This window comes from Leptopilina boulardi, unplaced genomic scaffold (genome assembly GCF_019393585.1).
Source record: "Leptopilina boulardi isolate dan_hultmark-lab unplaced genomic scaffold, ZJU_Lbou_2.1 LbouV2_31, whole genome shotgun sequence".
Classification (NCBI taxonomy): Eukaryota; Metazoa; Arthropoda; class Insecta; order Hymenoptera; family Figitidae; genus Leptopilina; species Leptopilina boulardi.
The window spans coordinates 3857554-4067630 of NW_026137874.1; the positions used below are offsets into that span (position 1 = coordinate 3857554).

The window sequence follows — 210077 nt, forward strand, 5'->3', positions numbered from 1 at the left end:
TTTATTACATTAACAAATTGCAAAAAAAAGATGTATTCAGACAAAGATAAATTATTATCAAGTTTTTTATCTTCTTTATCCGCGAGGGTCATGACCTCTTTAATGTAAATGATTAAATATTTTATAAACTTAATACTTCCGCTATGAGAAAGCAATAAATTAATTCATTTTTGTCAATTAGATACTTCTTTATTAATTCATTATTTATTTTAATTTTTTTCTTTTTTGTTCCAATTAACAACTGACAATTCTAAATTTTAATTTTATATTTATTTAAAAAAATAACAATACAGTATATAGAAATGCGTGACTAACAATAAGAAGAATCACCCGGAATCACCTTTTATTATTATTGTAGCTTACAATAGTGTTCTCATTATCAAGCCATGAGGATTTCACGTGCATGAAAATGTAATAATGTTGCCACGATTTTATTAATTGTGTGTGTGTCTCTCTCTTTCATTATTTCCCTATTATTTTATGGAAAACTTTGAACTAAAATAATAGCCTTATTTCCTCCCCCAAGCTATTATCATATAAATAAATTTACCTAGTAAAATCAATTATTTGAATCAAGCAAACATATTTTTGATAAAACGATTGAAAATTCTGAAAATATATATCTATATAAATATTTGTTGGTTTATGCAAACAAATGCTTAACTGAATACAAAAAAATAACATCAAATATAAAAAAATGTAATGAGTGACGTAATGAAACAAATTTTGTATTGTTGTATTGAAATATATAAATTATATATTATAGGTATAAAGTAAGAAATTATTTATTTAAAAAAGGTTCATACTACTTCTTGATATATATCTCGCGCATGTAAATCTGCTGATTCATTAAATTTTTATTATTTTTCAAAAAGGAACTCGTTAAGATTTAAAAAAAAATAAAAACATTGCAATGTAGATAGTTAAACACGATATTAAAAAAAAAATCGACATCTACTGCTACCGTATAGATTAAATCTCAAGAAAAACCTCTTCATTGATAACAGAAATGTCAACTATATTATATGAAAGGAAAATAATTTTTGAGGAATTTTCTGTTCAACTTTGCCCGCTAAATATATTATGAAATACCCAATTTTAAGGCACTTAGAAAGAATAAAATTAAAGAATCACCATTCTAAACAAATTTTGTAAATACAAAATCAAAATAAAAATTAGGAATTAAAATTTTAAGAAATAAAATTAAAAAAACAAAAATGAGAAAAATTAAAAATTGTTTTTAATGAAGAAACAAAAATTAGTAATAAAAAAAACAGAAAACACTCGGAAATAATCAAAACTATCTACATTAAATTGAAAAGAATTTTCCCAATTAAGAATACGATAATAAACAAAAAAGTTTCAAACAAATTTTTCAGGAAGATTCCAGAACTTTTAATTGAAAATACTGTAATTTTCCCTATTGTCATTTAACGTGGAAAAGTTTTGTTACGCAAACGGAAGAATTTTCTGACGTATGATGAAAATCAAGAAGTGAGAAAATTGTCACACACTTAAATATATATTGTTGGAATAAAAAAGAATATGTAAATAAAACGATTACAAGAAGTCATTGCGCTTTCGGTACAAAACAACAATAATAATAATTAAACACAAAACAAATTTCATCATTATTTGCGTCATTTGAAATAACGGTAAAATGACAAATTTGCGTTGTATATGGAAAATATTCGCTGATATATTTGTTAATAATTAGATTTTATGTAAGACGTAATATTTAATCAACAATATTATTATTATTTCTGGTAACAAATCTTATTGGAGACTTCTATCTTTTTTTTAAAATAAGCCAACAGGAAGAGATATGTACAAAGAATCCCATTTGCAATGCTTATCAATATTATACTCCTTATAGGTGTGTTCCAAAGATCTTTGCACTCACCCATCTCTTCTTCCTTTTACTTAGTCTCTTTTGTATATACTTTTTTCACTCTTGCGAGCGATCACACGTTGTTTGAATGACAATAATATTTCTTATCTAAAAGTTATGACGTAAATTTTGTATCGGGTATAAATTATCGACATCGAACGCTCGAGATCAGTGTTAATGCTCTCGTCGACAATAACGAGTGCGAATGAAGAAAGCAGAAAAGATTTCTTGACCAGAAGCTTGCACACTCTGAATATAACTTTTTGCAAGTTATATTTTCGAACAAGTCTAGTCATTTCGTGCAGTATCAATTAATTTACAAATTAACAAAGGTAAATTTTCTTTATATTCTCTTTGCCATTTTTCTCATTCCTATTGCATTTTATTTTTTCTTAATTTTAAAAGTAAAGTATATAGTAATTTTATTTTCGAATTTTTTTCTTTTGATGTGCAATTTGAATTTGAATTGTTTGAATTTGAATTGTTTAATTTTAATTATTCTTTAAATTTAATAAATAACACATTTTTCGAGAATACCCAAAATTTACTTATTATTTCTAAAGCTTTTTTTTTTAATTATTGTTAAAATTTTCAATTTACTCACCATTAACGACGAAGTTGAGGGAAATTATTTTTCACTTCGCAATTTGATGTTCCATTTTTTTCGTGTAATTTTTCAGATGTTGATTGGTGGATCTGTAAGTTTTGTAGCTGGTAAGCAAGCGATTCGCACCGTTTATTGGAGAACGGGAAATAATGGACGTCTTTTGAAAACAGCTAAAACATGTTTATTTGAAGGGCCACCGAAACCAGCACCGTCTTCAACGTCCGCTTCATCCTTTCCACTCACTTCAAGAATGGACCAAATTCCTGAAACCATTCGAAAATTGTAAATAATCGTTGTTTAGATTTAAAAAAAGGAACACTGTAAATAACATCATAATTATTTATTCAAAGTGAACACATTTATATTTAAAAAAGAAAAACCATTTCAAATTTAATGGCATGACACTGAAATAAAAAAGTATTTATTTTCAAATCATACGGATTTCATTATTTTAACAATCCTTCCTTTCGAAATTATTCTATAATAAAATTAAAATAAAAAAGTAAATAAGAAAAATTTTTTCCACTTAAATTGCACAACAAATTTATTTCTAATCGAATGAGATTTCCATTTTGAATAATTTATTGTTAAGAATTGATAAATTCAAAATTAATGTTTAAAAATTTTTTAATTGTTTACAAGTGTGAATATAAAAGGACAATTTCTAATCGGTCATTGAACTTTTGTCATTCACTAGTATAGTGATAGTGTGAAAGCAAATACGTATTAGATTATAGAGAGTACTTGACGAAATGGAGAAGGAAGAAAATGAAGATTAAATAACTATGTCAAGGTCATTCGCGTAGCACTATAATGGTTTCGTCACGTTTTTATGTTCAGGTGAATTGATATTCATCTTTTGCAAGCCACTCTGAATCTCTATCATTCTCTTCTTGAAAGCTTTATACATATATGCAAATATTGACAAAGAATAAAATAAATTATATGTATATCTACTGAGATATTGCAAATAGAATAAAACTCTATACATAGAAATTACATTACTCTGATACTTAATGTATAAATTAAATCCAAAAAATAAATTTTATAAAAATTAAATCATTGACATAATATATTTGTAAAGATTAAAAATTATGTAAGTTAATTACAAACAAAATATTGCCTTTAAAACTTTTATTGAATTATATATTTTTTTAAATTGAGAAGCTCTAGTTAAGAAAATAAAAATTTTTAAATTTGCTTCTTTATATTGCATCAAACTGATGGATTTCATTGGTTAAAAAAAAGTTTTTTTTTAAACGAACTTTAATATCGTTTTTGCATCAGAGAGGCAATTTATTCATAAGCTCATTATCACAAGGACGTTTTGCACAATAATTATTTTTCTTATATGATTTTTTATCAGCAAAGCGCGATAGATGAAAAAAAATAACACGGAGGTTATTGAGCCCTTTATAGCTTTTTATTACAAGTCGAGAACAATAAAGATTTAATTATATGTATATTCCAATATTGAATTAGTTACATTATTGTATGATTTGATCTTTTGAACTTTAATTATATGAGACTTGGTCTATCAGTATAGTTGCTGATAACTATTTAAGCTTTCGAAGGCTATATTTACTAAATAGAAAAAAAAACGATTATATTTATAGAAAATCAAACTAATGAAAGTTTAAATCGAAAATAAAAAAAAAAAAATTTCTCTATGAATAAATTTTTTTTTAAGGTCAAAAATATATTAATACTCAATAAAATTAAATTTGTATATAAATCAACAATTTAATTGAAAATGTATCGAAGAAAAATCAAATGTTTTTTGCTGATCCTATCGAAAAAAACCATATATAAATCAAACTTCCGTATATAAGTAGAAAATCATGACTGATATAAAAATATAAAAATCAGTTATTGAATTTTATTAACTTTAATTAACTGTTTTATAATTAAGGCCGGCCCCGATTAATGCCAAAATTTGAAAAGAGGGGTGTTAGAAATACGGGGGTGCATATAATACATATATAAGTGTTGCGCGAGCGCAGAATGTTGTTTATCGATTAACAGTGAGGGTGAAATGGTATCACCACTGTATGTTGGACATCGATTCGGCGCATGATTTAGAGAAATTTTCACACAAAAGTGATCCGAGTAGTGTTCTATTACGTGTTTCGTTAATTTTGTGAGATTAGTTTTTCGGTAATAAAGGAAAAAAAAGAAGAAAAAGATATAAAGAAAGAAAAAAATCAAAGGACTAACCTGTCCTTTCTTCGAAAAAAAAACAAAAAAAAGACATCACAATGCAAAACTACGGCCACGAGGATTATAATTATGGGGCAGAAGGTGAACCAAACACGGGAGTTGGTCGAAATCTTCCAATGGCACCAGGAGCAAGACCAATGGTTGATCCACAGGCCCAAGGTGAAGTCGATCCAAATCTCTATCCCGAGCCAAAGGAGGCGACACATAAAATTCGTGGCAAAACCGATGTTCTCGAATATCTTTTTGGCTCAGTAGATCAAGAAATGCTTATCGTCAAGACATTTTATTTCTTTTTCTATTCGGCCTTTGGATCATTATTTCCACTTATGGGGGTCTACTTCAAGCAAATGGGAATGAACGCAGGTCAATGTGGATTACTCGTTGGTCTTAGGCCATTCATCGAATTTTTCAGCGCACCCTTTTGGGGATCTCTCGCTGACAGGTGAATGTACAAAAATATATTACCTGATATTTAATTTTTGTGTCTTTTCCCAGAATTTTTCTCTCCAGTCCATATTTTTCTATTTGTTCCTCTTTTTTCCCATATTGAAAGAAATTAGGTCACTGACACTTATACTGTCTCAAAGGAAAACTGCGTTGTATTCTCTCAATTGTTCTGATATATATTTGGAACATGAAACATTTTGTTAGCATAAAGGCTGAAAAATGTCAATGAACTGAAAATTATTCTAAGGGTTTTTTTATTATTAAAACTGTTTTTAGTTTACTTTAGCAAAGTTGTAATTTCTTTTTAAAAAAAAGTTTTCAATACTAAAAAAGGTCTCTAGTTTCTTCAATAGTGTCGTTCAGAGACAATTGACACACATTACACTTGCAATTATTAAATTTTTTATAACTCAAGTTAAATAAAAGTTTTAAAAAATACTTGACGGGACAATTATATTAAATATTATATTTATATCTTTATGATCTATATAAAGTGTATTTTATATTTTTATATACAAGTTCTAGCATAGTTGGAACAAATATCGATTTTTTCCTCAAAAAGGCTGTCAAAAACATTAAAATGCCTCTGGCTACTTTACCCTGACGTCACATCTTTTAAGTAGTTTCACTTAAAAAAAAAATCTAAATTTTTATAAATATAAATTGTTAAACAATTTAATTTTTAAAATAATAAGAAATATAAAATAAAAATTTACCTTTTGTAATAAAACAGGTATCAAAAGGGCAAATTGATGCTGCTAGCTTCTCTGTCCTGTTGGATCATCTTCACATTGCCTTTGGGATTCATTCAACCACCTGTAACAACTTGTATGCTTGAAAAAAATTTTACATTTGTATTAGCAGCACCCACAAATTTGAAGGGACCAAGAATCGTTAAAAGATCTATTGATAATAAATATTCAACAGCCACTGATTCGGATTACTTGGAAATTGCAGCAAACGTGGTCTTTGAGAGGTTACGACGCAATGTGGACGATTTCTTCGTTGTTAATCACTCATTACCTATTGCGGCTATTACAGGTATTTAATGAAAATTTCACAAAATAGAACACAAGGACATTAAAAAAAAGAAAGTCCTTTATAAAATTTTAATATTTTCTCATATATATACCTTTCTCTTCAGATGCAATGAAACAAAATGATACTTCGCACAGGATTGATATCGATGCGATTGTTCGAAAGAATAGACCTGCAGATGTTTTAGAGTATAAACGCTTCTTGAAAGTGAGTATAAATTAAATTATTTCATTAAATAACTCTCTAATAATTATTAATTACTTCTATGAGAATACGAATAAATCACGAGAGTAAAATTCTTGTCGATATGTTAACGGTTTTTCAAAACGGAAATAAAGGCTGGTTCACAAAACACTATACATCACGTGACTGAGGAAAAAAATTTCCGTTGCGAGAAATTCCAAATACTAATTATTCGACCAATAGGAAGCCTCCTATAGTTTTTAAATTTTAGTCCAGAAATATTAATTAGTAAACATAACCTAAAATTTAACAAAACAAAAGAAATAATAAAAATAATCATAGCAAAAGATCTAAAATATATATATGTAATTAACAATAAGTAATTATTTTATTGTTATTTGTTTCAATAGAACGAACCTCTAAATGATGGAAGACCACCGAAAAAGGCTTATAGTCGACCATTAAAAACACGAGTGAAACCTCCACCACAAAAAATAATGGTAAAACGTAATATTGATAATTTACACTTTGCAAAAGATTTCGAATCCAGTATTCAAGATTCAGAATCAAAGGAAATTTATCCACGAAAATTGAAGTATTTAAGAGCTGAACAAATTGATGATGATGACGATGATGAAGAGGCGGAGGAAGAAGAAGATGAAGAAGAGGAGGAGGAGGAAGAGGAAATAGAAAAACTTGAGGACGAGGAAGATAATGATGTCGATACTGATGAAATTGAAGCATTTGAAGACGAGTCTGAAGCAGAAGATGATATGGAGGATAAGGATAAACATGAAAATAGACGTTATGTAAGAAAACGTCGTGGTGTTAATATTTATCCTCGAGCTTCCGCGGGTCAAAGTCCTATATCTGTCAACTATGCCAGTAACTATGATTATGAGAAGCATAAAAATTTAGTTAAACCTTATTTCAGTTTCATCGTCTACAATTTGTCTGTAAGTATTATATATTAATTTTTCATTATAATTTTTAATATTTTAGATTTGTTTATATATATACTTAATTGACATACGTCTTTCAGGATATTCAAAAAACCTTTTTTCTTCTCTTACTATTGGTGATTGTTGGTGAATTTTTTGCTGCTCCTGCAATTACTTTGGCTGATTCTGCTGTAATTACTCTTCTTGGTGAAGATGCTGACAGGTTTGAATAATGAAATAAAAGAAAAAAAAATGTTGATGGTTTAAGTGAAAGAAAAAAAAACAAATAATTATTGTTTAATTACAGATATGGACATCAACGTATGTTTGGAAGTTTAGGTTGGGGTTTGGCTATGTTTTTCGTTGGAATTGCCCTCGATCATAGTACAGCATTTCCAGATCATCCCTGTGGTCCAGATGCAAGAGAGAAAAATTACACAATTTGTTTTGCTATTTTCAGTGTACTAATGGGTGGTGCTTTAATTACTGCCACGCAAATTAATTTCAAATATGACTTCATCGCCTCTGAGCCGGTAATATATAAAATAAAGAACTTTTTTTATTCTTAAATTTTTGATTATTATATAATATCGAAATCTTTGTGCATTGTTTTTAAAAGGAAGTCTCCAAGCCACCTGCTGAATTAACTAGAGAGGAAGAACTTCAAAATCAATTGTCACAGCAATTGAATTTACCTGGCTTGCAGGATTCATCGTCAAGTGCATTACCACCTCAACCACCACCGGCAGAAAAGACCGTAAATACTTATTTTATTAATTTATAATAAATTCTCAACTAAAGTATAAAAAGTTACAAAATCTGCTATAATTTAAAAACTGGATTTTTTAATTCAAATTTTAAAATCAATTTTTTGTTTATTATTCCTTTGTTTTAGAGTAAAATATTCGCTCAAACAACGAGGGAAATACCTGAATGGGTGACTGTGATAAAACAGTTCAAGGACATTAAATGTGCATCATTTCTTTTTGTTGCTTGGTTTATGGGCTTTGGCATTGGACTTATTTTCACTTTTCTTTTTTGGCATCTTCAAGATTATGGAGGTTCACCAACACTTTTTGGTGTTGCTTCCGTTATTAATCATATTTCCGAAATTTTCGCTTATTTCTTCAGCTTTCGACTCATTCGTCAAATGGGTCATGTCAAGGTATCTTGAGGATTTTATTATATTAATAAAATTATAATTATTTATTTTATTGTTTTTTTTATTGTTTACAGGTATTGTGCCTTGGTCTCGGAGGAAATGTACTGCGTTTCCTTTATATTTCCGCTTTAAGAAATCCATGGTGGGTGTTGCCTTTTGAATTCATTCAAGGAATAACTCACGCTGCCGTTTGGGCTGCTTGCTGCAGTTACATAGCTCACAATACACCACCACAATTACGTTCTAGCGCACAAGGTGTCTTGCAGGGTCTTCACCATGGTCTTGGACGTGGTTGCGGAGCTATTATCGGTGGAATGCTAGTCGCTAGTTATGGCAAGTTATTTAATTATTTTATAATAAATATTATAAAATAATATTTCATGTAAATTAAAATTATTAATTAATAATTTAATTTTCAGGTACAACAACGGTGTTTCGAGCTTATGGTTTTGTTTGTCTATTGGTGTTGGGTGGATTTATTTTCATTAATTTCTATCGTGTCGACACTGGATTTGTTTCCGATTTGCCACCAACAGAAGATCCCCATCAAGTTGCCGAAGCAACTCATTTGGCTCCACATGGCGTGCCAAGTAATGCAATTCCACGTGCTTTAAGTTCAAGTCGTCTTCACGAATTAGCCAATCAAGATCCCGGTTATGGTGCAACTTATCAAACAAGTGGTGGTAATTTAGGTGTACCCGGTAACAATGGAGGTAATCAATTATTATCTTTTTTTTCATTATATCTCGCAAATATGTGTCAAAATATTATAATATTGATAAAATCAATAACCCCCTCTTTTACGGTAGACAGAGAAAATTATGCAAAAGCATTGATTTGTCCCAATTTCAGTTAATTGATATCAAGATTTAATTCCCCGTTTTTATTGGCTGAAAAAACATATTTAAATAACATTAAAAAAATTAATAATTTAATGAAAAATGCATAAAATAATTGGAAATTAAAATTTTCTTTTTAGGTTCTGTCAATCCCAATAATCCATTCTTAAATGGTGGTGGGGGAGGAGGTGGAGGCGGCGGTTACAACTACAGTATCTCAGGCAAAGGAGAGGATGAATTTATTCGTAGGAGCTTCCAGGTGAATTTTTATTCAATTTTAATGTAGTTAATAATTTAATTAAATTTAGTATTAAAAAAAATGTTTTGAAAAAACTAATTCGTTAATTTTTTTTTCACACGAGACAGATATACAGTGAAGTAGTGGGAACAGAATTCGAAATTTCCAAACCACCACCGGTAGAAACTCATCTTCACGCTCAACAACCATGTACCAATCCCTTCCATCAACACAACTATGACTGGTAACAACTCACATAGCAAAAAACCCCCTTGTTTACAATTACGTAATTACAGGAAAAAAAAAATGATCGAGATATAGAGAAATAGCGTGTGGACCGTAAGTGCTACAAAAAAAAATGCTGTGTATGAATGTGTATCATCAGCACTTGCAAATGTGTATACGTAGAAGGATGTGAAAAAAATTATTTCACAATTTTATCATGATTCATACATTTATTACAAGGGTGAGTAATAATCTCAACTTTTTTATTATTCTTATTGAGTCAAAAGCAACGAATTTATCGATCAATTTGTTATTTTGATTCAAAGAAATATCTTCACAAAGAAAATAATTAACTTTCAATTAAATTCTCCCTTTAAAAAAATTAATAATATTCTTATTGTATAATGATAATAACAATCTGATAAGTAATGAAAATTAATGAAAAAAAAACGATAAGATATCATATTAACATAAAACAAAAAATATTAAAAATGAAAAAAGAATACAATACAATTAACTAAGGGAGAATAATAAATAATAAAAAGTAAAAACACAATGAAACGTAAATAAACGTGAAAATATAAAATAATAACAATAACAATAAACATTTTACAAATGAAAATCAAGTTATTTAAATTGAGTTTTGAAAAATCGCAGTTTAAAAAAACTTAAGTTAATAGGATTTTAAAAGGAAACTGAGAAATATGAAATAAATTTTTTATAGACAAAGAAATAAATTTTATTTCTTCAAATATGTATATAAATATATCAATAATATGCTTTAATATTACATATCAGTTCTTTTTTTTTTTTTTTTTTTGTTAAATCATGAAAATCATTTTTAAAATGGAATGAAAGATAAATAAATAAATTGAAAATATGACAAGAGAATAATTATTATATAGAAATATGAAAATAATATTTATTTGACTTACACATTTTAAAACAGAAAAACAATATAGAAAAAATATTTAAATACCTTAGTTGCACTGGAGATTCTTTATCTAATAAAATCACATGTTTATCGATTATACATTTATTTAATTATTTAAATTAATTTTAAAATCGAATCAAATTAATTTTCCATACCTTTGTTAGTTTTTTAAACAAAAAATGATTGTCTATCAAATTTTAATTTTAATTCATTATAAATATTTGTAATTTTCATAATGAAAGTGGGGAAAAACCCTCATTTTTGTCGTTGGATGATTAGTTAATTAGTAAAATAAATTTTTAATTTTTAGATTATAAACACTCACTAGGATTAAAATAATTCTTATAGGGACCTATTTTCTCGAATCTAGTCAATGTTGCTAAAAAAATCACCCTTCATGCATATCCCGCATATAACAGCGATGTTGTATATATAAAATAGCAGTATTAGTGTAACGCTATCGTTCAAAATCACACTATTTTCATTATCATGAAATTTCGAATCTACTAACATTATAGATTGTTGATCTTACTTATAGATTTAGCAAAAAAAAAAAGGACACGCATTTTTGAACAAAAATTTAAATGATTTTAGAGGAATTGTAAACACTATAATAATTAAGAAACGAACATTTTTTTTCGACAATACTTACACTTATCGGCAAATAACTCTTACGAAAAAAATATAATTAATAGAATTAAAATTACGATTTTTTTTACATCTAATTCGAAAGATAAAATAAAATAAAATATATTTGAAATAGAAAAATAATCTCGATTCAAATAGAATTAACAAATTATTTATTTAAAATAATAATATATGTTAAAATAAATATATTTATAATATAAAAGTAAATAAAAAATTATGTAAATCGAATATATATTTTTTCGTAAGAGAACACAAGATCTTTTGGAGTTACACATATATCAGAAATCTCTGCCAAAAAAAAATAAAAATGATTTTATATCCAGTTATTAGTTTTAAAAAGATTTTATGTAAAAGTTTGTAAAGTGAAGAATATTTAGTAATATATATTATATAGCTATTATATACACATAAAGCCTGAAAAACTTTTAGAAAATGTTTACCATATTATAGTTTAAGACGTTTGCTTTTTATAAAACGCGAATTACTTACAGCGAAATGTGACGTTTGAAAGATCTTGGAATTTGATCGTTTAGAAAATTTTAATTTAATCTCTGCCTCTATCTCTCTCTTTTTCTCTGCCTAATGAAAAATAATACATATACATATAATTACTATTGTAATAAATTATATACGTATGAATGTATGTATGTATATATATAATGCACTTTCCAATTATTTGGAAAAGAAAGAACATGTTATGAATGCTAATTTTTAAATGAGGAAAGAAATGCGTGATTTCTTGACAGGAAAATATAATTAATATTATGATATTAAAAAAGAATGAAAATCAGAATACTGGAATGAATCTAATGATAGTAAAATGCTTCTATGTAAATATTATTATCTAATTTAATGAGGCTCTTGCTTTACAGATCGTTCGTTTTTCGCGTAGAAAATTCTATTATAAAGTATTAGAGAGCAACGTATTATTAAAAATTATATGCAAAAAAAAAATGCTCGCTGTTAGAATACCTACGTGTATTGATAATATCATGTATATTAGATTCATTTCTTTTTATATAAAATGTTCCACGTGTTGTGTGTATTATAAAATAATGTTAATTCCCAAAATATAATAAGTGTCGCGTAAGATAATGCAAAGTATGAAGAGGATCTTTCAGGCACAAGGAAATATTATTCATAATCTTCAATTGACTTTTTAAATTTATATTCAACATTTGTTTCTTTTGGTTTATAGTATACAAATTTTGTTTGTTAAATTTTTTTTTTAATTTCAATTAACTAACACATTTTTTCTTCTGGTGAATATATTTTTATAAACCGGAAATTAATTGCTATAATATTTTAATTAGATAAGAAAAATTGATTATAATAAAATTTTCCCTGTGTTTGATAAGATACGAGAATGGATATAAAATATATAAACCCCTCATCGAGGCACAAGAGAATTAGATTATTACAAGAAATACTTAAGCCTATTGTACTACGTTTCAGAGATAAATAATGCTTAAGAAAAAGAATATGTATTTAAACGCTAAGTCAGAGGGGCTTGAAAATTGGAATTTATTAATTATTCTCTAAAGCAGAACTAAAGAAAAACTTTATAATAATTTCAAATTAAGGATTTTTGGATTAATTTTACTTTAACAAAAAAAGAATTCTCTTTAAAAATAAATTGCGAAAAATTCTAAAACCAAAATGTATACTAAGGTTTCAATAAAAAAAGGCATTCAAGAAACTGTGATTTCAGAAATAAAAATTTTTTAGTCACTCTGAATATAATTGACATTCGTGAATGTAAGAAAATATCGAAAAAAAATCATTTTTTTGACGATCAAGTTCGTATTCGAATTTATGTACAGTTGTAGAAATACATGAAACAAAAAGTTGAAAAAAACATTAATCTCATGAATAGAAAAAACATCCAATTAATTACATTCATTCGTAAATTGTTATTGTAGTGAATTATTTCTTGTAAAAGTAACAAATGTTGTTCAACAAAAAAAATTCAGAAAACTAGATTTTTGGAATAAAAAAGCGCACAGTGTTACAAATTTTACATAATATTTATATTACACTGGGAAAAAAATTTATTGAATATATGATAAAAAAAATAAATAAATAAAATTTTAAACTCATGAAAAAATTAAAAATTATTACATTAAGAATAAATTTCATTCATTAAATTAATAATTTAAAAAATCCAATGACATTTTCTAAAATAATATTATTAATATCTTAAAATTTTAAATTAACTGATAACAATTCATTAAATTTTTCTCTCAATGTGTATAAAGAAAATTGGAAATTACGAAATAATTAATCATTAATTAAATATTCTGTTACAAGAGGAATTTCTTGTTGATGTAACAATTCGTCAAATAAACTGAGGTTACTATTAAAAAGAATTTTTTTTCAAAGCGATTCATATATATTTAATCCATTTCTACATTATATCATCAAGTTTCAATATTTTATTAAAATTTTTTTTCCCTTTAATTTAGAAGCGATTAAAATAATTACTTTCTCCATAGGTATATATAAGTATAGAAAATAAAAATTATTTTAAAATTTTCCCATTATATGTATAATGACCCTCACTTGAAGACAATTTTGACAGAAAAGAAAATTTACAAACCTTTAAAAATCGAACAAAATAAAATTGAAAACGTTATTTTCTCTTATAGCAAAAATTGTTTTCTAGAAATTTAAATTTAAATTATGAAATATTTATCTATTAATTATCATTGCCATTATAATTTATTACCTTTATTGGATTTTTTTCCATTTTTAAAAGTTGTAAATTTCAAATTAAGGGATCAGGGAAGAAAGCATATATTAAAATCGATACATATCAGCGTAGATTTAAGAAGTCTGTTAAGTTCATCCTGTACTTCACATGCAATGAATTTTCATATTATATATCCTAGAGGAAATTTATTCAAATTTGCTATAAAATTCGGATAAAAACTCTACTTTCAAGAAAAATTTATCAAAAGATAAGCAAAAATTCGCGTGGGAAGTGCAATTATTTTACTAGTTGTATCATATATATATATATAATATAAAATCAATGACAAATTGTTATCGCAGAAAACTATTATCAAACAAAAATATATACATGTACACGTCGGAGGCATATAAAATTTCAAGGAAACATAAATTGTCACTAAGCATTGCTTTTTTATTTTCCCATTTTTTTTTGCCATCCTCATTCATCATCACTTTAAATACTTCTTCATTATCCGAGCATTTCCAAAAAAAAATTATCCAAAGAAAACAATTTTCAGGGATTGAAAATGGAAACAAATAAAAAATGTGGTTGTTAATAATTAAAAGCCTGAAGAAATGTTTCGGTAAATAACAGTTTATTGACGAATCATTTCTCATTAATTTGTTTTTTTTAAAGATTTTACAACTAGAGGCACTAGTCATGCTTAAGTTCTAGCTGACTAACAAGAATACTTGTAATTCTCGATGTTGAATACTTGATTATTATTATTATTAGTTTTTTTCTTTGTTTATTAAATAGTTTCTTTTATATGCTTTTAAGTGCATTTTAAAAAATACAAAAAAGAACTCACATTCCAAAAAAAAGAATACAAAATTATAAATGTTCATTAATCAACAACGAACATAAAAATAAGAAAATAAATATAGAAATTTCACTCGTTCACTATATTTTATAATAAAGTAATAAAAGATATATCGCTGAGCTAAAATAACAAAAAAATTTTTTAATCTGACAGAACAAAAAAATAAAAATAACAAAAAAAAAAAAAGAAAACACAAAATTAAAATCAATTTAAATCATCATAAATTGATGACTTTCATCAGATATTGTAAATAACAAACAAAAAATGTTTTAAAATTTGCAAAATTTATATATAGCAAGTTTATGGAGGTTTTAAATTTGTTTCTTTAAATTCTTATCTTACGCTAGAAATTATTATTAAAATAAAATTGTTAAAAGCATAGAAAAAAACAAATAATATTACACTATTACACTATATAGTTAATTGCGACAGAGCAATTGAGAAATATGAAAATATCTATATCAGAAATAATTGAAATCTTTGGTGTTCCATATGCCAGGCAAGAAATTAATTGTTTTTTCATTTACTTTCAATATAAAGAACATTTTTTTTCTTTTTAGTAAAAACTATTTTACTTTTATTTTTTTTAGTTTCGTTTCTTTTTTTCCTACTTTCTTTTCTCTATTTTTTATTTATTTTTCGTTTACTAGTTTTTTTTCTTCAATTCTACTTTCATTTATTGTTTTCGTTTTTCACGTTCTTTATATTATGCATTTGTAGTTTACAGGTTTTTTCAGATTAACTTACAATTATTTTTACGAGCTAAGTCCAATAATTATAAGATTATTATAATTATTAAGAATACAATTTGTTTGTTACATGATAGTTAACCAATGAGTGTGGAAAAAAAAAATTTCTTGCCCAACATTTGCACAGCGATATAAGTCAAATTGAAGCACACTTTTGTTTTATTTTTTTTTTTTGACAGATTTCGTGTGCAAATCTGAACATATTATTTAAATTGGCACAAGTATTTCCTTAAGATGAAAAATTGTGACTGAAATGAAAAAAAAATACTCGAGCCGATTTTTTTTCATTAATTTTAAGAAGCAAATGATCTTCAATAATTGAACTTGATTACTAAGAGATTTAAAAACGAAATTTTTATATAATACACACTTGATAATACCATTGTGGTTTGAAGTGTATAATTATTTGTTATTAGTATTTTTTAAACTATTTCAGAGTACGTTTGTGGTAATTATTTCCAAATTAATTTTTTTGTGTCTTTCGCATCAAACTGGATCGGTGTTGAATAGTGTGTCACTACGGCAGAACTATTTTTTTTTCTTATTTATAAAATGACAATTTACTGGCATAGTGAGGCAATTAATCTTAGAAATCTCTAAATTGATTGTTTACTCTAATATTATCGCTAAATTCCCTCCTACACGAAGTGTAAAAAGCAGATTACGGAAAAAATGTTGTATTTAGGCCTTAATCAAAAAATTTCTCTTGTCCGATTTGAAAAAATGTTTGCATGTTTTATTTTTACATCTACATTTTACATGCAACTGTCTTTTCATTTGTCAACAGTATTTTTTTTTAATTTTTTTAAATCATTTATTGCAAATCGTTCACTGTAATTATTTTAATATTTATTATTAAGTGTACACTGCAAAACTTTATTTGATGTTTTTAAAGGACAGTGTTGAAATGTAGTTTTCCATTGAAAAACGTTTAATATAAGTTTTTTTTTTAATTCAAATGTTTAAAATGTAGTTTTGAATGAAAATGTTAAATTTAAATTTTTTCAAGTAAATTCTTTAAATACTGACCATTCTATTTGATAAAGAGGAAAAATTTACTACAACAATAATATTGTTAAAATTCTAATGGAGTCACAAGCTAAATACATAATAATAAAAAATGACTGCACGTCACCACAGTAGGAGGGTGAATAAATTGATAAAAAAAAAATATAAATAAGATTGTTTAAAATTAATTAATTATAATGCGTGAAAGGGAAGTGATTGTAAAACGTGTGCGAAAATTAACGCAATTATCAATAATTTAAAAACAATCTTATCAATATTTTCATTCTTTTCCCCGATTCAAGGAAACTGAGCAATTGTGGGAATTATTTTGATCAACTTTTTCTCACTTATTAAATAACATTAATTACCGCGTCTTGCTCACTACCTCAATGCGAGATTCGCTCACAGCCTTTTAGGATATCAAATAAGAAGGACGCGGCAGTCTCTATGTTTCGACATTTTAAAAAAATTCCAATTCACTACTTCTTTTTCCACCCCCTTTTTCTTTTCAAAAGAATGAATTGGTGAACGCGCCTAAATTCTATAAAATATATTAACGAGATTGAATCGAATAATATTTGACTTAACTATATATTTAATTCGGATGACTACGTTCTAGTTTTGTGTTAAAGAACATTCTTTTTTTATATACGTGCGAGAAATATATTATCTTAGAAGAGACCGAATAAAAGATATGTACCGGCTTGCTTATCATTATTATGAAAATTCACCTCGAATAAGGATAAGCAAATTTTTATATCTACTAAATAAAATCACGGATTTATCTAAAAAAAGAAAAAAAATAAATGTTGATTCTTACAATATACGCGAGATTAATTAAGTTCTTTCTTAATTTCCTAACAGTCTATGGAATTGTCAAAAAACGACGCGATATATATATATATATATATATATATATATATATATATATATATATTTATATTAATTTACTGTCTATTAAAGAATGAACTTGAAATAGTTTTTTGTGTGGACACTTTTCAACTCTTAAATTCTTAAAAATGAAATATACTTCAAGTGAAAAATTTTATATAAATAGAGAATATTGATTACTTAAATATAATTTTAACACTTGAAGTCATATTAAATTTAGGTGATAGTTTACTGAGAGTTGAATATTCAAGTTAACTCTTATAATCAAACAGAAAAACGTATTTTGTCTCACACTTTGTTTTTTCCTACACACATACATACACTCATGCGAATTATCGACATTCTTGTATACATTTAAATCATTTTTTTTCTTCTATCTTGCATTCAATCAAGTAATAATAATAATAAGAGACGTTTTTTGAGATCCTAAAATTTATGCTTTACTAATACCAAAATCCACCGTTCCGTGACACACTGAACGATCGATCTAATTTACGCGAGGTACAACGTACTCGGAAACACGTTTCTTCGAACCCAATCGAGAAACATTATTATCATTGCTTAGTCAGATGTCAACATCAAACATGTCTTGTTCAATTGGTTTTTTAACCCAACTGCCAAGTTGAGCGCGGACGAATGCATCCTTCAGCTGACGTTTAGCGAGCTATTTTTTTTTAAACAAATTATAAAAAAAAACACACATAAGAATTCGTTAATGATATACATTTTAAATTACATATATATATATTTTTTAAATAATTCAACTATCTTTAATTGAAATTTAATAAAATTGTTTTAACATTTTCAACAAAAATAAAATTAGAATTTCTTACCGAATAATTCTGGACAGATGACTTTGCTTCTAAATAATGACGACACTGATTCTGATCGGCATCATCAATCGTATCAAGTTTTCCCAAAAGGTTGTAGAATTTTTTGAAGAGTCCCTGTTTTGATATTCTGGACGGTTTCCCAAGTTCATCTTTCCCAGTCGTGCAATTTATTACTTCCGCTTCGACTTGACCTATAAATTCAAAATTGAAAATATATAATTTTATAACTAATTTATAGACGCTATAAAAACGCACCGATTGACCTACTTTTAAAACTTATTTTTATAATCTAACAATTAAGAAAGTTTTTTAAAAATTCATAATAAAAAAAGGGTTTCTCAAATGATTTAATATTTAAACTTTATTTAAACACTAATATATCGTTACTATATGAAAGACAATAATTTACATATTTTATATTCTTCCATTTCAAATAGATACAAAATTACTCTTTATTGATTATTACGTGTTTCATATTCTAAAAATATAATTTATATTATCTTTTATGTATTACTCATAATTCTGTAATTGGTTTATGACTTATATTGAATAAAAATGAAATGATAAAAAAAATCTCTATAAAAAAGCGATGTAATATAAATAAAAATAAAATTATATATTAAAACTTGGCAGAGGTGAAGATTAATGTTATACGTACCAATTGTCCAGTTGACACTGTAATTAGGTGCTTTACCAGGTTGTCTAACTTCGGAAGATGTAATCAAACTCATCAGTGGTTTGTTGAGCCTGTATGGAGGCGGTAAACCTTGTATTGTGTTCTCGATGCGCCCACAAACCGCTCGATACATGTGGCTAGGATTTAGCAAGCTGCCAAGAACGATGCTGTGGAAGTAAATTGGCTCTATGAAATGGCTCAGGAGTGCTCCTTGCACTCCTAGAACGTTCCAGCGAGCTATTTTATCCGAACACGACATCGTCAGCAGCCTTTGTCCCTGTGAAAATTTTCCAAAACAAAATAATTAATCCCTAAAAAGAAAAATTCACTTATATCTGAAAATTTCAACCTTGAATAAAATATCGTGTTTTCTAAACATTTTACAAAAAAAAAAAATCTTGCCATGAGAACGCCGTCCCAGGTTTGAATTCCCTCGCTACTTTTCACGGGAATTGTTCCTTCACCCGATTCAATTTTCGTTCTCAATTGACCGCGGGCTCTTCGATTTGGATGCTTATCGACCGATTCATTTTCTTCGTGAGGCGAAAAAATCCTGGCATCACCACAAGGAGCAGTATTAATATAGAGATGAAATTGAATACCTTGCTTGAGTTTAAATCCTTGTTTTGATTCTTCTAAAATTGAGTCATCACCACGATTATCTGTATGTAATTCCAATTGTTTATACAAATATTCGCATAGACAACGTCGTGCAACAACTTCCGCATGACAGTCGTTTACCGCTCCACCACTTACACTTAAATGTTCTCCCGAAACACATTTAGTGCCTAGAAGAAAAAAGAAAAATTAATTTATCAATTTTGAGAACAAATTTGAAATTAAAAAAAAAAAAATACCAGTTGAAACGCAAATTAATTCCGCTTCGTTCCCTCTTGTTTGAACTATTCCTGCCAAAACTTTGCGTCTCGCATGTTGTGGTTTATTTTGCACGAGTTCGGTAAATTTTTGATTGACCATTTTTCCTATTCGATCGGCCAACATTTGTGGTAGACTCATTTGTTCCTGCCAGTGTCCCGAATTAGCATAACTCGGCAATACACGTACTGGTAATGGAATGCAAAATGATGAACTATGAACATTTCTTAATTTCGCCAATGCCGCTTTACTTGCTGCGGCTTTTGCTAATTTTTTACTCGGACCTGTACCCTCAAATGTTTCGCCATCAATTGTCACTGCAATGGTGAATTTTGCATAACTCTCGCCCGTGTCAGAAATACATTTATAAGTAACGCCCGGATATAATTCATTGATTAATGCTACTGGGCCTTTGTCTAAAAATTTACTGGCGCTCTTTGGCTCTTGTGCGAGAGTTTTAAATGCATTCACCAAATGATTATCACGTTCGGTTACATCGCTCGTGAAGTCTGGCTCCAATGGTGTTGCTTGACAATTATTTGTATTAATTACACGAACAATTTCAGGTGCATTTCTAAATTGTACAATATTTCTCAATGCCAATTCGGCAGCTGCGTGCTTTGCCAATTTTTTAGTACGTCCCTTTCCTTCATATGTTTGTCCATCAACCTGCACCGCTATAGTAAATATTGGAGCGTGTGTTGGACCAGTTTGTGAGACAACTTTATAAACAGCACCCGCTTTTAATTCATTTAAAGCGCACACTGCATTCTTTGGTTGAGGATTCTTGTGACGTTTCTTTGAACACGGCGAACCTGATGAAACAGGAGATGATAATTCTATAGAATAAAGATGTAAAAAAAAAATGATTAACATTTATGACAAAAAAAAACAAAATAAATTTAAAACAATTTCCAAGTTCTTATTGAAATTTAATTTGAAAATAAAAAATATAAAATAAAAATCTCTTTGAAACTGTAGATATTTAAAAAAACAAATGAAATTAGTTTGCCAAATTTTTTTCAAAAGTTAACAAGTTTTTAAAATTAATGACAAGTTTAATTATTCTTGTGATAAAATATATCTTCTTAAAAGAAAGAATTGACAAAGACGAAAATAATATGAATTATCAGCTATTTTAAGTCAAGTTTTATCTCAACTATAATTTTTAAAACAAACCTTCTAGAGCAATATCAGCGTTTCTTTTAACAGCAGCGTGCGAGGTATTCGATTGTTCCATCTGAAATGCAAAATAAGAAAAAAAGAGGAGCTTTTCATTGTAAGCGAAAAGAAAAACAAAAGACGTCATCTAAAAATAGCACTAATTAGTCAAAAACTCACCCTCGCCGAGTGTTTTCCTTGTCCTTGTGTTGTGGAGACAATTGGCGAAGCGTTACAGGCTGGAAATGTAAATGTATATTTTATATATAGGTATATGTATACATATACAAAGTAACAGAGTAAATGTATTGTGTATAAAATTTCGACGCGTAAAATTTAGATGAAATTATGACAGAAAATCATCAAACTTACTCAAATTTTGAACTGCTTTGCTATTGTTTAACACTGCTAGTCCATTCGACATGATGAATTTTTATTGGGGAGGAAAAAAATACTTTTCAAAAAAACACCTGCAAGACGATCAAGGAACACTGCACTATTGCATTGATTTTGATTATTCTCGCGCACGAAAGTCCGCAGCGCCTTCTGCTGTTTTTCCGGACGCGAACTAACCTAATCTCTCTTTCTCTCTCTCAAAAAAAGAACACTTGCGATCGCGTGTAATATGAAATGAGACCGTTGTGCACAAACTTTTCTATATCGAATCACGAAATCCGATAATAAAAAAGAAAGACGAAGACTTTTTTCTATTACTATATATATATATGTGTGTGTGTAATATACTAAACTTAAGCAAAGCGTGACTTTTGGCTTGGATTATTACACCAATTTCAATTTATAATAAAAACGTGTTTGTGAGTTTCTACAGGTTATTTTCTTCGTCTTCCTTTGTTTCTTTGTTTGTTTACAACGGTCTGAATTATATGTAATATAATTTTTAACAATTAATCTTTAATTATTTCACTGTCACTAGCATTTCTATTGTTTGAATTTAAATGAATATCTACCCAATTTTTGTATAAATCAAGGTATGGGACACTAGAAGTTGAACCAGCAACTTGGAACCTTGAACTACCACTAAATGCACTAAATTATATTCTTTTCAAAGAACCAATAAAAGAAACAATCAACAATTATTGTAGATACGACTTTATACTGATTCCACACTCATCGAGTCGGGGGGCGACTCGCAGAGATGGGAACGTATAATACGTGACGTAGTATTATACGTGAATATGCGCCAAAATCCCCACTCACTATTTGTCGTCATAATGGCACTTACACCTTCGGCAAAAAATTTTTCTTCACTTTGCATTTTCCGAAATACGCTTACCTGATTAATTGTCTAGAATCTGATTCATTGTGGACAACCAATCAGGTAAGTGTATTTTGGAAAATGCAAGGTGAAGAACATTTTTTGCCGAAGGTGTAAATGCTCCATTACACGTAGAAAACATCGAGTTACGCGTAAAGGCCTGAGCAGAAAAGAACGTAACTGGAATCGCAAACGCAAGAATGAGTTAGAGAAGGGTAGACATATTGTTTATCCTTCTCTAACTCATCATTCAGGTTACGTTTGCAGCACGGTCGTATATACAGGTTCGGAATCTTGTTTGTTTAGGTGGGGTCTCCCGGTGAAGCCCGCCGATAGGTGGCTACGTGTCGTAAAGTAATCTCTATATTTTTTCCACCAAGAAAGAAAAACGAAGATAGAGTAGACTTTTCGACACGTATCCACCTATCGGCGGACTTCACCGCGAGACCCCACCATACCATTGTAGGCATTGAAGAGATTCCGGACCTGTATTTACGACATTGTAATCGCAAACGCAACCAGAAGAATGAGTTAGAGAAGGATAGATAGATTGTTTGTCCTTCTCTAACTTATTCTTTCGGTTGCGTTTACGATTGCGTTCCCGTTCAAGAATCCATTCTGCTCAGGCCTTAAAGAAACTCTAATATTATATATAATACTCTAAACTATACTATATATATATATATATATATATGTAAATAAAAAGTTTAGTTGGCTATTACTGCTAATCCTGCTATTACCAGTTGTCAGTTGTCATTTCTAGACGTCATCTGTACGTTACAATTATAATACATCGAAAAATTTACTTTTAATATAAATTATAATGGAATGGATATGGTACTATACATTATTATTTAATATCTTTAACATTGTAACTTCAGAATGGATCTCAAACGATTATATGAAACGAGAACATTCTCTTGTTCGTCCTTATCAAGGTAATATTTTATTTTATTATTTTTTATGCATGTCTGTTTGTTTTATTCTTTAAATTTAAAAATAAATATAGTAAAATTACAAATAATAATCTATTCCAGTTATAATCATTTTCTTAATATATTTATGTAAAAGTAAAGTTTGTACACATAAGGATTAATTTGAGGTTAATTATGTCAAATACCAGTTTTCAAGTTTAATTATTAGTGAAAATAAGTGTATATACATGATATTATTAATTGTTTTAATTATTGAAATTAAAATGAATTTATCAGAAACTCATTTTTATATGATTCAATCAACATACATAAGTTAAATATGTTTTCTTTATATGAAATTTTTTTTTTTTATTTAGGGTTAGGTATGACAGTACCTTATTGGGATTTTATAGGCAGTACGATGGTAACAAATAATTATATTAGGTTAACGCCTGATTTACAAAGTACACAAGGAGCACTTTGGAATTCAGTTGTAAGTTGATATTTTATTTATAAATATGTAATTGCTATTAAAGTTATAATCTTTATATTTAATTTTTGTGAAATAATTACAATTTTTTTATTCATAATAAAATTTTAATACAATTACTGTTAATTTTTTTTTTAATTTTTCATCACTCAAATGTAAAATTATTAAAATTATCATAGGAATCGAAAAGATTAGACGATTCTTATCTATTTTCGTTAACCAATCATGTATACACACAGAGCATAATATGTACGCTTGCGTATAAGTTAAAATGTGGAGCAAAATTTAAATGTTTGTACATACATATATGCATAGTATATTTTAATACTTTTGTAGTATTTGTTACGATGAATATTAATTTGATATAATGCTTTTGAAATAAAATAAAATCTTATTTAATTTTTACTAAATAAAATGATAAAATGATTTATGCATTAATTTGTAATTATATTTTTAGCCATGTAATTTAAAAAACTGGGAGCTCAAGGTACATTTTAAAGTTCATGGAAAAGGACGAGAATTATTCGGAGATGGATTTGTAATATGGTACGCAAAAGATAGAATGCAAACAGGTCCAGTTTTTGGAAATAAAGACCACTTTCACGGATTGGCAGTGATTCTTGATACTTATAGTAACCACAATGGTCCACATAATGTTCGTATCAATATTACTTGAAGAAATTTAAACAAAAAAAGTTTTAATGCACTTATATTAAATTAAAATGAATCTAAAAATTTAATTAATTACATTTTTTTTTTATTATAGTTGCACATAAAGCAAAGACGTAGTGATATTGATTTAGAATCAATTTTCATATATTCTATTTTTTTATTTTAATACATTTTTTAATAGCACCAACATCCTTACATATCGGCAATGATTAATAATGGAACGCTTCACTATGACCATGATAGAGATGGAACTCATACTCAACTTGCAGGATGTGAAGCAAAATTTAGAAATCTTGAATTTGATACTCACATTACTGTGCGATATGAAAAAGATACATTAACAGGTATGTGGAATGTAATATGTTAGACAGTGTGACAATTTCTTTTTACTTATCAGTATTGTAAAATTTTGTTAAATTCAATTTTATTTGTTGTAGTTTCAACGGATATTGCAAACAAAGGAGCATGGAAGGAATGCTTTTCGGTGAAAGGAGTTAAATTACCAACAGGATACTTTTTTGGTATGACTGCGACTACTGGTGATCTTTCTGATAATCACGATATTTTATCAATTCGTCTATTTGAGCTGGATTTGCCGAATGAAGTAAGTTTCTTTTAAAAATTTTTGCAATAAAATAAAATACAACATACCTATTTGTTTAGATGCAATTTTAATAATTCACTTTTTAGTCTAAAGACGATGAAGATAGGGCGAGCATTCTTCCTTCTGCAACATTCTTTGAGTCTCCAAGAGGTGAGAAAAATTAATTTTCAACGCAATTGCTCATTTTTTGTGATGCAATTTTCTTCATAATTTTAATCATTGTTTGTTTTTTGGTTTAATTCAATATTATATCTTAAAATTTTTTTTTTAGAAATAATTGCTTCTTATCAATTATAAATTTATTTAATATGTGATGACATTTCAGAACACGTGGATGATCCAAAACCTCAAGTATCAAGTGGAATTAAAACCTTCTTTATGATGCTTTTATGTGCCTTAGTTTTAATAGCTGTCGTTGTTGTTGGAATTATGATTTATCAGAAACGATCTGAACAAAATCGTAAGCGACTATATTAACATATCTCAACAACACAATCGAGTATCGACCAAGAAGCTATTCTTCAGACAATATTATCTTTTATTTTAAAAATGAGAAATTTTGACTATTTCATTAATGCTCAAACATGAAGGACAATTATATATATATTGCTCCATGGCAATAATATATGTTTTCTAAAAATTCTGTGACATTTTTTAGTCATACTTTTGCCGTGCAGGCATTGTCATTCGAGTATTGTATTTCTAGAATTGATACTATATTTTTCTTATTGTACACTGATGTTGTTGAATGGTGTTTTTTTACCTATTGTAAAAATATTAATGTTGTAAGGCTGTATGGGATATTGTTTTAAAACCGTTCCATTTGCAAAAGACTGATCTGCAAAGCGTTTTTCAAACAAATTTTATTTTTTAAAACTATATTAAATGTAATTATTGGTTTTGAAACGGTATACTTCAACTTTGAGATGGTAGATGCTTGTAGTAAAAAATTATCAATTTCATCTACAGTATTTAAAAAAAAGTAAATATTAAATTTAATACTACAAAGATTCAAAATCATTGACTACATCTTATATTTAATATAGTTTTATTTAAATTTAATCGTTATGAAAAATGTTCTACAAGCAATAGGCTTTTGCTAGTGAAATATCTCATGTCCAATTCTACTTCCATATTTATTTTTTCATTAATTTTAATTCTTTTATTTAGACACGTGTCTCATTGAATGAGACTATACAGTTACAATGAATGTGCTCTTGATTAACAGGTAAACAAAAATTCATGCCAATACAGCTGTTTACAAGTTAAACAACCCCTATTCTACAGTGCGTCACGCATTAAATAAAAATAACAATACTTGTTTAAACAATAAGAAACAATTTTAACGAAAATTACTTGGTTAAATATTCTGCAATTGTATAAAAAAATTAAATTATTTTATTATTTTATCTTCAATAGTATTAGTAGTGACATCCGATAGGATATTGGTCGCATAACTTTTAATTAGGTATTACAGGATGGGCCTGAATTTTGATTATCCTGTTATTCAGGGGCAATAAAATGTTAAATTATAATAAATCTGTGAGTAATAAGTTTCATGATCTCTTTATTAAAAGAGATTCAGATTTTTCTACTTCTTTGAAAGTAAAATTTTTTTATAAAATAGTTCATCTAACAAAAGACATACAATGACTAAAAAACATTGATTTTTTGTCTTTTGTTGATTCATGTTTTGGATAAGAAATATAATATAAAATAAAAAAAATAGTTATATAAATGTAAACAAATACAAGAAATGTCGCAGTTTCTTTTTAAAACATTCATGAGTAAATAATAGCCTACAAATCTACAAGACTAATATTGATTAATATGCAAAATTTCCAAAGTTAGAATATATAATTTAAGAAAAATGTTTTATATAATATTGATAAGAACTTATTTGTTTTCCATTTACAATTTCGTTTTAATCACATGAATGTATATGTAAAATTAATTTGGTTAAAAAATATGCTAAACGTTTAAAATAACGTAACTAAACAAGTTTTACAAAAAAATTGTGTCGAATTTAAAAAAAATTAGCATCTTATTTTATCGGTTTTATTATGGATATTTCAGGGAAGACATAACGAAGACCTTAATTTTTTGTGTCAATGAATTTTCAAGTCCAAAGGTCAATTCAAATTTACATTTTGTTTATCTACAAAGTTAGATCCAGACAATACTGTTTAGGGAGATGAACAAACACTTTAGAAAATTTAAACCTTTAGGATATAAATTTAAAGATTTTGTAAAGAGCAAAGCCCTCATGGCCACTTCCTGGGTCTGTCACTGTGTTTATTGAGTTTTTAATTATTGACCAGTTTGATAATTTTTTTGTAAAAATACTTAAATATAAAATCTGCAAACGAATAATATATATATATACACTTTTATAAAAAAGAACGTCTAGGTTGATCATATATTATATATGATTAATAGTTCAAAAAACATTAGAATGATAAATATTTTATACCTGTACATAAAGAGTGAATGTTATAAGCTGTCTTTGAACGTTACAACTAATCTATATTGAGACTTAAAAAAACATTAAAGATCTGATTTAATAGTTTAAAATAAGAACATGTAAATATACAAAAAGAAAAGTCACGAACGTATTAACATTACTTTTGTTTGAAAATTTAGTTGTTTTATTGTGTTTGGACCCAGTTCTATAATTATTTTTAAAATCATGTAAAGCTATGTTTTAGAAGTTTGTAAAATTTCTCTTCAAATGAATTTCCTTGCAAATCGCTAAGTTATTATTGCAATATTTAAAATAATATCTGGTATTGAATTGCTCAACTTTCTTTTTTGCACAAGTTGAAAATTTATTTATATTATATAGGGACAAGTAATAAATAAAATTAGGAAATTTTTTGTGCCTGTCGGATATTTTTTGTATTAAACATTTCGAGACATTTCTTATCTCATCATCGTGTATAAAAATTGTCAACTTCTTGTATTGAAATGAAAGTTGAACAATTTTATCGATACTGTTTGAAGCACAAAAAAAATATACAGACTGGTATCTGTGTTTAACACTTGACAAGGTCATTAATAAAAATTTAACTTTAATCACAATTTAAAATATTAGTTTAGTATAATGTATATATATATATATGTATTTAGTTTTTCAAATTCTAAGAAAGTGAATACAATTTGAATAATTTTTTTATTTAAAATATAATATAAGATAAAGTTTGTTGAGTGTCATTTTATAGAAAAATGTAACAAATTTAAAACATGATGATTCGGTTCTTACATACTTTTAAATTCCTAAATCATCATCAAGATCCTCATCCTCGCCATCATATAAATCCTCAGGTTCATAAAAAATAGCTGTTTGGTTATTTTGATTTTTAGCTTCTATATAAGGTAAAGGAGTATCTCTTTTTTGCGTCATTTCCTGGTCATTTGTTTCTATTCGAAAAGATGCTTTAATTTCTTTCGTCGATTCTTGAATAGGTTTTTTTATTTTCTTAATTGAATCTTTTAAAATCTCTGTTGATATAATTTCATATGTTTTAACATCTTGGGTCACTATTTCAGTTTGATGTAAAATACTTCCTCCAAGTTTTTTATGAGTAAAATATCCCTCATAAACATAATTATTAATCTGTGTACTTTTTAAGTGTCCTTCTAATTTCACATAAGTTGTTCCCATAGTTTCTACATTTGGTAAATTAAGTTTTCCAAAATCTCTTCGATATATACAAATTAATTGTTTTGAGTTTTCTTTGACTTTCTCAATAAACCATATTGCTTTTTCAAAACCAACAGATAAACTGAGAGTACTCAGACAGTTTATAATAACTGTATCATGTCCAGCAGTTTGAAGATAATATTCCATTCTTTCTATAAAAGAATTTGTTTTATTTGAATTTATAGAATAAAAATCAGTCACATTTATGTTATTCAATGTTAATAAATTAAAATGATTAACATAAAGGTACTTTGGATTTGCAAATGAAATTACGTCAATTTCACAATCACATCTTCGCTTCTCAAACATTTTTAACCACCCTGTAATTAACGTTTCAGCAAAAGGTGCATCCAAACCTAAAAATTAAATAAAAATTTTTTATTTTCAAGTATTTCATTTAAATATTCACATACAATACTCTTATTTTTTTTTCTTTTTAACTTTTTTTTACCTTCATCTATTATTATAAATTTTGTACCCTCTAAAAGAGGTAAAAACTCAATGCTTGACATTATTAAAATTCACAACACAAATCTCTCTTTCTTTCTGTTTAAATGGCCTCTTGTATTAACAGGTAGCCAGTACAAAATGTTAATCCGGGTATAGTTACGTAGTCAAACGTAAATATATTGTTGTTGTCGTAGTTCAGCTTTAGGGTGGGTTCATTTCAAATTTGGTCTCCTCACTTCCCAGTCTATATAATGGTATGATATCTTGAGTTGTGAATTGAATTTAAAAGTTGCTCAGGTTTAGGATTGTACGGATGGGATAAGGTTTGAATTTGAATTTTGAGTTTACATGACTTAGATTCAATTCAGTAGACAGTAACTTATATTTAAATTTATTATTTGTTAAACTGTTTTATTTTCTTTTTCCTTTCACCTCCCTCCTCTCTTCCTCACCTTACTTAAATTAGTTAATTTATCGCAACTATATATTTACTTAATAGAAATTTAATTGTTCACTTAACTACACAATCACTTTACCCAAGGCGAAGAATCTACCAATTTCCATTGTAACTTCTTGATTAGGATTAAAAATCAATTCATCCAAATTTATGTCATGTGGATTAAAGTCTGGAATTTTAAGTGCTAAGAATGTGAAAAAGTTAGGTCTGCCAGAAGACAATATGGGGCAGAAACTCAATAAATGTTTGAGATCTTTATGTTCGGCCCCACAATCGCAACCAGGAGGAATGTTCCATCCCATCCTATTGAAGTGATCATCAGTACAGATGTGGGAAGTCCTCAGCCTAGTCACAGTGTTGATGTATCTCCTAGCCGCATCAATGCCCCGGAACCAAGGTCTTTTACTTTTGTAGCCCACTCTCAGGTAGTATTTGTTTCGTGATTGTGTACAGTCGGTGTATGGCCAAATCATTCTCTTTCAGGAATCAAGGTCTTTTTTAAAAACAGGTAATAGGTCACGGGGGGGTACACCGGAAAATTTACCAAATTGGAAATCCAATGTTTCTTTCGCTAGTCTGTCTGCTATATTATTGCCCTTAATTCCGACATGAGAAGGTATCCAGAGAAAACGAATTTGGCAACCGGTTGCCATCAGTTGAACAATCATTCTAGTGATCTTGATTATAAATGGGTGAGGGTTAGAGACAAACATTCTTTCCTTTAAATCTCGCAGAGATCCTCGAGAATCAGAAATGACAAGCACATTGTCAAGGCTTGTTTGAAGGGAATACTTTAATGCCGAGAAAATTGCATATAATTCAGCCGATTCAATGGACATCAGACCACTCAAGCGAACTCCAAACTTAACATTCAAAAGGGGTATGACGTAGCTGGCTCCAGAAAGTCCTCTTTTCGGGTCATTCGAACCGTCAGTGAAGATTTGTATGTAATCCGGGTATTCACGTTCGACAAATGTCTCAAATGCTCCGCCCGGATTAGAATCAACCCTTATTTCCAGACCCGAATCAATATCTACGAGAATCGGGATAGTCAGCTCCTCCCATGTAAAATCGAAAGTAGAAGGCTTAATTGATCTAGTACATCTGTGAGTCATGTTATTCAACTCGCGAAATGAATCCAATAGTGAAAATTTCAATGAGGAGATATTATTTCGGTACCGTTTGTCTAATATACATTTCTCAGAAAGCAATTGTAACTTAGGAATCAGGGGGTTCAAAGACCAAGAAAAATTCCTTATCATGTGTTTCCGACACAAGGTGGAACGTCTTAAATGTAGCGGAGGCTCATCCGATTCGGACATTAAGATACTGATAGGGGTTGACCTCATGCATCCCAATATTGTTCGGAGGGCTAGTGATTGTACTTTGTCAAGCTTTTCTAAATTAGACTGAGAGGCAGAAGAAAACAGCTGACAGCCCCATTCCAGATGCGATCTAACCAGTCCCCTATAGACCATCAACATAACAGTTGGGTTCGCTCCCCATGATATCCTAGACATTGCTTTAATTATGTTGATTGCTTTAGTAGCCTTTTTGACAAGATCGTGGATATGCAAGGACCAAGTCAGTCGTCGGTCCAAGTGGATTCCGAGGTAGACCAGCTCGTCCTGCATTTTGATTTTGTTATTATCGATTTTAAGAAAAACGTTATTACTTTTTTCTCGAGATTTAGAGAAAAGTGCAAGTTGTGATTTATTAGGAGCGATGGACAGGCCTACTTCAGCAAGCCATGGAGACAAGGTAGCAACTGCAATTTCAAGGGTATCTACTGCGTCTTGAATATTATCCGAACTGACGTACAAAAGTAAATCGTCAGCAAACATCAGGCGATTGATTGATTTAGGTAGAACATTGTCAATTTTACTGATTGCCAAATTGAAAAGAAGAGGAGACAAGACACCTCCCTGTGGTACACCTATATAGGAGACTTTGTAGTTGGAATTGTCTGAGGCGAAAAACAAATTTTTTGAAGCTATAAGAAATGATACAAAATTAACTATCCTGTCAGGAACTCTAAGCTCTACTAATCGATTGTAAATGGCCAATGGCAAAATATTACTAAAAGCTCCAACCAAATCGACAGCCAAGGCGACCGTATGTTTTCCCTTTAAAAAACTATCCTGTATATCGGTGACAAAAACAGAGACACAGTCAGTGGTGGAACGTCCCTTGCGGAAACCATACTGCATCAATGGCACACCTCCAACCGACTCAATATAGTGTTCGAGTCTTTTCTGGACCATTCTTTCAAATAATTTACTTACGGCCGATGTCAAGGAGATTGGTCGATAACCTTTTCCCTCGGGTTTCGGGATAAAGACGACTCTGGAATTTCTCCAGGTCGCTGGGTAAACAGACGAGAGAAAAAAACCATTAAAAATGGTAAGGAACAAATTCCGGGCGCGTGGAGGTAAATGACGTAAGATTGAATTAGAGATGGAATCTAGGCCCGGAGCTGAGTCTTTTTTGTTACTCATTAATGCAATATTGAGTTCAGTGATAGAGAAGGGGCAATTCATTCGATCATCAACGTTAATCCCTTCCATCAATGGTAGGTGAGTTGGGGGTATATTTTCTTTAACCAAATTTTTCTGTAAATTCTGAAAAATTTCGGAATTTGGATCATTACATATGTTAGTGCGTAGAGGTTGAGATGAAGTAGCGAAGGCCTTAACCTTGGACCAAATCTGTTTGGAACCCATTGAAGGTTCAACCGAATTGCAGAAATTTTCAAAGGAAACCTTTTTTTTGTTTCTAAGAAACCATTTAACCTCATTATCTGTCTCATCAAACTTAGATCTAGTTGAAGGTATTTGAGTTCTTAAAAACTCCTTCCTAGCCAATCTTCGTCGATTTAGAGCCTCCTCACAATCCTGATCCCACCATAGGGGTTTGGCTTTTCTTTTACCCGGGAGGTCAGTGGGATAGAAAGCCCCGGCAGATTGAAGTTCTTCTTTTATGGTGATTAGAAATTCTTCATACACTTCTGTTAGCAAATCATTCGATTCAATTCGTCGATATAGAGGATCTAGACGAGAATCTAATTGTACCGAAAACCCAGACCAGTCAACCTTTTTGGTATTCAATCGCTTGACTGATGCTTTCTGAAACTTAGCAGTTGCATCTGTGCAGGCAATAACCAAAAAGTGATCTGAGGAAAAGGTGTCTATTGTAACCTCAACAGTTGTTATGTTGCTCAAAGAGTCCGAGACAAATATTAAATCGATATTGCCTCCCGTTCTACCATTTCTATTCACGAACGTAGGTTCGCAGTCGTTGATAGGAATCATATCTGATTCCTCAATTACATCAGACAGGTGGTTGCCTCTGGTATTACAGAAACTAGATCCCCACATCAATGAATGGGCATTAAAGTCTCCCAGAAAAACGAGAGGATCATCCGGGGAACAACAGTCGATCAACCGTTTCCAAATTAGAGGGGGAATTTTCGTTGAGGGTGGAGCATAGGTCGAAAGAAATTGGATTTTCCAAGATTGGTAGAGATGGAAATGCCAACCGCGTCAACAAATGACCGGATAGAGACGGGAACCTGAAAGGGACAAACTGTGAGGTTTCTCTTAACTAGGAGTAGAGTACCACCTCCATGTTGTGCATTAGATCGATCGCATCTATAGGTCAAATAACCAGGCAACTGCCAGGTACTAGTTGCAGGAGTCAACCAGGTTTCGGTTATCGATAGCACATCAAGATCGTATATGTGTAATAATGACTCAACTTCAGCACGTTTATTGATAACGCTGTGGGCATTCCATGTGCCATACTTAATATATTTAGTGTTGAGAGACATCTTGTGATCAACAACTAAATCAATCAATGAGAAGAACAAAAAAGAACAAAAAAAAAAAAAAAACAAAAACCAAAATGGCAAAAAAAGAACAAAACAAAACACGTAACTCAAGCAAAGAACAAAAAAAATAGTACTACAAAATTATTTAATTATTTAATTATTTGTGTTGAGAACGAGTGACTTGAAGACGTCATGAGCAGTCGGTCTCAAGAATAAATTCATATAGAGTATTAAAATTAGCTTAAAGCCGAAAAAATAAAATTTAACTAACTTAATCTAAAGAATCAAGATGATAAGAATGTGATCGTTTTACTTTCTGAGAAAAGCAAAAGATGCTCCGTGGGTCTCCTTTAGCGGAGAGATCAAGTTCTCTTGCAAAGAGTCTATTAAGGCTGAACGTGAATCATTGAGATCAATCAATGAGTTAACAGCTTGAAGTTTTTCGTCAATTTTATATGCACTCATATCCTTAGAGATTTGGATGACTTGATCTTGATCTGTGTTAGTCACTTCATCAATTTGGAAGTTTTTCGAGAATGTGGGTTTGGGAACATCAATATTCAAATTAGCAGGTAAATCATTTGAGGAATTTGAGAAAGATTCCTCTCTCGCTGTTACTCTGTTGGTCAGATCTGGGTTCTCAGAGAAGAACAATAACTTAGCTTCATCCCTATTGCAGTTAGTACTGTATCTATGTTTGAGAATACCAAATTCAAATTTATAGACAGGGCATTCGGAAGAGGAAGCTAGATGAAGACCTTTGCAATTCTTGCATTTCGGTGGGAGATGACCGTTTGGACAAAATCTAGTCAAGTGTCTACCAGCACAAAATTCACAGCTAGGGTAAGTTGACCTACATTGATTCATATCATGACAAAATCGCTGACAACGGAAGCATCGGCGAGGGCGTTGAATTGAAGGGGTGATTTGAATCATAAATTCCCCCAATTGGATATATCGTGGGACTGTAGGAGATTCGAAAGTGAATTCAATTTTGTCCTGGATAGTATTATCCTCATTTACTAATCTTCTAATACTTGCAATGCTCTCCAAGTCCTTTGAGGAGCACACTCTAACTATGTCCTTGACAGATCTGTCCCAAGGGAACCAGGTGGTAAATCCCTTTTTTCGTAGGAAGGAGTCAGGGATTATTGCTCTATATCCAGCAGTAACAAGATCACGCGATTGGGCAAGGTCGTTGGCACTCTGCCAAAAGTCGCATACCACCTTGACTTGATTTTGGCCATTTCTAGTAATGAGTTTTTTACCGTGAATTAGGGGGGTAAGAAGGTCAATAACACAAATTGGATCTAATTTACCTATATTTCTGCCCCTAATAGTACTTTCAACCAGAACTACAAAGGGGGCTGGACTATTGGAAGTGTATAGAGATGGTACAGATTCATTGTACCATTCGAGGTCATTTTTGTCCCATAAGGTAGCCTCTTCATTGATCTTGGGAACTGCATCAATGTTATGTTTATCAATTTGAATCACTGATTCGAGTTGGAGAGAAAGAAGAGAATCGTTATCCACCAAAGTAGTCTTTTTTGGAGCGTGGAAAAAGGAACCGTTAGAAGAAGAATCAGAACCGGGTGAATTTCTCAGTCTTTTACCACTTGGATTTACCGAGGATTGGGGTGTGGAAGTGTCTTGTTGAGGTAATAACTGTGGGTTGCCACCGGTAGAAAGATCAAAATTTAAATTAAAAGCCGATTCATTAGGTAGACCATGGGTCCGGTCATCAGCTGCTGACTGAACTCTTTCTCGTTGAGACAAATCAGTATCACCTCTCATCGAGTGACTAGGCCGAGTTGGATCCCGCATCACTTCTCCGTTCACCAAAACACATTCCTCCTGGTTGTCCATATTTATTAGTTAGACGGAAATCTAAAAATAATTTATTAACTTTAATATTTTCATAAGATTAATATTTCTTAATATAAATTTAGTAAACTATATACAGATCCAACAATAATTAGTTAAATCAACCAATTCAAATAATAATAGTATGATTTGAAGCCGAAGACCGACCGCTCATCGATTTAAGCGTGAACTTTAGGCATAATATGTAATAATCCAAAAATCAACTCACACCACAAAATAGAAACGTTAAGATTAAGCAACTGAATTAAAATAACATAAGCCAACTAGAGAACAAAGTGACTGTGCATTTGCATAACTATTGCTGATAATAAAATAATTAATTCATAAAAAAAAAGCGATAATGCGTTTGGTGAGAAAAAGAAAGAGTGAGAAAACAAATTCAAAACTTACTTGCATAGAGTGTTAACCGTAGAAAATTTATGTATATAGCAATTAAAGCAAAATGTAAAATTTTTTCTTTTTTTTTTTCTTTTTTTCCCCTTTTTTCTTTTTTTTTTTTTTTTTTAAAGCAATATGACTAAATCAAGCATGTGTGGATGCAGAATTAAGAAAGGGAAAGGTATGAGAATTGTAGGTTTAAATAATGGAAAGGCAACAAAATTCAGCAAAAATTCCAAAGCAAGCAACTAGGTCCAGAATTATCCAAAGCAATATAGAGCGTAAATCTAATAAGTCTGTACCATGAATATCCATTAAATGCACAAGTAATGTAAGTTGTTGTAGATAGACGTTATGGGGTTATGTTGCCTCGTGTTTTGTAGAGAGGTATTCCTTTTTGTCTATAATTTTGTAGAAAATACATCACTTCCCCATTAGTATAGAAATCTTAGATTCTCTTTTTCAATAATTATAAGGATAATAGAATCCTCTTCAAATCGATGCGTATGGATTTAATTTATATTAAGCAGTAATGATTGTGAGGTTAGGATGACGTATAGCCTCGTGGTTAATAGTAGCCTAAGTTCGTTATTTAATCAGTTGAACAATTCGCACAAAATAACACTTTAAAAATTGGATGAAGTTAATTCTTCATCTTAATTAAATTAAATAAACACTTAATTTTTGAATAACACTAAAGTGAGATGAAATAGGTGGACGGAGACGGAGACGCTAGCGTCTATTCACTACCACCGACATTTTCGAACTCCACAACACAAATATTTACAATATTTACATTTTCATTTGCGTGCAAGGCACATGTCCAATGATCCCCTCCACAAATAGGCAGGGTTGTAAAGGTAATTTACTTATTATCCCAGTATACTGCTGGGGATTTTTTTTTTTAAAGAGGAACCTCTCTAATGTTACAGTTTATTGAAGAAGTAAAGGCTAATGCACACTAGTATCTTGAAGGCATTCGGTAACAAGATGCATGATATAAAAAAGGACACAAATATATGTCTGGCATTTTCTAACTCAGGGTCTTCATGGTGACGTATAAGAGTGAGTGAGAGAAATAAAGAATGCTTTTATTTCTCTCACTCTTATACGTTACCATGACGACCCTTCTCAAGTAACTGAGCTGTGACTGTACCCTAAAATTTCACCTAATAGACGTTTCACATTTCAGATGTTATATTTTCCACATTTTTCTATTTATAATATACATTGTATATAAATATTTATGCTTAAAATTTAAAATTTGTTGTTATTTTTTCAACAAAGGAAGATGAGTACATTATCTCGTTTACAGAAGTATGCATTATCCAGTATTGGTGCTTTAAGTGGTTTTGCATTTGTTTATTATGCATTAGATTCAGGAAAAATTAATAATAAATTGTATAAAAGTTCTACTGCTATAAGTAATTCAGTAAATTGGGACTACAATTGGGATAGGTAAATATTTTTTTATTGTTTTACAATTAAATTAAATTGAGTGAGTTTTTAAATTAGAAAATACTCTATACAAAAGTAGGTAGTTAATTAATTAATTTTTACATTAATAACAAATAAGTGTTAATGACAAATGAGCTGTACAATAATTAAGAGCGATTTGTTTTACATGTATGTACCGAAATAAATGTCTTATTTAATTTTTATTTTATTTCTATGATTTTAATAAATGTCTTTTAGGCGAGACCCAAAAAGTTTAGTAAAACCAGTAAAATTAACAACCCCAGAAGGTGAAAATGAATATAATAAAAAATGTGAAGCTAAAAAATCAAAGGCTGTTCGACATTTAATACTCATTAGACACGGTCAATATAATCGTCAAGGAAATACAGATGAAGAAAAAATTCTTACAATACTTGGTAATTATAATTTTTTTTAAATTATAGAATTGTACAAAATTTTATTGATCTAGACTTAAAAATTATTTATAAAATGTTTTTAAAGGTAGAAAGCAAGCTGAACTGACTGGTAAACGCTTAGCCGAATTAGGTTTGCCTTATTCCTTAATCGTAAAATCGACAATGAAAAGAGCACAAGAGACTTCGTCGATTATTGAACAATTTCTTCCAAATGTAAAAACTGCTAGTGACAGTATGATTGTGGAAGGTTATCCAATACCTCCAGAACCTCCAATAAGTTCCTGGAAACCTGAAGTTTCTGTAAGACTTTATTTATATATAATTAAACATATAGAACCAAAAATTTTGTAGGCATCAATATCATTTTAAGATGATTAAAAATTTTTTTATAGATTTTTCAAGATGGTTCACGAATAGAATCAGCGTTCCGAAAGTATTTTCATAGAGCACATGAAAATCAAACAGATGATTCTTATACAGTTCTTGTTTGTCATGCTAATGTGATTCGATATTTTGTTTGCAGGTCTGTAATTGTTACTTATTAATTATAAATTGAAATCAAATTGTAATAATAAGCCAATTTTTTTTCAGAGCATTACAATTTCCACCAGAAGCTTGGTTACGTATTTCTCTTAAACATGCTAGTATTACTTGGTTAACAATTCATCCAACTGGAAAGGTACATATAAAATGCCTTGGAGATGCTGGTCATTTGCCACAGGATTTTTTGACAACTAGTACTTAAATATTTTTTATGTCATTTTTAAAGAAAAACACATTTACCATGTTTCACATTATAATTAAATATAATTTTTAATAGAAAATTTTCTTTCTTTTTTTTACTTTTTAACAAGTGCTTCTTCTTCCTCTTATGAAAACAATTTTTTTCAGTGGTAAACAAAAAAGGTATTTCAAGATTAAATAAAAAAAGTAACACAGTTTTTTAAAAAAATTTCATTTTGTAAAATTTTGATTTCATTATCAGCAGTTTAAATCAATGTTAGCGTATTAAATTGAAAAGGGTTTAATTTTTTATTATTTGATTTTAAAGATAACTATATAAAAAATTAAATGCCAAACTGTTTCTTGAAGAAACAATGTAAACACTCAAGAAATTTTAAATTAATCTTAAACATTACATATAAAAAAATTATACTAAACGTTTGAAAATTAAAGTACTTTTCATTTGGAGATTTTTACTCGTCATCACTGTTATGGCCTCCACTTCTGGGTTTTGGTCCTCCTGCTCGTTTTGCCATTATTATCTGATCGACTTTAAGAATGGTGCAGGCTGCATTCACAGCATATTTTAAGGCCCATTGCTTTGTCAAAAACAAGTCTAAAATTCCAGCTTTAACAGAGTCAACCATTTCCCCACTTCCTTCCTGTAATTTGAAATTAAATTATATTTGATTATCTGTAAAGAAAAAACACATTTTTTTAAGATTCATTTTAAATACATACACTACTATCAAAACCATAAGTTTTATTTCCCTCCTTGTGAGAAGCATACAGTTTTGAGAGAAGTTCTGATGGTTGGCTACCGTTATTTTCAGCCAAAATTTTGGGAAAAACTTCTAAAGCCAAAGCAAATTTACGCACAGCATATTGTTCAAGACCGGGTAATGTATTTGCAAATTCAGCTATTTGAAATGCCAATTCAACTTCGGTAGCACCTCCACCAGAAACAAAACGTCCGTCTCGAGTCATTCCCTTATAAGTGTTAACCCCATCGTCAATAGCACGTTCAATGTCGTCCATATAATTTTCAGTAGATCCACGAATTACAACTGTGCTAATTCGACTGTCCTTTCCTTCCATACTGAAGACAACAACAGCTGTATCGCCTAATTCATCAATGTGAACACTGCTTGCAAATCCCATTTCTTCCGAAGTAGGTGGCGCCTGAAACAAAATTAATATTGAAATTAGTAAATTACTTGATATTTCGTTTCATAAATCCATAGAAATTGTTACACTTACTAATTTTGTAAGTGCTGTGGCACCGACTGCTTTGCAAAGTCTTCTAATATCAAATTTACTTGGAAGTCGTACAGCCATCAAATTGTACTTGTTAATATAATGAAGAGCCATATCACCAAATTTTCCACCAGAAACAATTACTTCAGCTCCGGCATCTGCAATTGACTTGATCTGAGCTTCAAGCATTGACTCTTCTCCTCTGGAGAAATTTAAAAGTTCATCGGCTGATTTTATTAGAACAGTTCCTTTTGTTTCAGTAGGTGTGATATCAACAGGGCAGGTATATACTACTACTTTGCAATTCATTTTTTTTGTGACATCGCCTTCAACTTGACGTTTGAAAACCATTCCTTGGACTATCTGAGATGACTGAATTCCACAACCAATAATTTTGCAAACTCTAACATTATCCACATTAAAATGGGAATTTTCTGTCAGAATAGAAACGCAAGCTTGTGAAATAAGGGAAGTAAGAAAATCTTCTCGTCCATATTGTTTACTCATAACAGAGGTTCTAATTCCCCCCTTAATTTGTTCAAGGTCACGTAGATCTTTCACTTCAAAAACAACTTGTTGAAGAAGAATTTCAAGGGACTTTTCAAGGGCAGTTTCATAACCCTCAACGATTTCAGAAGTTGTGATACCCTGGAACATACAAGAAATTCACTTAATTTGAATATCTAATTTAAAAGATAGTTTAAACGTACCAAACGTAAAAGATCTTCAGCAGCTTCGAGAAGTGCACCAGCAAAGATTATGACAAAATTTGTACCATCTCCAACCTCTGCTTCCTGCATTTCTGAAGCAAGCACCATCAGTTTTGCAGCTGGATGTTCAACTTCTAATTCTTTTATAATTGTGGCAGCATCACTCGTGACAATAAGTTTTTCGATATGATTTATTATCATTTTATTCATTCCATTCGGTCCGTAAGCAGTACGCACAGATTGAGCGAATTGTTTGCAAGCGTTTATATTTCTAAATATTGCTTCTTCAAGCCCAGTGAAATACTAAAACAAATTTAAATTGTTAATTCTTATACTTTGATAATCAAAATAATTGTATTCATTAATAATTTTTTATGAATTTAAAACTTTTTTTAATGCGACAATTCACTTTGAGAATTTCTTATTATTTATTCATTTACTTGAAAAATTTTAATTTAGAAGAATATAATAATTCATCAACTTTTTTTCATTTATGCCCTTATAAGGAAATGTACCAAGAGGCATGGTCGCGTCTCAAAATATATAACCTAACTACTGACAAAAATAATATTTAATAACATTTAATTCACTAAATTGTTAATTATTTAAACAATACTTACTCTGGCACCGTCTTTCAACATTTGTGCCATGCCAGGGGCCTTTGGAACGTGTAAAGCCATTTTTTTCTTTAAAAAAGTGAGGATATTTATTTCAGAAGATCTCAAAACTTTCTTGAAGGAAACTAAATTAATTAGAATGAAGTTAGTTGCAATTGATATTTGGTAATCGTCTTTTTTTCAAACATTCTGAACATAGTAGCATTTCTGTTAAGGTGAAATCACATGTAGACGTAGTGCTGATTCTACAACAACTTTTTTTTTATCTAATTGCTCGACTTAAAGCCTAAGCACAACTAAGTCGGGAACAGGATATGTAACTGCGCAATCCTGCTTAAGGGTACTGTCACAACAATTTCCATTGTCGCCACTCGCCATTTATGCTGTGACTGTACCCTCATAATTTATATTTGAAAAAAATTCATTGATAATGAAAATTTATACATAAATAAATAAAATAAAATTACTTATTTATGCCGTTTAATGAGTCAATAAATTCATAAAGAAGAAATGACGTTAATTCAATTTGCAATTTTAACTGGTGAGATGTTTTCATTTGAATTTATGTTTTTTATTAGTTAAGTTTTATTTGTTTATATTTTACTATTTTTCACATTGTAATTTCTTTTTTATTAAGTAAAAATTGTAAATTTTTTATATTAAATGTGTATATATAACTCTATTTTTTATTGTTATTATTTAATTTGAATACACAAGTTTTAAATTTCTTTATCTGATTTGCTTAATAGGAATATGAAATGTATTTTTTTTCTTCCTCGTAGGAAGCTTTATAGTGATGACAATTTTCGAACTTCCTAAAATTAATTATTTTAATAAATTTTTAACTGATATGGTTATATTGCGACATGAGGAACAAATGTCCGGATGTGTGTGTGTGTGTGTGTGTGTGTGTGGATGGCACCACTTCTTGTGTACAAATTATCTCAAACAAATGTTGACGGATCGCCCTGAAATTTTGCATGTTAATTCTACTTACTAATTTCAAAAATCGGACATAAGGATTTCCAAAAATATCCACACAATTTTTTTTGGGACCATTTTTTCAAAAAATTAAAAATACATTTTTTGATAAAAAAGCTTTTTATTATAAAAATTTCACTTTATTTATTCTAAAAACGTATTGTTTGCGTTAAAACGAATTTTTTAACCTATATTAAGTTCATATTTTATCTAAATTTATAAAATTAATCGTTATTTTTAACGTCAACAAAACATAAATAAATTCGAAAGAACTTAAAAAAAAAAGAAAAATTTAAGAATTAACAAAAACTTCTTCAGGAAATGCAAAATTGAAATAAATTAAATTAAAAGTATTAAAAAATTTTTTTTTCTAATGTAAATTAAATTAAATATTTTCTGCGAGGAAGCATAATGTTCGTGAAATGAACATCACCTTTATGTAATATAAATGTCCACCCCTTCTTGTTTTTTAATTATCTTTAATTTATTTCAGTCAGTGATAGTTGTAGTGTAGACCAATCTAAAGATATAAGCGGACCAACTTTAGTTCGACTAGTAACTAATGCAGAATCGAAAACTGGGCAAATATTGAAAGGTCATGTTTCCTATAAAGCAATTGTTCCTGATGATAAGCAGAAGATAGAAGTATTAATAAAATTTTGTTATTTGTGTGCTACCTGAAATTTTCTTATTTAGTTATATAATGATAATTTTTTAATTATACAGAATATATTAAAAACATGGACCTCATTACCGAACGTAAATGTAATTTTAACGAGTGGTGGTACAGGGTTCTCTGATCGCGATGTAACCCCAGAAGCAACAAAAAATGTAATAGAAAAGGAAACTCCAGGAATTTCATTCGCAATGTTAAATGCTAGTTTAAAAGTTACACAGATGGCTATGCTTACAAGGTATCGCAAGTTTTACTCATCATAGTAAGATGAATGTTTTTCATTTTTTAAATATTCATATTCAATATGTATAAATATGGTCTATTTAAGGCTTACTAGCGGAATTCGGAACAAAACACTTATTATTAATCTACCAGGATCACCGAAAGCTGTCACAGAATGTTTGGAAGCAATTGCGATTGCAATACCTCATGCAGTGGATTTAATTTTAAATAATAATTCAGAAATCACTCATGTGCATAAAATGATTCAAACTACACAGCAACATACTTGTGTTCATAAGACGGAAATTCTTTATTCAGTAAGTGAATATAAAAGTCATAACTTGAAATCTTTTCTTTTTAGAACTCTCTCAACAAGTATTTTTAAAACTTAATGCTTGATGTAGATATGAATCCTTTTTTCGCTCGTTTCTTAGCAAATAGAAGAAAGAAGGATAAGACAATCTCCGTATCCGATGATATCTGTTGAATCTGCATTTAAATTAATTGAAGAAAACGTAACCATGGGTGAAATTGAAATTATCAGTGCATGGAATGCATTTGGTAGAATATTACGCGAAAATGTATTTTCAGTCGTCAACTTACCACCTTTCAGAGCTTCAGTCAAAGACGGTTATGCAGTTTTAGATACTGATGGCAAAGGACTTCGTAAAGTTATAGGAAGTTCAGACGCTGGTGACGCTGTAAATATTTATTATTTATTTATAATTTTTTGTGGGACACCAATTATTGATTTTAGCTCAACTTTAATTAAAAGAAGAAATATTTAATTTTATTCGATATCATATTTAAGAGATTAAATTTTTACGTTATTTTATTTATTTGCATGGACTTATATTTTCAGCCAAACCTTTTACATTTGAATTCTGGAACTTGTGTATGGGTAAATACTGGAGCACCTGTACCAAATAGTAAGCTGTGGACAAATTTATATTGAAAAATTTTCATTTAAAATTATTTGGGCCTTCTCTAACGTCTGTAAAATAATAAATGTTACTTGAATACCATTTAACATTAAATTAATCCAGGACAGAGATTAATACTATAGTTATTATAAAAAAATATTATATTTGATAGAGATAACAAGATTTTTATATTTATATGTATATATCCGAGGAAGGTATCAATCAACACTACTGTACAATAAAATTACAATTTTTTTTCTTTAATAACTAGATGCGACAGCTGTAGTACAAGTAGAGGATACGATAGTAAAAGAATATAATTCTAATGGAAAAGAAATTGAAATTGAAATTCTTATTCAGCCTACAGCAGGACAAGATATTAGGTAAAAAAAAGTTATTCGAGTATTAGTGAAATAAATTGAAATATCTGTGTATGCATATTAAAAATTTTAATGCATTTTCAAGATCTGTCGGTAGTGATTTACAAGAAGGAGCATTAGTTTTAAATGCAAACACAAAAATTTGTGAAGTTGAAATTGGACTTTTAATTTCTTGTGGCTGCTTGCATGTAAAGGTGTCAAAACTTCCAATGATAGGTGTATTATCCACTGGAAATGAATTGCAATCTATGGGAGAATCGTTAAAATCAGGTCATATATATGACAGTAACAAAATTACTTTGATGTCTATGTTAAAGAACTTTACTTGTGTTCCAATTGATTTCGGGATTGTTGTGGATAAGTAAATATTTAGCTTTATTTTATAGGATTAAATATTTTCATAAAATAATATAAGTATAATTTTTTTTCTTTTAGTAAAACAGAAATAATACATGCTCTTCAAAGAGCATTAAATGAAGTTGATATTTTGGTGACTAGTGGCTCCGTGTCAATGGGCGATAAAGACTTTTTAAAACCAGTTCTTGAACAAAATTTTCACGCAGTTGTGCATTTTGGTAAAGATGTATTTATTTTATTTTTAATCAATTGATCAAGTTAATAATTGACATGTTCTTATTAAGAATGCATTTATTTAAAAGATTTTTTTCTCTATGTCTTAATAGGACGTCTCAATATGAAACCTGGGAAGCCGATGACTTTTGCAACTTGTAATTTTCATAACAAGAAAAAATTTATTGTATGTTTACCTGGAAATCCTGTCTCAGCAGTGGTTACTGCTTATCTATTTTTACAACCGATAATTAATCGATTAAATGGAAATAATTCTAAGCCTATAATCATTTCGTCAAAAGTAATTAAACAATTATGTGCTATTTTTTTTATTACATCAATTGAATGTTTTTAAAATTATTTCATAATAATTTCACAGATAACTTTCTCACATCAGTTAGATGTTAGGCCAGAATATTTGAGAGTTATTTTACAGTGGAATGATTCTGATCCTTATCCTCAAGCTTACAATACTGGAAATCAAACTAGTAGTAGGTTGTTGAATTGCAAAAGTGCAAATGCATTGTTATTGCTTCCCGGCAAAACTGAAGAAATAATGCTGATTAAAAAAGGAGATTTAGTAAAAGCCATGTTATTAAACATCAATCAATGTATTCTTGAATAATAAATATGCTATTACATTGTAGGTAAAGAATTTATTTTCTTCATTTTTACGTCCTTTATTAATATTTGAATGGAAATCCCAAAAAATAAGTTCAAGTAGTAATTGAAAAATTATTCTTATAGATTCATATAATATAAAGGAATGAAAAATATTTAATCACAGATAGTATCTATATACTTTTTTTTCTTTTTTTTTTAATTTATGGCATATTATAATGAATAGAATTAATTTACATCTAACAATAAAAAATTTCAATATTAATTTTTAACATTTTAGAATTTATTATTTCTTATAGCTTATATTATAGGTATAAAGGTGGTGGAGAAATATGTATATTAGAAAAATTATTAATATTGTATTTTTTGTAAAATTAAAATTTGATAACACAGAACATGTCGGAAATTTTTTATTTCATTAACATATTAAGTAATAATTGACGTATAATACATAAAATTCAACGATGATTCCAAGTAAACTTTTAACAAAGTCTTTTATAGTTTAATTCACTTTTGGAAGATTTCGTACAGTCCACAGCTGTCAGTAATCGACTAAATTTCTGTAATAATCAAGATTTTACGAATAAAATAATTTAAGTCGAAAGTCTTTTAAGAATTAATTTTAATTGGAGTACTTAATCACTTCTTCCTTAAATTTAATTAAAATTTTCATAAATCTATTTTTCTATTAGTAGATACTAATTTTTATTCAAACTGTTTTAATCACAAAATTTTGTTAATAAAAACTTTGCGATAAATTGACAAGTACTTTTTATATAAAAAAAATTGTATTTTTAATTACAGTTGTACTGAATATATTGAGACTGTATTATTCTTATTCTTTTTCTCTTTCATTACAATATTTTGCTCACCGATGTCGTCTACGATAGTTTTGCCTATTCTTATCCCTATCTTCACGATCTCTCTGTTTATCCTTATCTACTTCAAATTCACTGTCTTTATGATCACGATTTCTTCTATCCCGACTTGTACCCTTATTTCGAGGACTACGTCCTGGACTAGGAGTTGTTGAGTCAGATGAATTGGAATCGGATGTATGTCCCCCCTCGTAGCGATGACGTCTTTCTCGTTGTCTACAAAATTGTTAAGTTTATTAACATTTTAAAATTGATAAAATTTGGATTTTTAATAACAAACTCTTTAAATTTTCTTCGTTTTTAACTGTAAGTTTGAATATAGTTCGGAAAATTTGTGATTTTTATAATATGACAAACATTTTAGAAGAGTATAAATTGTTTTTATACTCTTATGTGTATGTATTCTGATTTTATTCAAAATTTTCTTTAGTAGTAAACGATGAAAGGAATGAAATAGATGATCTAGATCTGGATAATAGCATTAAGATATTTCCAAGACTAGTTTAAAATGTAATATACGTTTCTTTACTCAATCGACAACATGTAACAAAATTTATTAACAATTCAATTTGTTTGCTTTGATAAAAAAAAAAAAAAAACTTGTTAATATATAGTTTTAACTTTTATTAAATTCTATTAATCAGTACCTATGCAAGGAATTAAAATATTAAAAGTTATTTTTGTCTACTTACTTTCGACGAAGTTTTAGAGACATTTCACGAATCTCATCTTCACGATCCTGCCTCTGTTGTTCCATCTTTTCAATTCTTAATTGTTCTGCCTTCTTGTCAGCTTTATCTATGAGAGAACAAGTGTAACGTAATTAATTTAATTTTATATATTTTAAGAGAAATAAAAAAAAAATTTCATCATGCGAGTGATGGATGGTTAAGATTTATTCTTTAACCTTTTGTTATACAGTTTTAAAAAGTGTGCAAGAATATATGGACAATACAGGGTTTACCTAATGAACTCCCTATTAGAAATGAAAAAGTTTGTAATTTTGTGGTACTTTGGATTAAATAAATAGTTATTCAAATAGCTCTTCTTTGCCAATGATAAGTTAAACCATATTATATATGTAAATAAAGATGATTTAAACCTTACACTGTCTATTCAATAAAACTTGCATCTTCTTCTTAAGTCGTTCTTGAGGAGTAATTTTCACCACCTGAAATAGAGATTGTTATGATTATATAATTCTGATTAAATTTAACTTGATTAGAAACATTATAACGTGAAGATGTAAGCCGGAAGTTCGTCCGAAACCGAAAGGTATGTATAAATAAATAATAATAATAAAAACATTATATTTTCGTATTCAATAAGAGAAAATATTGATTTTTTTTTATATCACTCATTAAATTTTTATCTTAAAGTTGTTTATGTAATTTATTTAACAACAAATTTTACCATTCTATTGATGAATAGAAAAATTCCAACCTATACTATGTATCAAGTTATTGCATTTATGTTAGATAATAGAATAATAAAAAACAAAACCAATATTAGAGAGATTATATCATAATGTATTGAGTCGGTGAAAAATTCGTGCAGCAATTTCAGCTTTTCAGAGTATAATAAAAACGGGACGAAGTTTTACACCAACTCAATAGTTTCATTGATTGTCAAACACTTAAATAGTATGAATTTTGCGAATTAATAATATTCCTGAGTTGTCTTAGAATCTGGTTGTCTAAAATGTCCGCCAATTTATACATTTTGCCTTGTATTTTTCAGTATGTGATGTCAGCAAAATATTACTTTACATGATTAAATAAAAATTAAAAAAGCATGAGAAAAGTAACACGATTAGGAGGGGGGGGGGGGTTGCATTTTTGAAATCATGTATTACATGCTTTGTTGACGGCTTCATAAAAATTAAGTATATGTGCTACATGTTTTTGGCGATTTTTTGATAAATGGCTTAATGTCAAATAAAATTCCTTTCACAATAAACTATACAAAGTGGCAGCCAATTTTGATAGTTAGATTATTAAACAAAACTGGAACATTATTGACATAAATTAATTAAATGTTTTAAAAATGCAATTAAAAGACTAATAAAACGTTACGGTTCTTACTGACTTTGTGTCCGCCACCAGAATTTGTACTTAACCCGGCCTTTGGTTTGATCCTACAAAATAAAAATTGTTCTATAATTTTTTTTGAAACTGATATTCATAAATAGAAAATTAAGAATTTTAAAAAACAATTACATGCTTGTGTTAATAGAAGAATTTTTAGCCACTAAGGATAATTTCTCTTCATTACCAGAAAGCTCTAATTCTAGGCTAGAGGATTTGCCACGACGACCATAGTACCTATGTATTAAAAAATATAAAAAGTAAATAAATTTGTTAACATCTATGTGCTAAAGTTATATGATGAATATTTATAGTCTATTCAAATAACCTTGGTAAGGCAGGAATTTTGTTATCAATACTTTTTGACCGGTTACTTGAGTGGCTTCTGGACCTAGATCGTGATTTGCTTCTTGATCTTGATCTTGATCGAGTCCTAGATCTAGATCGAGACCTTGATCTCGACTCAGAATAGCGTCTTCTGCGAAAACTATCTCGAGATCGACTTCTATTATGAGATCTTAAATTTGACTTTGATCTTGAGCGAGATCTAGTTTTAAATGTTGATTGTGAGTGTGATCTTTTCGAGTTGATAGAATTAGATGATCTAGATCTCCTTTGGCGAGAACGCGACCGTGTTTTGCAAGTAGAACTTGATATCGATCTTGATTTTGAACGTGATCTACTCTTGCTTAACCTGTTTCTGCATCGTGAGCGTGATCGAGACCATCTTGAATAGCTTCTAGAGCGAGAATATTTATCTGACCTTGAGTTTGTTTGTCTAATCCTTGATTTTAAAATCCAAAATTTTATTAGTTTTTAATGTTACTTTCTTAAAATAAATCTAATGTAATCAGTTGATTATGAAAATACATAAAACTTTTTAAAGTATAATCAGCATTAAAAAATTATAATTACCTAGTTCTAGAGGTGTTTCGCTTTCTGTCATAAAATTTGTAATAATTGTAGTGTCTTGATCGGGAATTACTTCTTGATCTTGAAGTCCTTTTACTTATAATTCTTTCAGTAAATACTGGACTATCTGATCTTCTTTTTTTAAAAAATGAATAATTAATCCGCTTAGAATTCAAAGATGTATTATGGGAAGTACTACTATGCGCTTCTTCTTCGTCACCAAAGCTAGTAATGTACGTAATTTGACCCGTGTTCACTGGTGATGTGGAACGTGATCGAGATTTGGAAGAAGACTTTCGATAAGGATTATACTCTGGGCTTTCTCTTGCAGCATAACTGAAATATATTTTGTAATAAAAATTTTAGACCACATAAAAATCTTTATATACAGCATTCATAAGCAGAAAACTAAATTCATCAATTTATTCTTAAATAACTTACCTAGGCGGACTCATAACACGACCAATCATTTTTTTCTCTCTGAAAGCTCGTCTTTCTCTTCTCGATCTTCTACCCTGTTGATAGATCACATCTATGTATCAAAACAAAAGTTAATACATACTACGAATTACTTACGGAATACATGGCCTTTTCTTCTTCCTGTTTGCGGGCTTGTCTAAGCGTTTCCGCTTCTTCAAAGTCTTGTGTTAGAAAACTGAAATAATCAGCACCTAAAAGTCCATATTTTTGCGCAACTTGATTCATTTCATGAGCTTGTGAAGGTTCTATTTGTGATACATCGACGCAAATATCTAAAACAAAAAATAAATAAATAAAACAAGAAAAAAAGGGTTTTGACTATTTCAAAAAATTATTTAAAATATTTCATTTGAATAGTAAATATCAACCTAAATCAATGTCGCTATCTTCATCTTCTTGTTTATCATCATTTGTAATTGAATCAGATACTTTAGAAGGTTCTAAAATAGGTTCATCTGTTTCATAATTGTAACCAATTGCTGCATTATTAGTAGAACGTTTTTTATCTTTTACGGAATCTGGTTTTGTCGAAGAACCAAATTGTTCTTCTAGATGAATTTGATGTAAAAATTTTTCTTCAGTTACTACAACAAAACATTTATTCAATTGTTTAATTTTAAATTAACTATAATTTCAAATTGTAACATATTTTAATATTACCTCCCAAAAATTCATTTTGGACTATTATACGATATCGTTCATAATTAATATGTCTGTCTTCACTTGTAAGAGCAATGTCGACTTCTAAAGACTGAGATGCATCTGGTATCCAATCAAGATGTGCCCTTACATCAAATCGATCAATAAGATTATCTTCGTTTCCTTGCCACGGCATCCTAATTATTGTTAACAAACATTTTTACGACTAATTTCTTTAAAAAAAAGGTGAATATTTTTAATATTAATGTTAAATATTCTTTATTTATCTATTTTGGAATTTTCATTTTCAAATTAAGTTGCATGAAAAATAAAATATTACACATTTGAATTGGCAATCAAATAAAATCAATCAATTTACGTGTACTTACATATTTGCTGGACTATCAGCAGCAGTAGCAACTGCAGCATCCAAGTGAATTTTACATGGTCTTCCGTGTAGCTGAAGAAATTGAGTAGGATCTGATTTCTAAACAAGAAATGTTAAATGACATAATCCAAATATGAATTTTTGTAATTATTCTATTTAATAATTCACTTTTATTAACAACTTTTTTTTAATTAAATAAAAAAAAGAATGTTCTTACAATTTTCTCATAGTAATCCCGACGACGTTCAGCTCGTCGGCGATAATCTACTAACATCCCTCGAATTTTTTTCTCTTGTTTGCGAGCTTCATGCCACATTCTGCCACCCGTCTTTTTTACCATGAAACTCATTTTTTTATTTTGTACAAAACAACTGTTTACGTAAATGATAATTCGTCTTCCGAAATAGATAAGTAATAGTTACATGAATAATGGAAGATTTTAATGGTTTAATAAACTAAGGAAAAAAAATATTTTGACACATATTAACATAGTCAGAATAAAAAAACAACTTGAAACAACTAACACAAATTGTGTTGTCCATGATCTAATTTTAAGGCCTTAAACACAATATGTTCGGTAAAGTCTTTGGCGAAGGGCGTAAGCACAATAATTTCGTGAACGCCATTACATAAAGGTAGACTGTACCCAAAAGTTCTGTTCTACCCAAGAGTTCTGTTTCTTGTAGTGATATAATGTATGTCAGCAATAAAAATGTCAGCAGTGTAAAATTTTAATTTATAAATAACTACTATACTATAAGAAATATTAAAATCACAAATAATCGAAATGAGTTCGGGTTTTATTTCTGAAGCTGAAATTGCTGAACAACGAAAGGTTCGTCAGGAAGAGTGGAATAAGATCCGAACTGTTGATCAACCATTAGGTTAGTAAACAATAATATGTATAGAACTACATGTTTAAAATACTTTTAAAATAACGTTTTGGTAATTTGGTAAATAGCTTTCTAATAATTTATCATTTTTAGGTAATAAATTATTACCTGCTTACAGTGAATGCGTCAACTATTTGCAAGGACTGCTATATGAATATTATTAATTTTAAGGATATTTAATAGTGTAATATAATTGACGCGTTTACATTTTAACAGTTGTAATTTTTTTTTAGTTCCTCCAGAAGAACCCTACGACTCAAAATCTTTATATGAACGTTTACAAGAACGCCGTAATGAACGAGATATTGAGTATGAAGAAGCTCACAAATTCAGTAAGTAATAAATTAGTTGTCCTAAAATTATAAATATTAGAAAAAGTAGTAAGATTTTCATTGAAGCTAATAACGTTTAAATCTCAGTCCTTTTTTAAATTATAGTTACAGAAACGTATTACATATTAATATTTTTATTATTATAAAGAAAGCTCTTTTTAATTATCAAAGAATTATGTTTCCAGAAAATATGATAAAAGGTTTAGATGACGATGAAGTTGAATTTTTGGATTTAGTTGACAGAACGAAATTTGAAGAAGAACGCAAAAAAAATTTGGAAGAAGAGAAAGAAATGCGTGATTTTAAAGCAGCCGTTTCTTCCTTACATGAAGAAACTTTACATCATAAATTAATGCAAGAATTACAAGAACCACAGCATGCTAGCAAAATTTCTTCACAGAGGTATTTTATAATTTGTACTCATCAGATTGATGTAAAAAGTTAATTAGTTTATAAAATACTATTTTGGAAGTTTTAATACTAATATTATTTTTAGTGCAAAAAGCGTACGACTGAAAATATTATCTGGAATTGTAAAGAAAGCTAATAAATCAAATGTTGGTAAGTTTTATTGTGATTAGGGTGCAATATCTGGCAATATGAATTTTAGTATTTTTTCTAAATAATATTGTATATAAATTTACAGACACCGAAGTAAAAACTAAGCAAAATGTAAAGGATGAAAAACAATTAGACGTGGAAAGTGACACAAAAAATAAAATCGAACAAATACCTTCCACCAATGTAAGTACAATTAGTGTGGAAGATAATTTTACAAAATGCATTCAAAGTGAAATTGATGTCAGTAATAAAAATATGCAATGTATTGGAATATTACCTGGTTTAGGATTTTATGCAAATTCTAGTGATAGCGAATATAGTTCTGATACAGACGAGGAACATGATAAAAAGAAAATGAAGTATGATATTTTGGGCCGACAAATTGTTTGTTCTGAGGATACAAATAAAAGTTAGATTGTAAAAATTATCTCCTGTATTATTAATCATGTAAACTAAATCTTTAAATTTTTAAATAATAAACAAAGTATATAAAGTATTTAATAACTCATGTTTTCCCTGTAGATACTCTAAATTTTTCTTCGTTTCCGTTGTCCTATTCTCTTGTGTTTTTCCTGAAAAAATATTGATTATTTTATAGATCTTAATTATAATGAAAAAGTTATTATGCAACAAATATTTATTAATTACCAACACATAAAAAAGTCTTACCTTATTTTGTTTAAAGACTGTTTCTATATTATTTTGTTTACCAATATTACTACCTCCTTGAAAACTGCTAAAGTCAACAGCACTATAATTAAAATTTTTTGATGGGAGCATTCCCTTGGCATTTAATATTTTTACAGTTTCTTGTTTAACACCTTTTTTCTTCGGTCTGAAAATGTATCATATTAAAAATTAATAATTTAAATAAACAACTGGTTATGAAACTGCAATATAGTCTGATAGATAATTACCTCAGTGATTGTAAATCTTGGACTATTCCAATCTTTGAATGTGTTTCATCATTGAATTTTTCAGGAATATTCTCCTCTTTATCAGTTTTCACATTCTCTTTAATAATTTTATTTTTGTTGAAAATTTCAGCTTGCGCACTAATGTCATATGTAGAATTTTCTTTTACATATTTTTCACTTTTGTCATTAATAGAGTGCATTTTTCTTTTCTTATTATGCATTTGACTTAAAGGAGTGCTGACACTAATTGATGAACATTTACTTTTTACAATTTGATTAAAATGTTCTTGTACTCTTTGAATGCTTTCATTTTTATCTTTATTTGTTAAAATGTTCATCTCAACCTCTTGTTTTTCTCTTTCTTTAGCTTCTTGTTCAGCTATCATTGGCATGACACGTTTGTACCTTTCAAAGGGACTTACAAAAGGTAATTTTTTGTTATCAGATAATGTTTGTTTTGATATCCCTACTTCTTCATCCTAAAATAATGTTCAAAATGGAATTTAAATTGCAGAATACAAGAGTTTATTAAACGACAATATTAATGTTTATTAAAAATAATTTTCAAGTAGGATGTGATTTATTTCATTAAAACATAAAGAAAAGTTGCAAATAAATACTTTCTAATGGATTATAATTTTTTAAATTAATTAACATTGTTTATACATACATCTGAAGCATTATCAAATACTGTTATGTCGTGATCCTCTACCTTCTTGAAAATAATTGTTTCATTTGTGCTTTTGGAATTTAGAAGACATGTCAAGTTGGCTCTGGGTTCTGTTCCTTGCGGTGTATCGTGAGGAGAATAAATCCACGTCTCTGATTGAGCGACGTGACTTCTTTGAGTCATGCGTTGTCTGATGTCATCTTCCAAAACTGGCTTTATAAGTGGTTGTTCTCGTGCTTTCAATATTATTTTATGTAATCTTAGTAAATTTTGTCTCACCAATGGTGGAATAGGATTACAACAAGCTAATATGCCTTGCATTTCTCTTGGAAGAGTTTCGGCAATATTTAACATCATATGGTTAGGTAAAACATAACTAACACTATCATCTTCTTCTCTTGCGGTTTCATCTCTCCATTTGTGAAGTTCTTTAAGTGCATATAGTTGTCGGTTATTAAACATTTTTTGACTTTTTCTATACATGTTTAAACAAGTTTCTTCAGTCCAAATAGATTTTACGTACATTTTTTTACAAACTTGGGTACTGCGATCATAAATAGCTTTCAAGACATTTGTTTTACCATTTGAGACTTGTATCAAAGCATTCCTTAACACATCTTTTATATATAATAAGTAATGTGTATCTTCTCTCGCATACTTTATAAGCTCTTGAGGTAGTGGCCTTATACGCCAATCGGCCAATTGAAAGTGTTTATTAGGTTCTATTCCGCAATAAGTTTTCAATAAATATGCTAAACTTAGATAAGGTAATTCTAGTTGTTTGGCCGCTTGATAGGTGTCAAACATATTTACCACGTATAGTGATAAATCCCTCTGAAGCCACTGAATATCAAATTCAGCTCCATGAAATACTTTCAAGACTGTTGGTTTTGTGAAAACTTGATTAAGTTTGTATAATTCTGATCGTAAAGATAAAGTATCAATCAAGTAATCTGTATCTCGTGTGGATATTTGCATAAGACATGTAATTCCTTGAAAACTTCTATAAGAATGATGCTCTAAATCAACAGCTATTTCATTATAATTCTCCAAGTCATTTAATAAAATTGATAAATCAGACTCTTTCTCTATCATAATTATAGGTGTTTCCTCTAATAATTTGTATTTCAATGGTGAATTTTCCTCCAATTGATTAATGGGCACTTGAAATGTATTTAGTTCATATTCGTAAGGATGGCAAACATCCGTTCCTTTTTTTAAATATATAGAAAGTGGTTTTAAAGCATTAGGCTTCTCTTTAATTCGTGGTATCCAGGCTTTTGAACTATTATCAACTTTATCCTTAAAAGTTAATTGTGGTCTCTGAACATTTTTTGCACCCAACAATCGTACAGATGGAGCATTGCCAGTGCTAGAAGTAGCGGATGAGTCTCGGTTTACAGTATTCCAACTTCCATTAATATTAACAGATTTTTTAGTCTGAGCTACAATCAATTGTACTTCCGCATTTGGCTTTATACCGCATTCTTCGTTCATATAGACATTCTAAAAACACAATATAATTATTTAAATATTTCTTTCAGATACTTGATATGTACTATTAATTTATTCTACTATTTATGGTAGGTATTGAATTTATTCTTACAGCTCGGTCTAAAAATATATCATTAGCTTCCACCAAAAGATCAAGTTTTTCTTCAATACTTCGTCGATTAACATCGGTTGCTGCACCTGTTAAATTTATAATACCCTGTATCAACTTTAAAATTCTTTCACTTTGATAATGCCTTGCATTATTGAAACTTGGAAAACATGAATAATATTTAAAGTTATCTTCAGATGGCAGACTGTTGGTGATTTTAATTCCTTCTTTCATGGCATTAAAACCAGCCTAAAATGAAAAACAAACAATTGTTTTTAATATAGTACTATTCACATACATAATATTAAGTAAAGTCGTGTAACTCACAGTTAAAAGAATCATATTTTTACTTCTAATATAAGTTTATAGGTTAGAAAAAACGAATTGCACGTGTATATAATTATATACTACAATTAGTCAATATTTATGATATAATATGCAATCACAACTAAGGAAATACATTTAATACAAGTAAATATATACACAATTCAAGAAAATATTATATATATAAGTTATATGAATAGAATATATCTTACTTTCATGTAGTCATCAAAAGTATCAAAGCCAGGAAGAATTTTTTGTATATTTGCGGTTTCTTGATTAATTTTATCACCATCATTGGAATCATTATTCTCTTCTTTATCTGTAATCATTTTATTTAAATAATTTTTCAACATAAAACAACAAAGACATCAAAACAACACTAGTGATGCTATATGTATGTGGCAGACATGTGGTCAGTTGCTTGCCGAGTCTGCAAGTATTAACACCATATGACCATAAAGCATAAAAGATGGAGATATACAATCTCACTGAAGAATAGTTACGGCAACGAAACGTGAGATAGAAAAGGTCATTTATATATCTCATTCTTCACGTTTGCGAATTCTTACGAGTTTTCTAAATCTATTTTGCTTTATTTTGTGTTTGTCAGTCAAGAGTAAAATTACCATAAATATAGGTTATTTTTAATTCTTAAAATTTGTATATATTTAGGAAGATAGTAATAACTATATACATATATACGAAATGTCTAAAAATAAAGAATCGTAGCTAATTTTCTGCAAATAGAGTTTATTATTAACATTATATATATACATATATATGTTATTTACATTTTTGCATTATTTTCAATTATGGACTTGGATCAAGAATTGTTGATAAATTTCGCGCCAATTCTTTTAATATTTGTTTTCACGATTGCTATATTGTTGACTATATTTTATAAACTTATTAAGTAAGTATTAAGACATTTTTTTGTAAACTATATCTTCATTTTTTATATTTTTTAATTCACGTTAAATATCCTGAAAAATATAATTTTATATTTTTTCTTCATAATATCTTTTTCAAATAATATATATATATATATATATATAATTTAATTTTTATTATATATAGAATTCGGCGTCCTATTAAAGTGAACTGTTGGTTTTGCAATTATAATGTAAAAATTTGGAGAGACGAAGTGAATTGGTGGCTTTGTCCATTTTGTACACAGTACAATGGTTTTTCAAAGGTTTCTATTTTTTTAATTTATTTTTAATTTAAATTATAAATTCATATGCTTGTTAAGTACACTGACATTTTTTTTTTTTTTTTTTTTAACAAAGTATAATTATATAAATAGGTAATAAAGTAATATTTTCAGGATGGAGATTATAAATATATCATTCCAGAACAAAGAAAAATGCCTCACACTCCTAAATTTTACGCTATTCGCAAACCTTCTAAAACAATGGCTTACAAAAATTACCTCTGTACTTTTTGTAATAGCAATGAGGAACTCAAATTATTAGAATTTCGTAAATTTGAGGAAATAAATTCAAAACGATCAGAAAATGAAATACAGGACTTTAAACAAAATATTGAAGAGAAGTATCCATTATGTTTCAGATGTAAACAAATTGTAAATAATGTTTTACATAAGCAATCATTATGGCTTACGCGTTATAAAATGATGGTATTCAAACAAAAACCTGTAAAATTAATTTTACATGTAAGTGTTACTTTTAATCGGGATTCTCACCTCCGACCTGTTGTTTTTTAATGCTCTTTTCATTTAATTTCAAAAGAGTTTTGTATTTTTCTTTATATGTTACAGAATAGATACAGAATTGCAAAGGTTTCTCGAATTCTTTTGATAATTATAGTCATTGCAATCATATATAATCATACACTTTGGCCATTGTCTACTTTTGGTATATTGTTGCAATTAGGAATTTGTTTAATTGAATCTCAATATGATAAACAAGAAATATTTCTAATAATATTGTGGATATGGATAAGTGTTTTGACAACCTTCAATGAATACTTTTCAAAGACTGATTTAATTATTTTATGCATATCATTAAATTGTATCCTTAAACATTTTGTAAGATTTCGCAACTTTTAATAATCATAATCTTTCATTGGATGTATTTTAAGAAAATCAATAATTTCAGATTATTGCACTGGGATCGATTATAGGATTTATGAATGTAAAAACAAAGTCATTTAGAATGTCAAGGAAAAATTTAACATTTAAAAAGTTGGACACTTCTCCAAATAATTCCGAGTCAGAGGCACATTTTATATCATCTGGACTTTCATCTTTTACTATATCGTCATCATCATCATCATCATCATCATCATCTTTGAAAGCATTAAAAGTGTCTAATGAATCTGAAAATTTGTCAGAATCTACAGTGCCTACTAATTCTTCACAAATACTAAAAAATAATCCGTAAATATCTTGATAAATATTATAAAATGTTTTTTTTTCTTATTTTCACACATTTCAATTTAGTTAAATCATTTTTTTCCTTGTAGATCTTATTTCAATCAATTCTCAATTGCTAATTGTAATGAAGTGGAAAATTTAGCATTTAGTGATAGTATAAACAATTTAAGTACACTATCATTAAACCAAGATTATCCGGAAAAGTTGGTGAAGACATCAAATATATTTGAAACGAAAACATACAGTACATCCAGCTCAGAATTATTTAGTAAATATAATATGGTCAATAAGAGCAGTAAAAAATCTATTTTAACACCTTCTAAATTAAAATCTATAGCCGGATCTTGGATGGCGGATGGATACTGGCAAGATGGAATTGATCCGTCATTGTTATCAAGATCATCAAGTCAAAGTTCCTGCCTTGGATCTACAGGATTCAATGTTGAATCCTCAAGGGAGACACCTGTTTATAATGACTTTGATCAATGCTCCATTGCCTCAGGTACGATGCAATGTTGTTGCTCTTCTCATAAACTGAGTCAAGTTGCTTTAAATACCAATTGTCGTTACAATTCTTCATTTAATCGACCAGCAAGTCATATTTACAACCAATTAACTGATTTTACACATAATCAAACTTCATTCAATAATTCTTTGCCGTTGATGCATTTGCAAGTAAACAATTCCCCAGTTCACGATCAATACATGAAGCTTTCAGAAAATGTAATTAACCACATGCAACAACCACCAGTTTATTCGGGGCATACTACTGTGATAACTAGTCCATTTTGGTTACCATTACTTCTGTGTTACTGTACCTTGATAGTTAATATTATATTATTGTGTGTAGTTTTATTACGTTAACGTTAAATTTCCATTTTTCGTTTCTCAAAATTAGAATGGAAGTACATTGTCAATATTATTAATTTTTATTATTAAAATAAAAAAGTGTCAATATTAGAGGTGTGCAAATGACCGAATTTTGTCAATTTGCACACCTTTAATAACAATATACGTATGATAACAAAACGATTTATTTTGTAAAGATTGTTGACTTTCTATGTGATTACCGGTTTTTGGTAAGTCACTAAAAAATAGCTCAAATTTATCGCTTTTCCATTAAAGAAAGAAAAAATTAAAGTTCAAGTTGGTTTGACATACTTATTTAAAAACAGTTTCATTGTTATTTTTAAAAATTTATAATTTAATTTTTCTTTTATAACTTTACTATTATGTTATACCTACAACAAAATTTATGTGACTAATTTAGAATACCAGTATGTTGACAACTAAATTAAAGAGAGGGAAAAATATATTTGTGGTTTTAAAATATGTCGGTTATTAAAAATTAAAATACACTTTTATGTACCAATAAATTTAGTACAAAATTTTTAAGTCTTTATTTTAAAGACCAATTTAACTAAGTTTGGCTTAATTAAAAAAAAAAATAATTTTTTTTTGAACTTAAAGTATGTTTTCAGTAACTAGATTGTTAAACGAGTTACCTCTATACTGAGGTTCTAGGTTTTATACAAATATAGTTTTGTTTCTTAATTATTATTGAGATTTTATTCCTTTAAGTTATTTAACAATATGTAATAATGATTTAGGACATTGAGATTTTCATGTCTAATTTGAAAGCAATGTAACAGTAAACAAATCCTTCTTAAATGATCTAAACTTATTTCAACCCAATTAATTAAATCTAAGTTTTACACTTTAAGTTCTTGTAATGTTATAATAAGAAACAATAATAAGTTTCTGTTAATATTAATACTGCCCTGAATATTGATAGGAACATACATTATGAGTTTAATATTAAATAGTAAACTTTTAAAATAAAAACATGTACAAAATGTAGGTATAATATACATATAGTTTAAATAAAGTCTTTCCAGGTTATAGGTGATAGCCGAGTTTACTGTTTATATGTATATGTACTATAGTACACAAAAGTTAATATAGATAATCCAAATATGAAATAAATCTCATTTTAACTAACTATATCTATTGTTACTACGTCTCTTTTGTGTAGAATTAAATTAATAAAGCCTTTCTGATTACCAAAATTGTGTACTAAATCTTGTTCGATATATAATTTATATTCTCCTGACAATTAAGAAACAATTTTTATCCTTTTTGATTAAAAAACTTGTTAAATTAAATTTACTACATTAAAATGAACGTTAACTAAAATAATTAGCAAAATTTGAAAATACTTGCTTCAATTATAAATATGAAACTGTACTTAATAAAAATTACATTTCAATAGACACCGAAAATGACATTCATTACATATATACATATGTATAGTATATATGTTTAAAAAAAAGCACATAATGACTCATGAATCTGGTAAAATATTATATACTATATGCATGTGTAGTATATTTTGCATTTACATATCATATACTACATGTAACATGATTTACTGTATATTAAAAATATTGAGATTTTAAAATTAAAATATATTAGGTCTAAACTTTCGGAATCATAAAAAAAATATTTCTTACAGTTTAGCCCAATTTACTTTTCAAAAAGTTTTTAAAGTTGCACAGAATTGCATACATCTATGGCAGAAATTCAAGTTATTTAAGGCGTTACGCTTAAACTTAAGCGTGCTAATTTATTATGTATAAGTATAATTATTATGTGTATGCGTATATTTAATCACGAATGACAATAAGAGTATTTCTTTAATTGCACTGTAGTTCTATGTTAATGCGTTTTTTTTTCTATTATCACAAAAATTAATAATTGAAACAATAAATTAGAAAACAAATCAATCTTATTGTTTGAGGGAAACAAAGTAAAAAGAAATAGTGAATCGATCATTTTAAGGGAAACCAACGCGGTAATTGATTTAATCACTAAAAAGTACATTATTAAACGAAATTAAAGTAAAATGAAGAAAAAAGAATAATTATCCATTTGTCACGTGAGTTTTAATTTGAATCTATGCATTTTATTTATAGTTAAAGCCTCATATTTGAATCAATGAATTTGATTAATAAATTACTAACATGCTAAAAAGTAGAACAAAATATGACGAGTAAGGCATTTCTCTTTTATGTTTAGATGTTTTCTTAAAACAGAAGCAGCATTTGTAATTAATAAATCTTAAAGGAAAAGCTTGTGCATTTAATTTACATTAAATGAGCCCTCCTAATGAAAATAAATCTGTTAATGCCTTCAGAAAACAGTTAAGATTGATCGATGCAGTTAATTTGAAAAAATATGTATAATTACAAATACTCGATTCGCAATCATTCGTACAATTTTACATAAACTGCATGTCTAATCAAATATATCAATTACAAAAGTGACAATTATTTTTCACGAATTTGTCGTGGTCGTGATGTACAAAATAACAACAAAATATTCGTATTTCTGGATCACAAAATATTGGTGCTATCGTTTAATTACTAATCACATTTGAGTGTGGAGTTATAAGAAAACAAGTACGTCTATACGTGTAATTCCACATTTAAGGGATTAATAATAATAATAATAATAATAATAATAATAATAATAATAATAATAAATTCATTGCCAAGCCTTGCAAGTTAATTTATACTAAATAATAATTTATAAAATCAACTATTTACAAATTGATAAGACATGCAGACTTCTTATAATAACTTAATTTACCTATTGCAATAATATTTTTAGTGACGTGCTTCTTTCTCAATATATGTAATAAACAAAACCGTGAGTGCTGGTTGTGAATATATTTTTGTGGCTTATCTTATTAAATAATATTATATAGCTATTTATGCGTATGCATCATAAATAAATTTGACGTCAGAGTTCCTTTTCATCTGTAAAAGTACTCTTGCTCTTGCTTTTTGTAAAAGTGGAGAATTTCGAATTACGTTCACGACCGTTGAGCAATGACATCCGCATCTATTGATATACATGGAAAAGCGAATATTAAAACAATATTAATACAAGGAAATAGAGAAAAATTGTTTAAATTATCCAAGTTGTATAGGGCATGGAAACTCAAAATTAAAGGAAGATATGATTAAAAGTTTTACCTCGATTTCCAGTTTTAATTGCATTAACTCCAGTAACATGATGCTGGCCTGCTCGAATCGGTTTTGCAATGAGAGCACTAGGTCCACGTCGAGCAAGGTTCTTTTGTCTTACAGCTTCTTTAATTCTGTCAACTTCATATTGATAGCGTTTACGATCACGCATTGCACCTTCTTTGGCATCTCGTAAAGCAGTTTCTAAAGCCTTAACTCTCTCCATTGTTGCTCGCAGTCTCTTCTCAAGTTTAGGAAGTTCACAACGAAGATCTGCATTATCTCTTACTAATTGTTTATGAACCTAAATAACCAAAATATAATCATTACCCATGAATTACAAGATTTGGCATAATTATTAACTATACCTTTGTAAGTTGGTCCAAATTGTTCTCCAGGAAAGAAATTTTTTGCTTTTGAGCAAGTGAACCACCATCGTCTTCGTTTTCTTCAGAGTTCATAGACTTTTTGATTCGACACTGAAGATCTTGAACAAATAGTTTTCGTAAATTGTGCAAAGTCTGCAACTCTTTCGCAACTGTTTCTTCCAATCCTTTCAAATCTTTTCTTGCCTAACGTAATATAAAAATTGAAATTTTTATAGTATCATATAGTTTTAAATCTATTATAATCAATACACATTATTAAATAAAGTGTAGGTATATACATACCTGTTCTCTACGTTCATTAAGTAAAAGTAAGTCTTGTAATTTGACTGATTTGTCCGCTTCCTCCTGCTTCAATCGTTCGTAATCTGTTTGCATTTGTTGATGGGCTAATGTGAACTTTTGGTTTAAATCTTTAAGTTCGTTGACAAGTTGTTGCTTCTCAGAAATTTCATCTCTAAGGGTAGCAACCTGCTTTTGATGCACATCACGTAACTGATCCATTTGTTCTTCTAAAGCGACTCTCATTTTAGTAGCCGCTTCTTTTTCTTCAGCTTTCTCTTTATTACTCACAGCTTGTACTTGTTCGGCAGCTTTCCACTTTGCACATTCTTCTCGTAGGGCATCCACATCTTCCTCTAAAGTTCGTTTTCGTAATTCAGCTTCCTTCATAGCTTCTTGAAGTGATTGCATTTTAGCTTCGTGCTGAGATATTAATAGACGACATTCGCCCAAATCTTTTTCATATTCTGAAACCTAGCAATGCATAAAGTTAATTATTGAAAATAATTTACAACGAATAATTAATATTTGAAAAAATCAACAATTCTTACTTTCTTATTACAATCTGCTTGATAACTTTCCAGTCCTTGACAGCGTTGCACCAAGTTCTTAACTTCTGATTTCATTTTACTTATGTAAAGTCTAGCCACGGTAAATTCCTCCTCCAATTTGCCATTATTATCTGGTGTCATCTGTTTTTAAAAATATTAATTAAATTAAGAATAAATATTTGTGGTTTCTTTAATTTTATAAAAAGCAATATCTTATAATATTGATTTTTTTTTTTTAATTAAAGAGATTTAAACCTTTAAATTTTCATCGCCACCAATTGCTACACCGAATTCTCCTAAATCCTTTAATAAATTTGTTAACATTTCTGCAATACGTTTACGTTGATGAGCCGACATATCACGAAGTTGTTGCAATTCTGAAGCAGTTGTGTTTAGAGTTGTTTGCTTTGAAAGCAACTCTTCGCTTAAAGCCTCGTGTTCTTTATTTTTCATCTCCACCTAGAAAATAAAAATGGAGAAAATGTACAAGTAAAAAGAAAAAATAATAAAGGCAAAAACAAATTTAAAAAATGTGTTATACCTCCTGTGACTTTTGATCATAATTTACAGCCAACTCTTCAAGAGCTTGTAATACTTCTTTAACTTCTTCTTTAGCACTCTCGTTTTCTTGTTGAATTCTTATCATTTCTTGTTGTAAGAGTTCATAGTCTCGCCTAGTACTTGCAATTAATTCTTCTTGTTCTTCCATTTGCTCCTTCAGAGTTTCCACATACTGAGATTGCTGATTGATTTCTTCGTCTTTGTCGTCCAATTGTTGATAAAGCCTTTCGCGTTCCTCTTCAAGTTTTTGCCTCTCTTCATTAGAAAGAGAACCAGCCATAAGACCTCCTCCAGGCGTTGCTGGCATTGGTCCATCGTCAAGTTTACCTTAAAAATGATAAATTTGAAGTTACTGCAAATGAATAATATTAACATAAATTATTTGTATTAAAATTATTATTACTTTCAACCGTTGCCATGATGGGTGTAACAACATCAGCAACTTCCTGTAGATTGACCTGTTCTTCAGGTTTGACAGTTTCACCTTGGCGCCATCGTGATAATTCAGCTTCCAGCTTTTCCAATCTACCTTTATATCTAGCAGCTTTCTCTTTTTCTCGTTCATAACGACGTTTCCATTCTTCAGCTGTTAACTCTTCATTGACACAAACAACATTCTTGATAGTCTTTGCACGTTTTCCTGAAATACACATAATTTAGTACGTACTATTAGAATCTTATTAAAATTCATACGTAATATCAAATTATTAAAAGTATTACCAAAATCAAGCGTAGATTTAGTCTCGGACTCATTGAAACTTGCCGGTGAACAGCATATGATGATTGTTGTTCTTGCATTTCCTCCTAAGGATTCTTGTAAAATTCTAGTTAATTTAGAATCACGGTATGGTATATGAGTTTTGTTTCCATCAGCCAAAGCTGAAATGACATTCCCGAGTGCCGATAAAGATTTATTTATATTTTTTGCTTCATCCAGAACGGTTCCTTCTGCTCCAGTTTTTGAAACCTTTTGTAATTATTTGTAATTAACATCAACTTTTTAAATAGCAAGTTATGCTCTACGTATTTCTAAAAACATTCCAATTACCTTTTCAGAACCTGCCAAATCAACAAGGTACAATTTACCAGATAACTTTTTTTGATTTTCTAAGTTTTCTTGTTTCACATTTATCAAGAATACTGAATGCGAACGAGAGCTGTGTTCATTCATATTAGTCACGGCAATATGACGATTAGATTTCCCTTCTTCTATAACTTCAAACACTTCATCAGGACTAGATACAAATCTTTCTGTAGCTCCTTTCACAAATGGTACTCGATTTTTATCCTCGTGAACGCTGAGATTTATTTTTGATACTGTTAAATAATTCAAATAAATTAATTAATTAATGATCATTCGGTTTTAAAAAAAACTTTCTAAAAAAATCTTACCATCAAGCAAATCCCTAATTTTATCCATATAAATCTCAAAATATGAAACTTTAATATGAAATTCCAAATTCTCTTCCATGCCATATATATGAGTGAAAATATCATTAACAATGCGTGGAATAATGCCCTGCTTGTTAGGATCTCCAATAACTCCCTCCATTGTATGAGTTTTACCTTTATTAACATAAGATTCACATTGTGAACAGAAAATAAAAATTATATATCATACCTATTATTGCTTTTAAAATAATCAAAATACCAGAAGAAGTTTGTCCATAAGCAAATATCGTCCCATTGTAGCCTGCCAAAACATCAGTGACAATAGATTTGGCGGCTTCGTTGTATACTTTATCTTGTGTAGCATTTGGCTTGAACACTTTATCAAAAAGATAAACTTTCCCCTATAAAAACAATAACAATTTGTATTATTCAATTTGAAACTTAATTCAATCATAACTAGACGACTAGAAATAAAAATATTAAATTTTATTTTATTTAATATAAAATCGAGTTTTGAACTCATCTCGATTATTTTTTTTTTAAATCACGCAAATGGAATCGAGTAAAATTATCATTATTTTCTTATGTGAAAGATGTTCTAAAACTAAAAATTTGAATTTTAACAGAATGACCCATATACATATACTGTAAATAAATAAAGGAATATATATATATATATAGTATATTATATGAAAGTAAACTTTTTTCTATTCAATTATAAGTATGTATATTAAAATTATTAAAAATGATATTCTTGTCAGACACAATAATAGCATGTACGTACAACTGTCAGCTGTGATTGAGATTGTCTATTTAATGTCTGTATATTGAAATAAAAAAAAACTTTAAAGCTGACAACTACATACCCCAATTGAAATACAATTTTCGTCTCCTCCAGCAGGAAATTTAACTATAAATTTGGAGCCAGCCTTTTCTTCAGAATGATTCAGCGGCCGAAATCTACATACTACTCTAATGCTGTCTTCTGCAGCAATTTCTCTTTCTCTTGGAGTCTCCATAGCCATTTTTTTCAACACTTAGTTACAGACAACTTAAAATCTCGATTAAATTATGCTTAAGTTTGCCCAAGTTCGACACATAAAAAAATTTAGAATTGAGTTTTTAAGCTATCAAACAAGCCTATTAACCACCAAGATGGCCGTCTTTAAAGTTCAAACAGTATTATACGAACAAACTTTGAATTCATAAGATAGAAATAATAAGTAAGGCATCTTTAATTTTATTTAACGCAATCATCCCATAAACTAACGACAAAAAATATTACTTAATAATTCACCATCAATTTGACTTACGATCCCAAGTTTATAAAAGTATGATAAAATAAATGTAGGCCAATAGGTATGTCAAAATTTTAAACACGTTATACTAATTTAAAGGTGTTTCTAGAATGCAATTCTCTGAATGATAAGGGTACGATCACACCTCGTAAAGCAAGAATGGTTGATACATGCACAAAAAAATTGTCCGTTTACATCACGATGAAGGTACTTCTACAACAACTTGCAAGCTGTACATCTAAAGGCCTAAGCACAATAAAAAAGAAACCAGAATCGTAATCGTAAACGCAACCGGAAGAATAAGTTAGAGAAGGACAAACAATCTATCTATTCTTCTCTAACTCATTCTTCCAGTTGCGTTTACGATTACGATTCCGGTTACGTTTCTTTTCTGCTCAGGTCTTTAACTGTGGAAAGAGATAAGGCCTGAGCAGAATAGAAACGTAACCGAAATCGCAATCGTAACTATGAGTCGAGCTTAATCTTAGGGCCAGTGCACAATAGCTTTGAGAAATAATAAGAAGGAATGATCGAACCATCCAATTTGTTTAGTTTAACTGAGTTTAACAAATTTGTCGTAATGCATCGTGATTTATACAGTTGATTTTTAATTTAAAAAAATCTATTTAAAATGATACAACTAAATTATAATATAAATACAGATTTTTAGAATGAAATTAATCTAAATTCTGAACATTTTAAAATATATTGTAATTTATATATTTGAAACAATTTTTTATACCGAATGTGACAATGGGAAACTTTTTGTATCAAAAGTTCTGTATTATATTAATAACTTTTTGTACTTTTTATGCAAGTGCACAGACTGATACCTATGATGAGGAGTTAATGTTAAAGCCACTTCCTAGTGGATATATTTATGCATTTTTTCAATTTACAACTCTTTGGGAGGGTTCAAACAATTTGCGTACACGTATGTCAACTTTCTATGTTTACAATTAAAACACTAATTAAACAATTAAAATAAATTTAACTTTATTTCAAAAGATTTTATAGTTAAATCATTGTTCCAGTGCAACATTCACATTTATTCCCAAGAGGACTAGGAGAAATTTTAGGTCGTCACCAAGTAGATGAATTACATTTTACTTTAACTGAAGGACTTTGGCGGCATAAAAAATGGGGATATCCATTTCAAAATGCAGGACCAGGTGCAGAGATTTCAGCTTGGTTCAAAGAAAATGTTTCAAAGTAAAGAATTAAATATTGGATTTAATTTTTTTCGCAAGTTGACAAATACTATTTTCAACTTATAATATTTATCCCTTTTTACAGTGTTGACAAAGAATGGACAAGTTTAACGAGTTCATTAGCTGGATTATTATGTGCTTCTTTAAATTTTATAGATTCTTCCAATAGTTTGTCGCCAGAATTTAGTATGCAACCAACTAGTGCGTTAAATTACAAACCAAATTCAAATTATTTTCGTTACTCAACGTTACCCAGAGAAACTGCTTGTACTGAAAATTTAACACCTTTTAAAAAATTACTACCTTGCGATTCAAAGGTGAAGAAATAATTGAATTAATAAATTTAAAATTTCTCTAAAGTAGATACTAATTGTACTCTTAATTTCTTTCTAGAGAGGATTAGCAACGCTAATGAATTCAGCATATATTCATAACACTAATTATCATTCTATAGGAATACATTTTCGTTCAGTTTGTCGAAATTCTGAGTGTACGAAAACTTCTCTTGAACTTCGTCAAACTGTTTCATTGATTTATGATATTTTGTCAGGTGACACTTATGTAAGAAATTTTTTTATTCTGATTTAATATCTGTATCCGTTTCTGCGTTAGATATTAGTTTACTTTTTTAAAATTTTTAATAGGATTGGTCCATTCGAAAATTATTTGGTACTGGTCTTAAAGATGCTTGTACACTGGCAACTATGAGTAACATCTATGTAGACGTCACTACCAATAAAACCATTCATTCATATAAATTAATGCCAGAGGCAAGTATCAAAACAACCAGTTTGAGAGGTGGACAGAAAAATATAATTGCAATATACGACATTAAATCTTTCACTTCTAAAGGAATGTTCAATATTGCTGCTCACTATACTTTACCAAACTTTGATAATAAAGGCTTCCTTCCCATTTTATTAGCTACAAGATATATAAACGGTATCATTTATCTTTAAATTAATTATTTAAATACCAATAATTTTGAATAAGTTTTGTTAAATGAAAATTACTTTGATTACAGGTTACGGTCAACAAAAAGGAACTTTAGTGACAAAGTTGCAGAATAATCATTGGCAACCTTTAGATATTATTCTTTTAGAAAATATTCCTTGGTATTTGTCATTATACTTGCATACTGTTAAAATCAACTGTAAAGGAAAGCCCATTCTTCCGTGTAAGAACTTTTTTTTTAAAGATAATTCTTTTATGCTTTCCAGACTTGAAAATTATAATATAATATATTTTTCAGCTATTCAGCGTTATATACCTGGCAAAGAAAGAAAAAGGCCTTACTATCTGGAACTTGTTTTACAGTTACCACCACATTCAATAACGAAACTTTCGATAGATTTCGATTATTTATTTTTAAAATGGCAAGAATATCCACCTGATGCCAATCATGGTTTTTATGCAGGGCCAGCCATTATTACGGCATCTCTACCAATTGCCAGAAATTATACAGCGTTACCTATGGATGGTAGCACGATTTCTTCCAGGTAATATACTTTTGATACTATATGTATATGTATTTCAGACAATCAAATTTTATTGATAATATTTTCATTCGAATTTTTAGTTTTAATGCATCGCGGGAAAACTATATAATCCAGCTGAGAACTGACATTTTATTAATTAGTCTTCCAACTCCAGACTTTAGTATGCCGTATAATGTAATTTGTCTAGCTTGTACGGCTGTGGCATTAGCTTTTGGCCCTTTACATAACATTTCAACAAAGAAACTTGTTTTGAAACGTATTCAAAAATCTTGGTGGAAAAATAATAAATACATTAACTTTTTTTGGAAAGAGAAAGCAGAATAGAATATTTATTTTCATATGTAATTTAATAAACTTACAAAATAATTAAAAATGAGATAATTTATTAAATCTTTCTTAAATTCCCTGCAAAGAGTGATACATTAATTTTTTTTTTTTTTTTTTAATGTATTAACCTAGCCTAACATCTATTGCGACCTAACCTCTAACCATGCCTGATTGTTTATATGATCATGGCTAATGTAAGAGGCCATTCAAACAAACATGACTAATGTGTTTATGTAATTCTGCTATACCCGTTCAAATGTTTATAAGATTAAGAATTACATTTTATTAGAAATACTTTTATTTTTGTTTAAACAATTAAATCAAAACATTAAAAAATGTTTAGAAATATAGTTGTTGGTATGTCTGGTGGCGTGGATAGTGCAGTGGCTGCTTTTCTATTAAAAAACAAAGGTGAGTATCTCCTTGATAAAAGGCAAAAGAATTATGTGTTAAAATATAGAAGAAATATTTTTAAAACATTTAATATTATTATAGGTTTTAATGTTCAAGCAGTTTTTATGAAAAATTGGGATATCGTAGATGAGATAGGTCAATGTACAGCCGATAAAGAATTCGCTGATGCAGACTTGGTTTGTAAAAAATTAAACATTCCTCTTTTTCGTATTGACTTTGTAAAGGAATATTGGAATGATGTTTTCAGGTCTCATAATTTAAATTTATAATACAATTTTTATAACTGAACCGATTGTTGTAAAAAATACACAAGTCAGATAATTATAATTGCTAAGGAATTAATATACATATATTATAATTTGTCCTGTTGATGAGGATAAAATTTTTTAACATTATGCAATTTTTTTCTCAGATTTAGAGGCGACTCTCAAGGATAAATCTTGAGTAAAAAAGTAAATCAAAAAAATGAGTTGTGTACAATTTTGCAATGATTGAAACAACTATTTGTTACACTTTAATTTAATTTTTATTATTTTAGCTATCTTTTAGAAAGTTATCAAAATGGCATGACACCAAATCCAGACATAAAATGCAATAAAAAGATAAAGTTTGATAAATTTTATTGCTTTGCACGCAATGAACTTAAAGCAGATGCTATTGCCACTGGTCACTATGTGAGGACTAGTTTTGGTCAATATTTAGAAAACTACTCAGAAAATGCTAGTTCGTTTTCATATCATCATATAATATAATTACATATCTTGTGAATTTATATGTATAACTTATTAAATATGAATTTTTAGATGTAAAACTTTTGAGGGGAAAAGATTTTTCTAAAGATCAGTCATTCTTCTTGTCTCAAGTTCCCCAAAAGTCTTTGAAAAAATGTATGTTTCCGGTCGGAGAATACAATAAAATAGATATAAAGAGAATAGCTAAAGAGGCACAATTAACTTCTGTATTACATAAAAAGGAGAGCATGGGAATATGTTTTATTGGTAGTCGAAATTTTCAAAAATTCATTACAGAGGTACATGAGAAGAATTCTCAAAGTTGTATCATCTAATTCATATAATTAATATTTAATTTGCACTTTTTTACTATCGCATTAAAAATTTTAATTATTATGTTGTTTTTTACAGTATGTAGAAAATAAATCGGGAAATTTCCTCGACATTACTAAAGGTAAAATAGTAGGCTCTCATAATGGTTTTCATTATTGGACTGTCGGACAAAGATGTAAAGTTGGAGGATGTAACGATCGGCTCATGGTATTTTACAAAAATATTGAGACAAATGATATATGGGTAGTAAGTATTCATTTTATTTTAATACTATAGAAGCATTAAATCAATTAAAAGAATGTGGGTACCCATGGGACAGTTTGGTATTTGAAAGTTTTTTTGTGAAAATATCAAAATTAATATTAAAATATTTAACAACATTCCTACATAAAACTAAACAACTAAAGTCCAAAATTTTTACTTTCAGACATAAATAAATATATTTATTAATTTTACCAACAATTAGTAAAACATTTTGACAAAATTAATTTATATATAATAATAAATTCATAGCTTCACTAACAAATATTAGTCGCATTTCTTAAGATTTATCCCAATCGTATATACCATTATACATATTTATGTGTACTAAATTGTAAATTTTTTTATTCGCAATCTGAAAAAATTTCAATCAACTCAGGTCCCAGGTACTAACCATCCAACGTTATACTCAGATTTATTAATAGCATCTAAACCACATTGGATTTGTGAAGAACCTGATCAATTAAACAAAAGTAAATCTGTACTTCAGTGTGGATTTCGATTTCAGCACAGAAAACCTTTAATAACATGTTCCATATTCAAAACAAAAAATGAAAATTTGATAGTCCTTCTATCGAAACCACTTCGAGCTTTAACTCAAGGCCAGGTCTGAAATTATTAATAATTAAATTTTATCTATTTTTAAATTATTTTATTCATTATAATTAAATATATTTTTAATATTTCAGTACGCTGTCTTTTACAAAGGAGAAGAATGTCTAGGAAGCGCAAAAATTGTACACTGTGGTCCCTCTTATTATTCTTTGGGAAAAATTGATATTTCCTTAGAAGACTAAATAAAATACAATCACTCTATATTATATATAATATTTTTCTATATTTTATAGGAATGATGATCTTATAACACATTTTTGTCAATTAAGGATAAAAGATTATTTCGACAGTTGGCTAAATTTAATGAAAGACACTGAAATAATTTCGAAAATAAAAATTTTGTCATTTGTTACTATTCACAACAATCTAATTTACTAATATTAATTGATTATTGTTTCAAAAAGACCAAAATATTAGGTAAACATTGATTTTTAAATTTATCTGTAAAATGTCCAAATTAATAATAATAATAGTTTTGTTACATTTATATTATATTAATTTTATTATTGAGTAACTTTTAATTATAATTTTCTAAAACGTTTGTAATATAAAAATTTTACTTTCTATATTAAATATTTTTAGAAAATTTCGAATATTCTAAACAATCCTCACTAAAAAAAAATAGAAAAATAAATTTTTTACCTTGGAGAACGAAATATTTTTTTAAAATAAAATTACACATGCACCACTATTTATTTAAAATTTGTTTTATGCATACATATATCTCTATCTCCATAGAATACTTTTTTAATCATAAAATTCATTTTGAATAACAATTTTTTGACAGTTAGGAAAAGAAAACTCAATTTATATGGTAATTGTGTTTTATTGAATTTATCTGACTGTCAAAATATAAATAATAGAGTGAACCAATAGAATTTATTAATTATAATGTGTTAATATAATAAACACTTTTCTACATTAAAAATATCTTAACATAAAGTTTTATTTAGTTTTTATATAAATCATTAATTCTTTGGATTTCAAGAAAAGTAAATATAATATTGACTATTTTATGACATAATAATAATTACATTTTTTTTCTTGAATCGTTTACTACTCATATTTATGCTTGATGTCCTTCCACAGTTTCTAAAAGAAGATATGTTCTTAATTTATATATAATTTTATTAAAAATTTTTTATTTTTTTCAATATAATTTCATATAGAAATTTTATCATAATTTTTAAATGAAACATACCCCTCTGTTTCTTGATTCGAAAATAGCATCAGTTGTAGCATCTATTGTTCGTTCGAAAAGGAAGCTGGCAACGACAATGGAGAATACAAAGGTGGAAGTACGTTTAAAAACAGCCTTGTAAATAAAATTGACGGCAGACATTTTATCTTCTAAATGAAAAAAAAATTACAATAACTACTTATTTTATTTAGAATCATTAAAAATTTTGAAGCATACCAGCTTATGTAACTCCTTCCAAAATCCAAAAGCAGACGTCTAAGATTGATATCACATGGAGGCCGAAAGCATCATATTTTAGGCAGTGTTTACATGACTTGTCTCCTTTTTCGAACGTTGCATTGTTTTTTTTGGGCGTTGAATAATGAGAGAGAGAGAGAGAGAAATAAACATAGTATGTCACTGTCCTTTTCACTCTCATGATTATATTCTTAAGGCCAACGCAGAATAATAACGTACAGGAATCGTAATGGATGTTCTACAATAGGTGCAAAAGCCAAGTCATGGAGTAGTATAAGGCTGCAGTCCCATGGCAGCGTTTTGTCACTAGACCATGAGTGTAAAAGAGATGCAGATATATGTTTGCTATGTTTACACTCAGGGTCTAGTGACAAAACGCAACGCAAAACGCTGCCATGGGACTGCAGCCTAAGGAGACCGAACGACGTACATTGAAAGTGGACCAAATTTTGGTAATCGCTTAGTGTCATGAAAATACGTGATGGAACACAAGCGCTCTCGTGGGAAATATGTAAACAGTGGGAAAAATTAGAAGTACGTTGAACATAACCCAAAAATACATTGCTCCTTATTTTTAAATTAAAACACAAAAGGTACGTGCAAGTTTAATGAGTGCAAGAGAGATGGGTTGTCTAGTTATCTCTCTTGCACTCATGGTTTTCTTGGACTTGCACTTTGCTATTTGTGCTCCTTTATGGAGCGGTCACACCTCGCCTGCAGGAGCAGTTGCCAATGGCAACCATGTAAGAGTAAGAGAGATGGAAAATCTTCTATCTCTCTTACTCTTACACGGTTGCCATGGGCAACTGCTCCTGCAGCCGAGGTGTGACCGCTCCATTAGACAGACTGAGACAGGCAGTCACCAAATGTAAAGAAAATAACAAATTGTTGTAGAAGCACCTTTATACTTAGGTTATAATCTTATAATTCGTGTCATGACAAAAACTGATTCACCCCATACAATGTAAATTATTGAATAAAAAAGAATAGTATTTTCAAATACAAGTACAAAAATTAAATAAGGTTTTTATAAAACTAGACATATTAAACTGTAAAAGATTATCAATAATTATTTTACTCTAGTGGGGTTTAATGATGTTTAAAAGTGAACTAAATAGTCCTTAACCGGTTACGCCCTTTACCAATTACTTTATTCAAATGTAATTTCTCTTTACATTATATGAAAATTATTTTTATCTAAATACAAATTAAGAACCTTATCTTCTATTTAAATGCTATTGGAGATTTGTTAAAATGGACAGTAAAGGTCGAAAAGTCATTGTTTGCGACAATGGAACAGGGGTAAGGTTATGTTAAAAATGTTTACATATAAATTATAATATACTGTTTCTATATATACCTATTTATTTACTCTTATAATTGCAGTATAAGCATTCGTAATTATATATGTTTATTATTACTTACTGTATGAGGTTAATTTTTTACAGTTTGTAAAATGTGGATATGCAGGTGCAAATTTCCCAGCTCACATATTTCCTTCAATAGTAGGGCGACCAATTATTAGGGCCACTAATAAAATCGGTGATATTGATGTAAAGGTTAGTTAATATTTAAGAATAATTTATTTAACTTTAAATTAACGTCATTGTTTGGTATGCAATGGTATTTAAAATTCTTTTTAAAAATATAATACATTTATGTGAATTGCTTTATTGTCACTGATTTTGTAATATATTATATTTTGTTCGAAATTTAATTGTTTAGACAAATTTTAATTTATAATTCATACAACATTGTCAATACATTAGGAATAATTTATCAGGATTGTGAATTAAAATTTATTTTGACAAAATGAAAATTCCAAATCACGTCTCGACATTAACGTTAGTTTCATCATTAGGAGCTTTATTTTTTACTGAAAATCAAAGTTAAATAAAGTAAACAATTTATTTTTAGACAACTTTTTTCAAAAATGTTATACGTGATTCAGAATCTTGAGATTTGTTTGTAATAATAATTATTTTTTTAATTCAGATTAATTATGTAGGGATTATATTGGCATGCATCAATAATTGTAGATACATACTCTATCAACGAAAATTATCAGGAAGGCTAACGCGAGCACTATTAAAAAGTACATGTTATTGAACCATGATATCTCAGCCATCAAACGGATAATTTTATCAACTTTCTAATGTTTTTTGTTTTAATTCTATAGCTTATGTTTTGATTGAGTTATCATGATTAAAAAAAATATGTATTGTTTGATAGTAACCATGTTAGCCACTGTAATTATATTTCAACGGTAGTTTAGATAAAATAAAATAAAATTATATTAATTAAGAAAATTAATATTTTATTATACAAGAATGTATATAACTGTAATTTTGAAGCATTGTTGCATGCAATGTTTCAGTAGAATTTAAATATTTTTATCAGCTACAACGAATTTTAAAACGTAATTAATTGATGCTTATTACACAATGTATACTTGTGTAAAATAATTTAGGTTACTAAGAAGTTGGATAATTTATTTATTGTCAACAGATCTTAGTTATTTTATAGATTTATTTATTATTTTACACTTTTAACAATAAAGATTTAATTTTCAAAATATATTTTCAGCAAGATCATAGCATTCATGTAAGTCTCTTTTTTTGAAACTTTAGTGTGTTTTTGATGAAATGTATGAAAAAAATGTAATAAATATAATTACCTAGCTGTTTGAAAGTGCGTATTTTGGCACACATTCTAACAAGTAATAACACTTACCATTAACTGAAATCTTTTCTTTTTTAAAACAGTTTGTATACTACAATTAACATGTATAACCCTCTACGTGCGTAGGTGTATCAAAGTTATTATAAAATGTTTGCAATTTTAAATATAAACATGTACATTTTTTTGAATTATTTTTCGAGTTTTTACACGGGCTTACTATGTAATTTTGCATTGAATTTGAAGGAACAGCTCAATACATTTCATGAATGTAAAAAATAAAATTTTGTTGTTAGTACTCTTTTCATCATGAAAAATGATTTTACTTTTATTATATATATATATTATGTTATAAAATAATTTTGCAAAGTCTAAAAATAACTATTGTTTAATTTAATTTAATTTAATTTATTTTGTTCCTCCAGTACCTAGAGGGTTCAATTTTTAAAAAAATAATTTTACGTTTTATGAGTTTGTTTACTAATTAATCAAGTTTTATTTATATGAATATTAAACATCAAATTTATTTCAATAATACGAAAAAATATCGCACATATTTATAAAGATGCAGATTTAAAATAAAATATTACATATTTCTCTGCCATAATAATAATGTTTATGTTTGTATGCTTGGAATTGCTCTCGTAGGATGTGCTTAACATGTCTGTAAGTTTGATTTTGCATTATTGTTTGTACTTGATATGTACAGTGGCTATATATATATATATATATATATAAACTGCTAAAAAATATGTTTAATTTATTTATATTTTGTTAATATTTAATTAAATGAAGTTGAAAAAAAAATTATCTATACGTTGCTGCTTGAGAGTTTAAAGGCTTTTAGAATGTTAAAAAAATACATGATACAAATATATGAATGTTTATTTATTTGAATAAAACAAAGCCCAACAGTAATAATACCAATTATAGGGCTACAAAGTATATGCATACAATGGCTTAAAGTAAACTACCAGTAACTATTGAGGCATACTATTTTAACCATTTTCTGATATTAAAATTTATTTATTTGTTTTTAATAGAGTACTAAATAAATTTGATTAATTTTCAAAATAAGAATGAAAGGTAATTACGTAAGTTAAGAAATCGTAACAAAAATTGTTTTTTTTCAATAATTCATACGTTTCCTTTCTTTTAATCTGTGAATCATTGATAAAATAATTGTGTTTGTTTAACAGGATTTAATGGTTGGTGATGAGGCAAGTAAACTTCGATCAATGTTAGAAATCAGTTACCCGATGCAAAATGGCATCGTTAGGTAGGTATTTCAATTAATGGATAAGGCAGTTGGTACTATGTAATAGTAATACTAATTATAATAAATAAAAAATTGAAGCGAAACCAATTTATAGACTTATTTTATTTAGGTATATGGTAGAATTAATATTATTCTTTTTTAATTTAATAGAAATTGGGAAGACATGTGCCATGTTTGGGATTACACGTTCGGAAAAGAAAAAATGAATATCAATCCCAGGGAGTGTAAAATTCTACTTACTGAACCGCCGATGAATCCTACTACTAATCGAGAAAAGATGATTGAAGTAATTTTAATTATTCAAGTTTAGAAACAAATATTTTGGTTGAATTTAATTTAAAATTGTATAAATTTTTTTTTTAAATATTAGGTGATGTTTGAAAAATACGGCTTTGCTGGAACGTACATTGCTATTCAAGCTGTGCTAACATTATATGCTCAAGGATTAATTAGCGGAGTTGTAGTAGATTCAGGAGACGGTGTAACTCATATATGTCCTGTCTATGAAGAATATGCTTTACCTCATTTAACAAGAAGATTGGACATAGCAGGACGGGATATCACAATGTACCTTATTAAATTGTTGCTTTTGCGTGGTTATGCGTTTAATCATTCTGCTGATTTTGAAACAGTGAGAATGATGAAGGAGAAATTATGTTACATAAGTTATAATCTGGAAACAGAAGAGAAACTAGCGCTTGAAACGACAGTTTTGGTTGAATCATATACAGTGAGTAAGAAACAAACGTAGCTTTAAAATTAAATAAATAATCTACTCATTCATTTTCTTTAGCTGCCTGATGGTAGAGTTATAAAAGTTGGCGGAGAAAGATTTGCTGCCCCAGAAGCACTTTTTCAACCACATCTTATAAACGTTGAGGCACAGGGTATTGCTGAACTTGTTTTTAGTACAATTCAAGCAGCAGATATAGATATGCGGAGTGAATTGTATAAGCATATAGTCTTAAGTGGAGGAAGCACCATGTATCCTGGTTTACCATCTAGGCTTGAACGTGAAATAAAACAACTTTATCTTGAGCGTGTATTGAAAAATGATACATCGACACTTAATGTAAGAATTACATTCTCTTTCACTTTTAAAGAATTTATTCACCAAGTAAATTTTAATTTGTTTTAAATTTCTCAAACAATAGAAATTCAAGATTAAGATTGAGGATTCTCCCAGAAGAAAGGATATGGTATTCATGGGCGGAGCAGTATTAGCAGAAATAACTAAAGATCGCGATGCCGTTTGGATGCTTCGAGAGGAATATGAAGAAAAGGGGTTGAATGTTTTAAAAAAATTAGGATGCTACGAATCTTAATAAATTTAAAGAAAATAATATTCTTTATAAATTAATTTGTAACAATTCATAAAAACACTTAATCATCATTTATTGATAAATTATATAACAAACAATATGAAGAACGTTGTAAAAGTCACAAGTGAAAAGATGTGATTATAATTTTTTTGAAATTTTATAATCCTTATAACAAACAAAGATGAGAAAGAAAAGAAAACGGCAATTGCCTCTGTGCAAAATTAATTACATAGAAAATAAATATATTAGTATATAAGGGAAGTGATCAAATTCAGCATTTAAATTACATAGTATTTACATTAATTTTTTGTAATAAATATGAACTGGATGAATTAGTTTATATTAAAAATGATTATAACTTAAGAAAAATATTCGATTAGAACATATTTTCATCCTTACGATACCAAGGCACAATATTTTATTTCACAAAGAATTTAATGCATAAAATTTTTAATTTTAAGTTAAAAAATCTGTTAAAAATTGTACACGCGCGTATTTTTACACGCATTCTAAAAAAGTTGATTGTTAAAATTTTAACAGTCTGTTATCAATCCAGTTTTAAATGTTCAACTTTATTATAATCTTTGTATTTTTTAAATTTAATAATAGTAAATGCAAAAATTAAAGACTTGTAATTATTTATCATATGTATAAACAAATATTGTTAACAAAAATTTATAATAATACACCTAGTAATTAATAGTAATCAATTTGTCGATTGAAATTTTTCTTTTAATTACAGGGTAATCAGGATTTAAAAATGACATATTACCCCGTCTAGTAAAAATTGTCTTTCTAAATTTTTCTCCATTTTAGTAACTTTTATCCTATAACGTAAACAATTTTCAGCTTTCAGTTGACATTGAAGAGAACATTTTTGTACATTATAAATAAAAGATTGAAATACTTCTTATCATGGCCTTGAGTAAACATAGTATGACATACAAATTAGTTCAGTCTTAACTGTTATAGTTATGAGCATCATCTATCATCTGCTCATTTTTGTATCCAATTTCAATAATGGCGACACTTGCTAATAATGACGCAGACATTAAAAAATCGTAAGATATATTATTATATATTCATATCTGGGAATTCATTAAAATTTTATACAAGTTACTATTCTAATTTTTTTTTTTTTTTTTGAGAAAAAAGCTATAACATGTAAATTTATAATAATGAGACGATATTTTCCAAAATGGCCAAATATTGGAGGACAATCAATTTTATCTTTTTTTTTTCTTTATGTACACTTATGTTGTTGGACTTTAAATAGTTTCTATAATAAAAATATATTTAAAAGAAATTATTAATGATACTAACGCTTCATTCAATAATTTGTAGAAAGTTGTTAAAATAATTTCCATTAATAGTTCCATCTTGAAGTTATAGAATGGCGCTAAATTATGAAAAATTGATTTTCACATAATTGGTTTTATAAATTTTTCAGTCCTGGAAATGAGTTTACATTTGGAGCATTGGCTGCAGTAGGAGCTGGATTTTTCACAAATCCAGCGGAAGTTATTAAAATACGCCTCCAACTCCAGGGAGAATTAGCAGCTCGTGGATCTTACAAAAAAATTTATAAAAATAGTTTTCACGCAGCATTAATTATAACAAAATATGAAGGAATATTTGCTCTTCAAGCAGGATTGGTACCTGCACTGGCATTTCAAGTAGTTTTAAATGGAATTAGATTAGGAATGTATAACTCTGCAAAAAATAGCAAATTAATTTTGAATACAGAAGGGAATACAGATATTTTAAAAACTATTTTGGTCACTGGAGTATCTGGTTCTTTAGGTGCAGTGTTAGGGAGTCCTTTATTTATGGTATAATCAAAAATACTACCTAATAAATGAAATGAAAACTTAATTTTCTTGGTGTTTTGATTTATTATATTATATTATTTGAGTAGGTGAAAACTCAACTTCAAGCTCAATCTGCTCAATGCATCGCTGTTGGTCATCAACACACTTATTCTGGAACATGGGCAGCATTTAAATCTTTATGGAAAGAAGGAGGTTTTTCAAGTTTATATAGAGGATGGTATGCCAATATTCCAAGAGTATTTGTTGGTTCAGCAACTCAATTAACTACATTTGGTCTTGTATCAGATATTCTAAAAACCTATCAAGTGAGTAAAATATGTTGTATCATCTTCTTCTTTACTAATGTAATTATACTTTTCCAAACCGTATAATAATAATAATAATAATAATAATTATTATTATTATTATTATTATAAACATAGCGAATGAAAAAGCAATGCTGTGGTTAAAAAAATTTTTATTTTCTTATAGATATTTACAGATCGGCCAATTTTATTAACTTTTACAGCTTCCTTGATTGGAGGAAGTTGTGTTGCTTTGACAATGCAACCATTTGATGTATTAGCCACAAGGCTTTATAATCAAGGTAAGAAGTAATTACATAATTAATTTCAAACTTTATAATATTTAAATATATTTATGAAATATGTATAAATATATACCATTTTTTTTAACAGGTGTTGATGTTAAAGGAAAAGGTTTGTTGTACAGCGGACTTGGTGATGCATTTTTCAAAATATTTAAGACTGAAGGAGTAATCGGCTTTTATAAAGGGGTATTTCCAACGTGGATGCGAATTGCTCCACATACAGTTTTATGTTTAGTATTTTATGAGAAATTAGTTCAATTATTTTAAAATTACCGTAACTAACATAAGAAAATGAATAGCGACATTTTTTCAAAAATTAACAAAAAATTATTATTCAAGTACTTATGTACTTAAGAGGAATGTATACCTGCATCTATGTATTTTGTAAATAACAAAGAATTTCATCCAACTCTTGATAAAACCATTTTAAATAAATGTGTAATTAATGTAAAGATAATAATATTAAATTGATAGAAATTGTTTATAAAAATAGCTAATTTACTGAGATTCATTATATTACTCTTAAATGTTATTGTGCGCTACAAATATAATTCATAGTAATTTAATATACACAGAGATTATAAAATTTCTTAAAAATATTCATCATTTTTCCTTTTGTTGCCACACTTTTTATTTTCAAGATTTTTACCCATGTTGGATTTTTATATTTACTTTTATACAATGTTATCTTACTTTTTTAATTACAATCTAAATGAGTTTTTTTAAGTATATTTAATTACTGTTGTTGATGACTCGAGATTTAAATCCAAGCGTCATAGAGGAGGCTATTTCAACAGTAGTTTTTCCTCGAGTTTCAGGTAAATACAGTCTAGAATAATTATCATTATTATTTTTATTTCTATTGTTTACATGCGAATCAAAATATAATTTTATATGTATGTACATATACATATATTGTACTTACCTTATAAAGACAGACAAAGTCAAAGTGCAAGCAATAAATATAAGAAATGTAAAAGGACCAATTGATTTTTGTAAAAGAGGAAAAGTCATTCCAACTATAAAGTTTCCACCCCAATTAGCAACACTTCCAAGGGCCATTGCAACTGGTCTAGGTCCAACATCGAATAATTCAGATCCAATGAAATATGGTATTGGACCAAGTCCCAGCCCGTAAAATATCACATAAGCTTGTATTGCTAATATAGACAACCACATCATAAAGTTGACAGTGTTCTATTAAAACAAAAACAAGTATAAATTTGTAGAACCAATAAATAGTTTTAAAAATAATATATATGTATATTGCAAAAACCTTACTGAGAATAATATTGTAAAACAAAGAACTAATAAGCAGCATGCACTTAAGTAACAGCTGTTAAGGAGTAATGGTCTTCTACCAATACGAGACATTAATAATGCTGAAATTAAAGCCATGAAAACGTTTCCCAATCCTGTTCCAATAGTTGCATATTGAGAAATTGCTTTTCCTAATCCTGCTGTTTTAAATATTGAATTTGAATAATAGAAAACAGCATTAATGCCACTCAATTGCTGACCAAATTGTGAAAAAATTACTAAAAGAAGTGGTAATCTCAAACACGGATCACTAACAACTCGATGAATATTCCAATCATTAACGCCTGCTCTAATTGCTCGTTCTTGATCCAATAATGCTATCTCGTGGCGTAATTTATTCATATCCTGATTACGTAAACGTTTTAATTCTAAAAAAGATAAAAAATATTTTTTAATTTAGTGACATAACACAGCTTCAAAATAGTTTCAACATATTTTTAACCATTAATACTAACCATTAATTGCTTTATCGTGCGATTCTTTTATTACGTACAAAAACTTTGGACTTTCAGGCAAAATTGGTGTTAAAAGCAATGAAAGAATACATAACGGTGAAAAAATGGCCAACATGTAGGACCAGTGATTTTCGGTGCCTAATACTGTATCCAAACTAACAATTTGACCTAATAGCACTCCAATGGTAATACCCAATTGACATAGAACACCGAGTGTACCTCTTAATTTCAGAGGCGATAATTCACTCAGATACATTGGCAATAAGCTTGTAGCAAGACCCCCCGATAAACCTGAAAATACAATTTTTTTAAATTATTATTTTACATTTATTTAAAGAAAATATTATACTATTATTACTATCATTATGTCAAATTATAAACTTGAAACTTCAACTTTAAAGTATTATACATATACATAGTTCAAAAGTACAAAATGCTATACTTTTTACAAGTTTTTAAGCAATTACCTTGTATATTAAAGTATTACAGATCATAAATACAGACCGACTAATAAACGCCCGATTAACAGGAGCTCAACAGATATTAATGTTGGTGCTAGAAGAAACACAACAGCTCCTAATATCCCACATATATTTCCTATTACAAGAGTTCCTTTTCTACCCAGTTTATTAGCAAAAATACTTGATGTTAAAGATCCTGAGACTCCCCCAATTAAAAAAATTGAAACTACTGCTGACCACAAAATATTTAATCCATCATCAGAAATCTGCATTCCATAATGTTGTCTTACACTTTCATTGCAAAAAGCTTTCATTAACTGCAATATAAGAAATTCAACATAACAAATCTTTACCATCAATATAAATAATTAAAATTTTTATAAAATATGCTCACATTTTCAGGCGTATTGATTACTCCTATGTTAAATCCTGCAGGTACTGCTGAACCCAAACAACATGTTGCTCCTGACAGAATAAGCAAAGGGCTCCATTTATCAGATTTTTCTCTTTCTTCATCGTCATCTCTCTGAAATATCGTATATTTATTAATAATTTTGAAATTATTAAATAATACTTGTTTTGGAAATATATAAATACACATTAATGACTGCGAATTGAAATACAATATATAAAAAATGTAACTTACGTCTACATTTAAATCAGTTAATCCTATAATTCTTGAAGTTTCAGTAAATAAAGTAGGAACTTCAGAATCTAATGAAAAGAAGGAAAAAACAAACATTTTTAAATATATACCAGATGTAAACTTAAACTAAAAACGCTTCTAAATATCAGAAAATAGAACAGTAACATTAATTAATTTGAGGCCCTAATTAATTTTAAAATTATTGTTATAATAATTATTCAATATTTTGTTTTTATTTAATATTTTTTAAACAAATTATTTTCAACAAAATTTAATAAACAGAATTGTATAGAATATCGTAATAAACAAATTGAGTTATTATTTATTAAAAATGGATGAAATATAAAATTATTTATCAAGATGAAGAAAAATACAAAATGTGGAACAATAACAATAATAATAATAATAATTATTATTATTATTATTATAACAGTAATCCTTATTGGATTACTTTATTAAATTTCTCTAACATTTTTAGGTTAAATCTTCTTTTATTTGTTTATTTCATTGCTGAAAATACTATACCTATATTATTTAATATCTCATATTAATTTTAATGTAAAACTAGGTAGGTATTTAAATTTATATTACATATAGGTATACGTTAAAGGCCAAACACAATAAAAATACATGCATTCATTTATCTGAAATTGTCTTATACACGTGTTACTATAAATGGAAACTTGTGCATAATTTAGCACATACGTATAATGCTATTAATTCACCTGATGTCATATTGTTATACTTTCAGTTATAATATTTTAACTCTTTTATTAAGATTATTGTTAAAATGATATAAGAGCACTACAGTAGAATATATAGTTTTTTATATTTTTCTTACTTTTTTTATTTTCTCACCTAACCCACAACACCAGGGTTGGGAAAATGCGAGTAAAACAGACACAATTATGAGTGCAAGAGAAATAGGCAAATCGCATTGTCCTTTTCATATACATATTTTTAGAATGCTACGTTTTGCGTTTAGTAATGCGTGTAACAAGGATGGACGTAAGTATTGTTTGTCATTCTTTCTCTCACTGTTCAACGCAAAACGCAACGTTCGATTGTAATTTGTACTATTTTTTGTATCTATCTTTTTTTTTTTTTTTTTCATAAATATTCATAATTACACAACCCTGGCCACGGTAATGCATTGGTGGTATTTTTAATTTTTATATTATTATTATATGTATAATAAATATTAATTATTTAAGAATATGTAAATAATGTCAAAATAATTGGAAAAATTATTCTAATCCTTATGAATGAGAATTGATACAATTGACACTAATAAAGTAAGTATCCCGTGTTTAATGCATTCAATCATAAAAATAAAAGTGCAAAATTTGATAGATTTTGTGCACTTAAATGTATTTGAATTATGTCAAAAATTATAACCAATTTAAAAGTTCAAATTAAAATAATCTTATATGTATTGGAACAAACTTTCTATTATTTGGGAAATACAGAGAAGATGATTCTAAAAACTTTTTCTCAAGATAATATTTCAATTGAATTACTCATTATAGATTTAAAAAGTATTAATAAAAATAGAGAGAAGATCCCAGTTAGTAAGGTCTATTTACAAAAATTAAAAAATATATCCCACTATAAAATTGAATAAAAAAAGAGAAGATATGTTTAAAACTTGGCAAAAAATCTTCAAAGTTGTATTATCTCTAACAAATTTTTATCTTACAGAAAATAAAGAAACACTTTTACGCGAAAATGTATAACTTTTCTTGCTTAAATAACAACAAAACAATTGTTTAAAATTTTCACTGTTATAAACACAATAAGCAAAAATGAAAGTAAAGTAACTCAATCAACAACAATCAAAAGTTTTAACATGTGAAACTAAGAATTTATCATTTTAAAAATAGAAACAAACCTTTCTTTTTGATTTCCATTGTTGAAAGAAACTTTCTTTGTTGGCTTTAAAACATAAAAAAATATTTTATTTATGTTTTATTAATTTATAGTACGTAATATTATGTTTAGAGTGAATAAGATTTTACTATTTGATTTAAAGCAATAAAAGAAATTCTAATTTAAACTTGTGATATTCTTTTTAACACGCAAGCAGTTTTAAGTGAACTAAAATTTTTGTATAAGAAACTTATCTTTCTATATACTTATGATCTTCTACTGAAATATCACCAGAATATTACTTACTCATTTGTACACGTGCGATTTGACCTTCGAGAACTTATCATTATAAAGATACAATAGCTTCATTCACTAACCTTTTTTATTTTCTTTATAAAATATTCAGACTTAAAACTGGCTATACTAATTTTGAAATATACACATCATTAAAACTAAATTAAAGTTCAGTTAGAGTTTAAATTCCTCAACAGAATGTATCTTGAAAGTTATAATAACAGAAATCTTTAATTTAGTAATATTTTGATAATTGTTTTTTAAGCATTTAATATTTTGAAATTATACATTTTCTATATTGCATTTCTACTTATATTTACAGAGGAGAATTTTTATTTTCACAAAAAGTATAGGTGATGCATATCGCAGTTTAACCAATCTCTTTAAAATACAAGAAAGAATGTTCATTGTTATTTTCAGAATAAAATTGGATGTAATTTTTTATTTTTGAATTCTTTTTACTGTTAAAAAGTATTTTATAATAGAAAACACCCTCAATTTTATATTTTATTTTGACATTTGGTGTTTTCAGGCCAATCACATCGGTCTTCATTCCATAATAAACCATGGGGACAAGATTGTTCAGAAAGTTGGCCAAAATTGCACAATAAATACTTGGAACAATCCTTTTCGTGGGCCATGAATAATCGACCATTACAGTCCTGAATGGGAAAAATAGTTGTCGTTGTAGGTTTGCCAGCTGCTACTACTTCAACTGCATCATCCAAGTCTGGCGTTACATCTAAAGTAGGTGAGATCATGCTAGCAGTACTAATTGGTTTATTAGTAATTGGCCTTACAGTTGTTGTCAAAGGATTGAAAGGTTCAGTTGATGGTCCTAAAAATAATGTTTTACTTTACCTTAATAATATATAATATTTTTACATTTCATTAAATATGTACATATACAAGATAAAATATTTGTTACGTTTCAGTTTGAAAAAGAATGAATATTTTTAACTAACCTGTTATAGAACATGTAGGTCCTGTTGGATAATTTCTTAACACGCGATTCATAGTTTTTAGCAATGGATATGATTCACATTCACATCTATTTTGAAAATCGTCTAAATCAAGAGCCCATACCATTCCGCCCCCAAGACCCAATTTCTTTATTAACTCTGCTTTTAATTTGATTTGTGCTGCATCATCAAAACTAACCCACTGATCCCCTCTGTAAGCAAATGGGCCTATTCGTCTTTCTGGATCTTGTACCACAGTCCACCCCAACTTGAGTGTTCTTTCACAAATCTGCAATACGTTATTTTAATATTATTATTTATTTAAGAAAAATGTTAAAAAGAAAATAATTGTTGCAAATCCACCAACCTCATAGTAAGACAAAAATCCTCTAGCTCGAGTAGCCTCACCAGCTTCTCCACCTCCATAAGTTGGTTCATTCAATCCTCTTTTATTCCTTTCTGCAAGAGAAAATGACTGTCCATAGAGTGGTGCACCCATAATTAATTTCTTAGCAGGTGCTCCTCTCTCCATCCAGTAATGAATTGAAAAATTCTACAATCAAAACCTTTATGAGAAATTTTAAATGAATTTGAATAATTTTTCGAAGCAATAGAAAATTAAGAAATAGTTACGGCATTAAAAGTCGGTTCCCAGTCGTCAGGCAATGTGAACAAAGGTGCCACATGACCAGTCTTTTTGTCCCACTGTCCATGAAAATCATAAGTCATAATAGAAATCCAATCAAAATATTTTGATATTTCTGAAACGTCATATCCTTCATTTATAATTTTTTTACTTGGAGATACTGCAGTCGATAAGAGAAGTCCTTTTGGTTTAAGAACTTGACTTAATTCTTTCACTAAATTTGTAAAACCTTCCTTGTCTGCCTTAGGACCCTTAGTGCAATCTACCTGAAAGTAACAAAAAATTCTATTATATTTGAACCAAAAATATTATATTATTTCTGAATTATATTACTTACTTGCCAACATACAGGATATTCCCAATCCAAATCTAGACCATCAAAATTGTACTTTTCTATAAATTGAACTGCATGTGATATAAATTTCTTTCTAGATTCTGGTGAATTTACCAGACGACTATATTTATCTCCTTGTGAGTCATTCCATCCACCTAATGCTATCAATACCTTCTTTCCTTTTGATTTAAAAGCTACAACTCTCTCGTAAAATTCTAGAAATATCAACATTTAGAAGTATAGTCAGTGAATAAAATAATAATTTAAAGAGAGAATAAAACTTACTATTGTCTATATCGGCCCATGGGTCGTGTGACTTTATTGTTAAACTATTAGAATCCAAAACAGCAAAACCGTAGAGAATGTGAGTACATAATTCCGGATCTAAGTCTTCTGGGAGAAATCTTCCACCTTCTTGCCTATACCAAGCCCAATTTGTAAAATAGCAAACTAATTTAAATTCATCATCAATAATAGTGTCCGCTTTAAAATTCATTGGTTTCGTTGATTCCGCACTTGGAAGTTTCCATTCTATTTCTTGACCAACTTCTGGCAGTTTTATAGCTACCAATCATAAACAGTTTTAAAATAAGAAAATTTTCAATTTAAGAAAAAGTTTGAAATAAAAAATAATATTTACGTTTATCGTGTTTGTTGGGTGGTTCTGACAAAACTTGCTGTAAAGTATGCATAAGTGGATGAGGGCCCTCTCCACACCGTCCCTTGAAATCATCTAAATCCAAGGCCCAAATCATTCCACCGCCAAGACCCATATCTCTAACAAATTGAGCCTTTTGTCTTATCATATCGGAATCGTCAAAACTAACCCACTGATTTCCTTTAAATGCATAAGGGCCCATTCTACGCTGGGGGTCTTGTACAACTGTCCAGTTACGATTCACAATTCTATCGCATATTTCATAATACGCCAAAAAGCCGGCTGCACGTGTAAATTCACCCGCATTTCCTGCACTAGCCGCCGCATTTAAACCACTTCCTACTTTTGGATCATTAATGGCAAATGATTGACCATACAAAGGCATTCCTGTGACAAACAATATATGTTACAGAGGAATCACAAAATCCAACAAAAAAGTTACCCACCCATTACTATATTTCTTGCCGGTGCTCCTTTTGAAATCCAATAATTAATAGAGTAATTGGCATTAAAGTAATAAAATTCATCGTCATCATGATAATACAAGGGTGCGACATGACCAGTTTTCTTATCCCATTGTCCATGATAGTCGTAAGTCATTACTGCTATCCAATCTAAATATTTCGCTAATGCCGGAACGTCATATCCTTTATCAATAACTGTTTTACTAGGTGAAACCGCTGCCGATAATAAAAGTCCCTTAGGTTTCATTTTTATACTTAATTCTTCTATTAGAGATGCGAAACCTTGTTTGTCAGATACTGGTCCTTTTCTGCAATCCACCTAAAATGATTTTTATATTTTATTATAATTAGAATGTCTATATTGTGAAAAATTATTCGTCAATATATTTACCTGCCAACAAACAGGATACTCCCAGTCTAAATCCAAACCATCAAACCCGAATTTTTCTAAAAATCTTATTGCGTGTTCAATAAATTTCTTCCTTGCGGCCTGATTGTTAACCAACCTACTGTACTTATCTCCGGCTGAATCGTTCCATCCTCCCAATGCTAAGCTTATTTTAAGACCTCTTTTTTTATATTTCAGTACCCTTTCGTAAAATTCTAAAAAATTAAAAATTGATCCAACAACAGTTTAATTTATACTTGACGCTATTTTATAGAGAAATATATCGCTGTTCCAAATAAAATTTTTTTTCTTTTTTCTACAATGTATTAAACTTACGATTATCAAAGTCCGCCCATGAATCATGAGCCTTGATTGTCAAGTCTGAATAGTCTAAAACGGCAAAACCGTAAATTATGTGTGTACATAAAGTATGATCTATATGTTCAGGCAAATAACGTCCAATTCCTCTTCGGTACCAAGCCCAATTAGTAAAATAGCAAACCACCTGCAATACATGAATATATATAAAAAGAGAATTGAAAAAATGATTTATATTTCTTTATATATTACTTTAAAATATCCTGATAAAGGAGATTTTTTCTCAGCATCAATTGCTGGGGTGGGGGTTGGTTTTGGAGGTTCTGTCCATGTCCATGGATTTTCTGCTATTGAAGTTGGTTTTAAAGTAGTAGATGTTGAACTGGCTTCAGTTGTTAAAATATTGTCAGGTAAAAAATGTTCGTCTTGACATTTGGCTCGTACTGGCCAATCACAAATGTGAGTTTCAGCATTAAAGTGAAGACCAGGTGCACATTGAAATATTTCGTGTCGTCCCCACAAACAAGCTCTGTAACTTTGACAGTCGCCTGGTACACTCGAATAGCTACCTGGAGAACAGTTCTACAAAAAGATGAGGAATTATTAATTTCCAATTCAACTATTTATTAATTACCTTTATAATTGAGTGAAAAATTTACAAATTATTCATACCTTTTCACTTAGATCCTTTATTTTTAAAGGGGCTTTTTTATTCAAAGCATTATTGCATGGACTCATGAAGGCCCAATCGCACATATTTTTTTCTTCGTTCCAGTTGAGGCCTGGACCACATTGTTGTGGTATAAGATCTCCATTTACACATATCAGGAATTGCTCGCATGAACTTGGGTACGAGTAATACTGTCCATGTTCACAGTCTTTCTCTGGTTTTTCTGTGGGTTTTGCAATCATATATTTCGTACTAGATTTTATTGTTGTTGTCGTCGGTCGACGAGTTGTACTTGAATCGAACTTGTGTGTTGGCGGCTTTAAAGATGTTGCTGAAATGAAAATAATATTTCAAAATTTTTCGAGAATAATAATATATAACTTTATTAAAAATACCTCTTTTAATGCATATTTTTGATAAGAATTCTTCTATTTGCAACAATAATAAACAGGAACATAGCAAAACTTTTAAACGATAATTAGACATTTCTCTTTAAATTTATTCTTTTTTTTTTTTAATAATATAAGCACTACGTATGCAGTAAGGATAATAATAGTCTGTGACTTTATTTGTTTCTATTTTTAAAAATCTTGATAAATCTGTATAGGTGCTTATTACGTTTAATTTTGCAGAAATTTTTAAAAATACAACAATAAATTGACTACTATTATCCTGACTGTATACAAAGAAATTTTGAACATACATATATTATAAAGTCATTATAAACTAAAGAATAGTTAAGACATATCAAATAAAACTAGACATGATTTGAATAATGAAAACAGGTTCCTTATAATAGACAATTAATAAGAAAACAGATATTCATCTTTGTAAAGTCCATATATTATACTTGAATGATATATCTTAATGTCTCTCTATGCAATACCTAATCCTTGTTGGCATTTCACTGAAGATGGCCAATCACAAAGACCCCGATGACTATCCCAGTGTAATCCTGGTGCACATTGTTCACGTCTTAATTCGCCCAGGATACATCTATAATATGATCCACAATTTTTAGGATCTGCCATAAATTCCCCAGAATTACATATTATTGTTGTTGTTTCTTTTATAGTATCTGTTGTACTCATAATAGTTGTTTTCCTACAAATAAAAAAATTAATATAATTATTTCTTTGCGACAATGACTATGTTATTAATTGTTGTTACTTGTTTACCTTGTAGGTAACGTTCGCTCTGTAGTTGAAGATGTTTTTTCAGTCCATGTGGGCCAAGTTGTAGTTGGAGTACTTGTAATTATAGTTGAAAATGGTTTTTCAGTCCATGTTGGCCAAGTTGTAGTTGGAGTAGTTGTACTTGAATCCATTGGTTTAGTTGGTCGTGGCCTTCCATCAAGGGCGTCAGTATGTGTTGTTAGAGTTGGTGCTTGAGGCGTAACAGGTTCATTTGGTTTTTGGCAGCTCCCTTCGGAGGGCAATGGCGTTAACAATCGACCTGACGGAAAAGAAGAGTTTTTTTCGCTAATGACAATAAATTTTTTTCTTCTTTTTTAAAGTACAAATTATTACCTATCGCTCGATTTAAGGTGCGCAATAGTGGAAAAGGTTCTCTACAACAGCGATTTGTAAAATCGTCAAGATCAACTGTCCATGCAGTCGCTCCCCCGAAACCATTGTCAAGAATATATTGTCCTTTTTCCATAATGCTCTTGGAATTATCGTAAGCTACCCATTGATCTTTAAAATATGCATTTGGAGCTATAAAGGAAAATTAATTAATTATGTCATACTTTTGTTGTGTATAATTTTACATGAATTATTATTTACCTGGACCAGTTTTCCAATTTTTTTTCTTAATTCTATTACAAATTTCATGATAAGCCAACATTCCTGGTTGTCTGGTGTATTCTCCTGGAGTACCCGGTCCTGCAGCTGGATTATCCAATTCATAATGGGAAGTTGAAGAAAGTCTGTATGATTGTCCATACATGGGCACACCCATTAACAATTTTTCTTTTGATGCACCAAGAGCAAATAAATACTTCATAGTGAAATTCTATGATAAATGAAATTGAAATTATTTTTTATGTACATTTTTAAGTGTTTACAACATTAAACAAACTTTTCGTACCACATTGTAATTAATATTAGAACTTGTATTATTCTTTGAGTAGAGAGGTGCTAAATGACCAGTTTTAGATTCCCAAGCTCCGTGGTAATCGTAAGTCATAACGGATATAAAATCAACAAGTTTTGAAATTTCATCCACTTGATAGGCTTTGTCAATTACTTCCTTATAGCCTGACAGAGCGACAGATAATATCAATCCGGATTCTTCTTCATCAAACGCTTTACGTAGTTCCTTTAAAAGTTTTGTGAAATTTGGTTTATCTGAGTCTGGTCCTCTCTTGCAATCACTTTGCCAACACTTTGGATAATTCCATTCAACAGATAATCCTTTAAAGTTATGTTTTTTTAAGAAATTTAATGTTGAAGTTACAAATTTTTTTCGAGATGATGCACTTTTCACTAAACGTGAATATTTGTCACCGGAACTGTCAGTCCAACCACCTAATGCAAGCATTACGATAGGACCTTTTATAGAAGTTATGCGTTGATACAAATCTAAAACAAGTTAATGAGTTAAATGAGTCGTTTAAAATAAAAATGTCTAGATACTACATTAAAAATATAGACTAACTGTTCTCTATGTCCGCCCAAGGATCAAAAGGATGAATGAGTAGTGTGTCAGGATTAAGTCCAGCAAAAGCATATACAATATGCGTACATAAACGTGAATCTAAATGTTCCGGCACAAATTTCCCTTCTCCTCTCCTATAAAATGCCCACGAAGTAACATAACAAACAACTTTTTTATTTTCTTGGTGTAATTCCAGTTGTTCTAATTGTTGTTTATCGCGTAATTCTTCCAACTTTGTTATTGAAGTAGCCCGATTACTATGTCCTGGATCACATATGTCAGGTCTTGCTTTGATACACATTCCATTGTCAGAATTGTAGAATCTGCCGTAACCACAGCTACCATGGTATTGCAACCCTTAAAGTTCATTTTATAGAATATGTAAATTTTAAAATTATTATTATTATTATTTTATATTTATACCTTTGCTGCATGATACATATCCTGAACAGTTATCGGGATCACTAAACAGTCCCTCTTTTGAACATTTTTTAACAGGAACATCAGAATAGCTTAATCCGTTTAGAGCAGCATTCAACATTGGCCAAGGATTGCCACAAATTCCCTATAAAAGAGTACACAATTTTATTAGTTGAAATGTTTACACAAAGGAAAATATTTTAATTAATTTTATAAAATATACCTGAAAATCATCCAAGTCCAAAAACCATAAAGAAACGCCTCCTAATTCAGTGAATCTGACGTACGCCGATTTTATTTTAACCGATATAGGATCATCATATCCAATCCACTGGTCTCCAAGTTTTAAAAAAGGCCCTTCTTCATCTCTTCCAGAAGTCCATACATTTCCTAAATTTTCACAAATCTAAACATAAAGATGATTGCGTAACATAAACATATAACAGAATATTATAATTATTATATTAAAATAAAAATAGCTAATATTATCATGTGCACCTCATAGTAAGCTAATGTCCCACGATGATTCGTATAGATTCCTCCAAGACCGGGACCAGTTACTGCTGATCCAGCTGAAGTAGAATTACTAGATTTCAGAGTAAATGATTTTCCAAAGAGTGGAATTCCCAATATTATTTTGCGAGGTTCTACACCTCTACTAATCCATTTATTAACCAAATTAGATACAAAGCTAAGAGGAGCTGAATGTTGAGCATATTCACTGTCATCTGAATTTCTCCAAGCTTTAAAGAGCAAAAGATGAGTCATTGATGCAATTTCTGGATCCACTGTATCTTGAGGTTTTATGGAAAGTGCTAAACTGTATCCTTTCTCTACAAAAAGTGTATAAAGTTTTCGTAAAAGGATTCTAAGTTCCGCATTTGATTTGTTTTCCCAATCAATCTCTACTCCATCGAATTCGTATTCCTTCAGAAAATTCATGACGGACTCAATAAACTTTTGTGTACGATCAAAGCCATTAAATAGCTCTTTGAACATTCTTCCATTATCGGGTGAATTAATTGAAATTAACACTCGTAATCCAGGATCACTTTGTCGAAGACCTACAGCTGATTTATAACCACCTACAAATAAGAAAGGTTTTTTAAAAACATTTTCAATCAAATATATATAAGAGCAAATAACTATATCTCTATTTTACCTTTAATTAAATCATATTCTGGATCTCGTACAGTGACCGTTAATTCGTGTGGATCTATAATTTTAAAGTTAGTTAATATGATTAATAATTAAAAAATTGTGCGGTTTTTTAATATGAGAGAGCAAAATAATAAAAACAACTAACCTATGGATGCTGAGTTATATATTAAATGTGTACATTTTCGAGTCGGTATTGCTTGCGGAAGAAGAGAAAACGGTTCCATTCTATATATTGCTCCTGCATCCAAATGACAAACAACTTTAAATTCATTTTCCATCTTACGAACTGCTGGTGGTGATAACTGTTCAAGCCAAATTGATTCATGATCTAAAGTATTTTCAAAGTATGGTTCTACACGATGTTCTACAGCATCTCGCAATGGTATCCTCTCATCTCTGAAGAGAAAACAATTAATTTACTAAACACTCAATTTAAAATTATTTAAAACTAGATTAATGATTAGACAAAAATATTATTCTCCCACTTACTTTTGTCTACCGAAATTGAAATAGTTCCCGTTTGAATCTTGTAAATTAAATATATTTGGACGGGCTTCCACTGCATCTCTAAGTGGTAAAACTTTAGATCCGAATTCTGAATAGTTAATTTTTTTATTTTTCTCCAGTTCAACATTGAGAAGTACATCTTGTGGAAAACTTTCCACGGAATCACGTTGAAAATTTAAAATATTTAACGTTTTAGGAAAAGTATCATTTTCAGTGAGCAAACTGCGTTGCTGAAGGCGATATAATGTTACTGAAGAGCATGTAGTTAAACCCAAAAAGGCAAAAATAAGCCAACTCATGGCTAAAAATAAAAACTTATTATATTTAAAATTTTTGATTTTATTCGAGATTTCTACTTCTTAAAACTTTATAATGTATGAAAAATCACTTATCACAATTCAGGAATATACAATATACTGAGAGTTCACTTGGAAAAATCACCACATTTGATTTTCATATTACATATTATATACCTACTCAAATCTTTTGCACTAATTATTTTATTATAAATGTATTAAAGTTCCATGCATTTTTAAAATTTTAACGGACAACAATAAGAAAGGAAATATAAAATGGTGATTTTGAAAATGTTTAATAATTTACACATTTAATTTATCCTTGTCAAGAGAATTCTTCCGATGAGCGAAGAACACTTATTTATACTATTCTGCTTATTCATAAGATCCCTACCTTGCAAGTAGGGAGAACGACAAATGTGGTATTCTGAACGCGTATAGGGCCCATATATACTCTTCGGACCCCGCGACCCGCGTCGAAATCTTGTTCGTTCCTTGCCTCGGCTTGCCATTCCGCGAAAGATTTCAACAAATTTTCAAACACGCTATGGATGAAACTTTGCAAAATTGTATTCAAATTATTATACCTAGGTAGCAGTCAACTTTTAATTGAAAAGAGCATCTTAATATTTATTTGAAACTTAAGTTACTTACATTGAATAGAGTTTATTTAATTCAAACGATATCTATTATGCTCTAGTAAATATTTATTTAATAATCGTATAATAAGTAATCAAATAAATGTTTTGTTTTCAGTGTAAAGTGTCTCATATAATAAGATTTGCAGTGATCTTGTCAGTGAAATATAATAGATTAAAATCTCTTTTCAAATAGTCGAGAGTATAAAATACATCCTATTATGATTGAATTTTAAAAGTTGAAGCACCCAAGCATGCCAATGTGCACGCGAATGCAAAAGTCGAAAGAAGGCACTGGACACACTCGAGCTCTTGAAATCGTTTTGTTCCGTCCCGCATGTTATTTGAAATTTCGAGTGCGACAAACAATTTTTATTAAAATTAAATTTTAAAATTATTTATGGATATGTTCATTGTCAGGAATAAATTAATAGATACACTGGAGAAAATATGTTTATTTAATTTTATTTATTTATACATATGATAGATTTTCAACCTTGCACAACATTTGAAATTAATTAATATAAATTGCAGTATTATTATATTTTACAAATTCTATTATTTTCTTTATGTATTGATGCTCTATAATGTTTCGCTTTTCATGCCAAGATAAGGATTCTCTGCACGCACGCATTGATTGACGAAGGTCTTTGCTTTAGAGAGACATTAAAAATGTCTAATATATTTCAACCTCGACAAGTTGTATTGTACAAGCTGTATTTACAAGCTGTGACTATATCAAATAAATTAATGAATTTACCTTTGCATTGATGGCATAAAAAAATTGACTATAGAAGAAACTTATTTTTATTCATCGGCAAAGTTTGAAAATGCCTTTATTCGTCTTTTATTGTTAAATTCAGGAATAATATATATGGACCATTGTGTTAATAAATAAATAAAATAGCCAAAAAAATCAAGTCAAAGGTGAGGAGTAATATATTGTAAGAATCAGAATTTCTTATACCTTTATAGAATTTAAGGTTTATACCAATTAATGGCCAATAAATAGCACATGTAAAAGGAAAATTTATTCTCGCTTTTTAAAATTCCGATTTGATAAGATCTGGTTTTTATTTTAATGAGTTCAATCGACATCATCACATAAGTTCTTCTCATTAAAGAAGGTCATTGGCACCACAGTTACCGTATAGTTTGCAAAGATGAAGCAAACCTGTTAATGGAATTACTAATTCCTCCCACCTCTGTAAAATATTTCAACAACAGTTGAAAACAAGTGACATGTATAGCTAACATTTTTGTCAGATGATGTTCAAATCCATCATTCCATGCTTTTATATGTATATTCACACATAGCTCATAGTTCCGACAGTTGACAAGAGTCTTAATCTGCTTTTTAAAGAAGATATGCACGAACAACACAACATTTTCTTTATTTAAATAATGTGTATAATATATGAAAATTAACAAAAATATTTTAAATAATTTTAAAAAATATAAAAAAACTTGAAACCTCCTTTTCCAGAGTAAACCGAAGTAATATTTGAAATTCTGTTTCAATATTATAATTTCTTTAAAACGTTACACGAAATTACACTTCACATTATCTATTTTTATGTGATAAATATATCATTAATATCGGCCACATTATTCTAATCATGAATATTTTTAACCAAATTTTGAATGAATGTTTTTATACGAATATATTAGTTTATCAGGTTTTTGAAGCTTCAATAATAAACAATAATAATGAAAATATGTAATTTAGTTTTTATGTGTTATAGTATACATTTTTAGATATATCTTGTTTAATGTTAATTTTTTTTAACTTGATTTGAGAGAACTTGTCAGTTTTATTATTTTCCTCTTCGCCTAATATACATATGTACTTATACATATACAAATGCAGACACATTCTGCTGCTATATTGTATCAAGATACCTATAAATATTCATATGACCAAGCCTGTGTACTATAAAATTATATAGTTTTTTATATTTCATATTTAAAACTAATTGAAAAAAGATATATTTGTTATTAAAATATTTTATATAGGTATATGCATAGAAATAATAACTTGAAATATTTGAATATTTCATTTCCTTCACAGTAAATTTCGTCGTCATTATTTGCTTCATTGTCAGGACTTGTTTCCATTTGCGTTGGTGCATATGTATATGTATACAAGCAGGCAGGACTGTTGTTAGAGTCAGCTTGGAATAGGATAGGGGGGTCACCTTGATTTTGGCGTCAAGATCAGGTTCTCAGATTTGCTACCTGCTGAATTGGAACCAGTGTTGCTTGTTTGGTCGCGACCAAGTGTATTTTTACTGCACCTGCATATGTTCATCTTTTAGATCGTTGACCTTTCTCATGATCGATATATGTAATTAGATGATTTCAAAATTACAGTGATAAAATATCAAATTATTACAAAAAAATTTTTTATTTACTAAATTTTTCAAAAGAGATTATATCATTTTCTTTCTACTTAATAATTCATAAATTAAATGTAAATTTTAAATTACGATATAATATATATAATTATTTATTTATTTCATAGTTTTATTTGTTATTTGGTAGAACAATGCAAAATACATAATTTTATGATATTTCAAAACTATTTCATTATTCAAGTATACATCTATTAATGAGAAGTAAAATAAATCAATAATTATATTCCTGTGAAATTTATTATTCTGCTTTTCACTTATAGACATGTCACTTATTGCATGAAACCATTTGATAATGGAAAACGTTGATAGTGAAAATCTTTCACATATAAAAGATAAAGATCCAGCAAGAACTCATGCTTTTACGAGACGAACCTACCTTGGTAAGTTTTATCCATAAAGTATATTGATAGATCGATATATAACATATTTAGAATAAGTACTATAATAATATGAATGGAGATTATAATTTTACAATTTAAATTTGTCCTTTAATTTTTACAGCTATTCACAGTTCTTGAAAGAATACCTTGAAAATGCAGTTGATGATGAACTACTGTTTAATTGCAATCATTTTACTAATTGGAATAGAATCTTGTATTTCGATATCATAATTGACGAGGCACTAAGAAACATCATTATGACAAATTTTCTATACAATCAACCAATGGTAAATAAATATTTATCAGTATTTTAAATTAAAATCTTCTTCACAATATTTAAAAGATTATATATCAAACGCTTTTATTGTATAAAAAAAAAAAAAATTATATCTATTATAAAGTTAACATTAATTATAATTCCTTTTTTTTAAATCAATTTAAGAAATATTTAAGTGCAAATAAAAATTAGAAATAAAGAATAAAGATTTTTTCTGTTTCTAACCTGTTTTGTCTAGAAATAAAAATAAATGTCTTTAGCATAGTAAAAAATGTAAAATTTACTATTAATTATATTTTCCTTGTTATATCCTGATTGAATTATAAGCTACAATTATTAAGATTATATCAACTTGTTCAATAAATGTATTAAAAATTATTCAACTTGTTTTTTATAATTTTTATTAATTTATTTATTTTTTATAAAGTTTTGAAAAATATAGTGTTTTAAAATTTAAGATGAAAACCACCACCGATAGGAGGAGGTCTTCCACCTTCCAAGAGACCCATATGAAATCCAGAGGAATTAATATCTGCTTCATCCCCATCATTTAATTGTTTATATTCTTTACCACCGCTGGGAGGCTTAGGTGATGCATTGTTAGCTGTTCTCGCTCCCAATTCTGATTTTGCTGGCCAAGTTGGAAACATTTTCGGATCAATAGGTAATGGAGGCTCATTAAAGTAACCATACTTTAATGCATCTTCTGCTGTTATTCGCTGTTGAGGATCATATGTTAAAAATCTGCAATAATTTAAAACACACATTTATAATTTTAAAAACTTTAATTACAAATCATATTTTTTATATGGTATACTTACTTATTTAATAGTTCAATTCCCAGATCAGTTAATGACAAACTAAACCGTTGTCTAAGATTATTAACAGGATAGTGTGAAAATGGTATTTTTTGCACCATTGGTAATTTACTATAACCAGGCCATATTCGATCACTTGGTGAACCTAGTTCTTTGAAAATTTTATTTAATTGATCCATTTCAGATTTACCCGGAAAGAGAGCTTCCATTCTGAGGAATTCGGCAAAAATGCAACTGCAATAAACAAAGAGAGACAAAAAATGGTACTGAAAGTAGTAGGCGTTTTTCATGTTTGTATCAAACTTACCCGACGGACCACATATCGATTGGGGTACTGTATTCTTTTCCACCTAAAAGAAGTTCAGGTGCTCGATACCATAAAGTTACAACTATTGGGGTATATTGTCGTAAAGGAGAACCATATTCTCGTGCTAAGCCAAAGTCTCCGACCTTCAATATACCTCGATGACTCAATAACAAATTTGAAGTTTTTAAATCACGGTGTAATATCCAATTATCATGTAAATGTGCTACAGCTCGTAGTAATTGTTGCATGAGACACTTAACTTCACCTAAGATAAAAAGAGATTAAATTTTTAATATATACATTGTATTCTAATATAAATTCGAACAATTTAATTATAATAATTATTTTATAAAGCCTACCAGGTATAAAAACCTGTTTCTTTTGTTTCATTGTTTCCATTAATGACTTTAAGTCATGTTCAACATAGTCCATCACTATAAATATTTTGTCCATATTACTGCCAACAACTATTTCACGAACAGTAACTATATTTGGATGTTGAGCTTTGAGTAATGTGTTTATTTCCCTTAAACTTGTTATAGGAAATCCTTCTTTTTCTTTTTCCATTTTGAGTCTTTTTAATGCCACTATCTCTTCGGTTCTTTTATCTCTAGCTCTGTAAACAACTCCGTAAGTACCTTCTTCTATGCGATTAAGACATTGGAATTCTTCTACACTTCTACAACCTAAAATAAGAAAAAAAATTTATTTCCAAAATATTATTAGGTACCTATTATAAAAAATTTCAAATTAATTTTTATTACCTTGAATGGCTGGCAAATAAGGTGGCAATTCAGGTGCTTCATTAACTGTTTCTTCAGTTTCGTCACCTTTAGCTGTTCCATTTGAATCAACATGTCCTGGTGAACCGCCTTCAGAATGATCTGACTTTGTCAATCTTTCCACTGATAAAGGACTTGGATTATTGTAATCTGAGCCGTCATTCGATTCATCATTACTACCTTTATTCGATTCATTTGAATCATCATCATCATCATCATCATCGTCATCATCATCATCATCATCATCATCCTCATCGTCCTCGTCGTCATCACTACTTGAATTAGAAGAATCTGACGAATGTCTGTCTGCGGATCTTTCTTGAAGGCTTCTGCGTTCTTCAGATGATCGCCTAGAGATAAAAGAGAATATAGTAGATCCTAGAAATCAAAAGTAGGCTATTCCCTATTTGAAATTGTATATGTAAAAGTATTTAAAAACCATAAAACTTTTATGTATATATAAATACGTACTCTATAGATCTAGATCTCGCAATATCAGAATGTATGGAATTGGGACTTTCATCTGATAATTCAACTACAGATGGATCAGGATTCAAATCAGGACTCAATGCCCTCTTCTCTCCTCTTTTTAATCTTCTTGCTTCGAGTTCTAATCGAGATACTTCTTTTCGCCTAGCCATTTCTCTGTCAGCTTCTAAAAGTCTAAATAAATTTTTTTTAAAATTACAATTGTATAAATTATGTACATGTGAATAAAATAATAAACTTTACCTTTCTTTTCGAAGTTCTTGCTCGGTCATTTCTTTTGGATCTTTGGGCATTAATAGAATTTCTGAAACTTCCATACCTTCTTGATCTTCATTATTCGACATCTCTATTATGTTTTTCATATGCTTTTCTCGATCAACTTTTTCTCTATCTCGTGTTCTATCATGTTTGTGAGATCTTTTGTGACGTTTCTCAGGTCGATCGATCAAATCAGATTCTGGATATTGCTCTTCGATCATACGAATATGTCGACGATCATCTATTCTTAATTCACGTCGATCACGTCCATCATCAATCGAACGGAGTTCATGACGGTCGCGTATTTCATCAATTCGAATGTCACGACGATCACGTGATTCTTTCATTTCACGAGATTCTTCTAAGCGAACATCTCGTCTAGATTCTCGAATTTCGCGGGGATCTTCCCGCCTTTCCCTTCTTTTATCCAATAGTCTAGAAACATTGTATAAGAATTCATTTTTACTTAATTTTACATAATAATCTTTCTATATAAACACTAATATAAATAATTTTATTTCGACCGTAATACCTTTCTCGCAAATCTTCCAATACCCGATCTCCAGTAGTTCTATCTTTCCTATCATGTCTAGAAGATTCCCTATCTCTAGAATGTCCATCAATTCTTTCCATTCGATCCATTCTTTCACGTTCTCGTTTTGAACCTTCAGAACGCTCCCCCCGTTCTAAAGATTCTACATCGTGTCTTCTATGCCTATGCTTATCACGATGTTTTTCCTCTACTCGATCATGATGCCGAGACTTTCGTTCTTTTTCATCTTTGCGATCTCTTTTTTCGCCATGTTTGTCACGTCTTCTTGACACATTAATTTTATGATGCCTTTTAACAGCTTGTGGCGGTTTAATGTCAAGTGAATCTGTCGTATCAGCTCCTTCTTCTTCAGAAAAACTGTGTATAAAGTAAAAAGTTAATTAATAATTTTTTAACCTAAAATTGTGAAAAAGATTAACAGATTAAACGTTATTTAAATATCATCAGGAATGTTATATAGTTCTCAACATTTTTAAATGTCATCTGGAATATTATGATCCTCCACTAAATCAACGACATATTAAATAACTAACCTCTTAATATACAAAAATTAAAAGCATAATTTACCTAAAATTGTCTGTATCTTTTTTTGGACTCTTTTTAATTTCTCCATCTTCACTTTGATTGTCAATATCCATTTCATACCTAGTACCTGCCATAATTCCTATTTATAAACATGACATTAATTACAAGTTATAATTTCTTATAAAAATTGACCGTTTACAAGCAAGCCTAAGCAAAAACTAATAATATCTCTGTCCTCTTCTTGTTGTTCCTTTGCTTAGGCTGTGTTTACATGACTGCGTTCGACTGCTGCGCGTTTCACGTTGAACTTGGGACAGACATTATTTCTGTCTTTTTCTAACTCATGCCAATGGTCTTTGTCATAATTCTCAGTCAACTACCGTACTCTGCTCTAGTGAAAATTTTGTGACTTTATAGTAACTTTTAATTTTAACTAGAATATCACTAAAGGCCAAAGCAGAATAGCTTCGCAAAGGAGGTTCACGAACGTGAAACCAGAATTGCCAATGACCCTACCTAAACGCTACTGCGCTTGCGCTACAACAACTCTCTTATAGGTCAAAAAAAGCGCGCTTATATAAAATGCTTAATAAGAAAACTTTAATAAAGCAATATAAAAATATTTTCACTATTGATTTTTTTTTTGGTAATTATATTGCTTCCTAATAAAAAAAAATACTAATTTCCTTAATTTACTTAAGTATATAATAATAATAATAATAATAATTTTATTATATTTATATCATTATTGTAATTATTTTTGAAATAAAATATTCATAATCTATTATTATTATCATCAATATAATATTTATTATTATTATCAATATTTTCAATAAATTATTATTAAATATCTATGAATGTATTACATCTATATATTTCATAAAAATGAATCGAATTTTTTTTGTACTTTTTTCCCAATTCAAATTTTCCTCAAAAAAAGGTACAAAAAAATTTCGCTAAAGTTTTCAAAAAATATATATGTATACATCATAGATAATTAAATAATAAATATTAAATTGATAATAATAATAATAGATTATATATTTAAAAAAAAATAATAACAATAATGATATAAATGTAATAAAATTATTAATATTATAATTATTATTATTATTTTTACATACTTAAGTACATTAAGTAAATTAATATTTTTTTATTAAGAAGCAATATAATTAACAAAAAAAATAAATTCAATAGTGAAAATAGTTTTATATTGCTTTATTAACGTTTTCTTATTATTAAGCATTTTATATAAGCGCGCTTTTTTTTACCTATAAGAGAGTTGTCGTAGCGCAAGCGCAGTAGCGTTTAGGTAGGGTCATTGGCAACTCTGCGTGAAACATGAGTTAGAAAAGAACAGAAATATATATATATATATGTATCCTTTTCTATCTCATGCATCTCGTTCGTGAATTTATTGTGTGATGGTCTTAAATTTTCACTATAACAGGGTGCGGTAGTTGATCTAGAATTATGAGACGACAAAATGATGGCGAGTTGTGAATTTGGAGAGTGGAAACACAATCCATCGTTCCTCCTCCATGTGAATTCACCTTTAAAATGTTGGTTATGATTTTGATTATAAATTATAATTATAAAAACAAGAAAGTTTGTTGAATTTTTGAAGCAATAAAAAGATAAACAAAAATCTGACAATAATTTTTGTTAAGTAAATATAATTAAACAAATATGTTTAAATTTGGATTCTCAAATGACTGTTCAATTCAAGGTACTTGCATTATTTTCAAGTTTTATATTAAAAAAATGTTTATTCTCTAATTTTTGTAAATAAGTACATACCTAACCATTAAATTGTAATCAAAAAATATATTTTTTTTAATTAAAATCTTTAAATATTCTATTGAAAATTTATTCAAATGAATATATTTTTTTTTTAAAAAGCACCATTTTAGCAATTGTAAACAAAATTTATTTCATTTGAATAAATATATTTGTTTTTTACCTAAATATTAAAAATAAGAAGATAAACAAAATTTAAAGAAAAAGAACTTTGAAAAAATCAATCATTATTTTGTAGTTTTTTGTAATAAATGGTTAAATGTAAAAGGTATTAAAATATTTGTAGTAAATCAAAATTCTAAATAGTAATTGAAATTATCAATTACGTTTAATACATTTAAATAATATGCAATATTTTATTTGATATGTGAAATAAGATTTTTATTTATCAAATTTTAAGAAAATAATTAATTGAATAATTTGTTGTATGAAAATCGAAATATAAAAGAAGATGGAGAAAACATGACAGATGATAACATTAAATGGATTATTGCATCTGAAGTACATATTTATCCAGAAGAAGTTGCTAGCAGGTATAAATGTATTGAGTACGATGAAAATAAATGTTTTTTTGATATATCATTAAAATTAGTACAAACAGACAAGGTTGTTACCAAATTAAAAGATGAAAATTATAAAGCAATTGTTGAAGCAGAATCTCGACATTCGGATCTCATTACTGCTAAATATGAAGGTTAGAGTAGTTAACATTATGCATGTAAGTTGATTTTAGAAAATTTGAAATTGTAAAAAACGTATAATATCTGTATATAGATATAATTTTTAGTTTATCTTAAGACCTTAAAAGGTTGGATCAGTTGAAAAATGATAGTCCTTATATGTATATTTTTATAGGTGGTTTAAAAATTTGGGAGTGTACTAATGATTTAGCTAATTATTTACTCCAGCAAAATTATTATTTAAATAACAAACAAGTATTGGATTTAGGATGTGGATCAGGTATAATAGGAATTTTATGCTTAATAAAAGGATCAACAGTTCATTTTCAAGACTATGTAAGTTTTATTTTCTAACTTTAAAATTACACATTGAAATTGAATTAACTATAGACAAATGTGAATTAATCACGGTGGTTTCAATAGAATAATGAAGTAATTACATATATCACTATACCGAATGTTATTTTGAATTTGGGCAATGCAGTCATTAATAATGGAAGAACAAAATTTTATTGTGGAGATTGGAAATCTTTTCTTTCTCTCTTGCTTAAGAATTCGAATAATGAAAATGAAAAATATGATTTCATTTTCACAAGTGAAACTATTTATAATTCAGATAACCATAAAAAGCTTTATGAAGTTTTTAAACAGAAATTAAAATTTGGTGGTCTTGGGTAAGTTAATAAAAGTTTTAAAAAAAATAAAAAATTTCACAGATGCAATTATATTTTTGCAACACAAAATTTTTAAGTTGTATTTAAATGTTATGAAAAGTAAATCATATTAAACGTATTTTAGTTTAGTAGCTGGAAAAACTCATTACTTCGGCGTTGGAGGAAGTATGAGAGAATTTCAAGATCTTGTAATAAAGGATGAAATATTTAATGTACAAACAGTTTGGAAAAGTAATGAAGGCAAGTAAATAAAAATTTTATATTTTCAATATTTAAAGAAATATGCAATTAAATTTTTATTTCAGGACTACAAAAAGAAATAATCGCATTATCACACCGTTAATACATTACACCATTTTGTGCAGTAATACTTCTATTATAATTTGTACTATTTGCATATAATATATTTTTTTTGTTAAATATATATATATATATATATTCTTTTTAATATGTATTAAATTGTTATGGAGACAATCTTTCATACACCCATCCATTCTCTCCCTGATGGAGTAAAATATTATCAATTTTTTCTCCAGATACAGGACGTCTAAACCGGATTCTGTCGTGTAAACGATCACTTTGTCCTTGCCAGAATTCTACAGCTTTAGGAACAAGAGTATAACCTCCCCTATAATAGAAAGAAAGTAAATATGTGTAAATGTGATTCTGTTTACAGAAATCTAACATACCAATAATTTGGTCGTGGAACATTTTTATCTGAAAATTGAGACAAATATTCTCGTTCTCGAATCATCAGAATTTCTCTTCCAGCAATTGGTGTACTTTGCTTACTAGCCCATGCACCAATTTGACTAGGAAATGGCCTACTCTGAAAATATGTATTCGAATCCTCAGACGATGTCTTCACGACAGTGCCCTCAATGCGAATCTTAAAATTATTTAATAAAATTAATTAAAGAAGTAGGATTTACGTATTCATTTTGCGGTCACTTCATACGTTATCATACATTATATTGTATAGTGAATGCAACATTAGTTGTGTCTAACGTTACTCAAGAAATTACATTGCGGATACAGCATATTTAATTGTTATAAATTATACAAAAGTAGACTTTTTAAGAATGAAAAAATGTTACTGCATTGTTAAAAAAAAAACATTTTAAAAAATTAATCCATTAACCCTACTATCTAATAATTTTTTTTATAGGAAATGATTATTTTAAAATAATAGTAACCGTGCGCCTTAATGATTCCCAAAAGAAGGTAAGTGCAGCATTTGGATTTTCTTCCTGAAATAAATATTTCGTAAGTTTTTTTTTTTTTAAATGAATATTAAAAAAAAATTTAAGAACTAAAGACTTACCAGATCTTTTCCTTTCCGACTTTCATAATTGGTATAAAACTTGAAACCCTCAGAACCATATCCTTTAAGTAACACTGGCCTTACAGATGGGATTCCGTCTCTAAAAATAATATAATTAAGTAAAGTTTTTATACATTTATGTAGTTGAATCTGACAAGAATAAAATTAATATTTTATTAAAGAGAAACTTTCACAAACTTTGTAGCTGTGCCTAAAAGCATAGCATTTGGTTCCAAAATAGATGGTGTATTGCAAGCTATTTCAAACCAAGCCTTAAACTGACCAAATGGCTCTTTACTGTTCAACTGATCTTCTGTAAATGTTTCATTTTTATCTTTATATTTAATTCGCATATCTGCAAAATGCAAATAGGTTACTTTCAGAAAATTAGTAATAAATATAATATAAATTATTAGCGTTTTCGACAAATGCTCCAATTATACTAGGTATATTCTGTAATTAATTTAAGCGAATTGCATTATAAATGAAAACTCGAATAATAATTATTATTATTTTGACTTAGAGCATAAGTTTGAAAACACCCTACAAGAATATATATACACCTGCAAGATTGTGACTGAAAATTTCCATAATAAACAACTGGTGTTAATATATATATACAATCTTCTATTTATCATTAATACATTTCATGAATAAGTTGAAATTATTAATTTATCTTAATTCACAGGTTCTTTAGTTATCATTTTTTACTTTCTATACATATACATTAGTCACTATTAGGTTAAGATAGAATAAAGCTTGTTTAAGGATATTTGTCACCTGATTTCGCATACAGACTAGTTCTAAAACACAACGCAAAACGCTGTCATATAAAATGGGAATAGGACATGACGCCCACATTCTGTTTGAAAAATAGGTGGCAACGGCTTTGACTGAAATATTAAAATGTACTGACCTAAAATTGTTTAAAACATTTTCAGGTGTTTTGAAAACAACATTTTTAAATCAAGTACTTATATTTGTATACAAATGTGTTATAAAATATTGAACATAAATAAAGGTTTAAAATATGTAATAATAAATCACGTAAAAATGTACTATATAAATCAGCTAGTAGGGCACTGGACATCTTCGTTTCTAGTTTTTATTTGTACAACTTCGTTTAATATTTTATTTTCCACTTCAAGAAGCAATGCAGGTTTCTTGTACTGTAAAAAAGATTTATATAAATAATATACTTATTTTAATGGCTATAAACTTTTTTCACGTCACTTGGATATTCAGGATATCTGTGTGCTGTGACAGAACTAATTAATACTTTAAATACACATAAATGTTGAAATGATTTTTTACTGTAAAACATTACCAATATTATTAACGTGTCAAATCGATGAGAAAAAGAAATATTTTCTTGTTTTGGTTTTAATCCAATGCGTTCCAAATCTGGAACTACTATCTTTTTGAAGTACTTTTTATTACTCGTCCTCACTGTAATTGTTTCATCTTCTTCAGCAGTCACAGAATAAACGTCTTTCGGATATGATAAATTTCTTATTCTCCATTCTAATGCACTTTTTGTCATTCTTCTTGACACCGATGGCTATTAAAATTTTTAAAATGACTTTAATCGAAAAAAAATAATTTATTAAATCCTTTTACAATGAAACGCATAAATCTTCCCTTAAAACCATTATAGATATTGACCTGAATTTTAAAGGAAGACATCAATGGATCTCACAACCAATGTATACATACAGCAGTTACACTTTCTCGAATTCCACTGATTTCTATATTTTCTTGAAATTTAGGTTCAGGATCACCAATCTCTACTTTCCAACCAATTTCTTGTCCAAGTTTCCCTTTTTCTTTCCAAATTCTTCGAATAAGAACACCCGTATTTAAGTGATATTCTTCTACCATTTCTTTATTATCTTTTAATAAATAATGGACTTTTCTACATCCTAAAGAAAATATTCAACTCATACTTTTCATGACAATAGTTATACATTATCAAAAAACAATAATAAAGTATAAACGTTACCATTTTGAATAATAGCAGTCTTTTTTGCATCTTTGATGCATTTTAACCAATCTTCACAAGACATGTCAAGTTCTTAATAAAACAAATATTTATTTATGGAAACGCAATTGTAAAAATATAAATTCAAGATACTGATTTTACAGATATCTCAAATGGATCATGGTTCTTGTGTTTACATGATTTGTTTGGAAACATACATTCCTATGAATTTCCATGAGCACAACTGAAAGCTGCTTCTACAATGTACAGTATAGTGTTGAGGCCTAAGCACAACTGATCGGATACGGGATGTGTAAGTTCCCGCAACCGTCTTTAATTATGCATTGAAAAACGGTTGAGCGAAACATTGGCGGACCGTTTTTCAACGCATAATTAAAGACGGTTGCGGGAACTTACATATCTCGTATCCGACTTGCGTACCCAACTCAGTTGTGCTTAGGCCATTATACAAATTCTTTTGGCCGTTTATTCCTATTGGGATCAGAAATCACGCGAAACTGACCCACCCCTGAGCCTTCTTGTGACAACCATCTTGGTTTTTTATCTCTTTCTTTTGTGTATGTTAGAGAAACACGGAATGAAAACATGGCCACCACAAGAAGGCTCTCACCAGATGGCGTATCGCAGTATTTCAGATCCCAATACTTTTCTGTCCTTGTCTTACGTACGTGTTGTCATGACAACGCTGAACTGTGGCCGTATCCATATGTTTAAGGTGAAATCACATTGAGACGTAAGTGTCAAATTTTATAACTAGACAATGAGTGCCAAAGAGATATATGTTTAACCTTTTTCCACTCATGATCTATAAGATCATAGGCGTTACAGAAGGCGAAACTTGACGCCTCCATGTAATTTCACCCTTAGGGTGAAAGAGATCATAAGAGTACGGCCACAGCTCAGCTAAGTAGGGTCGTCATAGTAACGTATAAGAGAGAGAGAGATGAAGAATTTTCATATTTCTGTTACTCTTATACGTTACTATGACGACTCTACACAGATAGCTGAGCTGTGACCAGTGAACTCTATACATATATCTGGAATGCTGTCTGCCATTGATGGTCGCGAATCGAGAGAGAGGTCTGATTCCGTTCCCTTTTCTTCTCTTGCTAAACTGCGCAGGCGTAGTACAATGCATTTCAAAAGTTTACTGTTAACTGTGTTAAGGCCTGAGCAGAATAGAAACGTAACCGGAATCGTGAATAGCAAAGGCAACCGGAAGAATGAATTAGAGAAGGATATATATAGATTGTTTGTCTTTCTCTAACTTATTCTTCCGGTTGCGTTAACGTTTACGATTTCGGTACATTTCTATTCTGCTCAGGTCTTTATGTCATGTTCACGTATATGTACTGTTAAATATTTTCTAATGGACCTGTACCGATAAAGAGGAATGCAGGAATCAGACCTCTCTCGCGGCTCGCGATTATCAATGGCAGACAGCATTCCAGATATATAGAGTTCAGTGGCTGTGACCGTACCCTAAATATGATAGAGATAAAGAAATATGTTTGTCTCTCTCGCACTCATAGTCAATTTTTTTTTTTTTCACTCACTCAATTTGACGCTTTAGGACTCCATGTGATTTCATAGAGGTGTGAATGGCCAAATGCGTCTATGCAAAAAGCCGTTTAATCAAAAGAAAAATAATGACCAAATGCTTCTGCATGCAAACATTGTGCACAAATGAGACCGTGTGACCGTACCCTAAGACATGACACGTCGCTTTCCCACTAGGAGCGCTGATATATTAATGTGATTGTGGGTAGTTCTTTTCAGAAATATAATTTTTTTCTTATTAAAAAACTCTTGTATTGCAATTTCAACGATTCGTCATGTTTATTGTTAAAAACAAAGTTATGAGCAAGGTAAGATTTTTATTATTCTTTTCTAATTCTAGTTTTTACATCTTCATACTTTACATTATAATGATAACATTCATTTGATTCTATTAATACCAAAAGTCTAATTCTCTTTCCGCCATCTTAGGTTATTGTGCAGTGTCGAATCGTGGTAGGGAACTGTCAGTTCGTCCGTCACTGTTTTATTATAATAATAAACGTATAATAATTAGTTTATTGTTCTTAATGTATTGAATATTGATTGAAAATTTAAAGAAGCATTTTTAGAATGCACATTCAGTATTGTAATTTGCATAAACTATATTAATTTTAATGTGTTCCAATTTGGTCAGTGTAGCTCATAATCGCGCTCAGAACGAAAGGACATTTCCACCATTACCATTATGAAATAGCACGTAGCTGTTTATACCGTACTAAGTAAAATAACATAGATAATTTTTGTAACTTCTTAATAGACTTTATGAAAAAATATTAAATTTGTAAATTAATTTTTTTTGTAAAATAGTAAAATAAAGTTTTAGATTCTTTTTTTTTATAATGAAGCGGCTTAAACCATTAATATAAAAACATCAGGTGCGCGGCAAATTTATTTTTTTCTGGAAGTAAATATGTCAGCTCAAAGGAAAAAGGGTCTGATGTTATATATATATATGTGTGTGTGTGTGTGTGTGTGTAATTAGGTGATTTAAATTATATGTTAAATATTTTCAAATCAATCTTATGTGTTCAAATAAAAAAAAGAGATCATTTGTCCAGTTTACTAGCCAAACAAGTGAAAAGAATTATTTGGTCAATCTGATATTTTTAAAATACAGTTTTAGAGAATTTAAATAATACTGAATGTGCTGGAAGGTGAAATCTTTAACGTAAATTGTAACTTTAAGTAATAATTATTTTTACTGATATGCTTTTAATGCTTAAGTAAAGGAATTTTAAATTTATTTGAACTGTTCAATAATAATTAAAATTAGTTGCTTCTTTGGAAAAATTCTTATTAAATTAATAAATAGACAAATACTAATCATTTGTAAAGATTATTATGTATCAGTTTAAAAATAATAGTTTTGAAAGTATTTTAAAATATTTAATAATAGTCTTCTTCATAAAAAATAAATGAAAGACAAAAGCTGGCTGAGTAAGAAATATTCAGGGTTTCTAACGGTCAGGGAAAAGTCAGGGAATTTCACAAAATTTTATTCAAAGTCAGGGAAATTTCTGTAAATTTCTACAAAAATTAAAATTTTTTAATCTAAAAAAACTTGAATGGTTTTTATTACCATTTGTCACTACCATTAGAAATTAATTTATTTTTACATATGTCAGTAACCATATTTTTGTCCAAAGAAAGCAGAAATAAGGTTATTAAAAAGTCAGGGAAAAATAAAAAAATGTCAGGGAGGAGTCAAGGAAAAGTCAGGGAATTTTTTTCTCAATCCTTGTTAGACACCCAGTCTACTGCTTATACAGCAAGTGCAATTAATTTCTATTTAAATTGTGAGCAATAATGACTTCATTTTTTGACGTTTTGTTTAATTAGAAATGGTTTATTCAAAAGATGAATTCAAATACTTATTTGTTTTCTGTCAACATCCATATAATACAGTATTGATGTTGACAGAAAACACCATTAAACATGATAATTAATTGTAGTATTATATTTGATGATATTATTTATTAAAACATTTATTTATTTTCAGTTTTACGTCAGGCAGTTAGAGAATTATTGCTGACAAGATAATATAATGCACGAATTTGAAGAAGGAACATTAGAAAGATCATCATGTTGCTGAGTTAGATAAAATGAGGTTTTCCGCTTTACAAGAGGACGGATACGGGCTTGGCTTGGGACAAGACCGATTCCCTAATGATGTTGACGAAAGTATGATGGCTGCCACTGGTGATATGGATCCAGATGGTGGTGGACCACCAGAAAAGGGTTCTATGACATCGAATCTCCCCCTTTTATTCGCAAATGGATATCCAACATCATTAGAAAAAATCACCCTGGTAAATATCTTATTCTACAAGAAACCATTGCTGTTATAAAAAAACAAATTTATATCGTAGACAAAGTATTGGTTATTTATATAAAAGTATAAGCATAAATTAAGTCTATTTTCCTCTGTTATATTATATATAAATTAGATATTTTTCAAATGATGGACGAAATAGAGGTGTTTCAGGTTCACAGTCATATAGTTTTGAATATTTAAATATAACAATTATAATAAGTATAATTACGATCAAGCGAGCGAGGAATAAATCCTTAGTAAATAATTTAAGTACAATGAAATTTGATCTAAATGCATCGTAATAATTTTCTTAAATTTCAGTTGGAACTAGAGCGATTTATTACATTTATGGTGCAATGTTCTTTGGGGCATGATACCGCTGAAGTAATCCGTCAACCTCAGTGGTGGCCTAAAGAAGTAAAATTTTCAAATCCTTTTGTCAGACCTAAGACAGTTAACGATGTAAGTATTTAGTAATTTGCATTAAAGCTGTAAAATTGTACAGAAGAAAGAAGTTTCGTTTATTTGTCTCAATTCATTAAGTGCCCTTTAAAGAAAAATTTTTCTCAAGGTGAATGTAATATTCTGAACGTTGATATTCGAGCTCAAGAATAGTAAATACCACTATTTTGGTGTATCATTATAAAGTATCAAGTATCATAATACTATGAAGAAAAGAAATGCTACATGATCTTGAGCAAAACTAAATTTTTTCTAATAATTTGCAACTATGTTTCTGAAAATATTTGACAATAATTTTTCATATTATACCAGCGCGTGGTTTTAATGAAATGGTAATAAAACTCATCATGTTAACAACTTTACATTTGGAAAAAATATTCCGTCGGGTCTGATCCAACAAGTTTCAGGGAAAATTCATAAGTTTTGTTGCTCTAGTTTTAAAGGTTTTAAAGTGAGATATTGATTTTAAATAATAAAATGAAATATACGGAATTTCAGAACTGGATTGGGAGTTTAAAGAAACTCGTATTTAGGTGCTATACGTATCACAGAAGCGAATATTTATTACGCTTCTGTTCGTATTTGACACAGTATCCACGAGAAAACCTTGAATATGTTAACAACTGGGATTCAACAACCAGTCTCTACCTGAAGAGTACCCGAAGACTTTTGGTGACATTCCGCAATGAGAATATGGTGTGTTGTACTTGCATGTCGTTAAATATTTGTTTATGATTTTGGAAAAAGTTTTTACAAAGATTAAACTTTTATTTTGCAGAACTATGATAAGAAAATTGAAAGTCCTCGAAAAATGTTGTTACCCTTTAATGGAGTCACATCTGCTTTTCCCAGTAAAACGAAAGCACAACATCAACTTTCGTTAGTTGTGGTGCAACCACCAAACGATGATATATATTTATGTGATAATTGTGACGCGGAACTGATAGGTTTCGATCAAATGAAGGTATTTGTAACGATCAATACATACATATATAGCACAATTCATTTTTGTGTTGTTCGTACATTACTTTTGATAAATGAATACTGTAGGAACACGAAAGGATATGCTGTGATCAAGAACAGAGTGGCAGTAATTCAAGGCCTTCGACACCGGATATCTTGTGCATTCAGCCGGAAATGGAGCAAAATCAATTTTTAGCATATTTTCATTTACTTCCACCCCAATCAACAAATATATGTTCAAATTCGTCGAAAGAAATTTTTATTAATCAGAATAACCCAATCCGATCATCGCGTCGAATTCGAGGAGCGGTAAACATGACAAGGTGTCCAACAATTCCTTTTTCCTCACCAGCTGGTATCGCTATGGCTAAAAAGTCAAAAATGATGACCGAAGGAATACAACAAGAGCGACTAGAAAGGATAGAAAGACATCTGACAGCACCTCCACTACTTTCTTGTTCATCTCGTCCGAAATGGCTGGACAGAATGATAGATGGAGATAGATGGAATATCACATACAAAACTCATCGTGAGAAACTGGGAAAGGACGTTTATTCTCATGAATATAAATTCAACAATTTTAAAAACAAACCTGGTATGATTTTTTCAGTTTTGTTGCCTTCTTAATCAATAACTTTTTGATCGAATCCAAACAAAAATGAAAATTCTATTATCAAGTTTTATAATTTTTTTTATAACTTTTACAGTGCTCAATATACGGTCCCAGTTGTTGTACGTAGCCTGTCAACCCATTTACGTAAGTATGACCTCACTAAATCAGGAACAAATACAGGAACTGCAGCATGATCCATCTAAATATAAAAGTCCCGTTCGTCAAGTGCCACGACCAAGATTACGTAGTTTGAAAAGGCAGCAGGCGGCAATTAATTCCAACCAAGGCCAATTTACATTTGGACATCCAATGGACCATGGGGAAGAAGTTATAGTCATTGACGATGAAGAAATAGTGCCAGAGGAAATGGCTATGGCTACTTTGACTCCAATTGGAAGAGTTTCTGGAATCGTCCACAGTCGATCAAACAATTATTCCGTACGACCTGCGAGTATTACTGTCAAAAGACACCGAACTAAAGTAAAGCATTCAAAATCCACTAGTGCGATCATGGTTGTTGATCTTTGTTCTTCCGATGAAGAAGAAAGTTCGAGTAAACGCATATCCACTGATGAAAATAAAGATCCCATGGACTATTCAGAGCCAGAAACCAGTTTTTCACGGTCATTTTCAACTGGCAAATTTTGTCCCAAACCTTGCATTTATCCTGTAGACTCGACAAATAATAGATATGCAGTTAACAATTTGTCTGCGGATAGTGACAATCGTGGTAATAAGTGTCTCGGTGATGTATTAAAGCATTCTTGTACTGGATTCACACCTATTCTTAGACAGACACCTTGAACGTCAATGACTGATCTAATGTGTTACAAACTTTTCTTTCTATTTATTACATGCACAACATTGTAATGAATAATTAAATAATTTCGAGCTAATGTTATTAAAAGGTGTTTCACTTTTGAACATATACTATAATGCGAAAGATCATGGTCTAAACTGTAGCTAAATATAAGATACGAATATTATAAAATCATTAAAGAAATAATGCCTTTCATTTTTAGTACAATTCACATTTTACAGGTTAAACAATTAATTTAAATGCCATAATCTATAATAATTTTTAATCTTTATTTTTTTATTCTCATATACCAATCATCATCATCATCATCATCATTATTATTATTATCATTCCTGTCAACATGGATGAAATTATAAGAAACCACCCCAAGTACAGCATTAGAAGGATGTTAAGAACATTTGTCACATTTAAAAATAATAGATGAGCATAACTACAATGAACTTTAATGTAAGTACTAACTGCTTATAGTTCATAAAACCATTTCATTTTATGTCCCTCAAATTATTAATTGTTGTCTACAATATCTTTCTTTTCTGTTTATACTTATTTCAATTACATTTAAAAACAATATCAATTTCGACATTGTCAGAATGTCTACTACACTAATAAAGTAAAGAAAAATTTCATTATAGAATTTGAGGGCCAGAAACAAAAGATTTGAACAAACATAAGCAATTGTAGCAGCAATATTAATCAACAACTCTGTGACTTTGGTTCTTAAAGAACCAATTGAAAACACAAGTTAAAATACTTTGATAATATTTATAAAAAATTTTGTTAATCTACTTTTAAATATGTTTACAATGTCAAAAAATAAAATTTTTATTTCGCAACATTGAATGTTAGGTATTAATTATTGATAATGAGATTTTTGTAAGTTATTCCCAAATAGAATAAATAATCATTATAGTTTGATATACTATTACGTCTTTCTTCTTCCTCCTTCATGAAATTACTTATTGTCCAAACAACTTTATAAAATTACTTGCAAGTTGAACACAGTATTTATTTTATTTTAACTATAATTTATTATAAAATAAATTTTATTATATAATTTACATAAATAATTTAAATAATTTTCTTTAACCACATATTTAACTCTTGAATATCGGCAATTGAATCTGAATCTTTGTTGAATGCACAACATTCAGCAAATTGAACGTTCATATTAAGATGAATAAATTCGAAATCAATTCCAATTTTTCCAAGAAAAGCATTTGAAGATGAATCATCAATCGATTCCAATTGACTGGACTTAGTTAAGCGAAGCAAATTTATTTCTTTTTCCAGGAGAGTTTTAATAACTCTCCACCCCTTAGCCATCGTTTGATCTTGTTTATTACACAATATAAGTATAGGAATATGTCTATTAATATTTATAATTGATAACAAACTGTACAAGAACCTAAAAAATACAAATTTTAAAGTACTCGTAAATATAATTATAAAATAGAATGCGTAAAAATCTAGAAAAAAGTGTACACGGGAAATCTAAAATAAAAAAAAAATAAATAAAAATATAATTATAACATATATTCGTTACTTACTCTGCAACATCACGAATATCTTTTTGCAATGTTACGGCATCAATTACATATACCAAAGCACGGGCAGAAGATTTATACTTGTCAAAATATTTGTATCTTAATCTTTCATGACCAGGAATATCTACAATACGCAAAGAATGCTGAAAAATAAATTAAATTATTGGTATATAAAAAATATATATTTAACACATTTGATCCAAATTAGTCATTTGTAATAAAAATCCAAATAACAGTGTATATCACTTTATAAATTGCTGCTATTTTTTCAAAATCATCTTTACAGACAGATGTTGCAGAAAAAGTATACATATTTCATAAACGTGTAAATTTGCCTTACATTATTTATAACGATGTCACCTGTGTTCTCTTTAACAGACGTATAAGTAGAAATTAATTTAGAATCCAATAATCGTGAAAAAAGTATCGTTTTTCCAGCATCACTAAGGCCTGTAATAAGAATACTATTCCCGGCAGACTTTCTTCTCCGCCATAAAGTAACTAAAACTATTAATAAATTTGTTCAAGTTTTTAATTTATTATAAGTAAATAAAAATTATATATATATATATATATATAAACATCATACTTACATAGTGTTAATATTACACAAAATACAGCTACTATAATTCCAAAAAACTGAGATTCAGTATTTCTTTCGGTTATTGGTTTCACTAATTTCTCCATAACTATTACTTTGTATTTGATAATAGTTATTGTAACAAATTCATTACTTTCATTATAAAACAGTTAGAAGAGTATTTAAATTAAATAATGCATATAAGGAAAACTGGTGACTGTTAAAGATGCGTATGTTGTATTGTACGATACACACGTGTTACAACGTGTTCGCTTTCACTAATTTTTAAGTTGAGTCTACAATAGTTGTTGATTATTATCACTGCACTAGTGCACTGTGTGTTTACCAAATTACGTTAAGGCGAAATCACATGAAGGCGGTTCCAGAATAGGTGCAAGAGAGATAGGCAGTCTATCTATCTCTCTTGCACTCATAAGATTTGCATTTGGACTTGCACTTGTACTTGGCTTTTGCACCTATTCTAGAACCGCCTTGAAGAATTGTATGTACACAAAGTCAAAAATCGAAGCTGAAAAATATGGGTCGTACTTGATTGCGTTTGAACGCTGCTTTTGCGTTGAATAATTGGGATCAGAAATCACGTGAAACTGACCCACGCCTGAGCCTTCTTGTGACAACCATCTTGGTTTTGTATCTCTTTCTTAAACATATGTTAGAGAAAGACGGAATGAAAACATGTCCGCCACAATAAGACTCACTAGATGGCGTGACGCAGTATAGTCCTAAGCACAATAGAAACGTAACCGGAATCGCAAACGGAAGAATTAGTAAGAGAAGAATAACAATGTATGACTATCCTTCTCTAACTCATTCATCCGTTTACGATTGCGATTGCGGTTACGTTCTATTCTGCTCAGGCCTTATTTCAGATACCAATGAGTGTAACAAGGATGAAAGTATATGCCTCTTTCTCTCTCCATTATTAAACAAAAATCTCAGCAAGCACACTTGCCGGGGCTTGCGCATAGGCGCTTCCGTAAGGTACTCCTTAGGCTGCAGTCCCATGGCAGCGTTTTGCGTTGCGTTTTGTCACTAGACTCTGAGTGTAAACATAGCAAACATATATCTGCATCTCTTTTACACTCATGATCTAGTGACAAAACGCAACGCAAAACGCTGCCATGGGACTGCAGCCTTAGGGTGAAATCACATGGAGACAGAAAGTGATAAGCGGAAAATTATTAGAGTGAAAGAGATAGGGATATATGTCTACATCTCTTGGACTCATAGTTTTCTACTTACGTGTCCATATGTAATTTCACCTATAGGTATGGTTAACTGGGCCTAACCCATATATATATATATATATATATATATATATTGGAATAAATTTATTTCCATTTAATGTAACTGTATTTTCACACCAGTGTTTTACAAAGCAACATAAAAAAAGTGATTAGTAGTTTAAGATATAATTTTTTTAATTCTGTAGTTGAATGACGGAATAATTTTTTAGTACATTTAAGAGATCAAAAATGTTGCCATGACTAAAATTAAAACAGTTGCAAATCATTTTTAAATAGTAAGTTTAAAAAAAAATAAATCTCTTGGAAACACTTGGAAATTTAATGTTAATCAAAAGTATTGGTTTTTATTAGTTACTTATAAATAAGTTTACAATATTAATTGTTGATTCATTTTTCTATTATTTTATTAATTTTATATAAATAAAATTAAAATTTTCTGTAAATGTAGTATAACTATAACCAACAAATCACTAAAAATTTATGAACTGTATGTACACAATATTAATAAAGTATATTTTGAATTATTTTATATTTGACAGAAAATGATTTCTAAATATTTAATAAAATTTTATTAATATTTCTGTTAATAGAATGAAGTAAAATTTAAGTATTCAAATACAATATAGTTTAGAAAAGAATGTGGAAAGTGTTAATAATGATGTTAATATTTAGTATACATTTATATAATAATAATTTTTAAAATAAATTTTGATTATCAAAATTAAAGCATATTGTATATTTATTTTAATGTTAATAATTTTTAATTAAATTAGGTATCGAGAGTTGCGTTCTTCGAATTTAAAAATTATAAACTAAAAATCATCATAATGGTCTCTGAGCAGGGAAATGAACATGGAGAAGATGCTCATCAAGAAAAATCAGATACAATATTAGATTCCTCTATATCTGTTAGTAGATCTTGTGCTTCAGAAAATATGCAAGATAATGCTTACGGATTAGACCTTAATTCATTAGAATCGGTAAGTGACGAAAAAGTGTTCTTACAGCATAATAACATTTTGGTCTCTACAAGTCAAGCAGTGGAAAGTAGAGATTCTCAAAGAATTAAACAAGAAGAGATAGAAGAAGAACATATAAAAGAAGTTAGGCTAAATAAAGCAGAAGCTTCAAGATGTGCTTCTGATTCAAGAGAAAAAGTAATAGAAAATTCTATTACACCTTTAGAAAAAAATGTAAAATGTAATCCATCATCAGTGCAAGATGTAGAAAGTACATCTACAGAAATGGTAAATAATACTTATTTACAAACTAATACTCAGTGTCACGGAAATACTCGAAGAAAACAAAGATTGTTAAATATGGTAGAAAATGAATACAAGAAAAATATAGAATCAACACATCCTGATAATGAAGAAAATTTTTTATTTGATATAAATTGTATTCCGAATGTAGATGATGCAAATAGCAATATCAGTTTGAACGTTGCAAAGTGCGACTCTCATAATTTTACAAAAACGAAGAGTTTTGTTAATTTAAATGTGCATAATGATTATGATTGCATGGAAGGTGCGATATCTTTACCTTTATGCACCTCAGCAATAATTCCTAAAACGATGACAGAAGATGATGAAAATATAAAAATAGATTGTAATAAGCCATTTAAATTACCAAGTTTAGTGAATTTATTTGAAGTAGCTAAGGCTCAAAGAGAAGAATTGGAAGAAAATGCAGGAGTCGTTTCTGATTTGTCCTCAAATCACGTCCATCAGTTTGAAGGTATCGAAGGATCAATTCATTCGTCTAATAGTAGTGATGGAAGTAATTCTGAAACTGAATCTCAACAAGCTTCAAGTAAACATGGCAGGTGTAGGAAGGTAACATTTTATGTTAAGTAAAATACAAGAATAATTAAGCAAGTAGAATTGTGTTTATACCGATTAATTTTCATGCAAATCCATCAAAACAATTATGTTTTAGATATGAGCAAAGATTACGAATCTGGTTGCAGAATTCCATATTGCTTAATGGCATTACTCCTGAAAACGCCAAAATGCAAGGTTTCGATAGCTTTGATAAATCTTTGAATACATTGGAATCTCCAAGGATTGGACTGCTCTGGCATGGTGTCCAAAGTATGGAGATAACGTCGCCGAAAGGAAAGTACGGTGTATTGTATAATTGAAAAATTACAAACAATACATTTATAGCAAGGGCAAGATTATATGTCAACATTTAGTATTGACGCTTATCACTTTCCTTTGATTTGACTCTCTGCCTTTTCCATCTTCACCGTCAACTTATTGCAAATAGGAGACGTCCAAGCCTCGGAGGTTTCTGTGTATGCACCAGATTCGTAATCAACGACCCCTAAAACCTCCTAGTAACGAGCTTCAGGTAAATTCGGTGTGTTGTATGTGCTTAGAAATTTATTGCTTTTTTAATTTTCTAAACACTGATAGTAATTTCATGTAATCTATGAGGTTTAAAAATGAAAAAGTATAATATAAATAAATAATTATAGAAATCATATAATATAAATAAAATAACAAGGAAGGAAGGAGTGGAATATTATCAACTGTGGCGAAGCACAGCAGGTCTTTCAACGCCTGAATCATTGTATGAAACTTTATATCCGAATCCTCCTCCATTACCACCTAGATCAGCTCATAAACCTCTTTATAGGACAACAGCTATATTGAGTACGCCACCCGAGTTACCTAAGAAATGCAATCTTAAGACTCCAATGCGACCCGAAGATTGCTTTGGATTTGAAATTGTAGATGTTGATGAAGGTCCTAATTTAAAGCAGGTAAGTGTGTCATTCATTTTTATTTAAAAATTGAATAACATTGTTGAAAGTTATTTTCTTGAATTTCTTTATTCACAGACTAGAACGGCTGTTACCAAAAGTATAGCACTTTTAAGTTCACCTAGATCTCATAGACAATTGACAAGACCTGAACCTGGAACAAGCAGCCAAATTGAATGTCCGCCTACTCCAACACATCGACCAAAACCATTACGTCCATTACCAATTTGTCCTTCTCCCAAGTCAACTTTAACATCTGAAGAACCTTTGCCTGCATGTAAGATTTACGACCAAATATTTATTTAATATCTATCTTTATTACTTTATGATGAATTATTTATTTTATAGCTTGGGAAGCTCGTATTGATAGTCACGGTCGAGTATTTTACATAGATCATGTTAATCGCACAACAACCTGGCAAAGTCCTGGATTAACCTCGCGCAATTTAGGCTGTGACCTGCGTCGACAACAACTTGACAGGCGATATCAAAGTGTGCGTCTGACTATTTCACGACAAGACATTGATCAAGAACCCAGTTCCTCGAATATTAATCCTAGTCAATTTGAAACCAACAGTGATAGGCCAACTGAAAGAAACACTAACAATAGAAGTGAATTTGATTCTTCTGGTGTAATCACAATACCCGCAGTCTTATTTTTAAGTAGACCAGACTTTTTTACAGTTCTCCATACTAATGCAGACGCTATGGAATTGTATAATCGCAATTCAAGCCTAAAACATATAATCAATAGAATTAGAAGAGATTCCACGGTGTTTCCACGATATGAACACAACAGAGATTTGGTAGTATTAGTCAATTTGTTCGCAGACGTAAATAAAGATTTACCAGTTGGTTATGAATCAAAACTAGATCGAAATGGCAAAGTAAGTTTTCCCTTCAATTTAGTAACAATAGTTATCAAATTTCACCCAATCAGAATATTCATTTACAATATAATCTTTCAGAGATTTTTTATTAATCATATGAGAAAAACAACATCATTTATTGACCCAAGATTACCGACGGAAGCAACACATCCGAGAACAAGTGCTGAAGAAGTACCACTTCCTCCACCAAGAACACAGCAACCAGTGATTTCGGCAACTGCAGTTACGACTGCTCAACCCGACATTCCCGTAGCATATAATGATAAGGTTGTAGCTTTTTTACGCCAACCAAACATAATGGACATTCTCAAAGAACGACATTCAGCTTTTAGTCAAAATGTTGCTTTGAAAGAAAAAATTAATACAATTCGAGTTGAAGGATCCACATCTTTGCAACGTTTAGGGCATGATGTCCCTTTGGCATTACTTTTAAGGTACTATTATGTATTAAGAATTGCACTTCTCGAAATGTGAATGAAATGTTTTTAAGCATTTATTAAAAATCTTTTCTTCATTTTTAGTTTATTTGAGCAAGAAATTATGTCATATATTCCTGGTATTGGAAGATCTCCTCTCAGCAGTCCCCATGCCTCTCCTGGTTTAGCTAGAGCTTCAGCCAGAGCACCTGCTCCGTATCGGAGAGATTTTGAAGCAAAACTCCGCACTTTTTACAGAAAACTAGAAAGCAAAGGTTATGGTCAAGGTCCCGGTAAATTGAAGTAAGTCTTTCAACTTATTTTTGCCCTGAGACAATTTCATACGTCAATAGTTATTAAGCCAGCGGAAAATTGATCTCATCTACGATATATTTTATACAGATTGCACATCAGACGAGAACACTTATTGGAAGACGCTTTTACTCATATAATGGCAGTATCAAAAAAAGATCTGCAAAAGGGAAAACTTGTTGTAATTTTTGATCATGAAGAAGGCTTGGATTACGGAGGACCGTCTAGAGAATTTTTTTTTCATTTATCACGTGAACTCTTTAATCCTTATTATGGTTTATTTGAGTATTCAGCTAATGATACTTACACGGTTCAAGTGTCACCGATGTCTGCCTTTGTAGATAATTACCATGACTGGTTTAGATTTTCAGGAAGAGTTTTAGGATTGGCATTAGTTCATCAGTACTTACTTGATGCTTTTTTCACAAGACCTTTTTATAAAGCACTCTTGAAAATATCAGCAAGTTTAAGTGATTTAGAAAGCTTGGATCAGGAATTTCACCAAAGTTTATTGTGGATTAAGGAAAAAGATATAAGCATAGAGCCTTTAGAGTTAACTTTTTCTGTGACTGAAGAATTACTAGGAAAAGTAACAGAGCGAGAACTAAAACCTGGTGGCAGAAATATTTCAGTAACTGAAAAGAATAAGAAAGAATATTTGGAACGTATTTTGCGTTGGCGTTTAGAAAGAGGAGTTGCTGAGCAAACAGAGTCTTTGGTTAGAGGTTTTTATGAAGTTGTTGATCCTCGTTTAGTTTCAGTATTTGATGCACGAGAATTAGAACTAGTAATAGCTGGTGCTGCCGAAATAGATCTAAATGACTGGAGAGCCCATACTGAGTACAGAAGTGGTTATCATGATACTCACCCTGTAGTGGAATGGTTTTGGAGCAGTATTACTCATTTTACAAACGAACAAAGACTAAGACTATTGCAGTTTGTCACTGGAACGTCTAGTATTCCTTATGAAGGATTTTCAGCTTTACGTGGATCTACAGGACCTAGAAAATTCTGCATTGAGAAATGGGGGAAACCAAACAGTCTACCAAGGTAAAAAGTAACATTTTTATTTCAAAAATCGCTATTCATTAGTATGTACTTAAGTAATAACTTATTTCTTGATGAAAAAACAGAGCTCACACTTGTTTCAATCGTTTGGATCTTCCACCTTATCCGACTCCAGAAATTTTATATGAAAAATTATTGCTGGCAGTAGAGGAAACTTGTACCTTTGGAATAGAATAAGATATTCAAAAATTACAATGTCAGGTAAATAAAAAAAATATTTAAATTCACATAAAATATAACATCTCCCAAATTAATATTCTACTTCGTAACATGAGCATAATAATTGGAAAAATTATGAAAATCAAAATGTAAATATTTTTAGGAAGTTTTCATTATACATGGGTTTAATACGTTTTTTAGTTGCATAATTACAGAAAATCATAAAACAATTTCTAAAAAATCTACGTTTAGTGCAATTCAAATAAAGTACTTAAATAATAATAATAATAAAAATAATACTTTATTTCATTGCTCACCTTTTTTAAGAGCTTTTATAATTTTTTCTCATGTACATAAATATAACTTAACTTATGTATCAAATTCTATGAAAAATCCCTTTTCACAATGTCAGCAACAACATATTACATGATATATTTAAGGGAGGGAGGGGGTGTAAATTACCTCAAATATGTATCACGTAATATGTGAATGATCCAGTCATTTTTTTAAGTAAAAAATACATTTCTGTTTATCGTTAATTTGATGAAAAATTTTTACAAAAATCGTTATATTGAATAAAAATACAAAATTCTACGCAACAACGAATAAATATTTAAATGCATGTAATAAGAAATTTTATTAAATGTTGTTTAGCTAATGTTTAAATTTTCAATTATAATATTTATATATACATATAATAAATATGTAATAGACGGTAAACACTGAAGGATATGAAAATATATGTACTCCGCATAAAGACATAATGAATGTATATAGAGTAATTAACTGAGAATACAGTTGCCAATTTATACTCGTGTGATCATTATAGTGTGTAAAATCTTTTTTCTTCTATCTGCCTGGAAATTTTATCATTTTGTGCATTTAAAGCAGATGCGAAATAAGCAATTACCGCCAGTGAAGGTATAAACATCATGGCGCAAAAGTTTTCATTTTAAGAATAACACATTACTTCCTTACAGGAATAAGCTCGTAAGCGTAAAATTAAATTTCATGACATTAAAATAAACGATTATATAATTTGATTAGACAGTTATTCATCATTATTATAGAGTTAAAACAACTGGCTATGGATCAGCCCACGAACTCGAGAATGCACACCGCTTACTATAGGATGAGTGTCAGTTTTCTGCAGAATTTTTGAAATCTCATTAAGGTGTAAAGTTAATCAATTTAATATACTCTCAAATAAAAGTCATTTGATAAAATCTGTAAAAATATCCACACTTACCTTACAGTAACAGATAATGATTTTAGATTTAACTGTTATTTTCTTTTAGCAATATTGTAAGTTATGAAAAGTTGAATAAAAGAAATGAAAATGAATTATAAATTTGTTTTTTTTGTATAAAGAAACACACACTGAAATCAAAATTGACTGATAGAAAAAGAAGTCGGGCGCAAAGATAAGAAGCTGCCAGACAGTAATGCAAGCTTATCATTGTAGAAATGGAAATTTGTACCTACCCTATAAATAGTCGATAAAATCTATTGGGCAATATTTAAAAATAATATATATACACTACAGATAAAGGATATTTACAAAAGAGTTTTTTTTAAGGACTTGGATGTAAGATAATAACTTGAATAGTTTTGTACATATAAGAAAAAATGTTTAATTTCATTTTATTGTTTATAATGAAAAAATGTTTAGTAATATATAAAGTTAGTTTTGATAATAAGTAAATAAATTTATTTCCACAATTTCTTGATGGACATATTTTTCTCTGAGTCTTTTTGCATAACTTTAGCTACTGCCATTTCAAAATCTTCTTGAGTAACATGAACACGTCTTTCACGAAGAGCATACATACCAGCTTCTGTGCATACTCCCTGTTTTGGAAAAATTATTAAAATTATTAAAAAATAATAAACACATCTATATATACATATATATATATCAATAGAGTCTAGTTTTGAGTAAGCCGACAAAGCAGCACTGAAAAAAATTTGGGCGGCTGAGATTTTGTTGTAGGAGTACAGGTGACCCACGGCGATGAAGCAACGATCCCGTTTTGTGAGCACAACTTACTGCTTTATTTGTCGTGGGACATCTGCTTACCTCTATTATACCACATCAAATATCAGTGCTTCTTTTGTAAGATGACGCGACGCCATCAACGCTGAAACCTCAACGTACCAAAATTTTTTTCAGCGTGGCTTGCTTCAGTCCGGTTTCTATATATCAATTAAAAATATATTAATTTTACCTTCACTTCTGCACCAGAAGCCCCCGGCATCGATTCCGCTATTTTTCTTAAATTTATACCACGAGTTAGATTCATTTTTCTGGAATGAATTTTCAAAATATCCAGTCTAGCCTCTTCATTTGGTGGAGGGAACTCAATCTTTCGATCAATGCGTCCAGGGCGCAATAAAGCTGGATCCAAAATGTCAATGCGATTAGTTGCCATGATAACTTTTATGTTCTTAGTAGCTTCAAAACCATCCAATTGATTTAAGAGCTCAAGCATTGTACGTTGTACCTACAATTGAACGTATCCAAGTAATTTAAATTTCTAATAATAAAGTCAATGACAGCTCAAGTGTTTTCATTTTTGAATTGTGAAAAAGAAGATTTAGAATGTATAATAATTCATAAAATATGGGAAGATAAAATAAATACATTATATTTTTTTTCTTTCAAATATTACCTCGCTATCACCTCCTGAACCAGATTCGATGCGAGAACTTCCAATGGAATCAATTTCATCCATAAAAATGATAGATGGTGCATGTTCTCTAGCCATTACGAATAATTCTCGAACCATTCGCGATCCTTCTCCAATAAACTTTTGAACCAGTTCAGATCCAGACACTCGAATAAAAGTGCATTCTGTATGGTGAGCAACGGCTCTTGCCAATAAAGTCTTTCCAGTACCTGTAAAATGCAAATTGCATTTAATATACAATGGCTCTCAAAGATTTTGCAATTTAACAATAAATAAACAACACTTGCCTGGAGGTCCATAAAGGAGTACTCCTTTTGGTTGTGCTATTCCAAGCGCATCAAATAATTCAGGATGTTTAACAGGTAATTCAATGACTTCTTTAATTTCTTTAATTTGCTTGTCTAAACCACCAACCATTTCGTAAGTTGAATCTGGTACTTTTTCAACCATCATCAAAGAGACAAGAGGATCCACTTTATTAGGTAAAATTTTATGAAGGGTATAACTTTCATTTCGAAGAGCTACTCGTGAATTTGGAGTTACGTCATTAATATCAATATTTTTATCCAAATCTACCACAAATTTTCCTTCAGGATGAACTTTTACTAACACTTTTTTTTTATCCATTGGTTTTACAACCTCTCCAACATAGGAACCTTGTTCTTGAAGAAGTTGCAACTCCTCTCGCAGCATACGTACTAAAAATCACAAATTGTAAAAAAGATAATGAATTTTTTAATTAATTTCATCATTTTACTGTAATGTCATAATAATCGTTTTAAGGTTAGAAGTACATGATAATGTAAATTTAAAGTAGGTATCCAGTATTTAAAACAACTTTCAATTATAATGTAAATATTCAATAACTGTTGGAAATTTATGCTTTTGAATAGTGATTTATTTCCTCACATACTTAGTACTTATGTAAAATAGCATTCATTGTTTTAGTGTTCAGAAACAATAACATTTGCCGGGTTATAAAAATTTTTGACAAGCCATGAAAATAAAAAAGAAAAATTAAATAAACCTTTTGCATTTAGTTCGTTTCTTTGTGCTTGTAGTCGTCTAAGGTTTTGACTTTTTTCTGCTACTATTAATTGAAGCTCTTCAATTTTTGTAATATAATATGGTTTAAATCCTTCCCCCTTGGCAGTTTTTTCATCTATTTCCATCTAAAATACGTAGTTACGTTAATCCTTTGATTATGAATATTTATCATTATACAATAACTATAAACTTCAATTAAAAAGTAATTTACCTTATTAATAAGTGTCATGATGAATTATAAAATATAAGTTTACCAAAATTTCTGTTATTTCAATTATTTAATATTACAAAGTAGTTCCCGTGATATTAATATACATCAGTCAGAAATTTGGAAAAAGATCTGCATGTCATGTTACCATAATCCAACTAAGAAGGCTTCTCGTCACATACATACAAAAATAGTCACTCAATCCCATTCTACAAGCTTCAACCATTTTTACAAAGTATGTACAATATCTGAAATGTGAAACTAACGTATGCACTGAACTCTATATATTTGGAATGCTGTCTGCCATTGAAAGTCGCGAGCCGAGAGAGATGTCTGATTCCTGTGTTCCCTTCTTTATCGGTGGTACAGGTCCATTAGAAAATATTTAACAGTATATATACGTGAACATGACATAAGACAGTTATCAGTAAATTTTTGGAACGTATTGTACTACGCCTGCGCAGTTCTTCGACACTCGTATAAAAGCACCTTAACGCATGCTATTGGAGAAAGACCTTTAAGCCTGGTTAATAGTTAAGGCCTGAGCAGAATAGAAACGTAACCGGAATCGTAATTGCAAACTCAACCGGAAGAATGAGTTAGAGAAGGATAGACATATTGTTTGTCCTTCTCTAACTCATTATTCCGGTTGCGTTTACGGTTACAATTCTGGTTACGTTCTATTCTGCTCAGGCCTTTAGAATTAAACTGTGTACATACAGTACATGAATATCTTACAAATATGCTCTTATCTTTAAATTATTAAGTTTAAGTTTGGAAACGATTCGATTAACAAGATTGTAATAATAATTTATACCAATTTTGTTTTCATCTTTGATCTCTTAGTCAATTTTTTATATAAACAGGTATCAAATGTTTTTTGTAATTAAATTTCAGTAGGCATTTTTCTTTCTTTTAATATTCCTAATTAACTCTGTATAATTTATGTAAAATAATGAATCTACGTACTACAACATAATCAAAAATATGCATGCCGACTCTTGTGTCCTGCATTGCAATTAAAATAAGTATCTCATTATAATGAAGCTGTAATGTATTAATTAATGACGTAAATATGTGTGCATGAATTTTACACAATTTAAATATATAATTTGAAGTTTAGTTGAAATCATTCGTGTTTGTATATCTATATTATAAAATATAATTGAATAAGCAGATCTTTCTATATTTTTGACCAGAATGGAGGGTAAAGAGGAAAATGGTATGAGTGTAGTTGACGAATCTAATATCGAAAGTCGTGAAAAATCTAATTTAAGAGGTGGGGATAAGGACAAAATCAATCTACATGTCAGTAAACTTCGAGAGAATCAAGATGAGGAAACTGAAGATGTCAATGATGAAGACTTTATGAAAGAAATGGACGTGGTTGATGCTTGGGAAGGTGAAGAAGATCGTTTAAATGAAGACACAAGACGAGGGAATCATCCAAGGGAACGTGAAAAAAGACTTACATCTAGGTAGCAGTTTCTTTATAGAAAATTTTCTAAAAATATTGCTCAATCCGGAAATTTTAAACACATCTGGTTTTTAAGTTACAATTTCTCAAACCATTAATTTATTGCTCAAATAGTACTTTGTTCTATTAAATATGCAAATATTTTGCACACGTAAAATCTCTTAAATAATTTACTACATATTACATATTGCTTTATTAATTGGCATATTTTTAAACATGTCAGAACATTTAAAAATATGATAGATTAACTGAAATATAAATTTGTTATGATAATTGCAATAGTACACAGAAAAAAATATAAAGTAACTTTTATTATTTACAAAGTAAAATTTAAACTGTCCGGAACTTGTGTGTATTTCTGACAACTTTTGCTCCGGAAATAGAAAAAATTACTACTGAAATATTAAAGTTTACTCCGGAAATAGTAGTTTTTACTATTTACTCAGCAAAAGTTGGCAGAAATAAGCAGAAATAACGGGCTGCTTAGGATTTAATACGGAAGTAGTAAAATGTACTTTATTTTTGTTTTCTATTTTTCACCGTGTATCGAAACAATACATATTATATAATCAATATATTTGAATTCATATTTGATATATTATTTTGATTCTTTACAAATTTTTTTTATTTGAAAATCTGTGTAATTCAAGAGTTAATTTCATTAGATGGAAGTATGTAATTCAACATCAAAATATTTTAATGTTTTTTTATGAAATTTTTAATTTAAATTAAATTATTTTAAAAAATTTATTGACAAGAAACACTAATTTTTGAGTCAGGAAATTTTGTGATGCTTTTCTCACTCATAAGTTTTTAATTAATTTGTAGATGATATTTCCGTTTGAAACAAGAATGAAAAACATAATTTTTAAATGAATATTTGTTGAGAATCATATAAATTGAATGTAGTAGTCACCGATTTCTCAGAGAGAATATCTTTGTACAACTATTTCAAATAACTAAAAGAATATTACACTGATTATGAAAGGATATTTTGAAGGGAAAAAGCACTGTCAAAAATTTCCTTTCTATAACGTTTTCTTTAGTTCTTTTTAAATAGAAAAATTTAATATAAATGTTACATATAGTTTAGAATTCTCTTTATTGTCCAAGTTAGAATAATTAATCATATATTAAATCAGTAGATTTAATAGGAACTCCGACTAAAAATAACATAATTTTTCATGCAGTTATGATTGTACAAAAAAGGCTTGAAACTCGATATTTATAAGTAGGTCAAGTCAAGTTTTTTGATCTTTGTGTTGAGTCAGCGGTCAAGCATGATTTCAACAGATAGAAATTTTTCAAGTACTGGAATAATTTCAATTTTTTTTAAGTATTTTCGAGTACTTTGATATTTTTTAAATAAAAACTATACTGTTGATTTTTTTTTTTTTTTTTTTTTTCTTTACATACATTAACAGAATTAACATCTTTTCTTAAAATATGTAGTACGTAATGTGTTACTTGATCGAGTTTAAGTTAAAGGTATAAAAGAAAATATATTATTAGGTACCAAAAAAGTTAAAAATATATATATAAATGAATGTGTGAGAAAATTCTTTAAACTATGTTTACATATATTAACGATTAACTTTTTATTTTAAATATTCAATATCTCTTTAATTTTTTATTTATTTAATTAATTTTATTAATATTTTAATGTAAAAAGTTAATATAAAAATTTGAAAATTCATGTTGAAAACGAATGAAGATAAGCGTACTTATAGGGAACGACGTAGACTTGAAAGAAGAGCCGAGAGTCGAGAAAGAGAAAGACTTAGGAAAGAAGAAAAGAAGCGAGAACCAATCCGTCGTGATCCATTAAAAAGCAATAAAGATATTGAACGAGACAAAATCCGTGCGAAAAAGGACTCTGAGAGTAAACTTTTGGCAGAGAAAGAAAGAGCCATAAAGCATATTTTAGATTCCGATGAAGTTGTTCCACCTGGAACAGAAGAAGATGCTATTGAAAGTATAGTTGAGAAGCAAACACAACAAGAAACAAGTCAACGTCGAAAGAGCTTGGAAAGATATAAAATTAGTCCTTCGAGGAGAAGAAGAGTAAGTCCATACAGAAATCGAAGAAGTCCTTATCAAATGACCCCTGAAAGAAGAAGAAACTCACAACATCGTAGAAGTCCACTTATTCTCAGTCCTGATCGTCGCAGAAGTCCCGATAGGCGTAGAAAATCAAGTTGGGATCGTAGAAACAGTACTGAAAGAAGATGGAGCATCGAAAGGCAAAAACGAAGATTGGAACAACGTGATCGGTAAGATACAAAATAAAAATACATCCGATCCTATAATTAATCATTTATAATATTTTACATTCATTAATCTTTTTCCAAACAAAGATTCAGTTTATTAGTTTATTTACTCATGAATTTATTGTATTTTTTGTACATGAAACTTACGTAATCAAGTGTTAATAATACATATTTAGAAAAAACCTGTAATAATTGGATAATTATTACTAAATAATATTTTATATTATAGCGTCATGAACGTTTCATTTTATTTGTATTTGCATGTATATATAATAATTGTAAAACAATTTTGTTGATTGAATACAAGTTTTATGAGATATAAGGTACAACGAGTTTGATTATATACTAATAACTTGTTTATAAATATATTATGCCATTAATATATTTATATAAATAAATTTACGAATAATATTTACACATTTAATATTTTCATAACTATAGTGCTATGTGGGGTGAGAATGTTTGGAAAAAGTCATAATAATAGAAAAGTGCCTGAATATTATTATTTTGTGAATAGTATTTTATTTGAAATGTGTTAAAATTAGCAATAAGTTATTTAGAAAGGAAAAACCTGAGTGAGGAAATATGTTATTAGTGAATTCAAGGTGTCGAGTAGAAGGAGCCGATCTCGCGATCGTCACCGTAGTTCCAGCATTGAACGACGCAAAAGGTACAGCCGATCACCACGACGTCGAAGCCCCAGCCGCAGCAGATCTCCAGATCGACGCAGAAAACGCTCTCCATTTATCAATGAAATTGCTAGGCAGTTAAGAAACGAAATGGAAGTTGCATCTACTCTAAACAGATATTCAGGACCGGTAAATGTGTCATCTTCATCTTTTCACATTGATTCTCAACCAAGACTACCTTTGTTGCCAAATCCAAATTTTACACCACAGGGGCCAGTAATTGCTGGACCTTCGTCAATGTCAAGTGCTATTGGACCACCAGGTATGAACGTGCCTTCTGGAGCACCTCGAATGTCGGGACCAGCGCCATTCATCAACTTCGACATACTGCCGCAAGGACAAGTGATGAACTTTGAACAGATGCCAGTGCATTTAGGTCCACCCGACTTTTCACCAGCACCACCAGTGTTCGGACAACCGAATCCTGTACACAGAACTGGACCTCTTCCTGTACCTGTTCCAATACTTGCACCAGGACCACCGACTGGACAACTTATTTTGGGTCCCCCGGGTCTACCATTACCTGTTCCTTCACCACAACCTGTTCCGGCTCCTGGGATTTCGGAGCCATCTTCAGTCTACAATTCATTACGACAGCCTATATCTCAAATATCTCCAAATCACAATCTATTGGAAACCAATAAAAATGTCAATTCTTCACAGCAAACAACGTACCACGATTGCAGATCATCATCACCTTATAATATTCAGGAGATGACCCAGGATGAACGCTTAAAAACACCAGAGCCACCTGTTATTTCCAATTCCAAAGTAATTATCCTGCTACTTGGTTCAAAATTATTTTATAACATGTATTCATTAAGATATATAAACATTAATTCAATTGTTAATGAGTTATAATTAATATTTTTGTTGTCAAAATTATATTTCCTCAAATGAAACCATTACATAATATAAAAATTACAATGAAAATATTTTTTAGTGCTTGTAGTAACTCACTTCAATTCTAACGATGTCTTCTACTTTATTATTATTAATTAAAAATTATTCATAATTAAATTGTTTCATTTTTTCAGCGTTTTGAAAAAACCAGCTTATCTAGTCTCTTGGAAGCATCAGTCTCTACAAAAGGTTCGAAATAATTTTTTAATCCATTAATTTTAACTATTGAATATCTATTAAGAAATTTTAACCACGTATGTATTCTTACAACATTTTTATTTGTTTTCTTTAGATTCAAAAAATTCTTCTGTCTTATATCCAGGTGAGTTGATTTGTTTTTTTAATTATGTTATTCAACTAATAATAGCGTTCGTCTAATGAATAGGTTTTTGATTAAATGTAGAGAAAGAAGAAAAGACACTTTTGTTTCAAAAAAAAAATAAATTTTCCGTATATATACATATATATTTTTTTAATTTAAACAGTGATTTTTAATTTATAATTTTATTAAATAGGATTCCGACCAGAAATTCTCCGTCATTGTGAGTATGCGTTGCGAGATTTACCATCGGAAGATCCACGTTTAAAGATGAAGGGCAGATTTTTCTTTGATCCTACTAAAGAACTCACGCCAAATGAAACTGCTGAAGAAACTTCAAATTCCATTCTTCTTCGTAAGGGTAAAAATAAAATTGATTGGGAAGATTTGGAAGAGACTCAGTCTGCATCTAAATCATCTATTCAAATGCACCAGAAAATCTGTCAAACGGACGAATTAGAAACAGCATCAATGGGCGTTCAAGCAAGTGTGAGCGTTGCCCACATTGGGATTCAAGTGTATTCCACGGACATACAGCAACCGTTTACTCAACAAGAAAAGAGACCACTTACTGATCGTTTGGATTGGAGTATGAGAGAAACATATGATTACTCCAATAAGATGAGAGATTCAGAGGACTTAAGATGGAGCTTAAGTAGCTCTCAAAAGCGAACTCCTTGGGGACGCACAATTTCCCCTGAACGACCATTTAAATCTTTAAATGAGCATAACTTAGGTCAAAGTTCTAGTTTGACCGCAAATATAAATCCATCTATTGAACATTCTCGAAACTTTAATTCAGAATTGCCCCCTAGAGAATCTTTTACAGGTAATAGAGGATCTGACCACATGAGATCCGGAAATTATGCTCATACTTTGAATCGCAATTTCGATGAAAGAATTAATTATCGAGAAGAAAGAGTTAACTTTCGTGAAGAGATGTCTGATGAAATACGAGGCTCAAGTCCCATGACTACGGATGATCCACCTGAAGATTTAGATTTGGAACACGAAAATTTCTCGAGAGAATCTATTGGATCAAGTAAAGCAGCGCTTTTCTTTAAATCTCGTGCACCCCGTGAAATACCGATGGGAGGACGACCACCAGCAAGAGGAAATTTTCGCGGCAAATATTGGTAAAAACTCTAGTAAAAAAAGATCACTTGAAATATTTGCCATTAAAAAAACCATTTTTCTACTTTAAGTCATACAGTCTTTATTAGTAACTAAATTTAACCACCAAAGCCATTATATGTTCAGCTTAAGTCTTGGAAATTTGTTATACATGATTGTAAACTCTACACTTTGTAAACTCTTGTCGAGTACAGCTTTCTGATTAAAAATTTGAAGCAATCAGTATGTTCAAGTTATGATTTTATGACCTCTTACCAGAAATACATATTTGTATATTTTCTAACCAGAAAGCTTTAGTGTTGATTGATTTTTTTTTTAATGTAATTTCCAATTTCAATTTCAATAATAAGCTTTCATGTAAATTCCACTTACTTCTGTATTATTAACATATAATAAAAAACAGTAAACATTAAATTTAATAAACAATTCCTTATGTATATTGATAAGTACATAATAAATTTTCAATAATTGTTAAACTGTTTTCATTTAAATATTTATTTAGATATTTAAAATATTAAAATTACACCTATATTATTTCTAATTACAAAAGCTTAAATTTATTATATATTAACAATTTATGATTTTTCATTTACTTTGCAGATAGGTAGCATACTGTTGATAATGCTTTATAATTAAGTTAATATTCTTCTACAAAATTACCTAATTTTGTTTATTGTATTTTATTATTAGTTTTATAAATAATGAAAAAAATATTTCCATGTACAACTCATGGCTAGTACACTAGTACATATACATCTACATGTACACTAGTAGATATATATATATATATATACATATATATATCTACTAGTGTAAAAAGCCATACATATATATATATATATAAATCTATGTAGGATATGTTAAAAAAAATAAGACCACTCATTTCAGACTTTTAAAAAATGTATTGTAAAAAATTACAAATAAAGTTTAAAATTATAAAATTCTTTGGAGTACAAAACAACCTCACAAACATACACAAGTCTTAGATAGAATACAATTAAGATGTCTTATATACCTAATATTATGTACATCTACATTTCATATTCACTGGTATAAAAATTTTAAATATAAATATATAATATTGCTATACACAACATTTTACAAATAGTTGTAAATATTCTCAGATTGATACTTTACTAACAAATTTTTATCTTATCGTAATTAAATAAATTAATATGACTAGTAATTGATTTTTTTTTCTTAAAAAATATTGAAGTTAGGAAGAATGTTTATTTTCTTCTTATTTGCGTGAAGAAATGAAAAGAAAACATAATTTTTAACAAAGTTTACTTGACCAATTGTGTAGCCGTTGATGTATCTCAGAAAATTGTGGTCTACGGTTTGTTGACCAACATTCGAGCATTAGACTGTATATCACTGCAGGACATTCTTCAGGGCATGGTAATAATTGACGTGAACGTATCATATCGATTACTTCTTGGTTATTATATCCATAATATGGCTAAAATAAACAAAATGTAAATTTAATTTAATGAATAAATATGATTAAATCTTGCAAATTGGAAAAATTTAATACCTGTAAACCATAACTATAAATTTCCCATAGAACAACTCCAAAACTCCATACATCAGATTCAGTTGTAAATTTTCCATAAAGAATTGATTCCGGTGGCATCCATCGGACAGGAAGTAAGCTCTTCGATTGTACTCTATAGTAATCACTGCTATATATATCTCGGGATAAACCAAAATCGGAAATTTTCACCGTCAAATTATCTCCAACCAAACAATTTCTAGCTGCTAGATCACGATGAACATAATGATTATTAGCAAGATATTCCATGCCTGAAAATATAAATTGACAAAAGAAATATAATTAAAATTATGTGTGTATGAATCATTAAAAACTAATAAAAATTAAAGAGATAGCCGATAAATAATATAGCTATATTTCATTTTACATTTGTTTTTTCTAGCATAATCACTTTACCTGCGGCAATTTGAAGAGCAACATGCAAAAACTCGGATTGTTTAAACACATTTTTATTGTCATTAAAATATGTATCGGATTTTGGAGATTGACTAATGAGAAATTCATGTAAATCTCCTTGAGTCATATATTCAAAAAGCATGCACATAGGATCTCCTTTTAAAATCACACCTAATAAACAAATAATATTAGGATGCCTGAGATCTATCATGAGATCTACTTCTCTTTTAAAATCATTTAGAGTTTTTGAACTTGCATCTACTTTTAAAGTTTTGACTGCTACATAAATAGGATCTGCTGATTGTTCAGTCTGTAATTTTCCTTTGTAAACTTTTCCTAAAATAATTTTATTATGAAAAATAAATTGTTCATTATTGAATTATAATAAATAATTATAAATTGAAAATTACCAAATGCACCTTCTCCCAATTCTTGTAAAAACATTACATTAGTAATTGAAAATTGAGGTACTGAATTAGCACAAGTTTTTACATTTTTACTCCCAAGTGTCCCAGTACATGACGTTATATTTTCTCGTTCTGACAAAAGAGAATTCATTTCTACTATTTGAGTTGTGTTTTGACATCCATTATAAATATTTCTATCACAATGTAAATTCGTTAACATCTGCAATATAAACAATTAAGTTCTTCAATATCTTTTAAGTAAGTAGAAAATTATGCTTCTTCTACCCATACCTTGCTTGATGGTAAATGATCTATCGATCTTAATGAATTCTTAATTTTGTAGCAATAAGTGTAAAAAGATATTATTACAAGCACCCCCGTTATTATGAATCCAATAATGGTGTAAGTCCAAAAACTGTCAACTAAAAAATCATTTTTGCATATTAATTCTTATAAATAAAATATATACAAAATTATCTTATCTGGTTTTTAAAAAGGTCACCATTTACAAATTAATTATATAAGTAATTTGTTCAAGAAACTTACTACATTTTGGAATTTTACAAAATTCAATGTGTGTTCGTTTATTTACATCAACGTAACACCATGGATGCAGTTCTTTTCCACCAGGATTTCTACAATAAGAATGACTTCCAGCCAGTTCCAAATAATCAGATATTTGAAGATTAAACTGATGTGACCATCTAAGACACATGCGACCAGAAATGCTTGTTTTTACAATTCCACGATATGATTGGCCAGTACCCCAATAACAATTGTCTTCTGAAAAAAAGGAACAATATGTTAAAACAGTACATTCGAATTTATTTATATTAATCAATTTAACAAAATTTTCCAACACTTACCTTTATGAATGTGAATTTCTGTTGAAATACCTAAAGATAAACAGTCAACAGCTTCATCTGTACCGTTTAAAGGTAAATCCGAACATTCTACCAAAGGAACTTGCTGCCCAATTTGCGGATGACGCTTTGCAATTGCATACTCCTGACGACATAATTCATTTTCTAACATTTCACATTCTTCACGACAAATTCTACGCACTCTAGTATTTAAATTATTTGTTTTTGACTGCATTGAATGGCTTAAAACAATTTCGTTTTGAGAATGTAAATTATCTTTATAATTATTTATTTTGTTGTCGGACGAAGAAAACATTTCAATTGTAATTGGAGATTCTCTTAATTCATCTGTACTGTCGATTTTTTCAGATTTATCTTGTAATTTTTGTTTATTGGAGTTTAATAAATTAAATAACCGACTGCTAATTCGAGAATTTTGATGCTCACTATCAATCGTCTTATCACGACAAATGGGAAACACAGAATAACAGAGAGATGGTTTTGCATATCCTTGACAATTAGTTGAAACTTCACTGCAGAGATAAACATTTTATTAAAAAATTTTACATTATCAACGATAACGACAAACGTTCAGAAAATAGAAAAAAAAAACTTACTTTGAAAATTTAATAACGCTGAAAGCTTGTTCAAGTTTATTTTCCAAAGAGTCTTGTGTCATGGAATCAGGAATGAAAACAAAATTTTTTTTAACAAATTCTAAACATATTTTTCCTTTATATATCTGCGAAAAAAATCGATGAAAAGTAAAGCTATAATTATTTAAAATGTAAATTGTTATACGTTCTAGCTGAAGAACTACATAATTATAATGACTATTTTTCAACAGCAATTTTAATATTACCTACCTCACACTTTCCTTCCTGATATTTTGGGCTTATAATTAAATTATTCGGCCAATTTAATGTTGCATTTAAATTACTTAAATTGTTAAGTTCAGTATAATTAAAATTATTCTTATCATTAGACGATTTTAAATTCTCCTTTTCAGTCCTGTTTAACAGAAAAAAAAGAAAATTAATTACACAAAAAATCTTGTAAGCATGTTACTTTATTAGAAGTCGTGCCTTATCTTTAAAATTACACTCAGAAATATTAAATAATCCAAAATACAAATGAATACCATAAACTCTTTTATTTAAAAATTGTTTACTATATGAAAACAATATTTGAAATATAAACAACATTATACCTTATTTTAGTGTTTACAAATTCGTCACGGGCTTGTACGTAAATATGAACACTTTGTAATAACATAAAGTACTTGAATAACATATTTAATGATTAGACATTTATGAAGATGTAAAAGTAGTAAAAAGTTGAAACGGTCCTACAGTATTATCAGAGGAGAATGTTAAGTAAGGGCCGGGATATTTCATTCATTATGATTTAAGACCAAAGTAGAGAAGATTCCCGAATGACGCAAGTCGGGATATGTAAAGGTGAAATCACATGGGGGCGTAAGGGTACGGCCACAGCTCAGGTTGGTTTCCATTGTCCCCACCACTCGCCATTTGTTGTCATAAATCTCTTCAACTACCGCACCCTGCTCTAGTGAAATTGTAGTAATTTTATAGTAACTTTTAATTTTAACAATACAGTCACTAAATTTCCAATAGGTAGTTGACGAGGATTATGACAAATGGTAACATATAAGAGGGAGAGAAATAAGAATATTCTTTATTTTTTTCAATCTTATACGTTGGCAACGTTACTTTAGAAACTGAGTTGTGACCGTACCTTAAAGCATCAAATTTTGTAACTAGACTATGAGTGCGAGAAGGATAAGCGTATAAAGCACCTTAACGACCAACAACAACTTTCGAATTGAAACACGTTGCGCTCTCTAGAGTTTGCTTCAATATACGAGTCATCCCCTCTATTAGAGTTTTAAGACCTTTTTTTACAACTGTGATATTAACTTTCTTGCTTCATGTTCATGTTCTCTTTCTCAGTATCGCTGTTTACCCCATGGTCGCTTAGGGCGTGCAGTGCTCGTGTTTAAGGTTTTTGTCGACAAACAACAATAGTAGTAAAAAATAGATCAGACAAATAGTGCTGCTTAACAGCAGAAATCAGTGGCTAAATTTATTGGTATTAAATTAAATCGTTCTTTTTTTTGGGTGGTAACATAAAGTGGAAGTTCGTCAGAGCGTGTCGGCGACGCGAGCTGTAAGGTGAATGTCCGTGATAGCAGTGTTGTGTGCACGAATCGAAGAATGTTCCAGTAATGTGAAAAGTGATGCGTACGAATACTAAAATTCGAATACTGAATATTTTCTTATATTTAGTTGCTGCAATTGAGTTGGGAATCGTCTTTTTTCCACGTCTTCGCAACACATAGCTTTTGTTATTATTTTGCCGCGGTGCTTTTGACCCTAAAGTGGACGAGTTCATTGCGCAGTTATCAGAGGGGTGTCCAGTGTGTTTTTATATATCTGTTCTGCAGTGGCGCTAGCGATACTTACATTCTGCACCAATATCTTAAAGCATTCATCTAATTCCTCGAGATCGTCTGTTTTTCGTTTGTGACTAGAAATCGCTCAGAAATGTCCCGTTATTAAAGAAAAGCCGCTTTTACCGTCGACGTTGGTATTCATTACCTAATTCGGAAAAGAAAAATAGAGTACAAGAGAGAGAATAGTGAGGTCGTAAGAAGTGGACGCGTTGTGGAACACGTGATCTTCGTTGTCAAACCACATAGTTACGACCGTATGCACCGCTGTTCAATGGTCATAACCTGATTCCTTTGCCGTCATTCTTGTCGTTGTCATTGACATTTGCAACTAAATAATCCAATTACTTTTTGTCAACATGTGTAACTGATACAATTGACAACACAAATTCACCAAATAATCTACAATATTAACGACAATAACCAATTTTCTTACAAGTTGCTTTATTTCATATACGCAACTCCAAAAATGTCGATTGGACAGTCGATAAATTTTAAAGTTAAATAATCATTTATGTATTTAGATACAACAAGATGATTGTGGCTTTTGTTTCGATGAAAAATGAAGCTTACACGTGCCTAGCGACTGCGTTCAAAATGTAGGACACCTCCTTCTGATTACCGCCCATTTCGTTGATCGTTGGAACGTCAAATTTTTTTTAGCTCAAAATCAAATAATTAAATGAATTTCAGTAGATCTAAAGACTGAAAAGTGGCAGCATTCTATAAAGAAATATGTGAAAGAAAGAAAGAGAAGAAAAGCACTAAGTAAATATATATTTAAGAATTCAACGAAACCTGCAGCTAAAATTTCTCAACGACGAAGGTCGTTGGTCGATATATTATCGTCATCGCTCCTCGTCTTGATGGTTAATTGATGATTCAGTATTCATTTCTATCTTATTGTTCTAAGTGAAATTTTCAAGTGTGTTTTTTCAACGACCGACATAATCAGTTCAATAAAACGTTTTCTTTTCAAGGATATGAATAATTGTTGTCTTCATCAAGATTTTTTAAACAGGTAAATGTTTCAAATTATTATTAATAAATTAGTAATGATTTAGTCTTTTAGCCTTCAAAAGACAAAAATGTATTTTTGTTCTACTAATGTTTTAATTAAACAGACCACTTATAGTTAAATCCAAATACATATATATTTATTTAATCTAAAATACAAGTAAAAAATTAAAAAGAATAATTTATTTTTCATTTTATTATAAAGTTGATTATGTATAAATTTAATTTTAATTTCTGTTAATAACACAAATTCTTTACAAACATTCATAATTGTCAAAATATTTTTTAAATTTTATTCCCAAATAACCTTTTTTATTTCAATTAGATATAAAAAGTATAGTAATGACTACGTACATACAAAAGTAGTGAAAAAAATGAATTGTAATGCGTATCTATAAAGATAAAATAAAAAAAAAAAAAAAAAGAATGAAATTAAATATAAACATTTCGACTATTATTAATTTAATTATTCAAATTTAAATTATTTAACATAGTATTAAAAACATGGACATACTTTTCATGATTTATAACTGTGGTCAATCTAAACTCTAATACATATTTTTGTAATTTGAAAATCTGCCTTAGATTTTAATTGTCAATAATTAGTAAAATTATGGTGTGAGGTTAAAGATGGGGGATAGAGAGCGTAAAAACCTTAAAAAGGTGTACGCAGGAAATCTAAATAAAAAAAAAGTAAATAAAATAATAATAAATAGTAAAATTGTGGCTTGTGTTCGTATCAATAATACAATATTGGTGTTTAAGCCATAGACTAGGTTGGCATTCCACAAAATTTCATTAATATGTTTGCGAGTAGCACCAATACCGTATGAGAGGCACAAACTGTAATCCTAATTTTCTCTAAATCTGAATTAATTAAAATTAAAATATCGAAGTTCATAATAAAAAGTCAGGTACTGATTGAAATTTCTGAAACAAACATTATTCGTTTAATATACTTATATCTGATATAATTATAATGAACTTTAGTACCACTTGTTTAATTAATTCAAATTAACGATTCTGTTTAGTAGACTCTACTTTCATGGGAGTATAGCCTCTATTATATGCACTTCTCTACGTGTGTAGACAGGTATCTTGAATATTTCAATTTTATTTAGTATCTGAGTGAATTAGGGAGAAAATGTTTTTTTTATTTTTTTAAAAATATTTTTCTTTAAAATTGGTGACTTTATTAAAGAAAAAAATGAACTGATTAATAATTAAACATATTTAAAAGACAACTATATTCTTACTCTATGAAATCCATTAAAATTATCTCAGCCATCTATTTTATTGAATAGCGCTTGAGAGTATATAAAAAAAATAGTTACATCCAATATATTTATCAAAAATCATAATATAATAAAAAAAATAGCTAAATTTAAATTAATTTTAAAGTTTTAGAGATTTTACATCGCCCAAAAAATCATGGTCCATTATTGTGGAATCAACATGAATGAAAATGTATTTTTTGTGATATAATAAACAGATGCTTATTTTTTTCAGAACTTATAACAAAAGGAGAATTACTATGACATACAGAAGAAGATATGAGAAGTACTTGAAAACGCCAAATTGATATAAAGTAATCAAAGACTACCGTCTTTGTTGACGCCTAAAAAAGCAGCTTATCTATGTAAAAAAAAGTACGGTTTCGTATGCAAACTAAGAAAAGTGTTCTTTTCTGGACGGGAGAGGAGGAACGAGGAAACCGAATACAATTACATAGTTACAAATTTTTTAAAAGTGATAAATCGAAATTGATATATAGTGATATAAAGCGTTTAAACTGTTTGATCGTAAAAATAAACAAGTGGTATTAAGGGTCCACGTGCCCCATGTTATGAACTGTCGAGGACTGCCCTAGGCAGGTGGGGGGACTGTGGGATGGAGTATGGCGGTAGTCGAGGGGGTGTACAACCTCCCCCTGTAAGTGCAAGAAGTATGGCTGGATCGGATACTACTGATGCTGCCTGGCTCAAACATGAACAATTGAAGCTCATGGAATCGAGGCATAAACAGCAATGTAAGCAACAAACATATTAGTACTTCTTATTTATATGCCTCATTTAATGTAAATTTAATTTTTAGTTCAATGCAATGCATTGAAAAAACGATACATTTGAATCAAACTTAAAATATATTTTTAATAAGTTTAATTTAAGTATTACAGTGGAACCTCGATTATCCGAACTAATCTAGGCAAGGCCGGGTTCGGATAATCGGGATTTTAATTTTTTTTTTTATAATTAAAGTAAAAAAATGTACAGTTGAACTATATATTTAACTTAATACATATGTTTTTAAATATACATAAGTATATACATATATGTAAATATATATTAATTAATAATATATTAAAAACTCAGAAAATTCAGGAGACCAAAAAATAGTTCGGATAATAGAAGTTCGGATAAAATGTTATTCGGTTCGGATAATAGAGGTTCCACTGTATCATTAATATAAACAAATAATTCATGAAAAAGGCAGGAATTATTTTCCATGTCCTAGATACGAATGCAAATTTATTAGTTCTTCAACAAGTTTAGTGAATATTGAAAGAATATTTAGGAGAAACTCAGGAACGCTGAAAAAAGGTTAAAACTAATTTAGTAGATTTTTTTCATTACTTTCTCAAAATGAGTTGATATGTATTTTCTGAAAAGTTCTCAACATCTTACAAAATTTCGAATGAGTATTTCCATTAGTGTTCTCAACTTTTTATGCGATTGCTTGACATGGAAAACTACAGTTCTTGAACTTGAAAAAATCGGGAACTCATCATTCAATTTGACTAAACAATCATCCTTTGCTCATTGATCAAGTATGTGTGCGTATATAAACATTAGGTTCAGAAAATTTATAAGTTCCAATTTTTTTTTCAAATTAGTAAGTTTACTGAGAATTTCAAGTAATTATGAATATTTTTTAAAATTATTTTTTGGTTTTGCATAGGTCTACTCTCTAAATTTGAATCAGCGATAAGTATACCACTGTTACCAATTAGCGTATATACGCTGAAAAATCAGTGAATTTTCACTAATTTATCAGTTCATATACGCTGATTGGAATCAGTGGTATACTTATAGCTGAGAATCAGCGACATTTCGCTGATTTAAATTTAGAGAGTAGAAAATATATCTATAAATGCATCAAAGAAATTTCTCATTTCAATAAAACTAATGCAAGTAAAATGATTTAATGAATTATCTAACTCTATTAGCACTTGCTTTATACAGAAGAAAATACTGTGCATGTGGAAAGAAATGATTACTGACATACGATTTAGTTGTTTGAGTCATACCGATGTTACTTTAGTCATACATATTGTTACCAATGTTACATATATACACCTATACCATTAGCAAAGAGGAGTCTTGTCAAATCATGATATAGGGGGTCATATGTAAACGTTCCGTATAGGAGAATTGGAGTTAGCAACCGCAGCTATTTTGTTCTGCGTATATTCTTATATATTTATTGTTAAGTTGCGCTAAATGAACTCAATTAAGTTTCCTAAAAAATATTACTGAGAGTAGAGGTTCATTTGACTATAATAATGTTTAGTTTTTACAAAATACTACGAAGTTGTTTAGTAGGTAATTGTTAGTCAGCTCGTAGTGATATTCACTATACACTCTTTTCTCCGTGCTTATTTGAGAAATCAATATTAAAAAAAGCTCTAAAAGTATTATGCAACGACTTACAATTGAAGAGCTGGCTGCAAGAAGGAGATACGCGTGAATTTGCATGGAAAAAATTTGTAGCTGAGAAATTCCTGGGAAATATGTATGTATTTCAAAGCATTCGACATATTTTTCTCCTGCTATGTCATCAGCTGCTCTTGGGAAGAAAGTTAATGATGTATCGGGATAAAACTAAAGTCTAAATTTTACGTTAACTTCTATATAAACGTTATGTAATTGAAAACACTCTCTACGTTGTTAGTCAAAACAATATCCATTTTTAAGTTTTTATTTGAACACAGTTTTCTGAGGCTCTCAAATTTAGACCATAAACAGCATCAAAACGTTGCATTATCAATAATTTGATACACTTTATGGTCTCAATTTGAGATCCTCAGAAAACTGTAAATCATTTAACGACACTAAAAATGAGTGCTTATCTTTATTTGAGAAATTGGATTTGAAATGCACCTTTAATATACATTATTTTGGTGTATAGTTTTAACATTTGGAGGTTAGAATTCGCATTATTATATCATAAAACACTTATTTACAAAAGACGTTTGAAACTCTTTTTTGCATTTGTCAGATTAGGTACAGTTGTCTTTACCACTATTTGACTGCAAAAAACAGTTAGCAACTGCAGCTAATTAATTCATTTTCGTGTACTTTGCTTAATACTTTGCGTTCACGGTTACACGTAAACTCTTAGTATTTACCTTGGTTTAAAAACTACAAAAACAAGCATCTTAATAGTCATTTAACTCATTTTGGTAAATGTTTTGAAGCATCTTACTTGGAAAGAACTGAATTCGCTGAATTGATTTTTGCAGTCAATATTTTCAACAGCAAATACAAATATTTGCTAGTACAGCAAAAAAATTTGCTATGGCAGCGAAAAGTTGGTTACCAAAGCAAACTTGATCGCTGTCCCTATTTCAATGAGGACAGTTTGTTATGGCAACGGAAAATGAAAATTATAGCAAACTTCTTCTATGCGTGTAATCATACTACAGGCACTTAACTTAATTTTCTTTTATAATAAGATTCAGATTTTTACAGTGATAATTGGAATTATATATACATACACCTACATGTCATAAAATTCGTTGGGTTTCAATGGAAGCTACATAGTAACCGAACACCCGACAGAGTTCTCTGACCTACTAATTGAGATTTCATGCTGCACATAAATAGAACAAAAGTTTCCATTTTATTTTTGAAAGATCTATCGGGCTTTGAATTACCATGTAGGGAAAGTGAGAGTGCCAAAAAATAGAATTAGATATAAGAAATCATAAAGAAATTAATATAAAAAAAAAAAAAAAAAAAAAAAAAAATCTTTTCGAATGTATAAAATTTTCTACTTTTATCTTTTCCTAATTTTTTCTTTGCTACTCTTTTAAACAACTTCTCTTTCCCTTTCAGGTGGTTTTTCTTTACTTCTTCGTCTCTTTTAGTAGACTTCTCTTACTGTTGAGCTCACGTGGCAGGCAAGCAGACCAGCTAGTCGGTTGGTGGTTGCTCCACCCCCGTGCGACACGATCAATACGCGACTCCTGTCTTTCTCCTAGTCTACATCTCGCCGTCTAACTCTCTTGCATAGGCAAACCCTTCTCTCTCTCTCTCTCTCTCATGCGCTCTCTCTCATGCGCTCTGCAGCGCATTGTACATATAAAGTTATAAGCGCCCACAACTCTTGCAGTCGGTACAGCAGCCAGCAGGAGTAAAGCGCTTGAAAGCGCTCTTTGCTGCGCTTTACTTTGCACTACGCTGGGTTACGCTACTCCGGCTGGCTGGTTGGTAGCTCATTTCGAAGCGGTCTCTCTGTTGCTATGCTGGTTCCTCCTGCCATTTCACTCTCCCTTGTACCCTCACTCTCTTCCTATCTCCACTTTGCTTTTCTATCGAGCTTCTCTGCACACATTTCTACGTGTGCCAGCGAGACAGTCGTTAACTTAAAAGGTAGATGCTAGATGCTACAATCTTACACCTGAATTTCATTTTCAATTCTTTTTTTTTTATATATATTTTTATTTATATTTATAATAACTTTTTCTATTCAACAAACTAGCATTGAAGTAATAACTTTTACTGGTAGTCTTGAAAAATAAATATAGTTATAATGTACACAATCATTTTTAAATATTCATTATTATTATATTATATACCTGGAACAATTCGGAATTGATGAAATCAATCATAAATGACCAAAACCAAAATAGTTCCTCTTTATGAACTATACATCAACTTTTAAAGTAACGATTCTCACTATGAGTGAAAATGAAAAACTTAAGACAGAATCTACAGCAGACTGGAACTATCAAATTCCTTATTGTTTCATTTACAACAATTAATCTTACGAAAAACATGTAATATTTAAGCTATTTATTTATTCCATAAATATTTAACTATTCAAAATATTGAGTTAAAATTAACTAATTTAAAAATAATAAAAGTTAAAGAAAAGTACTTTTTAGCTCTTTTTCTTATCTTTATAAGTTTTAAGTATCGTACTAATTAGTTCAGTAGCTTTTGCCTTCAGATAAATCTATTTATTAAAAATCATGTTTCTTTAGACAAAAATTTGAAATCACGAATAATTTTGAATCAATCATTGTTTCGTAATACATGTATCGAGTTTTTTATAGCAGTGACTTGTAAATATTGATTTAATCAGTTTAACCGTGCAAATAAAAAAAATAACTTTTAATGTCAGAAGAAATAGAACAATACACTAGAACCTCCGAACTATACACTATTCGGTTTTGGTGTTCAAGTTCTAAGTATGGATACCTTGATACCAGAAAGTATGTATATATAAATACTCAGTGCCGTACGGTGCATGAAATATAACATATGTAATTATATACAATGTAACGTTCGTAAGTTTGCACAACAAATTTTCAGCGAACTGGTGTCATTTTTTAATGCAACATTGTAGAGCAGATTAAGCTCTATTTTCTAGGAGAAAATTAGGTCTAACTTTTTGACATAAACTTTACAAGTAACCAAGTAAAGTTTAAAAACTATGTGCGTAAATTAATCTAAGCAACTAATGACTTAATGTGACATATCTTTTAAATCATTGAAGATGTTCAGACGCACCGAGAAAATTTAACCGTTTAAGGGATGACACTGATAGAAACAGGTTTGTGGATCCTGCCACGAAAATATGTCAAAGTATATAAGGTTAATTCACAATGATGAGCAGGCCTTTTTAGCCATCAGTTATATTCGCTGTTTAGATTTTTCATTTTTTGTTAAAATAACCATCACGTATAGCTGTATTTAGGCAAAAATCACCTTGAAACACTTTACCAAAAAGATTAATAAGGTTTAGTATAAGACAAGAATGCATAAATGATGTTTATGATTAACGATTTTTAAAGAAATATTTTTTTTAAAAGAAAAATTATATGAATTTTTGTTTTAAAGATGTTTTTTGTAATGTTTATTGAACAAAAAATTATAAGAAATATTATAGAAAAACAATTTTATAAATTTCTGTTTAAAAAAATTTTCATTTCTATTAATTAATCATAAACGTCATGTGGTCTACAGCATCATTAGTATATCTGTGGCTATGGCCCAAATTAAAATTATGAAAAAACAAAAAAATAAACTGTCGATTTTTTAATAGAAGGTATTAAAAAAATAATTTAATAAAAATAAAAAAGTATACTGAGAAAAATGTTTAGTCTGAGTAACCAAAATTTGGTTGGGCCAACAAAAACATTTTGTTGGTATTTAAGCAAACAAACTATTTATTTGAGTCAACCAAAAAATTTGGTTGAGTGTTTTTTGTTAGCATAACAAAAATGTTTGGTTAGCTCAACCAAATTTTTTTTGTTAGGTCAATAAAAATGTTTGGTTGATCAAACATACAGTTTTTTTGTAAAATTAAAAATTTTATTCTACCTTATTTTTTTCTTATCTTTTTTATTTATTTCATTATTTATTTATTATCAATTTAACATTGAATTTATATTTATTCAATTGAAATATTTGTGGACTTTGAAAAATCTCATCTCCGCCTGGAATCGAACCTCTGTTTTAAAACTGAAGATCGGGAGCTCTGACCACTGTACTATCCATCCTTGTGAAAGATTTAAACTAACTGTTCTCTTAAGCTATGAGCTGAAAGCGAATCAAATTATTTAGTTGTGTTAACCAAATTATTTAGTTGTGTTAACCAAATTATTTTGTTGTCGTAACCAAATTTTGGTTGGAATTTAAAAATGTTCAACCAAATAATTTTGTTGGCCTAATCAAATGTTTGGTTGAGATAACTCTACGACTTTGTTTCAGCCATAAAAAATTTGGTTACAAGAACCAAAATTGCCTAACCAAACAATTTTGTTGCAAACACTAAATTTTTTTTCTCAGTGTAAAAATAAAGGATATGTTATTTGATAGAATTTAAAAATACCACATTCGTAACATCTTTATTTTGATTACAGTGAGCAGTGTGAGGACGGCTACAGGGGGTGCACCTCTTTACGGTCGCCTAGTTGCTGAAGAACCTCTACCGGCAGCAGTTTGCGGGGGTGGAGTTGGCAGTGGCGTAGGTTCCGGCGGGGTTCCTCAAGAAACCCCTGCTGATATCCATGCTATGCAAGCTCGAATACCCCATAGGTTTCGAGATCCCAGTACAGCTCCACTACGAAAATTAAGCGTTGATCTTATCAAGACTTATAAACACATCAACGAAGTAAGTTAAAAATTATGTGACCTACACGGAAAAAACAAACTGACTATTTTAGCACCAAACTGCTTTATCCTTTAATAGTAAATAATTTCGTTTACCTATTAAAGTATGTAATAATGAATTTTTAGGTTAAAGTAAGTCCATACTAAATAAGTATAGTGGTTATACTCTTATAGTAATAGTGACGTACTTTAAAAGCATAAAATTGATGTCCGCGAAGTACGACATATAGTCTACCTAAAATAGCAAGAGCTTCTTCCTTTTTGGTGGATAAATTCTTGCAACCTGCGTTTTGGCCACGCCTCCCTCCCTTTCCAACCATCGATATAGGCCAAAACGCAGGTTGCAAGAATTTATCCACCAAAAAGGAAGAAGCTCTTGCTATTTTAGGTAGACCATGTCGTACTTCGCGGGCATCAATTTTATGCTGTTAAAGTACATCAATATTACTATAAGAGTATAACCATTATACTTATTTAGTATGGACTTACTTTAAACTAAAAAAGCATTATTTCATACTTTAATAGGTAAACGAAATTGTATACTAATAAAGGATAAAGCAATTTGGTGCTAAAATAGTTAGTTTGTTTTTTCCGTGTACATTTTTTAAATAAAAATATAACCAATATAATATAGCTTCTAAGATTTAGGCAAGGTTGCGCGTAACTTGGGAGTTTTTATAAACTCACAATGTCGCAACAGGTTCGCGCATGGTAACTAATTTTACTTTTCATTGGACCCACATCTCTATGATTATCTGTTTTGGTACTAGTCTTCCCTGAAAAAAGAAAACATTTGGAATACTTTGAGTGGATACTGATAATTGGCGTAAATAAACTACAATAAATGTAAACAGAAATTTTTTACATTCGAATATATCCGAGTATTCTAATTTATCTTTACTGATATTTAACCGAATTTTTGTTAAATATTATTTTTATTTCAATGCAGAAATATTTAAAACTATTTATAGCAGAATTCTCATTTTCTAAAATTTCTACTTATAATTAGTCGAATTTTTAAGTATGGCAAAGTTTCCATTTTATCGATTCTTCATTTGTACTAATTGTCACTTGACTATGTAAATAGAAATTTATTTAAATTCAGTGAAATGAAAACTCAGTTCAATGTAAAATAAAATTCTGCTAAATAGAAATTTTATGAATTGGAATTCGACCCACAAAAATTCTTGAGTTATCAGTGCAGGGAATATTCATGCGTCCCTTCCTTATTATATGAATAGAGTGCGCAAAAGCACTGTAAACGCGTTATCAGTTTAGATAGAGATAGTTTGCACGTAAAGGTGGCAATTATTCTAACTTGGTCTGATCAATTAAATAAAAGGTAAGACATAGGCAGAAAATGATACCTTGTTACTTACACTCAAGGGAACTCGCACTCTGAACTTGTAATAGTTGGCGAATTTTTTTATTTATAAAACTTTGATATTACTGTATTTTTTAAAAGTATACTCCAAACTATAGGGAATTATTAATTAACTTATATAAACAACTCACAAATCCTAAAAAAAAATGTTTTCGAGATATATCTAATTGTTTTTAATGTAGTTAATTAAAAAAATATATTCAATACATTTTGTAGAAATGATTTTAGATGTTTATAGTGTCACTTCTTTAGTGACATGATAAAAGATATGTTGAAAACATTAAGTCAAATTTATCTACATATTTTTAAAAATTAAATTCTTAATCCATTGTGATGAATTTAAAAGTTTTTATTACAATGTAGTTTTAATTATTATGGAACAAGAGTAATTTAAAAATTAAAAGCAATAGGGGAGAGTGGGGCAAAACCGGGTACCTTTTTGGGATTCTCGGATTACAAAGAATCTATCAAATAAATTAGTTCAAATCTCGTTGAAAATTCTTCCTTGAACATTAGAGAATGAGAAAATAAGGTCAATTCCATGAAAAAAATTTTTTTGATCAATTTAAACCAGGTTTTTCAAAAAAATGCAAAGTACCCGTTTTTGCCCCGATGGTGGGGCAAAACCGGGTACTGTCAAGGAAATATATAAACATTGAATATTCTTTAACTTTTTTTTCAATTATTATTATATATCACTTAAATTATAGAAAATAATTAATATTCAATAAAAATCAAAATATATTATATTAATAATGAATAACAGCAGTTAAATCTTTTAAAACTAAATTTTTCATATTTTTATTAATTTTTTATCATTTATTTATCGATATGGTAAATAACTGATATATCGAAAGTTAAACATCGATCTCGGAACATACATGTCGATTCTTTGGAGAAAAAATTTAAATATGCATAGTGTAATATATTTATATACTATATCCGGTTTTGCCCCGCACTGCATTTTTGAACAAAATGTAAAATTCTCAGCTTATTGTTAATAATTTAACAATTACTTTTAATGAAAATTATTCGTAAATAAATGCTGAAAAAGATGTTATACTTGCCGAAACGAATATTTCGACACAAAAAGTTTTATAAGTGATTTACTTTCGATAAAAAATGGATTTTCTTTTGACCTAAAATTTAAAAGTCGCATAAAATATAATAAATAAATTTTTATAATATAGTGGTTATATAATTAAAATGATGTTGGTTGTAATATAAAAGATATATGTAATAGGCGACACAAATGGAAATACCTATCATGGAAAACTGGGGGTACCCGGTTTTGCCCTACTCTCCCCTATTTTGAAATTAATTTTCATTCAAATGCGAAGCACTCACTCTTGAGAAATTAAATTTCTTAATATTAACATAAATAGGAATTACTCTTAGTTATAATTTTATAAAATATTACATTGAGTTAGAGCATCATAATGTTCAAATGCGGCATGCTTTTCACGTGGTTGCGACGATATCGATCGGAACCAATCCAAGAACTGATCGGATTCTGCGCCCTTTCCTTTGTTCCTCTTCTTTTCTTCTTTTTAGTTTCATAAACATTAGATATTGCAAAAGCCATAAAATGTTCAAGTTTAACTAATTAAACCTAAGAAGAATAATTAGACTATTCATGTACATTAGTAAATACAAGATACATAACTATTTTCTATGGTGGGCACATCCATAGAATGTCATTTTCAAACATAATTTTTTCAATACATAAAAAAAAAAATTCAATAATTAGTTACGCAGATTTTAAATTCCTAAAAATTTTTTATTTATATATAATTGTTCTGTATTTTTTTAATAACAATAATTATTATTATTATTTATTTATTATTTTTTTCAGGTATATTATGCCAAAAAGAAGAGAAGAGCACAGCAGATACAAGGCGAGGATGGGTCTCATAAAAAGGAGAGAAAACTGTACAATGATGGGTGGGATGATGATAATCATGATTATATTATCAAAAATGGGGAAAAGTTCCTCGATCGGTATGAAATCGATTCTTTAATAGGTTGGTAAAATACTATATGAATTTATAATAAATTTAAGAATTAAAAATTTAATTAACCCTCAGCTGGCACACTGTTAAATGTAGCCCATACTTTTATACGCGTGCCATGTACTTAATAATTTTTATAATTTTAAAAATAAAACTTAAAAATTTTAAACTGCTACTCTTTAGATGTCACTGTTAATGAAAAGAATACAAGAATTTTGGAAGTGGCAGAAAAGAGACAAATTTCACTGGTATCCTTGCGACATTTATAAGCCAGCTAAGGGTTAATTCAATGTACATATATTACAGATAGTTCAATAGTGATTCCAATTAAATAACAAGTAATTTTTTAAGACTATCTTTAAATAAAGGTAATATTGTTATTATTTTGTATTAAGGCCTTAATCTTAGATAGCGGGGAAAATAATCTCTTCTAAATTTTTGTTGACTGTTTGAGCAAACTGTAAAAGTACATAATAATCTCTTATCCATTTAAAAATCTCAATGGTGTTTCAGAACCACGTTATAATTAGTAAATTTTATAATTACAACTGCTTTCAAATTTATTAGTTATTACTTCTCATTCATTCTCGTAGAAGTGCGATCAAGTATATTAAGGAATTTCTCATGCATCTCAGACTTAAGTTGAAAGTTTCTGAATACCTTTAGAACAAATTTTTTCTGCTATATATATACATACTTTTATTTAATGAGCTATCACTGTCAGAAATTTCTATTTCATAATATTTTATTTATTTATACTATATAGATATTTTTCTAGGAAATTATAGTTTTAGAGAGATTTGGTTCTTCTTTATAATAAAATAAAACATTTCCTTTGAAATTTAAAATATTCCTAAATAAAAGACGTTTAAAAAAAAAGAACAGATGCGAAATACCTATATAATCTTTCTTCGCTGATTACTCAAAATCTATCAAGTAGATTTAATCGAATAATTGTAGATCATTTTCCTCGTTGTGAATTACTTAAGAAAATAATAAAAATCATTTAAGTGTATGTAAGCAGCATAAAAACATTATTAAGATTATTTTCAATAGAAAAACTAATAATATATAATAAACTATAATTCAAGTCATATTTCATTTCAAAAACTGTAAAAAAGATTGATAAATCTGTAATGAATGTAAAGGATCTAATTTTATTTATTTTTTTTCACTAATTTTAGGTAAAGGCAGTTTTGGTCAAGTAGTCAAGGCATTTGATCACGAGGAACAAACACAAGTGGCAATAAAAATTATTAAAAACAAAAAACCTTTCCTAAATCAAGCCCAAATCGAAGTTAGGTTGCTTGAAATGATGAATAAAGCGGATACTGATAACAAGTATTATATAGGTATGTACTACTTAATAATATTGTAAACAGTGAGTCCCGATTTTCTGTATTGTTCTCAACCCTCATCTTTGATAATCTACTTTCTTCTTATTTAAATAATAAATTTTAATTTTTCCAAGTTTCATTACATTTGAAGACAAAATTTATAATAAGATGAATAGCATCTACTTATTTCTTTTTCTAAACATAATGACCCACTAATCTTTGCTCTTTATTTGAAACAACATTTCTAAACATATTAATTATACCAATATTAACTAATATATTTTTTCATTTCAGTTAAACTCAAAAGGCATTTTATGTGGCGAAATCATTTATGTTTGGTATTTGAGCTACTGTCTTATAATCTTTATGATTTACTTAGAAACACAAATTTTCGAGGTGTTTCATTGAATTTAACAAGAAAATTTGCCCAACAATTGTGTACTGCTCTTTTGTTTTTATCTACGCCGGAATTGAACATCATTCACTGTGATCTAAAACCCGAAAATATTCTCTTGTGCAATCCCAAACGTAGTGCGATTAAAATAGTAGATTTTGGCAGTTCATGTCAATTGGGACAGAGGGTTAGTGTTAATTTTGATAAATTTTATTCATTATTTTAACAATTTATGAAGAAGAGTAATATATATTTTCCAATTGTCTTTTAGATATACCAATACATACAGTCTAGGTTTTATCGATCACCAGAAGTGTTACTAGGAATACCATATGATCTCGCTATAGACATGTGGAGCTTAGGATGTATTTTAGTAGAAATGCATACGGGAGAACCACTATTTAGTGGTTCCAATGAGGTAAGACTTGTTTCAAATATGTATATATGACTACTATATGTATATTAATTTCTTAATGCTTTTTTCATGATCAAAAATTTTTTTGAAAATGGTGAATTCCACGTCAGTTCATCACATTAATTTTAGAGACTGATTGGGATTTGCCTGTACTTTTGTAAATTTATTACTTTAGTACATAGTGATAAACAATACCACCAAATATTTTTGATTTTTGGATTTTGAATTTTATTTATTTATTGAAAAATATACGGGCGAAAGCCCATTCGTAAAGAGTATTAGTAGGATACATTATAAATTGTGTACATTAAATGGCTACATTAAATATTGATTTTTTTTTTTCAAATTTTTGCACATTTTTTTTTTAAAGTTATGTAACTTTGGTTCTAATTAAGCGATTTTGACTTTGACTTTAGCTCGCTATTGACAGTTAAATTTGTGTACAAAAATAATTATATATAAATTATTACATATTTTATGAATTTGATAAATATTTTTGCTTATAAATAAACACATTAGTTGTAGCTTGTTATTCACTTAATAATAAGTGTTTTCTCTGAATTGGTGTTGAACAAAGTGCAATATTTATTTATATATGGAATATTTTTCTACAGGTGGATCAAATGAATAAGATTGTAGAAGTATTGGGTATGCCACCAAAGCACATATTGGACCAAGCGCATAAGGCGCGAAAATACTTTGACAAAGTTCCCACGGACGGCTCGTATATATTGAAAAAGTCTAAGGACGGAAAAAAGTATAAGCAACCTGGTACTAGGCGGTTACAAGATATCTTAGGAGTTGAAAGCGGTGGTCCTGGAGGAAGAAGATTAGGAGAACCTGGACATTCGATATCTGATTATCTCAAGTTCAAAGATCTTATCTTAAGAATGTTGGATTTTGATCCGAAAACAAGAGTAACGCCTTACTATGCGCTTCAACATAACTTTTTCAAAAGAACAGCGGATGAAGGGACCAACACAAATATCGCCGCAGCAAATAGTGCAAATACCAGTCCTGCAGTTGTGTTAATGAATCAGGATCATGGTAAGTGTTTTTCTTATAATGTTCTATTTTAATATCCCTTAAGTGCAGACTCAATTTTACTTTCAACAATTTTTTACCTCTATGTGTAATTGTTTTATGAATAAGACGCGAGTACACAGATTCAATATTAAAAAATGAAATTATCATTTACATATTTAAACTAAGGACAAATATTAATAATATGAGTATTTTCAAAATGTGTTTAAAAAATTGTCTCGGCTCAGGTTAACGTTTTTCCAAAGTTTGATATTTCAACTACCAAGTATTTAAAATATCAAGAAAAAATCTTTAAAAAATTCACAATTAAAAATTTTGTTGGTGTAGAATGTAGTAACTATGACTTATTAAAAAAATATACTCCCACCATTTACCCTATAGGTTTGGATAACAATACTTGGTAGTTAATAAAAACTCAGTCATAGTAATAAGATTTAGGTAAATTTTAGCCTATTTTTTTTTCATACATATGTATACCTATTAAATAATTCAAAATTCTCTACTCACTGTCAATTTTTTTATGAATAATTTGTTTCTGTCTTACTTTAGTTAATCCTAGGATTTTTTAAAAACAAACTTGTATCCCTGAAATAAATTGTCCTATGGAGTTTTTAAAAAAAATTTCTAATGTTTTAAAATAACATTTTATGAAACTTCCATTTACATACAGTTTTTAAATTTTTTTTTTATTTAATTTAATTTTTATTTAATTTTAATTTTTTTTTTTTTTTTATAAAATTTGTTTTTAATTTTATTATTGTCTGCATCGTTTATAAAAATAATGAATTGATACTATAAAGCATTAAAGTTTTAGTGAAATAAACTTCAAGTACCCACTTATTCTAAGAAAGTAACTTTTGCTTTTATTATTATATTAATACAGAAATATAATTTTTTTAATTTGCACGATATGCATAAAATTTAGATTCATAGGACATTATTCTTTATTAACATGTTCTATAAAATTTTCATTTCAGAATTAAAACATTTTCATTCGTAAACTTATTTCCACAGTTTAAAAAAAGGAAAAATATGGAAGAGGAATTTATTAGGGTTCTATATACATAGTTTACTGAAATTATTAAATTTATAGGATTTTGATTTTGTGCAGAAAGTAAGCGCTTTTATAAAATGAGTCAAAATTTGTAAAGTGGGTGTACATTTTTTTAATGGTTGAAAGTTTTTCATGTAATACACGCTATTTTGTTTAAAACAATAAATAAAACATACCATTTGAATAGTTTTGACAAGTTTATACAAGTTATTGTTACATGGAGGAAAATGGAAAATAAATATAAACAAAGTAACTTTTACTACTTTCATAGTAAATTCTGAGCTGCCCGAAATTTCTGTGCATTTTTGGCAACTTTTGCTCCGTAAATAGTAAAAACTATTATTTCAATAGTAATTTTTTCTATTTCTGGAGCAAAATTTACTAGAAATGCCCACAACTTCCGGACAGTTTATGACTTACTTTGTAAATATAGTAAATGTTACTTTATATTTTTTTTCATGTATAATCCTTTTTTGGCCTGAATGTAGATAAATTGTTTATATTTTTAATAAATTAGGTAATTTTTTAAAATGATAAATTTTTATTAAAACAATATTAATTTCAAATAATAATATTAAAAATCGGAATGATTTATTGTATAGATCGATAGAAAAATATTAATTTGTAAATTCACGCAAAAAATGTTTATAACAGTCAACTTGTATGTTTTATTTATTGTTTTGAACAGAATAACATGTATTGCATGAAAATCTTTGGACTATTAAAAAAATGTTGCCTCACTTATGGAGAAATTTTGACTAAAAAATTATTGATGTATGTTTTTTCAAAGATATTGAGTAGAAGTGGTGTTATATATGTATTGATATTTAAGAGAAGGAGAGAAAATAAAAAAAAAGTAAAAGATGGAAATCATCAACACTTAATTATTATGTTAAATATTTAGAAAGAATTACGTATTTTATTTTTTGCACAAATTAAAAATACTTGTTGTTGCCCGTAGATATGATGGGGGGACAGTACGTGGCTCGATGACTGTCGTATCCGCGGGGCGGCGACGACCTGTCCTAGGCCCCAACCTTAATTTTACTTACTAACATAAGTAAGTTCTATCTAACAAACAATCCTACAAGCTGAAAGACTAACATTCTCTTAGACAACCAATTTCCTTACCTAGGATGTTATTGCGTGAACCCTTGCTTGTTTACTTAAATAATGTTAATAACTATGGATTATTTTTGCAAGCCCATAGTTTTTAACAATTTCTCTAATCGCTATTCTGATTGTCATCCAATGTTTTAAACTACATTATTCTAAACATTCATTATTCTTCTATCAGTATGTTTCCTTCAATAATAAGCTCTTAGAATATGTTCCTTATTTTCTGAAAGTGGAAAACTTTAAAAAGATCGTGGATGTTTCTCATCTCAAAACACAATTCAATTATGAACATATTCTATGTGTTTTCGTAAATACGTATTATGTCATTTACCTCTCATGCATGCCATAGTTGCTTGCAATTCATGTACCTCTAGTGTGATTACAATATATCGTCGTACGTGGGATGTATACCTATATCATGAAGCTTCTCTCTAAATTCGAATAAATATGACATATATAAATAAATTTATAAATAACTGTTATTCATATCCCACTTGTGAACGATCTATCTAAAAAATTAATCTTAAAATAGCACATTTATTAAATAGTGCAGCATTAATAATTTTAATACTCGGAAGTCATATCTACATGCGAATAATCGCAAAGAGCATTAAGAAAAATTGGAAATATCCTTATGATTGACTCAATGCGATGAAACATATATCGAATCTGCAAACAATAAATTATTGCATTAGCATATTACTTAATTTATATTTTCCAAGTCGACAATGTAAAATATTATTATTATGTACAGTTGTCGAAGAAATCGTATATCTTAGGTTTTATAAATTCGTATTTTTAAAATTAACATTCTAATGAAACATCAATTTCTTTAAACAGTGTAAACAGTGTTTTTCAAATTGTTGTAAATATAAATTACATTCTGGAAAATATTAAGTATACATAAAAATGTCATGCTAGTTTTAAGAACAAATAGGTACAAATAAAAAATTGACTAACTATTTTAACTCATTAGTAACAGTAAATTGAACATTTTGTTACACAAAACAAAATAATATGAGTTGAAAGGAGTAACCTTCATACGATAAAGAAGCAATTAAAAAAATCAAACTTTTTATGCTTGATATTATTATTATTCTTCTTGTTGTTGTAAGTAGTTTACACTTTGTTATTTTATGTTGAGGATTTTTAAAGATTAGTGCTCAATGAAAAGTTAGAATTTTAAATGTTTTTAAAGACAGTAATCAAAACTAGCCTGTAAAATTCTTTTAAAATAGTATAGCCTATACTATTATTTTCTCTCTAAAGATCAGGCATAAAGTATTGTTCTGCTGAAATTTTGACAAAATAATTATGTAATTATATTTTATCATTTTTATGTTTTAAAATTGTTTCAATATTTAAGTAATCAATGTTTTTCTTCAATCTAATAAAATTAATTCAATCCACGTGCAAATACTTTCGGGATTGATAGAATAGGAATCAAATTTTTTGATGTTCCATTTCGAAAATAAGGATAATTTTTTAAAGTGGTCTCTTTTGTTTTTTTATAACATAAGAATTTCTATGAATTAACTAGAATTTCAACAAAATCATATATCAGTTTCAAATTTTTTTTAACGAGAAAGCAAACTTGACCCTTTTAATGCAGACAAACAAGAGCCATGCAGGAATCATAATAATAACTATTACATGTTAGATTTATCTTATAGGTTACCGTTTTTTAAAATGTTTTATAATGTTGCTCTCTTGTCTTAATTAAAGAAAACAAGGCAGACTGATACTATATACATATATGTGTAAATTTAAACATATTTAAGTGCAAAAATTATATTTATAAGAGTCTTTATGGATTTCGGCAGGGCACATACAAAAAGCAAAATTGACTAAAAGACTTGAATGAAATGTAAAATACTAATGTAATTTTTACAATGTCATAGGACTGGTATCGGTATCCGGACAAGGACAAGGAAGTAGCAGTTTAATGCCAGTACAGCCAAGCGTTCCTGGCGGCTATCAACCAATGGAGTGTGATTCTTCGCCTCGTCACTCCTGCAGCAGACGTGCCATCATCACCAATTACCCGTCTACTTCAGTCGCTGGTACAACGGCATCAGCTCCAACGTCTATGCAATCCGTGGATAGCTCTCTATTGCAAAACTCCCTTGGCTCATACAACAGTCTCATTCTCCCTGGCATTTCTCACCTCCCAGCAATGATGACTTCTCCAATGATCCAACAGCAAAATTTTTACAATTATGGTTATCCTAGCACGGACGCTCATACGATGGCCCGACAGCCATCGACAGTCACTGCCGGAAAACAAAGAGACTCTGAAAGAGAGGACAGTCCAATGGTCGGGGTCTGCGTTCAACAGAGCCCTGTTGCCATTCACTGATCTACAGTAATGAAGGACAAGTGTATACTTTAGCGTCATCAGCTACGATCAAATATGCTTCAATTGTTATCGCCTCACTGTCGAATGGAAAACGCCAAAGATTAAGGCCATCGGTGCATCGAAAATGTTTAAGTGAGAGGAAAGAAAAAGATGGCGATTAAAATGATGATGACGATGACGGCGACGACGATGAAGATAGTGGTGGTGGTGGTGATGATGATGATGATGATGATGATGATGATAATAATAATAATAATAATAATAATAATAAACAGGTCAATGATAAGGACACCGAATAATTTTGGAGAAGCATCTTTGACAAATTAAGGACAGTATGAAGCATGCAATGAGAAAGAAAACTACATCGGAATACTTTTTTATATTTTGCAAGTAAGTGCAGAAAAATAGGATTATTCAATTTTTAAGCGAGAATATGTCATTCATGGCCTAGTAAGGATGAACCGAACTGGCCAGGGAAAGTCCTATCAGATTAAAATAATATTGAATTTAGTCGATCCACGCTTAATAAAGACTCGATGCGATCTGAGTGGCCTAGAGAGCAAACAAAGTGATAAAAATATTACTAATCGTAAAAAATCGGTGACGATGTACAGCAGAGTCTCGCAAACTGACCGACTTTGAAATTTAGTGAGTGTCTCGCTCTCGTTTTTCATTTCCTTAACCAAGGCAGTGTCCTCAATAGGTGTTTTTATGAACTACTGTCGTGTAAGTAACCCATTAGTAGCGTGATATTGGCAACTGATGTTTTTGTTTTACAGTGTATGACTCCAATTGGCAACATGACGCTTTACTAACGTGTTACCCTTCAGTCGTTCAGAAAACGAGTGTTACCAGAGTTGACCCACTGTGCAAGGGGATGTTTCCCCCTATTAATTTCGTATCCGTAGGACTGAACAATTTGCGAGACTCTACTGTAATCATGCCCTCTGGTGAGAGTTTTATACGATATGTGACAAATGACGCGAGTATATGATGAAATCGGTCGAATGATAGCAATTTGTACAATATAATTAGATGAATGACCAGAGTGCAGATTTAAGTCCTAGCTTTTAAGTATGGAAGAAGATAAGAGAGAATATGTAAACTTGAGTTTTGTTTAATGCGAAACACCGGTGTCGTGTACAAACTTGCTTTGTTACTCACAAGACTTTGAACAAACAACGTTTGCGCGGCTTGATACATATTTATAAAAATAAACAGAAAGCATCGATAAAAAAAAAGAAAAAAAAAAAAAAAAGTTGAAAAATATATGTGTAAGGTCAATCAAGAATGATGTAGTCATTAACAAACGGGATAGGTATTTTATGATTTATCTACCTATATTCCCAATAAAACGTTATTGATTTTTGCCGTTTATTCTGTTTGTTCGATTCCACTATTTTTTCTTACTATAAATCTCATGCAAACTATTTTCTCCAGTCTTTTCAGTAAAGACAAAATCATTTTTTCTTTATAATGAAAACAACATAAAATTCGTTAAAACTGTCTACAATTATTTTGTATTTAGAAATTAAGAAATGATTCAGCATTTATGACTTTTGTTCTCTATACATTAGACAAAAATGCAATTAATTTATTTTAAAGGAATTTTAAAATTATTATTCATTTTTAAAGTTAAACATCCAACTATTTTTAGAGGCAGCTGAGTTATTTATGATTGCGCAGTAGAATTCCGTGAAATTGAAATATGCGCAGTTAACATTTATAAATACTAAAGACTGCACAGTATATTTGATAAGTTTTATTTCAGAAACAAAAGTAATTTGAGGTGACCTGGTTAATTTTTGTTTAACAGTAAATTCCTGGGTCATCATAAAAAAATACTAGGATACCTTCATATTGAAGATGAAACACTTAGATCTCATTGATGAAAAATTGCATTCAAAGTTTCGTAAAACTACTATATAACTAGTCATAACTGCTTTAGAACTCAATTTTGTTTAATGAAATTTTATAAATAAAATAATACCTTAACTTTGTAAAAACAAGAAAATTACTTAATTATAAAAATCATTAAGTATCATAAAAGCATATTTATTGTTTATTTCATTATGTTTTTTTATATTTTTCTTTTTTATATATTTCAATTTCAATTTCATTTATTAACGGGACATGCCCTTTCGTACAAAAGTACTCCTAAATTCTAATAGTTACGTAAGTAACAATACAAAATATAAAATATTAACTAAATCTAGGTAGGAATTGAATTATAAAAATCATTAAGTATCATAAAAGCATATTTATTGTTTATTTCATTATGTTTTTTTATATTTTTCTTTTTTATATATTACTAGGTATTTATTATTAATTGAAAAACTGAATTATATATCGTTTTTTAATATACAATAAAAAATATGATTAGAAAATCATGTTTAAAATAATAATTATAATAATTTTAAACAAAGAAATAATTTAATTAGATATAATTCTTTTATCATTAAACAGCATTTGCTAAAATAGGGTTATATGATACGGGCAATATACGGAATCGGGCAATATTAACTTTACGCAAAGTCATTGTGCGTTGTCGATATTGACCATCAATTTTGGGCAATGACTAAAAATATTCTTTTTAATCATTTGTTCCGCATAAGTAATGTCATTAATACTCGATCTACACTTTAAAAATAAAGATATTAATTTAATACCGACTTCAGGTACTAAATTGTCATTTGGTACCTAAAATCGGTACTGTTTTAGTACTTTCTTTTTACAGTGTAGCTAAAGTCATTATGAAATAAAAATATAGTTTATATACTCTCTAAAGAATCAGCGAAATCTCGCTGATTCTCAGCTATAAGTATACCACTGATTCCAATCAGCGCATATGCACTGATAAATTAGTGAAAATTCACTGATTTTTCAGCGTATATACGCTAATTGATAACATTGGTATACTTATCGCTGATTCAAATTTAGAGAGTAATTTAAGATAAAAGTTTTACTTTATTTAATAGCCAGAATATGTAATAAAAATAAGATATCGTAAGTATCTTTGGCTTAACGGATAATTAGACCAAAGATACTTACAACTTTTTATTTTATGGTGTTTAGTTTGCAATTAACTATCGAAAGTGAATCACACAATAATATAAAAAAAATTTATATCATGATTAATTTCTAATCAACTTTGGAAATTAAATGACTTGTTGGAATAAACTAAAATATAGATATAATAAAAAAATAAGATTTTGTAGTAGTGAATACTTTATTTATTTATTTATTATTTTAAATAATAATAAATATTAAATCTACGACAAATAATTTTCTGATGTTAAACAACATTGACAAAGAATTAAAAATTTTTATTAATGTTGATGAAAATACCCGTCAACTATCAACAATGCCCGATTCCTGAGATTGTCCGTAACAAACAATAGTATACATAAACTGAAAACTCATTATGCTACGTGTCATTTTGCGTTATACTTTTACATTAGAAGAGTGTACGATTTAAATGTTTAGTAAGAACACTGAAATTTCTTATAAACAAATAACTTGTTTGGCAACCTCACTTTATAATACACGCAAAACATCATCGTGGTATAATATAGAGTACCAGTTATTATGAGCAACTCACATGCCTAACAAAATTGGTTCATTTAAAAAGAATTTTTCATATGCTTATAGCTTTTATTAACTTCAAGTAAGTACAGGTGTTTATTTATACTTGATTTATTTCATTAATTTAATTTTCTTTGGGAATTATTCTGAAAATATTATTTTGTTGATAAGTTTTTTGACAGAAAGATTTATTTATTTTAACCTTTCGAAAAGGATTATTAAAAAAATGTAAAAAAAAAAACGTATAAGAAATAATTGTTAAGGATAATTATAATTTCGTATTTCTACTATAAAGATGAAACAATAATTATGCAATTATGTTACTCAAAGTGCACTAACAGATTATAATGTGAAATTTTATTTTTTTAATAAACAAATTTTAAATAAAAGTTTAAAAAATGATAATACGCCAGAGTCTCTCATAATGTGAGATCTATGCTAATAAAATTATCTGATTATAAAAGACAATATTTCTCTTCGTCTCTCAAAAATAACTTTTAGAAAAAAAAACATAAGTATTTTATCATATTGTCATCTACAAATTCTATAGGTATAATTTCCTCTTATTTAAAAAAAAAAAATTTATATGGAAAATGCTCAACTGAATTATTTCAGATATTATTTGAAGGTAATTATAATTTTTTAAATTACTTCAACTAGGTGACATAAACCATATTCTTTAACCACAACAATATACACCTTTAATCAGTTTAACTTTAATTTTAACTTTATTTATTCATTCATTTCTATGGATACCATATCCATTCATTTTGTTGACTGCCCTTTTATGGATGTGTACATAATTATCTTGTAAATTAGAACATACTTTCATTAATAAATGAGGATAATATTTATATGCATAATATTAAAGTTCATATATAAAATAATCTAAAATGCAATTTGAGTAAAAACTTTTATCTATTATACGTTTTAAAAACTCGTACATTTTAAATAGTTATTAAATTTAAAAATAATTAAAATGAAATAATTCCTTTTAATTTTAGATGTAATGTAAAGTCATTTCTAGTATGTAGTAAGAATAAATTGTTTATCAAACATTTTCAAAAGTAATCTGAAAAAGTTGTAGTTTTAAATTCAATCATCTTGAACATTTTTTTTTTCTAATTGTAGGTTGTTGACTGAGAATAACGCACAAGAGATGTACAGTTGATTATTTATGAATTTTCAAAAAATGTATAAAAAAATTTTTAAACAAATGTACTAAATAATGAAATTAACATTTGAGGGACTCGGCCTCTTTTTAATTTACCCAAAATTTTCAAAATTCAAAAATTTAATATTTATAAAATATTTACATGAAAAGATTGAAGAAATCTTTTTTTAAATTTCAATAATTTCAATAACCTTCGTTAAAATAATAATAGTATATTTCAATACAAGTTATAAAGTAATATTTCTGATATGTTAAAAAAACTGAATATAAAAACTTTTAGTATATTTAAAAAACTGATTAAAATATTTAACCCGAGGTCCATGTCTATTTTAACTCTTTAAGGCTTAAAATATAATCTCATTTGAATTTTTTATTTTTTTCTTAAAAAAATAAACACTGTAGAGAGAAATTCCATTTTAGAAAAAGAGTAAACTTTCATATATATATATACATATATCTTTTATAAATATTAAATTTTTTAATTTCAAAAATTTAGGATAAATTTACTCGTTTTCGAGTGCCTTATTATTGCAGTGAGACCTTTAATTGTGTTATGCGAGTCATGCAATATGTCATTTCTATGTCAATAAATACTATCTATATTTCTAATTTAATTTAAAGGAGAAAAAAATATTTAAAGGGAACGATAAATGTCTTCATGTGTAAAGAGCAAAAGTTCTGAAACATGATGTGAAGAGTTTCTGTGATAATATCTGACATTCAGAAGGTCTCAGAACGGCAAAAATCAATATGTATATTAATTTAAAAGAATGCAATTTCGTATAATATTTTTTAAGAATATATAATTTTGTGCTCCAAGAGATCCAAAATTTAGTATTTTATAAAATACAAATTTTTTTTTGCGCGTAAATAGGTCATTTTCATTAGGTACTGGAATTAATATGAAATTGTGTGATACAAAAACAACTTTTGATATTATATATATTTTAATTGATTGATTTAAAAAAAGCATAAAAAAACTACCATAAATAGATACAATAACTTAAGACAATTAAAAGAAAGTATATGCTTATATATTTTTATTATTATTTTTCAATGAAATTTATTGATTAATAATTTTATAATAATAATAATAATTTTATTTTTTCCAATGTACTTAAATTTATATAAATTCAATTATACATTTATATTTAATATCCAAAGAGAAATTTTGGTACAAAATTATATATTCAATTTAAAAACAATATTATTCATACAGTTAATATTGATTTTAAAAATGTATTGTTTGTTTAATTGAAAAGTATTAATGAGCTATTTGAATTTTTGTGAGACCTTTATATCACTGCTAATATCAAGAAATTGTCAACAAAAAATTTGTTTAAATTTTTTTCTTTTTATAACTAAAACTCCCTTGACAGAGCTTATGCAAATATGTCAAATAGTCTAAGGAAGGTGCAACCATGCTATGTACTGAAATCAGCAATCACGAATTCCTATATTTCTTTTTGAAAAACATAAACATTCGTTGATAGTAAATATCAAGAAGTGCATTAAAGTGTATAACAATCCTTTTTTCCGCATGTTAATAAAATCAATTTTTATTTACTCATTCCTGAAATAAATGTCGTTTATAATCGTCATTATTGCAATGCAATTTGCCATTCAACAGTTGCCGCGAAATGCAAAGTATTAAGCCAATTAGCAAACAACGGAAATTATTATAAAGACTAGGCAAGACACGTTCCAAATTCGAAATCATAATTTTTAAAGTAATTGTTTTTAAAAGTTTACAGTGCATTAAAAATTTAGAGTAAAATGTGAGTAAAATACAAACTGGATACATAACAAACTAAAGATCTTGACAATTTTATTTGAAAAGAATAAATCTTTCAAAAAGAAATCTACAGTGTAAATATTAAAGAATCTAATTTAATTGCAATTTACTAATTTAATAATAATTTTTTTCATTCAGACAATGAATATTAATATACATATATGCATATACTTCATTTTTTTAAAAAGACTTTGACTTTTAATTACTCATATAAGTGAATTGTCATACAAATACATATGAACACTCTGAGTAAAAGGAAATGTTTAAGAATTAACAAATATACTATAGCACCATTCACCATCTTTATATATATATATATATATATATATATTCACTAGTATATTTATTAATTCTTCAATATATACTTTTTCTAATAGTGCATTATTTGCGATTAATTATTTTTCATTACGTCTATGCTAGTAACTGCACTAGGTAATCAACAAATACTAGTGTATGAGTAAAAAAAAGCAGAAAAATTAAGATAAAAAAAAGTTGAAAAACTAAACTAACAATTTAATGTTTACTATATGTTTCTATTGAATTATAACTTTCTAAAAAACAATAATTCCAAATAGTACACCTCCAAAAGTAAAATTATTAAACGAAATGTACCTATATTTATCAATTGTAATTCGAGTACTCTAAATAGTTCATTTTTACGTTAAAATAGTTTGACTGTTGAATTAAAACAAATAATGTGTTTGGAAGAAATTTAGAAAATTTGAAGGAGTTTTTGGGAAATATTTCCAAATACTTTTATTTCATACCCTATGAGAGATAAAAAGACTTTGATGTAATTTTTTCAATTTGTATTACCTATGTATAATAGTCAAATTTTTTAAATCTTATAACAATATTTTTTTCACTTATAAAAAAGCCATACCGAATTTAATAAATTATAAAATACCTACTCTTTTAGTTTATAAAATACATAATTACTAAGAATTTGCATTGCTCCGAATAGTAAAAAAAAATTTTGTTGTAAATGAAAATACCCTGATTTTTTACTCATATATATAATAATCAAAAGTTGATATATAAAGAGCACATCTGAATTTTCCTTTAAAAATTGGTAATAATTTTATGAAAATTTATTTTCTCACAACACGGACACTTTTTTTAAAATCGTCGTCCCATTTCCAAGCGAGGTATGTTTGTCTTAGAAAAAATATCTAACAAAATCTGAAATGCGGTGTCATGATCGAAAATAAATAATATTGTAGATCTTACAGTATTATATTACAAATTTTGCAATATATGATAGTCATACTTTTTGGATTTCGATATTTTGAAAAATGCTCCGTAAAACGGACGATTTTTAAACACGTGAAAATATGTTGGGAGAAATATTAAATTGTAAATATCGAATTTAAAAGAATTTATTATTTTCCGTCTACCATCTGAAAGCGAGATTTATCTTTGTTACAACGAATTAACTTTGTTGTTTTTTATTTATTCAGAATTTATTATTAATAACTCGTATGAAATATTATTTTTTAGAGCTCTCCAAGAAAAGAGAAACCCCTAAAAGGGGTTATAGAGCACTATTAGCCTTCTTCAGCCCTGTATATTTTAAGGTAAAGAAAAGTTCCTAAAGACTTACTTTGCACAAGACAAAGAGACTTGTAGATGTGGAACGTGTCGCGTCTAGAATAATGTAAGTTTCCTAACAAATGTAAAAACATTGTGTTCAAAAAATATATACAATACGACTGAAATGCTTGTAAGATGGCTTTTAAACAACTATCGAGGTACATCACACACAAACAAAATTAGTAACAATAACTCGATTATTGATTAAACGTCGTTCTTGAAGCAAAATAATAAGAGGAATGAATGTGGAAGAAAGTTGAATTAAGGAACTGAAAAATTGACTTATTAAAAAGGTAATAAACAAAGAACTCCACAAAAAAAAGAAAAAATGTATCTCATATTATTATATATAATATTATAATTGAAAATTTGAAATGATATTACATAAGGTTAATAATAAAGAAACACATCTTCATTTTGTTGTAATCTTTCTCGCAAGTATTACAATCTAATTTCGGGTATTTATGTGAAATATATAATTTGGATTAAAAAATAAAATACATGGGATAGGGTTCAAACTTTAGTTAAGGGTTTAAGCAAAATTTTATTCTAATCCATCAATACAACTGATATATTCATCTAACATGTTAACAATTTCTTGCAGATTTGGTACAGTTAATTTACTTTCATTCAACCAATAAGTTGTTTTTTTTTTAACAGAGTATATTTCTTTTCGGCTTTGTAAAATTTTTTTAATTTTCCCATCATTTTTCATTTTCATTTCGGAAATTTGTCTTTCCAATATTTGACATTCAGCAACTATTTTTTCCGAACTGTGAGATCTTAGATGTAATTTTACATCACCTGGAGGTCTCCTGCAAAAGAGTTATAATTAGTAAATAATTTTATTGAGGTTGCCTATTGATACAAATACAAATTTTATTTATATTAAAATCATTTCAAAGAATAAAAATCCAAATTTTTTAATCCCAGCGATTAATTTTCTGTTTTTGAAAAAAACTGACTCCACTACTCATCAATGACTTCAGGACCTCAATGTTTTATAAAAAAGAGGAAGAGATTAAATTTTTTTAAATGCAGGTCTCATATAGGTAGACAAAAAATGAGAGCATTTTAAGACCGATTAGCAAATCTATCTAAATTTTTTTAAATTCCGTTTTATACCAATTGTAAGAATATGAGTTTTTAGAAACTATATGTCGTATTAAATTATTTACTTAATAAAGAAGTTTGTATGAACTCAAGAAAACAATAATGGATTTAACGTTGTAGGTATTATGGATTTATAAAAAAAATCAATAATAATGTTTTATTTGTAATATTGAAGCTTACCAAACTTTAGAATTTATAGTTGTATCAATTCCTTCAGCTAAATTACTGAGGTTTTTAAATCCCTCAGTTAAATTTCCTTCTTTGCTTTTAATATCTTTCAATGTTACATTCATACTACGGTTTAATTCATCAGTGAATATCCTTGAAAACTTCCTTGATTTTGAATTAATTGAAGAAGGAATTGTTAAAATTCTCCGAAAATCTTCTTCGCTAGGAAGAAAAAAAACATTTTTTTAAAATTTGCAACGTAAATAAGATTGATTTTAGAGAATAAATGTTTACTTTACAGATTCTGCAATTCTTTTAAATACTTCTATTACAGCTTTTTCAAATAAAATTTCATTGTTTGTTTCATTTTTTATGAGATCCATCCTATTAAGATTATACAAAAAATTAGTAAAATTATTAAATAATAGAAAAAAAATGCACTCAAATATCCATTTGTCTATCACCCATTATAAAAAATTATTTATCTGTCAAACAATAACACAACATATGTGAAGTGTAAAGGCCCTCTCACACCTTTTTAGCTGCCTGCAGGTTACCATGGCAACGCATGAGAGTGAGTGGCGACAGACAATTTATAAAATTGGAATACATATTCAAATTTTCTGTCTCACTCACACTCGTGCGTTGCCATGGTAACCTGCAGGCAGGCAGTCAAAAACGTGTGAGTGCGCCATAAAGAATCAAATTTTGTTATTAGAAGCTTTGCGTGAGACAGATATACTATCTTCGTCCTTGTCTGTCTCACACAAAGCGCCAAGGTAAGCGGAGCGACTCGGTAAGTGTAGAATCAGCATAAGGTAAGCGTCAAATTTAGTTGGTTTCCATCAGGTCTCACCACTCTAGTAAAATTTTAGCGACTTTTTTGTTAAAATTAAAAGTTACTACATTTTTACTAGAGCAGGGTGCGGTAGTTGACAAGAATTATGACAAATGGCAGGTGGGGACAATGAACAAAAACTCGGCTATCTAAGTAGGGTTGTTATGGTAACATATAAGAGTGAGAGAAATAAGAAAATTTTTTATTTCTCTCACTCTAATACGTTACCATGATGACCCTACTTAGATGATAGCTGAGTTATGGCCGTACCCTCAGAGTTCTTTATATTTATTTTCTACATGTTGGCAGAAGTGGTTACCACAGACGCTCAATTAATGATACATACTTTAAGTTTAAAAAATGATCGTTATTTTATCTCCTGCTTTACACTCATTCGCGAGATGTAAAATTTGTTTCGGTGTAATTTTGTTTCACTTCTGATATGTGATTTAAATAATAGATATATATATATAGTGCCTTTTATTACAGATTGTGATAGACATAAAATATTAGTCTGGAACTTTTGATACTTTGTTGTGATTCTATATAAGGAATAACGTGTTTCTCTTCAAACTAATTAAGGTAATGTCAATAAAATCTTTTAAGTTTTTTGCATTACAATGAAAATAGAGATCTTTTTTAAACATTTTAATTCATTAATTGAATTGTTTGTATTAGCAAAAACTGAAAAGTTAATAATAATAATTCTAGTATGACATTCTGTAACAAATCACATGAATGTCATCTTTTTAATTTTGTTTTTAATTTTAATTGTATATCAAAAGTTATATGTTGTTATAATACATACTAAAAAATATACTATAAAATATTCCTTTAATGAGAAATTTTTATTTTTGACTTAAGAGTTTTATTTATTTTTTTGTTTGTAAAAGAAAAAGTAGTTAATTATAAATTTTTTATTTTATTAAAAAAGAAAATTGATTTTTTTTAAATTTCGAGCAAAAAGAATTGATCTAATTAAAAAAAACTTGATACATTGTTTTATTTTGAAATAGATGGAATCTCGTCTTCCACAGCCAAAGATAAAATTAGTAAAAGCCAAAAGTACATTATCGACAGCAGGAAGCTCACAGCATTCGAAGGCAATCGCTTCTCAAAGTACATCAAATATAACGAATTCGACGAGAATGGGAGACAATATGAAAAATTCATCCAAAACAACAAACTTGAACGGCAAGACTAGTACCGAAAATAATCCACCAAAAGAAACAGGATTAATTCGTTCTCAAACAATGTCAACGATATTGCGACAAAGACCTACACAGCAAAAAGCACCCTTGAAACGACTAGGAAATGCTATAAATGCCATTGAAGTCAAACGGCAGAATATTTCTCAGCGACCTGTTCAACCACCTAAAACTTCAGTTACAACAAATGTTAAATCGACAGGAAAACCGGTAACAAAACCAACGGTGAAACCAGTGACCAAACCTCCAGCAAAGTGGGATCTTAAAGGAAGATTAGCATTTGCTACAGAAGAATTATCAACATTTAAAAATAAAAATAAAGAAATGTCTAGTAAATTTACTGAGATGGAAGAAACTCTTCAGAATCTCCAAGAAACTGAAAATATCTTTAAAGTAAAAGTTGAAAAATTAGAATGCTCAAATGCCAAGTTGAATGAAGAATTATCACAAACAAAGGCGAAACATGAAGAATATTTAAATGAAATTAAAAATTTAAAAGAAACGCTTAAAAGTTTAGAGACTTCATATAATTCTGTCACAGAGTCTTTAATTGAGTATAAAGATAGATGCAGTAAACAGGAGAAAATTCTAAATGAACAAAAACTCAGACTAGACGAATGCGAAGAGGAACTGAAAAGCGAGAAAATCAAAAATGCCAAATTGACTTCAACAAGTGAAGATTTACAAATATTAGTACACAATATGGATAAGGAAAGAAGAATTCTTCACAATACCATGCAAGAAATGAAGGGCAATATTCGAGTGTTTTGTCGAGTGAGGCCTGCAATTGCAAAAGAATCTTCTAAAAGGTACAAATATGATTGTCTAGATGTTTTTTCAATGAATGAATTACTTAATTGTGCTAATAATTTACTTTTACTTGCAGTTTATGTCATATTAACTATGTCGATGAATGTACCATAGAAGTTGGACGAGGAGAAGGTGGTGAGATTGGTTGTGGAGGAAAGTTACGTCAATCCCGGCAAGATTTTCAATTTGATAAGGTCTTCACTCCTAACTCAACTCAGTCAGATGTATTTGAAGAATTGTCGCTTCTAGTTCAATCAGCGTTAGATGGATATAATGTTTGCGTTTTTGCCTACGGACAAACAGGTTCAGGAAAAACATACACAATGGAAGGTTATCCTGGAGACAATAGTGAAGGAATGATACCAAGAACTGTAAGTTTTTTTTAAATGTAGCTTTTAGTGTACATCTCATCTTTCATTTTTTTTCTTCTTCTTTACAGGTGAGACACATTTTCCATGAAATGAAACAGTTTGAATTGCTCGGTTGGGAATATAGAATCGAAGCAAGTTTTCTTGAAATTTATAATGAACATATAGTTGATTTACTGGACTCTCAACATAAATTGCTTGAGATACGAATGGCTGACAGCAAGGGAAACGACTTATATGTCAGCAATTTGCGAGTTGAGGAAATTCATAGCCCCGAAGAATTACACAATTGTCTCTTAATTGCTCAACAAAATCGTGCCGTTGCAGCTACACAAGCCAATGAGAGGTACATAAACAAATTAACACTGGCGAGTTTTTGACACACATACACACACAAAAGAGCATTTTTGACTTTTGCATAATTAAAATTCTCCTTCCCTAATTGTTGAATCTTTTTAATATTTTCATTAAAATTAATTGTAACTTAAGAATAATTTTTTTTCTTCAGATCGTCACGGTCTCACTCTGTCGCTCGAATTCGTTTGATTGGTAAACACACTAGAAAAGATGAAATGTCAATAGGCAATCTCAATTTGGTTGATTTGGCTGGCTCTGAGAGATTGAAAGGAGAGGAAGCTGCCCGAACAACGGAAACAAAAAATATCAATAAATCGCTCTCTAATCTTGGTAACGTTATTCTAGCGCTTTTAAAAAAGCAGGATCACATACCCTACAGAAATTCCAAGCTAACACATCTTCTAATGCCATCTCTAGGAGGTAATTCCAAGACGTTGATGCTTCTTAACATTTCTCCTCTAGACGAATGTTACAACGAAACTCTAAATTCATTGCGATTTGCCAGCAATGTAAATAACTGTAAAACAGGCACAGTCAGGAGAACCAAAATGTTGCTTCAAAATTAACAATAATCTCAATATCAATACTTTCATGTTTTGTTTAATTGATCATATTTTTTAAGTGCATAATGCTTATTTTTAAACTTAGAAGGAAACGATTTACTTTGATATACCTTTTAATGATTTATAGATTATCTATAATTTCAGCAATCTATATTATTTTATTGAATAAAATGTGTAATGCAAAAAAGAAGTAAAAACTTTTACATAAAAAAATTGACTTGTCACAAAATAATTATTTTGGTTTATTGCTCTTTATTATGCTATTTACTGTACATAACATTAATGAGACTGTGCTATTTCTGAAAAAAAGTCTAATATATCTTGTACTGTGAATTCTAACGTCACCATACTATCAGGGTAACATCGTTGAATCAATTCTTCAATATAAATATATTGTGCTATAAACTCGCCTTGCATTTCTCGCCAAACAACCTAGATGCAAATAAAACAGTTTTTAAAAAGTACTAACTTTACTTAAATAAACTCGATGGTTTATCTGAGTAAATAGGAATCACATATCTCAAAAAAAATATGTATTGTAAATCTATTTTTTTTTCCTTATTTTACCTGAAGTAAATTTTCTTCCTCGCAAAGATGCTTTTCCACTTTTCGATAAAGGTGCTCTAGTCCTTTTTTTACTTCACGTGCTGGATATTCCTTTAAAACTCGTTTTAATTCTTGTTTACTAAATGCCATTTGGTAACTAATTTCAGATTCTTTGATTCCTGTGCTTACTTTTGCCTGAACTCCTTCAAAAAAAAACTGAAAAAATGTACAATGGTTATGTAACATTCAAGTAACTAATATTTCATTTTAATAATGTAGCATTATTACATTAAGCTTTTCTAGAGGTCTACCAAAGTATTGAACAACATATGCTCTGAGAGCGTCTTGATATTTCTGTTTCGCTTCTTTACGTTCATGATCCAAAACGGAAATTTTTAATTGCGAGAGAAGATCATACAGATGATGAAAGTTTTCTGCAATTTTAGTATTGTTAAAAGTAAATAATTTACAATTACAATAGAAAAAAATTATAAGATATACCCATTTTAATAACTTCTTGTGGTGTTTTATGGTGTTCACCACTGTGTACAATAATTGCTTCAAACATTGTACTTATTAATTTTGTGTACCATTTTTCCAAATCTACCTTTCTATCCGAATTACGAAAAATGCCTTCTGCAATTTTAGCAAAAGGATTAAAATTCTCGACATAAGGCAAGATGCCGCACTTATGTTTGCGTGTTACTTTAGTATCGCGAATAATTGATTGTTGTTGAGCTTGCATAAATTTGTCAAATGCTCGCTTTACTTGAACGAGGGCTGAAGCAAAAGTCATTGAAAGAAATGATCCTGTATCTTGAGCTGACATTACGTGCTGTGACAGGCGAACCAAAACATACATACACCAGCTGCAAATAATTATTTCAATTATAGATGCTTAGAAAAAATATTAGAAATTTGTAATTTTTTTAAACAATTCACTTATAATAAACAGCTATATGTTATAGAAGGGTACTTACAAGCTGTCTATTTTGTCTAAAAAGGAAATAAAATTATTTAATTCATTTTCCAGAGAAGGAAAAATGACAGTCATTGTAGCTCGAACTTCTTCATTGACTTGTCGTTCTAATTTCTTACTGGCTGTTGAACCCACAGAACTAGGACTGGCAGCTCCGTTGCCCAAGCTATCGCTATTATTTACATCTGAAATCTGAAAATTGTATCATTATTAAAACAAAACAAAAAGGAAACATACATAATTTATTCCTTTTTTCAACTTGAAGAAAATAATACTTTTGATTGTCCAAGTAATTGAAGAAAAGAGACACAAAATGCTTGTTCAGCAAAGCAAACTGGTTGTAACTGAGATAAGACACTTTCTAAAACAGAATCCAGCAAAGCTCCATCGCCTTGAGGTGTCCAAGTATCACCGCTTAAAAGAGAAATTGGAGCCGCATTTATCAAATCTTCTGCTTTCTGTTCTTTAGATTTTGATGTACTTGCTGAAAAAATAGACTATTTCTATATAAAGCATACATATGATATATAGTTATGTATTCTAAGCATTGCAATTAGTAATTAAAAAATTAAATGACAATTATAGTATAATCAGAAATGAAAATGTTTCACGATCATTTAATTTTGAATTACTAATCATTATTCATTGGAATTGTAGTAATTTCTCTTTCAATTTCTCTTTTCAATTTAATAAGTTTTTACATAAATTAGAAATTAGACATTGACATTTTTTAATTATTATAAAATTAATATATATTTTTTATTTATTTTCTTACCGTGAGATCGTTTACTGATTAATCGACTTTTTGCTTCTTCGAAAAAATATTTAAAATCCCTTTGATACAATTTACTCATCGTATCAGTGTAAACCTTTGTCAATTGATTAAAAGCTTTGTTATCTAAAATTCTAAGTAATTTCATTAATTCCGTATAAGGTTCTAATTCATGATGCATTGCTTGATGAGTTGGAAGCGTTAATTCTACATTCATTTGCATTTCTCCAATATCATTACCCTAATTTTGACATAAAAATTAATATAAATATACACTAAGTTTTTGGTAATATGATTGAGCCTATAGCTCTGTTGAAAAAGCTGTCTATGAAAAGAAAACGAAATTAAATTTCTTACCAAATGAATAAAAAGATTATTTAAATGTCTCGCAACTATCTGAGAAAATTTAGCTTTCATTTTATCTAGACGCCTTTTCTGTTCAACAACAGCACTTAATTTTTCAAGACCTGGTGGTAAAGGTGCAGTTATTGCTTTTAAAAGAGCAACACCTGCAAGTCGAAGTTCCTCTCGATTTCCAGGGAGTTCAGCTTCATTTAGGGTTATCTGATGGTTGGAAGAAATTTTCAATTGAGTCTGAAAAGGAATTACAAATATACTAGAAAAATTTGATTATTATAAAGTTTAGATCTATTGGGATTATTTTTTGAAAACAAGTCCTACAATTACTGCATCAAGTTGGTCCAGTAGTTGTCTTGCATTGAGATTAGCTGTATGTATAGCTTGATTTTTTTGACCAACTCTTGCCATAGCTTCTCTAATTCTTCCTAATGCCTCATCGTAAATACATAAACGTTCTTCAACTAAAGTTGCTTCTGCAATTGCTGCTTCTATTCCATTCATTAAAAGTGTAACTTGCGGTTCAGATGCCAACACCGACTGTACATTTTCCTATTGCATTATTAATTTTAATTTAATTTCAGAGTAATAAAATCAAGTATAATCATGAGGAATAGAAATATTTTACCCCATCCAAAACAGAAAGATCCTTTGAGAGAGTTTCCATAAAATACTCAGCATTAGAAACTGCATAATCACAGGATTCCATTAATTTATCTAGATCTTTTGCCTCCTTTTCAGTAATTGGTTGATAATCCAATGACAGTGAAGATTCTAATAACCCTATTATCAGAAATAATTTTTTTATAATAAAAATGGAGTCAACATGATACTCAAATAAATTTTAAACAAAAATTTATTTACCGGCATTCAATTTTATACCCTTATTATTAAGAGTTCCTTCTTTTATATACGAACTATTCAGAAGCCATTCTTTAGGCAAATTTTTGAATTCTGCTCTCTGTGGAAGACTAAAAGAACACGTATATAAATTAATAACAAAACTATGTTTTTCTTGAGCAGTTATAATAGACCACTTGTAAATTTTATCAATATGTAATTCCAAATCCATTGATTTTTCTTCAATACCATCAACTGTTCGAATATCAGCCAAAGACCAAGACTGTTTTTTTTTAAAAACATTTTTGTCACTCTTTTTCACCAGGTGCAAAAAGTAAGAGTCAGGAGTATCGATCACTGTAGTTAGACACAAAAAACTAGTTTTCTTTTTCTTATATTCTTTTCTTACACTGCAAATGCTTAGTATTTTTTCATCGTTAGGAGTAAAGATTTCTCTTTGCAGTGTATGTCTCATTGCTGCCATTCTTTTACAGATTTATTAAAACTATTTAATATATAAAAGGTTATTGTTTATAATTTAATGCCAATAAAAAATTTCTTATACTTTATTTAAGTTGTTGTTGTTGCTTATTGGCATGTTCTCTCAAAGGTTAATACAGTCAAATTCTTTATTTATTAATGTGATTGCACCCTAAAGGTCAAAACAAAATAATTTCTTAGGGTACGGTCACAGCTCCGTTAAAAATTACCCAATCAGAATAAACATGCTGATGGATCAGCTAATCACAACATACTGACAGTATACTCACAGCAACTACCGAAAACACCATAAGCAGGGTTGTCATGGTAACGTATAATGCTGATTCTACACTCACCGTGTACTTATGCCAGTCGCTCTGTCGAGTCGAGGCGACAAGAATGAGCACAAAATTGTAAGTTTTAATGCTGATTCTACACTCACCTAAAACTGCGCGTGCGGTCCGCATTTGCGTTACGTTTTATATATATATATAGCCACCCATTTTAGGTTGGTTCCACAATGGGCTCAACGCAAGGAAAACGCAGCGTTGACCTTGCGTCGAGCCCATTGTGTAACCAGCCTTAGGTTGGTTTTAGAATGGAGCTAAACGCAACGCAGACAAAACGCATCACAATGCTAAACGCTGGTTCCACAATGGGCTCGACGCAAGGTAATCGCAGCGTTGACGCGACGCATCCCAATGCTAAAGGCGCTTGTATACCTCACCCATCCCGAGTATACTTGCGTCGTGTATCATTGGAGTAAAAGAGACGGAAATATCTTTTTGTCTCTTTTACTCCAATGGTACACGACAGAAGTATACTCGGGATCGGTGAGGTATACAAGCGCCTTAATCAAATGGGGATGCGTCGCGTCAACGATGCGTTTACCTTACGTCGAGCCCATTGTGGAACCAGCCAAGAGGGTGCTTTTATACCTCCAGTATTTTGGTCAAGCAGTTGGCTGGATTGAATTTTCACGGAGAATCACTGAATTTGATTGGCTCTAACAAAATTCAATTTTCAAACCTTAAAAATGTAACATTTGTCAGAGCCAATCAAATTCATTGATACAACCGTGAAAATCCAATCCAGCCGATTGCTTTACCAAAATACTGGAGGTATAAAAGCTCCTTAAGCAAATGGGGCTGCGTCGCGTCTGCTTTGCGTTTGGCTACATTCTGGAATCGGCCTTAAAGTAGGTTATACAATGGGCACGTTTGTAAGCGAACGTGAACGTATACATGCTGACGTCACAATGTTCTGCAATTGAGTGACGTCAGCACGGAACGCACACGTTCACGTACAAACGTGCCCATTGTAGAACCGACTTAAAACAGATGTGCCGCGTAAACGCTGCGCTTGCCTTGCGTCAAGCCCATTGTGGAACCAACCTTAAGGCGCCGTTTCTTGACAACGTGAAACACCAATGTAATCATGAGAACGAAAGAGATAGTGAGATATGTTCATCTCTTTCGTTCTCATGCCTTTACGCCTTTAAAATGCTTGCGTTTGGACGTTGCGTTTTGCGTTTAACAATAAGAGAAGAAAAAGACAAACATTTACTTTCATCCATTTTACACGGAATGTTCAACGTAAAACACTGCGTTTGAACATTATGAAAAAAGTATGCACCTCACACAATATATAAAATAAGGGTTCGGCCGTTGTGGCAGTACCTTAAAGGCGTTTGTACACCTCACAAATTCTAATATACTCGGAAATTGTAATAGATTTCAATAAGTTTAAATGGATTTGCACATAGAGAATTTGGAAATTTTCCAATCAAAGCCAATTAAAATTAAATTTGCACACCTTAAAAGCTTTCGATATACCGCAAACTTGACAGCGTTTTTTTTAAGGTGCGTTTATACCTCCAGTATTTTGGTCAAGCAATTGGCTGGATTGGATTTTCACGGTTGTATCAATGAATTTGATTGGCTATGACAAATGTTACATTTTTAACATTTGAAAATTGAATTTTGTAAGAGCCAATCAAATTCAGTGATTCTGAGTGAAAATTCAATACAGCCGATTGCTTGACCAAAGTACTAGAGGTGTAAAAGCACCTTTTTTTCAGTATATGTAAAACTTGTGAGGTGTGCAAAAACAATGAGATGTACATGCACCTTTACATAAATGAAGTATGTTACCTACCCATCCTTGGCAAAGCCTCTGCTAATTGGAGTTGGATACTCCTCTTGTTTGGTCTTGTTCGTTTATGGTCATTGTGCGCCGAGCAGTCAATTCAGTCAATCTATCTGTAATTAATTATTTGTAGATTACGTAAAATTGTTCAATTACTATTCACATTGAAAACTTGCAGTGAAACTTTAGTGGTACAAGAAATACTTGATATAACAGTATATGTATACAGGTATATAGAAATTTTAAGCGTGTGTTTGTATTTGGTCGATAAAACGAACGGCAGCATTTTTCATGGCGTCGTGTTAATAAATGCCTAGATTTTTTCTTAATCAATTTGATTTCATCGTTCTTAAACGAAAGTTTTACCTTTGACAAACGTCGATTTAGTTACGTTCTTTTATAGACATTAAGGAAGCGTTTTCAAATAGTTTTCTTCAAAAGGAATTAATAATATTCAAGGTACAAATCAATTATATTTGAATTTATCATTTTTCTTGTTTTTTATTAATTGATTAAAAAAGAATTAAAGGAAAATAAAATTAACAAGTTTTTAAAGTTTTGTAAGCTACATCGTATGCGTGCAATGGGTAAAACGCCAAAGAAGGCTACCCCTGGAGGCGATGAGAGCGATGTGCAGGTTCGAAGGTTAAAAGCGACAAATGTATCTTCCAATTCAAGCGAGGAGAAAGAGTGTGGGTCCGAGATACCGACCAGGTTTGTAATTTCATGAGTCTGGTCGTAAAAAACTTAAAATCTATAAGATAAGAATTAATACCTAAAGAAACTATAATTTTTAAATTAAAATTTATTTTTATCAAATTTACTTTAAATTTTACTGTTAATAATAATTATGTACAAGTGTAACAAAAAAATACATAAGTTGAGATTTTCTTTTGAGATAATCTAAAGCATTTTTCCATATATTTTAAACCAATTTCAAATTTATAGTAATCTTTTAAACGTCAAAATTTTTATTCATGCTTGAATAATATAATATTTTAATATAATCTTAATAAAGGTAAAAAAAAATTTTTTTGTCTTGAAAGTCGAAAACATTTAAATTTAGTGACTGTGATAATTCTTTAGAATAGTAATTTTTTTAAAATTATTTTCTAAGAAAATACTTGATTATACAGTAATTAATTTTTTAATTTTAAAGAACTAAAGTTTACAGAGATTATGTATTTTTTAGATGTTTAATTTTTTTTATAAACTAATATAATATTGTTTTTGAATTTAATTATTTTAATACAATTGAAACTTTGGCTAAAACTGACTCATTGACTAAAACCTGAAAGCAATGAGAGAAATATTTAATTTTCAATAATGTCTTTTGTGCACGAACAGTTATTTTGGATGGAAGTTGAAAAGAAGTTTCAATCATTAAAAAAACATTAAGAAAAAATTATTCAATTAAATTCATTCAATTATCATTGAAAATGATAATAATTTTACAGATTTTGTATTATTATATGTTTATTATAATTTTCTTATAAACTGTATTAATACACAAATATTTTAGAATAGTAATCTACTTGAATGTATTATAATTGTAGAGTACATGAGAAGAACTATTCAGAAATGTAAAATTAAAAAGTGTCTTTTTTTATTTTTTTTTTATTTTTTTTTTTTAATATAAAATTATAAAACTTGTTATGCCTGTAATTTATTGATGTAAAACCTCTCATCACCTCCAGTAACAGTCGTTTGTGAATTATTAATTTAAAATAAAACATATAATTGCGATTCAAGCTAATGATTGTATTTGTAGATGTTGGATAATGTTTTTTTTTTTCAAAAAATAATTTATTTTCTTTTTGTTTTAGGACGAAAGTGAGTGGAGTCGATAAAGGAACAAGTGTCTTAAAAAAGGAATTCAAAGTAAATCAATTATATTGCAAAAATGCTATTTTAACATTTATTGGTTGAAAATAATTTTATTAAATATTGTATATGTTTTTGAATTTTAGAGTAAATTGCCAGCACCAAAAGTTAATACTCGTTCCTTACAAATTACAAAAAAAATAAAAAATTTAACGGCATCTGACAAAGATATAAGAATTGAAACATCAAAAATGCAGTCCGAAGCAGAAGAAGCAAAATCTCCAAAAGAAGATGTTTCTTCCAGATCCAAGTCAAACGATACTGAAAATGTTCTTGAGGTATCAGAAACCTCACCAAAACAAAAAAATTTAGATCCACCAAGCAATCAAGATGACGCATCGATTCTGAAATTGTCTGAAAACGGATATAAAAATGAAAACAAAAATGGACATGATGAAAACGTTGATTTGCAAGTGTCTTCAGATTTAAAAAGTTCTCAAAATGGAAAACATGAAGATGAAAATATAAAGCTGACAGTCTGCGAAGAATTGGAAGAGGTAAACAAACTCGATGACAAGAATGAGAAAAAAGACCAACATAAGGAATCTCACACGGATACAGAAACCAATATTGTCGAATCTACAACAACAGAAATACCCGAAGCATCTGAGCAACAATTTGATATTAAAGAGAAGGATAAATTGAATGAAGATGTGACTGCAGAAACTCCATGTGTTTCTTATGACAGCTCTATAACGTTAAAGAATGTTCAAATAAAACTTAATGATTGTTTAAAAGATAATTCAAAATCCTCAGAAGAGAATCGCGAACAAAGTGTTGAATCTATATATAAAGATGTTTCTTTTGGAAAGACTCTGAGAACCATTTCGGGAAGGCGTTCATTAAGTCGTTTGCGTCATGTGACTCTACGAGAACATAACCGACTATCTCCTAATAACTCTCTTTTCGTTAATACTTCCGCAATGTCCCAAGATGATGATTTTAAAGTTCTTCGGCATCGTACTGGCCTTTCTGATAGTATTTCAAGCAATGGAACTTTATCAGAAAGAAAGAGAAAATTGTGTGCTGAAGAATCGAACTCGTCCAAAAAATTAAAAACTGAATCTGAAAGTAGTTTCTTTAATTCATCTCTGGAATTACTCAAGAGTTTTCGCAGGCCAATCCAAGTTTCTACACCAAATATTGAAGGCTACAAGTTCCAAACAGACAAGCTGAATCTTGGAAAGGACAAAACTAATGTAAAAATGGATTTGAATGATACACAACATGGCAATAAATGGTGTACTATTATGTAAACGAAAATAAGAATATTGATTATCAATTACCAAATTCGGACGAAACATTTACGACTTTTACAAAAAGGTAATAATTCTACATTTGTATTTCAAAAAATTATTAATTAAAAATGAGAAATAATATTGATAACGCCACTTATCTTAATTATATAAGTATATCGAAAATTTATCGATACTCGAGATTAAAATTTATTTTAAGAGTCTTGTTAAAACAATTTGGTCAGGAGCCATTTATTTAAAAGTATTATATTAAAAATATTTAGAAATATTTTATCGAATTCAGCAATTACTTTCTTTTGTTATCAATTATAAATAGTTTTCATTTGAGATGGAACTAAATTTAGTAAATTTTTTCTTAAAAACAAAAAAATTTATAATATTTTGTTAACATATTGGAAAAGCAAAAATTAAACATTCTCATTTTACAGCGATGAAAACTTTGATAAATTCATGTTTCAACTTACATTTATCATATATACATAAATATATCAAATACATTATTTATTAATTTTAATAACATGACAAAATTATAAAATCTTTATTCTTCCTCCTGAAATCTATTTTAATTTAAAAATATGATTCTGTACATCTTTATGGTTTTTTGGCGTTAATTTAGGAAATGAAAATTACTTTTTCTACAATAGTTAATATTTTTGTAATAGAATTGTTAACTGAAAATTTTTTCATAAAATTGGTGCAGGAAGGATGTTTTAAAATTCTCTATATTTTTACACATTGATAAATTTTACCGTATCAATTATGTATGCAATATTGTATGGAATATAATAATGTACGCCTTTAAAACGTAATAGCGTATTTATAAATATAAAAAAATATCTGTATGTATTTACAAATTTTATATGATCGTTATATCATGATCATGATCATCAATGAGTTTTTGTATTCCTTAGTTTACGTATAACAGGTGCGGCAAAAATATAGAACCCTTTAAATATTTCTTAAAATACGCATTTTTGAACAAAATTTTTAAAACAAAATTTATTGGGCTTAAAAAATACATTAAGCGGTTCTATACTTTACTCACACCCTGTAGAAATTAATACTCGGAATATTAAATTAAATTGTAGTAGATAACAACAAAAATTAAAGGAAAAAATCTAAAGTATAATAGTATAACATGGAAAAGGAATACATTTTTCTAAGTTTAAACGACATCTTAAAGAAAATATTCCTGAATGTTTACTGACTTAACGTTGAAAGTTTTATATTTTTTCTATTCATAGTTTTTTACACGATAATTACCAATTTAAAAAGAAATAAAAATTTGTATATATATATATATAAAAATAAGTTTATAATAAAAATAAAATGATACAAATTGCTGTTTGTAAATTTATCAGCAAACATTTAGATTTCCTCATCCACCTCTTTGTCTGTCTTCTTCAACTTTTCAAAACTTCAGACAATTTTTTTGTTCTAAAAAACTTTCAATTGTAGAATACACTTTTTTCACATTTTTTTGTCTGTAAATCCGAAATAGATAAATTTTAAACTAATCTAAATTGGTGACTCACATTTTGCTTTTGAATTAGTAAAATTTATCTAATTAATGAGATTGTTTTTCATTTAAATACTGTAACTATTAATTAATCAAAAAAGCCAACTGGTTTCGCGCAATTTAGTTAGTATTTAGTATTAATCTAAATCGAAGTAAATCTTGTTAAATTATTAACAAAAAGTATTGCAATAAAATAGTCTGCCTAAGAAAAATTGAATTTTTTTGAAAATTTTTTTTTACGAAAAACGCTTTAAAGGTCATAATAGGGGTCTTCCTCTACTCGGATCGGGCTATCAATTTTTTTCTACACTTTTAGGTGTATTTTGTGCAAGAAAATGCAATAAAATAGTCCGCCTAAGAAAAATTGAATTATATTGGGAACTTTTTTATAATTTTGGTTTTTTTGGTAAAATGACTTTTAGCTGGTAATAGGTGTCTTCCTCTACTCGTATTTGTCAGTCAATTTTTTTATACACTTTTAGGTGTATTTTGTGCAAGAAAATGCAATAAAATAGTCCGCCTAAGAAAATTTGAATTATATTGGGAACTTTTTTATAATTTTGGTTTTTTTGGTAAAATGACTTTTAGGTGGTAATAGGTGTCTTCCTCTACTCGTATTTGGCTGTCAATTTTTTTCTACACTTTTAGGTGTATTTTGTGCAAGAAAATGCAATAAAATAGTCCGCCTAAGAAAAATTGAATTATATTGGGAACTTTTTTATAATTTTGGTTTTTTTGGTAAAATGACTTTTAGCTGGTAATAGGTGTCTTCCTCTACTCGTATTTGGCAGTCAATTTTTTTCTACACTTTTAGGTGTATTTTGTGCAAGAAAATGCAATAAAATAGTCCGCCTAAGAAAAATTGAATTATATTGGGAACTTTTTTATAATTTTGGTTTTTTTGGTAAAATGACTTTTAGGTGGTAATAGGTGTCTTCCTCTACTCGTATTTGGCTGTCAATTTTTTTCTACACTTTTAGGTGTATTTTATGCAAGAAAATGCAATAAAATAGTCCGCCTAAGAAAAATTGAATTTTTTTGAAAAATTTTGTTTGACGAAAATCGCTTAAATGGTCATAAAATTGGTGTTCCTCTACTCGGATCGGGCTGTCAATTTTTTTCTACACTTTTAGGTGTATTTTGTGCAAGAAAATGCAATAAAATAGTGTGCCTAAGAAAAATTGAATTTTTTTGAAAAATTTTGTTTTTCGAAAATCGCTTAAATGGTCATAAAATTGGTGTTCCTCTACTCGGATCGGGCTGTCAATTTTTTTCTACACTTTCAGGTGTATTTTGTGCAAGAAAATGCAATAAAATAGTGTGCCTAAGAAAAATTGAATTGTTTTGAAAATTTTTTTTTGACGAAAATCGCTTAAATGGTCATAAAATTGGTGTTCCTCTACTCTGATCGGGCTGTCAATTTTTTTCTACACTTTTAGGTGTATTTTGTGCAAGAAAATGCAATAAAATAGTGTGCCTAAGAAAAATTGAATTGTTTTGAAAATTTTTTTTTGACGAAAATCGCTTAAATGGTCATAAAATTGGTGTTCCTCTACTCGGATCGGGCTGTCAATTTTTTTCTACACTTTTAGGTGTATTTTGTGCAAGAAAATGCAATAAAATAGTGTGCCTAAGAAAAATTGAATTTTTTTGAAAAATTTTGTTTTTCGAAAATCGCTTAAATGGTCATAAAATTGGTGTTCCTCTACTCGGATCGGGCTGTCAATTTTTTTCTACACTTTTAGGTGTATTTTGTGCAAGAAAATGCAATAAAATAGTGTGCCTAAGAAAAATTGAATTGTTTTGAAAATTTTTTTTTGACGAAAATTGCTTAAATGGTCATAAAATTGGTGTTCCTCTACTCGGATCGGGCTGTCAATTTTTTTCTACACTTTTAGGTGTATTTTGTGCAAGAAAATGCAATAAAATAGTGTGCCTAAGAAAAATTGAATTTTTTTGAAAAATTTTGTTTTTCGAAAATCGCTTAAATGGTCATAAAATTGGTGTTCCTCTACTCGGATCGGGCTGTCAATTTTTTTCTACACTTTCAGGTGTATTTTGTGCAAGAAAATGCAATAAAATAGTGTGCCTAAGAAAAATTGAATTGTTTTGAAAATTTTTTTTTGACGAAAATCGCTTAAATGGTCATAAAATTGGTGTTCCTCTACTCTGATCGGGCTGTCAATTTTTTTCTACACTTTTAGGTGTATTTTGTGCAAGAAAATGCAATAAAATAGTGTGCCTAAGAAAAATTGAATTGTTTTGAAAATTTTTTTTTGACGAAAATCGCTTAAATGGTCATAAAATTGGTGTTCCTCTACTCGGATCGGGCTGTCAATTTTTTTCTACACTTTTAGGTGTATTTTGTGCAAGAAAATGCAATAAAATAGTGTGCCTAAGAAAAATTGAATTTTTTTGAAAAATTTTGTTTTTCGAAAATCGCTTAAATGGTCATAAAATTGGTGTTCCTCTACTCGGATCGGGCTGTCAATTTTTTTCTACACTTTTAGGTGTATTTTGTGCAAGAAAATGCAATAAAATAGTGTGCCTAAGAAAAATTGAATTGTTTTGAAAATTTTTTTTTGACGAAAATTGCTTAAATGGTCATAAAATTGGTGTTCCTCTACTCGGATCGGGCTGTCAATTTTTTTCTACACTTTTAGGTGTATTTTGTGCAAGAAAATGCAATAAAATATTGTGCCTAAGAAAAATTGAATTGTTTTGAAAATTTTTTTTTGACGAAAATCGCTTAAATGGTCATAAAATTGGTGTTCCTCTACTCTGATCGGGCTGTCAATTTTTTTCTACACTTTTAGGTGTATTTTGTGCAAGAAAATGCAATAAAATAGTGTGCCTAAGAAAAATTGAATTATATTGGGAACTTTTTTATAATTTTGGTTTTTTTGGTAAAATGACTTTTAGGTGGTAATAGGTGTCTTCCTCTACTCGGATCGGGCTGTCAATTTTTTTCTACACTTTTAGGTGTATTTTGTGCAAGAAAATGCAATAAAATAGTGTGCCTAAGAAAAATTGAATTTTTTTGAAAAATTTTGTTTTTCGAAAATCGCTTAAATGGTCATAAAATTGGTGTTCCTCTACTCGGATCGGGCTGTCAATTTTTTTCTACACTTTTAGGTGTATTTTGTGCAAGAAAATGCAATAAAATATTGTGCCTAAGAAAAATTGAATTGTTTTGAAAATTTTTTTTTGACGAAAATCGCTTAAATGGTCATAAAATTGGTGTTCCTCTACTCTGATCGGGCTGTCAATTTTTTTCTACACTTTTAGGTGTATTTTGTGCAAGAAAATGCAATAAAATAGTGTGCCTAAGAAAAATTGAATTTTTTTGAAAAATTTTGTTTTTCGAAAATCGCTTAAATGGTCATAAAATTGGTGTTCCTCTACTCGGATCGGGCTGTCAATTTTTTTCTACACTTTTAGGTGTATTTTGTGCAAGAAAATGCAATAAAATAGTGTGCCTAAGAAAAATTGAATTTTTTTGAAAAATTTTGTTTTTCGAAAATCGCTTAAATGGTCATAAAATTGGTGTTCCTCTACTCGGATCGGGCTGTCAATTTTTTTCTACACTTTTAGGTGTATTTTGTGCAAGAAAATGCAATAAAATATTGTGCCTAAGAAAAATTGAATTGTTTTGAAAATTTTTTTTTGACGAAAATCGCTTAAATGGTCATAAAATTGGTGTTCCTCTACTCTGATCGGGCTGTCAATTTTTTTCTACACTTTTAGGTGTATTTTGTGCAAGAAAATGCAATAAAATAGTGTGCCTAAGAAAAATTGAATTTTTTTGAAAAATTTTGTTTTTCGAAAATCGCTTAAATGGTCATAAAATTGGTGTTCCTCTACTCGGATCGGGCTGTCAATTTTTTTCTACACTTTTAGGTGTATTTTGTGCAAGAAAATGCAATAAAATAGTGTGCCTAAGAAAAATTGAATTTTTTTGAAAAATTTTGTTTTTCGAAAATCGCTTAAATGGTCATAAAATTGGTGTTCCTCTACTCGGATCGGGCTGTCAATTTTTTTCTACACTTTCAGGTGTATTTTGTGCAAGAAAATGCAATAAAATAGTGTGCCTAAGAAAAATTGAATTGTTTTGAAAATTTTTTTTTGACGAAAATCGCTTAAATGGTCATAAAATTGGTGTTCCTCTACTCTGATCGGGCTGTCAATTTTTTTCTACACTTTTAGGTGTATTTTGTGCAAGAAAATGCAATAAAATAGTGTGCCTAAGAAAAATTGAATTGTTTTGAAAATTTTTTTTTGACGAAAATCGCTTAAATGGTCATAAAATTGGTGTTCCTCTACTCGGATCGGGCTGTCAATTTTTTTCTACACTTTTAGGTGTATTTTGTGCAAGAAAATGCAATAAAATAGTGTGCCTAAGAAAAATTGAATTTTTTTGAAAAATTTTGTTTTTCGAAAATCGCTTAAATGGTCATAAAATTGGTGTTCCTCTACTCGGATCGGGCTGTCAATTTTTTTCTACACTTTTAGGTGTATTTTGTGCAAGAAAATGCAATAAAATAGTGTGCCTAAGAAAAATTGAATTGTTTTGAAAATTTTTTTTTGACGAAAATTGCTTAAATGGTCATAAAATTGGTGTTCCTCTACTCGGATCGGGCTGTCAATTTTTTTCTACACTTTTAGGTGTATTTTGTGCAAGAAAATGCAATAAAATATTGTGCTTAAGAAAAATTGAATTGTTTTGAAAATTTTTTTTTGACGAAAATCGCTTAAATGGTCATAAAATTGGTGTTCCTCTACTCTGATCGGGCTGTCAATTTTTTTCTACACTTTTAGGTGTATTTTGTGCAAGAAAATGCAATAAAATAGTGTGCCTAAGAAAAATTGAATTATATTGGGAACTTTTTTATAATTTTGGTTTTTTTGGTAAAATGACTTTTAGGTGGTAATATGGTGTCTTCCTCTACTCGTATTTGGCTGTCAATTTTTTTCTACACTTTTAGGTGTATTTTGTGCAAGAAAATGCAATAAAATAGTCCGCCTAAGAAAAATTGAATTTTTTTGAAAAATTTTGTTTGACGAAAATCGCTTAAATGGTCATAAAATTGGTGTTCCTCTACTCGGATCGGGCTGTCAATTTTTTTCTACACTTTTAGGTGTATTTTGTGCAAGAAAATGCAATAAAATAGTGTGCCTAAGAAAAATTGAATTTTTTTGAAAAATTTTGTTTTTCGAAAATCGCTTAAATGGTCATAAAATTGGTGTTCCTCTACTCGGATCGGGCTGTCAATTTTTTTCTACACTTTTAGGTGTATTTTGTGCAAGAAAATGCAATAAAATAGTGTGCCTAAGAAAAATTGAATTGTTTTGAAAATTTTTTTTTGACGAAAATCGCTTAAATGGTCATAAAATTGGTGTTCCTCTACTCGGATCGGGCTGTCAATTTTTTTCTACACTTTTAGGTGTATTTTGTGCAAGAAAATGCAATAAAATAGTGTGCCTAAGAAAAATTGAATTTTTTTGAAAAATTTTGTTTTTCGAAAATCGCTTAAATGGTCATAAAATTGGTGTTCCTCTACTCGGATCGGGCTGTCAATTTTTTTCTACACTTTTAGGTGTATTTTGTGCAAGAAAATGCAATAAAATAGTGTGCCTAAGAAAAATTGAATTGTTTTGAAAATTTTTTTTTGACGAAAATCGCTTAAATGGTCATAAAATTGGTGTTCCTCTACTCGGATCGGGCTGTCAATTTTTTTCTACACTTTTAGGTGTATTTTGTGCAAGAAAATGCAATAAAATAGTGTGCCTAAGAAAAATTGAATTTTTTTGAAAAATTTTGTTTTTCGAAAATCGCTTAAATGGTCATAAAATTGGTGTTCCTCTACTCGGATCGGGCTGTCAATTTTTTTCTACACTTTTAGGTGTATTTTGTGCAAGAAAATGCAATAAAATAGTGTGCCTAAGAAAAATTGAATTTTTTTGAAAAATTTTGTTTTTCGAAAATCGCTTAAATGGTCATAAAATTGGTGTTCCTCTACTCGGATCGGGCTGTCAATTTTTTTCTACACTTTTAGGTGTATTTTGTGCAAGAAAATGCAATAAAATAGTGTGCCTAAGAAAAATTGAATTGTTTTGAAAATTTTTTTTTGACGAAAATCGCTTAAATGGTCATAAAATTGGTGTTCCTCTACTCGGATCGGGCTGTCAATTTTTTTCTACACTTTTAGGTGTATTTTGTGCAAGAAAATGCAATAAAATAGTGTGCCTAAGAAAAATTGAATTGTTTTGAAAATTTTTTTTTGACGAAAATCGCTTAAATGGTCATAAAATTGGTGTTCCTCTACTCGGATCGGGCTGTCAATTTTTTTCTACACTTTTAGGTGTATTTTGTGCAAGAAAATGCAATAAAATAGTGTGCCTAAGAAAAATTGAATTTTTTTGAAAAATTTTGTTTTTCGAAAATCGCTTAAATGGTCATAAAATTGGTGTTCCTCTACTCGGATCGGGCTGTCAATTTTTTTCTACACTTTTAGGTGTATTTTGTGCAAGAAAATGCAATAAAATAGTGTGCCTAAGAAAAATTGAATTTTTTTGAAAAATTTTGTTTTTCGAAAATCGCTTAAATGGTCATAAAATTGGTGTTCCTCTACTCGGATCGGGCTGTCAATTTTTTTCTACACTTTTAGGTGTATTTTGTGCAAGAAAATGCAATAAAATAGTGTGCCTAAGAAAAATTGAATTTTTTTGAAAAATTTTGTTTTTCGAAAATCGCTTAAATGGTCATAAAATTGGTGTTCCTCTACTCGGATCGGGCTGTCAATTTTTTTCTACACTTTTAGGTGTATTTTGTGCAAGAAAATGCAATAAAATAGTGTGCCTAAGAAAAATTGAATTGTTTTGAAAATTTTTTTTTGACGAAAATCGCTTAAATGGTCATAAAATTGGTGTTCCTCTACTCGGATCGGGCTGTCAATTTTTTTCTACACTTTTAGGTGTATTTTGTGCAAGAAAATGCAATAAAATAGTGTGCCTAAGAAAAATTGAATTGTTTTGAAAATTTTTTTTTGACGAAAATCGCTTAAATGGTCATAAAATTGGTGTTCCTCTACTCGGATCGGGCTGTCAATTTTTTTCTACACTTTTAGGTGTATTTTGTGCAAGAAAATGCAATAAAATAGTCCGCCTAAGAAAAATTGAATTATTTTGGAATTTTTTAAATTTTGTTTTTTGCGAAAATCGCTTTTAATGGTCATAATTGGTGTCTTCCTCTACTCGGATCGGGCTGTCAATTTTTTTCTACACTTTTAGGTGTATTTTGTGCAAGAAAATGCAATAAAATAGTGTGCCTAAGAAAAATTGAATTATTTTGAAAAATTTTGTTTTTTGCGAAAATCGCTTAAATGGTCATAAAATTGGTGTTCCTCTACTCGGATCGGGCTGTCAATTTTTTTCTACACTTTTAGGTGTATTTTGTGCAAGAAAATGCAATAAAATAGTGTGCCTAAGAAAAATTGAATTTTTTTGAAAAATTTTGTTTGACGAAAATCGCTTAAATGGTCATAAAATTGGTGTTCCTCTACTCGGATCGGGCTGTCAATTTTTTTCTACACTTTTAGGTGTATTTTGTGCAAGAAAATGCAATAAAATAGTGTGCCTAAGAAAAATTGAATTGTTTTGAAAATTTTTTTTTGACGAAAATCGCTTAAATGGTCATAAAATTGGTGTTCCTCTACTCGGATCGGGCTGTCAATTTTTTTCTACACTTTTAGGTGTATTTTGTGCAAGAAAATGCAATAAAATAGTGTGCCTAAGAAAAATTGAATTTTTTTGAAAAATTTTGTTTTTCGAAAATCGCTTAAATGGTCATAAAATTGGTGTTCCTCTACTCGGATCGGGCTGTCAATTTTTTTCTACACTTTTAGGTGTATTTTGTGCAAGAAAATGCAATAAAATAGTGTGCCTAAGAAAAATTGAATTGTTTTGAAAATTTTTTTTTGACGAAAATCGCTTAAATGGTCATAAAATTGGTGTTCCTCTACTCGGATCGGGCTGTCAATTTTTTTCTACACTTTTAGGTGTATTTTGTGCAAGAAAATGCAATAAAATAGTGTGCCTAAGAAAAATTGAATTGTTTTGAAAATTTTTTTTTGACGAAAATCGCTTAAATGGTCATAAAATTGGTGTTCCTCTACTCGGATCGGGCTGTCAATTTTTTTCTACACTTTTAGGTGTATTTTGTGCAAGAAAATGCAATAAAATAGTGTGCCTAAGAAAAATTGAATTTTTTTGAAAAATTTTGTTTTTCGAAAATCGCTTAAATGGTCATAAAATTGGTGTTCCTCTACTCGGATCGGGCTGTCAATTTTTTTCTACACTTTTAGGTGTATTTTGTGCAAGAAAATGCAATAAAATAGTGTGCCTAAGAAAAATTGAATTTTTTTGAAAAATTTTGTTTTGACGAAAATCGCTTAAATGGTCATAAAATTGGTGTTCCTCTACTCGGATCGGGCTGTCAATTTTTTTCTACACTTTTAGGTGTATTTTGTGCAAGAAAATGCAATAAAATAGTGTGCCTAAGAAAAATTGAATTTTTTTGAAAAATTTTGTTTTTCGAAAATCGCTTAAATGGTCATAAAATTGGTGTTCCTCTACTCGGATCGGGCTGTCAATTTTTTTCTACACTTTTAGGTGTATTTTGTGCAAGAAAATGCAATAAAATAGTGTGCCTAAGAAAAATTGAATTGTTTTGAAAATTTTTTTTTGACGAAAATCGCTTAAATGGTCATAAAATTGGTGTTCCTCTACTCGGATCGGGCTGTCAATTTTTTTCTACACTTTTAGGTGTATTTTGTGCAAGAAAATGCAATAAAATAGTGTGCCTAAGAAAAATTGAATTGTTTTGAAAATTTTTTTTTGACGAAAATCGCTTAAATGGTCATAAAATTGGTGTTCCTCTACTCGGATCGGGCTGTCAATTTTTTTCTACACTTTTAGGTGTATTTTGTGCAAGAAAATGCAATAAAATAGTGTGCCTAAGAAAAATTGAATTTTTTGAAAAATTTTGTTTTTGCGAAAATCGCTTAAATGGTCATAAAATTGGTGTTCCTCTACTCGGATCGGGCTGTCAATTTTTTTCTACACTTTTAGGTGTATTTTGTGCAAGAAAATGCAATAAAATAGTGTGCCTAAGAAAAATTGAATTTTTTTGAAAAATTTTGTTTTTGCGAAAATCGCTTAAATGGTCATAAAATTGGTGTTCCTCTACTCGGATCGGGCTGTCAATTTTTTTCTACACTTTTAGGTGTATTTTGTGCAAGAAAATGCAATAAAATAGTGTGCCTAAGAAAAATTGAATTTTTTTGAAAAATTTTGTTTGACGAAAATCGCTTAAATGGTCATAAAATTGGTGTTCCTCTACTCGGATCGGGCTGTCAATTTTTTTCTACACTTTTAGGTGTATTTTGTGCAAGAAAATGCAATAAAATAGTGTGCCTAAGAAAAATTGAATTGTTTTGAAAATTTTTTTTTGACGAAAATCGCTTAAATGGTCATAAAATTGGTGTTCCTCTACTCGGATCGGGCTGTCAATTTTTTTCTACACTTTTAGGTGTATTTTGTGCAAGAAAATGCAATAAAATAGTGTGCCTAAGAAAAATTGAATTTTTTTGAAAAATTTTGTTTTTCGAAAATCGCTTAAATGGTCATAAAATTGGTGTTCCTCTACTCGGATCGGGCTGTCAATTTTTTTCTACACTTTTAGGTGTATTTTGTGCAAGAAAATGCAATAAAATAGTGTGCCTAAGAAAAATTGAATTGTTTTGAAAATTTTTTTTTGACGAAAATCGCTTAAATGGTCATAAAATTGGTGTTCCTCTACTCGGATCGGGCTGTCAATTTTTTTCTACACTTTTAGGTGTATTTTGTGCAAGAAAATGCAATAAAATAGTGTGCCTAAGAAAAATTGAATTTTTTTGAAAATTTTGTTTTTGCGAAAATCGCTTAAATGGTCATAAAATTGGTGTTCCTCTACTCGGATCGGGCTGTCAATTTTTTTCTACACTTTTAGGTGTATTTTGTGCAAGAAAATGCAATAAAATAGTGTGCCTAAGAAAAATTGAATTTTTTGAAAATTTTGTTTTTGCGAAAATCGCTTAAATGGTCATAAAATTGGTGTTCCTCTACTCGGATCGGGCTGTCAATTTTTTTCTACACTTTTAGGTGTATTTTGTGCAAGAAAATGCAATAAAATAGTGTGCCTAAGAAAAATTGAATTTTTTTGAAAAATTTTTTTTGACGAAAATCGCTTAAATGGTCATAAAATTGGTGTTCCTCTACTCGGATCGGGCTGTCAATTTTTTTCTACACTTTTAGGTGTATTTTGTGCAAGAAAATGCAATAAAATAGTGTGCCTAAGAAAAATTGAATTGTTTTGAAAATTTTTTTTTGACGAAAATCGCTTAAATGGTCATAAAATTGGTGTTCCTCTACTCGGATCGGGCTGTCAATTTTTTTCTACACTTTTAGGTGTATTTTGTGCAAGAAAATGCAATAAAATAGTGTGCCTAAGAAAAATTGAATTTTTTTGAAAAATTTTTTTTTACGAAAATCGCTTAAATGGTCATAAAATTGGTGTTCCTCTACTCGGATCGGGCTGTCAATTTTTTTCTACACTTTTAGGTGTATTTTGTGCAAGAAAATGCAATAAAATAGTGTGCCTAAGAAAAATTGAATTTTTTTGAAAAATTTTGTTTTTCGAAAATCGCTTAAATGGTCATAAAATTGGTGTTCCTCTACTCGGATCGGGCTGTCAATTTTTTTCTACACTTTTAGGTGTATTTTGTGCAAGAAAATGCAATAAAATAGTGTGCCTAAGAAAAATTGAATTGTTTTGAAAATTTTTTTTTGACGAAAATCGCTTAAATGGTCATAAAATTGGTGTTCCTCTACTCGGATCGGGCTGTCAATTTTTTTCTACACTTTTAGGTGTATTTTGTGCAAGAAAATGCAATAAAATAGTGTGCCTAAGAAAAATTGAATTTTTTTGAAAAATTTTGTTTTTCGAAAATCGCTTAAATGGTCATAAAATTGGTGTTCCTCTACTCGGATCGGGCTGTCAATTTTTTTCTACACTTTTAGGTGTATTTTGTGCAAGAAAATGCAATAAAATAGTGTGCCTAAGAAAAATTGAATTTTTTTGAAAATTTTGTTTTTCGAAAATCGCTTAAATGGTCATAAAATTGGTGTTCCTCTACTCGGATCGGGCTGTCAATTTTTTTCTACACTTTTAGGTGTATTTTGTGCAAGAAAATGCAATAAAATAGTGTGCCTAAGAAAAATTGAATTTTTTTGAAAATTTTTTTTGACGAAAATCGCTTAAATGGTCATAAAATTGGTGTTCCTCTACTCGGATCGGGCTGTCAATTTTTTTCTACACTTTTAGGTGTATTTTGTGCAAGAAAATGCAATAAAATAGTGTGCCTAAGAAAAATTGAATTGTTTTGAAAATTTTTTTTTGACGAAAATCGCTTAAATGGTCATAAAATTGGTGTTCCTCTACTCGGATCGGGCTGTCAATTTTTTTCTACACTTTTAGGTGTATTTTGTGCAAGAAAATGCAATAAAATAGTGTGCCTAAGAAAAATTGAATTTTTTTGAAAAATTTTGTTTTTCGAAAATCGCTTAAATGGTCATAAAATTGGTGTTCCTCTACTCGGATCGGGCTGTCAATTTTTTTCTACACTTTTAGGTGTATTTTGTGCAAGAAAATGCAATAAAATAGTGTGCCTAAGAAAAATTGAATTGTTTTGAAAATTTTTTTTTGACGAAAATCGCTTAAATGGTCATAAAATTGGTGTTCCTCTACTCGGATCGGGCTGTCAATTTTTTTCTACACTTTTAGGTGTATTTTGTGCAAGAAAATGCAATAAAATAGTGTGCCTAAGAAAAATTGAATTGTTTTGAAAATTTTTTTTTGACGAAAATCGCTTAAATGGTCATAAAATTGGTGTTCCTCTACTCGGATCGGGCTGTCAATTTTTTTCTACACTTTTAGGTGTATTTTGTGCAAGAAAATGCAATAAAATAGTGTGCCTAAGAAAAATTGAATTGTTTTGAAAAATTTTGTTTTGACGAAAATCGCTTAAATGGTCATAAAATTGGTGTTCCTCTACTCGGATCGGGCTGTCAATTTTTTTCTACACTTTTAGGTGTATTTTGTGCAAGAAAATGCAATAAAATATTGTGCCTAAGAAAAATTGAATTTTTTTGAAAAATTTTGTTTTGACGAAAATCGCTAAATGGTCATAAAATTGATGTTCCTCTACTCGGATCGGGCTGTCAATTTTTTTCTACACTTTTAGGTGTATTTTGTGCAAGAAAATGCAATAAAATAGTGTGCCTAAGAAAAATTGAATTGTTTTGAAAATTTTTTTTTGACGAAAATCGCTTAAATGGTCATAAAATTGGTGTTCCTCTACTCGGATCGGGCTGTCAATTTTTTTCTACACTTTTAGGTGTATTTTGTGCAAGAAAATGCAATAAAATAGTGTGCCTAAGAAAAATTGAATTTTTTTGAAAAATTTTGTTTTTCGAAAATCGCTTAAATGGTCATAAAATTGGTGTTCCTCTACTCGGATCGGGCTGTCAATTTTTTTCTACACTTTTAGGTGTATTTTGTGCAAGAAAATGCAATAAAATAGTGTGCCTAAGAAAAATTGAATTGTTTTGAAAATTTTTTTTTGACGAAAATCGCTTAAATGGTCATAAAATTGGTGTTCCTCTACTCGGATCGGGCTGTCAATTTTTTTCTACACTTTTAGGTGTATTTTGTGCAAGAAAATGCAATAAAATAGTGTGCCTAAGAAAAATTGAATTTTTTTGAAAATTTTGTTTTTCGAAAATCGCTTAAATGGTCATAAAATTGGTGTTCCTCTACTCGGATCGGGCTGTCAATTTTTTTCTACACTTTTAGGTGTATTTTGTGCAAGAAAATGCAATAAAATAGTGTGCCTAAGAAAAATTGAATTTTTTTGAAAAATTTTGTTTTTCGAAAATCGCTTAAATGGTCATAAAATTGGTGTTCCTCTACTCGGATCGGGCTGTCAATTTTTTTCTACACTTTTAGGTGTATTTTGTGCAAGAAAATGCAATAAAATAGTGTGCCTAAGAAAAATTGAATTGTTTTGAAAATTTTTTTTTGACGAAAATCGCTTAAATGGTCATAAAATTGGTGTTCCTCTACTCGGATCGGGCTGTCAATTTTTTTCTACACTTTTAGGTGTATTTTGTGCAAGAAAATGCAATAAAATAGTGTGCCTAAGAAAAATTGAATTTTTTTGAAAATTTTTTTTTGACGAAAATCGCTTAAATGGTCATAAAATTGGTGTTCCTCTACTCGGATCGGGCTGTCAATTTTTTTCTACACTTTTAGGTGTATTTTGTGCAAGAAAATGCAATAAAATAGTGTGCCTAAGAAAAATTGAATTTTTTTGAAAAATTTTGTTTTTCGAAAATCGCTTAAATGGTCATAAAATTGGTGTTCCTCTACTCGGATCGGGCTGTCAATTTTTTTCTACACTTTTAGGTGTATTTTGTGCAAGAAAATGCAATAAAATAGTGTGCCTAAGAAAAATTGAATTTTTTTGAAAAATTTTGTTTTTCGAAAATCGCTTAAATGGTCATAAAATTGGTGTTCCTCTACTCGGATCGGGCTGTCAATTTTTTTCTACACTTTTAGGTGTATTTTGTGCAAGAAAATGCAATAAAATAGTGTGCCTAAGAAAAATTGAATTGTTTTGAAAATTTTTTTTTGACGAAAATCGCTTAAATGGTCATAAAATTGGTGTTCCTCTACTCGGATCGGGCTGTCAATTTTTTTCTACACTTTTAGGTGTATTTTGTGCAAGAAAATGCAATAAAATAGTGTGCCTAAGAAAAATTGAATTTTTTTGAAAATTTTTTTTTGACGAAAATCGCTTAAATGGTCATAAAATTGGTGTTCCTCTACTCGGATCGGGCTGTCAATTTTTTTCTACACTTTTAGGTGTATTTTGTGCAAGAAAATGCAATAAAATAGTGTGCCTAAGAAAAATTGAATTTTTTTGAAAATTTTGTTTTTCGAAAATCGCTTAAATGGTCATAAAATTGGTGTTCCTCTACTCGGATCGGGCTGTCAATTTTTTTCTACACTTTTAGGTGTATTTTGTGCAAGAAAATGCAATAAAATAGTGTGCCTAAGAAAAATTGAATTGTTTTGAAAATTTTTTTTTGACGAAAATCGCTTAAATGGTCATAAAATTGGTGTTCCTCTACTCGGATCGGGCTGTCAATTTTTTTCTACACTTTTAGGTGTATTTTGTGCAAGAAAATGCAATAAAATAGTGTGCCTAAGAAAAATTGAATTTTTTTGAAAATTTTTTTTTGACGAAAATCGCTTAAATGGTCATAAAATTGGTGTTCCTCTACTCGGATCGGGCTGTCAATTTTTTTCTACACTTTTAGGTGTATTTTGTGCAAGAAAATGCAATAAAATAGTGTGCCTAAGAAAAATTGAATTTTTTTGAAAAATTTTGTTTTTCGAAAATCGCTTAAATGGTCATAAAATTGGTGTTCCTCTACTCGGATCGGGCTGTCAATTTTTTTCTACACTTTTAGGTGTATTTTGTGCAAGAAAATGCAATAAAATAGTGTGCCTAAGAAAAATTGAATTGTTTTGAAAATTTTTTTTTGACGAAAATCGCTTAAATGGTCATAAAATTGGTGTTCCTCTACTCGGATCGGGCTGTCAATTTTTTTCTACACTTTTAGGTGTATTTTGTGCAAGAAAATGCAATAAAATAGTGTGCCTAAGAAAAATTGAATTTTTTTGAAAAATTTTGTTTTTCGAAAATCGCTTAAATGGTCATAAAATTGGTGTTCCTCTACTCGGATCGGGCTGTCAATTTTTTTCTACACTTTTAGGTGTATTTTGTGCAAGAAAATGCAATAAAATAGTGTGCCTAAGAAAAATTGAATTTTTTTGAAAAATTTTGTTTTTCGAAAATCGCTTAAATGGTCATAAAATTGGTGTTCCTCTACTCGGATCGGGCTGTCAATTTTTTTCTACACTTTTAGGTGTATTTTGTGCAAGAAAATGCAATAAAATAGTGTGCCTAAGAAAAATTGAATTGTTTTGAAAATTTTTTTTTGACGAAAATCGCTTAAATGGTCATAAAATTGGTGTTCCTCTACTCGGATCGGGCTGTCAATTTTTTTCTACACTTTTAGGTGTATTTTGTGCAAGAAAATGCAATAAAATAGTGTGCCTAAGAAAAATTGAATTTTTTTGAAAAATTTTGTTTTTCGAAAATCGCTTAAATGGTCATAAAATTGGTGTTCCTCTACTCGGATCGGGCTGTCAATTTTTTTCTACACTTTTAGGTGTATTTTGTGCAAGAAAATGCAATAAAATAGTGTGCCTAAGAAAAATTGAATTTTTTTGAAAAATTTTGTTTTTCGAAAATCGCTTAAATGGTCATAAAATTGGTGTTCCTCTACTCGGATCGGGCTGTCAATTTTTTTCTACACTTTTAGGTGTATTTTGTGCAAGAAAATGCAATAAAATAGTGTGCCTAAGAAAAATTGAATTGTTTTGAAAATTTTTTTTTGACGAAAATCGCTTAAATGGTCATAAAATTGGTGTTCCTCTACTCGGATCGGGCTGTCAATTTTTTTCTACACTTTTAGGTGTATTTTGTGCAAGAAAATGCAATAAAATAGTGTGCCTAAGAAAAATTGAATTTTTTTGAAAATTTTTTTTTACGAAAATCGCTTAAATGGTCATAAAATTGGTGTTCCTCTACTCGGATCGGGCTGTCAATTTTTTTCTACACTTTTAGGTGTATTTTGTGCAAGAAAATGCAATAAAATAGTGTGCCTAAGAAAAATTGAATTTTTTTGAAAAATTTTGTTTTTCGAAAATCGCTTAAATGGTCATAAAATTGGTGTTCCTCTACTCGGATCGGGCTGTCAATTTTTTTCTACACTTTTAGGTGTATTTTGTGCAAGAAAATGCAATAAAATAGTGTGCCTAAGAAAAATTGAATTGTTTTGAAAATTTTTTTTTGACGAAAATCGCTTAAATGGTCATAAAATTGGTGTTCCTCTACTCGGATCGGGCTGTCAATTTTTTTCTACACTTTTAGGTGTATTTTGTGCAAGAAAATGCAATAAAATAGTGTGCCTAAGAAAAATTGAATTTTTTTGAAAAATTTTGTTTTTCGAAAATCGCTTAAATGGTCATAAAATTGGTGTTCCTCTACTCGGATCGGGCTGTCAATTTTTTTCTACACTTTTAGGTGTATTTTGTGCAAGAAAATGCAATAAAATAGTGTGCCTAAGAAAAATTGAATTGTTTTGAAAATTTTTTTTTGACGAAAATCGCTTAAATGGTCATAAAATTGGTGTTCCTCTACTCGGATCGGGCTGTCAATTTTTTTCTACACTTTTAGGTGTATTTTGTGCAAGAAAATGCAATAAAATAGTGTGCCTAAGAAAAATTGAATTGTTTTGAAAATTTTTTTTTGACGAAAATCGCTTAAATGGTCATAAAATTGGTGTTCCTCTACTCGGATCGGGCTGTCAATTTTTTTCTACACTTTTAGGTGTATTTTGTGCAAGAAAATGCAATAAAATAGTGTGCCTAAGAAAAATTGAATTGTTTTGAAAATTTTTTTTTGACGAAAATCGCTTAAATGGTCATAAAATTGGTGTTCCTCTACTCGGATCGGGCTGTCAATTTTTTTCTACACTTTTAGGTGTATTTTGTGCAAGAAAATGCAATAAAATAGTGTGCCTAAGAAAAATTGAATTTTTTTGAAAAATTTTTTTTTCGAAAATCGCTTAAATGGTCATAAAATTGGTGTTCCTCTACTCGGATCGGGCTGTCAATTTTTTTCTACACTTTTAGGTGTATTTTGTGCAAGAAAATGCAATAAAATAGTGTGCCTAAGAAAAATTGAATTTTTTGAAAATTTTTTTTTGACGAAAATCGCTTAAATGGTCATAAAATTGGTGTTCCTCTACTCGGATCGGGCTGTCAATTTTTTTCTACACTTTTAGGTGTATTTTGTGCAAGAAAATGCAATAAAATAGTGTGCCTAAGAAAAATTGAATTTTTTTGAAAATTTTTTTTTGACGAAAATCGCTTAAATGGTCATAAAATTGGTGTTCCTCTACTCGGATCGGGCTGTCAATTTTTTTCTACACTTTTAGGTGTATTTTGTGCAAGAAAATGCAATAAAATAGTGTGCCTAAGAAAAATTGAATTTTTTTGAAAAATTTTGTTTTTCGAAAATCGCTTAAATGGTCATAAAATTGGTGTTCCTCTACTCGGATCGGGCTGTCAATTTTTTTCTACACTTTTAGGTGTATTTTGTGCAAGAAAATGCAATAAAATAGTGTGCCTAAGAAAAATTGAATTTTTTTGAAAAATTTTGTTTTTCGAAAATCGCTTAAATGGTCATAAAATTGGTGTTCCTCTACTCGGATCGGGCTGTCAATTTTTTTCTACACTTTTAGGTGTATTTTGTGCAAGAAAATGCAATAAAATAGTGTGCCTAAGAAAAATTGAATTTTTTTGAAAAATTTTGTTTTTCGAAAATCGCTTAAATGGTCATAAAATTGGTGTTCCTCTACTCGGATCGGGCTGTCAATTTTTTTCTACACTTTTAGGTGTATTTTGTGCAAGAAAATGCAATAAAATAGTGTGCCTAAGAAAAATTGAATTTTTTTGAAAATTTTTTTTTACGAAAATCGCTTAAATGGTCATAAAATTGGTGTTCCTCTACTCGGATCGGGCTGTCAATTTTTTTCTACACTTTTAGGTGTATTTTGTGCAAGAAAATGCAATAAAATAGTGTGCCTAAGAAAAATTGAATTTTTTTGAAAAATTTTGTTTTGACGAAAATCGCTTAAATGGTCATAAAATTGGTGTTCCTCTACTCGGATCGGGCTGTCAATTTTTTTCTACACTTTTAGGTGTATTTTGTGCAAGAAAATGCAATAAAATAGTGTGCCTAAGAAAAATTGAATTTTTTTGAAAAATTTTGTTTTTCGAAAATCGCTTAAATGGTCATAAAATTGGTGTTCCTCTACTCGGATCGGGCTGTCAATTTTTTTCTACACTTTTAGGTGTATTTTGTGCAAGAAAATGCAATAAAATAGTGTGCCTAAGAAAAATTGAATTTTTTTGAAAATTTTGTTTTTCGAAAATCGCTTAAATGGTCATAAAATTGGTGTTCCTCTACTCGGATCGGGCTGTCAATTTTTTTCTACACTTTTAGGTGTATTTTGTGCAAGAAAATGCAATAAAATAGTGTGCCTAAGAAAAATTGAATTTTTTTGAAAATTTTTTTTTGACGAAAATCGCTTAAATGGTCATAAAATTGGTGTTCCTCTACTCGGATCGGGCTGTCAATTTTTTTCTACACTTTTAGGTGTATTTTGTGCAAGAAAATGCAATAAAATAGTGTGCCTAAGAAAAATTGAATTGTTTTGAAAATTTTTTTTTGACGAAAATCGCTTAAATGGTCATAAAATTGGTGTTCCTCTACTCGGATCGGGCTGTCAATTTTTTTCTACACTTTTAGGTGTATTTTGTGCAAGAAAATGCAATAAAATAGTGTGCCTAAGAAAAATTGAATTGTTTTGAAAATTTTTTTTTGACGAAAATCGCTTAAATGGTCATAAAATTGGTGTTCCTCTACTCGGATCGGGCTGTCAATTTTTTTCTACACTTTTAGGTGTATTTTGTGCAAGAAAATGCAATAAAATAGTGTGCCTAAGAAAAATTGAATTTTTTTGAAAAATTTTGTTTTTCGAAAATCGCTTAAATGGTCATAAAATTGGTGTTCCTCTACTCGGATCGGGCTGTCAATTTTTTTCTACACTTTTAGGTGTATTTTGTGCAAGAAAATGCAATAAAATAGTGTGCCTAAGAAAAATTGAATTGTTTTGAAAATTTTTTTTTGACGAAAATCGCTTAAATGGTCATAAAATTGGTGTTCCTCTACTCGGATCGGGCTGTCAATTTTTTTCTACACTTTTAGGTGTATTTTGTGCAAGAAAATGCAATAAAATAGTGTGCCTAAGAAAAATTGAATTTTTTTGAAAAATTTTGTTTTTCGAAAATCGCTTAAATGGTCATAAAATTGGTGTTCCTCTACTCGGATCGGGCTGTCAATTTTTTTCTACACTTTTAGGTGTATTTTGTGCAAGAAAATGCAATAAAATAGTGTGCCTAAGAAAAATTGAATTGTTTTGAAAATTTTTTTTTGACGAAAATCGCTTAAATGGTCATAAAATTGGTGTTCCTCTACTCGGATCGGGCTGTCAATTTTTTTCTACACTTTTAGGTGTATTTTGTGCAAGAAAATGCAATAAAATAGTGTGCCTAAGAAAAATTGAATTTTTTTGAAAAATTTTGTTTTTCGAAAATCGCTTAAATGGTCATAAAATTGGTGTTCCTCTACTCGGATCGGGCTGTCAATTTTTTTCTACACTTTTAGGTGTATTTTGTGCAAGAAAATGCAATAAAATAGTGTGCCTAAGAAAAATTGAATTTTTTTGAAAAATTTTGTTTTTCGAAAATCGCTTAAATGGTCATAAAATTGGTGTTCCTCTACTCGGATCGGGCTGTCAATTTTTTTCTACACTTTTAGGTGTATTTTGTGCAAGAAAATGCAATAAAATAGTGTGCCTAAGAAAAATTGAATTGTTTTGAAAATTTTTTTTTGACGAAAATCGCTTAAATGGTCATAAAATTGGTGTTCCTCTACTCGGATCGGGCTGTCAATTTTTTTCTACACTTTTAGGTGTATTTTGTGCAAGAAAATGCAATAAAATAGTGTGCCTAAGAAAAATTGAATTTTTTTGAAAAATTTTGTTTTTCGAAAATCGCTTAAATGGTCATAAAATTGGTGTTCCTCTACTCGGATCGGGCTGTCAATTTTTTTCTACACTTTTAGGTGTATTTTGTGCAAGAAAATGCAATAAAATAGTGTGCCTAAGAAAAATTGAATTTTTTTGAAAAATTTTGTTTTTCGAAAATCGCTTAAATGGTCATAAAATTGGTGTTCCTCTACTCGGATCGGGCTGTCAATTTTTTTCTACACTTTTAGGTGTATTTTGTGCAAGAAAATGCAATAAAATAGTGTGCCTAAGAAAAATTGAATTGTTTTGAAAATTTTTTTTTGACGAAAATCGCTTAAATGGTCATAAAATTGGTGTTCCTCTACTCGGATCGGGCTGTCAATTTTTTTCTACACTTTTAGGTGTATTTTGTGCAAGAAAATGCAATAAAATAGTGTGCCTAAGAAAAATTGAATTTTTTTGAAAATTTTTTTTTGACGAAAATCGCTTAAATGGTCATAAAATTGGTGTTCCTCTACTCGGATCGGGCTGTCAATTTTTTTCTACACTTTTAGGTGTATTTTGTGCAAGAAAATGCAATAAAATAGTGTGCCTAAGAAAAATTGAATTGTTTTGAAAATTTTTTTTTGACGAAAATCGCTTAAATGGTCATAAAATTGGTGTTCCTCTACTCGGATCGGGCTGTCAATTTTTTTCTACACTTTTAGGTGTATTTTGTGCAAGAAAATGCAATAAAATAGTGTGCCTAAGAAAAATTGAATTTTTTTGAAAAATTTTGTTTTTCGAAAATCGCTTAAATGGTCATAAAATTGGTGTTCCTCTACTCGGATCGGGCTGTCAATTTTTTTCTACACTTTTAGGTGTATTTTGTGCAAGAAAATGCAATAAAATAGTGTGCCTAAGAAAAATTGAATTTTTTTGAAAAATTTTTTTTTGACGAAAATCGCTTAAATGGTCATAAAATTGGTGTTCCTCTACTCGGATCGGGCTGTCAATTTTTTTCTACACTTTTAGGTGTATTTTGTGCAAGAAAATGCAATAAAATAGTGTGCCTAAGAAAAATTGAATTGTTTTGAAAATTTTTTTTTGACGAAAATCGCTTAAATGGTCATAAAATTGGTGTTCCTCTACTCGGATCGGGCTGTCAATTTTTTTCTACACTTTTAGGTGTATTTTGTGCAAGAAAATGCAATAAAATAGTGTGCCTAAGAAAAATTGAATTTTTTTGAAAAATTTTGTTTTTCGAAAATCGCTTAAATGGTCATAAAATTGGTGTTCCTCTACTCGGATCGGGCTGTCAATTTTTTTCTACACTTTTAGGTGTATTTTGTGCAAGAAAATGCAATAAAATAGTGTGCCTAAGAAAAATTGAATTGTTTTGAAAATTTTTTTTTGACGAAAATCGCTTAAATGGTCATAAAATTGGTGTTCCTCTACTCGGATCGGGCTGTCAATTTTTTTCTACACTTTTAGGTGTATTTTGTGCAAGAAAATGCAATAAAATAGTGTGCCTAAGAAAAATTGAATTTTTTTGAAAATTTTTTTTTGACGAAAATCGCTTAAATGGTCATAAAATTGGTGTTCCTCTACTCGGATCGGGCTGTCAATTTTTTTCTACACTTTTAGGTGTATTTTGTGCAAGAAAATGCAATAAAATAGTGTGCCTAAGAAAAATTGAATTTTTTTGAAAAATTTTGTTTTTCGAAAATCGCTTAAATGGTCATAAAATTGGTGTTCCTCTACTCGGATCGGGCTGTCAATTTTTTTCTACACTTTTAGGTGTATTTTGTGCAAGAAAATGCAATAAAATAGTGTGCCTAAGAAAAATTGAATTGTTTTGAAAATTTTTTTTTGACGAAAATCGCTTAAATGGTCATAAAATTGGTGTTCCTCTACTCGGATCGGGCTGTCAATTTTTTTCTACACTTTTAGGTGTATTTTGTGCAAGAAAATGCAATAAAATAGTGTGCCTAAGAAAAATTGAATTTTTTTGAAAAATTTTGTTTTTCGAAAATCGCTTAAATGGTCATAAAATTGGTGTTCCTCTACTCGGATCGGGCTGTCAATTTTTTTCTACACTTTTAGGTGTATTTTGTGCAAGAAAATGCAATAAAATAGTGTGCCTAAGAAAAATTGAATTTTTTTGAAAATTTTTTTTGACGAAAATCGCTTAAATGGTCATAAAATTGGTGTTCCTCTACTCGGATCGGGCTGTCAATTTTTTTCTACACTTTTAGGTGTATTTTGTGCAAGAAAATGCAATAAAATAGTGTGCCTAAGAAAAATTGAATTGTTTTGAAAATTTTTTTTTGACGAAAATCGCTTAAATGGTCATAAAATTGGTGTTCCTCTACTCGGATCGGGCTGTCAATTTTTTTCTACACTTTTAGGTGTATTTTGTGCAAGAAAATGCAATAAAATAGTGTGCCTAAGAAAAATTGAATTTTTTTGAAAATTTTTTTTTGACGAAAATCGCTTAAATGGTCATAAAATTGGTGTTCCTCTACTCGGATCGGGCTGTCAATTTTTTTCTACACTTTTAGGTGTATTTTGTGCAAGAAAATGCAATAAAATAGTGTGCCTAAGAAAAATTGAATTTTTTTGAAAATTTTGTTTTTCGAAAATCGCTTAAATGGTCATAAAATTGGTGTTCCTCTACTCGGATCGGGCTGTCAATTTTTTTCTACACTTTTAGGTGTATTTTGTGCAAGAAAATGCAATAAAATAGTGTGCCTAAGAAAAATTGAATTTTTTTGAAAATTTTTTTTTGACGAAAATCGCTTAAATGGTCATAAAATTGGTGTTCCTCTACTCGGATCGGGCTGTCAATTTTTTTCTACACTTTTAGGTGTATTTTGTGCAAGAAAATGCAATAAAATAGTGTGCCTAAGAAAAATTGAATTTTTTTGAAAAATTTTGTTTTTCGAAAATCGCTTAAATGGTCATAAAATTGGTGTTCCTCTACTCGGATCGGGCTGTCAATTTTTTTCTACACTTTTAGGTGTATTTTGTGCAAGAAAATGCAATAAAATAGTGTGCCTAAGAAAAATTGAATTTTTTGAAAATTTTTTTTTGACGAAAATCGCTTAAATGGTCATAAAATTGGTGTTCCTCTACTCGGATCGGGCTGTCAATTTTTTTCTACACTTTTAGGTGTATTTTGTGCAAGAAAATGCAATAAAATAGTGTGCCTAAGAAAAATTGAATTGTTTTGAAAATTTT

The 210077-nt window shown here is 29.1% G+C and overlaps 35 protein-coding genes and 1 long non-coding RNA gene across 63 annotated transcripts; 18 read left to right on the forward strand and 18 right to left on the reverse strand.

The window, feature by feature from the left end:
- The first annotated feature begins 4518 nt into the window (after window positions 1–4518).
- LOC127283421 (major facilitator superfamily domain-containing protein 6) lies at window positions 4519–12327 on the forward strand. Its single transcript, XM_051308280.1, has 12 exons — window positions 4519–5160; window positions 5899–6206; window positions 6310–6410; window positions 6797–7342; window positions 7429–7550; window positions 7635–7860; window positions 7947–8084; window positions 8223–8492; window positions 8564–8822; window positions 8909–9202; window positions 9469–9587; window positions 9695–12327. The coding sequence occupies exons 1-12, from the start codon at window positions 4757–4759 to the stop codon at window positions 9812–9814; spliced, it is 2907 nt and encodes a 968-aa protein (XP_051164237.1). The 5' UTR covers window positions 4519–4756; the 3' UTR covers window positions 9815–12327.
- Window positions 12328–14683: 2356 nt separating this feature from the next.
- On the reverse strand, window positions 14684–22258 carry LOC127283424 (double-stranded RNA-specific editase Adar). 6 transcript variants are annotated; one of them, XM_051308287.1, is made up of 9 exons: window positions 22093–22258; window positions 21497–21594; window positions 21305–21363; window positions 21143–21203; window positions 19945–20802; window positions 19490–19875; window positions 19070–19364; window positions 18412–18602; window positions 14684–18242 (listed from the first exon to the last, which is right to left on the reverse strand). In XM_051308287.1, exons 2-9 carry the CDS (start codon window positions 21546–21548, stop codon window positions 18144–18146), a joined length of 2001 nt encoding a protein of 666 aa, XP_051164244.1. In that variant the 5' UTR covers window positions 21549–21594; window positions 22093–22258; the 3' UTR covers window positions 14684–18143. The 6 variants fall into 6 exon arrangements, with proteins under 6 accessions (XP_051164244.1, XP_051164241.1, XP_051164243.1 ...); XM_051308284.1 differs by having other exon boundaries at window positions 21497–21714; XM_051308286.1 differs by having other exon boundaries at window positions 21497–21697; window positions 22093–22256.
- Window positions 22259–23108: 850 nt separating this feature from the next.
- Window positions 23109–25813, forward strand: LOC127283434 (vesicular integral-membrane protein VIP36). The gene is made up of 7 exons (XM_051308302.1): window positions 23109–23338; window positions 23692–23807; window positions 24262–24459; window positions 24658–24820; window positions 24914–25080; window positions 25167–25230; window positions 25406–25813. Exons 1-7 carry the CDS (start codon window positions 23224–23226, stop codon window positions 25555–25557), a joined length of 975 nt encoding a protein of 324 aa, XP_051164259.1. The 5' UTR covers window positions 23109–23223; the 3' UTR covers window positions 25558–25813.
- A 2150-nt stretch (window positions 25814–27963) lies between these two features.
- LOC127283435 (uncharacterized) lies at window positions 27964–36651 on the reverse strand. 3 transcript variants are annotated; one of them, XM_051308304.1, is made up of 3 exons: window positions 36554–36651; window positions 29235–29305; window positions 27964–29139 (listed from the first exon to the last, which is right to left on the reverse strand). In XM_051308304.1, exons 2-3 carry the CDS (start codon window positions 29293–29295, stop codon window positions 28349–28351), a joined length of 852 nt encoding a protein of 283 aa, XP_051164261.1. In that variant the 5' UTR covers window positions 29296–29305; window positions 36554–36651; the 3' UTR covers window positions 27964–28348. The 3 variants fall into 3 exon arrangements, with proteins under 3 accessions (XP_051164261.1, XP_051164263.1, XP_051164262.1); XM_051308306.1 differs by lacking the exon at window positions 36554–36651 and having other exon boundaries at window positions 28794–28935; window positions 29057–29139; window positions 29235–29578; XM_051308305.1 differs by lacking the exon at window positions 36554–36651 and having other exon boundaries at window positions 28797–28935; window positions 29034–29139; window positions 29235–29578.
- Window positions 33823–36547, reverse strand: LOC127283426 (uncharacterized). The gene is made up of 2 exons (XM_051308289.1): window positions 36087–36547; window positions 33823–35409 (listed from the first exon to the last, which is right to left on the reverse strand). Exon 2 carries the CDS (start codon window positions 35386–35388, stop codon window positions 33829–33831), a length of 1560 nt encoding a protein of 519 aa, XP_051164246.1. The 5' UTR covers window positions 35389–35409; window positions 36087–36547; the 3' UTR covers window positions 33823–33828.
- Window positions 36652–36960: 309 nt separating the features above from the next.
- LOC127283341 (serine/threonine-protein phosphatase Pgam5, mitochondrial-like) lies at window positions 36961–38482 on the forward strand. The gene is made up of 5 exons (XM_051308129.1): window positions 36961–37242; window positions 37480–37658; window positions 37744–37958; window positions 38051–38181; window positions 38250–38482. Exons 1-5 carry the CDS (start codon window positions 37076–37078, stop codon window positions 38401–38403), a joined length of 846 nt encoding a protein of 281 aa, XP_051164086.1. The 5' UTR covers window positions 36961–37075; the 3' UTR covers window positions 38404–38482.
- Window positions 38483–38666: 184 nt separating this feature from the next.
- LOC127283339 (T-complex protein 1 subunit theta) lies at window positions 38667–41133 on the reverse strand. The gene is made up of 5 exons (XM_051308126.1): window positions 40969–41133; window positions 40349–40651; window positions 39642–40286; window positions 39123–39563; window positions 38667–39043 (listed from the first exon to the last, which is right to left on the reverse strand). Exons 1-5 carry the CDS (start codon window positions 41026–41028, stop codon window positions 38855–38857), a joined length of 1638 nt encoding a protein of 545 aa, XP_051164083.1. The 5' UTR covers window positions 41029–41133; the 3' UTR covers window positions 38667–38854.
- A 177-nt stretch (window positions 41134–41310) lies between these two features.
- LOC127283337 (molybdenum cofactor synthesis protein cinnamon) lies at window positions 41311–45363 on the forward strand. The gene is made up of 11 exons (XM_051308124.1): window positions 41311–41506; window positions 42440–42591; window positions 42673–42860; window positions 42951–43161; window positions 43279–43545; window positions 43707–43773; window positions 44039–44150; window positions 44233–44508; window positions 44583–44722; window positions 44831–45018; window positions 45097–45363. Exons 1-11 carry the CDS (start codon window positions 41476–41478, stop codon window positions 45340–45342), a joined length of 1878 nt encoding a protein of 625 aa, XP_051164081.1. The 5' UTR covers window positions 41311–41475; the 3' UTR covers window positions 45343–45363.
- Window positions 45364–45684: 321 nt separating this feature from the next.
- On the reverse strand, window positions 45685–51243 carry LOC127283335 (CLK4-associating serine/arginine rich protein). Of its 2 annotated transcripts, XM_051308121.1 has the most exons (14): window positions 50940–51238; window positions 50724–50821; window positions 50356–50531; window positions 50064–50279; window positions 49792–49967; window positions 49657–49730; window positions 49219–49551; window positions 48632–49087; window positions 48436–48540; window positions 48305–48353; window positions 47324–47387; window positions 46909–47014; window positions 46211–46432; window positions 45685–45898 (listed from the first exon to the last, which is right to left on the reverse strand). In XM_051308121.1, exons 1-14 carry the CDS (start codon window positions 51069–51071, stop codon window positions 45880–45882), a joined length of 2226 nt encoding a protein of 741 aa, XP_051164078.1. In that variant the 5' UTR covers window positions 51072–51238; the 3' UTR covers window positions 45685–45879. The 2 variants fall into 2 exon arrangements, with proteins under 2 accessions (XP_051164078.1, XP_051164079.1); XM_051308122.1 differs by lacking the exons at window positions 45685–45898; window positions 46211–46432 and having other exon boundaries at window positions 46982–47014; window positions 48301–48353; window positions 50940–51243.
- A 114-nt stretch (window positions 51244–51357) lies between these two features.
- LOC127283342 (PSME3-interacting protein) lies at window positions 51358–53004 on the forward strand. The gene is made up of 5 exons (XM_051308130.1): window positions 51358–51606; window positions 51849–51947; window positions 52133–52349; window positions 52444–52508; window positions 52594–53004. The coding sequence occupies exons 1-5, from the start codon at window positions 51510–51512 to the stop codon at window positions 52920–52922; spliced, it is 807 nt and encodes a 268-aa protein (XP_051164087.1). The 5' UTR covers window positions 51358–51509; the 3' UTR covers window positions 52923–53004.
- LOC127283334 (exosome component 10) lies at window positions 52924–56468 on the reverse strand. Its single transcript, XM_051308120.1, has 6 exons — window positions 56235–56468; window positions 55702–55947; window positions 54096–55601; window positions 53426–53904; window positions 53178–53343; window positions 52924–53080 (listed from the first exon to the last, which is right to left on the reverse strand). Exons 1-6 carry the CDS (start codon window positions 56373–56375, stop codon window positions 53036–53038), a joined length of 2583 nt encoding a protein of 860 aa, XP_051164077.1. The 5' UTR covers window positions 56376–56468; the 3' UTR covers window positions 52924–53035.
- A 147-nt stretch (window positions 56469–56615) lies between these two features.
- On the forward strand, window positions 56616–60424 carry LOC127283336 (uncharacterized). The gene is made up of 6 exons (XM_051308123.1): window positions 56616–56935; window positions 57100–57217; window positions 57350–57697; window positions 57803–58072; window positions 58143–58423; window positions 58510–60424. Exons 1-6 carry the CDS (start codon window positions 56835–56837, stop codon window positions 59282–59284), a joined length of 1893 nt encoding a protein of 630 aa, XP_051164080.1. The 5' UTR covers window positions 56616–56834; the 3' UTR covers window positions 59285–60424.
- A 935-nt stretch (window positions 60425–61359) lies between these two features.
- Window positions 61360–67005, reverse strand: LOC127283333 (kinesin heavy chain). The gene is made up of 13 exons (XM_051308118.1): window positions 66490–67005; window positions 65883–66024; window positions 65624–65797; window positions 65280–65548; window positions 64952–65198; window positions 64635–64871; window positions 64212–64558; window positions 63926–64129; window positions 63671–63811; window positions 63123–63593; window positions 62820–63023; window positions 62461–62755; window positions 61360–62326 (listed from the first exon to the last, which is right to left on the reverse strand). The coding sequence occupies exons 1-13, from the start codon at window positions 66646–66648 to the stop codon at window positions 62298–62300; spliced, it is 2919 nt and encodes a 972-aa protein (XP_051164075.1). The 5' UTR covers window positions 66649–67005; the 3' UTR covers window positions 61360–62297.
- Window positions 67006–67441: 436 nt separating this feature from the next.
- On the forward strand, window positions 67442–70004 carry LOC127283338 (GPI transamidase component PIG-T). The gene is made up of 8 exons (XM_051308125.1): window positions 67442–67855; window positions 67956–68133; window positions 68218–68449; window positions 68526–68693; window positions 68777–69074; window positions 69157–69309; window positions 69385–69631; window positions 69712–70004. The coding sequence occupies exons 1-8, from the start codon at window positions 67675–67677 to the stop codon at window positions 69953–69955; spliced, it is 1701 nt and encodes a 566-aa protein (XP_051164082.1). The 5' UTR covers window positions 67442–67674; the 3' UTR covers window positions 69956–70004.
- A 105-nt stretch (window positions 70005–70109) lies between these two features.
- Window positions 70110–72799, forward strand: LOC127283340 (mitochondrial tRNA-specific 2-thiouridylase 1). The gene is made up of 7 exons (XM_051308128.1): window positions 70110–70369; window positions 70454–70619; window positions 70911–71095; window positions 71176–71402; window positions 71515–71682; window positions 72077–72304; window positions 72387–72799. The coding sequence occupies exons 1-7, from the start codon at window positions 70294–70296 to the stop codon at window positions 72492–72494; spliced, it is 1158 nt and encodes a 385-aa protein (XP_051164085.1). The 5' UTR covers window positions 70110–70293; the 3' UTR covers window positions 72495–72799.
- A 373-nt stretch (window positions 72800–73172) lies between these two features.
- Window positions 73173–73888, reverse strand: LOC127283343 (cytochrome b-c1 complex subunit 9). Of its 2 annotated transcripts, none has more exons than XM_051308131.1 (3): window positions 73730–73888; window positions 73514–73662; window positions 73173–73404 (listed from the first exon to the last, which is right to left on the reverse strand). In XM_051308131.1, exons 2-3 carry the CDS (start codon window positions 73652–73654, stop codon window positions 73369–73371), a joined length of 177 nt encoding a protein of 58 aa, XP_051164088.1. In that variant the 5' UTR covers window positions 73655–73662; window positions 73730–73888; the 3' UTR covers window positions 73173–73368. The 2 variants fall into 2 exon arrangements, with proteins under 2 accessions (XP_051164088.1, XP_051164089.1); XM_051308132.1 differs by having other exon boundaries at window positions 73514–73659; window positions 73730–73857.
- Window positions 73889–74621: 733 nt separating this feature from the next.
- Window positions 74622–79656, forward strand: LOC127283346 (actin-related protein 2). 4 transcript variants are annotated; one of them, XM_051308139.1, is made up of 9 exons: window positions 74622–75052; window positions 75199–75309; window positions 76337–76354; window positions 77078–77095; window positions 77629–77708; window positions 77859–77994; window positions 78079–78438; window positions 78502–78780; window positions 78863–79656. In XM_051308139.1, exons 1-9 carry the CDS (start codon window positions 75005–75007, stop codon window positions 79031–79033), a joined length of 1221 nt encoding a protein of 406 aa, XP_051164096.1. In that variant the 5' UTR covers window positions 74622–75004; the 3' UTR covers window positions 79034–79656. The 4 variants fall into 4 exon arrangements, with proteins under 4 accessions (XP_051164096.1, XP_051164098.1, XP_051164097.1 ...); XM_051308141.1 differs by lacking the exon at window positions 77078–77095; XM_051308140.1 differs by lacking the exon at window positions 76337–76354.
- A 186-nt stretch (window positions 79657–79842) lies between these two features.
- Window positions 79843–81949, forward strand: LOC127283347 (solute carrier family 25 member 35-like). The gene is made up of 5 exons (XM_051308143.1): window positions 79843–80091; window positions 80481–80862; window positions 80949–81167; window positions 81334–81448; window positions 81540–81949. Exons 1-5 carry the CDS (start codon window positions 80051–80053, stop codon window positions 81716–81718), a joined length of 936 nt encoding a protein of 311 aa, XP_051164100.1. The 5' UTR covers window positions 79843–80050; the 3' UTR covers window positions 81719–81949.
- Window positions 81950–82057: 108 nt separating this feature from the next.
- Window positions 82058–86424, reverse strand: LOC127283345 (solute carrier family 2, facilitated glucose transporter member 1-like). 3 transcript variants are annotated; one of them, XM_051308136.1, is made up of 8 exons: window positions 86225–86424; window positions 84334–84401; window positions 84082–84213; window positions 83731–84004; window positions 83227–83517; window positions 82733–83139; window positions 82377–82648; window positions 82058–82280 (listed from the first exon to the last, which is right to left on the reverse strand). In XM_051308136.1, the coding sequence occupies exons 1-8, from the start codon at window positions 86241–86243 to the stop codon at window positions 82184–82186; spliced, it is 1560 nt and encodes a 519-aa protein (XP_051164093.1). In that variant the 5' UTR covers window positions 86244–86424; the 3' UTR covers window positions 82058–82183. The 3 variants fall into 3 exon arrangements, with proteins under 3 accessions (XP_051164093.1, XP_051164095.1, XP_051164094.1); XM_051308138.1 differs by lacking the exon at window positions 86225–86424 and adding an exon at window positions 85175–85243; XM_051308137.1 differs by lacking the exon at window positions 86225–86424 and adding an exon at window positions 85059–85226.
- LOC127283350 (uncharacterized) lies at window positions 85445–100296 on the forward strand. Of its 2 annotated transcripts, XR_007843343.1 has the most exons (5): window positions 85445–85628; window positions 87029–87247; window positions 99297–99416; window positions 99538–99703; window positions 100152–100296. It is a non-coding gene; the product is annotated as an uncharacterized LOC127283350 (long non-coding RNA). The 2 variants fall into 2 exon arrangements; XR_007843342.1 differs by lacking the exon at window positions 100152–100296 and having other exon boundaries at window positions 85449–85628; window positions 99538–99917.
- LOC127283348 (probable chitinase 10) lies at window positions 86750–96120 on the reverse strand. The gene is made up of 24 exons (XM_051308144.1): window positions 95668–96120; window positions 95324–95574; window positions 95180–95233; window positions 94516–95102; window positions 94241–94423; window positions 94021–94162; window positions 93598–93954; window positions 93028–93521; window positions 92724–92952; window positions 92466–92654; window positions 92115–92391; window positions 91823–92040; window positions 90939–91267; window positions 90519–90848; window positions 90285–90453; window positions 89952–90163; window positions 89543–89879; window positions 89079–89483; window positions 88724–89002; window positions 88442–88653; window positions 88092–88370; window positions 87826–88011; window positions 87462–87747; window positions 86750–87334 (listed from the first exon to the last, which is right to left on the reverse strand). The coding sequence occupies exons 1-24, from the start codon at window positions 95982–95984 to the stop codon at window positions 86997–86999; spliced, it is 6660 nt and encodes a 2219-aa protein (XP_051164101.1). The 5' UTR covers window positions 95985–96120; the 3' UTR covers window positions 86750–86996.
- Window positions 100078–103832, reverse strand: LOC127283344 (cyclin-dependent kinase 11B). Of its 2 annotated transcripts, none has more exons than XM_051308133.1 (9): window positions 103468–103832; window positions 102880–103257; window positions 102333–102812; window positions 102072–102263; window positions 101583–101950; window positions 101178–101504; window positions 100819–101083; window positions 100515–100745; window positions 100078–100437 (listed from the first exon to the last, which is right to left on the reverse strand). In XM_051308133.1, the coding sequence occupies exons 1-9, from the start codon at window positions 103557–103559 to the stop codon at window positions 100140–100142; spliced, it is 2631 nt and encodes an 876-aa protein (XP_051164090.1). In that variant the 5' UTR covers window positions 103560–103832; the 3' UTR covers window positions 100078–100139. The 2 variants fall into 2 exon arrangements, with proteins under 2 accessions (XP_051164090.1, XP_051164091.1); XM_051308134.1 differs by having other exon boundaries at window positions 102333–102782; window positions 103468–103823.
- Window positions 103833–104958: 1126 nt separating this feature from the next.
- Window positions 104959–107038, forward strand: LOC127283509 (histidine protein methyltransferase 1 homolog). Its single transcript, XM_051308452.1, has 6 exons — window positions 104959–105154; window positions 105674–105919; window positions 106081–106241; window positions 106329–106579; window positions 106704–106819; window positions 106885–107038. Exons 1-6 carry the CDS (start codon window positions 105115–105117, stop codon window positions 106920–106922), a joined length of 852 nt encoding a protein of 283 aa, XP_051164409.1. The 5' UTR covers window positions 104959–105114; the 3' UTR covers window positions 106923–107038.
- Window positions 106851–108708, reverse strand: LOC127283511 (pyridoxine/pyridoxamine 5'-phosphate oxidase-like). The gene is made up of 6 exons (XM_051308455.1): window positions 108467–108708; window positions 108102–108258; window positions 107904–108003; window positions 107776–107829; window positions 107269–107468; window positions 106851–107207 (listed from the first exon to the last, which is right to left on the reverse strand). Exons 1-6 carry the CDS (start codon window positions 108492–108494, stop codon window positions 107042–107044), a joined length of 705 nt encoding a protein of 234 aa, XP_051164412.1. The 5' UTR covers window positions 108495–108708; the 3' UTR covers window positions 106851–107041.
- Window positions 108709–108861: 153 nt separating this feature from the next.
- On the reverse strand, window positions 108862–110152 carry LOC127283512 (protein DPCD). The gene is made up of 4 exons (XM_051308456.1): window positions 109906–110152; window positions 109620–109825; window positions 109231–109464; window positions 108862–109072 (listed from the first exon to the last, which is right to left on the reverse strand). Exons 1-4 carry the CDS (start codon window positions 109967–109969, stop codon window positions 108971–108973), a joined length of 606 nt encoding a protein of 201 aa, XP_051164413.1. The 5' UTR covers window positions 109970–110152; the 3' UTR covers window positions 108862–108970.
- A 1457-nt stretch (window positions 110153–111609) lies between these two features.
- On the forward strand, window positions 111610–117552 carry LOC127283507 (uncharacterized). 7 transcript variants are annotated; one of them, XR_007843364.1, is made up of 8 exons: window positions 111610–111773; window positions 113465–113774; window positions 114101–114241; window positions 114740–114937; window positions 115020–115205; window positions 115292–115799; window positions 115912–117084; window positions 117270–117552. XR_007843364.1 is itself a non-coding variant. In XM_051308445.1 (7 exons), the coding sequence occupies exons 2-7, from the start codon at window positions 113568–113570 to the stop codon at window positions 116619–116621; spliced, it is 1950 nt and encodes a 649-aa protein (XP_051164402.1). In that variant the 5' UTR covers window positions 111610–111773; window positions 113465–113567; the 3' UTR covers window positions 116622–117552. The 7 variants fall into 7 exon arrangements, 6 of the variants coding, with proteins under 6 accessions (XP_051164402.1, XP_051164408.1, XP_051164403.1 ...); XM_051308445.1 differs by having other exon boundaries at window positions 115912–117552; XM_051308451.1 differs by lacking the exon at window positions 111610–111773 and adding an exon at window positions 111901–111966 and having other exon boundaries at window positions 115912–117552.
- An 89-nt stretch (window positions 117553–117641) lies between these two features.
- On the reverse strand, window positions 117642–119051 carry LOC127283510 (signal recognition particle receptor subunit beta). Its single transcript, XM_051308453.1, has 4 exons — window positions 118775–119051; window positions 118522–118688; window positions 118185–118324; window positions 117642–118042 (listed from the first exon to the last, which is right to left on the reverse strand). The coding sequence occupies exons 1-4, from the start codon at window positions 118866–118868 to the stop codon at window positions 117706–117708; spliced, it is 738 nt and encodes a 245-aa protein (XP_051164410.1). The 5' UTR covers window positions 118869–119051; the 3' UTR covers window positions 117642–117705.
- A 1071-nt stretch (window positions 119052–120122) lies between these two features.
- Window positions 120123–126988, forward strand: LOC127283354 (E3 ubiquitin-protein ligase HECW2-like). Of its 3 annotated transcripts, XM_051308151.1 has the most exons (10): window positions 120123–120304; window positions 120803–121864; window positions 122512–122799; window positions 122878–123076; window positions 123148–123686; window positions 123768–124123; window positions 124211–124408; window positions 124508–125467; window positions 125551–125686; window positions 126715–126988. In XM_051308151.1, the coding sequence occupies exons 2-9, from the start codon at window positions 120857–120859 to the stop codon at window positions 125660–125662; spliced, it is 3660 nt and encodes a 1219-aa protein (XP_051164108.1). In that variant the 5' UTR covers window positions 120123–120304; window positions 120803–120856; the 3' UTR covers window positions 125663–125686; window positions 126715–126988. The 3 variants fall into 3 exon arrangements, with proteins under 3 accessions (XP_051164108.1, XP_051164107.1, XP_051164109.1); XM_051308150.1 differs by having other exon boundaries at window positions 125551–126988; XM_051308152.1 differs by lacking the exons at window positions 120123–120304; window positions 120803–121864 and adding an exon at window positions 121975–122384 and having other exon boundaries at window positions 125551–126988.
- A 265-nt stretch (window positions 126989–127253) lies between these two features.
- On the reverse strand, window positions 127254–129771 carry LOC127283358 (26S proteasome regulatory subunit 8). Its single transcript, XM_051308159.1, has 6 exons — window positions 129593–129771; window positions 129362–129506; window positions 128622–129032; window positions 128317–128543; window positions 127873–128148; window positions 127254–127495 (listed from the first exon to the last, which is right to left on the reverse strand). Exons 1-6 carry the CDS (start codon window positions 129608–129610, stop codon window positions 127355–127357), a joined length of 1218 nt encoding a protein of 405 aa, XP_051164116.1. The 5' UTR covers window positions 129611–129771; the 3' UTR covers window positions 127254–127354.
- A 539-nt stretch (window positions 129772–130310) lies between these two features.
- On the forward strand, window positions 130311–136603 carry LOC127283355 (serine/arginine repetitive matrix protein 1-like). Of its 2 annotated transcripts, XM_051308154.1 has the most exons (8): window positions 130311–130455; window positions 130789–131067; window positions 132797–133339; window positions 133932–134154; window positions 134236–134796; window positions 135063–135117; window positions 135221–135250; window positions 135444–136603. In XM_051308154.1, the coding sequence occupies exons 2-8, from the start codon at window positions 130790–130792 to the stop codon at window positions 136385–136387; spliced, it is 2634 nt and encodes an 877-aa protein (XP_051164111.1). In that variant the 5' UTR covers window positions 130311–130455; window position 130789; the 3' UTR covers window positions 136388–136603. The 2 variants fall into 2 exon arrangements, with proteins under 2 accessions (XP_051164111.1, XP_051164110.1); XM_051308153.1 differs by having other exon boundaries at window positions 133932–134796.
- A 660-nt stretch (window positions 136604–137263) lies between these two features.
- Window positions 137264–141057, reverse strand: LOC127283356 (tyrosine-protein kinase transmembrane receptor Ror). The gene is made up of 10 exons (XM_051308155.1): window positions 140813–141057; window positions 140469–140613; window positions 140220–140344; window positions 139606–140135; window positions 139286–139522; window positions 139031–139161; window positions 138743–138959; window positions 138333–138668; window positions 137919–138187; window positions 137264–137843 (listed from the first exon to the last, which is right to left on the reverse strand). The coding sequence occupies exons 1-10, from the start codon at window positions 140893–140895 to the stop codon at window positions 137658–137660; spliced, it is 2259 nt and encodes a 752-aa protein (XP_051164112.1). The 5' UTR covers window positions 140896–141057; the 3' UTR covers window positions 137264–137657.
- A 504-nt stretch (window positions 141058–141561) lies between these two features.
- On the forward strand, window positions 141562–163989 carry LOC127283357 (serine/threonine-protein kinase minibrain). Of its 3 annotated transcripts, none has more exons than XM_051308157.1 (10): window positions 141562–143096; window positions 144124–144185; window positions 144602–145121; window positions 151245–151495; window positions 154734–154902; window positions 156075–156242; window positions 156522–156808; window positions 156893–157039; window positions 157651–158083; window positions 162155–163989. In XM_051308157.1, the coding sequence occupies exons 3-10, from the start codon at window positions 144983–144985 to the stop codon at window positions 162610–162612; spliced, it is 2052 nt and encodes a 683-aa protein (XP_051164114.1). In that variant the 5' UTR covers window positions 141562–143096; window positions 144124–144185; window positions 144602–144982; the 3' UTR covers window positions 162613–163989. The 3 variants fall into 3 exon arrangements, with proteins under 3 accessions (XP_051164114.1, XP_051164115.1, XP_051164113.1); XM_051308158.1 differs by having other exon boundaries at window positions 144127–144185; XM_051308156.1 differs by lacking the exon at window positions 144124–144185.
- Window positions 163990–171266: 7277 nt separating this feature from the next.
- Window positions 171267–172580, reverse strand: LOC127283359 (uncharacterized). The gene is made up of 3 exons (XM_051308160.1): window positions 172335–172580; window positions 172053–172262; window positions 171267–171574 (listed from the first exon to the last, which is right to left on the reverse strand). Exons 1-3 carry the CDS (start codon window positions 172421–172423, stop codon window positions 171304–171306), a joined length of 570 nt encoding a protein of 189 aa, XP_051164117.1. The 5' UTR covers window positions 172424–172580; the 3' UTR covers window positions 171267–171303.
- A 622-nt stretch (window positions 172581–173202) lies between these two features.
- Window positions 173203–176419, forward strand: LOC127283361 (protein claret segregational). The gene is made up of 5 exons (XM_051308162.1): window positions 173203–173460; window positions 173895–174895; window positions 174973–175267; window positions 175336–175610; window positions 175773–176419. Exons 2-5 carry the CDS (start codon window positions 173895–173897, stop codon window positions 176185–176187), a joined length of 1986 nt encoding a protein of 661 aa, XP_051164119.1. The 5' UTR covers window positions 173203–173460; the 3' UTR covers window positions 176188–176419.
- On the reverse strand, window positions 176417–180317 carry LOC127283360 (exocyst complex component 1). Its single transcript, XM_051308161.1, has 11 exons — window positions 179703–180317; window positions 179467–179621; window positions 179163–179390; window positions 178839–179075; window positions 178485–178722; window positions 177985–178193; window positions 177711–177901; window positions 177232–177599; window positions 177019–177164; window positions 176752–176946; window positions 176417–176616 (listed from the first exon to the last, which is right to left on the reverse strand). Exons 1-11 carry the CDS (start codon window positions 180160–180162, stop codon window positions 176464–176466), a joined length of 2580 nt encoding a protein of 859 aa, XP_051164118.1. The 5' UTR covers window positions 180163–180317; the 3' UTR covers window positions 176417–176463.
- Window positions 180318–182358: 2041 nt separating this feature from the next.
- Window positions 182359–186333, forward strand: LOC127283148 (uncharacterized). The gene is made up of 4 exons (XM_051307839.1): window positions 182359–182765; window positions 182863–183020; window positions 184133–184187; window positions 184277–186333. The coding sequence occupies exons 2-4, from the start codon at window positions 182881–182883 to the stop codon at window positions 185444–185446; spliced, it is 1365 nt and encodes a 454-aa protein (XP_051163796.1). The 5' UTR covers window positions 182359–182765; window positions 182863–182880; the 3' UTR covers window positions 185447–186333.
- The last annotated feature ends 23744 nt before the right edge of the window (window positions 186334–210077 follow it).

Coding starts and splice junctions, on each gene's coding strand:
- LOC127283340 (XM_051308128.1), top strand. CDS start 70,294: ATGTTTAGAAATATAGTTGTTGGTATGTCTGGTGGCGTGGATAGTGCA. Junction 71,403..71,514: donor TTCAAAAATTCATTACAGAG/GTACATGAGAAG, acceptor TGTTTTTTACAG/TATGTAGAAAATAAATCGGG. Junction 72,305..72,386: donor GAGCTTTAACTCAAGGCCAG/GTCTGAAATTAT, acceptor TTAATATTTCAG/TACGCTGTCTTTTACAAAGG.
- LOC127283356 (XM_051308155.1), bottom strand. CDS start 140,895: ATGTTATTCAAGTACTTTATGTTATTACAAAGTGTTCATATTTACGTA. Junction 138,669..138,742: donor ATTGGGAGAAGGTGCATTTG/GTAATTTTCAAT, acceptor AAATTATTTTAG/GAAAAGTTTACAAAGGAAAA. Junction 138,188..138,332: donor TGCTCTTCAAATTGCCGCAG/GTAAAGTGATTA, acceptor TTATATTTTCAG/GCATGGAATATCTTGCTAAT.
- LOC127283424 (XM_051308287.1), bottom strand. CDS start 21,548: ATGTCGAATGGACTAGCAGTGTTAAACAATAGCAAAGCAGTTCAAAAT. Junction 21,204..21,304: donor AAGGAAAACACTCGGCGAGG/GTGAGTTTTTGA, acceptor TTTGCATTTCAG/ATGGAACAATCGAATACCTC. Junction 19,876..19,944: donor ATTAATTTGCGTTTCAACTG/GTATTTTTTTTT, acceptor TTTTTCTTCTAG/GCACTAAATGTGTTTCGGGA.
- LOC127283509 (XM_051308452.1), top strand. CDS start 105,115: ATGTTTAAATTTGGATTCTCAAATGACTGTTCAATTCAAG. Junction 105,920..106,080: donor CATTACTGCTAAATATGAAG/GTTAGAGTAGTT, acceptor ATATTTTTATAG/GTGGTTTAAAAATTTGGGAG. Junction 106,242..106,328: donor CAGTTCATTTTCAAGACTAT/GTAAGTTTTATT, acceptor TGGTTTCAATAG/AATAATGAAGTAATTACATA.
- LOC127283345 (XM_051308136.1), bottom strand. Junction 84,214..84,333: donor TAACTGATTTAAATGTAGAC/GTAAGTTACATT, acceptor ACGATATTTCAG/AGAGATGACGATGAAGAAAG. Junction 82,649..82,732: donor GTTTTACAATATTATTCTCA/GTAAGGTTTTTG, acceptor TTGTTTTAATAG/AACACTGTCAACTTTATGAT.
- LOC127283426 (XM_051308289.1), bottom strand. CDS start 35,388: ATGGACAACCAGGAGGAATGTGTTTTGGTGAACGGAGAAGTGATGCGG.
- LOC127283344 (XM_051308133.1), bottom strand. CDS start 103,559: ATGGCAGGTACTAGGTATGAAATGGATATTGACAATCAAAGTGAAGAT. Junction 101,505..101,582: donor TTATTTGCCAGCCATTCAAG/GTAATAAAAATT, acceptor TTCTTATTTTAG/GTTGTAGAAGTGTAGAAGAA. Junction 101,084..101,177: donor GAAACAGGTTTTTATACCTG/GTAGGCTTTATA, acceptor TTTTTATCTTAG/GTGAAGTTAAGTGTCTCATG.
- LOC127283421 (XM_051308280.1), top strand. CDS start 4,757: ATGCAAAACTACGGCCACGAGGATTATAATTATGGGGCAGAAGGTGAA. Junction 6,411..6,796: donor AGTATAAACGCTTCTTGAAA/GTGAGTATAAAT, acceptor TTGTTTCAATAG/AACGAACCTCTAAATGATGG. Junction 9,588..9,694: donor TTATTCGTAGGAGCTTCCAG/GTGAATTTTTAT, acceptor CACACGAGACAG/ATATACAGTGAAGTAGTGGG.
- LOC127283511 (XM_051308455.1), bottom strand. CDS start 108,494: ATGGAAATTTTCAGTCACAATCTTGCAG. Junction 107,830..107,903: donor GTCGGAAAGGAAAAGATCTG/GTAAGTCTTTAG, acceptor TATTTATTTCAG/GAAGAAAATCCAAATGCTGC. Junction 107,469..107,775: donor GGGAATCATTAAGGCGCACG/GTTACTATTATT, acceptor AATAATTTTAAG/ATTCGCATTGAGGGCACTGT.
- LOC127283335 (XM_051308121.1), bottom strand. CDS start 51,071: ATGAGTTTCATGGTAAAAAAGACGGGTGGCAGAATGTGGCATGAAGCT. Junction 50,280..50,355: donor CCAAAATGAATTTTTGGGAG/GTAATATTAAAA, acceptor GTTTTGTTGTAG/TAACTGAAGAAAAATTTTTA. Junction 48,354..48,435: donor TCTTCTATTAACACAAGCAT/GTAATTGTTTTT, acceptor TTTATTTTGTAG/GATCAAACCAAAGGCCGGGT.
- LOC127283333 (XM_051308118.1), bottom strand. CDS start 66,648: ATGGCTATGGAGACTCCAAGAGAAAGAGAAATTGCTGCAGAAGACAGC. Junction 65,798..65,882: donor TTATGGACAAACTTCTTCTG/GTATTTTGATTA, acceptor ATGTTAATAAAG/GTAAAACTCATACAATGGAG. Junction 62,327..62,460: donor AATTAAAACTGGAAATCGAG/GTAAAACTTTTA, acceptor GTATATCAATAG/ATGCGGATGTCATTGCTCAA.
- LOC127283342 (XM_051308130.1), top strand. CDS start 51,510: ATGAGTTCGGGTTTTATTTCTGAAGCTGAAATTGCTGAACAACGAAAG. Junction 51,607..51,848: donor AACTGTTGATCAACCATTAG/GTTAGTAAACAA, acceptor ATTTTTTTTTAG/TTCCTCCAGAAGAACCCTAC. Junction 52,509..52,593: donor AGCTAATAAATCAAATGTTG/GTAAGTTTTATT, acceptor ATAAATTTACAG/ACACCGAAGTAAAAACTAAG.
- LOC127283336 (XM_051308123.1), top strand. CDS start 56,835: ATGGACTTGGATCAAGAATTGTTGATAAATTTCGCGCCAATTCTTTTA. Junction 58,073..58,142: donor ATTGTATCCTTAAACATTTT/GTAAGATTTCGC, acceptor CAATAATTTCAG/ATTATTGCACTGGGATCGAT. Junction 58,424..58,509: donor CAAATACTAAAAAATAATCC/GTAAATATCTTG, acceptor TTTTCCTTGTAG/ATCTTATTTCAATCAATTCT.
- LOC127283361 (XM_051308162.1), top strand. CDS start 173,895: ATGGAATCTCGTCTTCCACAGCCAAAGATAAAATTAGTAAAAGCCAAA. Junction 175,268..175,335: donor AAGGAATGATACCAAGAACT/GTAAGTTTTTTT, acceptor TCTTCTTTACAG/GTGAGACACATTTTCCATGA. Junction 175,611..175,772: donor GCTACACAAGCCAATGAGAG/GTACATAAACAA, acceptor TTTTTTCTTCAG/ATCGTCACGGTCTCACTCTG.
- LOC127283348 (XM_051308144.1), bottom strand. CDS start 95,984: ATGAGTTGGCTTATTTTTGCCTTTTTGGGTTTAACTACATGCTCTTCA. Junction 94,163..94,240: donor TGGACTTGGATGATTTTCAG/GTATATTTTATA, acceptor ACTCTTTTATAG/GGAATTTGTGGCAATCCTTG. Junction 92,392..92,465: donor CACCTTAAATCGAGCGATAG/GTAATAATTTGT, acceptor CTTTTCCGTCAG/GTCGATTGTTAACGCCATTG.
- LOC127283435 (XM_051308304.1), bottom strand. CDS start 29,295: ATGTCAAGCATTGAGTTTTTACCTCTTTTAGAGGGTACAAAATTTATA. Junction 29,140..29,234: donor ATTTATAATAATAGATGAAG/GTAAAAAAAAGT, acceptor TTTAATTTTTAG/GTTTGGATGCACCTTTTGCT.
- LOC127283355 (XM_051308153.1), top strand. CDS start 130,790: ATGGAGGGTAAAGAGGAAAATGGTATGAGTGTAGTTGACGAATCTAAT. Junction 135,118..135,220: donor AGCATCAGTCTCTACAAAAG/GTTCGAAATAAT, acceptor TGTTTTCTTTAG/ATTCAAAAAATTCTTCTGTC. Junction 135,251..135,443: donor TTCTTCTGTCTTATATCCAG/GTGAGTTGATTT, acceptor TTTATTAAATAG/GATTCCGACCAGAAATTCTC.
- LOC127283359 (XM_051308160.1), bottom strand. CDS start 172,423: ATGGATCTCATAAAAAATGAAACAAACAATGAAATTTTATTTGAAAAA. Junction 172,263..172,334: donor AGAATTGCAGAATCTGTAAA/GTAAACATTTAT, acceptor TTTTCTTCCTAG/CGAAGAAGATTTTCGGAGAA. Junction 171,575..172,052: donor ACTATAAATTCTAAAGTTTG/GTAAGCTTCAAT, acceptor ACTCTTTTGCAG/GAGACCTCCAGGTGATGTAA.
- LOC127283354 (XM_051308150.1), top strand. CDS start 120,857: ATGGTCTCTGAGCAGGGAAATGAACATGGAGAAGATGCTCATCAAGAA. Junction 123,077..123,147: donor TGAAGAACCTTTGCCTGCAT/GTAAGATTTACG, acceptor TTTATTTTATAG/CTTGGGAAGCTCGTATTGAT. Junction 124,124..124,210: donor CCTTTGGCATTACTTTTAAG/GTACTATTATGT, acceptor CTTCATTTTTAG/TTTATTTGAGCAAGAAATTA.
- LOC127283334 (XM_051308120.1), bottom strand. CDS start 56,375: ATGTTGAAAAATTATTTAAATAAAATGATTACAGATAAAGAAGAGAAT. Junction 55,602..55,701: donor ATATATTTTTAGACCGAGCT/GTAAGAATAAAT, acceptor TTGTGTTTTTAG/AATGTCTATATGAACGAAGA. Junction 53,081..53,177: donor CAGTCTTTAAACAAAATAAG/GTAAGACTTTTT, acceptor ATATTTTTTCAG/GAAAAACACAAGAGAATAGG.
- LOC127283341 (XM_051308129.1), top strand. CDS start 37,076: ATGAGTACATTATCTCGTTTACAGAAGTATGCATTATCCAGTATTGGT. Junction 37,243..37,479: donor TGGGACTACAATTGGGATAG/GTAAATATTTTT, acceptor AATGTCTTTTAG/GCGAGACCCAAAAAGTTTAG. Junction 37,959..38,050: donor CCTGGAAACCTGAAGTTTCT/GTAAGACTTTAT, acceptor ATTTTTTTATAG/ATTTTTCAAGATGGTTCACG.
- LOC127283360 (XM_051308161.1), bottom strand. CDS start 180,162: ATGGCAGCAATGAGACATACACTGCAAAGAGAAATCTTTACTCCTAAC. Junction 179,622..179,702: donor GGGTATAAAATTGAATGCCG/GTAAATAAATTT, acceptor TTCTGATAATAG/GGTTATTAGAATCTTCACTG. Junction 179,076..179,162: donor ACCAACTTGATGCAGTAATT/GTAGGACTTGTT, acceptor ATTCCTTTTCAG/ACTCAATTGAAAATTTCTTC.
- LOC127283510 (XM_051308453.1), bottom strand. CDS start 118,868: ATGGAGAAATTAGTGAAACCAATAACCGAAAGAAATACTGAATCTCAG. Junction 118,689..118,774: donor TTGTGTAATATTAACACTAT/GTAAGTATGATG, acceptor ATTTATTAATAG/TTTTAGTTACTTTATGGCGG. Junction 118,043..118,184: donor GATATTCGTGATGTTGCAGA/GTAAGTAACGAA, acceptor TGTATTTTTTAG/GTTCTTGTACAGTTTGTTAT.
- LOC127283434 (XM_051308302.1), top strand. CDS start 23,224: ATGGAATGGATATGGTACTATACATTATTATTTAATATCTTTAACATT. Junction 23,808..24,261: donor GAGCACTTTGGAATTCAGTT/GTAAGTTGATAT, acceptor TTATATTTTTAG/CCATGTAATTTAAAAAACTG. Junction 24,460..24,657: donor ACCACAATGGTCCACATAAT/GTTCGTATCAAT, acceptor ATTTTTTAATAG/CACCAACATCCTTACATATC.
- LOC127283148 (XM_051307839.1), top strand. CDS start 182,881: ATGCGTGCAATGGGTAAAACGCCAAAGAAGGCTACCCCTGGAGGCGAT. Junction 183,021..184,132: donor GGGTCCGAGATACCGACCAG/GTTTGTAATTTC, acceptor TTTTTGTTTTAG/GACGAAAGTGAGTGGAGTCG. Junction 184,188..184,276: donor TCTTAAAAAAGGAATTCAAA/GTAAATCAATTA, acceptor TTTGAATTTTAG/AGTAAATTGCCAGCACCAAA.
- LOC127283339 (XM_051308126.1), bottom strand. CDS start 41,028: ATGGCTTTACACGTTCCAAAGGCCCCTGGCATGGCACAAATGTTGAAA. Junction 40,287..40,348: donor CTGAAGATCTTTTACGTTTG/GTACGTTTAAAC, acceptor TGTATGTTCCAG/GGTATCACAACTTCTGAAAT. Junction 39,044..39,122: donor CTTATGGTTTTGATAGTAGT/GTATGTATTTAA, acceptor TTCAAATTACAG/GAAGGAAGTGGGGAAATGGT.
- LOC127283357 (XM_051308157.1), top strand. CDS start 144,983: ATGGAGTATGGCGGTAGTCGAGGGGGTGTACAACCTCCCCCTGTAAGT. Junction 154,903..156,074: donor TGAAATCGATTCTTTAATAG/GTTGGTAAAATA, acceptor CACTAATTTTAG/GTAAAGGCAGTTTTGGTCAA. Junction 156,809..156,892: donor CATGTCAATTGGGACAGAGG/GTTAGTGTTAAT, acceptor ATTGTCTTTTAG/ATATACCAATACATACAGTC.
- LOC127283507 (XM_051308445.1), top strand. CDS start 113,568: ATGAGGTTTTCCGCTTTACAAGAGGACGGATACGGGCTTGGCTTGGGA. Junction 114,242..114,739: donor GACCTAAGACAGTTAACGAT/GTAAGTATTTAG, acceptor ACGGAATTTCAG/AACTGGATTGGGAGTTTAAA. Junction 115,800..115,911: donor CAATTTTAAAAACAAACCTG/GTATGATTTTTT, acceptor TAACTTTTACAG/TGCTCAATATACGGTCCCAG.
- LOC127283338 (XM_051308125.1), top strand. CDS start 67,675: ATGGGAAACTTTTTGTATCAAAAGTTCTGTATTATATTAATAACTTTT. Junction 68,134..68,217: donor TTCAAAGAAAATGTTTCAAA/GTAAAGAATTAA, acceptor CCCTTTTTACAG/TGTTGACAAAGAATGGACAA. Junction 69,310..69,384: donor AGGAAAGCCCATTCTTCCGT/GTAAGAACTTTT, acceptor TATATTTTTCAG/CTATTCAGCGTTATATACCT.
- LOC127283337 (XM_051308124.1), top strand. CDS start 41,476: ATGACGTTAATTCAATTTGCAATTTTAACTG. Junction 44,151..44,232: donor ACAGCAGGACAAGATATTAG/GTAAAAAAAAGT, acceptor TGCATTTTCAAG/ATCTGTCGGTAGTGATTTAC. Junction 44,509..44,582: donor TTCGGGATTGTTGTGGATAA/GTAAATATTTAG, acceptor TTTTTCTTTTAG/TAAAACAGAAATAATACATG.
- LOC127283346 (XM_051308139.1), top strand. CDS start 75,005: ATGGACAGTAAAGGTCGAAAAGTCATTGTTTGCGACAATGGAACAGGG. Junction 77,709..77,858: donor ATGCAAAATGGCATCGTTAG/GTAGGTATTTCA, acceptor TTAATTTAATAG/AAATTGGGAAGACATGTGCC. Junction 78,439..78,501: donor TTTTGGTTGAATCATATACA/GTGAGTAAGAAA, acceptor CATTTTCTTTAG/CTGCCTGATGGTAGAGTTAT.
- LOC127283512 (XM_051308456.1), bottom strand. CDS start 109,969: ATGTCTTGTGAAGATTGGTTAAAATGCATCAAAGATGCAAAAAAGACT. Junction 109,826..109,905: donor GACTGCTATTATTCAAAATG/GTAACGTTTATA, acceptor TATTTTCTTTAG/GATGTAGAAAAGTCCATTAT. Junction 109,465..109,619: donor TTCGAGAAAGTGTAACTGCT/GTATGTATACAT, acceptor AAATTTTAATAG/CCATCGGTGTCAAGAAGAAT.
- LOC127283347 (XM_051308143.1), top strand. CDS start 80,051: ATGGCGACACTTGCTAATAATGACGCAGACATTAAAAAATC. Junction 80,092..80,480: donor GACGCAGACATTAAAAAATC/GTAAGATATATT, acceptor TAAATTTTTCAG/TCCTGGAAATGAGTTTACAT. Junction 80,863..80,948: donor TAGGGAGTCCTTTATTTATG/GTATAATCAAAA, acceptor TTATTTGAGTAG/GTGAAAACTCAACTTCAAGC.
- LOC127283343 (XM_051308131.1), bottom strand. CDS start 73,654: ATGTCTGCCGTCAATTTTATTTACAAGGCTGTTTTTAAACGTACTTCC. Junction 73,405..73,513: donor TCGAATCAAGAAACAGAGGG/GTATGTTTCATT, acceptor ATCTTCTTTTAG/AAACTGTGGAAGGACATCAA.
- LOC127283358 (XM_051308159.1), bottom strand. Junction 129,033..129,361: donor AAACGAACTAAATGCAAAAG/GTTTATTTAATT, acceptor TGTGATTTTTAG/TACGTATGCTGCGAGAGGAG. Junction 127,496..127,872: donor CTTCTGGTGCAGAAGTGAAG/GTAAAATTAATA, acceptor TTTCCAAAACAG/GGAGTATGCACAGAAGCTGG.